Source organism: Delphinus delphis, chromosome 10 (genome assembly GCF_949987515.2).
Source record: "Delphinus delphis chromosome 10, mDelDel1.2, whole genome shotgun sequence".
Lineage (NCBI taxonomy): Eukaryota > Metazoa > Chordata > Mammalia > Artiodactyla > Delphinidae > Delphinus > Delphinus delphis.
The window spans coordinates 56,990,641-57,278,998 of NC_082692.2; the positions used below are offsets into that span (position 1 = coordinate 56,990,641).

General features: G+C 41.0%; 4 protein-coding genes, 1 non-coding gene and 2 pseudogenes across 12 annotated transcripts in view; 3 read left to right on the forward strand and 4 right to left on the reverse strand.

Moving 5' to 3' along the window:
* The window catches only part of LOC132432176 (zinc finger protein with KRAB and SCAN domains 7-like), a 12,337-nt gene extending 1,187 nt beyond the window's left edge, over positions 1-11,150 (forward strand). Inside the window, exons 2-4 of one of the 2 annotated variants that reach the window (XM_060022215.1) lie at positions 6,089-6,180; positions 6,490-6,616; positions 8,954-11,150. In XM_060022215.1, the coding sequence (XP_059878198.1) occupies positions 6,166-6,180; positions 6,490-6,616; positions 8,954-10,404 (1,593 nt within the window). In that variant the 5' untranslated portion in view covers positions 6,089-6,165 and the 3' untranslated portion in view covers positions 10,405-11,150. Of the gene's footprint in view, positions 1-6,088; positions 6,181-6,489; positions 6,617-8,950 lie in introns of those variants that run through there. The other variant, XM_069541145.1, reaches the window with a different exon arrangement.
* A 15,612-nt stretch (positions 11,151-26,762) lies between these two features.
* On the reverse strand, positions 26,763-27,119 carry LOC132432889 (transmembrane protein 14C pseudogene; annotated as a pseudogene).
* A 3,273-nt stretch (positions 27,120-30,392) lies between these two features.
* Positions 30,393-59,792, forward strand: ZNF445 (zinc finger protein 445). 2 transcript variants are annotated; one of them, XM_060022216.1, is made up of 7 exons: positions 30,393-30,475; positions 51,587-52,158; positions 54,510-54,678; positions 55,017-55,093; positions 55,391-55,517; positions 55,993-56,103; positions 56,991-59,792. In XM_060022216.1, the coding sequence occupies exons 2-7, from the start codon at positions 51,730-51,732 to the stop codon at positions 59,171-59,173; spliced, it is 3,096 nt and encodes a 1,031-aa protein (XP_059878199.1). In that variant the 5' UTR covers positions 30,393-30,475; positions 51,587-51,729; the 3' UTR covers positions 59,174-59,792. The 2 variants fall into 2 exon arrangements, with proteins under 2 accessions (XP_059878199.1, XP_059878200.1); XM_060022217.1 differs by lacking the exons at positions 30,393-30,475; positions 54,510-54,678 and having other exon boundaries at positions 52,147-52,158.
* A 6,541-nt stretch (positions 59,793-66,333) lies between these two features.
* Positions 66,334-66,406, reverse strand: TRNAE-UUC (transfer RNA glutamic acid (anticodon UUC)). The gene has a single exon. It is a non-coding gene; the product is annotated as a tRNA-Glu (tRNA).
* A 32,919-nt stretch (positions 66,407-99,325) lies between these two features.
* Positions 99,326-100,008, forward strand: LOC138414191 (zyxin-like; annotated as a pseudogene).
* Positions 100,009-124,556: 24,548 nt separating this feature from the next.
* On the reverse strand, positions 124,557-162,201 carry TCAIM (T cell activation inhibitor, mitochondrial). 6 transcript variants are annotated; one of them, XM_060022219.1, is made up of 11 exons: positions 161,893-162,199; positions 156,254-156,326; positions 154,840-154,975; positions 151,933-152,086; positions 148,744-148,996; positions 141,692-141,814; positions 139,275-139,372; positions 138,892-138,983; positions 134,426-134,658; positions 133,349-133,480; positions 124,557-126,743 (listed from the first exon to the last, which is right to left on the reverse strand). In XM_060022219.1, the coding sequence occupies exons 1-11, from the start codon at positions 161,981-161,983 to the stop codon at positions 126,503-126,505; spliced, it is 1,626 nt and encodes a 541-aa protein (XP_059878202.1). In that variant the 5' UTR covers positions 161,984-162,199; the 3' UTR covers positions 124,557-126,502. The 6 variants fall into 6 exon arrangements, 5 of the variants coding, with proteins under 5 accessions (XP_059878202.1, XP_059878204.1, XP_059878206.1 ...); XM_060022221.1 differs by having other exon boundaries at positions 161,855-161,902; XR_009520855.1 differs by having other exon boundaries at positions 126,643-126,743; positions 133,289-133,480.
* Positions 162,202-164,368: 2,167 nt separating this feature from the next.
* On the reverse strand, positions 164,369-232,012 carry TOPAZ1 (testis and ovary specific TOPAZ 1). Its single transcript, XM_060021387.1, has 20 exons — positions 231,664-232,012; positions 228,755-231,218; positions 217,728-217,789; positions 216,905-217,032; positions 208,650-208,714; positions 206,586-206,731; positions 204,905-204,990; positions 204,044-204,169; positions 200,519-200,582; positions 193,011-193,162; positions 192,713-192,805; positions 190,887-191,002; positions 184,619-184,685; positions 183,385-183,559; positions 182,579-182,679; positions 179,967-180,132; positions 174,675-174,839; positions 172,879-173,082; positions 168,097-168,280; positions 164,369-164,630 (listed from the first exon to the last, which is right to left on the reverse strand). The coding sequence occupies exons 1-20, from the start codon at positions 232,010-232,012 to the stop codon at positions 164,411-164,413; spliced, it is 5,133 nt and encodes a 1,710-aa protein (XP_059877370.1). The 3' UTR covers positions 164,369-164,410.
* Between the last annotated feature and the right edge of the window lie 56,346 nt (positions 232,013-288,358).

Consider the following 288,358-nt stretch of genomic DNA (forward strand, 5'->3'; position numbering starts at 1 on the left):
GGGGTCCCAAATGAGGGATGGCTTCAGTGGTCTACCCACCCTTGGTGGTGCTGTGTGTAGGGTACATGGGCTATACTCTGCTTTTGCTCCCAGCTCCTTAGAAGTGGCAGTTGGGTTTTTTATCTTTTTGTATCTTGTTGTTCATAATTTGCCCCAGCTTTAGTCCCTTATAGTTTCTTTGTGTTTTGTTGGTGGAGATGTTTGTCCAGGTGCAGGCAGTGCCGCGAAGGGTCCCAGGTCCCAGCCTGTCTCACTTCCAAACTGAAAACGCCTTAATGTTAGGTCGCTTATTTTGCAAGGAAGTAATTTTCTTAGGGATTTCAGGGAGTTTCCATTTGTTATACTCATGTATATATGTGTGCATTTTCAGGGACTGACAGATGAGGCTGCTCTTGCATGTTGTTCTCAATGCTGAAGAAAGGCAGACAAATTTTGGTTTAAAAATAAGCCAAAAAGATAGGATTGTTTTGAAGATAAACCTCTATATGTACTTATAAGGAAGGGAAACTGACAAAAACATGAAAAATAGTAGCTATGCCAAGGTTGTTTTCTGTGGCTCTGGTATCCAGGAAGTATTAGTGCCTGAGCATTCTATGCTGTCATTCTCCAGAGAAAAAATACAGAAAATGTAGTAAAATATAAGTCATTTTACTTTGCAATCTTCAATATTTTTAATATCAGAAACTGTCTGAAAGAGGTCCCTTAGGTGAGTCGTCATGTGCTCTAGACTGAATTTTTGAGCTTATACTTTTCCGTCCCTGATTTTAGGCCTCTTATCCTCCTTCCTTGTTTTATTATACTACATAAGACCTGTTGCTGTCTTTATTTCATTGTCTGTCTTCTCATAAGCTACTCAAGGCCGTGCTTTTTGTCTGCTTTATTCACTGCAGAGACCTTAGTGCCTAGGACATAGTAGGTGCTCAGTAAATATTTGTTAAATTAATGAAAGAGAATACAAATTGGAGATGATAAGCATTGACAGTATTCAGTGCCCTTATTGCCAAGTTAATCCATAATATCTAGACATTAATATTTCTAGATAGAAATAAACACAGTAACAACTCAGACTTCTTCAGTTTAAAAACCTTTTTATTTTGGGACTTCCCTGGTGGCCCAGTGATTAAGACTCAGTGCTCCAGTGCGGGGGGCATGGGTTCAATCCCTGGACAGGGAACTGAGATCCCGCATGTTGCATGGTGTGGCCAAAAAAAAAACCCAACTTTTTATTTTGACACCCTCACAGAGGGTGTCCGAACTTTACAGATTTCCCTTATATCTTTACCTGTTTTACCTAAAGGTAGTATCTTGCATAACCATAGTATAGTCATCAAACTTAAGAAATTTACAGGGGTCCAATACTGTTAATTAAACTGCTGATTTATTTAGGGTTCATCACTGTCTCACTAATGTTCTTTTTCTGTTCCAGGATCCAATCTAGAATCCCTCATTCCATTTAATTGTCATGTCTTCTTGTTCTCCTTCAGTCCGTGACAGTTCCTCAGTTTTACTTGTTTTTCACGATCTTGACACTTTTGAAGTATTTTATATTTGTAATTTTAGAATGACCCTCTCGATTTGGTTGTCAGATGTTCCCCTGCTTAGATTGAGGATGATGTCGATATGTCTTCTTACTAGTGATACTACTTTTGATCCAGTATTTCTGCCAAGTTTCATCACTGTAAAGTTGCTGTCTTTCCTTTGTAATTAGTAATTATTATGAGGAAGACATTTTGAGACTTTGCGTAGAAATATCCTTTCTCCTCAACTTTCAGCCACTAATTAGCATTTCTTGGCGGATCTTGTCTGTACCAGTTATTATTGTGATGTTCTTCTAGGTGATGTTCTATTATTGTGATGTTCTTCTAGCCTTTCATTTCTATTTTTTTCTTCTACATTTATTAACTGGAATTCTTTGTGAGGAATAGTTGTGCCTTTTCTCCCTTTCATTTATTTACTTAATTATATCAGTTACATCAGTGTGTGATGTTCAGTGTTTATTTTGGGGGTTTATTGCCTGTATTGTTATTTATTTTGTGGCTTAAGTTATTCTGATTTTGGCCATTGGGAGCTCTTTCAAGTTGTCTTCTGTTTCCCCTTACATGCTTCCATCCTGTTGTGTGTCTTTCTCTGATTTTCAGGCACCACAAGTTACTCATCTTGTATTTTTACCTCCTCCAGCCCTGGAATCAACCATTTCTGCAAGGATTCCTGGTTTCATTCATTGTAGAGTGGTCCTTAGAAACCAAATTTTGGGCACTAGGTTGAGCTCATTTTTTAATTGGTAAGTTGGTATAAATATTATTTTAACATTTTAAATGTGTACTAGAAGCAATCTTTCTTTTAAAAATTTTTTTTAATTGAAGTATAATTGATTTACAGTGTTGCAGCAATCTCTGCTGTACAGCAGAGTGACTCAGTTAAACACATATAGACTTCTCTTTTAAAATATTCTTTTCCATTATGGTTCATCACAGGATATTGAATATATTTCCCTCTGCTCTACAGTGGGACCTTGTTGTTTATCCATCCTATATATAATCGTTTACATCTGCTAATCCCAAACTCCCAGTCCTTCCCTCCCCCAGCCCCCTCCCCCTTGGCAACCACAAGCCTGTTCTCTATGTCTCTGAGTCTGTTTCTGTTTGTAGATAGGTTCATGTGTGCCATATATTAGATTCCACCTATAAGTGATATCATATGGTGTTTGTCTTTCTCTTTCTGACTTACTTGACTTAGTATGATAATCTCTAGTTGCATCCATGTTGCTGCAAATGGCATTATTTCGTAGAAGCAATCTTCCTTTAGGGGCAATTGCCTTAGAAACTTATTGGCTTACTATCAGTGTATAAAGTAAACCTTATGTACACTCTCACTGGGCAGGAAAAACATGAGAACAAGAGGCTACTTAATGAGGATTTTAAAAGGAAATCAAAATTACATTGCATATAAGATGATAAAGCAAAATGACAGAACGAAGAAAATGTCCCTGAAAAATGCCCACACGATTCCTTGGGATTTCCCCTGTTCTTTATGCGGGCCTCTCACTGTTGTGGCCTCTCCCGTTGTGCAGCACAGGCTCCGGATGCGCAGACCCAGTGGCCATGGCTCACGGGCCCAGCCGGTCCGTGGCATGTGGGATCCTCCCGGACCGAGGCACGAACCTGTGTCCCCTGCATCGGCAGGTGGACTCTCAACCACTGAGCCACCAGGGAAGCCCTTCCCCTGTTCTTTTGAAAGCCATTTTCATTTGGGAATGAAACTGGGCGGAGGGATGAAGCTTTGGGGGAGAAGAGGCCTGCTCCATCTCAGGTTGCTCCCCAGGCCTGGGGGCTCCCATTTGTGGTATAATCTTAACAAGTTGATGAATGAAGCTTTTCTTCTGTCCTCAGAAGCTAGTTGAGACCTGGAAGGAACCCTGAGACATTAGGATACCTAAATTTAATTGGGCAGTTTCAGCTCATTGGCCCCATCTCTTTACTATGCTGTGGGGCTTTCATTCAGACTTCGAAAGGCCCAGGAGGTCATTAACTTTTTTTTTTTTTAAAGGAATGATTTTCTTTTCTTTTTTTTTTTTAATTTTTTTTAGCTGTGTTGGGTCTTAGTTGTGACATGTGGGATCTTTGTCTCAGCATGTAGGAATTGTGGTGCACGGGCTTCTCTCTGGTTGTGGCGCTCGGGCTGCATGGCGCGTGGGCTCTCTAGTTGTGACATGTGGGCTTAGTTGCCCCGCGGCATGTGAGATCTTAGTTCCTTGACCAGGGATTGAACCATCGTCCCCTGCATTGGAAGGCGGATTCTTTAACACTGGACCACCGGGGAAGTCCCAGGAAGTCACTAACTTTTATCCATGTTCATGGTTGCAGGGGCTGGGCTCAGAGGGCTGGAATCTTTTGCCATATTCACAGACAGTTGCCCTCATTTTTCTGTTGGTCCGTCTTCTCATCACCTCTTTACAAATACTTCACTGACTTCTTCGGACATTTCTGCAGCAGCTGCTTCAGAACAGGTCAGCTTGGAGGCTTATGTTTGGTGCTGATTTCCCTGTGGGTCTCAATTTCCTGAGATAGGTCAGTGCCATTTACATTTCCCGCTGGGTGCGTTTCTTCAAAATATTTCTTTCTGGTCTCCAGCTCATTCTGTTGCGTCTCACTCCCGGATTTCTCTGCACCTGAGTGTCTTTCTCTTCCCCAGTCTTTCTGCAGGTTTGGCTGGGAAAGTCTCTTGCCTCTTTCTCTGACTCTCAGCTCCCTCCTGAGCAGCTCCCGTTGGTGCTGCTGCGGCTCAGCAAGGCTGGAGCCTGCCTCTGCCGCTCCGGAGGCACCTTTCCTCTTCAGCTTCCCCTTGTTGTGTCTTCAAGTCTCTTTTCATAGGCCTTCAGTTATGTACCTTATCACTTCTCAGTTTTTCTTTGCTTTTGTTTTCTCTGTGTATTTATTTTCCTTACTCCATCCCCTTCTTTCGCAGCAAAGCTTCATTTCTCTGCCAGAACTTCAGCAGCTTCGTCAGCGCGTATGATCCCAAAGTAGTTCTTCAATTGATTCTCCATCCCGTTGTAGCAGCACTGAAGTTTCTTTTATCCGAGTGATGACAGGCTTTCTGGTGTGAGCCTTCTTCCCATCTCAGTTTACGGTTGTCTCTATTTTGTCAGTCCTAGCAGTGCTCACTGAGTCCAGGAGACATTGCCTAGGTATTGGTTTGTAGCAAATATAGGAGATGATGGCCTCTGTTTTAATCGTGGATGAAGGTAGTGATTTTTTTAAAAATTTGCTTAACCATGGTGGGAGACAGAGGGTTCCATGCCCTCAGGGAAAGCTAGCCATCATCTGTGATTTGGTACACAGAGCCGTGGGGCCAGTTTGCAACAGGTGCCAAGGCCTGCTGTCCATATAAGTTTCATATATAGTCTGAGGTACGGGTCTAACTTCATTCTTTTGTATGAGTACATCCAGTTGTCCCAGCACCATTTGTTGAAAAGTCTCTTTCGCCTTTAAGTGGTCTTGGGACTTCCGTCAAAAATATGTTGACCGTAGATGTATCGGTTTACTTCTGGACTCTTAATCTATTTCACTGATATATGTCTATCCTTATGCCAGTATCACACTGTCTTGATGAGTGCTGCTTTGTCAAATGTTTTGAAATTGTGAAGTGTGAATCCTTCAACTTTTTTTTTTTTCTTTTTTTTTTGGCTGTGCCATGCAGCTTGTGGGATCTTATTTCCCTGACCAGGGATTGAACCCAGGCCATGGCAGTGAAAGTGCCAAGTTCTAACCACTGGACCGCCAGGGAATTCCCTCAGCTTATTTTTATTCTTCAAGTTTCTTTTGCCTTGTACTGGAACTCTTGAATTTTCAGTGAATTTTATTATCAGCTTGTCAATTTCTGCAAAGGAACCAACTGGGTTTCTGAAAGGGATTGTGTTGAATCTGAATATCAATTTGGGGAATATCTGTTAGATGTGGGTTTAGATAAAAGAGTGTAAATTAAAGGTTTTGACTGATGTCTGGAATCATTAACAAAACGTGGGAAGATAGGAAATGAAGATAGTAAGGAGATGCGTTTTTGACACTGAGTTTATGCTACTGTGGAACACCAGGTGAAATGTTCAGTAGGCAATTAGAGCTTGTATTAGATGTGGAGGAGAGAACAAGGAACTGTGAGAGCAGCATTAGAGAATGAGATTTCTGAGAGACGGAAAGGAGAACCTCTGAGACCTGAACGCCTGCCGTGTCCGTGATGAGAGGGCAGGTGAAGGAAAAGAAGCCAGGGAATGAGGGGCAGAGAGGTGAGGGGGAGGCCAGGCAGGCTGCTGCTGGGGAAGCCACGGGAGAGAAGGTGGTCAGAAGTGTAGCTTCCTTCCGAGAGTGGGAGAGAGAGGGCTGGAAGGAACCGCCAGTTCGGTTTGAACAGGGACCTTCTTGCCTTCAGGAAAAGTTCACAGCTCACAAAGGATAATGCCTTTATGGAACAGGGATGAGGGTCCGTGTGTGTGGAGCTACCTGGGTTCTCCTGAATCCACTTGCTGGGATCCAGACCTCATTGGAGCCAAGAACAGGGCTGGTCCCACTCAGAGCTTTCTTTCCTCCCTCAGCTCAGCATGCTTCCCCGGTGCCTGCCCTTCCCCAAGTGGGGAACGTAGGAGACCAAGCAGCGGCAACTGTGCTCCGGATGGTCAGACCCCAGGTGAGCTTCCTGAGTTCCAAGTCTGTGGCCCAGGAATAGTTAGAGCTCATCTCCGGGCCTCTGGCCCATTCTGAGTCTGCTCCTGTGGCTTCCCCGCCTAACTGCTTCCCCTGGAGCTGCTTCCGTCCACTGAGTTCATTGACTGTATCTTGCCCTGGACTTCTCCTTTTATTAATGTGTCCTTTCAGCTTCCCACCCTCCCCCCACCCCTTTTGCCACCAGGGCCCCGACCCTGTGCTCTCAGTGCCCCTAATGACTCTGCCCCTCAGACTGGGAATGTCCCTGAGCAGTAGAAACGTGTCATTCCAGGAGGCTGCAGTGTTCGAGTTCCTGTCTGTGGACTATACTCAGCAAAAGTGGAAAGGTCTGGCACTCAGCCAGAGAGCCCTGTACTGGAACATCATGCTGGAAAATTGCTGCAGCCTGGCCTCACTGGGTAATGACTCTGTTCCCCGGTACTTAGAGTCTGTCTTCTTTACACTTTCTTTGGTATATTCATTTTCTTTTTTAACTTTTTATTATGAAAATATAAAAAGACAAAGAGAGAGAATAGTATAATGAACCCCTCTCCATCATCACCCACTTTAATAGTTATTAACATTCTCCTTATTATTAACTCAGCTGGGCCAGTTTATTAGAGTTTGTAGTTGGAAGGAGTAGAGTGCCATTCAGTTATTGTAAGTGATGAGCTAAGTTACTTACAGTAAGACTAAAGGAATGGAAGCCCTGAACAGACTGACCAGCTAGACCAGACTTCGGGAAACGAAGCCTTGTGGGGACCTGGGAACCTGGGAACCTCAGCAGTGGAAGTGAAAGGATTTTTACACCAGTGTCGTAAGACAGCTCTGCCCTGCGTATCCATTTGCTCCTCCCACTAATACCCATTCTCTTTATTTATTCTGAATCTTTTTTCCCCTTCCGAGCTCCTTCTTAATTAGACTTTGTTTCCTCCTATATTCTGCTTGCTGTGGCTTCTGATGGTTGCCTACTCTCCATGCATCATTTCAGCTTGAGCTCTTGTAATTTCCTTAGTTTTTCCATCCTTCCGTTTAGAATTTATGTAAAAAGGGACTCCAAGGATGGTTCAGCCATTAAATATCATCTTTGTTTGAGCAGTACGTTGGCCCAGGCCACGCAGAGGCTGATGACTAATCTACAGATAAGCTACACTGGGGTCTAGTGCTTGGCCCTGTTCCAATCACCTGTTGTCCATCATGGGATGAGCTGGGTTGCTTGGCACAAAGCATGGTTGCCTCAGCTTCCCCTTCAGAAAGACAGGGGCAGGGCTGCTTCCTGGAAGGGGCTGTTGTCAGGGCACGTTCTGGGGTTGACCGGTCTAGGGCAGTAGCCTACTCTGGAGAGGGTGAGCTTAGAATCAATGAACCAAATATCTTTTTTTTTGTTGTTGTTGTTGTTTTTTTTTGTTTTTTGTTTTTTTGGCGGTACGCGGGCCTCACTACTGTGGCCTCCCCCGTTGCGGAGCACAGGCTCCGGACGTGCAGGCTCAGCGGCCATGGCTCACCGGCCCAGCCGCTCCGCGGCATGTGGGATCTTCCCAGACCGGGGCACGAACACGTGTCCCCTGCATCGGCAGGCGGACTCTCAACCACTGCGCCACCAGGGAAGCCCTGAACCAAATATCTTTAACTTTCCGTATGCTAAGGTGGTATGATGGCTTGCGGCCTTGGTTAAGATGTGATTGAAAGGAACCAATATTTCTGTGTTTAGGTATGACCGTGATTGCTCTGCCTTCTCCCAACTTTTGTATTCAAAAAATCTAGAATTCAAAAGCAGATACTCAGCTGGTCAGTCTCATTATGACTCCAGATTATCAAGATACAAAACATGTATTTTGATTTACGTTTCAAATTATAAAAATTAATTTTTATAGGAGTGTCTACTGACACCTACCAGTCCAGTGCTCCAGGGACTAGGGGGTACCCAATTTTACAGCTTTGCTTTCCCCTTCAATACTTTTCCCCAGTATTTCTCTACCCATGACTTCTTCAAATCTTGTCACTGTCCTGTTATACCAGAATCACTTCTTTATGTACACTTTTTCCTAATCACATCCTCATAATATAAATTTGCTTTCTACTCTCAGGTTTGCCCACATTGTTTCTCATATTTGTTTTGAGGTATTTGCCACCACTCTCTCTCCCCAACATCTTTGCTGAGAAGTGTGGAACCATACAATGTCATGGTTGGAAAGGACCTTAGGGTTCCTCATTTTACTAAGGAGACATCACATCTAAGTGACTTCTGGAAGATCACACCGTGCTTTACAGTCTGGTCTCTTGCCTTTCAACTGGCCTATTCACCTGGCTGTGCTGGCTCAGCATCCCTCTGTCCTGAGGGCTGTTCTTCCGCCCTCCTCCACTGACCAGCTTCCCTTCTTTGTTTTTCTGTCCATGAAGAAAAATTTGAGCCATTTCCCATTTTCTCTCCTGTTATTTATTTATTTTTGCGGTACACGGGCCTCTCACTGTTGTGGCCTCTCCCGTTGCGGAGCACAGGCTCCGGACACGCAGGCTCAGTGGCCATGGCTCACGGGCCCAGCCGCTCCGCAGCATGTGGGATCTTCCCAGACCGGGGCATGAACCCGCATCCCCTGCATCGGCCACCAGGGAAGCCCTCTCCTGTTCTTAATGTGTCTCCTCATTCCTTACGTGTAATGTGAAGTTTTTTCAAGTACATAGACTCCTGATGATTCTCTTTCTTCAGTAGGACAAGAAATGAGTGAAAGTTGTTTTCTTCTTTCTTTTGGCAGCAGGTGAGAACAGGATGGAGAGTTCAGAGTTGCCTCCAAAGCAGGAACTTTCTAAAGTTTTGAAGTCATCTGATAGAACCTCAGTAGTACTCTGTGGAATGATTCCAGGAGAACCAGAAGCTGGAGATGCCTGTGAAGAGGCTCTAGAGAAGCTAGAACTTCAACCCTCAGGTGAAGAAGGGACCAGACTGGAAAGGGATTTCTTGGAAATAACAGAGGAAGATAAAAATAAATCCACAAAAGATGGGTGTGATGAATATAAGGAACTTGGGGGACATCCAGACCTGTCCTCCAGTCCTGCAGAACATCAAGGAGTTCTGAAGGGGCAGAAATTCTATCGATGTGATGAATGTGGCAAAGCTTTTAATTGGAGTTCTCACCTCATTGGGCATCAGAGAATCCACACTGGGGAGAAACCCTATGAGTGCAATGAGTGTGGCAAGACCTTCAGGCAGACCTCTCAGCTTATAGTCCATCTCAGAATCCACACAGGGGAAAAGCCCTATGAATGCAGTGACTGTGGTAAGACCTATCGCCACAGCTCCCATCTCATTCAACACCAGAGACTCCATACTGGGGAGAAACCGTATAAATGTATTGAATGTGGAAAAGCTTTCAATGAGAGTTCCAAACTCTTTGACCATCAGAGAACCCATACTGGGGAGAAACCATATGGATGCAATGAATGTGGAGCAGTCTTTAGTCGGAGTAAAAGCCTTGTCCGCCATCAGGTACTTCACACTGGTGAGAAACCTTACAAGTGTAATGAGTGTGGGAAAGCTTTCTGTTCTAACAGAAATCTTATTGACCATCAGAGAATCCACACTGGGGAGAAGCCTTATGAATGTAATGAATGTGGCAAGGCGTTCAGTCGAAGTAAATGTCTTATTCGACATCAGAGCCTCCACACTGGGGAAAAACCATTCAAATGCAGTGAGTGTAGGAAAGCCTTTAATCAGATCTCTCAACTTGCTGACCATGAGCGAATTCATACTGGAGAAAAACCCTTTGAATGTAATGAGTGTGGTAAGGCATTCAGTCTGAGTAAATGTCTCATTCGACATCAGAGACTTCACACGGGTGAAAAGCCCTATAAATGCAATGAGTGTGGAAAATCCTTCAATCAAAACTCATACCTCATTATTCATCAGAGAATTCACACTGGTGAGAAACCTTATGAATGTAATGAATGTGGGAAGGTCTTCAGTCATAATTCTAGCCTTATGGTACATCAGAGAACCCATACTGGGGAGAAACCATATAAGTGCAAAGATTGTGAGAAAGCTTTTCGTGACAGCTCACAACTCACTGTGCACCAAAGAGTTCACACTGGAGAGAAACCCTATGAATGTATTGAATGTGGGAAAGCCTTCAGTCAGCGTTCTACTTTCAATCACCACCAGCGAACTCACACTGGAGAAAAGCAGTCAGGTCTGGCTTGGTCTGTTTTTTAAGACGTGATTCTCTAAGACAGCAAGGAACTCTGAGTTAAGGTTTCTATAGAAGAAGTATGCTCACCCTGGTCTCCTCTTGGAACCACTAATCAAAGTGGATCATTCCCTAAATGCTCTCTGGTGGTCAGGAAGGTGAGAGAGTGGGAGTAACAGTACCATCCTTCCCCACTAAGGACTACACATTTCATGTGCTTGTAGGTTTCCTTTTTCTTCACCTTTTTTTTTTGGCCACGCCATGCGGCTTGTGGGGGAGCTTTCCCGACCAGGGATCAAACCTGCGCCCTCAGCAGTGAAAGCAAGGAGTCCTAACCAGTGGACCACCAGGGAATTCCCTTCTTTCACTTTTAAAAAAAATTAAAATCTATCTTGTTTCTTAATTATTTGTCCCACAATTATATTCTTAAGGAAAGAGATATTTCCTTATTCTATTCCGCCTCCTCCATTTTACCATTTATATAAAGTCATTCTCCAAGACTCTGAGTCATACTTTCTACCTCTTGAATGTGGCCCTTTTAAAACTACTTTAATCTAGACTCTCATCACTTGTGTTCTCTACCTAGAAAAGCTTTTCTTCCTGTTGGCCAATCTGTGTCCCTTGAACCTTTAAGATCTAGGTCATCTCTGAAGGACTTTCTTCTTAAAATGCTCCTTTTTTCCTCCTAACCTGTTGATTGACCTCAGTGTTTTGAATTAACCTGTGCTGTAATTTGCAATTGTTATATAATTGCCTTGTCAATTCTCAACCTAATGCCCCTTTGTGTCCTTTTATACTAACTTCATGGAGGCTTTCAGGTTGGGTATAGTATCTATTTCTTTTAGCATATAGATAATACTTTGCATATTCTAGTTGTTAAATAGCTTTTAAAAACTCGCCTCTCCAACTGAACCATGCTTAAAGTGGGCATGAACTCCCCTTTCACCACCAGACCTAAAATTTCTAAAGATGGATATCATAGGATATCAAATACAAAGGCCTCATTCATATCTTCTCCTTGTGTCCTTTAGAGTCTTACTACTGTTACCTCAGCCTCAGAGAGTTAATGGATTTGTGTTTGAGTGTGTGCAGGTGTGTGCGTATATGTATGTATCTAGGTATTGGAGGCAGCTGTCATGTTCCAGTGATAATGTACTTTGCCATGAACACAGACTCCGGTTCTGTACTAGCTTTCTCCACCCTGCTGTCTAAGTACAAGAACAGCATCAAAGTTTACTGCAAAGAAGACTCAACTTCCATGGCAATTTCAGTTCCTAGCATTCTTGGATGATTGGAATGAACAGTAATGAAGTTTGTGACAAAATAATAGAGTCACACCATTCTGATTTCCTTACCAACTAGTTCTAGATGCCTGCAACTGTCATCTGATTTTTAGGTGAGAGGTGTACGCTTAATTATTGTGATTATCTTCTGGGCCAACTTTCATACCTCAAAGGCATAAGAAAATCTCTTCAGGGGATTTCCTCTTCTACAGTCATGTATCAGACACAAGTTTTTCTTTCCATCCTTGTAGTAGGGCCTCAATGCTAGGGGATCTTTGCCCCTGGTAGCTACCCTCTTCCTCTTAGCAATATGACAGGATCAGCAGTGTGGCAGAGGAGGAGGAGGTTAGAGGGGCAATGTCAGGCACATAACCTAGAGGAGAGAGATTTTTGTGAGCTGTGATTTGTGTCTCCGACACAGTGGAGAAGAAGGGGAAGAGAGTTGAGGCTCAAGAAAATAAGAATTACGGGCTTCCCCGGTGGCGCAGTGGTTGAGAGTCCGCCTGCCAATGCAGGGGACACGGTTTCGTGCCCCGGTCCGGGAAGATCCCACATGCCGTAGAGCGGCTGGGCCCGCTGAGCCTGCGGCCGCTGAGCCTGCACGCCCGGAGCCTGGCTGGGCCCGAGAGCCATGGCCACTGAGACCGTGCGTCCGGAGCCTGTGCTCCGCAACGGGAGAGGCCACAACAGTGAGAGGCCCGTGTACCGCCAAAAAAAAAAAAAAGAAAGAAAGAAAATAAGAATTAGATATGATTCTGGGTGAGGCATCTCAGAAAATGTTAGAGTGTTTATTAGGAGCCTAAAAAATTACTGAACCGAGGACAGAACTGGAAATTTGCCATTTGTGAATATTTTAAATTTCTGTTATAGCTATATTTTTGGTGTTTATTTTCATTTTTTTTAAACCAATAGGACTTTCTTTTTAAAAATATTTTGCTTTGGAAGCTCCCAGATTCCAGGGGAGAGCCTAACCCCATATGAACACACGGGTCCAGCCCTCTACTCTGATTTCAACATGACTGGTTATGTCTTTAGTAGAGAACCCTCTGTCGAGTATTGTAATTTTTTATCTTCTGGTTCTGCTTATACCGTACCACACTAAGGCTCTGGAGGGAGTGGTCCAGCACTGTTCATAACCCTGTTAGCTGACCACCATCCGTCCGGGTTAGGTGCTAAGTAGCAGTGAATATCCTTACTTGCTAGAAAAGCACTCAGGCTCTTGGTTGCAGGAAAAGAGGCTACGTTTAAAAGCCACACCTCAATTTCTACTGGTTATTGCTAGTGTTTTAATAATTAGTGATTTAAAAAAAATTTTTACTTGGATCCAATTACCTTGCTAGATTAGTTTTGGTTTGAAGAGTTTTTCAGTTTCATTTCCTAGCTTTTCTAGGTATACAATAAGTAACGATTAGTGTTCTCTTAATTCTAATCTGTATGCCACTTACGTCTTGCATGAGCACAAATATTTTTAAAATGTTGAATAGTGAATAACAGGCGTTCAGTGTCTTGTTCCTAACTTTCAGGAGAAAGGTTTTTTAGGATTTCACAGTTTTATGTGGCGTTCACCCTCATTGTTTGTGATAAATATTCTACTCTGTTTGGGAAGTTTTCTTCTATTCCTATTTTTAGAAGAAGCAATATGTTATAGTGGTAAAGAGCACAGATTTTGTGCCTGGAAGCCTAGGTTCAAATCCTGCCTCCACCGCTTTCTTTAGGTGTGTGATCCTGGGCAAGTTGCTTTGCCTCCTTTCGTCTTCCATGTGTAAAATGGAGCTACCTCATAGGGCCTTGAGGATAAAATCAGTTCGTAAGTGTAACGCACTTGAAACAATACTTGGCATGTAGTATACCCTATAGCACATTATTATTATACTTAAGTTTTTATTAGGAATGGATGCTAAGTTCTGTCCGACTTTTAAAAATCTGTTGGTGTAATGTTATGGTTTTATCATTCTTTTCAGAATCGATTTTGCTGACAAGTTTCCAAATGAAATTTCCTTGTGTTCCTGGAATAAAATCCATTTTTTTTTGTGGTGATTTTATTTTAATTTTTAAGTACAGAACTAGATTCAATTTGCTTTGCAAAATGAATTTGGAAGTTTTGTTTTATTCTCTTATTACCTGGAAGAGTTTGCATAATGAGGGGATTATTCTTTGAAGCATAAAAATAACTGGGCCTGATCCCTTTTTGGGAGGAAGGGGATTGGGAGGGACATATCTTTAGCAGCTGTCTTAGTTTGGGTTGCTATAACAAAATACCACAGACTGGGTGGCTTAAACAACAGACATTTATTCCTTACAGTTCTGTAGGCTGGGAAGTCCAAGATCAAGTTGCCAACATGGTCAGCTTCTGGTAAGGATCCTTTGAGTCTTGGCTGCCATCACCTTCTTGCTATAGCCTCACATTGTAAAGAAAGAGAACAGCTCTCTGTCTCTTCCTCTTCTAATAAGGACATTACTTCCATCATGAATGCCCTACCCACATAAACTAATCTAACCCCAGTTACTTCCCAAAGGCCCAACTCTACCTACCATCACCCTGGGGATTAGGCTTCAATATATGAATTTCAAGGAAACAAACATTTGGTCCATAAATTCTGAGTCCGGCTTTCCCAAATTCATGTCCTTCTCATTTGCAAAATAAGTTAATTCCATCCCAACAGCCCCAAAGTCTTAATTCAGCACTCCTAGTGGAAAGGCTGAAGTCCACAAATTCTCATCTAAATCAGATATGGGTGAGATTTGAGCTACGATTCATCCTGAGGCAGAGTTCCTCTCCGGCTGTGAACGTGTGAAACCAGACAGGTTATGTGCTTCCCAAATACAGTACTGGGGGCTTCCCTGGTGGCGCAGTGGTTGGGAGTCTGCCTGCCGATGCAGGGGACGCGGGGTTCATGCCTCAGTCCTCAGTCCGGGAGGATCCCACATGCCGCGGAGCGGCTGGACCCGTGGGCCATGGCCGCTGGGCCTGCGCGTCCGGAGCCTGTGCTCCGTCACCAGAGAGGCCACAACAGTGAGAGGCCCGCGTACCGCAAAAAACAAACAAACAAACAAAAAAACAAAATACAGTGCTGGGACAGTTATAGGATCAACATTGTATGTTGAAAAAACCTGCAGTTCTTCCCTCCTGTGTCACCTTCACTACTCAGAACGTTTCAGTTCTTACACTTGAGGTCACCAGATGTGTGGGTGGCTTCCCCCACACTAATTCTCTGCAACACCAGCTGGGTGTCCTACTATTTAACTCAATTCTGACACTACGTGGAAATAGATCGCACAGCTTAAGGGCTTAGTCTCATAAGACTCACACACACCTCATCTCCCCACCCCACCCCCACCAACTTTAGATACTAGTTCCAAGCCCAAGTTATCACCTGTGTTACTGACCAACCAGCTATAGATGAGTGGTTCCAACAGCCCCCTCTTTGGGTTTAGTTTGCTAGAGTGGCTCACAAAACTCAGGAAAACAGTTTCCTTACATTTACCGGTTTATTATAAAGGAATATGATAAAGGATACATATGAATAACCAGATGAAGAGATACATAGGGGAAGGGCTGGGAAGGTCTTGAGCGCAAGAGCTTCTGTCCCTGTGGAGTCAGGATGTGTTACCCACTGGGGAGCTCTCTGAACCTGGTTCTATTGGGATTATTATGGAGGCTTCGTCGTGTAGGCATGGTCAATCATTAAGTCCATTCCCAGCCCTTCTCTCTTATCAGGAGAACGGGACTGGGGGAAGGGGGCTGAAAATTCCGAGCTCTGAATCATGGCGTGGTCTTTCTGGTGACCAGCTCTCATCCAGGAGCTCACCCAGAGTTGCTTTATTAGAATAAAAGATGCTCCTATCACTTAGGAAATTACAAAGGTTTCAGGACCCCTGTGTCAAGAACCAGGGTCAAAGACCAAATATTAGAACAAAAGATGCTCCTAGAGCTCTTATAACTTAAAAAATTCCAAGGGTTTCAGGGGCTCTGTGCCAGGCACTGGGGGCAGAGACCATTGTAATCTCACACATTCCAATTCCAAAAAGGAGAAATCAGAAGGAAGAAAGTGTGCTAGGGCCTGAGCGAGTCTAAAACTTAGCAAAGCAAGTTACATGAGATCTTAAGGCTCAAGAATAACTTTTTGGTCGGTCCTCTGCCCTCCAGGACCACTGGGGTGATGGTCCCACCTTCTGGATGCTCTGGGGAGCATCCAGAGCTCAGATGGAGTCAGAGCTCCAGGGGAGTCTATCCCAAGGCTCTGGGTGGCTCTGCCCCCATGGCTTCTGTGGAAGCTGTCTGGTCTGTTTGAAACCGAGGTGGTAAACCCTGATCATCTCTGAATCACCTTCAGGGTTATTCTTCCTTTGTCTTGAAGAATAAGTACACTTTTGCAATCTGTCTTCATTTCTCGTTTTAGGACTTCAGATGCAGTCAAATTGGAGGTTAGGGCTTCAACATGTTAATTTAGGGGGGACACAATTTAGTCCATAGCAATACCTCAATTCCCCTGCAATACATCGCCAGTGGTCGGCCTAGATCTGCAGCAAGTCTAGTTATCCCCAGAACTACTTTTCATCCACTGTGTTGACATCCTCATTGCTGGCCTGACCAAGAAACACCTTGACCAGTCCGTACCTAAGGTTGTAGATCTTATGACATGCAGGAAGGGCCGACAACACTGATGAGATGCAGGGACCTGCTCAAAAGTGCAGTTTCTGGGAGCCACCTGGGCCAGTAATCAGAGGAGTATTCCTGAGAAAGTCAGCCGAAAACTGCTGTCCTTGGCAGCCCCCGCCAACAAGAAGACCCTCCATAACTGGTAGGCCTTCTTGGCTGTCAGAGGCAACATGTATCACATCTGGGTATTCTTTTGGTCCCTTATGTCATGGTTACTCACAAGACAGACATCCTTGGATGGGATCCCCAACAGCAGCAGACCCTAGAGGCTGTGCAAGATGCATTGGCATGGACGCCATCATTGGGACCAATGGTGCTTGCCAGCCCTCTGGAGCTCCACATCTTGGCGATTTACTTGTAAGGATTGGAGCCTATGGCAACAAGAGACTGCTACTTGGGTACATAGGCCCCTTGGGTTTTGGACTGGTGAATACTGAAGATAGCTGCCAGACACACCCCCTTCAAATGGCAACTCCTAGCTGGCCTTTGGCCCTAATGGAAACAGAGCTCCTGACCACCAAAGCCCTGTATGTGACCTTAAGACCTGAGCTGTCCATCCTCAAGTGAGTACTCACTTATGCTACTAATAAAATAGGACAGGCTCAGCAAAGTGCTATCATTAAATGGAAATATTACATCCAAGATCAAGCCTGAGTGGGATTCCAGGGGGTCAGCCAACTCCATGAAGTAGCTGTCTTTCCAGAAAAGGCTGAACAGGCTGTAGGCTCTCGCCACTCCCTTAGTGAAGTGCAGCCCATGGTTCAAAGATGTTCCAGCTGATGGTATAGTTTGTGTTTGCACTTTTTTTTAATGAGTTGGTCAGTCAGATGCAGCCAGAAGAGGAGACAGAGGAGAGGCACAGGAGAAAAAAAGACCCAAACTTTATTATACTCACTGATCCTAGAGACAGGAGGCATGGCACTCCACGCTGGACCACATGGGTAAGCCACCAGGGTGGTGAAGAGTCAGGGGTCAGGAGTGAGGGGAAGGTTTAGGTCATGGTCTTTACAGGGATTTTCAAGGGAAAGGCAAGGCAGTGTTTGATGGGTTTGGGGCTGAAGGGGTGGTTCCTAGTTGCCTAGCACCTGGCCCTGGGATGATAAAGGCAGAGGAATATTGTCTCCTGGGGTATATGGGCCAGTAGAGGTGGTGAGGCTCTGGACTGGTTAGTTTGCATATCAAAGACATGCCTCTGGCTGGGACATTTGCTATCTCTAAGAATTGGCTAGCCCTAGGAAGGCCAGTCTCCCCAGCCAGAATGTTCTTTTGGGGGAGATGTCAAACATCATAGCATACAGAAAATTAAAAAAATATTTAAGTACAATAAGTCCTCTGAAGTTTTGGCATCATGTTAACGAAAGTTTGGGGTGATGATAATGGAGATGTTTAGAGAGTAGGGCAAAGTTGCCCTAAACAGCATAGAAAAGATTTTATTACGAGAGTAAAATAGAGGAACATTCTGTTCTAGAATGTAGAATTATAAGGAATCTCTGCAGGCCAGCCCATAAATAAGTTTCCCATTTTTTATGGCATTAGCCAAGAAAAACAGATTTGAAATTTTGGGAGTCTAAGAGCCTCAAGGTTAAGAAAAACAACCAATCACAAACAAGTCACTGGGTTTTCCCAAATAAATGCAACCACTTCAGCTATAGCCAATCAAGCAATTTCCTTGCTTTTCTTCCTTGTCCTCTCTATAAAAACCTTGCATCTAGCTCCTGTTGGTGGAGTGGTCCTAATTACTTCCAGGTTGGTGCTGATTTGAATTGATGTTTGCTCAAATAAACTCTTAAAAATTTTAATGTCTCAATTTATCTTTTAACAGTACCAACTGTTGGTGATGTTAAAGGGACATAGAAATTGTCATGACTCCTAGTGGAAGTCCCTTTCTATCAATGCTTACCTTTGCCTTCCTCTGATCCTAGAACTGGAATAATGCCTTTTGCTGATACAGATGGTAAATGGTCCCTGAGGAATAATGGTCATGAGTCCCCAGGGGGAGGAGAAACCTCCGGTTCCGGTTGATATGAATGTGCTTCTTCATTAGTGGTCAGATTCTATCTTTGGCTTTGACTCAATGTTTTACCAAGGCTTTTGACCCAGAATCATACTCCTGCCCCTTCCTTGAATAGAAACCAATTATCTCAGTTTCAGAAGGAAGCTGCAAAGAGAAAAAAAAACACGGACTTCTTAGAACCACCTAGGCCCAAGATGGTGGAAGATTTGACTTCCAGTAGATCTTGAGCCTCATTATACACTCATTGTAATACATTAGGATGCTAAAAGACACACCTGCCAGCACCGTGACAGTTGACAATTGCCATGACAACAACCGGAAAAACCCATTCAAGGACTGAAAAGGCGTGTTGCATCAGTTCCGCATCCAAACCACACCCCTGTTCTTAGATAAGTCGTAAATATTCCTCCCACTCTTTCCAATTCCCTACCTTTAACCTCCACCCTCCTATGTATTTGGCGTTTCTGCCCGAACTGGGTTGAGAAGTTGATTTGTGAACTAGGTTTCTGGTTGTCCATTCTTTGGCCATTGAATAAAGCTTGTGCTGTTCCGGTCTCAGCATCGGTTTCATAATTGGCTGTGTGAATCTAATCGGGAAAAGAACCTCCCTGGCTGAGACAAAAGGTCGCGAGTCCAGTCAACCAATTTGGTAATACTTTGAATACCCCTGTACCTCTTTCAGCGGTGCTGAGTACAGCTGCTAATGCCTCTGGATGGTCATCTGCCTGATCCTTCCTGTATGCAAATCACCTACAACATCCTCATAACTGCACTTTATGGAGTTGCCTGCATCATTTCTTTGGTCTCAAACTTCCTTCTCAGTTCAGAGGTTATTGTGGAGCTTAACAGTAGAACAGCCATCTTAGGCTGGGGAGGTCATTTCAAGATAAGAGAATTGCACCCTCCCCCAGTGGAAAATTACCAGCAGTCACAAGAAGTTGGCGGTCCCGGAAGAGTGAGTAACGACACACCCAGCCCTAACCACCACATGGGTGGAACATTAATCCGAGGGTGACCAGAGGGGACCATAAAAAAAGTCCAGTTTCTCTCCCCCAGGGGCAGACCTCCTCTTGGTCTCACCCGCTGCTCGCTTGCAGTGTACTCAGTAAATCTCGCTTTTTTTTTTTTTTTAACCCTTGCTTCTGACTCGGTAAATTCTTTTACAGCTGGAGTTGCTGGCCCCATCACTTCACCCTGCGGTGGTTATCATTACATACCCCTGCCATCCAACACTTGGAATACAGCAATAAACAAAAACAGATTCCATAGTCTTTCTTCCCCATGTCTATGGCCTGACACAAAGATAGACAGATCCCTTACCCGTTACCAATAGAGTTTCAACTCCCCATGAGAGCCTTCCTGATGCTGTCTCTACCCCTGCATCCAGAGGCATACCATAATCTTTTTGGAGGAAGATAGAGGAGGACTTAGGGGGGTAAGGGATGGAAGTATGTGTGTGAATTCCTGGTAAGGGAAAAGGGGCTGAATTCCATTTTAAATCCTTTTTAGTACTACTTAAAGTATCAGTATTTCTTTGATACAAGTTAGAAAGTAGTTAAAAAATTCACTTACAAACATCACTTTGTAAAAGAGAACACATTGTTTGATTTCCTGTTTTTTCCCCACAAAGAGGGGCTCAGGGTTTGTGACCAGAAAGAGTGAAAATCCCACCAGGACAATTTTCTTTCTGTCACTTGGCTACAGCTGATTCTCAGTTGTACATTCTGATCTTTCTTCGGTCACAGTCCAGACCCCCATCCTCACTCACCATACCCAAACTTATCTCTTCACATTTCAAAATAGGAGGTAAAGGAAATTCCCTGGCAGTCCAGTGGTTAGGACTCCAAGCTTCCACTGTTGCGAGCCTGGGTTCCATCCCTGGTCAGGGAATTAAGAACCCCACAAGTCTCGTGGTGCAGCCAAAAATAAAAAACTAAACAAAATAGAAGGTAAAAATTAAGGGGGAACCTTTCCCCCTTCTTTTTCAAAGTCAGAAAGCTGATGCAATTTAAATTTGAAAACACGCAAATGAACAAAACCCTTCAGTCTGTGGCTTTTGCACACTGCAGGGAATCAGAGTAAAAGGAGGGATCCTGCACTCCCGGGTTGTCAACTTTGGCTACATGTTGGGATCACCTGCGGAGTTAAAGAAGTAGGAACGCTTGGGCCCCACCCACAAAGCTTTGCGCTTAGCTGATTGTAAGGGCGGATCTTAACAAACGGCACCGCGAGAAACAGAGGAAAGCTTCAAGTGAGCTTTATTAGGGAGCGCTCCCGGGCGAGGTTCACTGGTCCGAGAGAAAGGGGCCAGAGAAGGTGCACCCGGGCGAGGGTTGGGCAAGATTTTATAGGGGAAGAAGGGAAAGGGGTGTGGTGAATCTGGGAGGGTGCAGGGTATTCCTTATTTGGTGGTCTTTTCGGGTATCCTGGGGGACCGTTAGTCCCGCCCCTTGAAAGGCGGGAAGGCTGGGCCGGGTGCAAACTCCCCAGGTCAGTTTCTGGAACTGGGTGGTCCGGAGAATTTCGGTCTGATGCAACCTGTGAATCTGATTGTGTTCCCCTGCCTCGGGCCAGTTGGCCTTACACTGATATGCCATATAAACGCTTTAAGAGCTCCCCAGAGGATTATACTGTGCAGCAGAATTAAGAGCCAGTGATTTACATTCACAGTTCTTTGCTACTCAAAGCCTGGTACAGGAACACAACACGCTCACACCTGTGAGTTTGTCAGACATAGTCTTTGCCCCCTCCCTCGCCTCCCAAATTAGAATCTGCAGTTTAACCAGCTAAGCCTGTTTAACCTCAAGTGATTTGCATTCCTATGCACATTAAAGTTGGAGAAGCTCTGCCCAGGGCTCCTTGCCAAGCAAACTGGCCCAATGTGGAAGGAGGTAAAGCACTCAGGAAACAGAGCTCCAAGAATAGGCCCCCAACCGGAGGACGGAAGAGATCTCCTTGTTACAGGCTCTGTGTTGTGGCTCTCAGGGAAATCAGGTAGTGGCCGAGGTGGGCTGAGCCTCAGGGCGCTGGGCAGGACTTCAAAACAGAGCTGCTCTCTGAGCAGAGCAAACAGAGCAAAGAGACTGCTTCTGCAGTGGTGCAAACGCTGGAGGGGCCGATCTGCTGGATCTGTTTGACCACACCAGTCTGGGTGCTGTCCATGTTAGCTGCTGTCCTGTGACATAAGCACACCCCAAACACAGAACCTGCTCAAGCTCCTCTGTGATGGGAACATTGTGTTCTCAAACAGACAAAACAAACAACTCTTTACTTTGAGTGGTTATGAATTTTCATTTCCTACCCCACCACCCCCTTCAGCCCCACCCCTACCGAGACAAGTTATCTGGAACATTATTTGTCGAACAATAATTAGTACCAAGGCTGCAAAGAACTGTTGACTTATAGAAAGACACAAAGTTAGTGTTTGAGTTAGTTAGTTTGAGTTTTATCTGGGGTCTTGCTGAGGACTAAAGCCTAGGAGAGAGCCACTCAGGTCTGATGAACTGCTCTGAAGAGGTAGGGGAGAAGCCAGGTTATATACGGCTAGGAAATAAGTGTAGTCAAGCATACATCTTGGTACAGAATTTCAAACGCGTGCATCAAAAGAAAAAGATACTGCAAATCATAAAAAACAGACATCTCAAGTTAATAGTTTTAGTGCTTTTCTATGTATGGGAAGTTTCAGAAATCCAGGGCCATTAAAATTTTCCCTGAGATATACATCTAACTATCTGTGGGCCTGCCTGTTCACGTGTATCCAAAGCACAAGGGGCCTCATCCTGTTTTTTTCTTTAAATTCCTTTTGGAGTGCAACTGTCAGGTCAGCAACTGCAGTGGGTTATGACTTAACCCTTGCAGAATCTGGTGGTGAGCAGCACTCTTTGGCTTAGCGATCCTAATTTTTCTGTGTCCATAGAACAAAGAGCTTTATTTGGGGTCTTGGGAATTGCAAATTGGGAGACACAGATTTGGGTAAAACCGAAAGAGTGTTCTGAAGAAGAGAAAGAATCAGAGACTTATAAAGGCAAAAGCCACAAGATTGTTAAAGTTGTCTTGCAAGGATTATGATTGGCTCTAATGCAAAAAGGAAATATTTGCCCTTAAGGGATAGGCTGTCATGATTTATTTAGGGTAAGGGTCTGTTAAGTATCTTAAGTTTCTGGAACATTGTGTAGATGTTCTGGATGCCTGCCTTTATAAGTCAATAAGTGGTCAAAAGTTCAGATTCCATCCTGGCTGAGATGTGTATAAGTCCCACTTCCTCAATTACCTCCTGGCTCCATCTGAGTGAGCTCTCTTAGCAATACTGACTCCATTTTTATTTTCCTTTCACATAGTTCAAAAGGAAATTCATGGACACATTAGGCATAGACGAGCAGTCCCCATTTTCCTTTTTGGGTATTTTGGATATTTTCCAGTGGCACCTTCCCCCGCCCCCCTATATTAACTCTTGGTTCTTCTCAACCCTGCCTTAAGACTTGGAAAGATGACCTTCTTGGACTGCCCTCCAGCTTCCAGTTGGGTTGGACCAGGGGCAGGCTCTGGCAGAAGGCCAGAGGGAGAGTCAGGTTCAGGTACTTATTCCCCCAGCTCACTTTGTATTGGACCATGGGTTGAGTATGTCCCTAAACTGAAGGCCACAGCTTCTGTCAGGTAGCCTCCTCCTACAGGTGGTCATAGCTTCCTATTAAAAAATGAAATTCAACTGAGCAAATTTCAAAGATCTTGTTGGCCATATTCAACAATTCATGAATCAGGTAACATCCAACCTAGCAGATAGAAAGGAGCTCTGAGGAGCTTTGCAAAATGAAAGACTTTTATAGGCAGAAGGGAGCAGGAACAACGAAGTTATACAAGGCAAAAAAGCGGGTTGGTTATAAGGTTACTTTCCTTTACAAGGGAATGGCAGGGGTCTATCAGGCAGATTACCTAACTAGTGTTGATCAGGAAATTCCTGATGGACTGGGGCTGGTTTAAAATTCCACTTCTGGAGGAGCCAAAACTTTAAAAAAAAATTTATTTATGTATTTTGTCTGTAGCAGGTGTTAGTTGCAGTATGCGGGTTCTTCACTGCAGCATGTGGGCTCTTCGTTGCGGCATGCATGTGGGATTTAGTTTCCCGATCAGGGATCGAACCTGGGCCCCCTGCGTTGGGAGCATGGAGTCTTACCCACTGCAGCACCAGGAAATTCCCCCAAAACTTTTAGTTAAGTTTTATTTTGGTGGCTTGACCCTTAGCATGAGCTACTCCATTTTGGGCCTGTTGCTTTGTTTTTACTATTTCAAATATTGTTAGCCTTGGGGTTTTGTACCACCTCATGGCCCATTTCCTTAACAGTTACAATTTTACATGTCACCCCTTGAACTCTCCTCAGTTATTCAGTTTTCATGTGCCGTTGGTTTCTCTTCCATCGCATCAATAGCTCTCTGGTGCCAGGATCCATTCTCTCTTTCCATCCTTGGTGGCTGGGGCATTGACAAAGAACCTGGTGTGATTCAGACGACTGGAACAGAGCCTCAGCGCACGGATGAGCATCCCTCCTACTGAAACATCAGTTGGCAACAAGCTGAGGCCTGGCACTAAGATGCACGTACCAGAGGGCAACCAGGACAGCTACCTGGCCCCTTGACACAGCAGCTTGCACGTGTCCTCCAATGGCAGCAGGTGGTCTTTACGGCATTGGCTCCACACCCTCCAGGTTCTCTGATGCTGTCAATAGAAGACATTTGCTCCTACAGGGACTGGGCAGTCTCCTGATGTGACTTCAGCCCTTCTTCAAGCAGCCTCTCTACCCACAAACTTACCCCTCCAGAATTCTACATACTGGCAGATAGCACCATTGTTCACCCACTAGGTGAACCCTGTTAGAACTCACCTATAGGAGTTTTAAAGATGAGACAACAGGCCCAAAATGGAGTAGCTCATGCTAAGCCCCATGTGGCCAAAATCAAACTTAATTTAAAGTTTTGGCCCTCCCAGAAATGGAATTTTAAACGAGTCCCATTCCCTCAGGAATTTCCTGATCAGCACTAGATAGGTAATCTGCCTGATAGAGCCCTGCCATTCCCTTGTAAAGGAGAGTAACCTTGCAATGACCAATATCCTTTTTGTCTAGTATAACTTCCTTTTTCCTGCTCCCTTTTGCCTATGAAACCTCTTGCATTGCGTAGCTCTTTGGAGCTCATGCCTATCTCCTAAATTGTGTGCTGTCTGATTCATGAGTTGCTGAATTAAGGCCAATAAGATCTTTATTTATTTTTTTAATTTTTAAAATATTTTTTTGGCTGTGTTGGGTATTCGTTGCTATGCTCGAGCTTTGTCTAGTTGCGGCGAGTGGGAGCTACTCTTCGTTGCGGTGCACGGGTGTCTCATTGTGGTGGCTTCTCTTGTTGCAGAGCACGGGCTCTAGGTGCGCGGGCTTTGGTAGTTGTGGTGCACATGCTCAGTAGTTGTGGCTCGCAGGCTCTAGAGGACAGGCTCAGTAATTGTGGTGCATGGGCTCAGTTGCTCCACAGCATGTGGGATCTTCCCAGACCAGGGATCGAACCTGTGTCCCCTGCACTGGCAGGCAAATTCTTAACCACTGCGCCACCAGGGAAGTCCCAAGGCCAATAAAATTAATTTACTTCATTGAATTTTGTTCTTTAACAGTTTTGGTGATGACAGTGGGATCCAAGGGAGTCTACTAACATCCTCAAGGACAATGGGAAACATAGGCATTGGCACCTGCTGAACCATTTTGTTCTCTTTCTCGCTGCTTCTGAAGGCCATGGGTAAGTTTCTCTTGGATCTGAGCTCTGCTCCCTTTGCATCTGAGCTTGCTGCTCTCATTGGTTTTCCAGACCAGGGTTAACAGGGCAGTCTGGACTGACAGAAGGCTTTAACAGAGCACAAGTCCCTAGCTCCTGGTCAGTCCACAATACCATTTCTTTGGTTACTGCTGACATCCACAGGTCTATTTCCTGCTCAGTTATTATTGGTTTCTGCTGATACACACATAAGGTAAAAGAATGATCGATCTATTGTTAAAGGGAATCTTGGAAGGCAAAGTTGCAAAAGATACATTCAGGTTGAGCACCTAAAAGCTGTTTGAGCTCACCATCTAATCTAAGACCCCCATTCTAGGATAAATTGGTTAGGGAATGGGTTAGATCAGTACTAGGTCACCTGCCAACCTCAAGAAAATTTTTGTGCAATGAGATGCCCTGTAAAACATAAAACATCACAGAATCTCCAACCCAGTGGCACATTCCTGTTAGGGATGAATTTGGTTCCAAGAGACCAAAGGCTTCACTGAAGAAATAGGGTCCTCAAGTTCCAAAGAACTGAGTGTTCTATCTTCTGGCACACCTGCTTATTTTATGTCTAAGAACTATGGTCCTGGAAGCTATAGATACATACAAAAATGTCAAAATCTTACTAAAGACAACCTAGATTTACAATGACCATTATGGGGAACATTTCAGTTAGACAAGGCCATTCATTCAAAAAGTACAATTGTAATCGAGTGTTCCCAAATCAAACCAACAGAATGGGATACCTGTTATTTTAACTGACATGCAGAAGCCTCCAAAAGGCTTCAAGATTCCAAAATAGCTTCATTGAAAGATTCATTGCAAAAGACTAATGAAGGGGCTTCCCTGGCGGTCCAGTGGTTAAGACTCTAAGCTGCCAATGCAGAGGACATGGGTTTGATCCCTGGTCGGGGAACTAAGATCCCACATACCGCAGGGCCAAAAATTTTTTTTAATAAAAGCACTAATGAAAAGTCAAAGACACAAGAGTTACCCAAAACCAAAGGCTGTAAGACTGACGTGACTCTTACCACTCCCATCTATCTTCCTTTACCTGAGTACTCCCAGTCTACGAATCCTCTATCTGAATCGCCTTTCCACTCCGAAGAGACTATTAGTTACCTTTTATTTTATTTTTATTTTGTGTTTATAGTAAACTTTATTTTCATTGATTTCATTTAACATAATTTCAAAGTAGGTCTGTGCTTTAAGATAAGCAAAAGAACAGATATCCTAAATCTCATTAAGAGATCTTTTTCACACTGTTCCTCTGAGCAGGACACGGGGTTTCAGGGGCCCCAGTGGTGATACCTAATATTTTATCCCTGGAGATATTACCTGTAGATACAGAAAGAACAGATAACACCAACACACAAGAATCAAACTGTATGAGGGTACTACAGGAAGAAGCTCTTATGTTATACTTTATCCACCTCTTTAGGGTTGTAATGATAATGACTGACTTTTTTCTCTGCAAAGTTCAGTGTTGTTTTTTGTTGTTGTTGTTTGTTTTTGTTCAGTGTTGTTTTAAATAAAATGTCAGAATATGTGAAAATGCTGTACTCATTTATCTTAATACAGTAAAAATAGTGGAAGTTTAAAAATTCTTCATGAGTCCAATCTGGGCCATGACTACCACTGATGGGGTTTACCCAGCACACTAATTCCAAGTTTGGCGACCATCAGCAAACTGGCTCCCGCAATTAAGCCTGCAGGCATAAATTTTCCAGTGTGGTAGAATCTCGTTCCCATAATGCCAGCCAAGGTTCCAGATGTAACGAAGAAAACCTAAATGTTCCTTGGGTCCTGAGACCCCTGATAGGCACCCGGGCCTGCTAAACCACCGAAGAGGAGCCCGGCAGCCAGAGACGGGACACTGCCTGCTTTTGCATAACCAGTGATCCCACTTATCCCACCCGAAGCAACCAGTGCTGCGTAGCCAAAACCAATACAATATAAAGGCACTAGTGGGCTGGAGTCCTTCTGCATTGTTCTCTTTCACTCTGTCCAGACAGATTACACCAGGCCTGCACCTCCTTCCCGAAGGTCTGCACTGGCCGACAAGGGCGCACATGCCTTGGGGTGGAGAGTCGCCAAAGTTAACTTTTAACATCTTTTTAAAATTAATTAATTAATTTTTTGGCTGCGCTGGGTCTTCGTTGCTGCACACGGGCTTTCTCTTGTTGCGCTGAGCGGGGGCTACTCTTTGTTGCGGTGCGCGGGCTTCTTATTGCGGTGGCTTCTCTTGTCGCGGAAGACAGGCTTTAGTGCGCGGGCTTCAGTAGTTGTGGCATTCAGACTCAGTAGTTGTGGCTCTCGGGGGTCTAGAGCTCAGGCTCAGTAGTTACAGCGCACGGGCTTAGTTACTCCGCGGCATGTGGGATCTTCCCGGACCAGGGCTCGAACCCATGTCCCCTGCATTGGCAGGTGGATTCTTAACCCCTGCGCCACCAGGGAAGCCTTTAACTTTTAATGATCTCCTTTGGGTATCTTTCAGTCCTTTGTCACAGACTAAGGGCCACAGTTAAAGAATTTTTCCTAAACACAGGGAGCATCCCCAAAAGTATTTTGAAGAATTGAGTCCTAATCTGGGCTGTCAGATCTTCACCAGCTTGTGCACATGTAGGAAAGCCCCAGAATGGATGCAGGAGGCAGAATGGTGTAACTCTGAGAATGATACTCAAGATCCTGGATCTCCAACATGGTCCCCTTGTGGACCAGAAAAAGCTCGCAAAATAGCAGTGGATCTTTTATTTTTTTTTTTTTTTCATTCTTTTTTTTTTTTTTTTTTTTTTTTGCGGTATGCGGGCCTTTCACTGTTGTGGCCTCTCCCGTTGCAGAGCACAGGCTCCGGACGCGCAGGCTCAGCGGCCACGGCTCACGGGCCCAGCCGCTCCGCGGCACGTGGGATCTTCCCGGAGCGGGGCACGAACCCCTGTCCCCTGCATCGGGAGGCGGACTCTCAACAACTGCGCCACCAGGGAAGCCCAGCAGTGGATCTTTTAAAAGCTCTTCTCAAGGTTTTCCCTGCCTGAAGTGGTTGCTCTATTATTCACACCTGCAAACAAAAGAAAGATGAATTTAGGGCAGACTTTAAAGCCCATCTGGAAGCTCTCTTCCTATGGCATTCTGATTTCCATACAATAGATGATGCTGCCCAACCTGCTCTAACTGCCTTATTGGTAAATGTATTTTCTCCCCTGAGGTAAGTGGATTGATTAAAAGGCAGAAAATAGATGGGAAGTCACAGGTCTGACCAAATTTTGAGTTGTTTGTATATTTTGGAAATTAAGCCCTATTGGTCGCATCGTTTGCAAATACTTTCTCACAGTCCTTAGGTTGTGTTTTCCTTTTGCTTATGGTTTCCTTTGCTGTGCAAAAGCCTATAAGTTTAATTAGGTCCCATTTGTTAGCTGAGCACTTTGAAAGGATAACTCTCTCTCTTTTTTTTTTTTTTGGCCGCGCAGCTTTCGGGATCTTAGTTATCTGACCAGAGGTCGAACCCAGGCCCCTGGCAATGGAAACATGGAGTCCTAACCACTGGAAAGGATATCTTTTTATGTGCCCTACAATCTGTCCTTGGTATAGAGAGGAAGAATTCCAGCCAAAAATCCCTAATTTAATCAGTTACCCTAATATCTGCGGGCTACCTCTAATACTGACATTGGGAGATTAAAAAGTGCAGAACCTATAAATATTCAGATAGATGTAACTAAACCTCTTCCCAAATTATCTCAATATCCATTAAAATCCGAGGCCACACAAGGCCTCACGTTAGACCAAATCACCCAGGGGCTAACCGTTCCCTGTACCAGACCCGGTGTGTTGCTGTTAGCATAACTGATGCCATCTTGGGCCCTTACAATTTCTACTGTTTTTCACTGACCCTACTCAGGACTGTACTGTGCAGTGAATCACTTCTGTACTGTACCGTGCAGTGAATCACTTCTCTGTCATCAAGGGCTTTTTAGTTAATAAATATCGTTTAATAATCATTAGGTCCAGGAAGCCTCTATGCTCTGTTAGTCCCCAAACAATGATGAAAACCTTCCCTGACGTATTCCCAGCACCCATGAGACTAGTTACCCGTTCATAAATCTTAACTTACGAATGCACCTACTGCCATATCCTAGGTTAACTATAAAGAATTGTCCCAATGGTCCTTCATTTCTATTCCCTTCTGCCTATAAAACCTCTTGCTTTGTATACTCTTCAGAGCTCCTCTCTACCTGCTAAATTGGATGCAGTCTGACTCAGGAATGTCATGGTCCCAACGCGGGTTGGGAAAGAATTTCCAGATACAAGGCAGAATGTAAAGAAGATAGAATTTATTAAAGGGAAGGGTCGCTGCCAGAAGAGCAGGCCGGCTTCCTGATAATCAGGGAGAGCCGACCCGGAGCAAGTGTTACTGGTCTGTTTTTATATCCAGGGAACAAAGGAAGTTACGAGTCACCTGCTGATTGGGCAGGGTATGCATACTAACAGTGTGGCAGAGCAGGAGAAGAACGGGGCAAATACCTTTCCTTATATGGATTGGGAAAGGGACAGGGCATGACACTTGGGAGGAATCAGGGATATTGTAATGGTTGCTACATGACAGTGATAAGAGCCCGGTAACTCCCTGTCCCTCGATGTTGGCCCTTTGAGTTTATCTTGTCCGTTATCCTTGGAGCACCACAATGAATTGCTAATTAAAGCCAAAAGGGCTTTAAAATTTACTCAGTTGAATTTTGTTAACGGGAGAAAACAGCTGAAAGCTGTGGTCAGGAAAAATTTTGTGTGCCTGTGGACTGGGAATGAGCAAGTATCCCTGGTTGTGGTGGTGATGGGGGAAGGGACTGTCCTGAACGGAGCCTTCCTTAGGATTTGGTTCCCCTCCTTGAACGGGGCCCCAGAGGGTAATGAGTGGTCCCCTTTACAGCTCCTCCTGGCCAGCCTGGTCATCTAGATCTTGCTGGTCTCTGATTTGACCCCTGGCTTTGATCCCGTTCTTCCCTGGGGGGAGGCAGCCCTGGAGGGATGCCCTGCACACAAATGGGGAGGGGTGTAGGAAAACAGGATAAGACGGATGGAGCTCTGGGGTACCAAGAGAAGACAGGCGCCCAGTGGGTTAGGTGGGGTTTGTGGGGACCACCTCCTGGGTTGGGCTCAGAGGTCGTCCAGCAGGGCACTTGGTCCTGGGAGAAGCCGAGACGTCGGCCCTCCCAGCTTCCTAGAGAGGCCGAGAGGCCCGGGGCGGTGACGCGCTTGCGCGATACGGGCCAGAGGAGAGCCGGGCGCGGGGCTACTGGCGCGGCTTGGGCCGTGTGGTCAGGGCACCTAGGAGCTCGCGGCCGCGGGAGTCGGTGAGTGGGGCGGCAGGGCGGCGGGGCGGCGGGGCGGCGTTGGGGCGAGCGGGGCGGCGGGGGTTGTCTTGGGGGCGCGGGGTTCCCGGCGGGCGGCCGGTGAGGCTCGGCCTGGAGGCTGCGCCCGGGCTGGGGTCTGGCCTGGGAGCCCAACCGCCGCGGTGAGGGCGTATCTGCCTGCGCTTCGCTGCCCGGGGCGGGAATCTGGAGTAATGGTTTCTGTGTTTTATCACTTCTCCCAATTATGCAAACAAAGCGTATTCATAACATGTAATTAGATGACGCGGGTGAGCGTTAGAAAAGTGAAAGTATCCGCAATCCGTTGTTTTCGTTCGGAGGCTTCCTGACCTTTTAAAATTTGTGCACGATTATGCAAACTCTTATACATGTACAAATATATATTTTTAAGAAGTGGGATTATTTTACTGGTTTTTAAAGATATATAATCCATATATTTTATTTTTAATTAAAAAAATTGAGGTGTAATCCACATAGAACAACATAGTGATTTTAGGTGTACAACATGATTCCGTATTTGTATACTGTTGCTTTTAAAAAGCTTTTTTTAGTAGTATTGTGATAAAATGCACATAACATTTACCACACGATACATAAAAATTGATCATTTAAGCCATTTAAAAGTGTATAATTCAGTGACATTATGTACATTAATATTATTGCTTTTTGAAAATTATACCGTCTTCAACTTGTGGAATGCATTTGTTCATATATTGGTTAAATTTGGGGCCAGCAGTGTGACACCACTGAGACATATTTTTGCAAGTATAATTAAAAAAAAAATTTTGTTTTCCATAGTACACATTACATGAAGCTGTAAATGCTCAACAAGTGATGTGTATTAGGTTGATTGTTTTCGGAATGAAAGTACTATATAAAATACAGTTTTTAAACACAAGGTAAAGCTGTAACCTAAAACCACTCTACTGTCTTCTCACTTACATTGGCCTAAGAAATCAGAGAATGTTCACCTTCTTAAAAGTGTGGCGCAGTGGTTGAGAGTCCGCCTGCCGATGCAGGGGACACGGGTTCGTGCGCCGGTCCGGGAAGATCCCACATGCCGCGGAGCGGCTGGGCCCGTGAGCCATGGCCGCCGAGCCTGCACATCCGGAGACTGTGCTCCGCAACGGGAGAGGCCACAACAGTGAGAGGTGCTCGTACCACACGCACACACACACACAAACCCTTTTTATTTTGAATAATTGCAGACACACAGAGGGTGTCAGAACTTTACAGAGTTCCCTTATATCTTTACCTGGTTTACCTAAAGGTAATGTCTTGCATAACTACAGTACAGTCATCAAACTTAAGAAATTTGCAGGGGTCCAATACTATTAATTAAACTGCTGATTTATCCAGAGTTCATCACTGTCTCGCTAATGTTCTTTTTCTGTTCCAGGATCCAGTATACAATCCCTCATTCCATTTAGTTGTCACGTCTTCTAGTCTCCTTCAGTCTGTGACAGTTCCTCAGTTTTACTTGTTTTTCATGATTTTGAAGTATTTTGTATTTGTAATTTTAGAGTGACCCTCTCGATTTGGTTTTGTCAGATGTTCTGCTTAGATTGAGGATGATATCGATATGTCTTCTTACTGGTATACTACTCTCTTTGTTTTTGGTTGTGTGGGGTCTTAGTTGTGGCTCGTGGGCTCCTTAGTTGTGGCAGGCGGGCTCCTTAGTTGCAACTCGCCAGCTCCTTAGTTGTGGCATGTGAACTCTTAGTTGTGGCATGCATGTGGGATCTAGTTCCCTGACCAGGGATCGAACCCCAACCCCCTGCATTGGGAGTGCGGAGTCTTATCCACTGCGCCACTAGGGCAGTCACTAAATTATTCTAACTTTGGCCATTGGGAACTCTTTCAAGTTGGCTCCTGTTTCCCCTTACATGCTCCTTTCCTTTTTTGTGTCTTTCTCTGATTTTCAGGCACCACAAGCTATTCATCTTGTATTTTCACCTCCCCTAGCCCTGGAATCAACCATTTCTGCAAGGATTCCTGGTTTCGTTTATTGTAGAATAGTATTGAGAAACCAAATTTTGGGCACTAGGTTGAGTTCATTTCTTAATTGGCAAATTGGTATAAATATTATTTTAACATTTTAAATGTGTACTAGAAGCAATCTTTCTTTAGTGGCAATTGTCTTAGAAATTTGTTTGTTTATTATTAGTGTATAAAATAAACCTTATGTACTCTCTCACTGGCAGGAAAAAGATGAAAACGAGATTACTTAATGGGGATTTTAAAAGGAAATCAAAATTACATTGCATATTGCTTTGCAATGTTGTGTTGCTTTCTGCTGTGTAACAGGGTGAATCAGCTATATGTATACATGTGTGCCCATATCCCCTCCCTCTTGCGTGAGCAAATATTTATTGATTACCTATTGTGTGTCAGGTAATGGGGACCTATTGTAATAAATATGGCAGTTCAGAATCCTGATCTTATGAAGTTTACACTGTAATTGGGGAAAAAGGGAACAATAGGCACATCATTGAAATTTCTGAATATATTACCTAAAAGGTATGTAACCTAAAAGGTATGTAAGAAAGAAAACAAATTCATAGAACACCAATGACTTAGATATAATTTAAAAATAATCCTTCTTTGACACATCTGTTAACATAGCATTTCTTAAAGATGTGCCATACTGAAAAATGGGGAGTACTATAGTGCCATTCTATTGGCAGATACTCTTGGAGATTCCCAATTAATATATTACCAGGCTCTGAAACGTTCTGAAAGTAAGATATGTTTCATTTTCTTTAAGCTTTCCAAAGCTTGTATTTTTTTTTTACAAATGCAGCTCTGTAGTTTTTACCAGATCATATAAAAATGTATTTGAAATACTATCATAAAGAACAGTATAAAGAAGCAAATATAAATCATCTGAAGTCACACCATCCTGAGATAACCACATAAACATTTTGCTGCTGCCGTTCCTTTCTTTCATCTCTCCACATCTGTATAACGACACAGTCAAATGTGTATTTAGAGATTGTTCTAAAATACTGTCCTTATTGTATATGTACTTTTCTCTTTTTTCCTTTTCTCTCACCTCTCCATCCTCCATCCTGAAAATCACTATTAAGGATCTGGCTGTTACTTTGTTCCATATTCATATTATCATGTACAAGTTTTTGTGTAAGAAGATGTTAAATGGGATTGGTCCTGTACTCGGAGTGGGCTGAAACCCTAAACAGAAATGGTGAATGATAAGTGTCAAAACATTCTAACCATTTTTAGAGAGAGGCCCCAGACACATTTTCACGTGACTTATTAAAAGGTGAACAAAATTGGGCCTGTGAATCTTAGTCACCCCCCAACTTGAGCCTATGTGTGAATACTTATTCATATGAAGAGTGTTGGTTGGCCTGACAGTGAGCCAGCATTTTCTCTTCCTCATATAGCAGGGGATGCTATCTTCCCAGGTGCCAATCCAAGTGCAAGAGTAGGGAGTGAGGAAGGCAGTAATAAAGTCCTTTGAGAAGATTAAAGGAGGCTTGCATAAGAAGATTCTGCCATGTTATTTTCTGACTGGATGCTTGTTGACCTAAGGAAACTAACTCATCAGCCCAGCCAGCACCACATCCACTTCTATTTACAAAAGAATTCTGAGAATATGATATAGTCCTACAAGAGTTTGGGGAATACGCCATAAAATCAGAGGCTGCTAGAATTCCCCTGACATCAGCATAAGAAGAGAAGATTGTGATGGGGGTAAAGTACATTTCCACAGATGTGGGGCAAGAGGGTAAGTTTTCCATAAGTCAAATGATACCATAGATGTAAGTAGGCTGAAGCTGCCTTAAAAGAATCCCCTTTCAGGGTACCTGGCAGAAGGAAACGACCCCAAATATAAATCCTTTGAAAAGGAGGTAAGAGAAAAATTTAAAAGGGTAAACCAAAAGTGCATCACGCGGGCTTCCCTGGTGGCTCAGTGGTTGAGCGTCTGCCTGCTGATGCAGGGGACGCGGGTTCGTGCCCCGGTCTGGGAAGATCCCACATGCCGCGGAGTGGCTGGGCCCGTGAGCCATGGCCGCTGAGCCTGCGCGTCTGGAGCCTGTGCTCTGCAGCGGGAGAGGCCACAACAGTGAGAGGCCTGCGTACCGCAAAACCAAAACAAAACAAAAGTGCATCACTCAAATTAGGAAAAGGTGGACTATAAAAGGCCACTTCATCAAGGTGCCTGGGGTAGGGGTGCCAACAAAGAATCTACAAATGCATTCTCAAGAGGAGCTAGCAGCAGTTGGATGTCTGCCATAACAGACAGCATATAAGAGCCAAGAAAGAACTCCAGACAGCATCAGATTTTGCCTGGTTGCCTCTCATTTCTTTTCCCTGCTCTGACACTGGAAGAATCAGCAAGAAAGTGAGGAAGGCAAGCAGAACAAGATAGAAAAACAGTGAAAGAATAGATGATACTGCATCACTACTCACCCCGTCCCTTCTCATCTTCCTCACTGCCACTTTGCAGAAGCAAGAATCCAGCCTGAGCTAGGGGTAAGGGAGAAGATTTGAATTGGTTGCGAGATTGAAGTTTTGGTATTAAGTTAGACTGGGTTTTTTTATTATCTTTTTAAAGAAATATTTATTTATTTATTTGGCTGCCTCAGGTCTTAGTTGCAGCACACAGGATCTTTGTTGCCGCACCTTTTTAGTTGCAGAATGCAGGATCTTTAGTTGCGGCATGCAGGATCTAGTTCCCTGACCAGGGATCGAACTTGGGCCCCTTGCGTTGGGAGTGCAGAGTCTTAGCTACTGGCCCGTCAGGGAAGTCCCGGTTTTTTATTATCTTAAAAAATGGGTGGAACTGCCAAGAGATCTGAGATCAAGATTAATTCAGGGACAAGGAATATCCCAGAAAGTCTGTTTGGTCATCAGTGGAGAAAAGTAAGTTATTTCCTTTTTGCATTCCCTTGAGACTATCACATTTAATAAATAATATATAGATATAGATAGATACATATAGATATCTTGTATATATATATCGTGTGTGTATCACTATTAAATATATAAAATGCAAAAAAAATTACATTGCATATAAGATGATAGAGCAAAATGACAGAAAGAAGAAAATGTCCCTGAAAAATGCCCATATGCTTGCTTGGGAAATTTTCCCATTCTTTTTTTTTTTTTTTATACATTTATTTATTTACTTTTGGCTGCGTTGAGTATTCGTTGCTTCGCGCAGGCTTTCTCTAGTTGCGGTGAGCGGGGGCTACTCTTCGTTGCAGTGGGCGGGCCTCTCATCTCACTGGCGTCTCTTGTTGTGGAGCACGGGCTCTAGGTGCGTGGGCTCAGTAGTTGTGGCTCGCAGGCTCTAGAGCACAGGCTCAGTAGTTGTGGTGCACAGGCCTAGTTGCTCCGCGGCATGTGGGATCTTCCCGGACCAGGGCTCGAACCTGTGTCTCCTGCATTGGCAGGCGGATTCTTAACTACTGTGCCACCAGGGAAGTCCTCCCCTGTTCTTTTGAAAGCCATTTTCTTTTTTTTTTTTTTTTTTTAATTTATTTATTTAATTTATTTATTTTTGGCTGTGTTGGGTCTTCGTTGCTTCACGCAGGCTTTCTCTAGTTGTGGCGAGCAGGGGCTACTCTTCGTTGCGGTGCGTGGGCTTCTCATTGCGGTGGCTTCTTTCATTGCAGAGCATGGGCTCTAGGCATGCAGGCTTCAGTAGTTGCAGCACGCGGGCTCAGTAGTTGTGGCTCACAGACTCTAGAGTACAGGCTCAGTAGTTGTGGCGCACGGGCTTAGTTGCTCCGCTGCATGTGGGATCTTCCTGGACCAGGGCTTGAACCCATAGTCCCCTACCTTGGCAGGCAGATTCTCAACCACTGCTCCACCAGGGAAGCCCTTGAAAGCCATTTTCATTTGGGAATGAAACTGGGTGGAGGGATGAAGCTCTGGGGGAGAAGAGGCCTGCTCCATCTCAGGTTGCTCCCCAGGCCTGGGGGCTCCCATTTGTGGTATAATCTTAACAAGTTGATGAATGAAGCTTTTCTTCTGTCCTCAGAAGCTAGTTGGGACCTGGAAAGAACCCTGAGGCATTAGGATACCTAAATTTAATTGGGCAGTTTCAGCTCATTGGCCCCATCTCTTTACTATGCTGTGGGGCTTTCATTCAGACTTCGAAAGGCCCAGGAGGTCATTAACTATTTTTTTTCTTTTAAAGGAATGGTTTTCTTTTTTTTTTAATTTTTTTTGGCTGTGTCGGGTCTTAGTTGCGACATGTGGGATCTTTGTCTCAGCATGTAGGAATTGTGGTGCACGGGCTTCTCTCTAGTTGTGGCGCTCGGGCTCCATGGCGCGTGGGCTCTCTAGTTGTGGCTTGTGGGCTTAGTTGCCCCGCGGCATGTGAGATCTTAGTTCCTTGACCAGGGATTGAACCATCGTCCCCTGCATTGGAAGGCGGATTCTTTAACACTGGACCACCGGGGAAGTCCCAGGAAGTCACTAACTTTTATCCATGTTCATGGTTGCAGGGGCTGGGCTCAGAGGGCTGGAATCTTTTGCCATATTCACAGACAGTTGCCCTCATTTTTCTGTTGGTCCGTCTTCTCATCCCCTCTTTACAAATACTTCACTGACCTCTTCGGACATTTCTGCAGCAGCTGCTTCAGAACAGGTCAGCTTGGAGGCTTATGTTTGGTGCTGATTTCCCCGTGGGTCTCAATTTCCTGAGATAGGTCAGTGCCATTTACATTTCCCGCTGGGTGCGTTTCTTCAAAATATTTCTCTCTGGTCTCCAGTTCATTGTGTTGCGTCTCACTCCCGGATTTCTCTGCACCTGAGTGTCTTTCTCTTCCCCAGTCTTTCTGCAAGTTTGGCTGGGAAAGTCTCTCGCCTCTTTCTCTGACTCTCAGCTCCCTCCTGAGCAGCTCCCGTTGGTGCTGCTGCGGCTCAGCAAGGCTGGAGCCTGCCCCTGCCGCTCCGGAGGCACCTTTCCTCTTCAGCCTCCCCTTGTTGTGTCTTCAAGTCTCTTTTTATAGGCCTTCAGTTATGTACCTTATCACTTCTCAGTTTTTCTTTGCTTTTGTTTTCTCTGTGTACTTATTTTCCTTACCCCATCCCCTTCTTTCGCAGCAAAGCTTCATTTCTCTGCCAAAACTTCAGCAGCTTCGTCAGCGCGTATGATCCCAAAGTAGTTCTTCAATTGATTCTCCATCCCCTTGTAGCAGCACTGCAATTTCTTTTATCTGGATGATGGTGGGGATATTGAATAATAGCCTCCGAACTGAGAAGAAACTTTGAGACCAAAACGTGAAGCAGGCAACTCCATGAAGTATAATTATGATGTTTATTGTGGGTACTTATATGGGGGCAGTACGGGCGGACAACCACCAGAGGCATTTGTAGCTGAACTCTATGCTGCCAGAAGGGGCGTGGGGGAATTCATTTATTTATTTTATTTATTTTTTAAAAAATGTTTTCTTATTTATTTATTTTATTTATTTATTTTTGGCTGCACTGGGTCTTTGTTGCTGTGCGCAGGCTTACTCTAGTTGCGGAGAGCCAGGGCTACTCTTCGTTGTGGTGTGCGGGCTTCTCATTGCAGTGGCTTCTCTTGTTGCAGAGCACGGGCTCTAGAGCACAGGCTCAGTAGTTGTGGCACACAGGCTTAGTTGCTTTGCGGCATGTGGGATCTTCCTGGCCTATGGCTCGAACCCGTGTCCCCTGTATTGGCAGGTGGATTCTTAACCACTGCACCACCAGGGAAGCCCTGGCATGGGGGAATTTAAAGGGACCAAAGCTAAAGATAGAATCTGACTACTAAGCGAGAAGCACATTCGTGCCAGTGGGAACTGGGGGTTTCTCCTCCCTTCTGAGGTCTCATGAACATTATTCCTCATGGACCATTAACCATCTAGACTAGCAAAATGCATTCTTCCAGTTTTCATATCAGATAAAGGCAAGAGTAAGAGTTGATAGGGAACTTATCTGGCTTTGGGTGCATTCCTTGTGAGTAGGCTAAAGCTCAGAAAGGGGACTGTGGGCCTAAGATGGAGCTGACAAAGTGAAGTCAGTGTGGTCCAGCCACATAGATGGCATGCTTTCTTCATCCCATCTCAGTTTACAGTCATCTGTTTGGAGAGTCCTAGCAGTACTTGCTGAGTTCAGGAGATGTTTGTAGGTGATGATGGCTTCTGGTTGAGGTAACGGTTTCTTTAAATTTTCTTAACAGTGGTGGGAGGTGGAAGGTTCCACCCTTTCAGGGGAAGATGACCATCATCTGTGACTTGGTGCACTGAGTAATGGGGTCACTTTACAACAGGTGCCAAGGTCTGCAGTCTACCTCATACTTCAGTTGGAGGATGGAGGGAATGAAAAGTGCCCATTGAACTGAGGAGATAGCTTAAGACTGAAAAAGAAGGCAGGCAGCTCCATATAATCAGTGGATCAGTTTATTAGAGGGTAATTTACTCACATGGTGAGATCAGGTGGGTGAACTAGAAGCATTTGCAGCTGCACTCCGCACCACTGAGGGGCCTCTGGAACAGTTTTATTGTTAACCTAGGTATGGGGGGGGGGTATGTGCTTGGAAATAGGAAGTGCATTTCTTTTTTCTTTTTTTTTCTGGGAAGTGCATTTCTAAGTCAAGTTTTATGAATGGGTAACTCGTCTGGTGGGCGATGGGAATGTGTCAGTGAAGATCTTCATTGCTGTTTGGAGACTGTTAGAGCATAGAGGCCACCTGGAACTAATGATCCTAAAACAATATCTATTAACTACAAAGCCCTTGATGACAGAAAAGTGATTTTACCTCATAGTACAGTCACAGGAAGGGTCACTGGAGGGACAGGAGGAATTGAATGGGCCCATGATGGTGGCAGTTATGCTAACAGCCATACATACTTCTTTGTAGACTCTTGGTTTGATTTTGTTTTAATATGCTCTTTCTTGCTTTTTTCTTTTGCATGTTGTGGTTTTGGGCAGCATTTTACTCTCTTTTGTTCTCTACCTCAGTTGTCAATTTTTGTCTTACTTTGTTCTCAGTTCAACCAGCCTTCTTTGGTTTGGTTGTTGACTCAGTGGCTAAAACAGAACAAGGGTCAGTGGGGTTTCTTTTCCCTTTTGCAGTTACTTGAGCTGCAGCCACCATCTACATACAACTGCCCTTCAAGGACATGTAACCTATTCTGCTGAGTGCCCACCTTTTCAGTCCTGGGAGCTGGTACTCAGTACCTTTTTTTTTTTTTTAATTGGCTGCACCCCGTGGCATGTGGGATCTTGGTTCCTTAGTTTCCTGACCAGGGATTGAACCTGGTCAGTGAAAGCGTCCAGTCCTAACCACTGGACATCCAGGGAATTCCAGTTGCTTTGTTTTTTAAGCAGAATTATTTATCACTTTGCTGATTATAAAAATAATGTACAATTCAGGGAACATAGACAAATAGGAATGGAAAGGTCTCTAGTCGCACTTGCCAGAGGAGATTAACTGCTGAAAACACTTTGGTGGCCAAGGCTTAGGAACTTTTTTGTGCCTATGCAAACTGTGCTTTATTTTTATTTTGTTTAAGACATAAGTGAGCTCATAAGTATAATTTCTAAAACTTGCCTCTTAATTTACTTTTTTGGGGGGAAATTGGGAAAAGACAAAAAATACAAAGAAGAAAATAACAGGCAGGCGTATTTCCAACACACAGGAGTAACCTCTTCTAACATTTCGGCATATTTGCAGTCATCATTGTACAATCTTAAAAGAAAAAGAGACCTTGAACATAAATGTTGTGTTAAAAAAATCAAATCACTACAAATAAAGTCTCCCTTTAACTGTTATTTCCAACCTCTCCACTTCCACAATCAGTAGGAGTTTTTGTAAATCTTTTTAGGCCATTTAAAAACCTTTCGAAAAAAAAAAAATAAAAACCTTTCGAGTGCTTTTATGTACATCAGACCTAAGAAATTTAAACATAAATATGATTTTAGGTTTTTTCTCCAATTATACCTAAGTTCTTTTTAACTTAGCATACGTTTTTGATACTGTTGGGAAAAGCAGTCAGGCGCAGCTGCTTCTCTCTAGCATAACTCTGCAAGAGTAGCCCTGGCTGAGGACATTTTCTTGCAAAGAAATCAAGAACCCTCATAGCCTGTGCTGTGCTTAGCCTTTTGAGGGACTATCTTTACCTGTTCAGTGCTTAATGTGTACCCCTTTTTTCTTCTTTTTTTTTTTGGAGAATTATGTTTTTTAAAAAAATTTATTTTATTTTATTTTTGGCTGCGTTGGGTCTTTGTTGCTGCGCGCAGGCTTTTCTCTGGTTGCGGTGAGTGGGGGATACTCTTCCTTGTGGTGCGTGGGCTTCTCTTGTTGCTGAGCACGGGCCCTAGGCATGTGGGCTTCAGTAGTTGTGGCACGTGGGCCCAGTAGTTGTGGCTCGCAGGCTCTAGAGTGCAGGCTCAGTAGTTGTGGCGCACGGGCTTAGTTGCTTTGCGGCATGTGGGATCTTCCCAGACCAGGGCTCGAACCCGTGTCCCCTGCATTGGTAGGTGGATTGTTAACTACTGTGCCACCAGGGAAGCCCCCCTTTTTTCTTCTTAGGTGCATGTGTCAATGGCCCCCAGGCCCTCCCTTGCTTTCTGTATTTCAGACCCCATGGGTAAGGGGCCAAGGTTCTTCTACTGTATCATGAAGGGTGGTGCTGGTATCTGTTCCACCTGCATGGCTTTGGCTGCGAAGTGGATCCGTTGGTCATGGGGGACCAGTGGTTTGCAGGGGGTTGAATCTTGTACACTTTGTTTTCTTCTCTTGCTCTAAGCGAACACTGTATCACTTGAGCCTCGTGTGTGTGTTGTCTGTTCTCAGGAACTTAGAATTACGCTCTGTCTCTTCTGTGGGTGGCACTGATCTGCTTTTTAACCTTGGCTGCATAGCTTGACCACCCAGTGAACAGTGAAACAATTGTATTGTTTCTTAAAGGTCTTGTACAGTCTTTTAAATTGTTGTATGGTATTTCATCCTATAAAGTGCTACACTTTTATTTAGTTGTATTGATGGGCAAGTAGGTCATTTCCAATATTGTGTTATTACAAAGAGTACTCTAGTGAACACCTGTGTAAATGCCTCAATACCTGTGCAAGTGTTTTTCCAGGGAGCTTCCTAGAACTGAAATTTCAGGGGCATAGGTAATATGACTTTTTAGCTTCACTGCAGACTTTCAAACTACTTTTCCTAGTGGCTGTAAACATTTACACTTCTGTCCAGTGGTTTGTGCTTTTGTTCTTTTTTTTTGGACAAGAGGTTTTAAAATACTGAATAGTCATATATCATCCTTTTTCCTTTGTTTCCTTAAGAAATCCTTGCTTACCCCAGGGCTCTTACTCCTTTTTGTTTGTTTTAATATTAATTAATTAATTTATTTGGCTGCATCAGGTCTTTGTTGTGGCACACAGGATCTTTAGTCGCGGTATGCGAACTCTTAGTTGTGGCATGTGGGATCTAATTTCCTGACCAGGGATCGAACCCAGACCCCCTGCATTGGGAGCATGGAGTTTTAGCCATTGGACTGCCAGGGAAGTCCCTGTTTGTTTTTGAAGTTAAATCTTTAGCTAGAACTCGTTTTTTGTGTGATCCCCTGCAGGTACTGAAGGATGGCTGTATCCGTCTATCTGGGAATGGAGTTGCAAGTAGTAACTGTACGTTTAACTTAATGATGCGTGACTGTTTTCCAGTGTGGCTGCACAATTTACATTTCCACCAGCAGTGTATGAGTGTTCCAGTGTTTATCTCTACATCCTTACCAACATGTTATTTTCTGACTGTTTGATTCTAGCCATCCTAGTGGATGTGAAGTGGTATCTTATTGTGGTGGTGATGTGCTTTTTCCCTGATGACTAATGTTGTTGAGGATCCTCTGTGTTTTTCAGCCATCTTTATAGTTTCTTTGGAGAAATGTCTGTTAAGATGCTTTGTCTAATTTTAATTGTGTTGTCTTTTCATTATTGAATTGTAAGTTATTTATATTTTCTAGTGACAAGTCCCTTATAAGATATGTGATTTGTAAATTTTTTTTTCCCACTCTGTGGGTTGTCTTTTCACTTTCTTCATGAGACCTTTGAAGCACAAGAATTTTAATTTAGGTGAAGTCCAATTTATCTATTTTTTCTTATTTTTGCATGTGGGATGCATTTGGTAGAATCCATTGACTAATCCATTGTCACAAAGTATTACACTTACATTTTATGATAAGAATATTATAGTTTTAGCTTCTTACATTTGGGTCTTTGATCCATTTTGAGTTAATTTTTGTATATTGTATTATGTAGGGGTCCAACTTCATTCTTATTCATGTAGACATATAGTTGTCCATGTACCACTTGTTGAAAAGACTATTCTTCCTCCCTTTGTGTGGTCTTGGCACACTCGTTAAAAATAAATTGACAATTTGTGGACTCTTAATTCTGTTTCATTGATCTTTATGTCTTTCCTTATGCCAGAACCACACTGTCTTGATGACTGCTGCTTTTTTATAAAGTAAGTTATGGAATCTATTCTCCCAGCTTACGCTTTTTAGTTTTAGTGTTTCATTTTTTTAATAGATTATACTCACTCAAAGTTATTATAAAATATTGCTGTAGTCCCTGTGCTGGACAATATATGCTTGTAGCTTATTTATTTCATACATAGTAGTTTGTACCTCTTAATCCTCTACCCCTGTCGTGCCCCTCCTCCCTTCCCTCTTCCCATTGGTAACCACAAATGTTTTCTCTGTTTCTGTTTTGTTATATTCATTTGTTTGTTTCATGTTAAATTTTAATTAATTAATTTATTTGGCCATGCCACACGGCATGTGGGATCTTAGTTCCCTTACCAGGGATCGAACCCACACCCCCTGCATTGGAAGCTCGGAGTCTTAACCGCTGGACTGCCAGGGAAGTCCCTGTTTCATTTTTTAGATTGCATATTTAAGTGATAACATACAGTATTTGTCTTTCTTTTTCTGATTTATTTCACTAAGCATAATACCCTCCAGGTCCAACCATGTTGCAAATGACAAAATTTCATTCTTATTTATGGCTGAGCAATATTCCACATCTTCTTTATCCATTCATTTGTTGATGGACACTTAGGTTGCTTCCATGTCTTGGCTATTGTACATAATGCTTTTATAAGCACAGAGGTGCATGTATCTTTTCAAATTAGTGTTTTTGTTTTCTTTGGGTATATACCCAGGAGTGGAATTGCTGGATTATATGACGGTTCTATTTTTAGTTTTCTGAGGAACCTTCATACTGTTTTCCATGGTGGCTGCACGAATTTACATTCCCACTAACAGTGTACTAGGGTTCCACATCCTCACCAACATTTGTTATTTGTGATCTTTTTGATGATAACCATTCTGACATGTGAGGTGATATCTCATTGTGGCTTTGATTTGCATTTTTCTGATGATTAGCAGTGTTGAACATCTTTTCATGGGCCTGTTGGCTGTCTATATGTCTTCTTTGGAAAAATGCCTATTCAGGGTTTCTGCCCATTTTTTAGTTTGGTTGTTTGTTTTTTTGACATTGAGTTGTGTGAGCTGTTTATATATTTTGGATTTTAACCCTTTATCGGTAATATCGTTTGCAAATATTTTCTTCCATTCAGTAGATTCTCTTTTCATATTGTCAGTGGTTTCCTTTGCTGTGCAAAAGCTTCTATGTTTAATTAGGTACCATTTGTTTATTTTTGCTTTTGTTTCCTTTGCCTTAGGAGACAGATCCAAAAAAATATTGCAATGATTTATGTCAAAGAGTGTTCTGCCTATGTTTTCTTCAAGGAGATTTATGGTTTCTGATCTTAACATTTAGGTCTTTAATCCATTTTGAGTTTAATCTTTACTTCATTTTGAGTTTATTATTGTGTATGGTGTGAGAAAATGTTCTAATTTTCATTCTTCTACATGTAGCTGTCCAGTTTTCCCAGCACCACTTATTGAAGAGACTGTCTTTTTTTACTTTGTATATTCTTGCCTCCTTTGCCGTAGATTATTTGATCATAAATGTGTGGGTTTATTTCTGGACTCTCTATTCTGTTCCACTGATTTATGTGTCTTGTATGTGTATGTGTGTGCACACATGTGCAGCACCATACTGTTTTGATTACTGTAGCTTTGTAGTGTACTCTTAAGTCAAGGAGCATATCTCCAACTTTGTTCTTTTTTCTCAAGATCACCTTAGCTATTTGGGATCTTCTGTGGTTTCATATAAATTTTAGGATTATTTGTTTTAGTTCTCTGAAAAATGCTGTGGGTTTTTTGATAGGGATTGCATTAAATCTGTAGCTTGCTTTAGGTAGTATGGACATTTTAATAATATTAATTCTTCCAATCCATAACCACAGGATTTCTTTCCATTCTTTGTTTCATCTTCAGTTTTCTTCAATAATGTTTTTTTTAATTAATTAATTTACTGGCTGTGTTGGGTCTTTGTTGCTGTGTGCAGGCTTTCTCTAGTTGTGGCGAGTGGGGGCTACTCTTTGTTGTGGTGCACGGGCTTCTCATTGCAGTGACTTCTCTTGTTGTGGAGCATGGGCTCTAGGCACGCAGGGCTTCAGTAGTTGTGGCACGTGGGCTCTAGAGTGCAGGCTCAGTAGTTGTGTTGCATGGGCTTAGTTGCTCCACAGCATGTGGGATCTTCCCAGACCAGGGCTTGAACCCGTGTCACCTGCATTGGCAGGCGGATTCTTAATCACTGCACCACCAGGGAAGTTCCTCAATAATGTTTTATAGTTTTCAGAGTATATAGGTCTTTCACCTCCTTGGATAAGTTTATTCCTAGGTATTTTATTCCTTTTGATGCAATTTTAAGTAAGGTTGTTTTCTTGCATTTTCTTTCTGATTCTTCATTACAAGTAAATAGAAAAGCAATAGATTTGTATATATTAATCTTGTATCCTGCAACCTTACTGAATTAATTTAGTCTAACAGTTTTTTGGTGGAAGCTTTGGAGACCTTAGGGTTTTCTATATATAGTATTATGTCATCTGCAAATAGGGACATTTTTACTTCTTCCCTTCCAGTTTGGTTGCCTTTTATTTTTTTTTCTTTTCTGATTACTGTGGCTAGGATTTCCAATACTATGTTAAGTAAAAGTGGCAAGAGTGGGCATCCTTGTCTTGTTCCTGATTTTCGAGGGAAAACTTTGAGCTTTTTATCCTATGGCGTTAGCTCTGGGTATGTCATAAATGGCCTTTGTTATGTTGAGATATTTCCCTGTAAGCCAACTTTGAAGGGAATTTTTAAATTTTGTCAGATGCTGTTTCTGCATCTATTGAGATCATGTGGTTTTTATTCTTTATTTTGTTAATGTGGTGTATCTCATTTATTGATTTACGGATGTTGAGCCATCCTTGCATCCCTGGAATAAATCCCATTTGATCATGGTGTGTGATCCTTTTTATATATTGTTGAATTTGGTTTGCTCATATTTTGTTGAGGATTTTTGTGTCTAGGTTCATCAGAGATACTGGCCTGTAATTTTCCCTTTTTGGTAGTGTCTTTGTCTGGTTTTGGTATCAGGGTAATGTTGGCATTGTACAATGAATTTGGGAGTGTTCTCTCCTCTTCAAAAGTTTGAGAGGAATAGGTATTAGCTCTTCTTTATATGTTTGGTAGAATTCCCCTGTGAAGCCATCCAGTCCCGAGATTTTGTTTGTTGGGAGTTTTTTGATTTCTAATTTAATTTCACTACTAGCGATTGGTTTGTTCAGATTGTCTGTTTATGATTCAGCCTTGGAAGAGTGTAGGTTTCTAGAAATTTATCCATTTCTTCTAGGTTGTCCAGTTTGTTGGCATGTAACTTTTTGTAGTATTCTCTTAGGATTTTTTTGCATCTCTGTGATATCGGTTGTAGTTTCTCCTCTTTCATTTATTATTTTGTTTTCTTGGGTCTTTTCCCTTTTTTTGTTAAAGAGTCTGGTTAAAGGCTTATCAGTTTTGTTTATCTTTTCAAAAAAAAACCCAGACAGTTCTTAGTTTTATTGATCTTTTCTGTTGTTTTAAATCTCAATTTTATTTATTTTCTCTCTGGTCTTTATTATTATTTCTTTTCTTCTGCTGATTTTGGGCTTCATTTATTCTTGTTTTTCTAATTCCTTTAGATGGTAAGTTTGGTTGTTTGAGATTTTTCTTGTTTCTTGAGATAGGCCTGTATTGCTATAAACAACTGCTTTATCTGTGTCTCATAGATTTCGGAAAGTTGTGTTTTTATTTTTATTTGTCTCAAGGTACTTTCAGATGTTCTCTTTGATTTCTTCTTTGACCCATTGGTTTTTTAGTAGCATGTTTAGTCTCCACATGTTTGTATTTTTCCCATTTTTCTTCTTGTAATTGATTTCTAGTTTCATATCATTGTGATTGGAAAAAATGCTTGATATACTTTCTGTCCTCTTAAATTTGTTAAGAGTGTTTCGTGGTTTAGCATGTGATCTATCCTGGAGAATGTTCCATGTACACTTGAAAAGAATGTGTATTGTGTTGGTTTTGATGGAATGTACTATAGATATCTATTAAGTCCAGTTGGTCTAATGTGTCATTTAATACCACTCTTCGTTGATTTTATGTCTAGATGATCTGCCCATTGATGTAAGTGGGGTGTTAAAGTCCCCTACTGTTATTGTATTACTGTCAATTTCTCCCTTTATGTCTGTTAATATTTGCTTTTTGTATTTAGGTGGTCATATATTGGGTACATATATGTTAACGAATGAATGTTATATCTTTTTTTTTTTTTGGCTGCGCCGTGTGGCTTGCATGATTGTAGTTTCCTGACCAGGGATTGAACCCACGCCATCGGCAGTGAAAGTCCTAACCACTGGACTGCCAGGGAATTCCCACATATCTTCTTCTTGTATTGATTTCCTTTATTATTGTGTAATGTCCGTCTTTGTCATTCGTTATAGACATTGTTTTAAAGTCTACTTTGTCTGATATGAGTATAGCTGCCTCAGCTTTCTTGTCGTCTCCACTTGCTTGAAATATCTTTTTCCATCCCCTCATTTTCAGTCTGTGGTGTCTTTAGCTGTGAAATGAGTCTCTTATAGGCAGCATATAGATGGATCTTGTTTTTATATTCAATTAGCCACCTTTTGTCTTTCGATTGGAGCATTTAGTCCATTGACATTTAAAGTGATTATTGATAAGTATATACTTTTTGCCATTTTGTTAACTTGTTTTCTTGTTTTTTATAGTTCTTCTTTGTTCTATTCTTCTGTTCATTTCTTCCTTTGTGGTTTGATGATTTTCTTTAGTAGTATTCTTGTGTTCCTTTCTTTCTAGTATTTGTATATCTATTATAGTTTATTGATTTGTGGTTATCATGGGGTTCATATATGTTGACCTGTAACTATATCTACTTGTTTTAAACTGATAATCATTTAAGTTCAAAATACATTCTAAACGATTTATATTTTTCATTCCCCTCCCCCACATTTTGTTTTTGATTTCATATTTTACATCCATGTTTCTCCCTTAACTGTTTACTGTAGTTACAGTTGATTTTACAATTTTTGTCTTTTAATCTTTGTGCTAGCTTATTTAAGTGGTTGATCCTCAGCCTTTACTATATATTTGCCTTTGCTAGTGGGGTTTTTCCTTTCCTATATATGTATTTTAAAATTTATTTATTTTTGGCTGCATTGGGTCTTCGTTGCTGCGCACAGCCTTTCTCTAGTTGTGGTGAGTGGGGACTACTCTTTGTTGCAGTGCCCGGGCTTCTCATTGCTGTAACTTCTCTTGTTGTGGGGCACGGGCTCTAGGCATGTGGGCTTCAGTAGTTGTAGCACATGGGCTCAGTGGTTGTGGTTCATGGGCTCTAGAGCACAGGCTCAGTAATTGTGGTGCACGGGCTTAGTTGCTCCGCGGCATGTGGGATCTTCCTGGGCCAGGGCTCGAACCCATGTCCCCTGCATTGGCAGGTGGATTCTTAACCACTGCACCACCAGGGAAGTCCCCTTTCCTATAAATTTTTACTTTTTATTGTAGCCTATTCTTTTCCACTTAGAGAAGACTCTTTAACATTTCTTTTAGGGCCTGTTTAGTATTGATGAACTCTTTTAGTTTTTTGCTTGTGAGAAGTTCTTTATCTTTCCATCAATTCTGAATGATAACCTTGTTGGTTAAAGTGTACTAGGTTGTAGGTTTTTCCCCTTTAATACTGTAAATATATCATGCCACTCCCCTCTGGCATGCAAAGTTTCTGCAGAAAAATTTGCTGATAGCCTTATAGGGGTTCCTGTATATATGACTCTTTGTTTTTCTCTTGCTGCCTTTAGAATTCTCTTTATCCTTCATTTTTGCCATTTTAATTATAACATTTCTTGGTGTGGGTCTCTTTGGGTTCATCTTGTTTGGGACTCTCTGAACTTCCTGTACCTGGATATCTGCTTCCTTCTTCAGGTTCGGGAAGTTTTCAGTCATAATTTCATCAGATACCTTTTCAATCCTTTTTTCTGTCTCTTCTCCTGGAACCCCTATAATGTGAATGTTGATATGCTTGATATTGTTTCAGAGGTCTCTAAAACTGTTCTCATTTTTTAAAAAAATCTGGTTTTTTCTTTGCTGTTCTGATTGGGTGATTTCTATTATTCTACCTTCCAGATCACTTGTGCATTCCTTTCTATCAGCTAGTCTGCTGTTAATTCCTCCTAGTGTGTTTTTCATTTCAGTTATTGTATTTTTCATTACTGACTGGTTCTTTTGTACATTTTCTAGTTCCTTTTTAAAATTCTCACTGTGTTTATCTATTCTTTTCCCTAATTTAGTTACCATTCTTATTACTGATGCTTAGAATTCTCTATCTGCTAAATTATTTATTTCTCTTTCATTAGTTTTTTTTTTCAGGGGATTTATCTGGTTCTTTCATGTGAGACAGACTCTTCTGTCTTCTCATTTTACTTAACTTTTTGTGTTTCTGTGAAATTAGGTGAAACAAGTTACCTGTCCCAATCTTGAAGGGGTGTCCTTGCGTGAGAGCATTCCTATACAATCTGTGTGTGCCCAGTGGCTTTGGTGCGAGAACTGGATCTGACGTGAGCATGAGTCACACCTTCCCCCAGGGTGTGCTCACAGCTCTCACCTTAGTGGGAGGTGGGGCTGGAGATGGAGGGGTTAGAGCTAGAGCCAGGTGTGAGCCAGAGCTTCTCCTATGCTCAATAGCCAACACCACCCTATTGGGAGTAAGGGTGTGTCTCAAGTTGCTGGAGCAAAAGCCCTGAGGATCGGGTCCAAGCCTGTTCTGTTTCTTTTAAGTATGTGCTCTCCTCCCTCCCAGGACTGGCACCCTTGCCACCCAGGAGCTGTTCCGCTGCCTCTGCATCTCCAGCAATAGCCACCCTCAGATGCAGTGTCAGGTCTGTTGCCCAAGTGTGCACTCTCCTTAGCAATGGCAGCCTTCACCCTAGTGGGGAGCTACACCAGAGTTAGAGGGACTGGAGTGGGTGCTTGCTGTGGGCCAGGTTGCTTGCTGGGGTGGTCGCAGGAAACCAGCCAGTGCCCCGGGTGGTTTCAGTCTGCTTCCTTTACTTCCTTTACTTTGTTTCCGGCAGTGTGCATGCTGTTCACGAGTGGAGCCCTCCTGTAAGTCCCACTGGTTTTCAAAGCAGCCAAGGGGACTCGTCTTCCTGGTGTTGGACTCCAGATCTGGGGTGCCCAATATGTGGTTTGAACCCCTCATTCCCCAGTGAGGATCTGTGAGCCCATGATTATCCCCCTTTTCTGTGTCCCCTCCTCTCGGCTTAGGTCCCAACATAATTTCTTCTCCTCTCTTCCTGCCCTACTCCTTGTGGATCTTTCTTTATAGCCTTGGTTGTAGAAGAGTTTTTCTGCCCATCTCCAGCTTGTTTTTAGTAAGAATTGCTCCACATGGAGATGTGTTTTTTAAAAAAATATTTATTTATTTATTTGGCTGTACCAGGTCTTAATTGCCTAGTGTGGGATCTTCGATTGTGGCATGTGGGATCTTTTAGTTGCAGCAAGTGAACTCTTGGTTGCAGCAGGTGGTATCTAGTTCCCTGACCAGGGATTGAACCTGGGCCCCCTGCATTGGGAGCTCAGAGTCTTAGCCACTGGACCACCAGGGAAGTCCCATAGATGTATTTTTGATGTGTTCTTGGGGATGTGAGCTCATTGTCCTCCTACTCTGCCATCTTTTTTCTACTCTGCCATCTTGATCTCTTCCCTCTCTTCCAGCTTATTCTTTTTCAAGATTGTGTTGTGTATTATGTGGGTCTCTTGAGTTTCCATATGTTAGGATCAGCTTTTCAATTTCTACGAAGAAGCCAGCTGGGATTCTGATAGGGATTTTTTTGAATCTATGGATAAATTTGGACAGTATTGTCATCTTAACAATGTTTTGTCTTCTGATCCGTGAACAACGAATGTCTTTCCATTTATTTAAAGTTTTAATTTCTTCTAACAGTGTTTTGTAGTTTTCATAGTATAAGTTTTGTTCTTATTTTGTTAAATTCATTCCTAAGTATTTTATTCTTTTTCATGTGATTGTAGATGGAATTGTTTTCTTAATTTTATTTTTGGTTTGTTCATTTTTACTATGTAGAAATACCACTGATTTTTTTTTTAAAGTAAAAAAAATTTTCTTCTAGTTTTTTTGAGATATAATTGGTATACAACACTGTATAAGTTTAATGTGGACAGCATAATGATTTGACTTACATCATGAAATGATTATCACAATAAGTTTAGTGAACATCCATCTCATTTAGATACAAAATTAAAGAAATAGAAAAAAATTTTTTCTTGTAAAAAAAAATTTTTTTCTTGTGATGAAAATTCTTAGGATTTTCATCTTAACAATTTTTATATATAATGTACAACAGTGTTAATTATATTTATCAAGTTGTACATTACATCCCTAGTACTTATTTATCTTATAACGGAATTTTGTACCTTTGACTGCCTTCATCTAGTACCCGCGAGCCCTGCCTCTAGTAACCACAAATATGATCCCTTTTCCTGGTCTGCTTGATCCTGACAGGCTCCACTGTGCAAATGTTCATGAGTCCTTTTCTCAGAAATCTAAAGATGATCCTAACTAACAGCATCTACTTTGCACCATCCTTCTCACATCCCTCCTGAACAGTAATGTTGGTTATTTCAGTCTCTTGCCAGCGACTTCTGATGTCCCAGCAAATGGCATTGTCCCCAGCAGTGCTGAAAAGATACTCCCGAGGGCCCAGCAGTGATACATACAACTAACGCAGACTTGCTTGCACTCTGGTGGGTAGACCTTGAACAGGAGTGATGCCTCCAGGCAGGTGGTATGCTGTCCATCCAGCTCAGGCCAAGGCTTCAAGGGAGCGAGGACGCCTTCAGATGATAAAGAAGGAAGAAGAGGATGAAAGCTACACTTCAGTGCCAGCTGCCAGACCACAGACACTCAATCGTCCTGGCCAGGAGCTGTTCCGCCAGCTCTTCAGACAGCTTCGCTACCATGAGTCTTCTGGGCCTCTAGAGACTCTGAGCCGGCTCCGGGAGCTCTGCCGCTGGTGGCTGAGGCCAGATGTTCTTTCAAAGGCCCAGATTCTGGAGCTGCTGGTCCTGGAGCAGTTCCTGAGCATCCTGCCAGGGGAGCTTCGGACCTGGGTGCAGCTGCATCACCCTGAGAGTGGTGGGGACGTTGTGGCCTTGCTGGAAGAGCTACAGAGGGACTTCTATGGGACACCATGGAGGGTGAGTGTGAGCAAGCGTGTGGTGCCCAGTGAACTCTGCCTGCTCGTGAGCCTGCTTGTGGGTGGGGGCGTGGGCCTCTGAACCTTCAACACGGAAGAATTCAGGGGAGGTCTTCCCTTCTCATTCCCATGGCACCTGAGCAGCTAAGAACTCGACCCTAAGCAAAGGACCATTTAGCAGGCAGCCCTTCCCTCTTTCCCAGAGGAATATAAGCTCCAGGAAGAAGAGGGTCTGCAAGTATCCATAAACAGTAATGAGGTTTTGGACACATTGACTTAACAGTGCATAAAGTACATCTCCACATACCTAACTTGACTTGTACTAACCTGTAAAGTGGGGGTGGTATCTCTTGCTCGTACACGGGGGAATTAGTGTCAGGATCCTTGGCTTCTAAGAACATCTTGAGACCTAGAAGAGCAGTCTACACAAACCATGTTACTTCTTTCTCAGTAAACTTTTGAGGATTTGTTCTTTGCGGGGGAGATGGGGAAGAAGAGTGGTGAGGGGCAGCCCAGGGCTAGGAAATTGGAAGATCACAATTTTAGACTGCATTCCACAACCTTGGTGTTCTTGCCAACATTGTGGTACCTTCAGAGCCTCAGTTTTTGAAAACAAAATGGAAAACTGATCTAACGGTGAGAATTTGTTCGTTACATATTTGAGTGCCTACCATGTGCCCAGCCCTGGGCTTGGTGCTAGGAAACAGAGCTGACAGTCCCAGTGCAGGCAGTAGAGCAGTGGGTCAGTTAAAGTGCACTCTGCGTGCCCCTCTGCCCCACTCAGGCCAGCCTCTCAATACTTCTCCATACCTTTGAGGTTTTTTTTTTTTTAAAGAGCATTTATCATTTTTGTAGGCTTTTAAAAAATTTTATAAAGTATGTGTAATTCTACATGTATGATTCATGCATAAATGAAAGTTACTTTTAAGATTTCTGAAACATATTTGACATACTTCTCCCCTAAATTTAATATAAAAATTAGATCAATTAAAACGCTGAACATTGTCTACCAGCAATAAATGATAACAAATATTAAACAAGAAAACCTTTTGCCCAACATTGGGTACTATTTTTTAAAATCTAAAAGAACATTTATAATTTTTACCAAAACCATGAGTTGTTCAAAATGACCTAAAGATAACTTTTAAAGCAAATAAGGTACATAGTAGGTACAAAATTGTGGCTTGGGTATATTCAAGTCAGTCGAGAGCTAGGTGTGTGGTTTAAAAATCCATGAAAACATTGCCAAACGAGCGGAAAGGGCCTACCTGGTTGAAAGCTAGTTAGAAATTAGAAAACAAAAAACAGAGCCTGGAAAAAAGCCTACCAGATTCTAAAAAATGAACAGAAATGCTCAAGATGCATATAAATTATAGTTTATCAAAATTACCAAAATTTGAGAAACAGGGGCCTGAGAAAGTTTGTCCTTAAACTCATTTGTCTATGCTTCCATATTGTTATTTTTTCTTTATTCTCCCTTTGGTAGGATTTGGGAGGAACAGGAGATAAATTGCTGTGATCACTTTATCTTCTTCAGTCTATAGCTCGGTATTAGGTACTTAATGGCCTCAGGCTAAGATTCGTCTGTATCAGTGTAGAGAATGTCTTGGCCACAGGGCCAGAAAAACCTGAAGTTCACTGGCTGTAGCTTCCTATACTCACTTTTGCATCAGGGATAGCCTTGCCTCCAGAGACCAGGACTGTTTGAAGTCCCAGCACAGAGACCACCTTTCTCCAGGTTCCTGCTTGGATGGGTACCTCCCTGTTTTTGCACCTGAGACTTTTTCTTCTGTGATTCCATAGCTGACCCTCACAGTTAGCATTGTCTCTCTAGTGGTGTTGCTATTTTAGTCAGGTTTATAGTCTGGGAGCCTTCCTGCCTCTTCGAGGTCACTTTGCATATCATTACCTAGAGCAGTGCCCGAAACTTGATAGATGTTATCTGACTGCATCTCTGCTGTGAACCATTATCAGTTTAACTCTCAGGGATAAATTTCTTATTTCTAAGTTCCTGGCCAGGGGTGGGGACTGAGGCTAGTGGGGAGGTATCCTGCAGCACCCGAGGCCTGACAGCAGTGCTGTCACTGACTTGCCATTTGCTTTCCTATGTCAGGCAGGAATCTGGCTTCACCTGCCTCCCCATGGCCCGCATTAGAGCCCAGGGAGGTGGAGGGGTGAGGGGATCCTCTCTGGGCTTTCTATTCCTCCTTTTCCCTCTACCTGTAGGTAATAAAGGACCTAGCTCACCGCTCCCTGGGCCTCTACCTTTTAGAGATTGGCCATGTGGCCAGTTCTGTGAGTTTGCTTTCTGATTCCCACGAGGATCCTCTCACAACATTTTCTTCTTGCCAGGACCCAGCCCTTGCCCAGAGCCCAGATGTGCATTGGATGGGCACAGGAGCCCTGCAAGCCGCACAGATATGGCCCCCTGCTTCACCTCTCAGGAGCAGCTCGGCTCTGGGGGACCACCTGCAGCCTCCCTATGAAATAGGAGTGCGTGACTTCCTGGCTGGGCAACCCGGTACTTGCCGCCTGGCTCTAAGACCCCAGCCTATGCCACACTTCCCAAATTTCCTATAACGTTGTCTTTTCACCCTCTGTCCTCTCAGGAGAATCCCTTCTGTCCTGGCCTTGAGCTCTGTGTCCTTTCTATCCTGTGACCCATGTCTACCTACCTTCTCCTCCCATTGTACCCCCCACTTCCTGACCCCAGCAGACACTGGGGAAATGTGAAATGGGTGTTTAAAACAGTCCATACCTGCCTGTGGGCCCGGGAGTCCTCCACGTGGGGGGAAGAGTGGGCTTCTCAGTGGGATACCAGAGCTGGGCTGCCCTCTCTCATGACTCTTTCTTCTTCAGATCCTCCTGCTGCACAGGTTTCTGCCCTTTCCCAGAGAGAGGGATGTTCAGGAGACCTGGTGACAGTCCAGCCTCAGGTGAGCCACAGAACCTTCGGTCCTTCCTGATGTCCCACCGTTGCTGCCTCATGGGGTAGCTGTAGCTCCCGCCTGTCCTGTGTCTTTCTGTCCAGTGACCTCACATCCCGAGACGCATGTCCCAGAGACCAGATTATCCCCCAGGAGCCCAGAGCTCTTCTGCTGGGTGATGATCTTCTCTTTCCCCTTTATCAGATCCATCCTGTACTCAACTCAGAGCCAGCCTCATTCCCCTGCCCCCTCCTAAAAGCTGGGAGTTGTGGACTGGCTCTAAGGCATAGGACCGTGTTTTTTCAGGAGGCTGTGACTTTCAAGGATGTGGAGGTGACCTTTTCCCAGGATGAGTGGGGATGGCTGGACGCTTCTCAGAGGAACCTATACAGGGATGTGATGCTAGAGAATTATGGGAACGTGACTTCTTTGGGTAAGGCATTGATATCCCCATGCTTCTACCTACCTCTACTTCTGCCTTCTTAGTTTTCATTATGGTGCATAGAAAGGGGCCTGACCTGGGTTTAGGTCCTGTCTCTCTAACTACTACCCAAATCACTTAATCTTAATGCCTGTCATGCTAAGTTAATATAAAGATTAAAAGTCATATGTGTCAAGTTCCTAGTCCATTTAGGCATCCAAAATAAGTTTGCTGATTTAACTAGTTGACTTGTCATGTGGCTCTGGAGAATGCTAACGATCCTTTTGTCTGGTTTCTCTCAGCCTCTCTTGTTTCTGCTCAGGGCTGTCAGAAATTCCTGTCTAGGCCTCCTGTCCTAACTTCCTCCACCTGCCTCCCTGGCTTTCCCTCCTCCCTACCAGGAGCTCAGGCCTGAGAGGGTCCTGGAGAGTAGTTCTGTATGATTCATCTACCTTCCATTCACATCCCATTTTCTTCTCTTCTGCAGTGGGGCCATTCACCAAACCTGCTCTGATCTCCTGGTTGGAGGCAAGGGAGCCGTGGGGCTTGAATGTCCAGGGAGCTCATCCTAAGGGGAGTCCAAGTGCTGCCCCTGCAGGTGAGTTCCAGAGAACTGACCAGGTCTTGCTCCTCCCGCATCTACTCTCCTCTTTCTTAAGGTCTTTTATACTAAGAAAATCATGGGGAACTTACTCCATTGTTTACTGGAAGGAAGATCCTTAGCAGTGTTGCTAAGAAGTACTGGGTGCCTGGGCTTCTCCCCTCCAGACCGGCCTATTAGACATTGGTTTCTGGTCCTGCCCCTTCCCCAGCAGCACTCTCAGTAACAGCTCTTGCCCACTGAGGGCTTCACTGTCCTTGTCAGTTCACTGATGCTCCTCCTCAGCCCTGTGCTGCTCTCCCCTTCCCGCTCCTAGGAACCCTCATCCCACTCCTGCTGCTCCTCTTTGCTTGGTCCTTCCCCCGTGGTAGGCTTGACCTCTAGCCCTTGCAGCCAGTCCTCCTAGGAGCCCCACCTCTCAGCTCTTGGAAACCTTCCTATCATGCTCTGTGTCATGATTCCTCTCCCCTCTCTTGCTGTTTAACACCTGCTTCTCAACCCTTTTTGTTTTTCACTGGATGTGTACAGCTAGCTGCTGTACCCGTCTTGCTTCTCCTCTCCCTTTCCTGTCGTCTGGAATACTCTTCCATATTTTGCCTTATCCCTGACTATTTTGTAAAGGTATTGGCAGTCAGGCAAAAGCCTCACCACCTAAGTTCATGACATTTTTTGGTTCCTTGGTGCTTTCTGCAGTTCCAAGTATGGGAAAAGAGAACATTCTCTTTCCCTTTTTTTTTTTTTTGGCCACACCTAGTGGCTTCTGGGATCTCAGTTCCCTGAACAGGGATTGAACCCAGGCCACGGCAGTGAAAGCCCAGAATCCTAACCACTAGGCCACCAGGGAACTCCCAAGAGTACATTCTCTTCTGTTTTATTTGTGTCAGGAAATGAGCTCCATGTGAAAACAGACAAGTTCATCTTAAAACATGAACCTTTGGAAGAAGCTATACCATCAGGATGTCATGGTGCAGCAAATGTTTCTGAGGGAACAGGGCTCAGAGAATCTTTTGCACAGAAGAGCAGGTTAAAGGAGCAATGTGGAAACCCCATACAAGTGACAGTTAAGAAAGAAGAGACCAATTCCAGCTACGGGACAGGAAAAGACTGTGAAGAATCAGGAAGAAGTAATAGTCTTCATCTAAAACATATTACATGTTTGAGAGGACCCAGAAAAAAGCAGTCCCTTAAACATGGCTATGGCAAACACTTCAGAGGGAGTTCATACCACTGTGATTACAAGGAATATGGGAAAGGGCTCAGACGCGTGATTGGGGGGTTTAGCCTACATCAGAGAATTCACACTGGACTGAAAGGGAAGGCAAAGGATGCACACGGGAAGGACTTCAGCCTTAGTTCTCATCACCAACACGGGCAGAATCTTCACATGGTGGGGACATTGTATACGTGCAGTGACTGTGGGAAGACCTTCAGTCATAGCTCCCATCTTGCATGTCATCAGCGACTTCACACTCAAGAGAAGCCGTTTAAATGTAGGGCCTGTGGGAAAGCCTTCAGGTGGAGCTCAAACCGTGTGCGACATGAGAAAATTCACACTGGATTGAAACCTTATAAATGCAGTTTATGTGACAAAGCTTTCCGACGCATGTCTGCCTACCGCCTGCACCAGGAAATTCATGCTAAGCAGAAATTTCTTGAATCTTATCAGCACGAGGAAGCTCTCTCTTGTGGCTCAGGGTTTGATCATCATTTGAGAGACCAAAATGGGGAGAAACTCTTTGACTGTAGCCAGTGTAGGAAATTCTTCCACTGTAAGTCATATATTCTTGAACATCAAAGGATTCACACCCAGGAGAAACCCTATAAATGCATCAAATGTAGGAAAACATTTAGGTGGAGGTCAAACTTCACTCGTCACATGAGACTGCACCAGGAAGAGGAGGTCTGTGATCCAGACAAATGTAGAGAAGACTTTAGGCAGACCTCCAACTACAGTCAGCCCCAGAGTGCCCCCACTGTGGAGAAAGCTCTTTTGTGTCAGCAGTGTGGGAAGACCTTTAATCAAAAGAAAGCTCTCATTGATCATCAGAGAATTCACACAGGCGAGAAACCATACCAATGCAGTGAATGTGCAGAAGAGTTTCCTCATAAGTCGGCCTTTATCGTTCATAAGAGGCAGCATGCCGTCGAAATAAAGCCTGAGGACGTGCCATCGTTTAGTGAGGACGTGCCATCGTTTAGTCAGGACGGAGCATTCCAAGTTCCTCAGAGCAGTCACACCACAGAGGAACCCTACAAATGCAGCCAGTGTGGCAAAGCCTTCCGTAATCACTCATTCCTCCTTATCCATCAGAGAGTTCATACCAGAGAGAAGCCTTATAAGTGCAGGGAGTGCGGGAAGTCTTTCAGGTGGAGTTCTAACCTCTCCCGACATCAGAGGGTTCACTCTTTGGGGAAACCGTATGAGTACCATGAAAGTGAAGATGCTCCAAATCTGCAGTCACAAATACTCACTGGTGCAAAACCTTTTTGGTGCCAAGAATGTGGGAAAAGCTTTACACGTAAAAGAAGTCTTTTAGATCATAAGGGAATACACAGTGGAGAGAAACGCTATAAATGTAATCTGTGTGGGAAATCTTACGACAGAAATTATCGCCTTGTTAATCATCAGAGAAACCACACGAAAGAGAGACCATTTAAATGTCAGTGGTGTGGGAAAGATTTCATTGGAAGACATACTCTCTGTATTCATCAGAGAAAACACACCAGAGTGGCCCAGTCTGAATGCAGTGTGGCTGGGTTGTCTTCTCGCCAGGATACAGGGGTGAGTTTACAGGAATTAAAACCAAGTGAGGAGAAGAAACCTCTTGAAGATTGTGAGAAAACTTGTGATCAGAACTCCGGACTCACTGGGCTCCAGGATATACCCACTGGGGGAAAGTGCCACAAATGTACCACGTGTGGGAAAACTTTTAGCAAGAGCTCACAACTCATTAGCCACAAGAGATTTCATACTCGAGAGAGGCCCTTCAAATGCAAAGAGTGTGGGAAGACCTTCAGGTGGTCTTCAAATTTGGCTCGGCATATGAAAAACCATACGAGAGATTAGCTTGGGGTCTGACAGTGTGGGGAGGGGGTCCTGGCTACCCTGCTAGAGAACCCCTGATTGTAGGCAGTGTGGGGCAGACCTTCATAGAGGGCCCAGCCCTTTCTATTTTGGAAGCTAGTGGCAGAGAATCCTGAGGATTCAAAAATGCAGGGCAGGCACCCCCATCCTACTGCTGGAAAATGAGGTGCTGGGGAAGAGCAGCAACGTGTTCCAGAAGGAGGCTTGGACCCCTAGGAGTGGTCTTTGCACAATGGCCTGGAGCTCCCCCAGCCAGATCTCCTTCTATAACTCTAAAGGGAGAGACCATTGCCCTTCTTGGTTCAACAAAATGTCCGTGGCATGGTGGGCTGTGGCTGCTGGGAAGGGGCCAGTTGGATCCTAAGTTTCCCTTTTGAGTTTGGCTTGTGATGGTGCCTAGTCTGTTTGACCTTAAAAGCACCAGCAGCAGTAAGAACTAGTCTCTTCTGATGCCTCCAGGGGAGTTCTGGCTGCGGCTTCAGTCTTCACAGCTGACTTTGGATATTTGCCATGGGCGTAGAGTTGTCTCAGCTGCGAGTGGAGAACAGGGTACTGGGCTTGATCACCTGGAGAATGAAGCTCGACCAGTGCCCCATCGCCATCTCCGTCCCACAGGCCTGTATGGGCAGCAGCCGTTCATCTGCTAAACAGAAATGTGCTGAGCATCTCTCATTGTGCCAGGCACTGTTGTGTGTGCCAGAGACCCAGCAGTGAGTGGAACAAAAAAGTCTGCCATCTTGGATCTTTACAGACGATAAACAAATGAGATATATATAGTATTTCGGATGATGATATGTGTTGTGGACAAAATGAATCAGAGTAGAGTGAGAGGGAGTGCTGGATTGGGAGGTAGGTTGAGATTTTAAACGGGCTGGTCAGAGAGGGCCTCAACTGAGAAGGTGAGATTTGAATAAAGACCCAAAGGAGATCATGGAGGAAGCCCTGTAGGTCCCTAGATGCTACATAGGACCCTTCACAGGAGGTAGGGTCTTGTCTGGTCTCCTAGGGAATGGCAAGTAGGCCCCTGAGCCAGAGTGGAGTGAGCCAGCTGGAAGTGAGGAAGCCAGAAAGGTGGAGGGCCAAGGTGCATGAGCATCGTGGGTCCTCACTGGGGCTTGGCTACCTCAAAGGGAGGTAGGGGGCTTTTGGACAGTTTTGAGTTGAGGATTATTGTGGTCTGAATCTGAACCCTTATAGAATGTAATTCAGATTCAGAGTCCCATGTGTTGAGGGCCCAGGGTCATGGCAAGGGCCTTGGAGTCATCTGCATTCCAGGCTTGGTTTTTCTTTTCTTGGCAGGATGATCTTGAGTAAGTCGCTGAGCATCAGCATCTATTTCCTTGTGTGTGAAATTAGAGTAGCTGGCTCTGCTACCTGGCTATTGGGATTGGTGAAAAGAAGGCTTGGTTTACTAAGATTCTGGGTTAGGGGTCTGATCTCTAGACCAGAGCCTTCACAGAGCTGCAGATCCCATGTCAGTTGATGCTACAAGCACAGAAATACCCCTTTACTGTCCAAATTTTTCATCCTCCCACTCCTTGTGTGCCACCTGGTACCTCATAGAGTTCCTGCCCCAATAGGGGTGTTTCTACTGCCATTTTTATAAATTGATAATATATTTATTTTTAAACATTCAAATCAAATTTTAAAAAATGTAAATGTAGTAAAAATCAACAAAAATCTCTCTGTATTGAGGTAAGCCTTGAATATTTGGGGATAGTGCTGATGCAGTCTGTTCAGTAACCTGAGTTTTAAAATAATTTTAATTATATAAGTAGTATGTGATTATTATAGAAATATTAGTAAATACAGATCAGCTGAAAGGAAAAGTCTGACTACTTGGAGCTAACTACTAAACATTTTGGTGTAATCAGTGTTGGGTTTAACTTCATTGCCCTTGCCTGAATGCCCCTGGGCGGACCTGCCTTGTGCTGTCTCCCTTCACCTTCACGCGGAGTGCCACACTCCTGTCCAAGCTGGCCCAGGTCCTTACTCTTTTAAGTTCCAGCCTTCCCTGACCTGTGTGTCTCTAAGCCCTCTCCCCAGGTCCCACCTCTCCTAATGCCTGTATGTTGCTCTGTTAGGTGTTGTCTGGGTTTCCAAAAGTTATTCCCACTACTGCAGCCGGACCAAGTACTTTGGAAGCCAGGTTTGGGTGCTTATTTATCCTTTGGCTGGGCAGAGTAGATTTTGCACAAAGTTGACTCTTTTAAGGAATATAGAACTGGATTTATTATTTCAGCTAAGTCAGGATTGGAAGTTTTTGAAGGGGTCTGTGAGTGAAATGTTGACTAGAGACCGCCCACAAGCACGCCTGCTACTTGGGAGCCCAACCATGGGTGGTTCCGAGTCATAGGACGCTCCGACAGTTTCTGACTGCCCCAGCTATCAGTGCTCCCCTCACACCCCATCCTGGCCTGGAGAACATACCCCTTATTCCAGCCCTGCCCCGCCTTCTCTCCTCTTCCTAGGAAGAACTGAAGTTAGGGCCGGCGGGAGCCAGATGGGCTGGGACTCCATGGAGAGGAGTGGGTATCAGGAGGTCTTTCAGGCAGGTGTTCAGTATGGTTGGTCTCACCCTTGCTGACAGAGACTGTCAGCCCAGACAGAGGCATGTGCAGAGAAGAAAGCGCAGGAAATGTAGATTGATATGGACCATCTTACACTCATAAAGTTGGCAAATTTTTAAAAGCCATTGTGTGGGTAAGTGTATGGCACATGGGAACTCACTGCCATGGGTGTGCCAAGCAATTTGCAACATCTTGTAAAATTGTGTGTACTCTACCACTTAGAATTCTAGTCTTGGATAAACCCTAGAATAACTCCATGTGAAGAAGGAAATGTGCATATGACTGTTCATTGCAGCACTGTGTAGATAGTGAGACTGGGAGAAGCCTAAATTTCCATCAACAGAAGAACGGGTAAATACATGGGTTGTTTGGTACTTTGGGAAGTGAACATGAAAGAGCTTGAGTTACATCTGTCAACACAGATGAATCAAAAATGATGCTGAGAAAGTTGCAGAAGCTACGAATACCATTTATGTAAAGTTAAACATACTGTGTATCTGTGGGCGCATTATTTAAACTTACTTGTGTTTCACTTTTTCTGTAAAATGAGATAGTAGTGCCAACCTCACAGGGTGATGGGGGGAGGGGGACAGTTAATGAATTAATGCATGTAAAGTGTTTAGAATAGTGGCTGGCATGTAAACCTTGTTGGCATATAGTAAACAGTGTTACTCTTTTATACAATAATATATTTCCTATGGATTCAAATTATATGAAGAGTGTAAAATCATGTGTTAGAATGAGGTGTGAAAGCCATGCTCTGCTTTCCCAGAGCAGGAGTTGCTGATGGAATCACGGAGGGTACGTGGAGGCTTCAGTTGTGTTTTATTTCTTTTAAGAAGTTGATGTAGATGGGTCAGCATGTTGATTTAATGGGATAAGTGGTGGGTTCTTTTTTAACTGTTTGTTTAAAACATCTCAAAATAAAAATATTTTTGAGCATGGGCTCTGCCATTTTATGATTTTATAGAAATCCTGGCTCTGCCATTTATGTGATGTTTCTTAGAGCGAGCCACTCCATCTCTCAAGGCTTCAGGTTCTCACCTGCAAAAATCGGGAGCAACACAGATGGCTCTTAGTAAAGGAGTGGTTAAACAGGTCTGACACATCCATGATAGAGAACTGGGCAGCAGTTAAAAAGAATGGGAGGGCTTCCCTGGTGGTGCAGTGGTTGAGAGTCCGCCTGCCGATGCAGGGGACACGGGTTCGTGCCCCAGTCCGGGAAGATCCCACATGCCTAGGAGCCGGTGGGCCCGTGAGCCATGGCCGCTGAGCCTGCGCATCCGGAGCCTGTGCTCCGCAACGGGAGAGGCCACAACAGTGAGAGGCCCGCGTACCGCAAAAAAAAAAAAAAAAAAGAATGGGAATGTTCTCCATGTATTGACACATGATCCCCGAGGCCTGCAGTTTATAGGAAATTATAAGCTCCATTTCCTTTCATTCCTCCTTGCCTAAAAATAACAAGTGGTGCCAGAAGCTGTAGCCTTATAATTTTAATGAAGAAGTGGGAGCCTGTGAATGGAAGATGCCGAGTCATCCATTCCACTTTTTTAGGTTGGTGAGTAAATAGGTTTACATACCAACTACCCCACCTTTTATGTTAATGCTAACCCAGCTAAGAAGAGCAAAGAGGTTTTGTGTCAGCAGGTTCTAGTCAGGAGCCAGAAACCATATTAGTTAATTTAACAAAAAACTTGTAAAGAATTGTTCACTAGATCTGTCTAAGTAACTGTAAAGGCAAAAAGAGAAGGCTAGGGTATCATGGAGGAAGTAACTGTGAGAAGGAGCTACCACCCAGGACTGGAGGAGCTGTGATAGAATCTGGCCTCATTTTGGATGTTTGACCACTGACAGCTTTCAAGCCCTGTCCCCATTTTGCCTCGCATCTGGGCAAGCTGATAAGAAATCCCAAGCACACCCTCTCAGCTCTGAAGGGGAAGTTTATGCAAATCCTGGCCTTTTTTGTTGCACTGGAATCCTCACCCCTAACCACAATAAAAACCAGAGCCACTCACCCCTCCTTTATCAAGGCAAACCACCTGGCTTTGGCACCTGTCCTGCTGTCTCCACAGAGCCTCATACGAATAATAAACTTTTTCATAACCTCTTGATGTGTGTGTGGTCATTATAGTTTCAACATCTGAACCAGTTTGGGGTGGTGGTATCACATTGATCCCGCCTCCACAGGGCAAGATACAAAGCGGAAACAAGGAGAAACGGTTAGAATCGTTAAAAGGTTAGACATTGGAAGAGAGCCCCTGTGGAACTGAGCTCAGACCTATGAGCAGGAGAGCACTGCTGGGCTGGTGCTAGTGTCTGAGCTCGGGGGAAGGGCCCCATGTAGGCAAAACCTGTAAGCTGGACTCTGCTGCTACCAGAAGGAATTGCCACTGCTGGGGTGAAGAAGCATTGGGAACAGGAAGCAATGCCCACAAAACCCAGGAAGGAACAAGCCCCCTCTTCCTCCTTGTATTAGGATTCTCCAGAGAATCAATCAATAGAAAAAATATATAGGAAGAGAGAAAGAGAGAACAAGGAATTGGCTCATGATTATAGAGGCTGGCAAGTCCAAAATCTGCAGTGGGCCAGCAGGTTGGAGACCCAGGAGAGCCCATGTTCCAGTTCCACCCAAAGGCTTTTTGCTGTAGAACCTTTAAGAGCTGATGTTGCAGGTGAAGTCAGAAGGCAAGTCTGCTGGAGAATTCTTTCTTGCCTGGGTTGGCCAGTCTTTCTGTTCTATTCTGGCTGATTAGAAGAGGCCTGCCCTCATTATGGAGAGTAATCTATTTCACTCACAGTCCACCAGTTTAAATGTTAATCTCATCCAAAAAACAACCTCACAGGAATACCCAGAGTAACATCTGACCAAATGTCAGTGGCTCAGACAAGTTGACACACAAAATTAATCATTACACTTCAACACTGCAGCTTTCCTCTTGCATTCCTTAAATGCAGAACCTAATGGAACCAGTGAGCAAAGCAGAGATGTGGATTGCAGAATTCAACCCCGTCATCACAAAACATCTATAGGAGGGCAGCTTTGAAGCAGAGAGACAATAAGCTAAATAAATGGTGCAGCGTTCCTGAATTATTTTTAAAATTCCTAGGATATTTGACTTAAAAAAATTTGAGACCAATAATATTTGTTGAGGAAATCATGTGGTGACTGGTGACTTAAAGGTATAAATTATGTCATAAGCAGTTGATTTTACCCACTGACCTTGTAATAACTAGCTGTTCACTGTGACCTTACTCCTCTTGCTGTAATGAACTCAAAGCCGCAAGAAGAGTCTCTCAAAATTAAGAACACAGTTAAAGGTATTCCACTTTATAAACATTATTTTACAACAAATTTCAATAAATTAATAAATTTAATAAAGCAAATTTGTGACTTTAACAAAACATAGCAGAATCCCAATTTACCTCAAATGGAGCAGTGACTTGGATAAACCCCCCAGCAGAGCACAGAGGAAACCAGACAGCGAAGTCCTATAGCCCTGAATTTGAAAAGAATCTTCCAATTAAAAAGACAAGGATGCCTCCATTTAAATCCATGGTTGAGCTGTCTTTGTTGCCCAAATGACCTGGGAGCACATCAGTTCGTGCCTTTCACAATTAAATCTGTATAAGTTAGGTAAGGCAAGGAGAATGTATGCATCTAGTTCTACTGGTTAAGATTCATAGGCTATTAATGTGGTTTCAACAGATGGGTTACTATTCGTGTGAATCAAAGAATCTGATAAATATACTGGGTAGAGGTAGAAAAAAAATTGTCTAAGTATGGATGTTTTCCCTCTGCAACTTTAGGTTTGAATGAGAGTAGAAAACAGACTGCCTGCCCTCAGATACATCATTGTGGTTTACTTAAAATGGTTGTGGAAGATTCTCCCTTGGTGAGAAAGAGTCCAAGGAGTCATTATGTACATAAACCAATACTAAATATTGAAGTCAGCAACCCAAGAGAAGTATACTTTTAGACTAGTGCAAACATTTCCACATACTAGTTGTACACATGAATCTTATTCATATAGAAATATAAAGTTGTTGGGAAAATCCACAAGTTTTCCTTCTTTTTGGGCCATTTACAATTAAAATAATTATTTACATTTAAGGTTCTATCATCAGATCCACAACTGAGAAGCTCATTCTACCAAGGTGCAGTCTAATGTGAACATAAGCAGAAACTTTTATATGTTAAAAAAGAGAAACAAGTAGCAGTTATACATAAGAAGAAAGTCTGGTTGGAGTCCTAAGAGCAAGCATGGTGGCTACAATGTCATCAGAAGGAGCTATGTTAGGTAAGTAGAAAGTCTTACTACTATGATTTTAATTGTATGAGGTGGATTGAAGAAGGTTCCAATTGGTAAGCCTTGGCCACTAGTACTAGAGTAATCCAATGTCCAATAACAAGTGGTGTTTTCCTGTCCTCAAATGTGTCATTCACACGCTATGAAGCTTCAACTGTAGGATGACTTTTAACTTACCATTGGTCACATTAGTTGGAGCTGGCAATCATTCATTCATGGGAATCATTTTTTTTTTTTTGGCCACATGTGGCTTGTGGGATCTTAGTTCCGTGACCAGGGATCGAACCTGGGCCCTCGGCAATGAAAGTGCAGAGTCCTAACCACTGGACCACCAGGGAATTCCTGGGAATCTTTTTTTTTTAAATTGAGGCAACATTGGTTTATAACACTATATAAGGTTCATGTGTACAACACTATAATTCTGTACATACTGCATTGTGCTCACCACCAAAAGTCTAGTTTCTATCCATCACCATACAGTTGACCCCCTTTACCCTTTTTGCCCTTCTCCCCAGCCCCCTTACCCTCTGATAACCTCCAACCTCTTCTTTGTGTCTATGTGTTTATTTTTGTTTGGTTTGGTTTTATTTTTGTTTTTTTATATTCCACATATGAGTGAAGTCGTACAGTAGTTTATTTTTCTCCATCTGACTTATTTCCCTTCGTATAATACCCTTAAGGTCCATTCATGGTGTTGCAAATGGCAAGATTTCATCTTTTTATGGCTGAGTAGTATTCCATTGTATATATATACATCTTTATTCTTCTGTTGATGGGCACGTAGGTTGTTTTCATATTGTAAATACTGCTGCAATGAACATAGGGTGCATATATCTTTTCATATTCATGTTTTCATATTCTTTGGATAAATACTCAGAATAGCTGGGTCATATGGTAGTTCTATTAATGTACTGAGGAATCTCCGTATTGTTTTCCATAGTAGCTACACCAACTTAACTTTCCCATCAACAGTGTATGAGGGTTCCTTCTCCACATTCTCTCCAACACTTGCTTTTTCTTTTCTTTTTTATAATTGCCATTCTAATGGGCATGAGGTGATAGCTCATTGTGTTTGATTTGCATTTCCCTGATAGTGATATTGAACATCTTTTCATGTGCCTGTTGGCCATCTGTATGTCTTTGGAAAAATGTCTATTCAGATCCTCTGCCCATTTTTCTTTTTTCTTTTGGCTACCCTGTGCAGCTTATGGGATCTCAGTTCCCTGACCAGGGATGAACCCGGGCCATGGCAGTGAAAGCACCGAATCCTAACTACTAGACCACCAGGGAGTTCCCCTACCCATTTTTCAATAGGGTTTTCTTTTCTTTTTTTGGGGGGGGGGTTATTGTTGAGTTGTATGATTTCCTTACATATTGATATTTTGGATATTAACCCCTTACTGGGTATATGATTTGCACATATCTTCTCCTATTCGGTAGGTTGTCTTTTTGTTTACTCTGCAGAAGCTTTTTAGTTTGATGTAGTCCTATTTGTTTATTTTTGCTTTTTTTTTTTCCCTTTCCTGAGAAGACATCCGAAAAGATACTAAGGCCAATGTCAAAGAGCATGCTGCCTATGGTTTTGTGGTTTCAGGTCTTACATTCAAATATGTAATCCTTTTTGAGTTAATTTTTGTGTATAGCGTAAGATAGTAGTCTGGTCTCATTATTTTGCATGTGGCTGTCCAGTTTTCCCAATACCATTTATTGAAAAGACTTTCCCTTTTCCATTATATGTTCTTGGCTCCTTTGTCATAAATTGGTTGTCCATATATGTGTGGGTTTATTTCTGGGCTCTCAATTCTGTTCCATTGATCTGTGTGTCTGTTTTTCTGCCAATACCATGCTGTTTTGACTACTAGCTTTGTAGTATAATTTGACATCAGGGAGTGTGAAACCTCCATCTTTGTTCTTTTGGCTCAGGATTGCTTTGGCTAGCTAGGATATTTTGTGGTTTCATACAAATTTTAGGATTTTTTGTTCTATTTCTGTGAAAAACATCATTGGGATTTTGATAGGGATTGAATTGAATCTGTAGACTGCTTTAGGTAATATGAACATTTTAACAATGTTAATTCTTCCAATCCATGAGCATGGAATATCTTTCCATTTCTTTGTGTCTTCTTCAATTTCTTTCAACAGTATCTTATAGTTTTCAGTGTATAGGTCTTTTTACTCCTTGGTTAAATTTATTCTTAGGTGTTTTATTCTTTTTGTTGTGGTTGTAAATGGGATTGTTTTCTTAATGTCTCTTTCTGCTAGTTCACTGTTAGTGTAAAGAAATGCAACAGATTTTTGTATGTTGATTTTGTACCCTGCAACTTTACTATATTTATTTATTATTTTTAATAGTTTTTTTGTGTGGAGTCTTTAGGATTTTCTATATATAAAATCATGTTAGGCTTCCCTGGTGGTGCAGCGGTTAAGAATCTGCCTGCCAGGGCTTCCCTGGTGGCGCAGTGGTTGAGAGTCCGCCTGCCGATGTAGGGGACATGGGTTCGTGCCCCAGTCCGGGAAGATCCCACATGCTGCGGAGCGGCTGGGCCTGTGAGCCATGGCCACTGAGCCTGTGCATCCGGAGCCTGTGCTCCGCCATGGGAGAGGCCACAACAGTGAGAGGCCCGCATATGGCCAAAAAAAAAAAAAAAAAAAAAAAAAAAAAAAGAATCCGCCTGCCAATGCAGGGGACACGGGTTTGAGCCCTGGCCCGGGAAGATCCCACATGCTGCGGAGCAACTAAGCCCGTGCACCACAACTACTGAGCCTGTGCTCTAGAGCCCGTGATCCACAACTACTGAAGCCCGTGCACCTAGAGCCCGTGCCCTGCAACAAGAGAAGCCACTGCAATGAGAAACCCGCACACCAAATCGAAGAGTAGCCCCTGCTCACTGCAACTAGAGAAAGCCCGCACCCAGCAACAAAGACCCAACTCAGCCATAAATAAATAAATAAATAAATAAATAAATAAATAAATAAATAAAATTAAAAAATCATGTCATCCACAAATAATAAAAGTTTATTTCTTTTTTTTGCCACACTGCATGGCTTGTGGGATCTTAGCTCCCTGACTAGGGATTGAACCTGGGGCCATGGCAGTGAAAGTGCCGAGTCCTAACCACTGGACTGCCAGGGAACGCCCAAAAGTTTACTTCTTCCTTTCCAATTTGGGTGCCTTTTATTTCTTTTTCTTGCGTAATTGCTCTGGCTAGGACTTCCAATGCCAATGTTGAATAAGAGTGGTGAGAGTGGGCCCTTGTCTTGTTCCTGATCTTAGCGGGATAACTTTCAGTTTTTCACCATTGAGTATGATGTTAGCTGTGGGTTCATCATATATGGCCTTTATTATGTTGAGGTATTTTCCTTCTGTACACATTTTATTGAGAATTTTTTTATCATAAATGGATGTTGAATCTTGTTAAATGCTTTTTCTGTGTCTATTGAGTTGATCATATGATTTTTATCCTTCATTTTATTAATGTGATATATCATGGTGATCAATTTGCAGATGTTGAACCATCTTGCACCTCTGGAATTAAATCCCTCTTGATCATGGTGTATGATCTTTTTAATGTATTGTTGTATTTGGTTTGCTAATATTTTGCTGAGGATTTTTTCCATCTGTATTCATCAGAGATTTTGCCCTGTAATGTTTTTTCATGTTTGTTGTCCTTAGCTGGTTCTGGTATCAGGGTACTGTTGGACTCATAAAGTGAGTTAGGAAGTGTTCCCTTCTCTTCAATTTTTTCAGAGAGTTGGGGAAGGATAGGTATTAAGTCCTTTCTTATTTTTTTTCTCATTAAGAGCTTTAATTCCAATAAAATTTCTTTCTGTTTAACAATTATTTATATAAATTTACAATATTTTTTGTTTTGATTGATTATAATAAGTGCAATTATAATTCAATCCAGGAGAAAAATTCCTCCTCCCCACCCCCACTGGATACTTTTTTTTAAGTCCTTTTTAAAAAATGTTTGGTAGAATTCACGAGTGAAGGCATCTGGTCCTGGACTTTTGTTTTTTGGGAGCTTTTTGATTACTGTTTAAAATCTCCTTGCTAGTGATCAGTCTATTCAGATTTTCTATTTTTTCATGATTCAGTCTTAGAAAGTTATAATATTTAAGAATTTATCCATTTCTTCTAGGTTGTCCAATTTGTTGGTGTATAGCTGTTCAAACTAGTCTCATAATCCCTTGTATTTCTGTGGTATCTGTTGTACTTCTCCTCCTTTGTTTCTGACTTATTGAACCTTTTCTTTTTTGTGAGTCTAGTTAAATGTTAATTTTGTTTATCTTTTCAAAGAACCAGCTCTTAGTGTCATTGATCTTTTCATTCTCTTTTTAACTCTATTTCATTTATTTCCACCCTGATTTTTATCATTTCCTTCCTTCTACTGACTTTGGGCTTCATTTATTCTTCTTTTTCTAGTTCCTTTAGGTGTAAGGTTAGATTGAGATTTTTCTCGTTTCTTGAGGTAGGCCTGTATTGCTATAAACTTCCCTGTTAGTGCTGCTTTTGCTGCATCCCATAGATTTTGGTATGTCATATTTTTATTTTTATTTGTCTTGCCATTTTTTAAAAACATAAATTTATTTATTTATTTTTGGCTATGTCAGGTCTTCATTGCTGCATGTGGGCTTTCTCTAGTTGCAGCAAGTGGGGGCTAGTCTTCGTTGTGGTGCACAGGCTTCTCATTGTAGTGGCTTCTCTTGTTGCACAGCACCGTCTCTAGGCATGCGGGCTTCAGTAGTTGTGGCACTCAGGCTCAGTAGTTGTGGCTCGTGGGCTCTAGAGCACAGGCTCAGTACTTATGGTGCACGGGCTTCATTGCTTTGTGGCATGTGGGACCTTCCTGGACCAGGGCTCGAACCCATGTACCCTGCATTGGCAGGCAGATTCTTAACCACTGCACCACCAGGGAAGTCCCTGTCTTGGCATTTTTTGATTTATCCTTTGATTTCTTTGTTGACCCAACAGGTGTTCAGTGGCATGTTATTTAGTCTCCACATATTTTGATTTTTCCAGCTTTCTTCTGTAGTTGATTTCTAGTTTCATACTGTTGTGGTCAGAAAAGATGCTTGATATGATTTTAATTTTCTTAAGTTTATTGAGATTTGTGTTCTAACACATGGTCTATCCTTGAGAATGTTCCACATGCACTTGAGAAGAAAGTGTATCCTGCAGCTTTTGGATGGAATGTTTTATATATATATATATATATATATATATATATATATATATATATATATATATATATATATATATATATTTATATTTATATATATACATGTACATGTACATGTATATATATACGTGTGTGTGTGTATATATGTGTGTGTCTACTAAGTCAATCTGGTGCAATGTTTCACTTAAGGCCAGTTGGATGATCTATCCATTGATGTAAGTGGGGTGTTTAAGTCCCTTACACTTATTGTGTTGATGTCAATTTCTCCCTTTAGGTCTGTTAATAATTGTTTCATATTTTTTGGTGCTTCCAGGTTAGGTGCCTATATATTAATAAGTGTTATGTCTTCTTGATGAATTATCCCTTTTGTCATTATATATTGTCTTTGTCTCTTGTTAATCTTTTGTGGCTTGAAGTCTGTTTTGTCTGATATGAGTATGTCTGAACTCTTCCTTTTGGCTGCCGTTTGCTCAGAGTATCATCTTCCATCCCTTCACATTGAGCCTACATTTGTCTTTACTTTATTTATTATATTTATTTATTTGGCTGTGCCGGGTCTTAGTTGCAGCAGGCGGAATATTTTAGTTGTGACATGCGACCTCTTAGTTGTAGCATGCGAACACTTAGTTGCAGCATGTGAACTTAGTTACGGCATGTGGGATCTAGTTCCCTGACCAGGGATCAAATCTAGGCCCTCTGCACTGGGAACGTGGAGCCTTAGCCACTGGACCAGCAGGGAAGTCCCTACCTTGTCTTTAGATCTGAGTTTTGGGAGGCACCATATAATCGCATCTTGTTTTTTAATCCATCTAGCCACTCTGTCTTTTGATTGGTGAATTTAATTCACTTACATTTAGGGTAATTATGAAGACTTATGACTGCCATTTTTTTTTACATCTTTATTGGAGTATAATTGCTTTACAATGGTGTGTTAGTTTCTGCTTTATAACAAAGTGAATCACTTATACATATACATATGTTCCCATATCTCTTCCCTCTTACGTCTCCCTCCCTCCCACCCTCCCTATCCCACCCCTCCAGGCGGTCACAAAGCACCGAGCTGATCTCCCTGTGCTATGTGGCTGCTTCCCACTAGCTATCTACCTTACGTTTGGTAGTGTATATATGTCCATGCCTCTCTCTCGCTCTGTCACAGCTTACCCTTCTGCCTCTCCATATCCTCAAGTCCATTCTCTAGTAGGTTTTTGTCTTTATTCCTGTCTTACCCCTAGGTTCTTCATGACATTTATTTTTCTTAAATTCCATATATATGTGTTAGCATACGGTATTTGTCTTTCTCTTTCTGACTTACTTCACTCTGTATGACAGACTCTAGGTCTATCCACCTCATTACAAATAGCTCAATTTCATTTCTTTTTATGGCAGAGTAATATTCCATTGTATATATGTGCCACATCTTCTTTATCCATTCATCCAACGATGGACACTTAGGTTGTTTCCATCTGTGGGCTATTGTAAATAGAGCTGCAATGAACATTTTGGTACATGACTCTTTTTGAATTATGGTTTTCTCAGGGTATATGCCCAGTAGTGGGATTGCTGGGTCATATGGTAGTTCTATTTGTAGTTTTTTAAGGAACCTCCATACTGTTCTCCACAGTGGCTGTATCAATTTACATTCCCACCAACAGTGCAAGAGGGTTCCCTTTTCTCCACACCCTCTCCAACATTTATTGTTTCTAGATTTTTTGATGATGGCCATTCTGACTGGTGTGAGATGATATCTCATTGTAGTTTTGATTTGCATTTCTCTAATGATTAATGAAGTTCAGCATTCTTTCATGTGTTTGTTGGCAGTCTGTATATCTTCTTTGGAGAAATGTCTATTTAGGTCTTCTGCCCATTTTTGGATTGGGTTGTTTGTTTTTTTGTTATTGAGCTGCATGAGCTGCTTATAAATTTTGGAGATTAATGCTTTGTCAGTTGCTTCATTTGCAAATATTTTCTCCCATTCTGAGGGTTGTCTTTTGGTCTTGTTTGTGGTTTCCTTTGCTGTGCAAAAGCTTTGAAATTTCATTAGGTCCCATTTGTTTTTGTTTTTATTTCCATTTCTCTAGGAGGTGGGTCAGAAAAGATCTTGCTGTGATTTATGTCATAGAGTGTTCTGCCTATCTTTTCCTCTAAGAGTTTGACAGTGTCTGGTCTTACATTTAGGTCTTTAATCCATTTTGAGCTTATTTTTGTGTATGGTGTTAGGGAGTGATCTAATCTCATAATTTTACATGTACCTGTCCAGTTTTCCCAGCACCACTTATTGAAGAGGCTGTTCTTTCTCCACTGTACATTCCTGCCTCCTTTATCAAAGATAAGGCGACCATATGTGCGTGGGTTTATCTCTGGGCTTTCTATCCTGTTCCATTGATCTATCTTTCTGTTTTTGTGCCAGTACCATACTGTCTTGATTACTGTAGGTTTGTAGTATAGTCTGAAGTCAGGGAGCCTGATTCCTCCAGCTCCGTTTTTCGTTCTCAAGATTGCTTTGGTTATTCGGGGTCTTTTGTGTTTCCATACAAATTGTGATTTTTTTTGTTCTAGTTCTGTGAAAAATACCAGTGGTAGTTTGATAGGGATTGCACTGAATCTGTAGATTGCTTTGGGTAGTAGAGTCATTTTCACAATGTTGATTCTTCCGATCCAAGAACATGGTATATCTCTCCACCTATTTGTATCATCTTTAATTTCTTTCATTAGTGTCTTATAATTTTCTGCCTACAGGTCTTTTGTCTCCTTAGGTAGGTTTATTCCTAGATATTTTATTCTTTTTGTTGCAGTGGTAAATGGGAGTGTTTTCTTGATTTCACTTTCAGATTTTTCATCATTAGTGTATAGGAATGCCAGAGATTTCTGCGCATTAATTTTGTATCCTGCTACTTTACCAAATTCATTGATTAGCTCTAGTAGTTTTCTGGTAGTATCTTTAGGATTCTCTATGTATAGTATCATGTCATCTGCAAACAGTGACAGCTTTACTTCTTCTTTTCCGATTTGGATTCCTTTTATTTCCTTTTCTTCTCTGATTGCTGTGGCTAAAACTTCCAAAACTATGTTGAATAAGAGTGGTGAGAGTGGGCAACCTTGTCTTGTTCCTGATCTTAGTGGAAATGCTTTCAGTTTTTCACCATTGAGGACGATGTTGGCTGTGGGTTTGTCATATATGGCCTTTATTATGTTGAGGAAAGTTCCCCCTATGCCTACTTTCTGCAGGGTTTTTATCATAAATGGGTGATGAATTTTGTTGAAAGCTTTCTCTGCATCAATTGAGATGATCATATGGTTTTTCTCCTTCAATTTGTTAATATGGTGTATCACATTAATTGTTTTGCGTATACTGAAGAATCCTTGCATTCCTGGAATAAACCACACTTGATCATGGTGTGTGATCCGTTTAATGTGCTGTTGGATTCTGTTTGCTAGTATTTTGTTGAGGATTTTTGCATCTATGTTCATCAGTGATATTGGCCTGTAGTTTTCTTTCTTTGTGACATCCTTGTCTGGTTTTGGTATCAGGGTGATGGTGGCCTTGTGGAATGAGTTTGGGAGTGTTCCTCCCTCTGCTCTATTTTGGAAAAGTTTGAGAGGGATAGGTGTTAGCTCTTCTCTAAATGTTTGATAGAATTCTCCTGTGAAGCCATCTGGTCCTGGGCTTTTGTTTGTTGGAAGCTTTTAAATCACAGTTTCAATTTCAGTGCTTGTGATTGGTCTGTTCATATTTTCTATTTCTTCCTGATTCAGTCTTGGCAGGTTGTACATTTCTAAGAATTTGTCCATTTCTTCCAGGTTGTCCATTTTATTGGCATAGAGTTGCTTGTAGTAATCTCTCATGATCTTTTGTATTTCTGCAGTGTCAGTTGTTACTTCTCCTTTTTCATTTCTAATTCTATTGATTTGAGTCGTCTCCCTTTTTTTCTTGATGAGTCTGGCTAATGGTTTATCAATTTTGTTTATCTTCTCAAAGAACCAGCTTTTAGTTTTATTGATCTTTGCTATCGTTTCCTTCATTTCTTTTTCATTTATTTCTGATCTAATTTTTATAATTTCTTTCCTTCTGCTAACTTTGGGGGTGTTTTTGTTCTTCTTTCTCTAATTGCTTTATGTGCAAGGTTAGGTTGTTTATTCGAGATGTTTCCTGTTTCTTAAGGTAGGATTGTATTGCTATAAACTTCCCTCTTACAACTGCTTTTGCTGCATCCCATAGATTTTGGGTCGTCGTGTCTCCATTGTCATTTGTTTCTAGGTATTTTTTGATTTCCTCTTTGATTTCTTCAGTGATCACTTCGTTATTAAGTAGTGTATTTTTTAGCCTCCATGTGTTTTTTTGTTTGTTTGTTTGTTTGTTTTATTTGTGATATGCGGGCCTCTCACTGTTGTGGCCTCTCCTGTTGCAGAGCACAGGCTCTGGACACGCAGGCTCAGTGGCCATGGCTCACGGGCCTAGCCGCTCCGTGGCATGTGGGATCTTCCCAGACTGGGGCATGAACCCGTGTCCCCTGCATCAGCAGGCATACTCTCAACCACTGCGCCACCAGGGAAGCCTGATGTGTTTGTATTTTTTACAGATCTTTTCCTGTAATTGATATCTAGTCTCATAGTGTTGTGGTCGGAAAAGATACTTGAAACAATTTCAGTTTTCTTAAATTTACCAAGGGTTGACTTGTGACCCAAGATATGATCTATCCTGGAGAATATTCCATGAGCACTTGAGAAAAATGTGTATTCTGTTGTTTTTGGATGGAATGTCCTATAAATAACAATTAAGTCCATCTTGTTTCATGTATCATTTAAAGATTGTGTTTCCTTATTTATTTTCATTTTGGATGATCTGTCCATTGGTGAAAGTGGGGTGTTACAGTCCCCTACTATGGTTGTGTTACTGTCAATTTCCCCTTTTATGGCTGTTAGTACTTGCCTTATGTATTGAGGTGCTCCTATGTTGGGTGCATAAATATTTACAATTGTTATATCTTCTTCTTGGATGGATCCCTTGGTCATAATGTAGTGTCCTTCTTTGTCTCTTCTAATAGTCTTTATTTTAAAGTCTATTTTGTCTGACATGAGAATTGCTACTCCAGCTTTCTTTTGATTTCCATTTGCATGAAATATCTTTTTCCATCCCTTTACTTTCAGTCTGTATGTGTCTCTAGGTCTGAAGTGTGTCTCTTGTAGACAGCAAGTATATGGGTCTTGTTTTTGTATCCATTCAGCCAATCTGTGTCTTTTGGTGAGAGCATTTAGTCCATTTACATTTAAGGTAATTATCAATATGTATGTTCCTATTCCCATTTTCTTAATTGTTTTGGGTTCGTTATTGTAGGTCTTTTCTTTCTCTTGTGTTTCTTGCCTAGAGAAGTTCCTTCAGCAGTTGCTGTAAAGCTGGTATGGTGGTGCTGAACTCTCTCAGCTTTTGCTTGTCTGTAAAGGTTTTAATTTCTCCATCAAATCTGAATGAGATCCTTGCTGGGTAGAGTAATCTTGGTTGCAGGTTTTTCTCCTTCATCACTTTAAATATGTCCTGCCAGTCCCTTCTGGCTTGCAGAGTTTCTGCTGAAAGATCAGCTGTTAACCTTATAGGGATTCCCCTGTGTGTTATTTTTCCCTTGCTTTCTTTTAATATGTTTTCTTTGTATTTAATATTTGACAGTTTGATTAATATGTGTCTTGGCATATTTCTCCTTGGATTTATCCTGTATGGGACTCTCTGTGCTTCCTGGACTTGATTAACTATTTCCTTTCCTATATTAGGGAAGTTTTCAACTATAATCTCTTAAAATATTTTCTCAGTCCCTTTCTTTTTCTCTTCTTCTTCTGGAACCCCTATAATTCGAATGTTGGTGCATTTATTGTTGTCCCAGTGGTCTCTGCGACTGTCCTCAGTTCTTTTCATTCTTTTTCTTTATTCTGCTCTGTAGTAGTTATTTCCACTATTTTATCTTCCAGGTCACTTATCCGTTCTTCTGCCTCAGTTATTCTGCTATCGATCCCATCTAGAGTATTTTTAATTTCATTTATTGTGTTGTTCATTGTTGTTTGTTTCATCTTTAGTTCTTCTAGGTCCTTGTTAAATGTTTCTTGCATTTTGTCCATTCTATTTCCAAGATTTTGGATCATCTTTACTATCATTATTCTGAATTCTTTTTCAGGTAGACTGCCTATTTCCTCTTCATTTGTTAGGTCTGGTGGGTTTTTATCTTGGTCCTTCATCTGCTGTGTGTTTTTCTGTCTTCTCATGTTGCTTATCTTACTGTGTTTGGGGTCTCCTTTTTGCAGGCTGCAGGTTCGTAGTTTCTATTGCTTTTGGTGTCTGTCCCCAGTGGCTAATGTTGGTTCAGTTGGTTGTGTAGGCTTCCTGGTGGAGGGGACTAGTGCCTGTGTTCTGGTAGATGAGGCTGGATCTTGTTTTTCTGGTGGGCAAGTCCACGTCTGGTGGTGAGTTTTCGGGTGTCTGTGGGCTTATTATGATTTTAGGCAGCCTCTCTGCTAATGGGTGGGGTTGTGTTCCTGTCTTGCTAGTTGTTTGGCATAGGATGTCCAGCACTGTAGCATGCTGGTCGTTGAGTGAAGCTGGGTGCTGGTGTTGAGATGGAGATCTCTGGGAGATTTTCGCCATTTGATATTATGTTGATCTGGGAGGTCTCTTGTGGACCAGTGTCCTGAAGTTGGCTCTCCCACCTCAGAGGCACAGCACTGACTCCTGACTGCAGCATCAAAAGCCTTTCATCCACACGGCTCAGAATAAAAGTGAGAAAAAGCAGAAAGAAAGAATTAGTAGAAGTAGAAAGAAAGAAAGGAGGGAGGAAGGAAGGAAGGAAGGAGGGAAGGAAGGAAAAAAGGAAAGCAAGAAGATAAAGTAAAATAAAATATAATGAAGTTATTAAAATAAAAAAATAATTATTAAGAAAAAAAACCGGATGAATAGAACCCGAGGACAAATGGTGGAAGCAAAGCTATACAGATATAATCTCACACAGAAGCATACACATACACACTCACAAAAAGAGGAAAAGGGGAAAAAATCATAAATCTTGCTCTCAAAGTCCACCTCCTGAATTTGGGATGATTCGTTGTCTAAAGGAGGGAAGGAAGGAAAGAAAGAAAGAAGATAAAGTAAAATAAAATAAAGTTATTAAAATAAAAATAATTATTAATAAAAAAATTAAAAAAAAAAAAAAAAGGAAGGATAGTACCCTAGGACAAATGATGGAAGCAAAGCTATACAGACAAAATCTCACACAGAAGCATACACATACACACTCACAAAAAGAGGAAAAGGGGAAAAAATCATAAATCTTGCTCTGAAAGGCCACCTCCTCAATTTGGGATGATTCGCTGTCTATTCATGTATTCCACAGATAAAGGGTACATCAAGTTGATTGTGGAGCTTTAATCCGCTGCTTCTGAGGCTGCTGGGAGAGATTTCCCTTTCTCTTCTTTGTTCTCACAGCTCCCAGGGGCTCAGCTTTGGATTTGGCCCCGCCTCTGTGTGGCCCCTCCTGCGCCAGAGGGCGTCTGTTCTTCGCTCAGACAGGACGGGGTTAAAGGAGCCGGAGCCGCTAATTCGGGGGCTCTGGCTCACTCAGGCCTGGGGGGAGGGAGGGGCACGGAGTGCGGGGCGGGCCTGCGGTGGCAGAGGCCAGCATGACGTTGCACCAGCCTGAGGCGCGCCGTGCGTTCTCCTGGGTGAGTTGGCCCTGGCAGTGGCGGGCTGCACAGGCTCCCCGTAAGGTGAGTGTGGATAGTAACCTGTGCTCACACACAGGCTTCTTGGTGGCGGCAGCAGCAGCCTTAGCGTCTCATGCCCGCCTCTGGGCTCCGCGCTTTTAGCCGCAGCTCGCGCCCGTCTCTGGAGCTCCTTTAAGCAGCGCTCTCCTCGCGCACCAGGAAACAAAGAGGGAAGAAAAAGTCTCTTGCCTCCAAGGCAGGTCCAGACTTTTCCGCGGACTCCCTCCCGGCTAGTCGTGGTGCACTAACCCCCTGCAGGCTGTGTTCACGCCGCCAACCCCAGTCCTCTCCCCGTGCTCCTACCGACCCGAGCCTCAGCTCCCAACCCCGCCCGCCCCAGCGGGTGCAGACAAGCCTCTTGGGCTGGCGAGTGCCGGTCGGCCCTGATCCTCTGTGCGGGAATCTCTCTGCTTTGCCCTCCACACCCCTGTTGTTGAGTTCTCCTCCGCGGCTCGGAAGCTTCCCCCTGCACCACCCGCAGTCTCTGCCCGCGAAGGGGCTTCCTAGTGTGTGGGAACCTTTCCTCCTTAACAGCTCCCTCCCACTGGTGCAGGTCCCGTCCCTATCCTTTTGTCTCTGTTTATTCTTTTTTCTTTTGCCCTACCCAGGTACGTGGGGGGTTTCTTGCCTTTTGGGAGGTCTGAGGTCTTCTGCCAGCATTCAGTAGGTGTTCTGTAGGAGTTGTTCCACGTGTAGATGTATTTCTGGTGTATCTGTGGGGAGGAAGGTGATCTCCGCGTCTTATTCTTCCGCCATCTTCCTGGAAGCCCCCCTTTTCTGAATAACTAGGCTTTAAAATGCTTAGGCCCTGGATTCTACCTCAGCAAGTTTCTGCCTAAAATGGAATGGATTTAGGCCCTAACCGGCTCCTGAATAACTAGGCTTTAAATGCTTGGGCCCTGAATTGTACCTCTGCCACTTTCTGACTAAAACTGAAGTGGATTTAGACCCTACCTCGCTTCTGAATAACTAGGCTTTAAGATGCTTAGGCCCTGGTTTCTACGTCAGCCAGTTTCTGCCTAAAACCCTATGACTGCCGTTTTATCTTTTGTTTTCTGGTTGCTTTATGTTTCCATTGTTCTTTTCCCTTGTGTTTCTGTCTGCCATTTTAGTTTGATGGTTTTTCTATGATGTTTTTCTCAGTTTTTTCCTCATGTTTCATGTCTCTGCTCTAGATTTTTGTTTTGTGGTTATCATGTGGTTTGTCTAAAATGTCTCATAGATAAAATAGTCTTTTTTCTGCTGATAGCATCTTATCTTCATTTGCCTCTACAGGTTCCATCCTTTTCCTCTTACTCTTTTATGTTTCTGTTGTAATAAATTATTCCTTTTTATGATGTGACCTCTTTACCAAATTGAAGTATCTGTAGTTATTTTAAATGTTTTTCCCCCATTTAACGTTTATGCTATAATTAAGTGCTCAACAACCTATTCTGATATAGAGTTGGAATTTTCTGATTCTATTTGTCCGTTTATCACCTTTCTCAACATTTTGTGTACTTTTGCCTTTTTGTTTCAGGTAGAAGAGCTCCTTTCAACATTTTTTTGGTAAGACTGGTCTAGCGGTGATGAACCCCTTCAGCTTTTGTTCATCTGGGAAAGCCTTTATTTATTCTTCATTTCTGAAGGATAACTTTGCTAGCTAGAGTATTCTTGGCTGACAGTTTTTAATCTTTCAATATTTTGAGTATGTCATTCTCCTCTCTTCTGGCCTGTAGAGTTTCCTCTCAGAAATCTGCTGATAGCCTAATGGAGATACCTTTGTAGATTACTGTCATTTTTTTTCCCCCTGCTGTCTTTGAAATCCTTTCTTTATCATTGACTTTTGACAGTTTTAATATAGTGTGTCTTGGAGCAGGTCTTTTTATGTTAAGATAATTGGTGGTTCTATTAGTGTTGTGGACTTGTATAGCCAGTTCCTTTCCCACGTTTGGGAAGTTCTCAGCTATTATTTATTTAAATAAACTCTGCTCCCTTCTCCCTCTTCTCCTTCTGGAATACTCATTATTTTAATGTTGCATTTTCTAATGGAGTTGGATAGTTTTTGTAGAGTTTCTTCATTTAAAAAAAAATCTTAGTTCTCTCTCCTCTTCTACCTGAATCATTTCTAGATTCTGTTTTCAACTTGCTAATTCTCTCTTTCATTTGGTCTACTCTATTTCCAATGCTTTGTAATGTATTTTGTCTCATGTATTGAGTTGTGCAGCTCCAGAATTTCTACCTGGTTCTTTTTTAGCGTTTCAGTCTCTTTGGTAAAGTATTCCTTAGGTTCATTAATTTTATTCCTGAGCTCATTGAACTGCCTTTCTGAGTTTTCTTGTAGCTCATTGAGTTTCTTCATGACAGATATTTTGAATTCTCTGTCAGTTAGATCACAGTCTTCCATGACTTTAAGTTTGGTTTCTGGAGAACTGTTATTTTCTTTTTGTGATACCGTGTTACTGTGGCTTTTCATGGTGCTTGATGAGTTTTCCCTCTGCCAGTGCATTTGAAGTAGTGAACACCTTTCTTATTTAGGTAAAGCTTTGTTTAATTTGATTCTAACAGTTCAACAGATTGGTAATTAAAGGCATTTATTTTATTTGTCAGTAGGTTTCCCTATAGCACAAGTTTTTGGTTTCATTTACCTGAGCTGCCTCTGGCTACATTTGGAAATTGGCACTTTCCACCCTCTGCTGCCTGTGCCAGAGGTGTTGCTGGTGCCCTTGTTGTTGCTGCTTGTGCCTCTGGGTTTGCTGGTACCTTGCTGCTGCCGGTGTCACGGCTGTCACTGGTGTCATTATGGGGGCACGAGGATGGCGGGCACCTCTGCTGCTCCCTAGGATCACCTAGGGCATGGGCACCACTGTTGCAGTGGGGGGAGGGGGAAAATGGAGGGGGAAGGCAGGATCTCCAGCACCTACACCACATTTGGGGTTGCTGGGCTTTTGAGCTCTGCTGCTACAGGTGGGGTGGGGTGCAGAGTCACGTGGGTAGAGGGTTTGGGCCCTGCCACTGCTGCTGTTCACTTCCTTGTGGCCATGGGCATGACTGCAGTCAGGAGGCGGGTTCATGTGCGCTGCCTCCACTGCTGCTACTAGGTCCTCTGGGCTGTGGGACTCAATCACTTCAGCAGGGGAGCCAGGATCGTAGGTACCGGTTTCACTCTTTCCCTGGTTCTGCCTCCTTTATGTGTTCCAGTCCACCCACCTTCAGAGGTGCAGATGTACAGATCTTTCCGGGGTCCTGGTGTGTTGGGCAGGGGAAACTTTGTTGAGTTATAGTTGTTTTAGATGGAAGGGGAGAGACAAAGAGAGTGTCTCATGCCACCATGATGCTGACATCACTCGGCAATCTTTTCAAAATCATTTTAAATATAAAAGTAACGCAGATGGTCTGGTCTCATATTGGCTGAACACTGATAAGAGACATACCTGATTCATATTTTTGGGCACTGAACAAATTCAGTAATTAAAACTTGCTTTCTTATGTGGTGGTGGTGGTCTGAGTCAAGTTGAGAACAGATTCCTTTCCTATCCTCTTTGTTTTTTAACAAAGTTGGGAAGAATGTGAGAACTATCAGTGAGTTTATAATTTAGTTTGGATTATTTGACTGAGTTCCTATTTTAAGTTTGATAAAAATTAACTGCAAAGCAGAATTAAATCCAAATAGTTTTGAACAGGGAATTAATTTTTACAATGGGAAGAGGCCTTAAGATTGTAAATGACTTGACTTAGAGAACTATAGTTGACCCTTGAACAACACAGGGGTTGGGGCACAGACCCTTTGTGCAGTCAAAAATCCAAGTATAATTTATAGGTCCTCTGTATTGCAGTTCTGCGTCTGCAGTTTCAGCCAGCCATGGATCGTGTACTACTATAGTATTTACTATTGAAAAAAAAATCCTTGTGTAAGTGGACCTGCACAGTTCAAACCTGTGTTGTTCAGTGGTCAACTCTACTTCTAGTTTTGGAGGGCCTACTCAAAGGAAAATCATGAGACTTAAAAGCGCTGGGTAATATTCAACTCTGGAAGTACAGTGTAAGTAACAATATTTAAAAAAGATTTCTATTATGAAATGTAGTAGTATATGAAATTAAAAATGTACAACCCAGTGAAGTTTCATAAGATAAGCTCCCCTGGAATCACGAGCCAGACTCGGAACTAGAACTTTGTGGGAAACTCAGAAGTCCCCTCCTGCCATTATCGATCAATTCCTCTTCCTTCCCTTTCCTACAAAGCAAACCATATTCTGATGTATTGTAACAATTTCCTTGCATTTCTATCTTTTTACCACCTAAACACACTCCCCTAAACATTATAGTTTTGTTGTTCTTTGTTTTGTGTGTGTTTTTACTTTAAACAGATGGGACCGTATGTATTCCTTTGTGTCTGGTTCCTTTTCATCCAAACTTATGTTTGTGGGATTCATTTCTGTTGTGTACCCCTGGCTGGTTCATTTTTGCATGAAAATGCAGGCAGCGCAAGTGGTCACAGAAGATCTCAGCAGGTGAGCTTTTCAAAGTCCTGACATGAAGACTGGAAAGTAAAGTTCCATAGGAAAGGAATAGATACTCTTTTTTTTTCCCCCCGGTACGCGGGCCTCTCACTGTTGGGGCCTCTCCCGTTGCGGAGCACAGGCTCCGGACGCGCAGGCTCAGCGGCCATGGCTCACGGGCCTAGCCGCTCCACAGCATGTGGGATCCTCCCGGGGCACGAACCCGTGTCCCCTGCATTGGCTGGCGGACTCTCAACCACTGCGCCATCAGGGAAGCCCAGGAATAGATACTCTTGATCTCTCACCACCCTAAAATTTCCTGGAAGCTAAGCCTTAGTTGTTTTTATCTTTCCAGCTGAGATGAAAGGAAGTTTTGGATGTGGAAATTTTGCTGAAGAAAGGAAGTCGAACAGACAACCCGGTGGAATCTTAGGAGCTATTCTCAGGACCCATATCTGTGGGGTCTGGTGGGGATATAAGGGTAAATGCCCAAGGAGGGAGAGTGGGGTTCAGGAGTTCAGGGAAGATGTTCTGGATCCTGAGCTTAGACGGGCCAGACCTGGGGAAAGAAGGTTGCAAAGTCAAGAATCATCAGCTTAGGGAATTCCCTGGTGGTTTAGTGGTTAGGTCTCAGGGTTTCCACTGCCGTGGGCCCGGATTCAATCCCTGGTCAGGGAACTAAGATCCCACAAGCCTTGCAGCGTGGCCAAAAAAAAAGAAAAGAATCATCAGCTCATTTTCCTCGTCACCATAGCAAATGTAGCACTCAGGTCCTGTGCTGGCTCCATGGGTGTGCAACTGCCCCGTGCAGGGCCCCGTGCTTAGAAGAGCTTCACACTTGCTTTAGTGCTCTGCTGTCACTCTTTAGAAATTCAGAATAATTTTGAACATTTTGCACTTGACCTGGCAAATTATGTATCTGGTCCTGATCAGATCACAAGGCAGCCCCAAATTAACACTTCAGAGGCCAGCACTGCCCACTGAGAGTGGCTTTTGTGAGCTGAGAATTATCTGAGACTTGAGGCAGCCCCTTTGGAAAACATTTTGGTGGTTCCCCAAAATGTTAAACGTAGAGTTACCATATGACCCAGAAAATCTCATGTAAAATGGTCTCTTGTGGCCCCTTTAAATACACAGAACATAACTATGAATATACAGAACAAAGAATGGAGTTTTGGAAGACAATGGTCACCCTAGGCAAGTTTATTTCCCATACTGACATGTTATGTGTCTAACCAACATGTTTAGAGTAGTTGCTCCTTCTACACGGCAGGTCTCATCGCCGTAATATCATCAGTATAATGGACCAGTGTGGTATCCTGTGGGTGGAAAGGTGATCCAAGTACCTGTAAACTAGATGGTGACTAGGGTTTTTGAGTTGATACAGCGCTGAAGTAGCGTGAAGGTGTATCCAGCTGAAAACAAACTAACTGCTTTTAATGGTCTTTACTAATAGGTATAGAGAAAAGATTTTGCCAGATTAGTAACTGCAAATAAGGTGCCAAACGTGTTAATTTGCTCAGCAGCAAAGCTCCATGTGGAAACAGCAGTTGCTCTTGGAGTCACTGCGTGATTAAGATCATCCGCTGTCCGTCTCCAGGATCCATCTGTTCTGCACAGGTCACGTAGGCGAGTTGAATGGGGATGTGGTTTCAAGTCTTTGATGGTGACGCTAATCTAGGCAATCTCTCCAGGGATGCAGTATTGCTTCGGTTTACTACTTTTGTGGGTAGAGACCGTTCTAGTGGCTTCCACTCGGGATTCTGCCGGTTGCTGAGGATGTCTGTTCCAAATATGTATTCCAGACTGTGAAAATAATCACAGGATGCGTTCACAGTAGGATGTGCCTACTGTGAGATGGATCTGAGCCAAAACTCCATTGATCACTTGAACTCCGTATGCTCATATGCCGACCAGGGGACCACAGTGCCATTCTGAGTCTCCCGTAATTAGTGTCAGTTCAGAACCAGACTCTGGCAATCCCAGAAAAGTCTGATTATATGCCCTTCCCAATGCACAGTCACTCTGATAAATGTTCTCGGGTGCCTTTGGGGAAGAGGAGGATTAAAAGTATAAATATTTCTCATTGGTAGCAGGGTTCTGCTTCAAAGGGACCTGGCTACTCTTCAGTCAAGCAGTTCTAGGTCTGTGAACTAGCTGAAGTCTGGAAACTGAGTGATGGATTGTAACTCTGTTTTTGTGATTCAAGTCAGACTTCTATTTACTAGACCTGGAGCTTTTCCACTTACTTAGATCAAGTAAAACTTTAGTAGGCTGCTCCATCCATTTCAGTTCTAAGGATACCATGAGCAACGAGCTAACATCAAAGGCCTCTGTGGGGGCTTCCCTGGTGGCGCAGTGGTTGAGAGTCCGCCTGCCGATGCAAGGGACGTGGGTTTGTGCCCCGGTCTGGGAGGATCCCATATGCCGCGGAGCGGCTGGGCCCATGAGTCAGGGCCGGTGAGCCTGCGTGTCCGGAGCCTGTGCTCTGCAATGGGAGAGGCCACAACAGCAAAAAAACAAAAAACAAACAAAAAAAACAAAAAACAAACAAAAAAGGCCTCTGTGGGTCAGACTCTGCAGTTTACTCCTTTGACTCTGTTGTTTAGTACAGTAACCACACCCGCCTTGTCTTTGGTGAGTGTTACCACATGGCTGCTGTCTCCTCAGGATTCCATCAGCCTCATTGCATTTAGGTAGTGATTCCCATAGTCTATAGACTTCCTTGTTTTTTTTCTATGTAGATAATCTGAGCGACTATACTAATGGCAGTTTTGTTTCTTCCTTTCCAATCTTTATACTTCTATTTCTTTGACACATGTTAATGAACTGGCAAGTTTTACAATGTTGAATCCTCATCTGATTCCTGATTTTAAAGGGAATTATTCTAAGATTTCACTGTTAGGTATGATGTTTGTTCTATGATTAAAATACTAGCCTTATTGTGTTAAGGAAGCTCCCCTATGGTTTTAGTTTGTTGATATTTTAAAAATTATGAGTGGGTGTCTTATTTTGTCACAAGCTTATTCTGCTTCTGTTGAGATGTGGTGACTTTAATGGATTTCCTAATGTTAAACCGTTTGTGAATTCTTAAGATAAATCCAAAGATGTATTTTTTAAAGTATCTATAAGCTGTTAGATTTGATTTGCTAATATTTATAATTTTGCATCTATGTTCATGAATGAGATTGGCCTATAATTTTTTATTTTCCGTATCTAAATTTGGTGTCAAGTTTATACTAGCCATATAAAATAATTTGAAATATCTTCTGTTTCCAACTCTCTGGAAGATTCCATATACAATCGGTGTGGCAGTGACCACTAAATGTCCCTCATGTTTTGGTCTCCCTTCTTTTTCAATAGTAGAAGGCTTAGCTATTTATAGGACCACTGAAATTAAAGACTCTAGGTTCCAGCCTTTTCTGAAGCTAGGCATGGCCATGAGATGTCCACTTAGTGTTGTAGGGGTTTTCTGGGATCTTCTTGAAGAGTCAGCAGACAAAATTGTGGCTCCTACTTGAACTCTTCCTCCACCATGTGGTTTGGAATGCAGATGCCACTTTCTTATACCAGAAGGACGAGGTTCAGTCCCTAGGGATGGCAGAGGGTGAGCTGGGAGGATCATGTAGGCTCAAGGATTTCACACAGCACATGAGATGTGAACCGCACATTTCTGGACTTTTATGTGAGCATGCAATAAATAAATTTGTATCTTTGTTAGCTTACTGTTACTCATAGGCCAACCTAATCTTAATTAACATAATTGACATTTTCCATGCCTTGTATGTTTGCTAGATTTTTCCCATAAAGTTCCTAGGACTTTGTTTTGTATGTGTGTGTATATGTGTGTGTGTATCCTTTTTTTTTTTTTTTTTACTGGAGTATAATTGCTTTACAATGTTGTGTTAGTTTCTGCCGCCCAGCGAAGTGAATCAGCCATACGCAATGTGTATCATTCTTAACTTCTCATTAAACTTCAGTGAGGAGAGAGCTACTTAGGTTTTATATTTTTCTTTATATAGATTTTGGAAAATGAGATTGTTTCAGGAAATTGACCATTTAATCTAAGTTTTAAATATAATATCAAAAAGTTATTCAAAGTTATGTAATATCAAAAAGTAGTGCTTATTATTTTAATTTTTGCTATAGCTAGACTTACACCTGTTTTAAAATTTCCATGATTGTTATTTTTCTCACTCTTTTAAATTGAGTAATCTTACCAGTTTTCTCACTTTCTTTTTTTTTTTGTGCTCAGAGAACCAAGATTTGCTTTTGTTGATTCCTTAGATAATACCTTTGTTTTTACTTTATTATTTCTTTTATCCTTTACCCTTTCTTTGCATTTATTATTTTTAAATCTTAAGTCAGATACTTACTTAGCCTATAAATTTTCAACCTTTTCTATTAAATAGAAAGCATTTAAGGCTATAATTTTCCTGTAAGTACCATTTGAGCTGTGTTCTACAAATTTTGATTTGGAGTATTTTCATTATAATTTAATTCTGATTTTCTTATTTCCATTTTGTTTTCTCCTTGGCCCATGAGAATGACAGATTTTCTGACTGTCAAGATCAAAGTTCTCTAAATTGGATCATGTTTAGGAATTGTGTTATTCCTATGATTGATAGCCTTACTAATTATTTTCTGCGTCCTCTATCAGTTACTGAGAAATACATGTTTTTTAAACCCCTCAATGTGATGGTAGGATTACCATCCTCTCCATGTAAGTATATCTATCTTTGTTTTGTCATGTATATTTAGGACAACATTAATGAGCTGAATTCACACTTAGGATTGTTAAACATTCCTGGAGAATTGTTATCTTTTATCATTATGTGAACATCTATATCCCTGATAATGCTTTTTGCCTTAAGGCAGAGGTTGACAAACTATGGTCCATTGGTAAATCTGGCTGCCACCTGTTTTTGTATGGCCTGCAAGTAAAGAATAGTTTTTACATTTTTAATTTTTTTTTTTTTTAAATTTTTTGGCCATGCCATGTAGCATGTGGGATCTTAGTTTCCTGACCAGGGATCAAACCTGTGCCCCCTACACTGGGAGCATGGAGTCTTAACCACTGGACTGCCAGGGAAGTCTTGGTCGTTACATTTTTAAATGGTTGGGAAAAGAATTGAAGGAAGAATATTTTGTGACATGTAAAGATTATATAAAATTCAAATTTCAGTGTCCCTAAATGAAGTTGCACTGGAACAGATCTACACTCACTCACTACATATTGTCTATGGTTACATTAACTCTTCAGGTCAGAGATAGCCCACAAATTTTACAGAAAGTTTCCTAACCTTTGCTTTAAAGTCTTTTGTTTTGTTTTGGTGTGGGAGCTCCACCAGCATTTTTTGGTTAGTATTTTTATTGCAGACCTTTCCCCCTCCTTTTACTTTTAGCCGGTGTCCTTATGTTTTTGGTGTATATCTTGAAAACATCATTTAGTTGCATTTTTCCTAGTCTGACCATTTACTCGCCTTAAAAATATCACATTTACTGATATTCTTGGAATCAGTTCTATAATCTTATAGTGTTTTAATTTGTCCTGCTTTATCTAAGCTGTTCTTTTCTACTTTTGTTTGGATTCATTGAAGCCTTTAAATTCATTTTTTCCTCTATACGGTTATATGCTCTTTCTACTATTTGGAAAGATCATGCATTTTTATACTATATAAACACACTTGTATTGTACTTGTATTAACTTATAAAGTTAATACATCTACCTCAATTACTTTGAAACACTATCTTCAACCACTCTCCACCTTTTAAATGTTTGAAATTATTTTTAGCCAAAAAAATTAAAATTAGCAATTATTGCTTATATAATATAAAGTTTTATAAAGAAAGAATTAATCAGATGCTCAACCAGAACTGCTTGAATCTCTCCCACTTCCTTTTTTCATTTAACAATATATCATGGACTTCCTTCCAAGTCAGTATATATAGACACCCTTTATCTTATTATCTAAATTTTTATTTTGTTTGTTTTTTATCCCATAAACTGGACATTTTTATTATTGGTTTCCACAATGTTTGCTACTGATGTAGGCGTCTTTAAATATAGTTTATTTTTTCCTGATTTTTAAACTTTTTATATAAATGGAATCAAACTGTTTTCTGTCCTTCATCTTGCTCAAAATTTTGTCAGTTTTATGCAAGTTTCTGCTGCATGTCATTGTGCTTTATTTTGTTTTATGATATTCTGTATGATAACACCACAATTGATATCCAGTCTACTCTTTTTAAAAATTATTTTTATTTATTTTTTTATACACTTATTTTATTTTTTTATTTTAAAAATATTTATTTATTTATTTGGCTGCACTGGGTCTTAGTTGTTGCGTGCGGTATCTTAGTTGCTGCGTGTGGGATCTTCAGTTGCGGCGTGCGAACTCCTAGTTGCGGCATGTGGGATCTAGTTCCCTGACCAGGGATCGAACCCATGTCCCCTGCACTGGGAGCGTGGAGTCTTAACCACTGGACCACAAGGGAAGTCTCATATCCAGTCTACTCTTGATGGACATTGGGCTCTTTCCAGTTTTTGTCCTGGCTCATTGAGAATGCCTATGTCCTATGCTCTAAAATAATGCCAAATTGGAGCAGTTCTCATTAATGCTTGATTTTTTGCCAGCTTTCTTCACGTTTACCAATATGATAGATGTTATAGAACAGCAACACACTTAAACTCATCTTTGCTAGCAGCACCAGTGTTATCTCCTGCAAAGGCTGCCTCTTCATAGCCACAGCTAATAACTGCCTTGGCTGAGTATATAGAAGTGGTTAGTTTTCTCAAACTTGTAAGGAAACAACTTATTCAACTGTCCATGTAGGGCAGGCCACAATTGGGTGTTAACTATATTAGCAACACTCTGGATCCTTCCAACTCTCCTTGCATACTGGCTAATTCCAGCCAGGGACCACTTTTCTCACAGGACTTTGCTAAGAGCCAAGGAGCAGCCAACAAAACTACCATTCTGGATTCTTATTACCATTTTCTTTTCTTTCTTTCTATCTCTCTTCTGGCTGCACCACACAGCTTGTGGGACATTAGTTCCCCCACCAGGGATTGAATTCGGGTCCACAGCAGTGGAGTCACCACTGGACCACCAAGGAATTCCCTTATTACCATTTTCTTAATGCCACAGATGGGTTCAAATTGTGGTCTCCCTTCCACACAGATGTAGAGAACAAATGTATGGACCCCAAGCAGGGAAAGTGGGGTGGGGGGTGGTGGTGGTATGAATTGGGAGATTGGGATTGACATGTATACACTAATATGTATAAAGTAGATAACTAATAAGAACCTGCTGTATAAAAAATAAATAAAATTAAATTAAAATTTTAAAAAAACCCAAACAAATTGTGGTCTCCCTTCCAAATTAAGATTGCAACCTGACCAAACATTTTAAAGCACTGGCCTTCCTGTCTCTGCCCAGCTGAAGTCTGGGATTTCTATTACTAAGGAAAAGCCGAGAACGGACATTGGTGAACCCTAACCTTGTCTTTCTTCCAGCAAGCTCTGGCATCATTTTCTTTCTTCCGGAATAACACCCTTTAGACCAGTGGTTTTCAACGAGGGGACATATGGCAATGTCTGAAGACAATTTTTGTTGTCACAACTAAGAAGAGTGACATCCAGTGGACAGAGGACACAGGTACTGCTAAATATCGTATTGATACAATACACAGTACTGTCCCCCAACCCCCCACAAGAAGGAATCACAGCTGACCCTTGAATAACAAAAGTTTAAACTGTGGGTCCATTTATACAGGAATTTCTTTTTTCAACAGTAAATACTTCAGTAGTACATGATCCCTGGTTGGTTGAATCCCAGGATGCAGAGGCACTGTGGATACCTGGATTTTCCACTGCATGGGGGTCCTGAGCCCCTAACCCTTGTGTCTGGCCCAAAATGTCAAGGGTTCTGAGGTTAAGAAACACTGCTTGAGGCATTCCTTTAGTCTAGGTCTGATTGTGATAAACTTTTTATCTCGAAAGTTTTTATATTTTCCAATTCTTAAAAATTAGGTGAGCACACAAATCTGGGGTAACTGGTTTTTCTAAGTACGTTAAAACTGTTATTTGATGAAATTCCATCATTGTTGATGTCATAGGTTATTTATTTTCTTTAGCTGTTTTCAAGATTTGTCTTCAGGGTTCCATAGTTTCGCTACAGTGTAAGTGTGGATGTTTTTAATTATCCCACTTGGGATTCAGTGGAATCTCTGAGAATTCCTGTGTTGCATCAGTTTTGGAGAATGCTCAGCCTTCTATCTTTGATGTGGTCTCCCCCCAGCTCTCTGTTCCGTAATCCTCAAGCTTTCTTTCTGTGATTTGTGTATTGTCACTTCAAACTTCCTCATCTCTATACCCCTGAAGGAAAATGGCACTTGAGATCCCGTTCGCTTAGCCCTTCTGCCATCTGTGTCCTATCTTACATTCAGTCTGTCCACTGAGTTCTTATTCCCAATGATCATATTTTTTCTTTTTTTAAATGGAAAACACATAGTAGCACAAAGACTCAAACATCGGATATTATTTTTTTTAATTTATCTAAGATGATGTATTTAAAGGAATTATATGTATGTATACATAATGATAAAAAGAATTTAAGAAAGCCTTCAATATTAGATTTTGAGAAATGTTAAAGGTCAAACCAGGTCATGATTTGTATCAGGCTGGGGGCCTCTGAGGACCCTGTGAGTAATGCTAACAGCCTGGAATATGACTTTCTGGGGGTTGAAGGATGTCACCTTCATGGACAAATTATTAAAGCAGGAATGCCCTTGAGCTGGGACAGTGCCTGGAGGGGAGGGAAATGTAGAGGGCAGTGGCCGAGGAGGTGGTACCAATGGCCTACAGAGTGGGGGAGGGCCTGTGTCTGGCAGCGAAGGAGGGCTGTTGATGGTAGCAGGCACCCAGCCAGCGCCTGGAGAGTAGCCAGGGCTCCTTGGGCCACTTTCTTTTGGGGAGGCAGCAGTAGGGGGTGCCACTGGACTCCATGTCTGTGCAGGGACAATAGGTGGGCCTCTGGGACAGGGGGGAGCCACATCCCCAGCCCTACATCCAGATAGAGGTCCATATCTCAGGCTCAGCAGAGAAGCAGGAGATGGTGCCGGAGGATCTATCTTCCATGTGGGGCAGGTGATTTGGGCTGTGACTTCATTTACCCACATAAATGTAGGTAGAGGCCAGTTCTTTGACTCCACCTGACTTCTAGACATCTAAAGGAGAGGAGAGAAAACCTAGGTGAGTTCCCCGTCAGTGGGCAATGGAGGGGCCACCCCTCACACAGCATGCGTTCTTACATAGCAAGGAACCCCAGGGTCCGTGGGCTTCAATGAACTAACCCCATACCCCGTGGGGCTACAGCTTTCCAGAACCTTTCTCAGGAACAAGAGAGGCCTCATAAACTGTCCAAAGTTCATTTTTAGGTTTGATCAGAACTCCAGTAAGAGAAACACTCATGTCTCCAAGTCCACTCCTCCTCTAAATAACTGACACGTTTGCCAAAGGCTATTACTATGCATTTATAAGTTCTATTTCTTTTATAAGGTATGAAGTGACGTTCCTTCCTGGTGAAATCTGAAAGCCCTTACCTTCTAGGTTAGAGTAGGTTTCAAGGTCTGAGCAGCTTTTCAGCTGTTAGATGCTGGGTGGAAAAGGTGGGTCCGACTGAGGAGCAGTGAGAAGACTTTGGGCCTGGGACTGGAATGCTACATGGGTTCCAAGGCCATGTTCACTGGGTTTGGGGGAAGGAAGGCTGCGAAGGAAAGGAACACGAGGAGGAGTGGCCAAAGACTGGTAGTCCCCTCTCCGCCCCATGGCCCTCTCCTTTTATTCTCTGGCACTAGCACCTGGCCTTTATGACAGCGAGGTCTTCAGCCAATCACAGCGCTCACCCTTCGCTGTCACAGTGGACTCTCCAAGGCAATTTGTGGAGGAGAGCACCTTTGCTACCAGTGTAAATATGTGCCTCTTTGCTTTTGCCAGTTGGCATGCCTGGGCAAGGGCAACTCTTAGTCCTGTGGACTTTAATTTTGGGAAATTTAATTTTGGGGAGTGGTCTGTATTTTTAAGGGTGAATTTATTTCTATGATATTTAAAAATATGAACAAATAAAATTAGATCAGGGCTATGCAAGGGAATCACTAACAAGGTGATTTAAGTGTATGCCAAAAGTACTGAGAGTTAACAGAATAGTGTGGTGACGAAAAAGGAACCTCTATAATTTGGGCATTTAAAAAAGTAGTCATTTTACCTGAGAGACTGTATTAGGGTTGTCCAGAGAAACAGAACCAGTAGGATGTATGTGTGTGTGTATGTGTGTGTAAGTGTGTGTGTATAGAGAGTTCTTATAAGGAATTGTCTCACATGATTATGAAGGCGGAGAAGTCCAAACCCAAGAGGGCTGCTGGTGTAGTTCCAGTAGATGTTGGAGGGCAAAGGCATGAGAAGACAGATGTCCTGGCTTGAAAACAGCCACACAGAGCTTTTTTTCCATTCAGGCCTTCAATGGATTGGATGAGGCCCACTTTCCACTAAGTTATGGAAATAGTGGAAACATATTTAACTTATGAAACCAGTATAGGAAATATAGGAAGTTTGAATCATGAGAAATATAATATTGGTCTTAGTCAAACCAAAATATTGTGCTAACATGTTTTTAAATGATAATAAAGACTGAATAATGCTAAAGTCCTTTTTTTTAAATTGATGCCTTATTATCTCATAAGTAGTTACAAAGGCTATTAGGTAAATATACTTTTATTTTTTTTTACGAAATTATTGGTTTATTATAAAAGGATATAACCCAGGAACAGCTAGATGGAAGAGATGCACAGGGCAAGGGGAAAGGGTATGGAGTATCCATGCCCCGTCTGAGCAACCCGTCCCAACATCTCCCTGTGTCCACCAGCCCAGAAGCTCCTAATTATACTTTCTAATGTCTGTAAATAGAAACACTTTAATAACGTTTCTTTCCTTTTTCTCATTTAGACAATTTTGGCTTTATCCAAACTAAATGTTTGTGGAGTATATGTATAACAACTGAACGCATTTTTTGATGAGTAAATCCTTCCCATCTTCAAGAGAGGGAAAAGAGAGGAAGTGTGATAGAAAAAAATAAGAGGGAATTGGCTTTAGACAGATAGCTAATCATTTTTCTCTGTAAGGAGAGAGGAGAAAGTTTAGACATGCACACACACAAAAAAGAGTGTCATATATCTGGTTCTGACATAATTTGGTCCTTGAAAATTATATCCAGCCATGAGATATTTAAAGCCAGCACTTATTAATTCCTTATGTGTGGAAAGGAAGGAAGTGATGCTTCCTGAGTGAAATAAAATTATGTGTTGCTCAGGCAAACAAGATTAATCATTTCCTCATGAGAATTCTTTCGTATTTTGGTGTCTAAAGTCTCCTTAAAATATATAACCGAATGTCAATGTTTGTTGATGAAAATTCAATTAACAAGTTAAGAAAAAAAATTTGTTCAAGCCAAACTGAGGATTATAATCTGGGAGACAGACTCTCAGAAGCTCTGAGAACCGTTCTGCCTGTTAGAAGTGGAAGGCACAGTCATGCACACTTTTGAGACAAAGGATTTTACATCAACATGACACTGACATTTTATTTAAAGTTCAACAGATATCCATAATCCAGGTAACATGTACAAAGAGAGAAGCAAGTCACCATGACCCCTCACAGAACTGGGAAAGAATGCTCATCTTTTAAGAAGTTATATTACTAGCATCAGAAGAAAGGAAAAAAAAACTGAACTTTACAGTTGAGCAGGCATTCCCACCTTTGAGGAGGTCCGGTTAATGTATAAGGCAGATGCACCTTAGGGAGGGAGGGAGGAGGCTGAAACAGAAAGAATCTTATGTTTAAATTTTCCTGTCCTGCCTTAAAATATAAATTTTATTTCATCATGCCATGGAGTGATTTACCAGCCAACATTTTTGTTTACCTAATACATCTATGATTTCTGACTTTTAGCCATTAACCAACAGTGGAAAGAGCACTGGAAATAACATCAAAAGCTAATCCTGAACACTGTCTGAAGGTGCTGATGAGGGAGAAGATTCTCATATTTTACATTAGTTTTCACTAAGTAATATTTAGGGAGGCAATTTTTTTTTTTTTTGCGGTACGCGGGCCTCTCACTGTTGTGGCCTCTCCCGTTGCGGAGCACAGGCTCCGGACACGCAGGCTCAGCGGCCATGGCTCACAGGCCCAGCCGCTCCGCGGCATGTGGGATCTTCCCGGACCAGGGCACGAACCCATGTCCCCTGCATCGGCAGGCGGACTCTCAACCACTGCGCCACCAGGGAAGCCTCCTAGGGAGGCAATTTTTGAGTTCAAATTGTGTTTAGAATCCTTCTTATACCAATTAAGAAAGCACACCATTGGACAGTCAGAATTTTGCTTTGTTTTTTGTTCTAAGATGCTTCTCAAATGAGTAATTTTGTCCGTATAAGATTTCCTCCAAAGTGGCTACTAGGTGATATTTTCAGCAAGCTGAGTTTCCAAGCTCAGTGAGATGAGGTATGAGTTAACATTCCTGGGGGAAGCTGCCCTTGTGTGTACATGTTACTGAGTCCAAACTCATAGTGCTCGCCACAAGGCAGGCCAGTAAATCGAGAGACGAGTTGTTGGGGCCGGGTGTAGTGACTTTACTTGGAAAGCCAGCTGACCGAGAAGATGGTGGACTTGTGTCCCAAAGAACCATCTTCCCTGAATTAGAATTTAGGCCTCTTTTATGCAGGAAGGGGAGGGAGTAAAGTCCTGGTTCCTGTCAAACTCTGGAGGGGACGTGTTAATTTCTCCCTTCCTGCAGTCATTCACAGGTGGGCCTCGTCAGGATGTTTGCTGTGAGCTAAACAGGTATTTTTGCTTAATGCTGATTACCTAGGAGGCAGGGTTCCTAGAGATGGGCCATTATGTATAATTTAAGCTTACAGGCAACATCCCTTTAGTGATTAACTTGTAATAGAATACAAAGGTTCTTCCCTATAACAGACAGAGATGGGAGTGCTGGGGAAAGAAGTGGGAGACTCACTTAGGCCTAGACAAGTAGCAGGAGGGGATAAGTTGAGCCAGGGAAGGAGGAGACAGAGGGCTTTTCCCTCACCTTAGCAATGGCCTCATGCAAAGGACAGGCTCACAGCAGTCCCTGGGAAGAGTCAAGGCCACAAATGCCCAGGGGAGAAAGTTGTCAGTGGTAGGCTGCCGGGTGGAGAACACCTGGGGGCATAGAGGAGACTCAGCAGTGCTTCTGGACTGCCCTCCTTCAGGTGGGCTGCACCAGGCAGATGAGAAGAGGGGAAAAGCCTAATGGGATGACCTGGGGCCAGTCTAAGAGGTCCGCCATTCCATCTCCACCAGCGTGATGGGCCAGACCCTGTAACACTTGGCAGTTGCTGGGTCCACAGTGTGGGGCAGCCCCAGGTCAGAGGCAGCTTGGTGAAGATTCAAGGTGGTCCTGGGCTGGGGCAGAATCTCAGTTAGCAGATGGTAAAATGGGGAATGGGTCTAATTCTCAGGGAGCTGAGGCTGTGAAGAGGTTGTGGGTCCAAGGCTGAGCCAAACCCAGGGAGTGGCTCTGTGAAAATCCCTAACTGAAGAACCCCTGGCATCCACTATGCTAAGAAGAAACTAACCTTGCCAGAGGAGGGCATCCTCCCTTGTCTGTAAGTTTATGTCCTGGAAAAAACAGACACTGCTTGTGGAGACACACAGTGGGACTGGCAAAAGTCAGGAACTATGGGAAGGGGAAGGGTGGGTGTCAGGGACACCTCTAGGTTGGGGATATCAGACACTATGACAGAGGGGACTGGAGCAGGAGTGAGGTGTGTTTGTGGCTGTGCTGGAGAGATCTGAGGTCACCAGGTGGAATCAAGGCTGGGATAGGGTGGGAAACGCTTTACACAATAAAGATTGGGTTGCTAGGAGCCCCTGGTCTTCTACTGCTCCTTCTCCTCTCTGAAGCTCCCTCCACAGACTTCTCCCCCCAGCACCTCCTGACAGGTGAGCTTCAAACCCTTCATACCTTTTTAGTCCCCTAGCTCCTGGCCAGCCCCTACCTGTTCAACCCACCAAGCCCTTGCTACCAGCCACCCTGACTCTGGGAATCCCTGCAGGATGTGCTGACTTCCTCATGGCCTTGTGGACCATCAGGGGAAGGTGGGGGAAACCTCTCTGCTTGAGGGCAAATTGGAGCTTCATGTAGGATGCAGGTGTCAGGACCTTGAAAGCTCGTTGACTTGGTTGATGTTCTAGGTAGTGTAACTTGATGTTTCTCAGGACCTTGAAAGCTCGTCGACTTGGTTGATGTTCTAGATAGTGTAACTTGATGTTTCTCAGGGGTGACAGTCACTGTCCACTTTCAAGAAGGTGAAGCAATTATCAAGCTTGACAGAAGGAAAGTAGGAAGAGTCCCCGGACTGGCTAATAGGCCCACACCAAAGGCAGGCTTACCCTGAGCTCAGGAAGAGTCAGCTTTGCAGCCTCTCTCTTGCACTGTTCTGGAAAAGTGTTCTCATGGTGTATGAGTTTGTTGCTGCAGTAATAAATGACCACAAATTTAGCTGCTTGGAACAAGAGCCATTTACCATCTCACAGAGCCCGAGTCTGGCAAGTGTGGCTTGGTACGCCACTTAGGGTCTCACAAGACCACCATCAAGGTTTTGTCCACCCTGGGCTCTTACCTGGACGCTCTGAGGAAAATCCACTTCTAGGCTCATTCATTTTGTTGATAGAATTGATTTCCTTCTCATGGTCTTCACTTGGTCCCTGCCATCATCAAGCCAGCAATGGTGGGAAAGTCCTTCTCATACTTAATCTGTCTTCCACTTCTCCTTCTGCTCCATTTCTCTGATCCCAGCCAGAGAAATCTCTCTACTTTTCAGAGCCCAAGTGATTAGATTGGGGCACCCAATCTATCTAAGGTGATACAGGATAATTTCCCCCTAGTTTTAGGTCCATAATTTTAACTACATCTGCAAAATCCCTTTGGCCATGTAATAAAACATATTTACAGGTTCCGAGGATTAGGGCAAGGACATCTTTGGGGAACAGTTCCACAGACTACACATGGTCATGTTTTTGTAAAATTTGTAAGAGTGATTTTTTTTGTCTTCATTTGTAGAAGCTCCAACATTCTCCATTCTCCTCTTAATCTCAGACAGTGTTTTTGAAGCTATAGTTTATTAGTCATTGCTGCTTCCCTTATAAAATGAGTTTAAGGAATGGCAAAGAGCATTTTTTAAAGGAATATAGGAAAACTCAGTTGCATAGGAAAGTATCAGAGACCGCTGCACACAACCACGCACATTCCATGAAATTGTTATCATTCATCCATACACACGTGCACATTCATTCACACAAACACACACACAAATATATCTGAACTAGATCAAGATGTAAAGAATACTTTTTAGTATGCTTGGTTAAAATTTTAAAATTTGAAAAGATAATTAAGAAAAGACCTTAGGGACTTCCCCTGCGGTTCAGTAGTTAGGACTCCCTTTTTTCACTGCGGTGGCCTGGGTTCAATCCCTGGTTGGGGAACTAAGATCCCACAAGCCCACGTGGCACTGCCATTAAAAAAAGAAAAAAAAAAAAAGAAGAAGAAGACGACCCTCGAATTCATCGGAGCCTCCAGGTAGGCCTGCTTTTGGTCCTGGGAAGATTTCTGGAGCATCTGGGACGACAGAAGCCTAGCACAGTTTGTTTACAGAAGCCCGGGGCTGGCGGCTCCCTTTGATGCTGGTTGTGTAGGTGGAGTCCTCCCTCAGTATGGACGGCTGAAGACCCTCCTGTGTTGTCTCCATTTTCTCCTTTGCAGCAATGTCAAAGAGTCAGTTCGGACAGGGGAAGAAACCTCTAGATTTTTCTGGGTAAACGAGATAACTAGAGAAATCACCTACCCCCTGCTGAGGTCAGACACACCCGCAGCTTCTCCAGCTCCGGTAGAGAAGCCAGGAGAGAGACCCAGATCTCAGCGCGGGAGCGTGCAGGGGGGGTCCTCCCGGCGCCCAGGGCTCAGCCAGCACACGCGCAGAAGGCCGCCCCTCCACCCCGTCCCAGGCCTTCACTGGAAGAGATTGGCTCCCGAAACTCCGTCCCAGCTACACCGACCCATCTCCCCGCCAAAGCTGGAGCCCGGAGCCCCACGCTGTTCTCAGCAATTCCTGTCACCATCTCACCGCCAGGAGGCGCTCCGCTGCCATTCGGCCCCCTTGGGCTAGCGCCTCTGCCACAAGCCTCCACCTTTCCTCCCAGCCCTTCTGCAACCCCCCTGCACCTTCACCTGCAAGCTGAAAAACGTCCTTACTGGGAGTAACCGATTTTCCTTTGAGCCTGAGAGAATGTGTCGGGGCACGCCCTCTGAGCATCTGTCAGAGCCATTGTCGCCTGCCACCTGTACGCCTTCATGCCCTGCAAGGACCATTCCGCCTCCCCTGGAAGCACTCAGGACCCTCTGTGGAATTCTTATAGGAATGTGCCCAATGTTTTCAAACACCATATAAATTTAGCTTAGATTTTGACACATAATGTTTTCTAGAACGTCCTTTACCTCTTGAGACATCTTGGTGTTTTTAGCTCTTTGGGGTTCAAGAATCCAATTCTAATGTTGGCAGCAGAGTAATAGTTCCCAGCCAGAGCCAGAAGGATCCCCCACTTGGCTGAGATAGGAACAAGCCAGGATGAGTGGGACTCGAAGGCCTGGTGTCCCTGGGCACAACCTGGGGCCACCTGGGCTTGGGGGCAGCATTGAGGACCAGCCTGGGCCCTGATCAGAAAGGAGCTAGAGCCGGGGCTGGAGGGACAGCCTGAGGCCAGGGGGCCTTTGGGCAGAGAGCCCCAGCCCCAGCCCAGCTCTGTGCCTTCCCTGGTGGAATAGGCTCTGGGTGATGCTTTGGGGGGCCAATGAGCAGCCGCTCGGCCCTCCAGGAACGGAGTGACTGCTGCCTACTGATGCAGCCATGCTGGGCAGGAGGTGGTAAGTGGAGGCTCTGAAACACACTGTCCCAGCCTGAGGACCCCCGGAAACGTCAGTTCTCTGGGTTGGAGATTAAAGGCCTGGGGTCCAGCGTTGATTCTCTGGCTAATGACCCTCTGACGCAGCCAGGACCCCTCCTCTCTTGGCCTCAGTTTCCCTCCCTGCATGACGTGGGGGTGAGCAAGCCTGTCTGCACTTCTGCTCAACTGCACAGTCTGTGACTGTGTTCCCAGGAACCAGGACTGGGTGAGGCCCCGGGGACACAGGGGGCCTGGAGGTCAGGCCTGGGGTGGGGTCAGCTGATGCCAAGGGCATGACTGCTTCTGAGAGTGGCAGGGGCCATTAGCTCCACAGGGTGGGTGGTGGGAGGACCAGAGTACACTCTCCGGGCTCCCTGCTGGTTGGCCTTGACAAAGACCTCGCTGTCAGGGCTGGGGGTGCTGGCCTCTCAGGCAGAGCTGTTGGGGCGAGGCCCCCAGCCCTGACCTTGCAGGGGCTCTTAGCCTCACTCCCATCCAGCCCCCAAGAGTCCCAACAAGTGTCTCAGAGAGGCCCAGAGAGGTTCAAGCTCAGCCTGGGGCAGGGACCAGGGCTCAGTCTACACCAGCAGAGCCCCCAGGGTAACAGTGACTGTTATAAATCCCATGGACAAAACCGTCCAAGCCCTTCTGGGACAGCATGGCTTGGTCCTCTATTTCATGTCCTCTCAGGGCCACTTCCGCTGACAGCGTATATGTGAAAAAATCTTGGCAGGAGTTTCCTGTCAGGTTTGGCCTGATTGTCCACGGGGTCTCTAATCTGGAAAGCCAGCCAGCAGTGGGTATAACCCTCACCTCCAACACTCTCCAAGCAAGTGGATAACAACAAAGGCCCTGCAGTTAACGAAACCACAGTTTCGTTAACCTGCAGTTAACGGAACCTCCAAGGCTGGAGGTACTGCTGAATCAGGTGTGCATGTCCTACTTCCTCAGTGGCCTCCTGGCTCTGTTTTAGAGAGCTCTCTTAGCAATACTGACTCCATTTTTATTTTCCTTTCACAACCTGGAGATAGCATCCGATTTCACAGGCCAAGGGTTCAGTCCTACAAGACTGCCCACCCTGTCCCCCACGTCAGACACCAGTTGCAGGGCCAGGTTGTCACCTGTGCATCTGACCCAGTATAGATCAGAGGTTCCCACAACCCCTTCCTCAGGTTTGATTAATTTGGTAGAACAGCTCACAGAACTCAGAGAAACATTTTACTTCCTAGATCACCAATTTATTATAAAGGGATAAAACTCAGAAACAGCCAGATGGAAGAGATGCCTAGGGCAGGGAACGTGGGAAGGGGCACAGAGCTTCCAACCCTCTCTGAGCGCCCCACTCTCCCAGTACCTCCACGTGTTCACTAACCCTGTCTATTGGAGGGTTTTATGCAGGTTTCATTACCTTACAATGGTTAAATCATTGGCCAATGGCAATTGACTCAACCTGTGGCCACTTTCTCCTCCTTGGAGGTCAGGGGGTAGGACTGAAAGTTCCTTCCCTCTAATCACATGGTTGGTTTCCTGGGCAACCAAGCCCCATCCGCAGGTGTTTGCAAGAGTCACCTCATTAACGTAACAAAAGACACCTTTACACTCTCAGCACTCAAAAAATTCCAAGGGTTTTAGGAGCTCTGTGCAGGGAGTGGGGACAGGGATGAAGACCAACAATATATCTCTTATTATAAATCACCATATCGCACTAACTGAGCAGGACCCCTTATTCCCCTCGTGTGCTAATGTTTTCATGCAGCTATCAGCCCACCCTGGGAGACCCCGAGCACCTACGGCCCCTTCACTGGGTGAACCTTCCAATGTTATGCCAAGCCTGGTGCCTGCCCAGAGAAGGCCTTGGGAAACACTCCACAAAGGATTTCAAGACCCCCAAGACTGCAGGACTCCCTTCCTCAGAGTGCTCATGATCACGTAAAGTACCTGTTCCCCTGGGGCTGGGCCCCCTTGGCATCCTGATCTTACCTGTTCCAGGTCACTGTGGGCTGCAGGATGCCTTTGCTGATGGGCTGACCTGGAGCCAAGAGCCCCCGGGGCCTGCACATCCCCGCTGGTGACCTGCATGGACGGGGGTCCTGAATGGGGAGGGGGCTGTGAACCTAGGTTGCTCTGACACTGGCCGCATGAACATGGGCAAGCAGCCCATGAGCCCGGCCCCCGCCCCACCCCAGGTGCTGGAAAACAGGGCTGTCTTTGTGCCCCCAGCGGGTCGTCACTGAGCCTCTGAGTTACTCTGGTGGTCTGTGTTGCTTCCCAAGTGATAGAATCACCACATCCTGATTCTGGTGAGTTCTCTGATGGTCAGGAAGTTCTTCCTCCTGTCTAGCCACTGCCTACCTTGCTTTGACTTAAGCCAGTCCAAAGGTACCTGGTTAACTGTCCAGGATGATAGACCAGGATGATAGGCCAGTGCGTGAGGAACATGCAAACCTCAGGCTATCAGGGGGAAAATGGCCCCATGGGCCGCCAAGTTCTCTGCTGCCCCCTTGTAGAGTTCTCCTCTCCCCAAGGAAGCAGTTTTGGTCAGAGCAGAGGGATCCGGCCATCCCAGGCGGTGGCCAGGGACAGAGGGTAGGCCTGAACGGCTGGCCCTGCAGATGGGCAGTGGGGAGGGTCCTGGGCTGGGAGACGCTGGATGGCTTCAGCTGGCTCTCTGTGCAATGATCCCTTGGCCCTGGGTTCCAGGGTCACGTGCAGCACAAACGACCCTGGCTTGGCCCAGTCCCCCATCGCACTTTTGGCGTGTGTGTTGCTGGTCAAGTGCACAGGGTCCGCTGTGCGGTTTCCCTGAACTTGTCGTCAGGCGTGTTTCAGAGCCAGCTTTGCCCGCTGTCATGCGGTGACACGTGCTGAACCTTCCTGCCCAGGGCTGTGGCTGGGCAGGGCATAGAGGGTTTGTGCTCTGTTTGTTTGTTTTGGCCACACCACTCGGCTTATGGGGTTTTAGTTCCCTGACCAGGGATCGAAACTGGGCCTTCGGCAGTGAGAGCGCGGAGCCCTAACCACTGGACCGCCAGAGGGCTTGTGCTCTGGAGCCAGTGGGTCTGGGTTTGAGGACCGGCCTCTCCACTTCAGGGCATGTTGAACCTCACCTAGAGGATGGGGTGGGCCTTGCCCTGCCCCCGCTCGGGAGGCTTTAGCAAAGACTTCAGTTGGGGTCAGCCTCCAACAGCTTTCTGTGCTGAGACCACTGGCCCACTCCCTCCCTCCTGTACCTCCTGGAGGCTCCTTTCAGGCTTGCCCTCCAATCCCGTGCCTCTCCTGCTGGCTGAGAGCCGAGTGGGTGGGTCCTGCCCTGACCCCCGTGGATGGGGGCATCCTCCATGCTACCCGCCACTGCATGCTCTGGGGAGACTGCTGGGTTGGGACAGCTCCCACCTGTGCCATCTCCTGTTCCAGGCCACACGGTGGAGGGGCTATCGCACCTTCCTGGTCTCATCTCGGACTTGGCTCGGTGAGACAAGGCGGGAAGTGAGACCCAGCCCGGGATGGGCCGTGGGTGCTGCGTGGGTCCCAGAGTGGGGGACGAGGGGCTGGCCAAATGGGCTGCACCCTGAGCCATGTGGAGCTGGACATCACCCTTGTGGGTCGCGCGCTGGTTCTGGCTGGGATGCACCTGATCTTGGAGAGAGAGCAGTGAGTGGTGGCTTGAAGCAAGATCTTAGTTCTCTGCCCAGGAACTGGACCTGGGTAGCATGGATGAAAACCAGGAATCCCAGCCGTTAGTCCACTAGGGGCTAGAGGCTGGAAGCTAAATTCCCCTGGCCCTTGCCTCCATTGAAAAATGCATTTCTCAAGAAGGCAAAAACTGTAAAAACAGGTACAAAGTTTATTATTAGAGACACAGCACAAGTGGGAAAGCACACAGAGAAACAGTTTGTTTATCTAAGACAGAAGCAAGGCAGAAATACACACCCGGAGAGAAAGGGTGTGGGTGTCTCCGCTAATGAGGGGGAAAGAGGCAGTTAAGTCATTTATATAGGGCAGTTCTTCCCGCTCTTTGTTTATCTTTGGCCCATTATTTGGTTTCTTTTTCCACTGCTGACCTGCCCTAGGACCCTCCCCGACATGGATTCCAGCCCAGAGGCCTATGGGGGGCCTTGGCATCCCCTATTATGGCGTGGTGCCCCCTCCTTTTTGACCCCCAAGGAGGCTTTCTGCTCATGTGCAGTGTCTCCCTTGCTCCAAGGATGGGAAACGTGTGACCTCTTTATTTTTTACTCAAATAGGTTTAGCCCCTCTCTGTCCCCTCCATGACTGTTATCTTAAAGTGTCCTCAGGAGACAAAGTCCCGTTATTTACCCTGTTGCTGTTGTTATTTCTATCTCGTAGTGCAGACAGGAGGCTAGTGGTAAATACCTAGCCTAGAGCCCACCTGCCTCCTTCCTCAAGAAATGTCAACAGGAGGCCAGCGGTAAATGCCCAGCCTGGAGCCCACAGCCGGTGGGAAGCAACCAGAGCAGGGTTCTCCAGGGCACTCCCAGGTCCTAAAGTCCCCCATGAGCCCGCTCTTGGCCTGCCTTGGCTTCACAGCGCCTTACTTGATTCAGAAGCCCCGTGTTCCTCTCCTGTCGGTTTATACCAAGGCAGGTTCACGCTGCAGGGCCTAACTGTGCAGACAACAGGACCACAGCAGCTCTTCCTTCCAGAACACATTCAGGCTTCCCCCACCTGAGAAGTGTCACAGAGGCTGTGAGCTTTTTTTTTTTTTTTTTTTTTGTGGTACGCGGGCCTCTCACTGTTGTGGCCTCTCCCGTTGCGGAGCACAGGCTCCGGACGTGCAGACCCAGCGGCCATGGCTCACGGGCCCAGCCGCTCCACGGCATGTGGGATCTTCCCAGACTGGGGCACGAACCCGTGTCCCCTGCATCGGCAGGCGGACTCTCAACCACTGCGCCACCAGGGAAGCCCGAGCCTGTGAGCTTTATGTCCTTTGAGGAAGAGGTGGGCTGTGGAGGCTGAGCCAGCCTGCTGTATCTCAGCACCAAGGATATAGTCAGTAATTTTTATTTTTTTAAATGAATGACCAGTATGCTAGCTGGACTCAGAAGGCTGGAGCACCTGTGCAGGATCCTCTAGGTGGGGAGCCCCCAGGAGGAGCGAAGCCTCCTGGACTCATCCCCAAGGCTGGAGGTACTGCGGAATCAGGTCTGGGTCCAATCACAAGACCGTTTCAACAGGGAAACAATATAAAAATTGGTAAATTTTGTCTGATCAGGTCACCCAGGATGGCTGTTCTTCTGCCCTCTGTACATCCCCTGCTCTCTGTACATCCCCTGCTCGACCAGCCCCTGCTTTACCTATGCCTTATTCACGTGACTGACCTTCCCTCTCAGTCGCAGAGCCTGATCAGAAAATGCCTGTGTACTTGCCCCTGGCCCCAGCTGGTGATTGTTCTAATCTTTAGATGAGAGCTCTCTCCACTATGCTGCTTTATCAAAGGGGCAGTGAGGGGCGTGCTCCTCTGCTGGTTTCTCTGGCAACCAGCGAGTCAGTCTGACGTCAGTTCCTCCTCTAACTGGTAACCTCCTCCCGCTCCTCTCCCCCTGGAGTGAAGACTGCCGCCATGTCCTGTCCGCTGTTTGCTGCATGCCATGGGTGTCTCGCTTCAGGACCTTGCTTCAGACGTGTAAGATCCTCCTATCCATTAAACCATTGAGCTTGCTCTTGCTGACTCTGGGCTGCTTCTTCTGGCTTGAGGCTCTGTGACATGGGCAAGTACAGGGCTTGCTGGCTTGAGGGGTGCAGCCCAACAACTTAGATAAAATAATGACTATAAGATGTAATAAAACTCAATATGGGCCCTAGGGCTGAGGGAGAGCCCCCCCAGGAAGAAAAAAGCTTGGAAGGGGTCCTCTCTCGAGGTCCTGTGTTCAGGCCTCATTGGTGGCAGAGAAGTTGGCTGGGTTGCTCCTGCCGTGGCTCCCCAACCACTGGGTAAGCAGGAAGCAACTCTCTGGGGCACAAACCAGGTGCAGGCAGGTCAGCTGATGGCTAGGCCTGTGGACAAGCAGAGGAGGTTGGAGTGCCAGTGTGGGCAGGAGGCCCAGTGTTTGCAGTGTGTTGATGTTACTGAGTCCAAGCTCATACTGCTTGTCTCATGACAGGCCAGTAAATTGAGAGACAATTTGTTGGGGCAAGGAATAGTGACTTTATTTGGAAAGCCAGCAGACCAAGAAGAGGGTGGACTAGTGTCCCAAAGAACCATCTTCTCTAGAATTCAGGCTTCTTTTATACTAAAAGGGAAGTGAGTAAAATCCTGGTTCTGTTCAGACTCTGATTTCTTCATTCCGGTAGCCATTCACATGTGGGCCTGATCAGGATGTTTGCTGTGAGTTAACAAAGATATTTTAGCTTAATGCTCATTACCTGGGAGGCAGGCATCCCAGAGGTGGGCCATTATGTATAATTTAAGCTTATAGGCAACATCCTTTTAGTAATTAACTTGTAGCAAAAGCAGTAGGTTACAAAGGTTAAAGTAAAAGAAACAGATCTGATATGGAGTCAGATTTGTCTTCTCTATTACATTGTGAGGGCCACGAGTTCTGAGCCCATGGCTGGGCAGGTCTGCACCAGATGCCATCACGCCTACACTTGTGACCAATCAATCTTGCAGCCTCCAAAACCAGCAGGAGAGCCCCTCTCTCTGCAGTGTCCCCCTAGCGCCCTCTACTGGAAAAGCTTACCATTGTGCTCACTCTGAAGGACAGAAGCTTAAAGGAATCCTGTTCATTACTGCAGAGCATGTGTGAAGGGGTGGGTTGGAAGTTGAGCAGCAATAAAGGGGGAACTGGCACAGAACACCCGTGACGCAGCTCTATCCTGGAACCCATTGGCCCAAGAAGAAAAGAGAAGTACTGTGCACAAAAAAACTCACAACTAGCCAATTAGAAAAGTGAGAGGCTGGATCCAACCCAAGTGCCCAATGCATAGGGCAGGCTCAGTAGAGGCTGGAATCATGGGAGACCTTAACTTTGGGGGTGTGAGCGGATGTGAAATAATGCCAGGTGGACTTGGCGTGACACCCACAGATGGTGACTTCTCTCTGCAAAGCCATTCAAAGGCAGAATGAAACAAAGGGGAGTTTATAATGGTGATCCCGTCACCAAATGTAATGGATTGCATGCTGGCTCCAAGGATGTGTCATGTCCTAATTCCTGGAACCTGTGAATTTTACCTTGTATATTAAGGTATGTGACTTAGTTACAGATTTCGAGAGGAGGTGCTTATCCTGGATTATCCCATGAGCCCTGCATGCAGCCACATGCTTTTATTAAAAAGTTCATAGGAAGAATTTTATATTTTTCAATAACTTGTCTTTAATATGGGTGCAATTTACATCATTTTCACTTTCATTTTACCTAAAGATTTGGTAATGCGCTTTTTTTAATTAAAAAATTTTTTATTGGTCTTCCCTGGTGGCGCAGTGGTTGAGAGTCCGCCTGCCGATGCAGGGGACGCGGGTTCGTGCCCCGGTCCAGGAAGATCCCACATGCCGCGGAGCAGCTGGGCCCGTGAGCCATGGCCGCTGAGCCTGCGCGTCCGGAGCCTGTGCTCCGCAACGGGAGAGGCCACAACAGTGAGAGGCCCGCGTACCGCAAAGAAAAAAAAAAAATTTTTTTTATTGAAGTATAGTTGATTTACAACGTTGTGTTAGTTTCCGGTGTACAACAAAGTGATTCAGATATATATATATATATATATGTACACATATATATATATATACACACACACACATATATATATTATTTTTCATATTCTTTTCAATTATAGTTTATTATAAGTTATTGAATATAGTTCCCTGTGCTATACAATAGGACCTTGTTGTTTATCTGTTTTATGTATGGTAGTGTGTATATGTTAATCCCAAACTCTTAATTTATCCCTCCCCCACTTCCCCTTTGGTAACCATCAGTTTGTCTTCTATGTCAGTTTTCTCCTGACTCTTGTGGGGCACGTTCACCCCTTTCTAAGGGAAAGAGGCATAGAGTTGCATGTAGTCATGGCATCAGGCCAGGATCTCAGAGTGAAGCACAGTTTTTGCTGTTTTATCCTCTTACTTTTAATTCAGTTTTAAAATAGGCAAAACATGTATAGGTTTCAAAAATCAAAGCTAGGGCTTCCCTGGTGGTGCAGTGGTTGGGAGTGCGCCTGCCGATGCAGGGGATGCGGGTTCGTGCCCGGGTCCGGGAGGATCCCGCATGCCGCGGAGCAGCTGGGCCCGTGGGACGCGGCCGCTGGGCGTGCGCGTCGGAGCCTGTGCTCCGCGGTGGGGGAGGCCACAGCAGTGAGAGGCCCATGTACTGCAAATAAATAAATAAATAAATAAATAAAAGCTAAACACAAAGTTTACTCAGGAGTTTCACTCCCATCCCAATTTCATTTACCCCAATCCCATTTTTATTCATTTCTGGGTTGTTCTGTCTGGTTTTTTGGGGCAAAAATGGAGATAAGTATCAAAAATTAATTTTGAAGATTTAGTCCTTCACTAACAGGAAATTCTCTCAGCTCCTCATGGGAGTGTCATAGCTGAGAGTGGTGTATTATAATAAATTAAACAAAAATAAATGGACTGTTCCTAATTTCAGATCACACTGTGTTTCTGAGAAGAGACCTATAGGAATAAGAAAAAAAGTTATTATTTATGCCATTTCTTGGAGCTGTTCCATCACTAAAAGACATTTCTTTTTTCACTTAACAGTATATCCTAGAAATCACTCCATGTCCTTTCATATATATTGCCCGTGTCACATTCTTCCCCCCTTTTTTTCCTTTTGGTTGTGTAGCACTCCATTGAATGAAGATACCATAATTCAACCAATCTCCGGATAGGCATTTTAAGAGCCTTTTATATAGAAAGAAATTAGCTCTTTACTATGAAATAACTTGCACATATTTATTCCCAGTCAATTTTTGTCTGTAGACTCTTGTGTGTGTGTGTGTGTGTTTTCCTTAAAAATGTGTGGTTTTTTTATGTGTTCTTAAGATTTTTTTAAAAATTTACAATATTTTGTTAATTTCTGCCATACAGCACAGTGATTCAGTTATACAGAAATATGTATATAGTTCTTCATATTTTTTTCCATTATGGTTTATCACAGGATATTGAATATAGTTCCCTGTGCTATATTAAGTTTTTAAACTATCTTAGGTAATTGGATTTATCATTTATTATCATTTATCATTTATTACTTGAGATATTCAGTCATAGTTAGGCTTTTTCCACATCTAAGTTATAAAGGAACTCGGACATGTTTTCTCTAGTACTTACGTGGCCACATTTTTTTTTTTTTTACACATCTCATCCCTATGGAGTTCCATGTTGTAGGGTGTGGATCCAATTTTATCCTGTACTGAGGAGCTATGAAATCCCACCATTTTAAAATACTAAATTCTTTAATGCACTCAATAATGTGTTTAAAAGGTCGGGGTATAATTTCTGATGTTTCCTTGTTCTATTTTGTGTATAAATGCCTCTTAATATTTTTTTCCAGGAAGTCAATGAAAATTCTCTTAAGAGATTAAGTGCCTACTTAGAAAACCTCCAGAAACCAGGCTTCAAGTCTTTGAAACCAACCCAGCTTATGTTTTATGTAAGAGAAACAGACCAGAACTCTTCTGATGGCCAGGAACACTTCAGCACTTCTGGTACGTTTCTTATTTCTCGTGTGTCCCTTGCAGGCTTGGTGTGATGTGTCAAATCTGTCTAACGTTGCTAGAAGACCTTCGGATTGAAGCCTTGTCATAGGAAATAATATCATTTAATTGAGTGTTTTCCTGGAGTTAGATTCTGTTCCTGGCTGCATGTGGTTGATGAGCCATTTTTTATGTTTAAACTTTTCTGACTAGAAAACTGAAGTGTTCCTATTTGTCCCCTTCCTATTTCAGTGCTGTTTTAAGTATTAAATGTCTATATAACAATTTATATCTTTAAAAAATATAGCTTACATTCTCTAATTTAGTCCTCAAAGTACCCTGTGAAGGAGGTAGTATTTGCCCAATTGTAACTTAGTAATGTCCCAGGACCATGGAGACAGAATAGGGGTCTTGAGCCCTTTAATTCCAGCCTCATGCTGTTCCTAAAATCTGAACAGTCTTCATGTACAGCCTTCTGTTTGTCCTTTGTCACTCCTTTAGCCATGATCCAGTGATCCTTTAACCTAAGGATGAATGTGGGTCTATCCATCCTTTCCGTGATCCTTGAGGAAATAACTTTATTTTTAGAATGAACTTTAAAACAGTTTAAAGATTTACTAAGAGCTTTCTGTGAACAAATGCTAAAACAAATAGCTGTCGTGAGCGCTGGCTGAGTAAAGAGAAAAATCCTCCACTTTCAGTTAATGGTTAACTTTGAACCATTTATTAAATGAAAGTAGATTATAAAAAAATAAATTAGTGGGAATTCCCTGGTGTTCCAGGGAATTCTGCGCTCTCACTGCCAAGGGCCCAGGTTCAATCCCTGATCAGGGAACGACGATCCCACAAGCTGCATGGTGCAGCCAATAAATAGATAGATAGACAGATAGACAGACAGACAGATTTCCCTGGTGGCTCAGTGGTTAAGAATCCGCCTGCCAGTGCAGGGGACACGGGTTCCATCTCTGGTCCGGGAAGATCCCACATGCTGAGGAGCAACTAAGCCCGTGCGCCACAACTACTGAAGCCCAGGTGCCTAGAGCCCGTGCTCCACAAGAGAAGCCACCGCAGTGAGAAGCTAGCGCACCGCAACAAAGAATAACCCCCGCTCACCACTAGAGAAAGCTCGTGTGCAGCAAGGAAGACCCAACACAGCCAAAAATAAATTAATTAATTTAAAAAAATAAATTATATATATATGGAGTTCTTAGAAGTCAAAAAGAAAACAGACTAGCTTAGTTACAAAAATGGGCAAACACAGTGACTAGATAGTTCAGGAAATAATACACATAAATTGCCAATAAGCATATAAAAATGTTTAGCCTCAGTAATCAAATGCAAACTAAACTAATTAGTTAATATTTCCCAATAAAAGTTATGTGCAGTCTGGCACAAGCATTCCACACTATATAGCAGCATTTACATTGGATTAAATAATTAATGGTATTGATAAGAGAGAAACTGAGATTTATTCCTTGACTTACCTCTTCTGAGGATAAACTATTTCTTCATAACTTCAAATGCAGGAATTTGGATTTTCCTTTCCTCTTTCACTGACTAGAATAATTTTCCTACCAGTATTTCTCACTTTATCATCAATGATTCAACTAAAAAGTCTTTCTTAGTTTGCATGTTATAGATTCTATAAATCTATGTGGCAGGCATAGCAGGTATATCTGAGAATGATTTAGATTGTGGTGACGGTCATCGTGGCAAAGAAAACACAGTCTTGTATGCAATGGTGAAAAATTAAAAACAACTTTTATGGTGATCAGTTTTGGCAGTGTTAAATAAATTGCACTACATTGATTATGTGGAATAGTATAGAGCTACTAAAAAGAAAGAGAATGACGTATACATACAGATAATGGAAGAGTCACCAAGGTTAAATAACAAAAGCAAGTTCAAAGTAATAGATCCAGGGAATTCCCTGGCAATCCAGTGGTTAGGACTCTGTTCTTCCATTGCAGAGGTCCCAGGTTTGATCCCTGGTCAGGGAACTAAGCTCCTGCAAGCTGCGTAGAGCGGCCAAACAAATAAATTAAAAAAAAAAAAGTCATAGGTCCAGAATGGTGCAGTTTATATGTTAAAAAGGAACAAATCACACTGTGGGTGTGTGTTCATGCAGACACAAAAGCGTATATGTCATATATAACATACACACAAAGCACATAGGAAAGGGCTAGAGCAGTGCTGTCCAAGAGAACTTTCTGCGGAGAGGTAACTGTTCTGTATGAGCGCTGTCTGGTACAGCTGGCACTAGCCCCATGTGGCTACTGACCACTTGAAGTGGGGCTAGTATGACCAGGAACTGAATTTTAAATTGTATTTAATTTCAATCAATTTAATTTTACCCATAAATAGCCACATATGGCTGGTAGCTACCGTATTAGGCAGTGCAGGTCTCAGTGCTTGTGTACCTAAATGTTAATGGGGTTACATCTAGTGCAAGTGCGAGGTTGTGTGCCTGCCAACAGGAGACTTTTACTTTGTATATATAATTTTACAAGAAGGATGTACTTATATAATACTTGTATAATTTTCAAAACCAATTTTAAAAATTTTTCCAAAAGAAGAGCCAGCATGTTATAATGGGGAAAATGCTTGGCTTGCTGGCAGCTCAGATTTCAGCCCTCACTTCACGCTTCTTAACCTCCTTGAACCTCCGCTTCTTCACATTTCAAAAGAGAGATAATAATGGCACTGGTGAGAGTGTTCATTGAAAAGTTATGTAAATTCTACTAGCGCCATGTTTAATACCCAATAAAGGTGCAGGGGAACCAGTAGATTTCCTACTGTTGATGTAAGTTAGATTACTACCCTGAGCCCAGGGACTACTTGCATTAAAGTCAGATTGTGAAGTGCTAACTTTTAAAAAATTAGGGAACTTTGAGTCACTTCTGAAAATATTGTGTCCCTAGCTAGTTGGATGGGGGAGTATGAGGACAGTCTCTTTCAACCGTAGAGAAAATTTGAGATGGGTTTCTGTGACCCCTGAGACTGGATTGGCCCCCCTCCTTGAACCACTGTCGCAGGGCAGCCTGCCCCACCCTCGCCCTACCTCCACCCTCCCCCTTCTCTTTAGTGCTGGACACCCTCTCTGGTGGACACTTGCTCATAGGAGAGCTTTTCCATCCCTTAGACAGTAGAGACCAAATTTATGAACAGCATTGAAAATATTCTCAATCCCCTTCTTGGGCTGGGGTGGGTTTGGTCACTGGCGCCAAACTAGAAACGGGAGCTGACAGAGGACTTCATGAAGATGGAGGTAGTGTGGTACAGTTTTGGAGAAGGGATGTAGTTTTCCATTTACAGATGATTTTCCAATAGGATGAATTTTAATGAGTAATGGAGTGTTCTAAAGATTTTGATTCTATAAATGTTGTATGAAAAGAAATGTTTTTCAAGTAAAGCAAATAATCATCTGTATTAACTGTTTGGGGGAATTATATTCTCTAGGATTTCGAGCAGTCAAATTTACTTTGCACACCAGAGATCTGCTAAGCACAGTGTTATATATTCTCAACTCCTGCAGTTTATCTATTGAACATATCCAAAGCTTGAATACTAATGTGCACTCCCAGCCTCTCAAAGAGGCCACAAGGATATCTGACAGGCCCATCAAATGGGACAAGTCTTACTACTCCTTTACTGGATTCAAGGACCCTGATGAAGACCTCGAGCAAGTCTGGAGAATGGAAACAACCCTAACGTACGTAAGAGTTTTTATTTAACTGAACTTATTTGTAGTTAGTAGCCCCCACTCGCCTCGACTAGAGAAAAGCCCGCATGCAGCAACAAATACCCAATGCAGCCAAAAGGAAACCCCAAAAAAACATGAGCTAGAAGAGAGGGTCTCAGCCTTGCATGCACTGGGATCCAGCCCATGAAACTTCTGCCTATACCCATTGCTCTAACGATCTCACAGTGTGTCCTGATGAACAAAACCTTCGGAATGTCTGACCTACCTTTTGGTATAGAAAAAAAGTGGGATTGGATAAGTCAGGGTATAAAAGTAACAATGAGAGTTGTTGGACCTTAAGTCAAGAGGCTTTAGAATAACATATTAAAGAAATTCAGCAATTAGTCTGTGGTTCAGTTGAGTGTTTCACAGGGTACAATTTTGGTCTGGAGCTAGATGTGTAGCCATCATGAAAAGATTGTCCCAAGGACCCAGAACTCAGAGTTAGTCAGCTGGCGAACAATGAAAACAGACTGGAACTGGGTAAAGCCAATTCACCAAGATAAGTGCTATTCCATTGGTTCCTTGTCCAAGCTGAGTATTTATAATTTCCTTATTTGTATGTAGTTCATCCAATAAAATTCTTCAGTCTTTAATAAAAGTAAGCACTCTCACATTATATTATATTACATGTTACTAGATAATGCATTTTTAAGAGTAGGGAACATGTTTTAATCATCTTTCTACTAATCTGCTTCGTAGATTCATAAAACCCAACGAGCATTTTTATTTCACTGAATTAAAGAATTGTTGGAAAAGTGTGAATGTGAAGTGCTGGAGGCTGGGTGTGGAGAACTCAAGGTTTAATATGGAAATGTAAAGTAGCTTAATACAGATGGTAGCAGTAGAAGTGACTCAGCAATGAATGTAGAGGACCATTTTTTTTTTAAAACAGTGCCTCTGTTAGTTTCATTACTGTTGACTTAAAGTATCTGCTGTTTTTAGCAAGAGATACATTGTGTTAAGGAAATTTTCTGAGTGTACATGAGTTGTGTTACTATGAATTCTTCATTTCCTCCAGAGGGATACTTTGTTTTAAATTCAAGCTCTCATGTTGACAGTTACCAGCACAAGCTCAAAACATGTCATTTTGATTTGCCTACTCTTAAGGAACATAGCAACATAAATTAAATAGACCACTGTTTTAGAAATTGAAATCAGTAGAAATATAACTGTCTAATTTATTGATCATTATTATCCAAATTCAGTTGTCAATAGCTATGTATCTTGTCAAACAATGAAGTAAATCCATTCATAGCCAGATAGAACCTTTGTTTTCTTAGCTTTGACAAATGAAATTAACAACAATAAAGCATTACATGTTTTATCCCTGTTTATAAGAGAGATCTTGCATTCGCTTTAAAACTGTGATTTAAAATTAATATTGAATTATCCTAAATGAAACAGACAGTATTTAGAGTTTCTTACAGAAGAGCTGGAATAGGGTTGTGGCTGGTTCTTGGTGTAATGCTGTTTCCTATCTTTTACTTCCATATATTTTTCTTGGGCTAGAGAATATTGAGAGTTGACTGGTATCACCTTAAATCTTCCTACTCAAAGCTTCTCTTCTAAAATCGACCGGTTAGAGATTTCTGTTTTGTTTAGTTTTTGATGCTTGTATCGGAGGTCCTTGGGTTATATTTCTTGAACATTGATATGTTATTGACTTACCTGAACCAGATCATCACACCTCATAGAGTTTGAGTTTAGCTTATTAGGTATAATTTTAGAGCAGAGGGTCTAGGCTGGGTAGGATAGGAGAGGACAGCTCTACACTGAAAAAGGCAAGAAAAGGAATACATGCTGCTCTTTGGGCCCTTTGGGTAAATTACAGTATCGACTAAATGCTGCCAAAAAAAATCTGTTGCCTTTACCATCATGCCTTAGAGGGCCGGTGCCCCGGTTACGACAGTTGTATGAATTTGGAAGATTTCATATCTCTTATCTCCATAACCTAACCTGGTCTCCCTGGTCCAGTGTGTTCACACAGGCCCAGCACCCCTCTCAGCCAATCTTGACCTTTTCCCAAATATGGATGTTGCCCAGTTTGCAGGAACCCTGATGAGGGTTTGTTCAAGGTTTTGTTTTATGTTAGTTTTTCCCAGTAAGGATTCCAGGAGCTTATGTCATCAAAGCCAGAGTGGTGTTTGTATCAGTTTCTTGTTTCAGTTATTAATTTTTTATTTGGCCACGCCACGTGGGACATGGAATCTTAGTTCCCCAACCAGGGATCGAACCCAAGCCCCCTGCATTGGAAGTGTGGAGTCTTAACCACCGGACCGCCAGAGAAGTCCTAGTTTTTTTAATTTGTTATTATTTTGCAAATAATTATAAAATCGTTGAACCATTTGACAGGTTTCAAACCATATGAATGGAGTGACTGTCCCATAGTCAGGAGATTTAGGGGCTGTAACTCGGACAAAACTTTTTTACCACCATGGTCATTTTGGCCATATCCGGTTTGTTTTTATTTTCATTCTTGTATTGTTTACCTCATCTTTATTATATCTGTAGTTATAGGAGAGGACGCATAAGGAGCACATGCTGAGTTACACAGTTCAGAGGGAGCATAAAAATAATTCTGCAATTTACATCCAGCTGATCTTCAGCTGGTTTACAAATTGCATTCACCTGATCAAAATTTAATCTTGAAAGCATGTTATTTCTAATATTTCAGGATGTAATGTTAAAAAGAGAAAATATAACAGTTCTATTTAGTGTAAACTTTCAAATAATTTTCCTTATGTTTCTGCAGAGACATGCAGGCTGAAATAAAACACAGAAATTATGAAATCAATTGAGTTTTTAAAAACACAACATAGAAGAATTATCAGGTCATAAAAGCTCCATTTAATCTATTTTCTTCTTATATCTGGCAGTTACATTTCAATGTACATTTTAGGACATGCTGTGTAATTTTGTATTTCTCAGCAAATTATGCTTTATCTTACTGTAAAATCACTTTATAGTGATTAAAGCACTACAGTGAAATGTTTAATATATAAGGTTTTCTAATTTTATACAATAATAAAAAGAATTTACTGGTCTAAACAAAATTAGGAAATGCTACTTTGTGTTGTAGCTTTTAGTATTTCCATATTTTGCATATATTCTCTGATTATCAAATAATTTTATAACTAAAATGTATTGCAATTATCGAATTTGTGTTTAGAAGGAGACAACAGGATCCATTTGTATCTAAACAAAATTATCCCATATGTAATGTCTACCCCACTGCAAAAAACATGTCATTGAACTATAGGAAGACCATTGAAATGCTATTTTTTTTTTTTTTTGACCAGGAACATGTCATGTTAACTTTTTTTTTTTTAATACAACAGGTTCTTATTAGTCATCCATTTTATACACATCAGTGTATACATGTCAATCCCAATCTCCCAATTCATCACACCACCACCCCAGCCCCCATTGCTTTCCCCCCTTGGTGTCCATACGTTTGTTCTCTACATCTGTGTCTCAATTTCTGTCCTGAAAACCGATTCATCTGTACCATTTTTCTAGGTTCCACATATATGCGTTAATATACGATATTTGTTTTTTTCTTTCTGACTTACTTCACTCTGTATGACAGTCTCTAGATCCATGCACATCTCAACAAATGATCCAGTTTCGTTCTTTTTTATGGCTGAGTAATATTCCATTGTATATGTGTACCACATCGTCTTTATCCATTCATCTGTCAATGGGCATTTAGGTTGCTTCCATGACCTGGCTATTGTAAATAGTGCTGCAATGAGCATTGGGGTGCATGTGTCTTTTTGAATTATGGTTTTCTCTGGGTATATGCCCAGGAGTGGGATTGCTGGGTCATATGGCAACTCTTTTTAGTTTTTCTTTTTCTTTTTTTTTTTTGACCAAGCAGCTTGCAGGGATCTTAGTTCCCCAACCAGGGATTAAACCTGTGCCCTCAGCAGTGAAAGCACAGAATCTTAACCACTGGGCCACCAGTGAATTCCCACTATTTTTAGTTTTTTAAGGAACTTCCATATTGTTTTAATAGTGACTGTACCAATTTGCATTCCCACCAACAGTATAGGAGGGTTCCCTTATCTCCACACCCTCTCCAGCTTTTTTTCTTTTTAATTTATTTTTGGCTGCATTTGGTCTTTGTTGCTGCACGCAGCCTTTCTCTCTACTTGTGGTGAGTGATGGTTACACTTTCTTGAGGTGCGTGGGCCTCTCAGAGCGGTGGCTTCTCTTGTTGTGGAGTGTGGGCTCTAGGGCATACAGGCTTCAGTAGTTACGGTGCACGGGCTCAGTAATTGTGGCGCATGGGCCTATTTGCTCCACGGCACGTGGGATCTTGTCTCCTGCATGTCTCCTTGATTGGCAGGTGGATTCTTAACCACTGCACCACGAGGGAAGTCCCTCCAGCATTTATTATTTGTAGACTTTTTGATGATGGTCATTCTGGCCAGTGTGAGGTGGTACCTCATTGTAGTTTTGATTTGCATTTCTCTAATAATTAGTGATGCATCTAACCTTCTCTAAATCCTCTTTATCTTTTCATATTGGTTATGTTAGACGTCCTTGGAAACCTTTGCTTGACCCTCCAGTCCCTTCACCCTGATGTGGCACTTAGTACGCTGAATTCTGATTCTTGTTTTGTTTCCCTGCACCCTGACCATAAGTCCTGGGATACAGGGACACAAATTCTTATAATCTCTATACGCCAAGGGCCCAGTTTAGTGTTTAAGTACATGGTAGGTGCTTCAAAATAGAATTTAGGAAATGAAGGGAAATTCTGAGGAAACAGATTTGCAATTGAAATATGTAGACTTTATTTCTAAAACCCTTCTTTATTATACCATTTAATCTTTCTAACCTAATTTGAGATTCTTACCTGAATATTTAAATGTTAGTACTTAACACTTATTTTTATTTGGAACATATTTCTTTTCTTCTTCAATCTCTTCAATTCCTACCTAAAAGTTCCTAAGATTTACAGTGGTTTATTTTGAATATTAATATTTCCAGCACTCCATAGCTTTTTTCTTATTGCTTACTTGAACTTTCCTTCTAGGAAAATAATTTTCTTGTTAGAATTCCTCAATACCATTTATTGGAGTCCTAAACTTAGACTATTAAAGTACCACAGAACTAAATATTTCTTCCTTTTTTTTTTTAAATACTGTAGCTTTTTGAAAGATTACCAAGTTATTTTGACCTGCAGAGGAGGCTGATGCTTCTGGAGGACCAAATAAGCTATCTTCTAGGTGGCATCCAAGTTGTTTATATCGAAGAATTACAGCCAGTGTTGACACTTGAAGAATATTACTCTCTTCTCGACGTGTTCTATAATAGACTCTTGAAAAGTCGAATACCTTTTCACCCTCGAAGTTTGCGTGGTTTGCAAATGATCCTTAACAGGCAAGTATCTAAAACAATTACTTTTATTCATTCAGTCAGATGGGCTGTGTGTGTCCATGCATGAAATTGTTTTGTATTTCCATGTGTGATTCTTAGGAATTAAAGAAAGGAATGTCACCACCTCTGTTGGCAACACTCTTTTACACATGAGAAAAGCCAACATGAGAGGATTGAAAGATTGAGTCCCTAGAACGTTCTGTAAATATATTGCCACTTACAGGGCAAATCAGTCCTGTGGAAAACTTTATAGGGTAAAACTAATGTGAAATCAACAGTGTGCATATCAGGCACCCTGCTTGGTACTTAAATGCATTATCTCTTCAGCTCTCACAACCTCACCATGGGGGGTTACTACCCCCATCTTACAGATGAGGAAGGTCACAGGGCCAGGAAGGGTGTGGTCATCCTGATAGTGTGTCTCTTTGGGGACAGCAAAACTTCAAATCAATTCTGCTATACAGGAAGTCCACTACATATGAACCTTCAAGTTGCAAACTTTCAAAGATGCAAGCGTACGTTCACATGTCCAATCTCATAAGTTAGTTCATGTGTCTGCTGTACATTGTCACATGCGTGCATCCTCTACAAGTGGTTGTGCTTCTGTGTACTTCACTGTACAGTACTGTAGAGAGTACAGTAGTACAGTATCTTTATTTCAAGTGTTTGTTTTTTAAGTATTATTTGTGTGAAAAGTATTATAAACCTACTACAGTACAGTGCTATATAGCCAATTGTGTTAGTTGGGTACCTAGGCTAACTTGTTGGACTTATGAACAAATTGGACTTAGGAACGCACTCTTGGAAAGGAACTCATTCATATGTAGGGGACTTACTGTACCTTTAAGGTAGACTTTCTTGATGAGTTCCTTTTCCATTAATCAGACTAAGAAAATCGTTTCTATGGGAGTGGAGAGGTTGCTGATTTTTCCTTTTACGTATGCTTTATTACAGTGACAGATATGCTCCAAGTTTGCACGAACTTGGGCATTTTAACATTGTGATCCTCTGCTATCAAGCAAACCTCCAGTGGTTTATTCTCACCAAAGCCCAACAGGCAAGAGAGAACATGAAAAGAAAAGAAGAGTGAGTGCTCTTAGCCCTCTTCCTGTCTTACCATTCCGTCTACTCGTTAAAAATATTCAGGTACGGGTTTCCCTGGTGGCGCAGTGCTTGAGAGTCCGCCTGCCGATGCAGGGGACACGGGTTCGTGCCCCGGTCCGGGAAGATCCCACATGCTGCGGAGTGGCTGGGCCCGTGAGCCATGGCCGCTGAGCCTGCGCGTCCGGAGCCAGTGCTCCGCAACGGGAGAGGCCACAACAGTGAGAGGCCCGCGTAACATAAAAAAAAAAAAAAAAAAAAATTCAGGTAGTCAGAACTCGTAAGTATGGGAAATTAAAACTGTATTGAACTTAGGATATCAACTGTATTAAGCTGTATGTCACTTAGGAGTAACATTTATTTTTTCCCTCCTGGTTGTGCCAGGCATTGGATGTGGCTGTTTTCTCAGTATAATAACCTCAGTTGCATTCCCACCATGTACCTCAATTTGAGAAGCAGGGCTTGTTAATATAAAAGTCAACTCAGAAGCAGAGTGAAAGATAAGAGTATCAGAAAGAAACTGTGCAGATGGAAAAGGGTGGCAACAAGGGGGGAAAACTCAGTTACTACTTGATTAATTAGAATCTTCACTGTTTAAAATTTTGAAATGTGCTGACAGAAAGCAAGCCTCGTCTGCACTGTCATTAAATTGAGAAGAAATCTTAAAGTGAAAAAGGTTTTTGGTTCATAAGCAGTGCTGTCTCTATGCCATTTGTATCTTTGAAGGAATCCTGTTATAGTCAGTAGTTTTGTAGGCAGTAAGATAGTGTTGATGATGTTTCATGGATCTACTATGAAGAAAGGGAGAGTTTTCCTAAAGACGTGGCCTAAGGAGGTTTGGCTAGCAAGGACTCATTCATTCATGCAGCCGTCATTTGCTGTGACCGTTGTGGATCGGAAGCTGTGCAAGCCGCCACTGGTAGAAAGATGAAGGCCTGGTCCCCAGGCTCGCAGGAGACGCAGGTGCCTTCAGTGTCAGGGGTGGTGGACGGAGAGGGGTCATGCGTGAGAGGAGCCAAGGCTGATGCTCTGGGAAGGGAACAGGAAGCAGAGGCTGTGGCCGAGGAGGCCGAGGCTGACGTGTCCGGGGAGCAGGGTAAGGAGGGCGGGGGCAGGAGCCTGGTGGGTGGAGGACCGGGGTGATTGTCCGAGTGTGCTGCTGGGGCCCCCCTCTGGTTACTTACTTCTCTGGCCTCGCTGCCCGTTCTCTCCTCGACCTACACAAATTGCTTGTTTAAAAAGCCAAGGATGTGAAACAGAGAAAGGGTGGCCACGCAGGAGGGCTGTGGACATGATCCGTGTCCCAGGAGATGATGGGGTCATTTTATGCATCAGATAAGTGAAGGAGTCACATATCTGTTTCACTTGTGGAATTGGTGACAGTTCCTGGCCAGATCCTATTGAACAAACAGCCTGCTTCTTGATTGGTTGGTGAGCATTTGTGTTTGTGTCGTTACCTTTTCTAACCATAAGTTTGTTTTCGAACTCTATGAGTCTGTTTCTGTGTTGTTAATAAGTTCATTTGAATCACTTTTTCTTTAGATTGCACATGTAAGTGATATCATATTTGTCCTTCTCTGACTTCCTTCCTTCCCTTTGTATTATCATCTCTAGGTCGATCCATGTTTCTGCAAATGGCATTATTTTGTTCTTTTTAATGGATGAGTTATATTCCATTCTATGTGTGTACCACACCTTCTTTGTCCATTCTTCTGTCAGTGGACATTAAGGTTGCTTCTCTGTCTTGGCTCTTTTAAACAGCACACGAACGTTCTGGTGCATGTGTCCGTTGGAATGATGTTTTTCTCCAGATATACGCCCAGCAGTGAGATTGCCGGATCATATGGTAGCTCTAGTTTGAGTTTTTAAAAGAACCTCCATAGTGGCTGTTACCAATTTCCATTCCCACCAAGACATAGTAAGGTTCCCTTTTCTCCACGCTCTCTCCTGCATTTATTATTTGTAGACTTTTTTTTTTTTTTTTTTTTTGCAGTATGCGGGCCTCTTACTGTTGTGGCCTCTCCCGTTGCGGAGCACAGGCTCCGGACGCGCAGGCTCAATGGCCATGGCTCATGGGCCTAGTTGCTCCACGGCATATGGGATCCTCCCAGACTGGGACACGAACTCGTGTCCCCTGCATCGGCAGGTGGACTCTCACCCACTGCGCCACCAGGGAAGCCCTATTTGTAGACTTTTTGATGATGGCCATTCTGAATGGTGCGAGGTGGTGTCTTGTTGTAGTTTTGATTTGCATTTCTCCAATAATTAACGATGTTGAGCACATTTTCATGTGGTTTTTTTTTTTATACAGTGTGAGGAAAATGTACCTTAAGAAGCTGGCTTCCTGAAAGTCAGCCCTGTTTTGAATTCTTTTTCCTTTTTTTTTTTTTTTAACATCTTTACTGGAGTATAATTGCTTTACAATGGTGTGTTAGTTTCTCCTGTATAACAAAGTGAGTCAGCTATACATATACATATATCCCCATATCCCTTCCCTCTTGCATTTCCCTCCGACCCTCCATATCCCACCCCTCTAGGTGGTAACAAAACATTGAGCTGATCTCGCTGTGCTATACGGCTGCTTCCCACTTGCTATCTATTTTACATTGGGTAGTGTATATATGTCCATGCCACTCTCTCACTTTGTCCCAGCTTACCCTTCCCCCTCCCTGTGTCTTCAAGTCCATTCTCTACGTCTGTGTCTTTATTCCTGTCCTGCCCCTAGGTTCTTCATAACCATTTTTTAATATTCCATATATATGTGTTAGCATACGGTATTTGTTTTTCTCTTTCTGACTTACTTCACTCTGTATGACAGACTCTGTCCATCCATCTCACTACAAATAACTCAATTTTGTTTCTTTTTTTTTTTTTTTTTTTTTTTTGCGTTATGTGGGCCTCCCACTGTCGTGGCCTCTCTCGTTGCGGAGCACAGGCTCCGGACGTGCTGGCTTAGCGGCCATGGCTCATGGGCCCAGCCGCTCTGCGGCATGTGGGATCTTCCTGGACTGGGGCATGAACCCATGTCCCCTGCATCGGCAGGCGGACTCTCAACCACTGCGCCACCAGGGAAGCCCTATTGTATGTTTTTGATTTGTGGTTACCCTGGTTTTCAAATATGTTAACCCATTATTGTATCTACTTTCTTTAGACTGGTAGTCATATAAGCTCAAAAACGGTCTAGAAAAAAACCTACATTTTCTTACTCCCCTCTCCCACATTTTATGATTTTTTTTTTTTTTTTTTTGCGATACATGGGCCTCTCACTGTTGTGGCCTCTCCCATTGCGGAGCACAGGCTCCGGACGCGCAGTCCCAGTGGCCATGGCTTACGGGCCCAGCCGCTCCACGGTGTGTGGGATCTTCCCGGACCGGGGCACGAACCTGTGTCCCCTGCATTGGCAGGCGGACTCTCAACCACTGCGCCACCAGGGAAGCCCGAGGGAAGGGTTTTGAGTGACCAGTAGGACCGGGCTGCAGTGGGAGGGGCGTGGAGGGAAGAGGGTCGCATGGCGTTGACCCAGGTCTGTGCTGTCTGGTCACTGGCTGCTCCACCTCCTCCTCTTCTTCCTCGTCCAGCTGTTAAGCAGCAACAGGCACCTGGGCTGGTGGCTAAGGACCATCCAAGGGAGGACTCTGTTTTCCTGGGACAGACTCACTGGGGGTAAGAAGGAGCTCCAAGAATGGGCATGTTTCACAGATGGGGAGACTGAGGCCAAGGGAGGCGTGGGTTACAGGTTCCAAAGGTGAGCTGGCTCCTGAGGCAGCCCTGGTTCCCCTTGCCCACCTGTCCACCCCTCAAGGCCCATAGCCCCTCTCATGAGCTCAGGGAGGCTGCCTGGAGGCAGAGTCTTTGAAGAGAGAAAGGAGGAAGCAGGGCCTGGGGAGACCTGTCCTGTGGACAGACGTGGCTCTGGACATACGCCTCCCTGACTGGACAGCCTGGGCATAGGGTACAGCCCCCAGGCAAGCTCATGGCCTGGTTCTTCCTTGGGAGAGCTCTGGCCTGAGGCTGGAGCTCAGGTCCCTCTGGAGATCATTTCTGACCCGAGGCTTTGAGGTTAGAGGGGTCTCATCCTGTCCTAGTTTTCAGTGGTGAGAGAGAGTTTTCCAGAACTTTTATGTTCGATTGGAAGAGGAAGTCAAACAGGCATAAACAGGCCACCAATTTTTTGTAGATTCCTTTATGTTGAAATAGTTATAAACTATTAACAAATGAATAATGAGAAAACAATTATCTGGTTAGCGTATTACTTATTATGTAACAATTAGTTCTGAGACAAAGTCCAATTCAAAACATATTACTGAGGATTCTATATTAGTTGATTTTAGAAATGGCATAATCCAAACCTATTTTTCCATAAATTATTATTTTTTTGGCCACACTGCATGGCTTTTGGGATCTTAGTTCCCCAACCAGGGATCGAACCCTCACCTTTGGCAGTGAAAGTGTGGATTCCTAACCACTGGACCTCCAGGGAATGCCCTCAAATAAATTTTCCTATGTAACCTCTAAAGAATTTTTCACTCCCATCATTTGGCTCTGGAAAACTTATAGGCAACAACATTTTTATATGAGAAAAAAAAATTAAGTACAGTTGTTGGGCACAGCTTAAAAGGGGTGATATGCACAAACTATAATAATTACAAATCAATACTTATTCAAACACACATTTGAATTTAAAGCGTTCAAATAATCATAATCATTCAAATAATCAAATAATCTCGCACCACGCTTTGAGAATCATTTTTAACATCTCTTTTCCTTTCTAACGCACTATGGAAAAAATTCCTTTCTTATTTCTTCAGCAGTAAGAGCCTCAAAAATGTTGTTACAAACCTGGATTCACCTTGTCCTCTTGAGAAACAAGCTGAAGAGGTTTTTGGATATGGTTAAAAATATTATCCTAAGGGAAATATCCACAGAGAGAAGCCCTGTGTCTGTCTATAGGGCTTGGGGCTGGGCTGGGTGGTGGGTCCAGGAAAGTCCACACAACTATGGACAGGGGGTGACTCAGAGGGGCTCTAACCAGCGTTCTAATCATTGGAAGACCGGGGTTGAGAGGGGTGGCAGATCCTGAACGGCCCGAATCATTTTAAACTTGGCCCTACTTGATGGAACTCTTTGAGAAACAAGGATTTTTCTGGATAGTGTTTGTCCTTGAAACAAATGAATCACCTCATTCAGTGTTTCAAAAAAATTCACTGTCTCTTGGTTATAGGCTATCAACAGTTAGGCTATCTTAATGCATAGGGAATGCATTCTGGAAATGCTTTAACAAACTGTATCAGACAGCTTATGATAATGTCAATATCATTTATTAATTCAGTTGCTTTTTCCCATCTACTCTCTCTTTAGGCAAATTTTTTTTTTTTTTTTTGCGATACGTGGGCCTCTCACTGTTGTGGCCTCTCCCGTTGTGGAGCACAGGCTCCAGACGCACAGGCTCAGTGGCCATGGCTCACGGGCCCAGCCGCTCCGCGGCATGTGGGATCCTCCTGGACCGGGGCACAAACCCGTGTCCCCTGCATCGGCAGGCGGACTCAACCACTGCACCACCAGGGAAGCCCCTAGGCAAAATTTGATTAACGAATTTTTACTACTCATCAGTCATCTGTTTTGGACTCAAACTGTCCATAATTGGCTGTGAAATACAGGTGTGTGTATCGATACATGTGATGTAACTATAAAGTCACATGTTGAATTGTTACAGGTGGAAATGAGTTCCGCAACTCCAGAGCTATATTGAATGAGACCTGTTTACACTTACCAACATTCACTCATAAAAAAAATATATATATATGTGTATGTATGTATATATATATATATATATATATATATACATATATATATAAAATCTTTCACCCTGTAGAATCCTTTCTTTCTAACATCTTTTCAGCCAGTCCTGCCAATCAGATAAGAAACACTACAAGATTGGGAGATAAAACCTTTTTAAAACAAGTTTCCTAATAGAAATTAATTTTTAAAAAGTCTACTTTTAAAGCAGCAGTTAGAAACTTTGTTTTTGTAACATGTCAGTAATACTGTTACATCAAATTGTGGATTTAAATAAGTTTAGCAGTTTCTTATCTCTTTAAAAAATAATACAGATTTCTGTGTTATTTAATGGCTTCTCCATTCTTCCAATTCCAAGGAATACAAAGGTCTCCATCCTGCATAACAGAGTAAAAATGTGAAATGCACAGGTGCATCCCTTGTAGATAAGGCAGTGATTGTTCTAGAAGTCTCTTACAACAATCCACCATTTGTATACTTGAAACGCTGGGCTCCTTATAAAACTTTTCCAGAGAAAATTTCTTCGTGGAAGCCTGCATCAATTCGTTTTCAATGACTTTCAACCTGTTATGTTGAAAACAAACATCTGATTGCCACAAGCTATAACCAAATAAAAGAACATAAAATGTAAAAAATATTTTTGTATATTGGACCATAACTTTCTACTGTCAACACTGAAAATGGTATCCACAAAGGCCAAATTATACGCTCAGAAGACTGTCCATAGGTATCTTGTAGCACCTATTATTACCACATGTATCTCTAAGTATTTGTTAAATCTTTTTACCAGTAATGGGGTAAAGATAATTAATACAATAATTTTTTTGGCTTTTTAAAAATTTTTATTTAAGTTTAACTTCTAATTAAAAAATGTTTTTAATTGAAGTATAGTTGATTTACAATGTTGTGCTGGCTTCTGGCGTACAGAGAAGTGGTTCAGTTATACATACATATATCTACTCTTTGTCAGATTCTTTTCCCTTATAGGTTACTACAAAATATTGAGTATGGTTCCGTGGGCTCTACAATAGGTCCTTGTTGTCTAATTAATGCATAATTCAAAAGCCTCTTATCCCTTCTCTGGGAGCAGCTGTTGGTGACTGAGAAAAGCAGGAAGCTGAGAGCACCACCGGCAGCTTCAGGAGGCCCTACAGTCCAACCCTGACCCGGGCAGGAGCGACTTCTGGAGATTCCTGAAAAACCCCAGGACCAGAGGCTGGAGGAGGCCGCCCTCCCCACCAGGGCACAGGTTCTGTCTTCTGCCCGCCAAGGGTAAGACACAGGCGCTGAAAGTCAGGCAACCTGGAGAAGTCGTGCAGGGGCTGGAAGGACAGGACCCAGATGTTAGCTTAGAACAGTGGTCTTTAAACGGCTCAGCAAGCCGAGGGTGGTGCAGAGGTGCTCTGAGGGCCCTCGTGGGTATGGACGGCCTCCAGTTCCTTTTCCTCTTCAACTGGAGCACCTGCCAACCTTGATCTTTCTTTATCAATTGGGTTTCCACTTGAGAATCCACTTTATAAAGAGAGATGCAGCTCAAAGTGTCTGAAAACCACTGTCTCAGAACAGGCTTCATCTAAGGCAAGAAGGCTGTCTAACCAGCACCGAGTGGCTGCGATGCAGGCGGCCAGACTAGGGAGGGACCGCGGCGCAAGGAGAGGAGAGAAGGCAGCGGGGAGGGGAGACTCAGCCGGGCCGGGGCAGACGGCTGTAGGGGGCCCAGGCCAAGGGGGCAGGCGGGACGGGACCAGCAGCAAATGGTTTCTTTACCCTCCGTGTTGGAGGGGACAGGGATGAAGGCTCCGGAGCCCAGAGCCAGAAGGAGACCAGGGAAGCATGAGCGTCAGTGGATCCAGTCGGTGAGTATTGACTGAAGCCTCCCATGTGCCAGGCCCCGACCCCGGCACTGGAGCGAACGAAAGAGACAAAGCCTCTGCCCTCATGAAGCTCACATGCTATCTGGGGCGGCGGGGGCGGGGGGGCAGACAGTAAATGAACAAGGAAAGCAGCGTGTCATAGGGAGATGGGTGGCAGGTGGGAGGGATGAGGGGAAGCTGCCGGGTGGCAGGGGAGCTGAGACCTGAGGCTGGGAAGGGGCGGAGCCTGAAGCCATGGGGGAGAAGGGCTCCAGGCAGGGTCAGAGCGCGTGTCCTTGAGGAGGTAAGAAGCTCCTCTGGCAGGAGCAGCAGGGGTGAGGGCAGCGTCTTAGGAGGCGAGTTCAGGAGGCCGCCGGCAGGGCCTCGCAGGCAGGAGCACATCCGGGCTCTCAAAGGACCACTCGCTCCGGCTGCTCGGCTGAGAATCCGCTGGGCGGGGGCGTGCATGCGGAGGCGCGGACATGGGACAGGGCATCACAGGATGGTGGAGGCTGAGACCCGGGCGCAGCGGGAAGGGACACGAGACGGGCGGGATTCTGGAGAGACGGAGAACGTGGAGCTGAGAGGTCTGCCGGCCCGGATGTGGGGAATGAGGAAGCAGGACAGGAATCAAGATGGATCACGGGGTTGGATTTACCTCAGCATCTGGTGGATGAAACGCTCAAAAACTAAAATATTTGATTTTTATTTCTTTTTATTTTCCTTCCTTAAAAATCTACTGGCACTATTTCAAAGCTATAGAATGCCCAGTGCGAAAACAGAAAAAGCAGCAGATACGATGTAGCAAGATCCTCAGGCCTCACAATGGAAGGTAGGTGAGGCTTACAATTAATTAATTAATTTCTGGTTTATCCTTCAGTGCTTATTTTTTTAAAGATTTTATTGGGGTATAGTTGATTTACAACATTGTTAGTTTCAGGTGTAAAGCAAAGTGATTCAGTTATACATACACATATATTCTTTTCTCATGTAGATTATCACATTCAGTAGAGGTCCCAGTACTATACACTAGGTACTTGTTGTTTTTCTATCTTACATGTAGTAGTTGTGTGTATGCTAATCCTAAGTTCCCGATTTATTCCTACCCCCGCAATGGTTCCCCTTGAGTAACCATAACTTTGTTTTTGAAGTCTAAGTCTGTTTCTGTTGTGTAAGTTCATTTGCATCATTTAAAAAAATTAATTCCAACTATGAGTGATAATTGTATTTATCTTTCTCTGTCTGACTCACTTCACTGAGTGTGATCATCTCTAGGTCCATCCATGTTGCTGCAAATGGCATTATTTCGTTCTTTATTATGGCTGAGTAATATTCCACTGTATATATGGACCACATCTTCTTTATCCACTCCTCTGCTGATGGACATTTAGGAGGCTTCCATGTCTTGGTTATAGTAAGTACTGCTGCAGTGAACATTGGGGTGCATGTGTCTTTTCAAATTATGGTTTTCTCCAGATATGCCCAGGAGTGGGATTGCCAGATCATATGGTAGTTCTATTCTTAATTTTTAAAGAAACCTCCATAATGTTCTCCATAGTAGCTGTTAACAGTTTCCATTCCCACCAGCAGCTTAGGAGGGTTCCCTTTTCTCTGCACCCCCTCCAGCTACTATAGTTTGTAGACTTTTGGGTAATGGCCATTGTGACCTGTGCAAGGTGAGACCTTGTTGCAGTTTTGATTTGCGTTTCTCTGATAATTAGGGATGTTGAGCATCTTGTCATGTTTTGTTTTGTTTTTTAAACAGTGTGAATAATGTTACCTCTTGAAATTGGCTTCTTGAAATACTGCACTGATTTGAATTCTTTTTCGATTACTTATCCCAGGACATTTCTTGAAGACAGGTGTTATTTATTTACAGCCCTGCAGGCCTTGTGAATATTAAGACCTGGGCAGGTGTCACATCCCTAGAGCCTGAGCAGGCTTGGTTCCCAAGGCTGGACTGTCCTGGGGCTGAGGGAGCTGGGGAGGATATGCCAGCAAACGAGCCCCTGCTTGGCCCTCTAGTGCCTGGTCCCCTCTGGATGGAACCACAACCTCCAGATCCAGGTGGGCCCTCCTACAGCTAAACCAAGCCTACTGCACCCAAAGGATGGTGGATTCTCTGGGCTGGAAGAATTTGAAAAGTCACCTGGTCTCCACGTCTCCTAGTGGTGGGGCTCCCACCTCCAGCTCCGTCCGTACAGTCGCCCGGCCTCCGGACGACAGCACACTAAGCAGAGCGGTTTTGCAGGGGTTGGGTATTGTCTGGTGGTGAAGGGTAAGGGGGAAGGGGCAGTGAGACAAAAGCCCTTGGGTGTTTGTTCTAATTTACAACCCAGAAACAAGTTTCCCTAAGGTTCCGGGTGCCCAAGGCAGCAGAGCTGGCATGAAGAAATCCTGCCGCCTTGTGGCCATTTCCCAGAAAAACAAGTTAAAAACCAGTGCTGATGGGCACTTGTCACAAGGCCTGGGGTGGGGTGGGGGGCTGTAAATGACACCCGCCCTCAAGAAATGTCCTGGGGTTGGTAATCGCAAAAGAATTCAAACAGGGCAGACTTTCAAGAAGCCAATTTCAAGAGGTAAATTTTACACTGTTGAAAAAAAAGGCACATGAAAAGATGCTCAACATTGGTAACTTTTAAAAAAATATTTTATTTTTATTTTTTAACATCTTTGTTGGAATATAATTGCTGTACAATGTTGTGTTAGTCTCTGCTGTATAATAAAGTGAATCAGCTATATGTATACACATATCCCCTTATCCCCTCCCTCTTGTGTCTCCCTCCCACCCTCCCTATCCCGCCCCTCTAGGTCGTCGCAAAGCACAGAGCTGATCTCCCTGTGCTATGCGGCTGCTTCCCACTAGCTAGCTGTTTTACGTTTGGTAGTGTATTTATGTCAATGCCACTCTCTCAGTCCGTCCCAGCTTACCCTTCCCCCTCCCATGTCCTCAAGTCCATTCTCTACCTCTGCGTCTTTATTCCCGTCCTGCCCCTAGGTTCTTCAGAACCATTTTTTTTTTTTTAGATTCCATATATATGTGTTAGCATACGGTATTCGTTTTTCTCTTTCTGACTTACTTCACTCTGTATGACAGACTGTAGGTCCATCCACCTCACTACAAATAACTCAAATAACTCAATTTTGGTATTTTATGGCTGAGTATTCCATTGTATATATGTGCTACATCTTCTTTATCCATTCATCTGTCGAACATTGCTAATTATTAGAAAGATGTAAAGCAAAACTACCATGAGGTACCACCTCGCACCAGTTGGAATGGCCATCATCAAAACATTTACAAACAATAAATGCTGGCGAGGCCGCGGAGAAAAGGGAACTCTCCTATGTCACTGGTGGGAATGGACATCAGTAACAGCCACTATGGAGAATACTATGAAGGTTCCTTAAAAAAACTAACACTAGAGCTATTATAATATGATCCAGCAATCCCACTGCTGGGGCGTATATCTGCAGAAAACCATAATTCGAAAAGCCACATACACCCCAACATTCACTGCAACACTATTTACAATAGGCAAGACATGGAAGCAAGCTAAATGTCCATAGACAGAGGAATGGACAAAGAAGATGTGGTACATACATAGAATGGAATATTACTCATCCATTAAAAAGAACAAAATAGGGCTTCCCTGGTGGCACAGTGGTTGAGGGTCTGCCTGCCGATGCAGGGGACACAGGTTCGTGCCCCGGTCCGGGAGGATCCCACATGCTGCGGAGCGGCTGGGCCCGTGAGCCATGGCCGCTGAGCCCGTGCGTACAGCGCCTGTGCTCCGCAACGGGAGAGGCCACAACAGTGACAGGCCTGTGTACCGCAAAAAAAAAAAAAGAACAAAATAATGCCATTTGCATAAACATGGATTGACCTAGAGATGATCATACTAAGGGAAGGAAGGAAGTCAGAGAAAGATAAATATGATATCACTTACATGTGGAATCTAAAGAAAAAGTGATTCAAATGAACTTATTAACAACACAGAAACAGACTCATAGAGTTCGAAAACAAACTTATGGTTAGAAAAGGTAACGACACAAACACAAATGCTCACCAACCAATCAAGAAGCAGGCTGTTTGTCCAATAGGATCTGGCCAGGAACTGTCGCCTATTCCACAAGTGAAACAGATATGTGACTCCTTCACTTATCTGATGCGTAAAATGACCCCATCATCTCCTGGGACACGGATCATGTCCACAGCCCTCCTGCATGGCCACCCTTTCTCTGTTTCACATCCTTGGCTTTTTAAACAAGCAATTTGTGTAGGTCGAGGAGAGAACGGGCAGCGAGGCCAGAGAAGTAAGTAACCAGAGGGGGGCCCCAGCAGCACACTCGGACAATCACCCCGGTCCTCCACCCACCAGGCTCCTGCCCCCGATCTCCTTACCCTGCTCCCCGGACACGTCAGCCTCGGCCTCCTCGGCCACAGCCTCTGCTTCCTGTTCCCTTTCCAGAGCATCAGCCTTGGCTCCTCTCACGCATGACCCCTCTCCGTCCACCACCCCTGACACTGAGGGCACCTGCGTCTCCTGCGAGCCTGGGGACCAGGCCTTCATCTTTCTACCAGTGGCGGCTTGCACAGCTTCCGATCCACAACGGTCACAGCAAATGACGGCTGCATGAATGAATGAATCCTTGCTAGCCAAACCTCCTTAGGCCACATCTTTAGGAAAACGACCGTGTTTTGAATATAATACTCTCCCTTTCTTCATAGTAGATCCATGAAACATCATCAACACTATCTTACTGCCTACAAAACTACTGACTATAACAGGATTCCTTCAAAGATACAAATGGCATAGAGACAGCACTGCTTATGAACCAAAAACCGTTTTCACTTTAAGATTTCTTCTCAATTTAATGACAGTGCAGACGAGGCTTGTTTTCTATCAGCACATTTCAAAATTTTAAACAGTGAAGATTCTAATTAATCAAGTAGTAACTGAGTTTTCCCCCCTTGTTGCCACCCTTTTCCATCTGCACAGTTTCTTTCTGATACTCTTATCTTTCACTCTGCTCCTGAGTTGACTTTTATATTAACAAGCCCTGCTTCTCAAATTGAGGTACATGGTGGGAATGCAACTGAGGTTATTATACTGAGAAAACAGCCACATCCAATCCCTGGCACAACCGGGGGAATAAATAAATATGTTACTCCTAAGTGACATACAGCTTAATACAGTCGATATCCTAAGTTCAATACAGTTTTAATTTCCCATACTTACGAGTTCTGACTACCTGAATATTTTCAACGATTAGACGGAATGGTAAGACAGGAAGAGGGCTAAGAGCACTCACTCTTCTTTTCTTTTCATGTTCTCTCTTGCCTGTTGGGCTTTGGTGAGAATAAACCACTGGAGGTTTGCTGGATCGCAGAGGATAGGAATGTTAAAATGCCCAAGTTCGTGCAAACTTGGAGCATATCTGTCACTGTAATAAAGCATACGTAAAAGGAAAAATCAGCGACCTCTCCACCCCCATAGAAACGATTTTCTTAGTCTGATTAATGGAAAGGAACTCATCAAGAAAATCCACCTCAAAGGTACAGTAAGTCCCCTACATATGAACGAGTTCCGTTCCGAGAGTGCGTTCCTAAGTCCAATTTGTTCCTTAAGTCCAACAAGTTAGCCAACTAACACAATTTGGTTATATAGCACTGTACTGTAGTAGGTTTATAATACTTTTCACACAAATAATACATAAAAAACAAACACTTGAAATAAGGATACTGTACTACTGTACTCTCTACAGTACTGTACAGTGAAGTACATAGAAGCACAACCACTTGTAGAGGGTGCACGCATGTGACAATGTACAGCAGACACATGAACTAACTTAGGAGATTGGACATGTGAACGTACGCTTGCATCTTTGAAAGTTTGCAACTTGAAGGTTCATATGTAGTGGACTTCCTGTATAGCAGAATTGATTTGAAGTTTTGCTGTCCCCAAAGGGACACACTATCAGGATGACCACACCCTTCCTGGCCCTGTGACCTTCCTCATCTGTAAGATGGGGGTAGTAACCCACTCCATGGTGAGGTTGTGAGAGCTAAAGAGAGAATGCATTTAAGTACCAAGCACGGTGCCTGATATGCACACTGTTGATTTCACATTAGTTTAACCCTATAAAGTTTTCCACAGGACTGATTTGCCCTGTAAGTGGCAATATATTTACAGAACGTTCTAGGGACTCAATCTTTCAATCCTCTCATATTGGCTTTTCTCATGTGTAAAAGAGTGTTGCCAACAGAGGTGGTGACATTCCTTTCTTTAATTCCTAAGAATCACACATGGAAATACAAAACAATTTCATGCATGGACACACACAGCCCATCTGACTGAATGAATAAAAGTAATTGTTTTAGATACTTGCCTGTTAAGGATCATTTGCAAACCACGCAAACTTCGAGGGTGAAAAGGTATTCGACTTTTCAAGAGTCTATTATAGAACACGTCGAGAAGAGAGTAATATTCTTCAAGTGTCAACACTGGCTGTAATTCTTCGATATAAACAACTTGGATGCCACCTAGAAGATAGCTTATTTGGTCCTCCAGAAGCATCAGCCTCCTCTGCAGGTCAAAATAACTCGGTAATCGTTCAAAAAGCTACAGTATTTTTTTTTTTTGAAAAAAAGGGAAGGAATATTTAGTTTTATGGTACGTCAACAGTCCAAGTTCAGGACTCCAATAAATGGTACTGAGAAATTCTAACAAGAAAATGATAAATTATTTTCCTAGAAGGAAAGTTCAAGTAAGCAATAAGAAAAAAGCTATGGAATGCTGGAAATATTAATATTCAAAATAAACCACTGTAAATCTTAGGAACTTTTAGGTAGGAATTGAAGAGATTGCAGAAGAAAAGAAATATGTTCCAAATAAAAATAAGTGTTAAGTACTAACATTTAAATATTCAGGTAAGAATCTCAAATTAGGTTAGAAAGATTAAATGGTATAATAAAGAAGGGTTTTAGAAATAAAGTCTACATATTTCAATTCCAAGTCTATTCTTTCAGAATTTCTATTCTATTAGAAAGTCTATTCCTTCAGAATTTCCCTTAATTCAACTAAATTCAATTATGGAGCACCTATCATGTACTTAAGTACTAAACTGGGTCCTTGGAATATAGAGATTGTAAGAATTTGTGTCCCTGTTTGCCAGGGCTCATGGTCAGGGTGCAGGGAAACAAAACAAGAATCAGAATTCAGCGTACCAAGTGCCACATCAGGGTGAAGGGACTGGAGGGTCAAGCAAAGGTTTCTAAAGACGTCTAATGTAATCAATATGAAGAGATAAAGAGGATTTAGAGAAGGTTAGACACATTGCTAATTATTAAAGAAATGCAAGTCCAAACTACAATGAGGTACCACCTCACATTGGTCATAATGGCCATCATCAAAAAGTCTACAAATACCAAATGCTGCAGAGCATGTGGAGAAAAGGGAACCCTCTTACACTGTTGGTGGGAATGTAAGTTGCTGCAGCCACTATGGAGAACAGTATGGCGGTTCCTTAAAAAACTAAAAATAGAGTTGCTATATGATCCAGCAATCCTACTCCTGGGCATATATCCAGACAAAACTATAATTTGAAAAGATATATGCACCCCAATATTCATAGCGGCACTATTCGCAATAGCCAGGACATGGAAACAACCTAAATGTCTATTGACGGATGGATAAAGAAGATGTGGTACATATACACAATGAAATACTACTCAGCCATAAAAAAGAATGAATAATGCCATCTGCAGCAACATGGATGAACCTAGAGATGACCAAACTAAGCGAAGTAAGTCAGACAGAGAAAGACAAATACCATATGATATCACGTATATGTGGTATCTAAAATATGACAGAAATGAACTTATCTACGAAGCAGAAACAGACTCACAGACATAGAAAACAAACTTATGGTTACCAGAGGGGGAAGGAGGTGGGGGAGGAATAAATTAGGAGTTTGGGATTAGCAGATACAAACTACTATATATAAAGTAGATATACAAGGTCCTCTTGTATAGCACAGGGAACTATATTCAATATCCTGTAATAAACCATAATGGAAAAGAATATAAAAAAGAATATGTATATGTATGTATAACTGAATTACTTTGCTGTATACCAGAAATTAATACAACATTGTAAATCAACTATATTTCAATGAAAAAAAAAAAGGAATAGAGAAGGTTAGCTGCATGTGGGAAAGTTTCAGGGGAAGAAAAAAGCATGTGCAAACCTGGAAGCACCAATAGGGACAAAGCAGGTTCAAAAACAAGGAGTTTGGTGTGGCTGGAGGGTGGCACACGTGGCCTAAGTGGAAGGAGGCGAGGCTGAAGAGGCAGGTGGCGCTGGGTCGGGGAAGGACCTGTGTCCTACATTACGGACTCAGATTTTATGCAGAAAGTTGCAGTTATATTAAAGGAGTTGAAAGGCATCAAAAACTCTGCTATAATAAAAGCAATAGCAGTATAAAAATTCCACAAAGTATTTATAATATACTTCTAACACTTTTTGAAAAACAATTTTACTACCTACTTTTCAACTTTTTTCTCAACGAGTTATTCATGTGTAAATGGTAGCTACGTTTTAAACACCTTTAATTTTGAGATAACTTTAGATTCACACGTCTTTCACCCAGTTTCTCCAATGGTGACATCTTGCAAAACTATATACAATCACAACCAGGAAACGGACATGGCTACAGTCCACTAACTTTGTTCAGATTTCATCAGTCTTACTTGCACTCGTGTGGATTTAATCATATGCAGATTTATCACATGTAGAGATTCATGGGACACGACCACAGTCAAGACATAGAAGAGTTCCATCACAAGGATCCCCTCTGCTGCACTTCCACAGCCACAGACACCTCTGCTCTCCCACCCCCTGACCCCTGCAACCACTAATCTGTTCTTTCTATAATTTTATTATTTGAAGAATGTTATATAAATGGAATCATACAGCATGTATTCTTGTGAGATTGACTTTTTTCACTTTGTACAATGCCCTTGAGAGCCACCCAAGCTGTTGCCTGTATCAGCAGTTCATTCCTTCTTACCACCAAGTGGAGTTCTGTTGCATCGATGTGCCAAGGTTTGCGTCACCATTCAAATACTGGAGGGTATTAGGGTTTTTCCTAGTTTTTTGCTATCACGAACATTTGTGTACAGTTTTGTTTCTCTAGTATAAATGCCCAAGAGGGCAGCTGCCAAACCCCATGATAAACACGTGTTTACTATTATAAGAAACTGCCACACGCTTTGCCAGGGTGCCTGTGCCATTTTACATGCTCAACAGGAATGCATGAGTGATCCAGTTTTTCTGCATCCTCGCCAGCATTTGGTGGTATCATTATTTTTCAGTTTAGCCATTCTGACAGGTGTGCAGTGACATCTCATTGCATTTCCCTATGGTTTTTCATGTGCTTATTGGGCATCTGTATGTCCTTTTCTGTGACATATCTATTCATGTTCTTTGCCCATTTTCTAATTGTTTATTTTTTTACTGTTGAGCTTTGAGTGTCCTTTATATATTTAGATACAAAGACTTTGTCAGGTAGGTGGTTTGCAAATATTTTCTACCAGATATTTGATTTGAACAGATATTTCACCAAAGAAGATATACGGATGGCAAAAGAGCACATGAAAAGATGCTCACCACCATTCATCATTAGAGAAATGCAAATTAAACCCACAATGAGATAGAACCACACACCTCTTAGAGTGGCTAAAATTAAAAAGATGACCATAGCAAGTGTTGGCAGTTTCTTTCTTTCTTTTTTTTTGCGTTACGCAGGCCTCTCACTGTTGTGGCCTCTCCCGTTGCAGAGCACAGGCTCCAGATGCACAGGCTCAGCGGCCATGGCTCACGGGCGCAGCCGCTCCGCAGCATGTGGGATCTTCCCGGACCAGGGCACGAACCCGTGTCCCCTGCATCGGCAGGCGGACTCTCAACCACTGCGCCACCAGGGAAGCCCAAGTGTTGGCAGTTTCTTAAAAAGTTAAAATACCCTAACATATCTGGCCATTCCACTTTTAGGTATTTATCCAAGAGAAAAGGAAATATATGTCCACATTAACTTTGTAGATAAATGTTCATAGCAGCTTTATTTCTAGTAGCCAAAAGCTGACGTAACCCAACATCCATCCATAAGTGAATGGATAAACAAACTGGTATATCCATATGATGGAATACTACGTGGAAATAAAAAGGAATAAATACACACAATAGCATGGATGAATCTGAAATTATGCTAAATGAAAGAAATCAGGTCCTAACCCCAACATACTCTGATTCCACTTATATAAAACTCTAGAAATATACACTAATCTATAGTGACAGAAAGCAGACTAGTGGTTGCTGGGGTAGGGGGTGGTAGATGGAAGAGAGGGTTTACAAGGGACATGAGCATTCTTTTGTGGGTGATGGATGTGTTCACTATCCTGATTATGGTAATGGTTTCATGGGTATTTACATATGTCACATCTCATCAAGTTATACCCACTAAATATGTACAGTTTATCGTAAGTCAATTATACCACAGTAAATCTGCTGAAAACAAAACAAACAAAACAACAGAATGAAGGCCTTCAGCCTATGCTTCAGAAAAGACTATAAAATTTCCAGATAAAAACGGACTTAAAAATCAGTCCTCTAAAAAAAAAAAAAAAAAAAAAAAAAAAATCAGTCCTCTAACAATTTAAACTACAAAATATTAAGCATCTGATCTGCAAACAGATGATTCAAATTTTTTTTAGTTTACTGACATATTAGCATAGTTTGAAACAAAAGTATGTCGATAACAAATTAGAGACTTTTTTTTGCTTTTAAGCTTTTTCTTACTTTTGTCCAGTGATGATGGACATCCATTGTTCCCAGCATCACATGGCCCACTGCACTCATCCCGGACCGGTCTGTAAATATTATTGTACATCCTGATGATAAAGCACAAACCTTTGGTCACTGTCCAGAGAGGCTCCATTCTTTCAGCACTGTGCAAATAATTACGTAAATTTCATGTGTCAACTCAGGATTAAATTCGGTAGAAGCTTAAAGCCTAATTTTATGTCACTGTTTAAGTCAAAGGAACAGATTTTAAAATTCAGCTGATATAAAGTCACATCTATCAATACAAAGACTTTTAACACTTAGCTTTCCTCTAGAGTTTACAGATGTGTATAGCCGTTAAGGGGTATGGATTTCGGAAGTGAATGGAAATTGTTTACCTTTTGCATTTTTAAGGCTTTCCAAGTTCTGCTGGGCTAAGCGGCCTAAACTGTGCAGCTGACTGCAGCGGTGGGCGATGCCCCAGCTCCTCTGCCACCTGGTCCAACAGAGCACACAGCCCATTAACACCCGTGTCCCCCCAGAGGGAGGCACACACTCGCCCCCACTGCTTGACTCCCGTGAAAGCCGAGGAGTTGCTTTCTCAAGGAGACACACAACATATTTCCAAACTAACTCATTTTTCAAGAAGCAGCCAAATGGGAAATGAATCGTTTACCAGAGGGTAAAAATCTTAGCACTATATTCAGCGATCCAAAGACTTAAAACAAGCAAATACACTGTGTTGTTTCTCTTAAAGTAAGAGGATGAAATGGGGAAAACTTTGACAAAGATCTTTTTCTTCTTTATGTTGTTTAATGACAGTGTTGTCTTAGATTTAAGTTCCAACTAGGAATTCCAGTTTGGTTTATCAGAATTTTTTTTTATCATATTCTAGAGAAAATGATTTTTACGACATCGTGTAATCTGCTCATTTTATAGATGAACATTATTACACCTCAGTGACAAAATGGAACTTGATATTCACATGATGTCACAGAGGCACTTCTGTGTATGTGTAAAGAGCCCCGGTATTAAGTGGTATCAGAAAACCAACCTTCGAATTCTAATTCTGTGATTTACTAGCTCTGTGACCTTCAACAAACTGCCTCTAGTCTTCCTAAGGTTTCTCTTCATGCTTGCCCAGTGGGGACACTTCTTACAGCACAGGTAGTGTACATCATAGGGGATGAACATGTGAAGGAGTAAGGCGCTCAACAGGCTTTCAGAAAACTTAGGTTCCTTCTTCATGCTAACGCCAATTCTGATGAATGTCATTTCTGATAAAGTGAAATCGGCTTTCAAAATTATTCCTTTAACACACAATGTCATCAGTCACAATGCTTCCTTTCGTTGGAGACTTGGTTAATTTCCCAGTAAGCCGAGACACTCACGTCCATGGTCCTTAAATGTTTTGGTCTCGGGACCCCTTTGCACTCCTAAAAACTGAGAACCTCGAAGAGCTTTTGTTTATATGGGTTATAGCTATTAATATTTACCATAGCTGAGAAATTTCTCCATTATATTGTAAAATAATGTTTATTTCTCTTTATGTTTAAGAAATCCTTTCATTTTCCTGATCCATTCTGCCTTCTCGCATCTCTTAAAATTTATTTAGAAAAAGTTATTTTCATGCATATTAATTTGTTTTTTTATATACCTGTAAGAAGGATCTTATTATTTTGTTTTTAGTTAGTGAAGTCTATGTTACTAGATTATGGAATTGGCAGGGCCCCCTCTAATCACAGCTTGGATGTGATGAAAAGACAGCAGTTATCAGCACAAACCCAAACATGCCACACAGTCCAGGTGTAAACACTTTCCTCTGAAATTTGAATCATCTTGGACAACTATGATTTGAATACATAAGAATAGAACATATAAGTACTATCTGTATTCTGCAAGCCCAGGAAAAAGGTGCTGTTATGATATCCAAATGGTCATTTGGTTCAATTTAAGTAAAAAGTCCTGATAATGATGGCTGAAAACAACAAAACAGGCTACAGCAAAGAGTAACAGAAGTTTAAGCTCCAGACCAGATGACAATACCTCAGGGTTCTTGTAATGCAGAGTCCCATGACTGAATCACACCACCCCCTCCTTAGGGTTGTAACAGCTGTTAAATCTATTTTTATAATAGATAAAGATTCAGCATGTATCTTTATACAACTGTGATTTCTAAGTTTATGAAAACATTTAAAAAGTCATGTTATAGTGACAACAGGTAATAATACTGTATTGCATTTTGAAAGTTGATTAAAGAGTAGATCTTAAAAGTTCTCATCACAAGAAAAAAATTGTTTTGTAACTATGTATGGTGACAGATGTCAACTAGACTTATTGTGGTGGTCATTGTGCAATGTATAGAAATAATGAATTATCATGTAAAACACTTGGAACTAATATAATGTTATATGTCAATTATACCTCAGTTAAAAAAAAAAGTCATGCTATATAACACAGAATAAAAGAATACAACATTTATTTTTTATCTCCCTTCCTCTTTTTAAACTTAAGTACCAGTCTTACATGATTGGGAAATAATTATTTTTTATACATTATGGGCCTAGGAAAAGTATATTTTTCACAAGCCCATTATGTTAAAAAAAACTATTATGCTAAAAATATCAGTATCTAAACTTTACTTCACTATTTTAAGCAAGAAATTCATATTGATTTTCTTACATAAACATTTGATTACTTTCATAAAAAGGTAACTGAATATTTAGTGAACACAGTAATTAAAGATGCAAATATTTAACTGTTAGAAACCTTTACCAAAGGTAATCTCTAAATTAGGTTTTCTCTTCTTCATTACCTGATATCCGAGAGCTGCAATTGATGGGACAGTTCATCTTTTAAACGATCTAGTTCTTTTCTAAGTGGCAAACTATTCTTCAGCTTTTTAACAGCACTTTTCCCATTATTATCTAACCAGGATCTAGAAAGAAAAAAAACAGAGATATACACTTTGCAATACTAACTATAATGCAAACATTTCTACTATTGAACGACGTGTTCATTGACTTAAAGCAGCCCCAGTGTTAAATCGAGTTTGCCATCAAACGTTTGCCAAATTATAAGTACTGCTGCGAAGTCTATTCTTTTAGAGTAAATACTTCTAAAATAGGTTTCTTGGAAAACTGCCAGCATCTGTTAAATCATATTCTACTTATGACAACTTCCTTTGTCTATCAAAAAAATTCAATTTAAATTATACCAAGCCTGCTGCTAGATTTCGAAAGATGGGATGATTTTTAAAGAATTAAAGATACTTCAAACCTCACTTATGTTTATTGCACTCTTAGGCAGGCTATACTAGACCGTCACTTACATCAGTCATCTACAGGCGACCCTTTTCCTACTGGAGCAAATGAGCAGATGATGTTCTAGTGCAGCCAGACGGTGAAGAAGTCAATTCAGAAGACGCACCTAATGGTACTGGTGACATTCAAGAGGCAGTATTTCCTGATGAAGGGACTTGCGAAGGGAACTCTGTGGATTCTAACTGGGTAGATCCAGTCTCTTCCTTTGTTTTCGTCTTGGTTGTTAGCACCCTGAGCCTCCCTGCTCACCCCCTCAGCGCTCTGTCCAAGTGCTCCCACTGGTCAGACCTCACCAGTCTCGGTGTCTCCGTCCACATGCTCCTGTCGGGTGGGTCTGTTTGCCCCTCAGTTCCTTTCCACCCAACCAAATGCCCAGCTCTAGTCTCACCTCTCTCCACCTTTATTTTTTTCCCCCGTCAACTACATCATAGGCTCAGCAGAAAGATGTTCTTTTAATTCTGCATTTCTTAGAACGTTTACTTCAGTGAAGTCTTAAAAGAGAAAATAAACATCAAATTCGGCATAAGGATTAGAAGGGGAGAGCTTTCAGAAAAGAGCTGAGGGCAGCCTGGGTGGCCTCGTACCGAGCAGCATGGCCCCTCGGGAGGTTATCACTTCCTCGGTGTTATAATGGTCATGGCACAAGGGATGCCGGCTGTCGCTCAGAGCCTCCAGTCTCCTAGGGGAGTCTGGACAAACGAGAGGCCTGGGTGGTGCCTAGGAGGCTGAATGGCTGCTGCAGGAGTAGGCAGGGCAGAATGGCAAGGTGACTTGGGGATCAGAGGAACATTTTGGGTCCAAGATGTAGTGGTGGAGGGGGCCCTGGGTACAGGCGTGCAAGAGAAAGCTCCAGGGGGTTAGGGGAAAAATGGTCTAAAGCACGCCATCCCCAGGCCACCTGACACCCCCTGTGGGACACCTGTCAGTGACTGATGGTCAGGTGTTAGGATAACTCTGCAGAAGGGCTCATATGTCCATCTCAGAAGTGCTTGCCAAATAAACCTTTTGAAGGTTCCTTATTAAGTCACTTTAAAGGTTTGAGATGTTGTGATCTAAAACATTTAAAAAATAATCAAGTTCAGGGAATTCCCTGGTGGTCCATTGGTTAGGACTCCCGCTTCCACTGCAGGGGACACTGGGTCCTATCCCTGGTTGGGGAACAACCATCTGGCACACTGCACAGCGTGGCCGCAAAATAATAGTAATCAAATTGAAACTTTCAGAACCAATCAAATCATTATGCGTGCATCAAATATTTATCCTGAAAGCCGAACAGTGTGTTGTGTTGGGAATCTAAGGAAGATACATCTAGTAAGGAACAGAGAGAGAAGCAACTGGAAGAGAATATATGAGCTTCTAGGAGAACAGAGGAAGAATTAACTAATTCTGCCTGGAAGGTTCTAACCTGAGAGATGGACCAGATTTTTCCAGGCAGATTAATGAAAGGGAAGGGCATGCCAACCACGCCAGTGCACAGGGAAGTATAAGAGGAACCAACGTGCCCAGATCACACGATGCCTAGAGGGAGGGTGGTGTGAGATGAGACTGGAGAGGCACATATGTGTGTGTGTGTGTGAGATTATAAAAGGTCTTGCACATTGGGGTAAGGAATTGGGATCTTTTCCTCTAACTAACGATGTTCCACTTTGTTTTTTTGGCCATGTGGAGGAGCTTGCAGGGATCTTAGTTCTGGAACAGGGATTGAACCTGTGCCCCCTGCAGTGGAAGCTCAGAGCCCTAACCACTGGACCACCAGGGAATTCCCTATATTCCACATTTTTTTGACTCACTAAATGTGTGCAGTCATTAATAATCCTTCCTACTCCCCCTTTAAGAATACTGGTAGTGATTTTATTTCTGCTTTCTGTGTGAGAAATAAGAAAATAATATCTTACTTTATATCACGATTATTAGCTATTACAATTTTTCAACCTTTTCGTCATTTATTAAGTCATACGTGTTAATCAATTTACTTTAAATTATGTAATAGAAAGGATGCTTTTTGCCAAATGAATTACCAAATGGCATACTATGTTGGGTTTGGGGACCAAATGTCTTAAACTGTAGAATGAAATATAATCTTACGATTATATATATTCATGACCTGATTGTTGGAATTCTTACATTTAGTGTATAAAATTTAACTGATCTAATTTAACAATTTTTGTGTTTTGTGTCTAAACACGGAGATAAAAATGAAGGTTCTACACATGGCATTTTCTTTCTATCTATGTAGATATTAGATCTATCTATAGATATAAAGACAAAGATACATGTATCCTAGCTCTGGCCACTGAGAAGTTCAGTAGCAATTGAGACACGCACCACCCACATCTTGGTTTCTAAAAATCATTCCCTCCTAAAAAGAACCAGAGCTTCTTGGCAAAATGGTTCAATCAAACACTGGGCCAGGGAAAGTCCAGATGAGCCTGGAACACCTTGGTGAACCAGGAAGTAAGAGAGTTCTCAAAGAATGATGGGGACATAGGAGCTGGCTTGAAGGGATGATAAGGTTAGAAAATTGCTATTTGGCAACCATCGTCATAATATGTGATTCAGGCAAAAATCATCAATGAGCACTAGAGCTAAGGGGTAAAACTTCAGTGTTAAAAGGATATTTACACAGCCCTAAGTATCTGCTCAAAAGAAACTAACTGAAGGGAAAAATAGTTCCTTTACTGGGGAAAAAACTGGGAGACACCACCTTAATCAAATGATCCAAGTTAATATCACTAGTAATGGGATAATCAACATCATATGCCTCCTATATAACATTGAAAACAACACACTTCACTTTCCGGGTATTCCTGCCAAATATGAATAACCTGACTCTAGTTATGAGAAATACCAGATAAACTCAAAACACTCAAATTGAAGGACATTCTACTAAATAACAGCAAGGCAATGGAAGACAAGAAAACACTGAGGAACCATTCCCGATTAAAGGAGGTTACAGAGACTAAAGTTATGACTTATAATTTGAAAAACAATGACTTAGCCTATAAATAAGGAGAAGCCTGAATAAGTGTATTACATGAGTTAAAGCATGATTATAGCATTTCCAAATATCCTACAGAAATAATTCCAATATTGTAATTGTCCAATGTGGCATTTTGTGGACACTAAGAGGATTCAGAGCTTAGACAATGCAAGTGAAATAAAACTTTGTGTGCAAACTTCAAATAGAAAAAATGGAACTCTGACACTTACTAATATCTCAGTAGTTAACAGAATAGCATTTCAATGGTCTTTCTATAGTTCAATGACATGTGTTTTTCAGTGGGATAGACATTACATATGGGATCATTCTGTTTAGATACAAATGGATCCTGTTGTCTCCTTGCAAACACAAATTCTATAAATACAATATATTTTAGTTATAAAATTATTTGATAATCGGGGAATATATGCAAAATATGGAAATACTAAAAGCTACAACACAAAGTAGCATTTTCTAATTTTTTTTAGGCTGGCATATTCTTTTTATTATAGTATATAATTAGAAAACCTTACATATTAAACATTTCATTACAGTGTTTTTATCACTATAAAGTGATTTTACAGTAAGATAAAGCACAATTTGCTGAGAAATTCAAAATTACACAGCATGTCCTAAAATGTAGATTGAAATGTAACTGCCAGCTATAAGAAAATAGATTAAATGGAGCTTTTATGACCTGATAATTCTTCTATGTTGTGTTTTCAAAAACTCAACTAATTTATTTTCATAATTTCTGTGATTTATTTCAGCCTGCATGTCTCTGCGGAAACATAAGGAAAATTATTTGAAAGTTTACACTAAATAGAACTGTTATATTTTCTCTTTTTAACATTACATCCTGAAATATTAGAAATAACATGCTTTCAAGATTAAATTTTGATCAGGTGAATGCAATTTGTAAACCAGCCGAAGATCAGCTGGATGTAAATTGCAGAATTATTTTTATGCTCCCTCTGAACTGTGTAACTCAGCATGTGCTCCTTATGCGTCCTCTCCTATAACTACAGATATAATAAAGATGAGGTAAACAATACAAGAATGAAAATAAAAACAAACCGGATATGGCCAAAATGACCATGGTGGTAAAAAAGTTTTGTCCGAGTTACAGCCCCTAAATCTCCTGACTATGCGACAGTCACTCCATTCATATGGTTTGAAACCTGTCAAATGGTTCAACGATTTTATAATTATTTGCAAAATAATAACAAATTAAAAAAACTAGGACTTCTCCGGCGGTCCGGTGGTTAAGACTCCACACTTCCAATGCAGGGGGCTTGGGTTCGATCCCTGGTTGGGGAACTAAGATTCCACGTCCCACGTGGCGTGGCCAAATAAAAAATTAATAACTGAAACAAGAAACTGATACAAACACCACTCTGGCTTTGATGACATAAGCTCCTGGAATCCTTACTGGGAAAAACTAACATAAAACAAAACCTTGAACAAACCCTCATCAGGGTTCCTGCAAACTGGGCAACATCCATATTTGGGAAAAGGTCAAGATTGGCTGAGAGGGGTGCTGGGCCTGTGTGAACACACTGGACCAGGGAGACCAGGTTAGGTTATGGAAATAAGAGATATGAAATCTTCCAAATTCATACAACTGTCGTAACCGGGGCACCGGCCCTCTAAGGCATGATGGTAAAGGCAACAGATTTTTTTTTGCGGCATTTAGTCGATACTGTAATTACCCAAAGGGCCCAAAGAGCAGCATGTATTCCTTTTCTTGCCTTTTTCAGTGTAGAGCTGTCCTCTCCTATCCTACCCAGCCTAGACCCTCTGCTCTAAAATTATACCTAATAAGCTAAACTCAAACTCTATGAGGTGTGATGATCTGGTTCAGGTAAGTCAATAACATATCAATGTTCAAGAAATATAACCCAAGGGCCTCCGATACAAGCATCAAAAACTAAACAAAACAGAAATCTCTAACCGGTCGATTTTAGAAGAGAAGCTTTGAGTAGGAAGATTTAAGGTGATACCAGTCAACTCTCAATATTCTCTAGCCCAAGAAAAATATATGGAAGTAAAAGATAGGAAACAGCATTACACCAAGAACCAGCCACAACCCTATTCCAGCTCTTCTGTAAGAAACTCTAAATACTGTCTGTTTCATTTAGGATAATTCAATATTAATTTTAAATCACAGTTTTAAAGCGAATGCAAGATCTCTCTTATAAACAGGGATAAAACATGTAATGCTTTATTGTTGTTAATTTCATTTGTCAAAGCTAAGAAAACAAAGGTTCTATCTGGCTATGAATGGATTTACTTCATTGTTTGACAAGATACATAGCTATTGACAACTGAATTTGGATAATAATGATCAATAAATTAGACAGTTATATTTCTACTGATTTCAATTTCTAAAACAGTGGTCTATTTAATTTATGTTGCTATGTTCCTTAAGAGTAGGCAAATCAAAATGACATGTTTTGAGCTTGTGCTGGTAACTGTCAACATGAGAGCTTGAATTTAAAACAAAGTATCCCTCTGGAGGAAATGAAGAATTCATAGTAACACAACTCATGTACACTCAGAAAATTTCCTTAACACAATGTATCTCTTGCTAAAAACAGCAGATACTTTAAGTCAACAGTAATGAAACTAACAGAGGCACTGTTTTAAAAAAAAATGGTCCTCTACATTCATTGCTGAGTCACTTCTACTGCTACCATCTGTATTAAGCTACTTTACATTTCCATATTAAACCTTGAGTTCTCCACACCCAGCCTCCAGCACTTCACATTCACACTTTTCCAACAATTCTTTAATTCAGTGAAATAAAAATGCTCGTTGGGTTTTATGAATCTACGAAGCAGATTAGTAGAAAGATGATTAAAACATGTTCCCTACTCTTAAAAATGCATTATCTAGTAACATGTAATATAATATAATGTGAGAGTGCTTACTTTTATTAAAGACTGAAGAATTTTATTGGATGAACTACATACAAATAAGGAAATTATAAATACTCAGCTTGGACAAGGAACCAATGGAATAGCACTTATCTCGGTGAATTGGCTTTTCCCAGTTCCAGTCTGTTTTCATTGTTCGCCAGCTGACTAACTCTGAGTTCTGGGTCCTTGGGACAATCTTTTCATGATGGCTACACATCTAGCTCCAGACCAAAATTGTACCCTGTGAAACACTCAACTGAACCACAGACTAATTGCTGAATTTCTTTAATATGTTATTCTAAAGCCTCTTGACTTAAGGTCCAACAACTCTCATTGTTACTTTTATACCCTGACTTATCCAATCCCACTTTTTTTCTATACCAAAAGGTAGGTCAGACATTCCGAAGGTTTTGTTCATCTGGACACACTGTGAGATCGTTAGAGCAATGGGTATAGGCAAAAGTTTCATGGGCTGGATCCCAGTGCATGCAAGGCTGAGACCCTCTCTTCTAGCTCATGTTTTTTTGGGGTTTCCTTTTGGCTGCATTGGGTATTTGTTGCTGCATGCGGGCTTTTCTCTAGTCGAGGCGAGTGGGGGCTACTAACTACAAATAAGTTCAGTTAAATAAAAACTCTTACGTACGTTAGGGTTGTTTCCATTCTCCAGACTTGCTCGAGGTCTTCATCAGGGTCCTTGAATCCAGTAAAGGAGTAGTAAGACTTGTCCCATTTGATGGGCCTGTCAGATATCCTTGTGGCCTCTTTGAGAGGCTGGGAGTGCACATTAGTATTCAAGCTTTGGATATGTTCAATAGATAAACTGCAGGAGTTGAGAATATATAACACTGTGCTTAGCAGATCTCTGGTGTGCAAAGTAAATTTGACTGCTCGAAATCCTAGAGAATATAATTCCCCCAAACAGTTAATACAGATGATTATTTGCTTTACTTGAAAAACATTTCTTTTCATACAACATTTATAGAATCAAAATCTTTAGAACACTCTTTTACTCATTAAAATTCATCCTATTGGAAAATCATCTGTAAATGGAAAACTACATCCCTTCTCCAAAACTGTACCACACTACCTCCATCTTCATGAAGTCCTCTGTCAGCTCCCGTTTCTAGTTTGGCGCCAGTGACCAAACCCACCCCAGCCCAAGAAGGGGATTGAGAATATTTTCAATGCTGTTCATAAATTTGGTCTCTACTGTCTAAGGGATGGAAAAGCTCTCCTATGAGCAAGTGTCCACCAGAGAGGGTGTCCAGCACTAAAGAGAAGGGGGAGGGTGGAGGTAGGGGGAGGGTGGGGCAGGCTGCCCTGCGACAGTGGTTCAAGGAGGGGGGCCAATCCAGTCTCAGGGGTCACAGAAACCCATCTCAAATTTTCTCTACGGTTGAAAGAGACTGTCCTCATACTCCCCCATCCAACTAGCTAGGGACACAATATTTTCAGAAGTGACTCAAAGTTCCCTAATTTTTTAAAAGTTAGCACTTCACAATCTGACTTTAATGCAAGTAGTCCCTGGGCTCAGGGTAGTAATCTAACTTACATCAACAGTAGGAAATCTACTGGTTCCCCTGCACCTTTATTGGGTATTAAACATGGCGCTAGTAGAATTTACATAACTTTTCAATGAACACTCTCACCAGTGCCATTATTATCTCTCTTTTGAAATGTGAAGAAGCGGAGGTTCAAGGAGGTTAAGAAGCGTGAAGTGAGGGCTGAAATCTGAGCTGCCAGCAAGCCAAGCATTTTCCCCATTATAACATGCTGACTCTTTTTTCTTTCTTTGGAAAAGTTTTTTAAATTGGTTTTGAAAATTATACAAGTGTTATATAAGTACATCCTTCTTGTAAAATTATATATACAAAGTAAAAGTCTCCTGTTGACAGGCACACAACCTCGCACTTGCACTAGATGTAACCCCATTAACATTTAGGTACACAAGCACTGAGACCTGCACTGCCTAATACGGTAGCTACCAGCCATATGTGGCTATTTATGGGTAAAATTAAATTGATTGAAATTAAATACAATTTAAAATTCAGCTCCTGGTCATACTAGCCCCACTTCAAGTGGTCAGTAGCCACATGGGGCTAGTGCCAGCTGTACCAGACAGCGCTCATACAGAACAGTTACCTCTCCGCAGAAAGTTCTCTTGGACAGCACTGCTCTAGCCCTTTCCTATGTGCTTTGTGTGTATGTTATATATGACATATACGCTTTTGTGTCTGCATGAACACACACCCACAGTGTGATTTGTTCCTTTTTAACATATAAACTGCACCATTCTGGACCTATTACTTTGAACTTGCTTTTGTTATTTAACCTTGGTGACTCTTCCATTATCTGTATGTATACATCATTCTCTTTCTTTTTAGTAGCTCTATACTAATCCACATAATTAATGTAGCACAATTTATTTAACACTGCCAAAACTGATGACTATAAAAGTTCTTTTTAATTTTTCACCATTCCACAGAAGGCCGAAATGTGTTTTCTTGTCTTTGCCACGGATGAAAGTCATTGCAATATAAATCATTCACAGAGATACCTACTATGCCAGCCACATAGATTTACAAAATGTAGAACATGCAAACTAAGAAAGATCTTTTCGTTGAATCATTGACGGTAAAGTGAGAAATACTGGTAGGAAAATTGTTCTAGTCAGTGAAAGAGGAAAGGAAAATGCAAATTCCTGCAAGTGAGGTTAGGAAAAAATAGTTTATCCTCAGAAGAGGTAAGTCAAGGAATAAATCTCAGTTTCTCTCTTAATTTATCAATTCCATTAATTGTTTAATCCAAGGTAAGGGCTGCTATATAGTGTGGAATGCCTGTACCAGATTGGATATATCCTTTATTGGAAAATATTACCTAATTAATTTAGTTTGCATTTGATTACTGAGGCTAAACGTTTTTGTATCTTATTGGCTATATGTGTGTATTATTTACTGAACTGCCGAGACATCGTGTTTGCCCATTTTTGCAACCAGGCTGCTCTGTTTTCTTTTTGACTCCTAAGAACTACTTATATACTAACATTATCTTTTTGTCACTTATGCTGTATGTTTTCTCCCATTTTTAATTTATTTTTTATAATCTATTTTTATTTAATAAATGGTTCAAAGTTAACCATTAACTGAAAGTAGAGGATTTTTCTCTTTACTCAGCCAGAGCTGATGACAGCTATTTGTTTTAGCATTAGTTCACAGAAAGCTCTTAGTAAATCTTTAAACTGTTTTAAAGTTCATTCTAAAAATAAAGTTATTTCCTCAAGGATCATGAAAAGCATGGACAGACCCACATTCATCCTTAGTTTAAAGGATCACTGGATCATGGCTAAAGCAGTGACAAAGGATAAAACAGAAGGCTGTACAGGGAGACTGATCAGATTTTAGAAACAGCATGAGGCTGGAGTAAAAGGGCTCAAGACCCCTATTCTGTCTCCATGGTCCTGGGACATTACTAAGTTACAATTGGGCAAATACTACCTTCCTCACAGGGTACTTTGAGGACTAAATTAGAGAATGTAAGCTATATTTTTTAAAGCTATAAATTGTTATATAGACATTTAATACTTAAAACAGCACTGAAATAGGAAGGGGACAAATAGGAACATTTCAGTTTTCTAGTCAGAAAAGTTTAAACATAAAAAATGGCTCATCAAACACATGCAGCCAGGAACAGAATCTAACTCCAGGAAAACATGCAATTAAATGATATTATTTTCTATGACAAGGCTTCAATCTGAAGGTCTTCTAGCAACGTTAGACAGATTTGACACATCACACCAAGCCTGCAAGGGACACATGAGAAATAAGAAACGTACCGGAAGTGCTGAAGTGTTCCTGGCCATCAGAGGAGTTCTGGTCTGTTTCTCTTACATAAAACATAAGCTGGGTTGGTTTCAAAGACTTGAAGCCTGGTTTCTGGAGGTTTTCTAAGTAGGCACTTAATCTCTTAAGAGAATTTTCATTGACTTCCTGGAAAACAATATTAAGAGGCATTTATACACAAAATAGAACAAGGAAACGTCAGAAATTATATCCCGACCTTTTAAACACATTATTGAGTATATTAAAGAATTTAGTATTTTAAAATGGTGGGATTTCATAGCTCCTCAGTACAGGATAAAATTGGATCCACACCTTACAACATGGAACTCCATAGGGATGAGATGTGTAAAAAAAAAAAATGTGGCCACATAAGTACTAGAAGAAAACATGGCTGAGTTTCTTTATAACTTAGATGTGGAAAAAGCCTAACTATGGCTGAATATCCCAGGTAATGAATGATTGATAAATCCAATTACATAAAAAATTTTAAAAACTTAATATAGCACAGGGAACTATATTCAATATCCTGTGATGAACCATAATGGAAAAGAATATATGTATATATGTATAACAATCACTGTGCTGTACAGCAGAAATTAACACATTGTAAATCAACTATACTTCCATTAAAAAAAAACTTAAGAAAAGAACACATAAAAAAACAAAAAAAAACCACACACACACAGTCTACAGACAAAAACCGAGTAGAAGAAAATATGTGCAAGTTCTTTCTTTTCTTTTTCTTTTTTGGCCGCCCTGGGCAGCTTGCGGGATCTTACTTCCCCGACCAGGGATTGAACCCAGGCCCACCGCAGTGAAAGCACCAAGTCCTAACCACTGGACCACCAGGGAATTCCCCAATTTGCAAGTTATTTCATAGCAAAGAGCTAATTTCTCTCTATATAAAGGGCTCTTAAAATGACCTTTCAGAGATTGGTTGAATTATGGTATCTTCATTCAATGGAGTGCTACACAACCAAAAGGAAAAAAAGGGGGAAAGAATATGACACAGACGGTATTTAGGAATGTACACAGAGTGATCTCTAGGATGTACTGTTAAGTGAAAAAAGAAATGTCTTTTAGTGAAGGAACAGTTCCAAGAAATGGCATAAATAATAACTGTGCTTCTTATCCCTATAGGTCTCTTCTCAGAAACACAGTGTGATCTGAAATTAGGAACAGTTTGTTTGTTTTTGTTTGTTGAATTTAGTACAATATACCGCTCTCAGCTATATCGTGTTGGGGGTTTGATGATTCACTAGAAGGATTTACAGAACTCAGAAAAGCTGTTATACTCACAGTTACAGTTTATAACAGCAAAAGGATACAGATTAACATCAGCAAAGGGAAAAGGCATGTAAGGTGGAGTCCCGTAGGGACCAAGCGCAAGGTTCCAGTTGTTCTCTCCCAGGGGAGTTGTACAGACAGTGCTTAAGCCCCCAGCAAGGATATGTGACAACACATGAGAAGTGCTGCCAACCGAGGAAGCTCATCCAAGCCTTGGGGGCCAGGGCTTTTACTGGGGCACTACATGCGCACATGACTGACCATAGCTATTCAGTCTCCAGCCTCCCCAGAGGGCCTCAGACATGAGAAAACAGGCATTCACCGTAAAATACATTGTTAGCATAAACTATCTGGTGTGGCCCAAGGCCCCGGCACACAAAAACATTCTTATCAGGCCAGGATATCCCAGGGGCTCAGAGCTCATCTCCCAGGAGGCAGTGAAGGGCCAGCACTGAAGCCTGGCATTTCTTTGCAACAAAGCAACCCAAGCCTGCTGAGTTCACCTTTTATAGCACACAGAAGTTTTAGTAAAAAAAAAAAGGTACACTTGTAGAGGAGGGAAACCAGTCACCTAGTACTAAGCTTAATTTTTCCTCACACGTTGGATTTAAAAACTTTACATTATTAAACATTAAATTAAATTGTGTTAATTTATGACATCCCCAATAATTTGTATTAAATTATTACATCTCCAAGGTAGTATTTTTCTGTTGATTCAATTTACTAATTACTTAAAAAGGATATGACTTCGAATAGCCTATATATATATATATATATATATATATATATATATATATATATATATATATCAACTATCATAAACAGAATATTTTCCTAAAGCAAAGAAGCAAAACTGATTTATTTTCCATGGCAAGTAGAAAAAAGCAATACCGGAAATTCCCTGGCGGTCCAGTGGTTAGGACTCCTCGCTTAGTTGGGGAACTAAGATCGTGCAAGCCGCAAGGCATGCCCCCCCACCCCCAAAAAAGGGGGAGAAGCAACACAATAATGTTCTAATCTTCAAGAGTTTTAAATTCCTTTTCATGTTAAACCAGGTGTCAATGTTAAGGAAGATAAAAGGAACCAATGAAATTATTCCAAAGCATCTGGCTTTGTAATATATTATCTAACATTAAAAAATAGTGACCTTCCTAACTAAGTTCATCATGAGTTTGTATTCCTTGAGAAGACATTAACTGATGATATAGGGAAGTGGACCAGCAGCATGCAACATAAGGAAAAACTATTTGGGCACTGAAAAACCCTCCTTGCATCAACCTTAAAAAAAAGGACTGATTAGGGTATCAGAGCCCTTAAATTTTCCTTCAAACCCTCAATTTTACTTTCAAACCTGGTACAGAAAATATGATTACTAATACTCTAAGGAGTTTACATGATATCTTTATTGCCTGCATAAAACATGACAGCTTTCATTTAGAAAAAACAATAGTTTTAGTTTCAATTTTCAGTATCTATAGTTCAAAGCACTGATTATTCCACCGTGACAAAACAACCCCAATTTATAGAACTCTCTGTATTATACTATAGCAAAGGTAAATAAACTAAACAAAAACATAGACTAAATGTTAAAAAGTAAAAAAATAATTGTTTACCCTTTCCCTGGGGTGCTGTCCAAAGAAATCTGGATGTACAGCAAAATAGAATGGCCTCAAGGCATTGACTGCTTCAGCTCCTGATAAAGCTCTTGAGTAGAGAAACCAGTATGGAAATATCTTTCCTGGACATAACCTTTTTAAAAGATATGGATTTATTATTCACCAGAGCACTGACATGGACACAAATCCCCCGTGTATAAAGTGACAGTAGCATTAAGATTATCGTGTATGGAAAATACCGCAGAAATAAGACAGAAACCAAAGTGTAAAATTTTGTGGGTTTTTGAAATCTACAAAAGTTTTGAAAGCAGTGAGTCCCACATGATTTCTTTTTCTTTTTTTAAAATTTACTTTTTTGGGGCTGCACTGGGTCTTAGTTGTGGCACGCGGGATCTTTCGTTGTGGTGCACAGGCTCCAGAGTACACAGGCTCAGTAGTTGCGGCGCGCAGGCCCTAGAGCACAAGTGGGCTTCAGTAGTTGCGGCGCATGGGCTCAGTAGTTGCGGCATGTGGGCTTAGTTGCTCCGTGGCATGTGGGATCTTCCCGGACCAGGGATTGAACCCGTGTCCCCTGCATTGGCAGGCGGATTCTTAACCACTCCGCCACCAGGGAAGTCCCAAGACATTCCTTTTAACAATGACTATTTACTAAGACATTCATGTACATAATAGTTAATTAAAAGTACTAATTATTGCCAAATATGTTTTAGAAATCTAAAACTTCACATGTCATTTTTATGGAACAGATCCAATTTTATTTTGGTTATATACTTTGAGCCAAATAAACACTTTATTTATCTCTTTTGACTGGGCTACCAAGAAGCCAGAATGAAATTTGATGTTTGAATAATTGTCTCATCAGTTCTATTTTTTTAACAAATGATCTTTCTCTAGAGGGTATCTGGTCTCCATTTTGATTACCCTATATATGCCTATTACTGTGCCAATTAAATTTTACTGAACTCCTTAAATCCTTTCTTGAAGTAGATAGGGTTTAGACTATCTACTCTTTACTACATAAATAGCAAATATGATAGTCAAATGACCTTACTATACAATTTAAATGTAACGTGGTTTTCTATATGATGGCAATAGACTTGAGGGCAACATGGTAATAAGAACTGTGCTAAGGACAAACTTTATCTTTTTTTCCTCTTAAACTTTTCACACTGAACTATTTTGAAAGATGGTATTCTTTTCACCTTCTACTCTGAATGGACTCTTGGGAGAATGGACCTGGATGTTCACATGAATTTTCTTTTCTTTTTTTATTCCTGCCCTCCACCATATTATCCACAAAATAGTTAGAATTTGATAAATTATAATAAATTGAAATTAGCTAAACACCTAACAGATTCCACACCCCTCCACCCCAACAAATACTAATAACAGATGGAACCGCAAAGCTTACCTCCTCACAGGTCTCAGGTGGCAAAACATTTCTGAATATATATGTAGGTCAACTTCCAGGCATCCATTAATCACTTAAAAAGTTAAGCAGATACCAGTAATGAACAAGTGGAATTTGAAATTAAAAACACATTACCATTTACATTAGCACCCCCCAAAATGAAATACTTAGTTATAAATCTGACAAAATATGTACAAGATCTATATGAGGAAAACTGTAAAACTCTGATGAAAGAAATCAAAGAAGAATTAAATAAATGGAGAGATATTCCATGTTCATGGATAGGAAGACTTGATATTGTCAAGATGTCAATTCTTTCCAACTTGATCTACAGAGTCAATGCAATCCCAATCAAAATCCCAGTAAGTTATTTTATGGAAATCAACAAACTCATTCTAAAGTTTATATGTAGAGGCAAAAGACTCAGAATAGCCAACTCAATACCAAAGAAGAATAAAGTTGGAGGACTGACACTGCTGGACTTCAAGACTTACTGTAAAGTTACAGTAATCAAGACAGTGTGGTACTGGTGAAAGAACAGACAAATAGATCAATGGGACAGAATAGAGAGCCCAGAAATAGACCTACAAAAATATAGCCAACTTATCTTTGACAAGGAGCAAAGGCAATACTATGGAGCAACAATAATCTTTTCAACAAATGGTACAGGAACAACTGGACATCTACATGCAAAAATGTTAATCTAGTCACAGACCTTACACCCTTCATAAAAGTTAACTCAAAATGGATCAAAGACCTAAATGTAAACAAAAATACTATAAAATTCCTAGAAGAGTACCTAGGAGAAAACCTAGATGACCTAAGGTATGTCAGTGACTTTTGAGATACAACACCAGACACATGATCCATGAAGGCAAAGAATTGATATACTGAATTTCATTAAAATTAAAAATTTTGCTCTGCAAAAGACAACGTAGAGAGAACAAGAGGACAAGCCACAGACTGGGAGAAAATATTTGTAAAAGATACACATATCTGACAAAGGACTGCTATCCAAAATACACAAAAAACATTTAAAACTCAACAATAAGAAAACGGACAACCTGATTAAAAAAGGGAGCCAAACACCTGAACAGACACCTCCTGCAAGAAGATATACAGATGGCGAATAAGCATATGAAAGTACGCTCTACATCATAGGTCATCAGGGAAATGCAAATTAAAACTATGAGATACTGCAACACACCTATTAGAATGGCCAAATCCAAAACACCAACAACACCAAATGCTGGTGAGGATGTGGAGCACCAGGAACTCTCGTTCATTGCTAGTGGGAATGCAAAATGATACAGCCACTTTGGAAGACAGTTTGGGGCTTTCTTACAAAACTAAACATACTCTTACCATATGATCCAGCAACTACCCTCCTTAGTATTTACCCAAATGAACTGAAAACTTGTCTACACACAAACCTGCACACAGATGTTTATTGTGGCTTTATTCTTAATTGCCAAAACTTGGAAGCAACCAAGATATCCTTCAGTAGGTGAGTGGATAAACTGTAGTACATCTGGCCAATTGAATATTATTCATTGCCAAAAAGAAATGAGCTATCAAGCCATGAAGAGACATTGAGGAAATTTAAATGCATATTACCCAGCAAAAGAAGCCAATCTGGAAAGATTATATACTGTATGATTCCAGCTCTATGACATTCTGGAAAAGGCAAAACTATGGTGATAGTAAAAAGATCAGTGGTTGCCAGGGGTTGGGGGAGAGGGAGGGATGAATAGGTGGAGCACAGAGGATTTTTAGGACAGTGAAACTCTCTGTATAATGATACTACAATGGTAGGTACATGGCATTATACATTTGTCCAAACCCGTGGAATGTACAACACCAAGAGTGAACCCTAATGTAAACTATGGACTTTGGGCAAGAATGAAGTGTCGATTTAAGTTCATCGATTGTAACAAATGTACAACTCAGGTGTGGGAGGCTGTGTGTGGGGAGGGGGTATGTGGGAACTCGTACTTTGGTCAGTTTTGCTGTGAACCTAAAACTGCTCTAAAAAATAAAACTTATTTTTTTTTTAAAAGGTTAAGCAGATAAAAGGGGGAACATGATTTGAATCACATGGACTTTTCCAATAATTTAGAGCTTCAGCAAGAATTTCAACTATACTATAGTCTCCATGTCAACTGACCGAGTGATTTTAAAAATTCTATGAGCAACCTGTCTTGAAATGCCGTATTATTCACATGATAATCACCACGTAAAAAATCCTTTCTTCCCCCGGCTTATGAAGCTCTGAGCCTGTGGAAGAGTGTATTTGCTCAAAACAAACCACCACGTGGCTCAAGTCCTATTCTGTCAAATCTTAAGAACTAAAAAGTTTAAAAAATTTTTTCATAATGCAGTTAATATACCTGAACCAAGGTAATGAAGGAAAACTGCCATTAACAGGATAATAGAAAGATGTATTTAAAAGACAATTCAAGAATTACCTATTTAAAAAGTGCATTTGCAAACAACAGTGGGTGCTTCCATTCATTTTCTGGTGGACTGGTGTGGCAAGACCCTTTTGGATACAGAATGTGTTTATAGGTATTCATTTAAATGTTTAAAAACGTGATTTTTATTTAACCCTTCACCTTGCTATTTTGTTTGAGACAAATACGGATACCAGAAATACTCCTACCATTTGGAAAATTTCTGAGATTAAATGGAGATACAATGAGGAAGAAAGAACCATTTTGACTAAAGTTTCAGTGCTGCCCATGACCGACTGAATTCTCACTAAATGTCATCATGAAGTAACTGAACAATCTCGACTTAGTAAGACAGAACAGGTACAAGCCTCCAAGCTTGCAAAGAAGAGACCAGAAGAATATACATATCCAATCCAGCACTGGCTCTCTTTAGGTGGTAAGATAGGAAGCCCTTTACTTTTTTTTATTTCCTAGTTTATTTACAATGAGCACGCGAAGTATGCTCTTAAAAAAAAAAAAATCAATGCTTCTAGCATACAAAATTAAACAATGAAAAGGAATAGAGCAGGTACGTGTTGTTCATTCAGTATTTAAGACAGGCCCCTGGCCCTGGGAAATCTGTCCAGTGACGGCCCTGGACTGTGATTCCAATCTAGCTCAAGAAGAAAACAGCCCCTCATCTTCACACACAATGACATTTCATTTTTAATATTAGTAAGAAAATTTATGCCACTTAACTGCAAAGATGCTAATAAATGAGCTAAAACTTGGGTAAGAAACAAGGAATAATACTCGAGGGGCATATGATCAACCAAGAATATGAATGGGCAAGAGATGAAAATAATATGCAGCCAAGTTCTAACCATCATCCTTTTCAGCATAAAATGATCTTATAAGAAGCCTTGAAAAGTCAGAAGTACTGAACTAAGTAGGCCTAGAACTTAGGCCTACCATTGCAACAATGATGTAACCTGTTTTAATGGTCTGTTGCAGCAGCATTTTAGAAGTTCATGAAATCACAAGGTCTCCATCTGATGTGCAATGTAGGTGATCCAAGTCATACTCTACTCCCCATTTTCCAAAGCAAGACATCAAAACAAATAAAACACTGAAAAGGAACTGTCATGATCACTGATTTGAAACAGAAGTTAAAGCACACTAAAAAGACAATAAAATTTTTGGAAGTTGATTTAGAAAAGACTGGCTGTCTCCAATTTGATTCACAAAGAATTTGAGAGGCAGGCAGCCAAGTTACACTGTTTAGAAATGTACATATCTAAACATCTATAAATAAGAATTGTTAGGAGGGATTTCCCTGGCAGTCCAGTGGTTAGGACTCGGTGCTTCCACTGCAGAGGGCGTGGGTTCCATCCCTGGTTGGGGAACTAAGATACTACAAGCCATGTGGCCAGGCCACAAAAAAAAAAAAAAAAAAAAAAAAGAATTGTTAGGAAAAGCTGATTTAGCAATTCATCTTAAGAGTTACTTCAGAATTAGTCTCCAAAGAGTCACTCACAGCAAAGTTGCAAAAATTAGGGATTGTATCCTCAGTGACTTTCAAACATGGAGCATAAAGTATGTTATGCAGAGAATTATAGAGCATGTTTTAGAAGTGATTCTGTCAAAAATAATCAAAGCCAAAAAAAAAAAAAAAGTTTCTGTATTTAAAAGTCCGGGTCTTCAGTTGTCCAGAAAAATAATTCATTCATTGTTCACTCTGTAATCATAGGGTATAATTAAACTTAGTACTGAGCAATGACTAAAAAAAGGACATTAATACTTGGAAGAGTGACAAGAGATTCTCCCAATGAAAATAAAATGTTCTCAAATACAAGTCTGAACATTAAATCATGGTTTCTAGATTTAGAAAGAACTTAAAAAAAATTAGGCTACTATAGGTTAAGAGTTAGGTATTTTCTGCCTGCTTTTTTGGTGAGTTGCCTATTTCCTAAAAAGGTTCACACTGCAGTAAAGAGAATTCGAATCTAGACTTGTGCTGCCTAATAAGGGAGCCCCTAGCACATGTGGCTACCGTGAACTGAGACGTGTTTTAAGTGTAAAGTACCCATTGGATTTTAAAGATTTAGTATGAAGAAAATGCAAAGTATCCCATTAATAATTTTTTATCCTGATTAGATGTTGAAATGATAATTTATTAATTTCACTTGTTTCTTTTTGCTTTTTTAAAAGCAAAACACGACCTGGTCTTTTGTGATTTACTACCAGAAAAATTTAAATTACATCTGTGGCTCATATTGTATTTCTGTTGGATGGCGCTGATCTAGGCCAATTCAAGGCAAATTTAAGTGAACATGACACTGTCAGGGAAAGCTCAGTAACTGTGGCGCACGGCCTGTTGCTCCGCAGCATGTGGGATCTTCCCGGACCAGGGCTCGAAACCATGTCCCCTGAATTGGCTGGCGGATTCTTAACCACTGCGCCACCAGGTAAGTCCTGTGCTGTTTAAAGTGAGGCATTAAATCTTCTAGGCAGTTTCATATCAAATTGGGTAGAAAGAGATATCTAAATTGGTGGAAAAGCCAAATTATGGGTAGTCTAAGAAGTTTAAATTACATTCGATAGAAACCACGTTTGCCACACAGAGGTCCTAGTAACTTATTTGAACAGAGTTAATATCCTCAGGCTACTCTCATTTAAACTGTGACTTTCCTTAGTAACTATCTTGTAAGGTTTTAAAAAGTAGTTTGTTCTATCAAGGAGAGATAAAAGCAGGCAATATTTCACTGCTCTTCGGTTTAACACTTCTTAGGGAAGGGAAAAAGCAGGAAGCCCTTTAGATAAATTAATAAATTGCAGCAAAGCAAAGTATCAAGGGTTTTTAAGCTTCCTTTTGTAAATCTTTTGCTATGAGATTTGAATCATAACCATATCCTAGGATAAGTCAAAGACTTCGGGGAAATGTAATAGTCGGAAACAAAACCTAAATCGTCTCAGGTTTCTCATTTCAAAACAAGTTAAAACAGATACTATGCGGGCACTCCGATCCCGGCACTGCCTGGGTTCAAAAGTTAGCACGTCGAGCTAAGGCGACTCTGATCTCTGCCCACCCCGACCCCCACCCCCACCCCCGCTTCTGCCCCGAGCAGCCTGAAAGCACAAATGGAGCCCCTCCCGTCCTGCTCCTTACAGTTCTGGCAAGGGTCCGCCGCGAGGGCTTCCTCCTACCTGCTCCACCTCCCACCAGGTACCAGGAGGAAGGACGGTCGATCCTCTCGCAGGGCTCTGCAAGGGTGCGCTGGGTCAGGCAGGAGCGCATGCGCACCGGGGCGCCAGCCCGGCCAACGAGCGCGCGCCGCCGGGCCGGAGCTCCCGCCCGCTCTCGCCCCACCTGACGACAGGCTCTGACAGGCTCCTACCCGCGGTGCTGAGTCCCCACCCGAGAAATCTCAGCTGGGCGCGTACTGCTCCACCCGTCCGTCGGCGCCTGCCGCAGAGGCTTGCTCGAGAGGAGTCCGGGCTCTGGGTCGGGCGGCAGGTCGCGCTCTCATTGGCTGAAGCGTGCCAGGCCTTCCTCTCTGGGGCGCCTGCGCACAGCCCCAGGACGCGGCTTAAAAGCCTAGCGGTTCTCAGCCCCACCCTGACGTCAGCAACTAGGTGAACGCCAGCCTTCTCGCAGCGTGGAAGCTCCCGTCCCTCCGTCTTCTTACGGTCCGGCCCGGAGCGGGCTCTGCGCACTCAGCTGAAAGCTTTAGAAGGCGCGAATGAGCGCTAAGGGATAGGAAGGACTAGGCGGGAGGGGGTCGGAAAATGACTGGGCGGCAGGTGGCCGGGCCTGGACCGAGGGTTGGTGGGGAGGGCAAGGAAAGAAGGACGACCGAGCGTGCGCATGCGCCGGCCCGCTTTCCGCGCCAGCCAGCTTTCCTCCCCGGCCCGGGTCCCCCAACCCCCGGCGCCTGGGAGGGGAAGAGGCTGGCTTGGCGGATCAGTCCGTAGAGCGTTCGGAGCTGACGCCTTAGAACGACTCTCGCTTGAGACCTCCAGGTTTTAAAGGTCTTACTGAGTATAGCCTTTGGCTTTCTTTACATAAATACAGCTAATTAAAACTATTTTCTCCGGTTTGTATTTTCCTTTTGACTTTGGCCCTTAAGGAATTCTCCACTATCAGCTTGGGGTTTCTACTGTTAGCTGTATTTCGCTTCTATGACTTTGGTTATTCCCATAAACTGCCACAGATGGAATAAGACAAATACAATAACCGCTCTTTTCCTACCTTTTGGCACCGTTGACCGAGCTGGGGGAAAAAAAAACAACCCCAAACCAAAAAATACCCCCAGAATACCAAAAAACAAAACAAACAAAACAACCAACCTCCCTTTGTTCCAGCCCTAAGGGTTCTTGACTTATCATTCATTAGAAACCATCTGGTCAATTTGTGGTTCGTTCCATCCAATCCCATTTTTCCTAAAAGCTTAATTTATCATCTTTCGCATCTTCATCCTTTCAAATACATCCTTGCCACCAGCATAAGGTTATAATTGCCCACTTACCCTTCTTCACTTGTCCTCAAAGGCACTTCAAACTGATGGTGGTAATCTCCGAACCCAATTTATTTCTTAGGTGCTGAATTTCAGTAATGGCAGTTAGTCACCCAATTTGTTCATACTAGAGAACTGGGCCTCTTTTTTATTTTTTTATTTTTGGGGGGGGGCCTCTTTCTTGATGTCTACTTATGCCTTACTTCCCATATCCCATTCATGAGAGTATTCATTCCACATTTTATCATAGTAAGGCATTCTGCTAAGCGCTAGGTTTTAACTTTTTTATTCTTGTGAGGTTATAGACTTATTCCAGTGATGCTGCCATTACCGTATTTTGGGAACCCCTTTAAGAAATACTTTCAGTCTCCTTAGTCACCACTTACTCTTTTATTACTCTCCTTACTCAGACATTTTCTCTAAATGATTTAAATTATGGTTTAAAGTATCAAATCTAAAGTATCAAATTAAGGATTGAGGATGACCACCTTGGAGAATGACTGCTACAGATTCTGCAGATGGGTTCAGAAAAGAAGCTTAAACTTCCCAAGGTGGCTTGAAAAGTACAAGTCTTGTTTGGATAGGTTCTGGTATATTTGTTTAAAATACTGATTTCTTTAGTCATACCTAATGTAATGTACATAAATTACAAATTTTCAAGATACATATAGTATTTTAAGATACACTAAAGGAAAACTTTAGAGAATAATTTAAAATTTCTGGTATAACTCAGAAGGTACTCTGGAATTTTAGTGTTTGAGTCATTTTCCAGTATTATTTGACTATTCTATTTTACAAATGTACAATAGGCTTTAGAGACTGGACTGAGTGCTCACCAAATCTACTTCATAACCCTAAAGGTTGTTCTGAAAGCTCCAGACACCTGCTTGAATATTTTCCCCTTTATGTCTCCCTCTTATTAAATGCTGCACAATACTCAGTTTGTGATTTGTCATTGTTTGGATTTCAGAATAAATTGGGATTCACCATATTAGGTTTACCTAAATTAAAGAGATGTCAAAAAGTAATCTGAAAAATCATTTGCAGTATGGGTAAAACTGTTATAAATTGCATACCTCAAAATTTTTAGTGTTTGAAAGCTACTGACGTACTATAAATCAATAAAGAGCAAAAGCTGAATATAGTGAAAACTGTCTTTATTTTCATCAATGATTACTTGAACTTAAAAAAAAAAAAGCCTTTAATAACTAATGGTTACTGAAAAGCCAAACCTTTCCAGCCCACTTCATATTCTCTTTCAACCATTTCAGGGCAGAACAATGTTCCAAACTATAAACCTGTTCCTTATTAACATTGACGGTCATGTGCTTAATGAAGAGCTTTGGATCTGATATACGAGCAGCCATAATTAATCTTTCCACTGCAGCTTGATAATCATCCTTGCTCCAAGATTTGTTTTCTTCACATCTACAAAGTGAACACCTCACAAAGTCAGAAACTCTAAAAAGAAGCTATATAGTTTCTTCAAAAGATAGTAATTTACATTTATTGGTTCTAAGCTATGACAGTCCCCGCGTCCCCTGCATCTGCAGGCGGACTCTCAACCACTGCGCCACCAGGGAAGCCCCTTTTTACTCTAACAGTGGCTTTCAAACTTGTTTGACCATGACACACAGTAATAAAGACATTTTATATTGTGACCCAATATATACCTGCATACATAAAAACTGAAAAGTTTCACAAAACAAGACTTACCCTTATGACCCTATTTTCTATTGTTTCATTTTTTAAAATAAAATGGTTGCAACCCCCTAAACTGATTTCACTACACAAATGGGCCACAACCCGCAGTTTGGAAACACTGATCTAGAACACAACTAATAACCTCTCTCTTTGTATTTTCAAATTAACAACTGTATAATTATTCATTATAATTCATAAAAGAATAGTAAATTTAATCGAGTTTGGAGTTACTAACATTCATGTGTTTTACCTTGATATGGCTATTTTAAATTATAAGCATATACTTAATTTGTAGCTCACATCTGGTAACAGAAATTATAGCTGTATGCCTTTATACTAAATTTTTATAGTATAATATTATAGTATATTATATAGTATATAGTATACTATAATATAGTATATATATACTATATAATATACTATATTATAGTATACTATAATATTTATAGTATATTCATATCTGAATAACTTTCTACTAAGTTATTTTCAGTCCTGATTTAAGGTACTTCACTAAAGTGCTGGAATTTTAAAATAACTTATCTAACAGTCACCAAATTTCATAAAACTCATACCTTATGGCTATTTCTCCTATGAGATAGGGAGTAAGAAGTATATAAAATAGAGATGTAGCTGTTATTAGGCATCACTTTCTCTCTGTGTTCACTGCATCCTGCTCTGGGCACCTAAAAGGCTCAGCAGCAAGGCCCGAGTATGAGCCTACCTGTGTTAGCACAACAGTGTGGTCTACGGAGTGGTGGGAGTAAGGACTTCCACTTTGAACAGGAATCAGTGATCATAGAGAGCAAAGATTGGTCAGGCCGCTTCTAGTACATTCTGGCTTAGGATTGGTGCCTGAAATCTGGTAGACTGGGCATACACCAACTATATGCAGTTTCTGAAAGTCTTAAGATGAATAAAAACTCTCTCAGAGGTTAATGTAACAAAGCAGGGCTTGGTATGATAACAGTAATGGAGAAAACAATATTGGTTAGGACAAAATAGAAGATCCAGGCATGTCACTAGTTATGTGCTGGCATCACAAATACCCCACAAATTCAATAATGAATAAACAGACTGCATATTTGGGGAATGGAAAGTTATGAGAAAACCAAACCCTCATTAGGATAGTGGAGAGCCCAAATGCCTCACGCAACTGTAGTGCATAGTTGTAAACAGAAGGCCCTCAGGAAAATTAACAAAATTAACAAATTTTGTTAATTTTTTAAACCCACTAAAATTAACAAAAAAGCTAATTTTAGTGGGTTTAAAAAAAAAAGGTGGACCTAAAATAAATTCTCCTCCCCTTAAGTGTAGGCTGGATTGAATGACTTGTTTATCTCCAATAAATAGAGCAGAAATGATGCACAACTTTGGACACTAGATTGTTAGATATCAATTTTCATGGTCCCTTGCATTTCTGGAAGTTCTGAGAGCAGAGACACTGATTACCCCTTGTTCCAGATTTCAAGGATGTTTAATATAGTGGACAAACTTGAAAGACAAAGATAGTTTCTCCTTCAGGAGCAAAAGACAGGTTTGCTTACAGCCTTACAAGGTGGAGATAGCGTTTCCATCTGAAGAGCAAGGGACAGGTATGTTTATTACCCATTGTAAAAGATTAGGGTTCCTAAGTTCAGGATTCCTCTCATGTAATGGAACCCACTGCATGTGCAGGTATCCATCTGGGCCCAAGTGTGGAACCTGGGAGCAAGAGGAAGAGATACAAATATGCAGATAACCATGCTGCTTGCTGTGCCACGAGTAATAAAGTCCTGTCTCCAACCCAGGAGGTCTTGTGTCTTATGCCAGGATCCGTGAAACTATGGCAGGCTGACTTACAGCCTGCAAATGGGGTGGAATCTCAGAGCCTTCACAGTTCTTGATGTAAGATCACAAAAGGCACTGCAGCTTCCTCCTTGTGTTCTCTCTCCTGGATCACTCACTCTGAGAGAAGTTAGCTGTTGTGTCATGAAGACACTTAAGGAACCTATGGAGGGGCCCATGTGGTGAGGAGCTGAGGCTTCCTGCCAACAGGCATGAGTGAGCCAGCTGGGAAACGGATCCTCCGGCCGCAGTGAAGCCATCAAGTAGGTGACTGCAGGTCCTGACCACATCCTGAGTCCAGTGACATGAGAGACCCCTAGCCACAACCATCTGGCTAAGCTACTCTAAAATTCCTGACCCACAGAAACTAAGAAAATACTTGCTATTTTAAACCACTAAGCTTTGGGATAACTTATACACTGTAATAGATAACTAACAGAATATTCAGTCTGAGGATCTGGTTTCTAACACCAGTAAACTGAAGCAAAATTCTTGTTAAGAAACGCCAAAACAGGAGTCCCATGAGATCCTTATATTACAAGTTTCCTAGATAAAGCTGACAAGAAATTGGAGTGGTGTAAAACTAAATTCTGGAATTTTGAATAAAATTATCTGAAGGGATGCCACTCTGGTTCAACAGCTACATTATAATATTTATGCATTTATAACAACATTTTAAAATATTGAAACTAGGCTGATGGCTTTATTTTGAACAGGATTCTTGACTGAACCTAATAAATTATCATATATTTCCCTTTTAGACCTGGTTCTTAGATCTTTTGTGTTGACCAAAAAGATAACTTTTAGGTACCTAACTAAAAACCACCAGTACACGAGAAAGGTCCACACCTAAAAAACACCCATCTCGGGCTTCCCTGGTGGCGCAGTGGTTGAGAGTCCGCCTGCAGATGCAGGGGACGCGGGTTCGTGCCCCAGTCCGGGAGGATCCCACATGCCGCGGAGCGGCTGGGCCCGTGAGCCATGGCCGCTGAGCCTGCGCGTCCAGAGTCTGTGCTCCGCAACAGGAGAGGCCGCAACAGTGAAAGACCCGCGTACCACAAAAAAAAAAAAAAAAAAGACCCATCTCTTTGAACACCTAAACAAGATCTTTGAAGTTGTTAAAATGTTTACTGAAAGGTACTAACTTGTTTGGATTTCAACCTCAAATACGTCAAATCCTTTCTCAGTATAAATGCTACCAAAGTTTGCCAATACACACATGCACAAGTATATGAATATATAAATATGCAGTATATAAATATGTAACTGTTTATATATATACAAACAAATAAAACATTTACATCCTAGGGCAAGTGTAGGGACATGATCTGCTTTCAGGATGCAGTCAGAAGTTATTTCAACCAACCTTTTTAAAACTATCTGCAGCATCTGTGTAGAAGTTCCAGGACTCTGAATACTACTAGCATTAGATACCATGAAGATTTCAATAGCTAAAAGCATTTCAATCTCAGACAAATAGGAAGGAATCAGTAGAAGTTTTCGGTATAAATTTCCCTCCAATGGTGGGTAGCAACCCAATGAAAGAGCACCTGAAAGTCAAGTAACAGATCAAACTTTACTAAAACCCCGGTAGGTGAAAACCTAGACTTACAAAATATCCACAGGTGATAATTACTTTTGTTTCAGAATAATTCTTCACATTCAAAGCAGATTTATTGCATAAATTATATGGTAGTGAGCTTATCCTAGTACAACTGAGATCATTCTTTGTAAAATGGTTTTGAAACATTAAACATGAAGTGAGAAATTACAAAAAAAACAAACCCTGAAAAAGAATTTTTGAGCCTCATTGTAGCAAATGTCCATTTATTTTAAGCCATAGTCAACACAACATAATTTCAGAATAACTAAAAAACCAGAATAGCTACTTGGGCTTTGTTTTAATGGGATCTGGGTCTAATAGCAACTACATACAGTTATTATGTATATAATATTATATATAATTATATATATAACTACATATCTTGAATTATGAATCCAAAATGAAGAAAACAGAAATTATAATTTGAAGATTTTACTTTCTATCACACAGTTTTATAGTATTTTTGAGTGTACTTATTTATAGTGCTGCTAAAGTTTGTGCAATAATATTTGCTGTTCCTACAAATGTTGGGCATTGTGCTAAACACTAGATATAAAAATGAGTAAGATACATTTCCATCATGTAGGTGCTCAGTGTGTTGTTCTCCAATTCATGTTCTAAAAATTTTGCTTTTCCAAAGAACAGATTCAACTTTTAAACTGTTTAGGTGCTTATTACAGGTGACATACAGGGAAATCTCCTATACATCAGTCCAGGACATCCAAATTGTATATAGGCAATATTATATTGTTGTCTTTTACTGAAACCAATTTAAATCTGTGTGTAAAATTTGTTTAAAATGTTTTATTAAGTTAAATTTCTTCAATAAATCTTTCTAATATGGATGATGATGACTAATCTTTGAGGACCTACTATACGCCAGGTACCTGAGCTAAACACACAGGTTTTATCTAATTTTAACGTGACAGTTTACTACCTTTGCAATTAGGTACAACAACTCCCATATTATAGATGGGGGGGGCTTTGCGTAAGTGCCCTGGCCTTCTGACTCCAGATTTTGGAATCTTAACCACTAGGAAGTCCCGCCTTCCTAGATCACTGCCAGGACCAACAAACTATTGACTCGTTAACATTCCTAAATATTGGTAGGTATAATTTATATGCACACCTGTTTTACTTCTGAGCAGAAGAGGAAAACAAAAGCCAACAAACTAAGTAGAAATTTACTAATATTATCTTTTACCCTAAAATCAAACATGAAAAGAAAAATACTCCTATTTGGTTTTAGCGGGGGAAAGTAAGGAAAAAATATACTAATAACATCTTCCCTTCCCGACTTTTCAGTTCTGACAGAAAAGCCGTATTTTTAGGACTAGGTAAGCACATCAGGAGCATCAGGAAGGCAATTCTGCTGTCCCTGGACAATTTCCTTCTGGTTAGTTAGGGAACACAAGCAAAGCCATCAAGAAAGTAAAAGATAACTCCTGGAATAGAAAAAAAATTGAATTCATATATCTGACATGGGACTTGTATGTAGAGTGCATGTATACATATATGAATAGTATGTATTTATATGTACCCACACACATACTTCACACACTCAACAAGGAAAAACAAGAAAAACGCCTCAATTTAAAAAAGTACAAAGAAAAAAATAGGCAGAGGATTGAATAGACATTTCTCTACAAAGATATACAAATGGCTAATAAGCACGTGAAAAGATGCTCAACATCATTAGTCATTAGGAAGATGCAAATCAAAACCTCAGTGAAGTATCACTTTATATCCACTAGGAAGGCTAAAATAAAAGACTCAGCAAGGATGTGAAGAAACTAGAAATTCCATACATGGCTTGGTGGGAATATAAATGTAAAACAGATAGCTTCTTTGGAAAACAGTTTGGTAGTTCCTCAAAATGCCAGACATAGATATACCATACGAGCCACCAATTCTGCTCCAAAGAGAAATGAAAACCATACATCCACACAAAAACTTGCATGTAAATGTTCAGAGCAGTGTTACTTATAATAGTCAGAAAGTGCAAACAAAGCGAATGTCCATTAATTGATGGATGGACAAATTCCGTACAATGGAGTATTATTCAGTAATTAGAAAGGAAAGAAATAATGATATAGGCTAATGATATGGATCTTGAAAACATTGAAATCTTGAGAACATTATGTTAAGTAAAAGAAGCCAGTCACAAAAAACTAAAAATTGAATGATTCCATTTATGTGAAATGCCCAGAACAGGCAAATCCATAGAGATAGATTAATTGTTGCCTAGGACTGGGTCGGGTGGGAAACATACATGGAATGGGGAGTGAATATAAATGTGTTCAGGGTTTCTTTTTCTAGAGGTGTTGAAGATGTTCTAAAATTAGATTGTGGTGCACAACTCTGTGAATAAAATAGAAATAAATGCACTGTAGGGACTTCCTTCGTGGTCCAGTGGTTAAGAATCCACCTGTCAATGCAGGGGACACGAGTTTGAGCCCTGGTCCGGGAAGATCCCACGTGACATGGAGCAACTAAGCCCGTGTGCCACAACTACTGAGCCTGCACTTTAGAGCCCATGAGCCGCAACTACTGAGTCTGTGTACCACAACTACTGAAGCCTGCGTGTCTAGAGCCTGTGCTCCGCAACAAGAGGAGCTACCACAATGAGAAGCCCACGCACCTCAACCAAGAGTAGCCCCCAGTCACTGCAACTAGAGAAAGCCCACGTGCAGCAATGAAGACACAGCACAACCAAAAATAAACAAACAAATAAAAATGCACTGTACACTTCACCTGTGTAAAGTTTATGGTATGTGAAATTATCTCAATAAAGCTGTAAAAAATATTAAAGAAAAAAGCAAAACAAAGGCACTGGTACTACAGCCTTAACAGTGCCTTGATGAAAACTTAACTGTAAGCTCAGAATCAAATATGTACTACTAGATGTGATTATAAGGCATGGAAAGGCTTTCCTAGCATGTGTTAACCTGTGTGTGAAGACAGATCCAAAGAGAGTTCCACTGATATTTTAAATGTCAACACTGTCAGGAAATGAGATGTCCTGAAGACTGATCAGTGACTATAAATTACTCACTTCATTTTATAACTCAGGCACATTAAAAACAAAACAAAACAAAAATACTCTTTACCCTATAACCTCACTTGCATAAGTTAAAGCCATTGAATTGTACATGTTTAAATGGGTGAACTGTGTGGTATTTGAATTATAGCTCGATAAAGCTGTCAACTGAAAATTTTTTAAATGATTAAGTTTAGCTGTTTTAATACAAAATTTTATTTTCAACTAAAAAACAGAAAGATTCATAGAAATCTCATTTATGTGTTTCCAAGTTAACACGTTATTCCTGCGGCACATAAATGCCTTCTGATGGCATTTTCCCCAAATTGCACAATTATTTGAAAAAAATACCTCATTAACATCAATTCTAAAAACTAAAATCAAGAAGTTATAGCAAATAGTACATATATACTTTGTGGTGTGATTTCTAGCAGTCTGCAGGGAAATAGTATAAGTAGTTGAAACATAACCACAAAATTGAAATGAGGTGTTATGAACAAATAATTCCACCTTGCCTCTAAATTTCTGATCATCCTTTTATAAAAATTCTGCTTTCAAAAGGTTTTATTGTAACCTACAATAAGAAATACATTTTACATAATGCCCTAGCACACATATAAGAATACATGTAACTGAAATAAAAATTTGATCAAATAATATGTTATTTTACTACCCGTAATGCACACTAATAGTTTCTTTCCCATTTCACTGGGAAAAAAAAGTTACCACTTGCTGAACTGATCACAGCTGGGAACATTGAAAACACTTCCAAGTTCAGAGAGGTTTTTGTTGGTGTAAGATGGCTGGGATGTTTGACACATTTGGCACAGTGGTGACACAGAGTAGGTACTCAAATGTTTGTCATATAGTTGATAGTGGTAGAAATGGAAATTTAAGACAAATTACTGCATGAAGGCAGAAAAGAATTCCTTTCTAGATCTAGATTCTACACAGAATTGTTTTCTAATTAAAATACTTGCAAGGAGATTGGGACTAGAGAAGATATTCATTTTCTAGGCTTACTTGTTAGAGAGGAACAGTTGTAAACATTACTAGGAGCCATGTGAAAAACTGTTATATATCATGTTGCGTTGTAACGACGCCCTCTGTACTTCCTATGTGCCTGTTATAACATATTCTAACCAAAAAGATCAGGGATATACCAGGGATAAATATGTATTCCTTAAGCTTCATTCTACCAATTGGTTTACTCCTATATATTTATAAAATATGCCAAACTGGTTCAAATTCTGTCATTTATTTCCTTTTCATATCCTCCCGTGGACATGCCAATATAGAAAGAAATAAAAATACAGCAATTAGAAATGAGAAATAACATGTTTCAAAAGAGCACAAATCTATGTAGACCACTATTTTTAAATGTGTATCAACTGCTCTTTTTACATATTTAATGCCCCGCCATGAATATTATACCTAGATTTCAGGTTAGAAAATCAAATTCAAAACCAATATATCAAAATTTAAAATTTTAAAATGTAACTTACTTTTGTAGTGGGCTCTGGCTTTGAGCCATAAACAACTTCTTCCTAAAGAAGTAATTAATCTTCTAAGAAAGGAAAAATCAATAGGGATGCTCTTTGAAATCATGAATTCTGCTACGGAGGATGATATACCAAGACTGTTGCTTTCTATACAGGCATCTAGAAGTTTATTAAAAAGAAGGCTATACTGTGAGACCTCCACAGTTTCTGAAAAGAAAAAAATCATTGATATAGTGAAACTTATCTATCTTCTCTCAAACTTCTCTCTTACTCCTTTCCCCTCTGCTCTCCTTGGCCCCTTCCTACCTGCTATAAGAGTCAGAGTCACCAAAATGCAATCATCTTACATACTAAGTTAACAAAGAAACAAAAAATTCAACAAAAGCAAAACGGTTCATTCACTTTGTAATGGAGAATGTGGAAGGAATATGATTTCAGAGGCTACATTAACACCTCTGTCCATGGTCCTCAAGTGTGACTGCATCTGCACGGTTCTGTTTGCATTCTATCTACAGTGCAGACCTCAGACTTGTTTTTCCCACGACTAAAAATAAATCATCCACTCATAAATATTCACTCTCAAATTAAAAAAAAAAACAAAGCTCCTTTCTTGGGTATGTCTACTCCTTTCTGCTTTTCACTCAGAAGAAAGTGAAGTCACCTTGGATACTTCGAACTCTTTTATCCCCTATATTCAGTCAGGTGGGTCTATGACCTAGACTCTAGGTCTTTATCACTTTAGGGCTTTTTAGTGGTCTAGGCCTTATCAGGAAATTTATCTCCTTACCTTTAGTCTCTTTCTAAACATTACCACCAGAGGCACTTTCCGAAAATACCAACTCCATTATGTAACACCCTGGCGCCAAAACTCTAGTGACCCCTTACTACACATAGAGAAGAAAATTCCTTTAGCCTGCCATTCAAGGTCTTCCAAAATCTGGCACAACTATCTGTTTGATCTCACTATTATACTTTGTTTCATTATCACGATAATTGTATATCAAAAGCCAGTTCTACAGCAGCCATTGTACCAGGGATACCACGATAAAGAAAACAATTGCCTTTAAGGAGCTTACTATCTAGAGGGAGAATCAGATAAGAATGTTAATGACAAAACAGTATCTCAGTGGAATACATGGGAAAATGGAGAGTGATAAAGCACTGAGGGGAGGCCTTCAAGTTAACGTTTTCATTAAACATTAACCCACCACTCTGAACCCATTGCCCAGCTCATTCCTGACCCAAAGCTTTTGCTGTTTCCCTTCACAGGGACTCTCTCTTGCTGCCGACATATGACTTGCAAGCATTCAAGAGCACTGCCTGTCATTGCCCACACAGGCATTCTCTTTCTTTGAACCCATCATCTGCTTAATTTCCTCCATTTATTCCATGTTTTCCTATGTTCCAAGGTAATGGAAACTATGTCCTCTGTTTGTTAAGTGATAAAAGAAAAGGTATTCTTTATTATGCCAATGCAAAAAATTATTTTAAGGCACAGTATAAAGCTTGCTGGGGTCACTTAACATTGATTGCTGATGACTTGACAGAGGTTAGAAAAGGAATGATGAAATGCTCCTTGTAGGAACTGCTGATAAAAGATAAGCATCTCTGGTTTTTTTTTTTTTTTTTTTTTAACCATCAGGAAAGCATATTCTATTGGCAGAGAACACATTTTACAAAAAACATCATTAAAAATATATGCTGGAATATAAAATTCAACCAAAACAGGTGGAGAACTGTTTCTTATTAAATACCAGATGGGCCAGAGATAATTAAGCTAGACTTTTTAAAAAACATACCTTGAGAATTTTGAAAACCTGGTAGATTTTGCAAAACTTCAAATGTCTGTCTGTAAAGACTCTTTGCTAAAATTTCTTGTGCAATTGTACAGAGCAGATTATGCCGATTGAGCACATCCAGTCTATCACAAGGCCACAGTGGTGTATTGATGACCCACTCTGACTCTTACAAAAAGAAAAAGTACAAGTACTTTACACCATGAAAATTACATTTAACAGTATAATCATAACAAATGTTTTTAAGTATCTTTTGGAGAAAGTGGAAAAACTTAAATATGTGTACTCAGAAAGATAACCATAGCTCAAATTTATTAGAAACAACTTATATAGTGATGATCATCATCCTAAGAAGATGCAACTAATGACCATTTTGTTATTTTTACCTTTTTACTAATTCTTCGTTTTTCTAAATGTACCAATCAGTTGTTGATTCTGAAGTTAATGATTATTTTTATATGACAAAATGTTCAGATTATAATGAGTATACATTATAAGGTAAAATATTGTCTGTGTAGACAAATTAAACAATTTTACAGTAAAGAATACATAATTTAATTAGTTTTGGTATTCTTGGGGAGCAGCTTTCCCCCACAATATCTGCCTATTCAAAAATTTTTAAATAAAATACTTGCTATGTACAGAGGAATATCTAACATATGGAAGTTACAAAAGTATAATAATAAAGTAATAAAAAGAATCCTTAGGTACCCATCACACAGCTTAAAGAAAAGAGAATATTACCTATAATGCTGAAGTTCCTTAATTTCTGCCCTGATTTTCACATTGAGAAAAACAATGGAAGACTGTAGTATAGAACACGGAGGTGTTAACATGTTAGAAATGCCAGCATTTTACCATTTACCTAATTCCCTCAATCATTTACACATAATGAGACACATAATGAAACGTTGTCATGTAACATTCAAATCACATTCCTGCGTTCTTTTTCAACTGGAGTAAGAGCAGGAGTCAATCCTTTTCTTTTGGGGCCTTCCCAGCACAGTAAATACAGAAAGTATTAAAGAAAGATTTGACAATTCAAGTATACAATGCCACATAAAGTCTTAAGTATCGAGTAGAAAACTTTAAAGCAGGAGCTTGTTTTTAAATTACTAGAGCTCCCTTGACTGGTTGACTTGATTTATACTACCTACGAGGCAGTGTTTTACAAATATTAGTGCTTTACAATTATTAACTCATTTAGACAGATACCTTCATTAATTTACTTCTCAATTGATTAAATCAATAATGATGAGAAATACTAATATTAAAAAACAGACCAAGAATGTGAACTGGTAATTCACGAAAGAATAAGTACAAATAGAAATAAAAAGAAAAATAGTTCAATTTTCTAATAAGCAATTAAATGCAAAACAAACCAGTGAATATCACTTTTATCCTGTCAAACTAACAGAGATAGGAAAAATAACAATGAATTTGGCAAGGGTGTTTGCTTCATAATATGCATCTTGAAATGCTGGCAAGATGACTATGATTAGTTCAACACTTCTAAAGGTGTAGAGTACGTCTGTATTCTATTCACAGAGGTAACACCTGGAATGGAATGCTCAGAATAGCCAGATTAGGGCTTGCATAAACTGAAGTGCGCCAGTCTGTCTGGTAACTAAAAAACATAAAATTGGGCACTAACATCTGGACTGTTTATGTGCACCTGTGATCCCTAACAGGACAATGACTGTATAGACAATACCTATGCAATTGTTCTCTAAGGATTTTCTCACAAAGGGAGGCTTTCTAATTAACTCAAAATAACTTGCTGCAAATCTGAATGGCAACAAGGGCAAATTTGCCAACATTTATCAAAAAGCTTTAAACTGCCCTTACCTTTACCCAGCAATTCCATCAGAATTTATCCTAAGGGCATAATTAAGATTTAGCAGGGATGTTTAGTAGGGATTTTGTTTATCATAGAAATTTAAAAACCAGCTAGTTCAAGAAAAGTGGACTCATGGACATATCTATGTATCTATGTTTATCTATATTTGTTTATAAGATGGAAAACTATGCAGCCCATTAAGTGATGTTGTAGAGGAATATTCCCTTTCACAGAAAGATGTCCACAGAAAGACTGTTGCCTGATGAAAATGAAAGGTACTAGAGAGTCTGTATAGTAACACTATAGTGTTATTTATAACACTGAGTGGCTGGCTGAATAAGGATTTTTTGTCATCAGTTTTGCTTATCCACCCCTTCTTATTTCTCTATAGAAATTTCTCTATATTTCATTATAGAGAAATAAGAAGGGGTGGATAAGCAAAACATATTATTAAATCGTAATAACCATGTATTACTTATATAAAGGCAATAAAGGTTATTTTAAAAATTCAAGAGCAGTTTCTCAATAAATAGCATATATAAATTTTTTTTTTACAAAATTTGTATTCTAGAAAGTTAAGACATTTATTTTTCAGCCTCCAAACCTTAATTATAAAATTATAGTTTTAAGGGTTTTTTTTGATGCTGGTAAGGGTATATAAGGCAAGGTAGGAATTTGTTGTTCATTTGCCAGGATACAAGGTACCAATGCTGAAAAAGAGTTTAAAATGTGAAAGTGAAAATGTATAAGGCCCAAACAATAGAGCAGGGGTCCCCAATCCATGGGCTGCGGACCGGTACTGGGCCGCACAGCAGGAGGTGAGCGCGGGCAAGCGAGCAAAGCTTCATCTGCCGCTCCCCATTGTTGGCATTACCATTCCCCCCCCCGACCCCGCCCCCCACCGTGGAAAAATTGTCTACCACGAAACCGGTCCCTGGTGCCAAAAAGGTTGGGGACTGCTGCATAATGGCTGCCACCCATTAAATAAAAATGTGGGCTTCCCTGGTGGCGCAGTGGTTGAGAGTCCGCCTGCTGATGCAGGGAACACGGGTTCGTGCCCCAGTCCGGGAAGATCCCACATGCTGCGGAGCGGCTGGGCCCGTGAGCCATGGCCGCTGAGCCTGCACGTCCGGAGCCTGTGCTCCGCAACGGGAGAGGCCACAACAGTGAGAGGCCCGCGTACCGCAAAAAAAAAAAAAAAAAATGTATAAAATATTCTACATTACTCAAATATGAGTAAGTGTATATAAACCCCTTCTTTAAAAAGTTTAGTAGGTAATAAATGCACATATTTTTAAAAGGAAAAAATATAGAAAAAATATGTAACAAGTTAATATGCCTCTCATCCCTGTCCTCCAAGCAGTCAATTCTTCTTCCCAGAAGCACCCACTATTACTAGTTTCTTGTGCATCCTTCTGCAAGTATTTTAAGGGTATAAAGCAAGTATGTATGTATCCATTTTATTTTTTTACAGAAGTGGTAGCATACTGTGTACACCGTTCAGCACATTCCTTTTTTCACTTGGTGGTAAATCCTGGAGATCATTCCAATGAGTATTTGCAGCTCTACGTCGTTCTATTCCATCATATGGCTGTCACACAGTTTCACTAACTGGTACACCCTTAACAGACACTTAAGTTACCTGGAATTCTTTGTTATCATTGTTGATGGTTTAAAAAAGAGATTCCATATAACTTACAGTGCATACCCCTGTACACATATATAAATGTGTTTGTAGGACAAATTCCTAGAAATGGAGTTAATAGATTAAAGGAAATATGCATTACTAAATTTTGATAGATATTTTGTCAAAAAGCCCCTAAAGACAATATATGTGAAGGCTCATTTCTCTATACCCTCACGAAAAGCATATCACAAAACTTTAATCTTTGCTGGTCTGACAGGTGTTTAGGATTTAATTTTTATTTCTCTTAATACAAGTGAGTATTACTCTCACTTATTACAAGTGAGATCAAGCCATTTGTATTTCCTTTCTTGAGAGTGGCCTGTTCACTGCAGAACCTTTGAAGAACCAAAAAATTCTGCGGACAACTTAACATACTTCTGTGGGCCCTTTTTTTTCAAAGAAATAAAATTTTACTTATGAAAAATGACTTTCAATTGGAATGGTCACTGCAAAAGAAAATCCTGTGTTTGTAACTGATAGAATTTTAAAAGATAATCTCAAAATTGAAACAACAAAATTATAAAAATTTAAAATCTCCATAGACTACTCCACACCCCTCCCACAAACCCTCCCCCAGTCTCTAGTTTGAGATAGACTAGTTTTGCCAGAAACTTTTAGGCAGAAGATCATCCAGGCCCATTTTTACCAACTATTTTACCCTTTCCATTTCTTGCCACATTTTTTCTTTCTCACAGAGCTTGTGAGCTCTGGCTTGCATTTTGCTACTTCCTATTTTTATGCACATTCTATTTTGTATTTGTATATTTGTATTTTGTGTGGTATCTTTCTATTTTGATTAATCTTCCTGTCCTAGGAAAACTCACTGGTTACATTTGTTAAGTTGAAGAAAACCTTTTCCAACAAGCTTTTGATCACGAAGTCTAATCACAACCTCTATATTCCATAAACCCTCAGCAGTGAACAAATACGGTATTTTATGTATATATGAATATGTATGCATGCTAGTTTTGTGTGTTAGTGTAAAAGTTTTCTATTTTATTTACTTGTGAGTTTATTCCATCTTCCACCTAAACTGAGATTCTCGAAGTTTCTTCATTCTTATCTATCTCATTTTATCAAATAAAATCTGCTTGATGGTCCAAGTAGCCAAAGCTACATTAGATGCTGTGCTACTACTGTGCTCTCTAAATTTTATTTACCTCATGCCAAACTAACCTTAGTTGCTTCTGCTGGCTTAATTTCATCGCAATTTCTATTAGATGATTTGACTTACTAGGAGAAATAATCTTTACTGTCTTGGTTTGGAGCCATGGTTGTCGGCACATGCAAAGATAGAGTTATGCAGACTGCAATCAGGATTTCCCTGTCTCAGCAGCTGAAGCTTGGGCTCTGAAGCTGGACTGTCTGGGATTAAATCCGGCCTCCACTCCTTACTTGTTATGTCATTTTGGGCAAGCTGCTTACTGTCTCTGACAACATTTTCTTATCAATAATATGGGGATTGTAATAATTCCAAACTCATAGGGTTTCTATGAAGATTAATTGAGATAATCAGGTAAAGCATCTATACAGTGCTTAGGCCAAAGTAAGAACTAACTTTTCAGCAAAGGTTCACACAGTTTCTTCTTTAAAGCTAGGTTACCATTCTCCTTTCATTTTATATAACAATCTTTCCTACCCGCATGATCACTAGGGGTTTAGACCAAATTATCACCCACAATTCAGTATCAACTTGAGGTAACTACAAAACCAAGAATTTATAACAAGCTTAACAAATTATTTCATGCTGGCATATATCAGAACTTACCCCTTAACACCCAAATGGCGCCATCTAGGCTTCCACTTTTTAGAAAAATTTCTGCTGCAATATTCACAATTTGACATCTCGGTGCTAACTTCTCAGGCCCTGTAAGTCCTTTTAAACTTGTAAAATGTATTTTTAATTCATATAGTTTATCTAAGACCTTCCTTCCCTAGAGTTAAAAAAAAAAAGACAAAAAACCCCACTGAGTATCAATCATTAAGAGTATTATAGAGGTACAAAGTCACTGATAATTATATAGAAGTCAATTATGCAATTTGAATAATTCTAGACTGATGGTTGTCAAACTGCTCTAAGACTCTCTCCTTAAGCCCTTTCCTGCTCAGCCACAAAGATGGAAAGGGAAGGTGAGCAAGCAGGGCTTTGTCTCATTAACCACGCCCACCACTGGGCCCCCTTTCATCGGTTCTCCTTTCATCTGTTTTATTCACTGAGCCTCCTCTAAAGATTTCATTTGGCAAAAGGATTTCATGCCTTAATGTGGAAAGCTACCCATCCTATGTTTTTGCTCTTCTTCTGTTGATCACCCTGAGATCCAGGAGGGAAAGTCAATGAAAAGATTATTTCATATGAAATTTAGATAAAGAATGATAGAAAATGATAGAAAAAAAGGGCGGGGGATAAAATTGTTGTCTGAAAATTGTTTTTTTGAGTCAATAGGCTAATTATTTCACATTGTCTACATAAAGGCTGTCTCTAGGGTGGACATCAGAAATTGGACATGTGTTATTATTTTATACCAAGGTCAGCAAAATTTTTCCATTAAAAGCCAGACAGTAAATGCTTTAGGCTTTGCAGGTCACATTTGGTCAGCTGCATATTCTTTTTGGTTGTTTTTAAATTTCTAAATCTTTAAAAATGTAAAATACATTCTTAGCTCATGAGCTGTAGAAAAACAGGCTGTGGGCCAGATCTGGCTTTTGGTTTTCAGACTCTTGTTTTATATTATATTACATGCTATTTTGAGTCAGATGCATATTATGATGTCAAAGTACTTTCAATCTGACTGTATAAATGAGTGCATTTTTCAAGGGATACCTTAAGTTTAATTTCAATGGTTTTACTTTTATGTTCAAAATGGAATGTTTCATTAAAAAATTCATGCTAAGTAAGATAATAAAATACTCATTCTAAATAAGATAGTTGACATTTAAAATTAAAATACAGGCATTGGGACTTCCCTGGTGGTACAGTGGTTAAGACTCCGTGCTTCCACTGCAGGGGGCACGGGTTCAATCCATGGTCTGGGAACTAAGATCCCACATGCCGCGCAGCATGGCCAGGAAAAAAAAAAAAAAAGAAAAGAAAAGGGCACAAATTCACCAACTGCTTATATCCTAAATAAAAATAACCAAATAAAGGGGACTTCCCTGGCTGTCCAGTAGTTAAGACTTCGCCTTTCAATGCAGGGGGTGCGGGTTTGATTCCTGGTTGGGGAGATAAGACCCCACATGCCTCATGGCCAAAAAAACAAAATAAAACAGAAGCAATATTGTAACAAATTCAATAAAGACTTTTAAAATGTTCCATATCAAAAATAAATCTTTAAAAAGAAACCAAATAAAATTAAAACATACTCTAAAATTTCAGCAAAATCAGTCTGAGTTTTAAAAAAGGGTCTTCTAACTAGGTAGTCCTCAAATTCCCAAGCATTAAATACCCAAGAAATTAATGCTATGATAGACTTTAAGCTAGAATGTGAGAGCGGAGCCAAGGTACATTTTGCCCATCCCAGGCCTACCACACAGTAAGTGCTAAACCGCTTAGAAGACGTTGGAGACTGGAAACCTTCTGTACAATGATTATTTAAAAATTATTTTCTTTTAAAAAAAATTCATGAATTTTGTATGTGTACCTGAGTGACCATGTCCTTAAATATTATTTCAATTGTGAAATAACCTCTTTATAAAAAGAAGGAAGGAATAAAATATACATTTTAATAGTTGATTCAATAGTAACCCCACTCTCAACCATCTTACTCTCCATCCCTCAGCACTTCTCCCTATTTTGGATTTTTCTGTCCTTTACTTTACTTAACTTTATTGAATCTATAACTCCACCACCACCTCAGGGAAATCTAAACAATGATAGCACAATATGGTCTAGAATCACTACACCACTTCTATGGTGAGCTAAGCCTCAAAGGTAGACATGAAGATATATGGTATACAGTATTCAAGAGCATCCTAAGAAGTGATTTTAAAAGAGTTCTGTTAATTGTTAGCATCTCGGGTTCATCTTAAGAGACAGCTTCCAAAATTATAATACTACCAATACTCAAGAGCTGGCAAAATAAATTCTGAATTGAAAGGCGCTTCAAATAGATACGATATTTAGCACAGCTTCCTAAGTGTTCCTTATACTGAGATTCTTCATAGTAGTCATAGATGTTCTTCTCATGCCATCTCCTTTCCGTATTTGCCTAATATACCACCTAATAATTCACTTATTGTGTAAGTTTCAATTTGCCACCCGTAATGATTATTAGCAAATTTTTAGCAAATTATTAGCAAATTTTCAGGGTTAACCTATATTCTGCTCAAAAATTTTAAACTAACACTCTATATACCAAGCCAAAATAAAATTTAGTGAAGTACCTTGGACCACTGCAACAGCTTGTGGTAGAAGTACATAGCACTGATTCCAATTCTTCCCAGCAAAGTTTTATCTACTTCACTGTTTTGTGGATCTTTGCTAACTGAAACACAAAGTAGGTATATGGAAGAAAGTGAAACAGTCCCTTAGAATGATGGAAAAGGCAAATTTAATATGGAATTAGTGATATTACCACAAAGACCAGGTATCAGCAAACTATAGCCCATGGGCCAAATCTGGCCTGTGGCCTGTTTTTGTACAGCCTGTTGAGATTCTAAGAATGGGTTTTATTTTTAAAGGGTTGTTTGAAAAGAAAACCGTGTGACACAGATTATATACTGTGCGTGCAAGGCCTAAAATCTGGTCCTTTACAGAGTTTGCCGACCCTGACAGAGAATATAGCAGTGAAGAGCTGATGTAAAAAGAAAGGTCTCAAAAATATACGAATTTTGTTGACGTGGCAATAGTGAAGATAGTAACAACTTAATGATTCAAAAATTCAGATGCTCCACTACAATTTCTTAGCAATAGTTTTACCAATCTGAATGAAAAGAAAAATAAGAACATGAAACATCTGATATTCTATTGACCTTTTATCATTATAATCTAATTTAACAATAAATAGACGGAAAAATTTATAAAAACAAGGAAAAGTATCTAAAAACTGCAGTGTTAACTTATCTCCAACATGGAGACTATTAAGAGCTTTATATGTTATGAACATTGTACCAGTCAATCCATCAATCAATAATAAAGAACACTGTATCACCCTAACACACAATACTCAGACAAAAACAGTGACATTTACTTGTTTCAGCGAATTCACAAAATGGAACACCTGGTCTCTCTTCTTTACAGTCTTTTGTCAGTGTTTCAGCAATACAAGCACAAAATCTCTGGAAATCTGCAAATTTTTCACAGCCCAGTTTTATGTTAATGTATAAATTTCCCAATTTGGTCCAGTCACCTTTTTCTTTATAATGCTATGAGAATTATTAAAAACAAAACAAAAAATGCAAGTTGTCATTTATGCAAACATATTATGGGGTAGGCACATGCAGGCATCAGATATACAGAAATTAATAAGACAGTCTCTGCAAACCTTATAAACTTACTGACAAGTGTTACAACAGCAGTAACATGTTACTGTACAATTTGCTTTTCTGTCCATAGCAATGCCTCTATAAGTTCCAGATGTCAACATACACTTGTTTTAATTATCTAGCTCCTAATGTACTTAATGATGTCACCCTCAAACCTGAACTACACAGTGGAGACAGATTTAAGGAAAACAGATGATTAGCAGCATGATTTGAGCTACTTCCACAGCAATACACTATTTTACTACTTTTAGAGACTGCATTTTACAGTTAGTTGGTCATTTATGATTTGCAGCCCACACATAATTTTGGGCATTACATTTCTTCTACAAAAGGCGCTACAAGGTAAATTTCAGTAAACTTACTATCTTCCTATTATTTTCAATTCTAAACTGAGAAAGTTTCCCATGCCAACAAAAAATTGTTTCAAGGATATAAATTCTAATTTAGACTAGATCAACAATTACTAGAATGAGTACAAAAATGATCTTAAATTAAAAAGTACAGTCATCCTGAAAGTCCTCTATTTCTTATTCAGACTTTAAATGCTTGGAGAGTGCACAATGACCTTGGCTTTACCCTGTCATGTCACATACTGCAGCCACCTATGGATCTCGACAAGAAAGCCAAGTCATTTGTGCACTGAGGGAGTCCGCCTAGTGACAAGAATTAAAGGCTAAGCTATAGATTATTATAGCTTAACATAAGTCAATTTTAAACTGAACTATTTCGAGAATTATTTTTAGAACAGTTCACAACTCTAGAAATTATGTTTGCATTTCAAAGTATTAACCTGCAAAAAATTAAACTTCTTTTCCTTCTTTTCTCTGTGTAACAGCCGCATTGTAAAACTTTTCTAAAACTGGGTTACTATCCAAAGTTTCTTTGTTGTTATTGGTTTTCGGAGATCCCAGAAATTTATTTAAAAGATAAGCAACATACCTCTATTTCATTCAAGGCTGACTCTAAATCACACTTCCAGTTCTTTATAAACTGCCTCATCTGTAACCTTTAACAATAAAAAAGGGTTAATTATGTTCATCACCCAAAGAGTCAATATTGGTCCTAATTCATCTGTTCTATAAATTATACCTAAGAGACTGGAGAAAGAGAAATATACTATAAAAATTATTCAGCGCTGAAGAAAATGGCGACTGCACAGATACCTAACTTATACTATTTCCTCCTAAACCACAGGCAACGAGGAGGAAAAAGCAAATTCCACATGAAATCATACCTTCATCCTAACTTGAAGACAGAGAATGTCAAAACTTTAAGATAATTGTGATTAAAAAGAGAAAAAAATTAAATCACAGCACTTGATCTCTACTGCTCCCACTTCACCCTCACTGGTCCATAAGGATTTGTGGCAAGCAAATAACTGACCAAAACAAAACAAAGCAAACAAACAAAAATACTTGTAGGGGAGAACCAAAAAGGGAAACTACCAGAGGGATCTAACATTGATTAAGAACTACCATTACAAAGACAAAGTCCACACTAAATTTGAAAATGCTAAGAAAAAAACTGTCTGGGTATATTAGAACACAAACCACACAGAAGGAACTTAAAAGTTTTGTATGATTTAAAGAAAGTGATCTGTGAAATGTATAGATAGCTTCTGGGAAAGAAAAAAAGACAAAAATGAAAGGAGAAGCACACCGGCAACTGGGAAGAGGAGAAGAAGAAAAGGAGAAAAGAGGAGGGTCCCATTAAACTAACAATAGTGTGTGACAGCCAACTATGGGGTCAGTTTTGGTAATTAGTCCCGATGCTTTATAAATTATTCCAGAGCATTAAAAAGGAAGGACAAGTTCCTAATTTTTATCCGTTCATCTGTCAATGGTCATTTAGGTAGCTTCCATGTCTTGGCTATTGTAAATGGTGCTGCTATGAACACTGGGGTGCATGTTTCTTTTTGAATTACAGTTTTCGTCTTTTCTGGATATATGCCCAGGGATGGGACTGCTGGATCATACGGCAACTCTATTTTCAGCTTTTTAAGGAATCTCCATACTGTTCACCATAGTGGCTGTACCAATTTACATTCCTACCAACAGTGTAGGAAGGTTCCCTTTTCTCTACACCCTCTCCAGCATTTATTATTTGTAGACTTTTTGATGATGGCCATTCTGACTGGTGTGAGGTGATACCTCATTGTAATTTTGACTTGCATTTCTCTAATAATTAGCGATGTTGAGCATCTTTTCAGGTTGGCCATCTGTATGTCTCCTTTGGAGAAATGTCTATTTAGGTCTTCTGCCCAGTTTTTGATTGGGTTGTTTGGTTTTTTGATATTGAGTTGTATGAGCTGTTTATATATTTTGGAAGTTAAGCCCTTGTCGGTTGCATCGTTTACAAATATTTTCTCCCTGTCTGTAGGTTGTCTTTGTTTATGGTTTCCTTTGCTGTACAAAAGCTTTTAAGTTTCATTAGGCCCCATTTGTTTATTTTTGCTTTTATTTCTTTTGCCTGGGGAGACTGACCTAAGAAAATATTGCTACGTTTTATGTCAGAAAATGTTTTGCCTATGTTCTCTTCTAGGATTTTTATGGTGTCATTATATTTAGGTCTTTAAACCATTTTGAGTTTATTTTGTATATGGTGTGAGGGAATGTTCTAACTTTACTGATTTAAATACATGAAGTTGTCCAGCTTTCCCAACACCACTTGTTGAAATGACTGTCTTTTCTCCATTGAATATTCTTGCCTCCTTTGTTGAAGATTAACTGATTAACTGTGTGTGGGTTTATTTCTGGGCTCTCTATTCTGTTCCATTGATCAGCATGTCTGTTTTTGTGCCAGTACCATACAGTTTTGATTACTGTGGCTTTGTAGTATTGTCTGAAGTCTGGGAGGGGTCTGCCTCCAGCTTTGTTCTTTTTCCTCTGGATTGCTTTGGGAATTCTGGGTCTTTTGTGATTCCATATAAATTTTAGGATTATTTGTTTTAGTTCTGTGAAAAATGTCATGGGTAATTTGATAGGGATACCATTAAATCTGTAGATTGCTTTGGGTAGGATGGTCATTTTAACAATATTAATTTTTCCAATCCAAGAGCAGTAGCATTGTTTTAAATTACAAAATATTGGGGACAACTTAAATACCCATCACTGATTGAATAACCTAAAGTATATCCATAAAATGGAGTACTCTGCATTGTTTAAAAGATGACAAATTTCTGTATGGACTGATTTAGATTGATTTCCAGGATATACTGAGTGAAAAAAAGCAAATTAAAAAAAAAGAGCATTATTTTCTACACTATATGTAATAAAGAAGTAGATATAAGAAAATACATACATATCTGCTCATTATAAGAGGATAAAACTGAAAGACTGGTTACCTCCAGTATGTAGGTGGAAAAGAGGTAGACAGAAGGATGAAATGGAAACAGTGGAGCAGGAGTAAACTGGAGTAACATTGCTCATTGCATCTTTTTAGTACAGCATTGACTGTTAGAACAGACAGCAATTTTTCACATACTTCCCTAAATAATTCAAACCAACTAGGATGTGGGATAACTGAAAATATAATACAAACAGTAATAAATAAACCTAAATGGTCTACAAATGAATAATCACATTGAATGGGCATAGGAAAAAAAAAGAACTAAACAAAATAACTTAGGAAGCAATATTTTGGCTGAATACTATAATAACCTTATACTAAAAATGTACTAAATTTTTTTCCCACAGAGGTATTGGTTAGCAGTTCTGAAACTACTTTTTGTGGATCGTAAGACTGAATAAATGAGCAAATATATTGTAGATAATGAGAGTCAGGTTTCTCACTGTTGGAGAAAGAATTTATAAATATGAAAAAGGGATGGCTAAGATGAACCTGTAGTGCTGGATTCGAATCAAGCTATCAGTATGTACTCATGTTTTTTGTAATATATATAAAAATAGAGAAATAAATATATATATCTTGTGTGTGTATGTATGTTGTGTATACATACATATATTTCCTAGCCCTGTCCACTGAGAAGACCTGGCTGCAATGATACTCTAGCAGCAATGAACACATTCAGGTCTTGGTTTTGAAATACCATTCTCTAATAAAAGGAACGAGAGCTCCTTGGAGAAATGGTTGCTGCCAATGTTGGAGCAGGGAAAGAGAAGATGAGACTTAATTCTGAGGCTTCAAATAACACAAAAGTGGTAGAAAAACGAAAAAAAAAATGATGAAAGGATGTAGGAACAAACCTGAAGGAATTCCCAAAGGTCAAATTTGGAACAATTTGAGCAACAAAATAAATAACTATATTATTAGATTATAAGTAACCCATAGAATAAAATAAATAGCCATGAGTTCACATTGACATAAATTTTGAATAAGTAAATAAATGGAGAAGGGACAGCTCTTCTTTACTGAAAAATTCCAATTAATAAATGTAGAAAAGGGAGGGACTTCGCTGGTGGTGCAGTGGTTAAGACTCCACAATCCCAGTGCAGGGGGCCTGGGTTTGACCTCTGGTCAGGGAACTAGATTCCACACGCATGCCGCAACTAAGAGTTCGCATGCCACAACTAAGGAGCTGGTGAGCTGCAACTAACGAGCCCACCTGCCACAACTAAGACCTGGTGTGACCAAATAAATAAATAAATATTTTTAAAACCCCCCAGCAATAATAGCTATTTTAAAAAAAGGAAGCATGCTATTTAAAAATAAATAAATAAATGTAGAAAAGGGACTTTCTTGGTGGTCCAGTGGCTAAGACTCAGCACTCCCAATGCAGGGGGCCCGGGTTCGATCCCTGGTCAGGGAACTAGATCCTGCATGCCGCAACTAAAGATCCTGCGTGCCACAACTAAGGCCCAGTGCAGCCAAATAAATAAATAAAATTCTTTTAATGTAGAAAAAATGGGGAAAATACAAAATCACCATTGGGTAAATACCACAGTAGTAACCTGTAGTAAACAGCCATTGAAGAATACTAAAATTAATGTATGAAGTTTTGAGGAGAAACAGCATAATACATAATGCTAAAGTCTCTTCCCCAAGATATTTATTCATTACAATAGGACAAAGAGTAACTTTACAGTGTAGAAACTTGGCAGATAATCTTTTTAACTAAGTGATAAAGGTTAACTTAACCAGTAATAAGATATACTGAACCATGTGCATCCTACTACAGTGCAATATGATCTGTAGTGAGTTAATGGATTTATACCAAAATTAATTTCCTAGTTTTGATATTGGCACTATTATTATGTAGGATGTTAACATGAAAGGAAGCTAGATGACGGGAACATGGGAATTCGCCACACTAATTTCTGCAACATTTTTGTAAATCTAAGATTATTTCAAAATACAATTTTTAAAGTCAGTAAATGTATGTTAACAAATTTCCTAGATTATATACACACCTAAATTTTCACTTATGTCCTGAATATAAATGTCAGAATTCTTTGTCGTAGCCTTATTCACTGAAAGCGAAAGTCTTTCAAATGAACTACAGCTAACTAAAAATTATAATCAAAATCAAAATAAGAATGTCCATTAAAATTCACTTCCCTGTCTAGAAATGGGTAATTATTTCAAAGAACATCAGAAGATATAAATTCAAATATAAAATAATAAATACTAAATTTTTTTTTCCTTCTGCCTTGGGGCTGGGTCCATATCCCCAACCATGATCTACACATCTTAACTACCCAGAGTTATTTTTAAATTTTCTCCTTCACTAATAAATAGGTCACCAATGTTAATACCTCCTAAAAAATACAAGATAACTGTTGTGAAGCAAGCACACAGGAAGGGGGAGAGTGCATAAGGATACAATTTTCAAACTTAGGGGTTACCAAATAAATTGTCATAATTTTCATATGCAACATAAATAGTATTAACTATCACTAAAGGAATTTAAAAAAATCATAGAACCTGAAGAACCTTAAATGTGCCTTAAATGCTGGTGTTTGAAGGGAAGTAGTATAATTAGAGCTGAAATTCCCTAACTGCACTATGGCATCCAGAGCACTAGAGCAAATTCACAGGGGCTCCTCAGGTCATTTTAAATTTTCAAGTGACATCTGTCAGACACTGTCAAACTGCTATTAACTTGTTTGGATTTAACTACTTAATAAATGGTACTGTTAATGTATTTATTTTGGCCTCTGGACACTGTGAACCAAGAAAGTTTGGAAACCTCTGTACTAGAGGATAATAAGAAATGAGATAAAAACAACTGTGGAAGCTCCTCTGAAGGAGGGAGCTTTCTGGGCACTCTCAAGGACTTTGGTGGTTGATATCATTTGCACTTTATAAAATTTGATTTTGTTAAAAAGTTACAGTTCATTTAAATACTTAAAATTTGTGTACTTTCCTCTATGTATGTGACAGCATAATAAAAATTTTTATAGAAGTCATGGCTTTCCTTTTTCTCAATACAGGTATATTATGGTACTACTCTTACAATTAGTACAGGTTTTTTTTTTTTTTTTTAAGGCCTTTGGAGGCCCATAAACTGAATAGAGAAAGTGAACAAGTAAGAGAAAGAATGAAGGAGAGGGCTTCCCTGGTGGCTCAGTGGTTAAGAATCCACCTGCCAATGCAGGGGACACGGGTTCGAGCCGTGGTCTGGGAAGATCCCACATGCTGTGGAGCAACTAAGCCCATGCGCCACAACTACTAAGCCTGTGCTCCATAGCCCGCAAGCCATAACTCCTGAAGCCCAGGCACCTAGAGCCCATGCTCTGCAACAAGAGAAGCCACCGCAATGAGAAGCCCGCGCACCACAGCAAAGAGTAGCCCCGCTCACCGCAACTAGAGAAAGCCTGCGCGCAGCAACAAAGACCCAACACAGCCACCGATCAATCAATCAATCAATAAAAAGAATGAAGGAGAGACATTAAAGTATTTTATTTAATGTGGCAAAAAGTGAGAGAGAAAAAAGAATTAAAGTAATTTGTATACACATAAGAGAGTGCATTAAGTAGAATCAAGTAAGTTATGAAACAGAGCAAGGGAGACTTTACATTTGATCTGCCAGGCACTGAGATGAAATCAGGTACTGAAAAAGATCTGGTGAGGCTGGCCAGGAGGGTTGGCTAGAAGCAGCTGATGACAATGTGACTAGGCCATAGCCAAAGGAAGGAGAAGGGCTTAGGGTGAGCATATGAACAATAATAAGTGCTTTGCCTTCATCCTTTTTAAGTCTCCACCAAAATACATATATTTTAGTCCTAATTATAGTGATTCTTCTTACCTGGATTTCATTTCCAGAACTTCAGTTATTTCTTGCTTGGAAGCCTGTACTTGGTATAAAAGCTTAATAATATAGTTAAAGTGTTCTGGGTCAAGTACCATCCCAGCTTCAACAAGCTGTAGAAGAGGGAAAACAGTAGTCATTCTCATAAAAATATGAGAGTCAAAACCAATGTGTGTGGAAAAAAATGAGACTGATGGAAGAAGTGTAACATGGAGACAAACAGAATTAAAATTCATTTTAAAACTTTGAAGCATATTTTTCTTCAAATATTTGAGAACCACAATAAGACTGCTTACATCAAGAATTTAAAGCAAAAATGAAAATAATACTTTTGAATGCAAACTTGTATATTCTTCCTGTTCTCCAAGTTATCTCAACCACTTTATCAGCTGTACCTCATTTGGTACTCATTCTGTCTTTTAGTAAGTATAGCACTGGTGGTTGTACTGTATCCCTGATGATAAAATTCCTGAGAGGTATTAAACTGAGGTTTTTTACAATGACTACAGGTGAGCAGTAATTTCTTTTCATTTTTTTAATTTTAAATTTATCTATCTATCTACCAGTTTTGTTGAGATATAACTGACATGCAGCACTGTATAAGTTTAAGGTGCACAGCATAATGATTTGACTTACATACATCACGAAAAGATTACAGTAATTTGAGTGAACATCCATCATCTCATATACATACAAAATAAAAGAAAAAAATTTGTTTCCTTGTGATGAGAGCTCTCAGGATTTACTCTCTTAGAACTTTCATAGAGAACACACAGTTGTGCTCATTCTATTCTTCATGTTGTATAATACATCCCTAGTTCTCATTTATCTGATAATTGGAAGTTTGTAAGTTTTGACCACCTTCATCCAATTCCCAATCCCCCACCCCCTGCCTCTGGTAACCATAAATCTGATCTCTTTTTCTATGAGTTTGTTTTCTGAAGTATAATTAACCTACAACACTACGTTAGTTACTGGTGCACAACATGGTGATTTGATATTTCTGTACATTACAAAATGATAACCATAAGTCTAGTTACTGTCACCATACAAAGATACTACATTATTACTGATTATGTTCCCCATGCTGTACATTTCATCCCTGTGACTCATTTGTTATGTAACTGGAAGTTTGAGTAATTCTTGATTCAAAAAATTTCCAGGCAAGTAACTTTGTCAAGTTTTGTAATATGGTACTAGAGGTATTCACTGAAATATTTGTTCATCTGCTAGAGTGGTTCCAATGCTGCTTCCTAAAGAGAATGGGTGAGAATTGGGTGTTTTCCTGCTATTAAGCCTATTCTAAAATGAATGGCTGGGTAGTACCAAATACTAGGAAATATTCAACAACAGTAAAAATTTTAATATACCTTTAAAAAGCTGTAAAAATTTTTGTTTTTCTTTTTGCTTAATGCCAAATAGAAAATTAACTCCTTGCCACCATATTCTTATCTATCTGCTTTGTTTGGTAACAATGTCCTATTTATACATTGATTTGTGTATTTACTTTTGTTATATATGACCTCAAATCTTTTTGAAAAAGAAAACTTTCTTTAATCATCCTTAAGAAGTAGAGATGAGGACAGTTCACGAAGCTGAAAGAAGTCACCTCGAGTGCTTACAACTATTTAATTAAGGGGAAGCCCTGTCAGTCACTGGAGTCTGTTTATAAACCCTATTTTGGGAGAAAAAGAACATTTCTGAAAACAGAATTCTTTGGCATTAAGAATGTGAGTAAAAGGCAATTTAAGAGTGTAAGCAGAAATCATTATTTTCTTGGTTATTCAGTATTAGAGAATAAAAGGGATAAAATGAAATCATACCTTGCAAAAGATATCAATTAAAGCAGGTACAGCATTCCTTAATTTCATAGTTGCCACACACTCAAATGTTTTTAGTAATATTTTCAGAGCAGGCTGGATAAAACAAAAAAATTACACTCATTTTCATGTCTTCTTTCAGTACACCTTAAGTTTCTCAAATTCGTTTATGCTGAAAAACACAAGTGTTCTCTACGAAGTATTCAACAAACAGAAATGTAACTGCTCAATTATACAAACAAGAAATATAACAGATACATTAACTTAAAGTATTAGAAAAATATATTTTCAGGTTACTTACCAGCATTTTAACCATTATGCTGAGGCTCATGACCTGAAACACTTCTCTCAGTAAACAATGTTTGAGTAAAGAATTGAGAAGGTTATTTACCACTTGTAGATCAAAGTGTATACCCGGAGGGAACTTTCTGTAGTACGCCATAAACGTGTTTACTAAAAAGGAAGAAGTATATGTTAAAGTTATTTGCTGCTTTTAAGATATTCATCTTTCCTAAATTAGACAATCTTTCCATATTTAAAGATCAAGTAGTGTAAATTCATTTTCTTAAAAGGTACACTTCCAGTATCAGAAATACTTGATGAAAATAAATTAAAGCAAAAGTTAATGGCAATAACATGTTAACCAAGATGTTAGGCACTAGATTGGGAGCTAACTTATATGCTACCCACAAAAAACAGGGCCAAACTGCCTCATACATAATGGTCTAAATACGAACTCCTAAGGAGCCACACTCCCATGGAGACTTTAGGCAGTGGCCTGTTTAGGGGTGGATGCAGACAATTTTGACATATACCCCTTCTTGCTGTTTTAACCCCCACCAACATGTTGACCTGGGGATATTTTTATTCCAATTTATGATATGAACATTCTACCAAAAATTATAACATTTCCTTTGAGAAAGTAGTTTCTTAACGGACACTTGGGTTGCTTCACATTTTACTGTGAAAAATGCTGCTATAAACATGGGTGTACAAATATCTTTTGAGACCCTGCTGTCAATTCTTTTGTGTATATGTCAAGAGAAGAATTGCTGGGCCATACAGTAACTCTAATTTTAATTTTTTGAGGAATTGTCATACTGTTTTTCCACAGTGTCTGTACCATTTTACATTCCTGCCGATAGGGTACAAGGGTTCCACTTTCTCAACACCCTCACTAACACTTGTTTTCTGTTTTTTTCGATAGCAGTCATCCTAATAGGTGTAAGGTGGTACCTCAATGTAGTTTTGATTTGCATTTCCCTTAGGATTGGTGATACTGAGCATCTTTTTACATGCTTATTGGCCATTTGTGTATCTTTGGAGAAATGTCTTTTCAAGTACTTTGCCTATTTTTGACTCAGGTTTTGTTGTTGAGTTTTAGAGGTTCTCTGTATATTCTGGATACCAATCCTTTATCAGATATATGATTTACAAATACTTTCTCCCATTCTGTGGGCTGCTGTTTTATCTTGCTGATATTGTCTCTTAATGAACGAAATTTTAAATTTTTCATGAAGTTCAATTTGTCTATTTTTTCTTTGTTCCCATTGTCTTTGGTGTCATAGCCAAGAAATCACTGCCAAATCCAATGTGTGATGCTTTTGTCCTTGTGCTTTCTTCTCAGAGTTTTATTGTTGTAGGTCTTACATTAAGGTCTTTAATCAATTTTGAACTAATTTTTGTATATAGTGTTAGATAAGGGCCCAATTTTATTCTTTTGCTTGTGGATATTTAGTTTTCCCAGCACTAAAAAACTATCCTTTCACTAGTGAATGATCTTGGCATCCTTCTCAAAAATCATTTGACCATATATGTGAGGCTTTATATCCCGGCTGTCTATTCTAGCCCATTGGTTTATATGTCTGTCTTTATGCCAGTACCACACTGTTTTGATTACTATAGCTCTGTAGTAAGTTTTCAAGATAGGAAGTATGAGTCCTCCAGGTTTTTTCTTTTTCAAGATTATTTCGGGATTCCTTGGGGATCACTTGGGAAGTAATGACATTTTTTTTTTTTTTTTTTGCAGTATGCGGGCCTCTCACTGTGTGGCCTCTCCCGTTGTGGAGCACAGGCTCCGGACACGCAGGCTCAGCGGCCATGGCTCGTGGGCCCAGCCGCTCCGCGGCATGTGGGATCTTCCCGGACCGGGGCACGAACCTGTGTCCCCTGCATCAGCAGGCAGACTCTCAATCACTGCGCCACCAGGGAAGCCCCTGACATTTTAACAATACTAAGTTTTCCAATCTGTGAACATGGGATGTGTTTCCATTAATTTATCTTTAATTTCTTTCAGCAATGTTTTGTAGATTTCATCGTACAAGTCTATCACTTCCTTGGTTAAGTTAATAAGTATTTTATTCTTTTTTATGCTATTGTAAATGGAATTGTTTTTGTAATTTCCTTTTCAGATTGTTCAATATCAGTGTATAGAAATGCCCAGATATGGCTTTTTAAATGTTGAGGTAGTTTCCTTTTATTCCTAGTCTTTTGAGTGTTTTTATCATGAAAAGGTGTTGAATTTTGTCAAATACTTTTTCTGAATCAATTGAGATGATCATGTGGTTTTTCCCCTTCATTCTGTTAATGTGGTTTATTATTCTGATTGATTTTTGTATGTTGAACTATCCTTGCATTCTAAGAATAAATTCCACTTGGTCATGGTCTATGATCCTTCCAATATGCTGCTGAATTTGGTTTGTTAGTTTTTGTTGAGGATTTCTGTATCAATGTTCATAAGGGGTATTGATCTGTAGTTACCTTTTTGGCAGTTTCTTTATCTGGCTTTGGTATCAGGGCAATGGTAGCCTCAGCCTCATAGAATGAGTTAGCAAGTGTTCTCTCCTCAATTTTTGGGAAAAGTTTGAGGATTGATATTAGTTCTTTAAATGTCTGGTAGAACTCACCAGTGAAACCATTTGGTGCAGGGCTTTTCTTTGTCAGAACATTTTTGATTACTGATTCAATCTCCTTACTAGCTGTAGATCTATTCAGATTTTCTATTTCTTCATCATTTAGTCTTGGAAGATTTTGTTTTTCTAGGAATTTGTCCATTTCATCTAAGTTATCCAATTTGTTTGGCACACAATTATTCACAGTATTCTCTTATAATCATTTTTATTTCTGTAGAATTGTATTATTGTCCCCACTTTTTTTATTTTAGCAATTTCAATCTTCTCTCCTTTTTTCTTAGTCCATCTAGCCAAAGATTTGTTAATTTTGTTGGTCTTCTTGAAATAGCAGCTTTCAGTTTTATTGATTTTCTTCTCATTGTTTTTCTATTCTCATTGTTCTCTATTTCATTTATCTCTACTCTGATCTTTATCATTTCCTTCCTTCTACTAGCTTTAGGTTTAGTTTGTTTTTCTTTCTCTAGGTTCTTAAGTTGTAAAGTTAGGTTGTTGATTTGACATCTTTCTTGTTTTTTAACATAAACATTTATACAATAGCTATAAATTTCCCTCTTAAGTACCATTTTCACTCCATCTCATAAGTTTTGGAATGTTGTGTTTCATTTTCATTTGTCTCTAAGTATTTTCTGATTTCCCTTGTGACATCTTCTGTGATCCCTTGGTTGCTTAAAAGTATGTTCGATTTCCACAATTTTGTTAATTTTCCAGTTTTCTTCTGTTACTGGTTTCTAATTCCATCCTGTTGTGATCAGAGGAGATACTTTGTATAATATCTATCTTTTAAAATCTGTTGAGACTTAATTTGTGGCCAAACACATGGTCTATTGGGAAGATGCCCCATGTGCTCTTGAGAAGAATATGTAAACTACTGTTGTTGGGTAAAGTGTTCTGTATGTGCCTGTTAGATCTAGTGGGTATATTGTGTTGAGTCCTCTATTTCTTTACTTCTGTCTGGTTGTTCTATCCATTATTGTGAGTGGGGTATTGAAGTCTCCAACTATTATTGTAGAACTGTCTATTTCTCTCATTAATTCTGTAAGTTTTTGCTTTGTTTTTGTTTTTTTTGCGGTATGTGGGCCTCTCACTGTTGTGGCCTCTCCCGTTGCGGAGCACAGGCTCCGGACACGCAGGCTCAGCGGCCATGGCTCACAGGCCCAGCCGCTCTGCGGCATTTGGGAGCTTCCTGGACCGGGGCACGAACCTGTGTCCCCTGCATTGGCAGGCGGACTCTCAACCACTGCGCCACCAGGGAAGCCCAGTTTTTGCTTTATGTATTCTGATCGTCTGTCATTAGGTATAAACGTTTATACTGCTGCTATACTGAACCTTTCATTACTATATATAATGTCCTTCTTTGTCTCTTGTAACCTTTTTTGATTTAAAGTCTATTCTGTCTAATATTAGTATAGCCACTCCTGCTCTCTTCTGGTTACTATTTGTGTAGAATATTTTTTCCATCATTTCACTTTCAATCTATTTGCCTTTGGCTCTAAAGTGAAAATTTTGTAGACAGCATGTAATTGGATAATGTGTTTTTATTCATTCTGCCAATCTGTGTCTTTTGAATGGAGAATTTAATCCATTTACTTTAAAAGTAATTACTGATAATGAAGGACTTACTTCTGATTTTGCTATTTGTTTTCTGTATGTCTCATAGCTTTTTTGTCCCTCATTTCCTGCATTACTCTCTTCTTTTGTGTTTAGCTGATTTTTTGAGTGAGTTTTAACTCCTTTTTCATTTCCGTTTGTGCATATTCTATAGCTATTGAGGTTACCATGGGATTTATACCAGCTTAACTTCAATAATATACAAAAACTCTGCTTCTTTACAGCTCCATCCCCACCCCTTTCAGTTGCTAAGGTAACAAATTACATTTTTATATACTGTGTGCCCGAAAACATTAATTAACCGTTCTTTCAAATGCATCAGTCTCTTAAATAATATGGAAAAGAGGATTTGGACTTACCAGTCAAATTTACAATAATACTAGTTTTTACACTAATATACTTTTCTTTAAAGGTATTAGTTTCTTAAATCATGTAAAAACCAGAAAGTACAGTACAAACCATTGTTACAATAATACTAGCTTTTATAACTACCCACGTATTTACTTTTATTGAGATCCTTATTTCTCCATATGACCTCAGGTTACTGTCTCATGCCCTTTCATTTCACTTTGCAGGCCTCCCTTGAGCATTTCTTGAAGGGCAGGTCTAAAGAAAACAAACTCTCTCAGCTTTTGTTTATCCGGGAATGTCATATCAATAATTTATCCCTCAATTCTGAAGGACAGTTTTGCTAGATATAGGATTCTCGGTTGACAGATGTTTTCTTTTAGCACTTTGAATATATTGGCCTACTGCCTTCTGGCCTCCAAAATTTCTGATGAGAAATCTGCTTATAATCTTATTGAGGATCCCTTGTATGTGATAATTTGCTTCTCTCTTGCTGCTTTCAAGATCCTCTCTTTGCCTCTGGCTTTTGAAAGTTTGATTAAAACGTGTCTTGGTGTGTGTCTCTTTGAGTTCATCTTAGAGTTTGCTGAGCTTCTTGGATATTTATATTTACAACTTTCATCAAATTTGGGAAGTTTTCAGCCATTATTTGCTCAATATTCTCTCTACCCTTTTCTCTTTCTCTTCTCCTTCTGAGACTTCCACAGTGTTCTGTTTCATGGTGTTCCTCAGGCTGTATTCACTTTTCTTCAAACATTTTTCTTTCTGTTCCTCAGACCTGATAATTTCCACTCTCCTATCTTCAAGTTATCTGATTCTTTTGCCTGCTCAAATCTGCCTTTGAATCCCTCTAGTGATTTTTTCATTTCAGTTATTGTATTTTTCAACTCCAGAATTTTTCTGGTTTCTTTTTAGGTTTCCTATCGCTCTGATATTTCCATTTTGTTCACACATTATTTTCTTGACTTTCCCCACTTCTTCCTTAGTTCTTCAAGCACCTTTAAGACAAATGTTTTAAAATCACTGTCTAATTTATCTGCCATCAGGTCTTTTACAAGGATAGTTTCTGTTGATTTATTTTTTCCTTTGAATAGGCCATATTTTGCTCATTTCTTTGTATGTCATATGACTTTTTGATTGAAAAGTGGGCATTTGAATCCAATAATGTAACTCTGGAGCTCAGAATACATATATTTTAAAATATTTGAAGCTAATAGCTTTTTTCAGTTTACATAAACAAATTTTTATCTTTTGTGCTTCCTTTGATTACTCTAAACCACAGAAATTATCAACTTTCAAAAAAATCTGATTGAAAATGTTAATTCTTTTTACTGAATTACCAACATACTACAATTATTCATTTTGGTGTATGCTAAGCAGTAGTAGTTTTTCCACAATGTTTTTAGTCAAACAACTTCTGGAAAAAGAATTTTATGTGGAAATTTAAATATAAAACAGATAAAAATGAACTTATGGTTAAATAGGGTAATGGGGAGTCTCACCCTCTCAGTACCTCCCCTTGTGAACTAGGTGGTCCCTGAGGCCTCTCTGTAGGGCCTGAGCAGTTAGATCTATACTTTATACCAGTGATATTCAGAGTTTCTCTTTCTAAGTTGCTATCCAGTTTTCCTAACATCATTCATAAAATGAGTCTTCCTTCCCAAACCCTATGGTCTTTCTAAACACTAAACCTCTTTATACATAATATCAAGTTTATTCTGAGCTATCTATCTGTTCTGCTGATCTAACTTTCTATTTTCACATCAAACGTAATTTATATAGGTTTTTGCCAACTTCCTGCACTGATTCTTCACTATAGGTTTTTATTTTTGTTTTCTGTATTTATTGTTTTATAACTGAATAAACATATATTTTTCCTTTTCCCATACTGGATATTCACACAACCAGAACTATGTTTTGGGGAGTTTCGCATTTTCCCCATGTCATCCTCTTTTCTTCCATATATGTTATGGAATTATTTCTGGAATATAAATGTTCATCCATATCTAACCATATGTAGCTTCTCCTCCTTGGTTATCACAACGTGTCAGGTGACAGGTATATTCCCTATATAGGCTCCTATTACTTCTACCTTAACTACCTCCTCTTTGCTACAGCTGGATTAAGTCCAGACTACCAGTTCCCTCATATGCTTCCTCTAATCCTTAGAGGAGATGATATCACCAGCAAAACAAACTTGTCAGAGATTTTGTTTTTAGCTAGATGAGATTTTAAGCAGATGAATATGGTGCTCTGTTACCATAATACTATGTGGTTTTGGTGGCTGTGTCAGGGTGACAAATGTAAAGCTTGGTCCCTTCCTCTTGGGGCTCACAACGTAGTAGGGGGCGATGGGAGCAGGGAATGGGATGAGGCTGTGGAGTCAGATAAGGGCCTAACAGAGGAGAGTATCCTATTTCCTATGAGTAAGCTTTGAAAGATGAATAGGTCTTTGCTATGGGGAAGTGGGATAAAAGAAAGGGATCCTGGGTAGAGACAGCAGCACCCTCTCTATTATAACACAGCATGCCCTATTTAGGGAACTGCACAGAACGATGGATGGTGCACTGGCTACAAGGGGTAGTGTAAAAAGAAAAGGGCTAATAAGTAAGGAAGATACAGTTTCTCAAAGATCCCTTCAGAAAGATTTTAAGCCAATTAATAATATCTTTTTTCCTGTCTTACAACTGTAAATAAAATTTCTATGTCACAAAAATATTAGTATGTGAGGGAATTACAGTGTTAGGTGGATTATACTTTTTGTATTAACCAAAATGCCACACTTATTATTAATCCTTTCTAACACCAAGAGAGCTACTCTAAGGCATTCAGTTTTCATACTCAAAAGTACTGAATTTACTTTCAAACTATTAAGACAATAGCACATTGTTTGAAACTCTTGTATTAATAAATTCATAGTAATCATTCCATTGTCTCATACCTGCACGTTGTAGCAAACAAAGCTCGTTGATACTTATATATTTCTTAAACACATCCATACAAACCTATAAAAGTCACGAAAAATGTAAAATTACCTTTTTATATTTCGTAAAATCTACACAAATTTCAGTCCTGTATTTTTGCTTATTCCAATTTTTTTAAGTCAATTGAAAGCAATGGAATAAAGAAGCTGATGTTAGGTTAACTAAGATTTGAAATGTACGTTGAATTCATTACAAAAATCTTATTCAGAGAATCTCTGTCAAAGAAATAGCCTAGGAAACAGAGTCAAGATTAGCAATCAACTGGGGAAGGGAGGACTTCTTTTACTGGTATAAGGAGAAACACATGGACCAATGGATTGAACAGAGATCCTATTAATAGACCCACTCATACACAATCAGCTGATTTATGACATGGTGATACTGCAGTGCAGTGGGGGAAAGGATGGTTTGGGGTCACCTGGAGATACACATGGGAAAAAATATGTATCTAGACCTTCTCACATCCTAAACAAAAATTAATTCTAGATGGCTTAGAGTTCTAAATGTAAATATCAGACAAGACAAGAAAACTTTTAAAGGAAAAACATAAAAGAACATCTTCATGATTTTGGCAAAGCTTTCTTGAACAGCATGTAAAAAGTCAACACCATAAAAGGGAAATAAATAGATAAGATTAGACTATATAAAGATTAATAATTTTGTTTACCAAAGACACTTTTAAAAGGGTGAAAAGTTTGACCCACCTCCTAGAGTAATGGAAGTAAAAACAAAAATAAACAAACGGAACCTAATGAAACTTAAAAGCTTTTGCACAGCAAAGGAAACCACAAACAAGACGAAAAGACAACCCTCAGAATGGGAGAAAATACTTGCAAATGAAGCAACTGACAAAGGATTAATCTCCAAAATATACAAGCAGCTCATGCAGCTCAATAACAAAAAAACAACCCAATCCAAAAATAGGCAGAAGACCTAAATAGACATTTCTCCAAAGAGTATATACAGATTGCCAACAAACACATGAAAGGATACTCAGCATCACTAATCATTAGAGAAAAGCAAATCAAAACTACAATGAGGTATCACCTCACGCAGGTCAGAATGGGCATCATCAAAAAATCTACAAACAATCAATGCTGGAAAGGGTGTGGAGAAAAGGGAACCCTCTTGCACTGTTGGTAGGAATGTAAATTGATACAGCCACTATGGAGAACAGTATGGAGGTTCCTTAAAAAACTACAAATAGAACTACCATATGACCCAGCAATCCCACTACTGGGCATATACCCTAAGAAAACCATAATTCAAAAAGAGTCATGTACCACAATGTTCACTGCAGTTCTATTTACAATAGCCAGAACATGGAAGCAACCTAAGTGTCCATTGACAGATGAATGGATAAAGAAGATGTGGCATATATATAATGGAATATTACTCAGCCATAAAAAGAAACGAAATTGAATTATTTGTAGTGAGGTGGATGGACCTACAGTCTGTCATACAGAGTGAAGTAAGTCAGAAAGAGAAAAACAAATACTGTATGCTAATACATATATATGGAATCTAAAAAAAAGAAAGAAAAAACAGTTCTGAAGAACCTAGGGGTAACATGGGAATAAAGACACAGACACAGAGAATGGACCTGAGGACACAGGGAGGGGGAAGGGTAAGCTGAGACGAAGTGAGAGAGTGGCAATGACATATATACACCACCAAATGTAAAACAGATAGCTAGTGGGAAGCAGCTGCATAGCACAGGGAGATCAGCTCGTGCTTTGTGACCACCTAGAGGGGTGGGATAGGGAGAGTGGGAGGGAGACGCAAGAGGGAAGGTATATGGGGATATATGTGTACGTATAGCTGATTCACTGTGTTATACAGCAGCAACTAACACAACAATGTAAAGCAATCATATTCCAATAAAGATGTTAAAATAAAATAAAATTAGAGATTTAACTAAGCAAAAATAAATAAATAAATAAAATAAAAGGGTGAAAAGGCCTGTTGATGGAATGTAAATTGGTATCATTATGGAGCACAGTATGGAGGTTCCTTAAAAAACTAAATATAGAACTACCATATGATCCAGCAATCCCCCTCTTGGGCATATATCTGGAGAAAATCATAAATTGAAAAGATACATGCACCCCAACATTCACTGCAGCATTATTTACAATAGCCAAGACATGGAAGCAATCTAAATGTCCTATGACAGAGGAGTGGATAAAGAAGATGTGGTACTTATATACAATGGAATATTACTCAGCCATAAAAAAGAATGAAATAATGCTATTTGCAGCAAGATGGATGCAACTAGAGATGATCATACTAAGTGAAGTAAGTCAGAAACAGAAAGACAAATATGCTTATATGTGGAATCTAAAAAAATGGTACAAATGAACTTATTTACAAAATAGAAATAGAGTCACAGATGTAGAAAACAAACTTATGGTTTACCGGGGGAAAAGGGGAGGGGAAGGTATAAATTGGGAGATTGGGATTGTCATATACATACTACTATATATAAAATAGATAACTAATAAGCACCTACTGTACAGCACAGGGAACTCTACTCAATACTCTGTAATGACCTATATGTGAAAAGAATCTAAAAAAGAGTGGATATATGTATATATATATATAACTGATTTACTTTGCTATACACGTGAAACTAACACAACATTGTAAATCAACTATACTCCAAAAAAAATTAAAAAAATAAAAGGGTGAAAAGGCAACTTGTAAAGTAGTAAAAGTTATTTGCAATACGTATATCCAACAAAGCATTTGTATCTAAAATATATACAGAATTCTTAAGATGGACGAGAAAAAGATAATCCTCTAGAATATAGGCAAAATATTTAGATATTTACAGAAAGGGGATATTCAAACACCTAACAAACATTTTGAAAGATGCTCAACTTCATCAATCACTAGGGAGAGTATCACTCCCCACCCACTAGAATGGCTTAAATTAAAAGGCTGATAACACCAAGAGATGGTGAGGATGTAAAGCAACCAGAACTCTCAAACATTGCTGGTTAGAGTGTAATTTGGTAAACCACTTTGGAAATCTGTCTGGCAGTATCTACTAAAGTTGAATATATGTAGACCCTTTGACCCAATAATTCCAGTTTTAAGTATAACCCATCAGCATGTGTTCATATGTTCACCAAAAGACATGCAGAACACTACTGTATTTACCAAATTTAGAAATCACCCATCAAAAGCAGTATTTATCAACAAAAAACATTTTGATATACTCATACAATGGAATATTTAATATTATACAGCAATGAGAAAGAAGCATCTACAATTAAGTAAAAAAGTACAGATGAATCTCAAAAATGTTGAGCAAAAGCAGCCAGAAACAAAAGAATACAAATTGTATGATTCCATTTATGTAAAGCACAAAATCAGGCAAAGCTCATATATTAGGAGTTGATGAAAACCTGAATTAAAACATATGACTGAGATGGTTATTAAAACAATCTCTACTTCAAAGACTTAACATATTTTACCTTTTCATCCCCTTGCTCAGGCACGTGAGCAAACTTGCACTGTGATCGCTCACAGCCACGTAATGTATTAAAATGAAATTTGCAATATCTATGGGGTATCATCAACCCTAGGGACTTCTGGAACACCTAGAAAATTAGACAAATTCCCTTTCTGTGTTAATTGTAAAACACTTACTGCAATCAAGTGAGAAAGTATTTGAAACAATCAGAAATATTATACATCCAAAAAAGTATCACAATAAATTGTTTGCTGACTTGATAAAAAGTAACTCCAAACAATTTATATTTTTAAAAATTATGAAAAAAATCAATTTAAAGTTATTTGTCTGAATTTTTGCAATTTCCTTTAGTGTAAAACTTTTATATTTCATCAAAGTTACTACCATTTTACTTTACGTGGTTTTAAAAGTTTATACTTTCCCTCCTCCTTCTCATGTGCCTGCCCTTTTAACTTGTATAAAAAGTTAATTCTGTAATAATATGCATATTTCAGATGCATTTATTAGAACCAAAAATCTCCTTAGCTTTTCTGATTATTGGAAAAAGGCAATGAGTGAAAGCTTTTTACAACAGGCTTTTCCTATCAATAGCTTTATATCACTAGCTTTCTCCTTCATCACAGGGAACTATTCATCCTGTATTTTCTGTTTTGGATATCCCATCCCCCACCCTCTGCCTTAAACCTGTTATACTGTTTGTGAATATCCTCTGAATCGCTACCCATTTTCTGTCCCTTACCACCAACCCCCATTTAAAATCCATAAAATGTCCAGAACTGCTTAAATGATGATAGGGAAATTAATCAGAAAGCCCCAAAGCACAAGCTTATAAGATTATTATTTTTTTTAATGGGGCGCTTACCCCTATAGTTTTTTCCCTCTTAAATATTTCACAAATTTCAGGATCCTGCGGTTTTAGAAGAGAATGTTTTCCTGGAAATCTGAAATCTAGAAATGATTAAGAATGACATTACATTCCAATATGTTACAACTTATTCCTTTCATAACAATCAAACAGATGACTACTACTATCTGCTTTAATATTTCACTTTGGACTTCTTGTGCTCAGTTCAAGGTCTGCTGCTGTGGTATGTTCCTGTGAAATATACAGTAATTTACATCTTAGGTGTTCCTTAAGGATGTCTAGATCTGAACTTAACATTTTAAATTCATTATAAGCTAAAGATGCTTTCTTAAAAGCCTTACACAGCAGAATTGAGTACTATATTCAAATGATTGTCTGTAAGTTAAACAGACAAATATTACACACAATAAACCTTTCTTAGGGAAGAAAACTACTGACAAACCCAGGTGATATGGACCGACTGTGTCTCCCCCCAATTCATATATTGAAGCCTTAACCCCCAAAGTGACTGTATTTGGAGTTAGGGCCTTTTGCAGAAGTAATTAAGGCTAAATGGAGTTGTAAAAATGAGGCCCTGATCTGATAGAATCAATGTCTCTATAAGAGACACCAGAGAGCTTTCTCTCTCTCTCTCTCTCCCCCCCCCCCCCCCCCCCACCGCATGCACATGCACCAAGGAAAGGCCATGTGAGGACTTAGTGAAAAGGCTGCCGTCTGTAAGCCAGGAAGACAGCCAGAAACTGAACTCTACCAGAAACTTGATCTTGGACTTCTAGCTTCCAGAACTGTGTGAAATGAATATCTGTTGTTTAAGCCACCCAGTCTGTGGCATTTTGTTATGGCAGCCCGAGCTGACTATTATACCAGGGATCATTATCCCTTAATGTTAGTCTTTTAAAATGAGAATTAGGACATTTACAAATTATTTTTTCGAAAGATAACACAAAAATGTTTTTATCTTAAGCAATTTCATTTTTCATTTTGGCAGCATCCAGATATAATTTGGGACAAGCTGACGTTTTTGCTGCATAGCTTTGCAGTACTTTTCATTATGAAACAGGTAAAGCTTTTTAAGATAAAACACGTGATCATCATGGGCTTGCTGCTACAGTACACAACACCAGGCAGCATGAAGTCAATAATGGGAAGTCCAGAAGAGTTAGGTGTGAGCTACACAACAGGATTTTATTGTTTCTAAATTAATTCTTCAATCTAGTTTATTTTTTCACAGCATTATGAATTACCAAAAAAGACACAAATTCTAAACTACATTCTAAATTTCTAAAACACTCACTTAAAATATGAATATTTTAGGTATAGACTATAATTTACCTATACTAACACTATTGCATAAATATAGGTATCTCAGAAGTCGCTCCATCAAAAGTACTAACTAAAGGTATACAAACCTTCTAATCTTAGCATATTCTATACTTGTTTCAATTTTTTTCTCTTCTTTTTTTGGGGGGGCCCTGCCACACAACTTGCAGGATCTTAGTTCACTGACCAGGGATTGAACTCGTGCCCCCTGCAGTGGATGTGCAGAGTCCTAACCACTGGACTGCCGCCTGGGAATTCCCTCAATTTCTTTCTTAACTTTTTTGTTTTGGGTGGAAAAATCTCCTGTATCATTTCTATATTATCAAAAGCCAACAGAATTTTACTAAGAAAATCATACCATTCATCCAGGGCTTCAGTAATGTGTCTTCCTGATGAGCACTTAGATTCAAAGGTGGCACTGGCACTGATAAGCACAGAGGTTTGGGGCCCAGCGCTGCCAACTGACATTCACCAACCACATTATCTGTATTTTTAGAATCGCTGCTGTGTGAGCAGAAAACCCAAAAGCAGAATTTAAATTTATTCTAAAGACATAAAGTAATGAGAATCAAATAAGTAGAAACACATCCTAATGATAGTATTGATGTAGTCTACATACTATGCTGTGTACTACCATCATATACTATGATTCTTCAGTATTTTCAATAGGTTGTTCCTGCCTTCTTAACTAGAAAACTGATACTTGTTAAATGGCTAGGGATGGGTAAAAGTGGGGTGGTGGGGTCAAAACTAGAGCAAAGTATTTCTGATCATGTCAGACAAAAGGTTTGAGGAGGAACTGGACTAGCATCCAAATCCAGAAAAGATCATGCAATGATTCTATTAATAGTGCAATAAAATAAATGAATTGTAAGTTATTCTTCAGGACATGTATATATAATAAATTTATACATGTACTTGAGACCTTCCTTTGGGAAGAAGGTATAAGAAATGTATTGTTCTAGGCTACTGATTTAAACAGCTTTGACTGTGTTCTAATATGTGAGATCCTATATAGCCAATTAACAAAAAACCCTTAATCTGGAGGTCACTTAACCTAGAAAAATAAATAACTTAAGCAAGGGGGAGGGTGGAAAGTACCTCAGAGCTATCAGATATAAATGAATTTACTTTTTCGGAGAAAGACTTATACCCTCATTCAGATACTACAGTATTTTACCTTAAACACAATTCTAATAAAGCTTTTTCAGCTGGGGTTCCCTTGGCCAGCAGAGAGTAAAAATAGTAAGAAAAGGGGCCAATGCTTATAACAGTTGAAACCTAGTAGCACTGATGGGAGTTCAATAATTTCACACAAAAATATTTGTTTCTCTCCCCAACTTGGGATATCATTGATATGCGCAATTATCATACCCCCTCCAAATAAAACAAAATAAAAGCAGTAACATAAAACAAACAAATATGAATTATGGAATTTTACAGATGGAAAAGCTTATCTAGAAAAATTCTTTTATTTTGATTGGGTAATGAAACCCAGGGTAATGTGGTGACTTACCCAATGTCACACTCCTGGTCATTATGGTAGAGCCAAGGTGATAACAAAACTCTGCAGGTTGCAACTATTTAGCTTGTAAGCAAAATGTTTTTAATAGGAAAAAAAAAAGTTAACCTTGTCACATTTTCTTTTTAAGATCTTCAAGTGGGCATGAACCATACGGGCTTCTATGCCAATCTAATTCTTACCTAGGCTTTTCTTTAACGTAATGGTTCTCAAACTTGAACATGTAGCAGGATTAGTTGGTGACTTTGTTGAAACACAGATTGATGGGCCCCATTTCCAGAGTTTCTGATTCAGTAGGTCAGGGGTGGGAACAAATAATTTACATTTATGACAAGTTCCCACATGATGCAGCTGCTCCAAGGACCACACTTTGAAAAACACTGTCTTAACATAAAAGAACTTGAGCATATTTGTCACCTGACCCGACTGTGCCTTGCCTCAACAGCAAGATAGGTGTGGGGGGTGGATCAAATGACCTCCAAGGTGTCCTCTAAATCTAAATTTGGTATCTGTATATGTTCCAGTGAGTGTACTGTAGCTCTCAGTACTAATCGCTGCAGACATAGAAGATACCTGCAAATTGCAATGTTCATCTGATTTCAGCTAGTCTTACCTTCATAGAAGTCACAAACACATCTTTTTTTCTTTTATTTTATCACTATTCCTCATTCCTCCCTCAAAAAATATTTTAATGGCTCCAAACACTTAGTGATAACTTTAAGGTAACTTACAATATCCCTGACATCTGTATACACCTGACACATTACTTAAATAATACCCATATATTGTTTACGGCATAGTAGCCCAAGTATATACAGGAGAGAAGGAAAAATATGCTCAAGATAGAAATTACATGAATGACTATTTTAACATTATGTAATTAAAAGTTATGTTACAGACCTTTTGCAAACTTCATAAATATCTTCTTTTTCTTCTTGAATAGTCACCTTGTCCAAAAATCTACACTGTGAAGAGATTATGGTTAAATAGTATAAGTGACTATCTCTGCATTCCATATTAGGCTATGAGGCTTATCAGATCAGAATGTACTAGATGTTAATTAAACGACTAGCTTATGGTCAAGCAGGAAAATAATTCTACTCTACATTATTTAAAATATGAACACTGATTTTAAAATCTCTGCTGTTAAGAAAAACTAATATAAATCAATACATTTTTCCCAATTTTTGATGTCACCTTTAATTATGCAAGCCACCATTTCAAATTATTTTGGACAATTAAAGTTATATTTCTTTTTATTCAGGAAAAAACAGCTTTGAGTGATTTTTATTTTTAGGTGGTATTTACCAACATAAATGTGTTTTTCATTAGAAATATTTATATGTATTTAAAACATTGCTACACTTAAAGCACTTTACAATTAGTAATTAGTGTTTTGGGAATTGTGATTCTCTAATTATAAGAAAATTATACATACTAGACCTTTGAAAAAACAAGCACCAAGAAAATAAACACCCCAAATCACCCATCATTTGGGCAGCCAGAGATAACCACTTAATATCTTACTTTATATCTTTCTAGTCTTTTTGAAATACACAATCATATTTTACAATAATGGTACATACTATATATACTATTGTAACTATAAAAATCAACTGAGTAACATGAAACACTAGCAAATAGAAAGATATACCATGTTCCTAGATGAGAATGTTAAAGGTAAAAAATGTTAATTGCCTGCAAATTAATTTATACATTTAAAAAATTACAATGTGTGTTTAAAGCTCTTAGAAGAATATAAGAATAGCCAGAAATATTTTAGATTTATAATACATGTTAGTATCTTTTAAAGCAAGCCTTCCTGACTGTTTTTATTTTTCAAGTAATTGACAGTATGGAATTGGTACAGGACCTGAGCAATTAATGAAATAAAAGACAAGTAAAAGAATCATTCTATACATAAAAATTGAAACTATTAAAGATGGCATTTGAAATTTGTGAGGAAATGATTCAATAAATAGTAACAGGGCTTCCCTGGTAGCACAGTGGTTGAGAGTCCACCTGCCGATGCAGGGGACACAGGTTCGTGCCCCGGTCCAGGAAGATCCCACATGCCGCAGAGCGGCTGGGCCCGTGAGCCATGGCTGCTGAGCCTGCACGTCCGGAGCCTGTACTCCGCAATGGGAGAGGCCACAGCAGTAAGAGGCCCACATACCACAAAAAAATAAAAAAATAAATAGTAACAGAACAACAGGCTAGCTGACTGGATGGAAAAAAGCTTGGTACCAATTCACCATATGCCAAAATACTTTAAGTTCATTAAAGATTTAAATATAAAAAATACTGAAAGTATCAAAAATAAAATAAAGGTGAGTAGTTATATAATTTGGAGGCTGGAGAAAGCCTAAGCTGACACCAAAGGCAGAAACCATGAATTACGGTATCGGTAGGTTTGAATACAAACATTTAAAATATTTTCGTATGCTAAGATGACAGAAGTCACCTGTCAAAATAAGAACAGAAAGGTTACATCGTTTCTACTTTTTTTCTTCCAAGATAAAATTTAAATTTATATTGATAAAAAATTTAAACATAATAACACCAAAAAAGCACTAGAAAAAGATACAGGTGAACATTTTTGATCCAGAAACGGGGAAGGGTTTCTCTAAATACAACTCATAACTCAAATATCATAAAATAAAACATACATTTGAGGGGCTTCCCTGGTGGCACAGTGGTTGAGAATCTGCCTGACAATGCAGGGGACACGGGTTCGAGCCCTGGTCTGGGAAGATCCCACATGCTGCGGAGCAACTAGGCCTGTGAGCCACAACTACTGAGCCTGTGCGTCTGGAGCCTGTGCTCCGCAACAGGAGAGGCCGTGACAGTGAGAGGCCCGCGCAACACGATGAAGAGTGGCCCCCGCTTGCTGCAACTAGAGAAAGCCCTCACACAGAAACGAAGACCCAACACAGCCATAAAAATAAAAAATAAAATAAATAAATTGAAACAACAACAAAACAAAAACAAAAAAAACACATACATTTGACTAAATAAAAATAAAAAGCTCCTTCAAGGTAAAACCAAACTATTAAAGATGGCATTTGAAACCAAGTCAAACACAAATGAAAACCAAGTCAAACACAAATGAAAAAACAGGAAAAAGTTATGGCAACATATGACAAAGAACAAATATGCTTAATATATGAAAAGTTCCTGCAAATAAAAAAAGACCAAAATCCCAAAAGAAAAATGGGCAAAGGATGTAAAAGAGAAGTTCACAGAAGAAAATGTAAATGGCTTTTACACATACTAAAAGATGCTTAACTAGACTCATAAGAGAAAAGCAAATGAAAAGTCATTTGTAAAAATGTACAGATGGACAAAAATAAAAAAAATTTAATACTGAGTTGGTGAGTGTGTGGGGGAGAAAACTGTCATTCCCATACAATGTTGATGGAAGCATAAATCAAAGCAATCTCTATGTAGGGCAATCTGAAAATTCTACTTCTAAGAATTAATCCAAAAATGCTTGCACATATGCAAAATGCCTTATGCTCAAGGATGCATAATGCAACAATGTTAAAATAGCAAAAAATGGGAACAAACCAAGTGTCCATCAACAGTGTAACTTGTTGAATAGAGTATACCCATATAGTGGATAATTATATAATTGTAAAAACAAAGTGTCATTACATATATGGAAAGGAAACAATCTCCATTATACATTAAGTTAAAAAAAGACAAAGAATGATAAGCTGTCGTTTGTATAAAATTAAAAAGAACACACAATAGGTCCAGTTTGAGAAATGGCAAATAAGTATCTCTTATTGGGCTAATCCTTCTTCAGGTAACAACTATAACTCTCAGATGAACTATAAAAAAAAACTCTGCCTGGAAACACTGGAGAGATATGAAAAGTAGGCAGAATCTGGAGGAAAAGAGGGAATGACACTGGGTGACAGTCATGTTTTTATGGATTTATTCTTAAAGAGAGGCCTTAATTGGTTGGAACCACTGGGGAAGGCTAAAAATTTGCCATACTGACACAAAGAACCAGAAGACAGAGTACAGGGCAAAGTCAGAAACTGGGAAGTGAGGCTGGGAATCCTGGAAACGGGAGAGCCTAAGAGAGAAAGCCCCCAAATCTGCTTTAAACTTGGTCCAAATCTCTAGCTGACCCTTGAACTACACCTTTGTAAGGTAGACTCCAAACAACCCAGATGACACTAAATGAACTGAAAAAACATTTCAACTGCCTACTACCGCAGGGGAGTAACCTGGAGGCCAAGTCCACCCAAGTTAAAAGCTAAGCATGCAATTACCAGACAGCCCAGCAACTGCAAACCTGGGCATTTATTTCAAAATACCAAAGTTACAGAGATGGAAAACATATTAATGGTTACTAAGGTTACAGAAGTTAGGGGTAGGGAGGGATGTGTGACAAAGGGGTAGCATAAGGAATATCTTTGTAGTGATGGCATAATTATCTTGATTGCAGTGGTGGCTACAAAAATCTGCTCACTTGATAATATATACAGAACTACATACACTCATTATACTAATACCAAATTTCTGCTTCTGATATTGTGCCTTAAGATGTAATCATGGAGGAAAACTACTTTTGCCACTTTCTGTGAATTTACAATTGTTTCAAAATAAAAATTAAAAAGTACACTAGCATTTCAACTATCTGGGGGTCAAAACTAGAATCATTAAGCAACTACTACCATGGTAAATCTAAAAATTGTTATATATGGATTCTGGGTATAACTGATATACAAGAGAAAGAAAAAACAAGGTCTGTAGAAAAGACAGAAATATATATATGTAAAAGATCAGCAAGGAAGCATTTCTAAAAATTCACAGAAAACCATACATAAAAGCAGAAAAGTGGCAAGCTAGACATATGTCCTATAAATCAACCTATTTACCCTCTAAAGTTCCTAAAATATAAGATGAGAGATGGATAAAGTTTGTTAATTCCCAAATTGTGGGGCCAGATATTTTAATGACAAATATTGACAGGGTCATGTATCAATATTTTCTAAAGAGTTGCTACTTTGAAGCTTACCACGGTATCAGAAAGATAAAAGTATCATTCCCCTTCCCTTAAACAAATCCAAAAAGTTTACACTAGGAAGTAGATAAATGATTTTGGGGATTATTTTTAAAAGAGCTAATATTGAAAATAGTCTACATCTTTAAATATTTAGTTAAGAACTCAGTGAATTCTGGCAAACATCTCTTAAAATCTATCCTTGCAGAACTGAAAGCAAAAAGTCTTCTCTTCTGCTTTAAGTAGAATAGAGTACAAACTGTTTATTTTTTAATGCTTTAGAGCAAAGGTTGGCAAGCTATGGCAAGCTATAGCCTGCAGGCTGCCTGTTTTTGTAAATAAAGTTTTATTTGAACACAGCAATTGACATTTGTTTACATATTGTCTATGGCTTCTTTCTCCTTACAGTAACAGAGCTGAGTAGCTAGGACAGCAACCATATGGCCCACAAAGCCAGACAAGTATTTCCTATCTAGTCTTAAAGAAAAGGTTTGCTGACCCCTGCTATAGAGTCAAGGGATTCTACTGCGTGACCCTGGACAAGATACTAAGTCTCAGTTTTTTCATCGGCAAAGGGAAATAGCAGTACACACTTCATGTGCAGTAAAGGATTAACTCAGTAAATCTGGGTTGTCCATATGCCGTATGTTAAAGGTCTGGCCTGTGACCTGCTCCTAGAAGGTAACTTATAAGCCCTTGGAATATGCTGCTTGATTGTGTGTCTTTGTTTACCTGGGTGTCTGGGATCACAACAGATAATGTAAGCTAACAGTGTAATTTATGGAAGAGGCCTTGGGCCACTCCAGAAAGTCTTTGTGATTTATGACGGGGTCCTTGAGCCATGTGGTATCAGCTTGACCTCTGGAGGGACTGGATTGAGACTGAGTGACTAAGGTCAGCTATGCAGGTGGTCAACCATGCCTATGTGACTGACCCCAATAAAAACCCTGACCAAGCTTCAGGCAAGTCCCTGGCTGGCAATATTCTGTTTTTGTCATACATCACTCCTGGGAGGAGCAAGCAGTGTCCACATGACTCTATTGGGAGAGAAAAACTGGAAGCTTGTACTCCGTTTCTCCTGTGCTCTGCCCTATGTGACTCTTTCTTTTGCTGACTTTAATCTGTATTCTTCCACTGAAATAAACTGTAACCTTGAGTTACAATAACAGCTTTGCTGACCTCTGTGAGTTCTTCTAGCAAATCACTGAACCTGAGGGTGGCTTTGGGAACTCCTGAATAGCACCTCCTTATATCATAGGGATAAGATATAACCAGTGCTAAGTCTCTAGCACTGGCTGGCTGGCATTTAATAAAGGTTCAATACATAGTGGCTGTTATCATCAAACCATTAAGCAAGTACTTTGTGATATTTTTATTCATGCTACAGGACACTTCTAACACTTAAAGACTTTTTTTTTTTGATGTGGACCATTTTTTAAAGTCTTTATTGAATCTGTTACAATATTGCTTCTGTTTTATGTTTTGATTTTTTGGCTCCGAGGCATGTGGTATCTTAGCTCCCCAACCAGGGATCGAACCTGCACCCCCTGCACTGGAAGGCGAAGTCCTAACCACTGGACTTCCAGGGAAGTCTCAAAAGACTATTTTCAAATGAGGTTCACATTCAATATTCATTCAACAACCATTTGGGACTTCCCTGGCTGTCCAGTGGTTAAGATTCTGCACTTCCATTGCAGGGCACACAGGTCTGATCCCTGGTCAGGGAACTAATATCCTGCATGCCGTGCGGAGCGGCCAAAAAAACCCAATCATTTGTGTTATTGCTCTGTATCAGCCACTGCTCTAGGTGCTAAAGATTCATTTGTGAGCAAAATGGACAAAAATCTTTGCCTTCATGGAGTTTCATTCTAGCAGGAAGAGATGGAGGTAAACATAAATAAGTAAATGTAAAGTATATTATATCATGATAAATACAAGAAAGGGGGATATGAAATGTTGACAGAACGGAGAATACTGGAATTTTAGGTTGGATGGCTAGCGGAGGTCTCTCTAAGAACATGAAATTTGAGTAAAGATGTGAAGGAAATAAGAAAGTAAACTATATCTTTTTTTTTTTTTTTTTTTAGGAGATAAAATGGCAAGGGCAAAGGCCGTGAAGTGGGAGAAAGCCTGGTTTGTTCCAAGAACAGCAAGGAGGCTAATGTGGTCAGAGTAAAATGGATAAGGAGAGTAGTCAAAGAGATCAGAGAGGTAACAACGTAGGGGAGGGGTAGGGGGAACAGATAAAGGGCCATGTAGGCCACAGTAAGGAATCTCAATATTAAAAGCCACTGGAGAGTTTGAAGCAGAAGAATAACATGATCTAATTTATGCTATGTTGAGAATAAACTACAAGAGAACAATATCAGAAGCTGGAGAAATGTAGGAGACCACTGCAGTAATTCAGGCAGGAGATGATATTAGGCGGGGCCTGGGCCTGGGCCTGTGTGGTATGTGTGGGAGTGATGAAAAGTGAATAATTTCCAGACATCATCTGAAGCTAAGGCCAGCAGGATTTCCTTACAGTCTGGATATGGAGTGAGAGAAAAAGAAAGTAAGAAAATCCAAGGCTTTTGAGCCTAAATAACTTATAAAGGATAGAGTTGCCTTTAATAGGTGAAAATTACAGGAACGGCTGGTTTGTGGTAGGGTAGGGGACATCTAACAGGAGGTCAGTTTTGAACATGTTAAGTTTGAGAAGTATAATTGGACATCCAAGTGGAAAAATCAAATAGGCAACTAGACAGAAAGGTCTGCAGCTCAGAGACGAAGTTCAAGCTGGAGATATCAATTTGAGAGTCTTAGCACACAGATGGCATTCAATGCAATGAGGTTGGATGAGACCATCTAAGGAGCAAATCTAGATAGGAAAAAAGAACAGACTCCTGGTCTAGGCACTGGGTCGCTCCAACATGTAGAGGTCAGGGAGATCAGGAGAGACCAGCGAAACCAACTGGGAAGTTGCAGACAGACAGGACACTAGGCATGCATGTTTAACCTGAAAGCCATGTGAAAAAATGTTTCAAGGAAAGCGTGATCAACTGTTAAATACTGGTGATAGGTTAAGTAAGATTAAGACTGAACTATGTCGATTAGACTCAGCAACGAGCAGATCACTGGAGAGTTTAAGACAGGTAGTTTTGGTGGAGGTGAAGGTGAGTATCTTTGGAACTGGAGGAGAGAAACTGGGGATAGAGGGTCTAGACAAGTCTTTGGAGAAACAGGACGACAGGTGAAAAGGAAAATGGGACCATGAAAATGTATTTTTGGTTTTGTTTGAAGATGGGAGAAAAGCATGCTTATGTTGAAGAGAATGATCCAGTAATGAAAGGAGAATTACTGGAGTAGTATTTTAAGAGAGGAAAGAGATGGATTCTAGCACACAGGTGAAGGGAATAGCCTTGGCCTGTTCATCCAGTGTAACAGAAGTGAAGCTGGAGTTTTGGGAACAGGTGCAGGTAGGTGGCCTAATGTATTGGTAGGAACTTCTTTTCCAATTACTTCAATTTTCTTGGTAAAGTAGGAAACAAGGTTCTTAGCTATGAGGACAAATGAGGAGGAATAAGGAGAAAGAAACATGAAATAGTTGTCTAGGAGTCAATTAAATTATTCAAAAGGTTAAGACAATCATACACATTATCCGGCAGATAATTGATACCCCCAATTTTCTCCATATCATACACCAGTGGTATGTTCCAACATCAAGTTAGGTTTAGCTCCAATTCCTATGCCTTCTACATCTGTGGTCGAATAACTGATGCTTGCATTCATAGCACTCAGACACTATGATATTCTAAAATTTCAAAGATCAAATGATATTCAGTACTTTGTACTTAGTGAGGCAGGAAGATATGTAACAATTTAGAAAGATTTACATAGGTTTAAGAACTTTAGGATTCTAAAAAGCTAAATATATAATTAAACAGCATACCCCATTTTCCCAGACAAGTGAAACTCTATTAATACTGTGCTTATGGCAAGCATCAAGCAGTATGTCCCATGGCCAGAATGACGTGACTCTTTTACTCAACAAAAAGGCCATTCCCTTGTCACCTGACAGCACTGTTAAGATGGACTTCTGTATTTACCACTATCTGGACCAAGAAATAAGAATATGCAAAAGATTCCCTAGTACCTTTTCATCCAAGTCTGAACTTTTTGTGTGTTCACTGACGTCTCCCAGTTTTTCATTTGAAGAAGTCTCATTAGTAACTTCACCTAAGGAAATGTTTGCACCTTTGGAATCATGTTTTATCTCACTTGCTGAAAAGAAATAATATTCAACTGTAGAAACTTTAAATGACAAAATAACCAAGTCATTTAAAGATTGTTCTAAAAATGAGTTAGAATTCAGAGACTCTTTTAAAGTCCAATGTGACAAATATGAAGCAGCATTTTCAGCAAATTATACATTTATTCCTCCCTCTCTATCAAAATAACTCCATTACATGGTATAAAAAGAATTGGCAGTAAGACAAAATTGAGACATAAAGATAAATTTAAGAATCTTTCTTGATCATGTCCAGCTATTTTTCAATATATTTTTAAAATTGGAAAGTTTTTGAAATTAACTTTCAAATTATTTCCTGTAAAGATTCAGTTATTTAAACTTAGGATTAGCTATTATTAAAAAAATATTAAAAAGGACTCAGATTTAAAATGTAGTAAAGCTTAAATATATATTTCAATTTCGAAAATGAGACTACAAAAATTGCTAAGGTCAATTATCTTTTGTAGATAAAGCCTAACAAAGTTATTTATTAAATAATCAACTGGAAAATTTCTCAAAATCTGATCTGCCAACCAGGCAAAACTGAGGAAAACTGACAAACTGTAAAACGTGGTTGACAGACTCTAAAATGAAAAGCTTCCTATTTTAATGAATTCATTCTGACTATGCCTAAATAGAGATATAAAAGTACTTCAATATTACACATTCTGAAAATGTCAAATTTTACCTGCTGACAAGGAAGCACAGATCTCTGACTTCATCAATTCAGGATCCAGTACAGGGAGTTCTCTATTATAAAGCAAACAGAGCTTACACATTATAACATATTCTAGCAAAACTATCCACTCCTCTAAACATTACACAATACTAGCTTTAGCAGCCTGGCGAACATCAGCTCAAGTCCTCCAAGGCCAGAGTACTATTCTGGGATAGCACACCCAAGCAGATTCTGCATTTGGTTCTTTTTTTTTTTTTTTTTTGCGTTACGCGGGCCTCTCACTGTTGTGGCCTCTCCCATTGTGGACGCGCAGGCTCAGCGGCCATGGCTCATGGGCCCAGCCACTCCACGGCATGTGGGATCTTCCCAGACCGGGGCATGAACCCGTGTCCCCTGCATCGGCAGGCGGACTCTAAACCACTGCGCCACCAGGGAAGCCCCTGCATTTGGTTCTTTAATCACATTCGCCACAATTGTTAGGGAGTGCTGCCACTCAAACTCTGTTACTCAGAGAGAACTGATGACATATACCAGGCATTTAAAACATTTTTAAAGTATTACACCAATGCAAGATAATGTTTACCTCCTACTCTTAAGCATGTGTATGTATGTCTTACCGCCAATGTAAAAGGGAGAGTGTGAGAGCACTTTGAATCTCTTTTTGTAGTCTCTGAAGACAACCTAAGGTCTAAAGGTAACAGCTATGGAGATCAGAGTTAAACCAACCTGGGTTCAAATATTGTTCTGCCACTTACTATGTCAACAGTGGCAAAACTATTTAAATTCTTTGAGTCTAACCATATCTGTAAAATGAGAATACCACTTACCCACGAGGTTATTGTGAGGATTAAATAAGATAAAATGTCCTTAAAGCCAATGGCATAGGCTCAACAAATGAAAACTACAGCTATAGGAGCCACTCAAAAACAAGTGGCCAGGGCTTCCCTGGTGGCACAGTGGTTAGGAGTCCGCCTGCCGATGCAGGGGACACGGGTTCGTGCCCCGGTCCGGGAAGATCCCACGTGCCGCGGAGTGGCTAGGCCCGTGAGCCATGGCCACTGAGCCTGCGTGTCCAGAGCCTGTGCTCCGCAACGGGAGAGGCCACAACAGTGTGAGGCCCGCGTACCGGGGAAAAAACAAACAAACAAACAAGTGGCCAAACACTATTCCATTTTTAAAAACTTGGACAAAAGTATATAAAAGTACACAGAATAAAATATAATAGGACTTCCCTGGTGGCGCAGTGGTTAAGAATCCGCCTGCCAGGACAAGAATAAAGATGCAGACATAGAGAATGGACTTGGACACGGGGAGGGGGAAGGGTAAGCTGGGACGAAGTGAGAGAGTGGCATGGACATATATACACTACCAAATGTAAAATAGATAGCTAGTGGGAAGCAGCTGCATAGCACAGGGATGTCAGCTCGGTGCTTTGTGACCACCTAGAGGGGTGGGGTAGGGAGGGTGGGAGGGGAGGCGCAAGGGGGAGGGGATATATGTATACATATAGCTAGCTCATTCACTTTGTTACACAGCAGAAACTAACACAACATTGTAAAGCAATTATAGTACAATAAAGATGTTAAAAAAAGTAAGTATTTATATAACTTTAAGTTTATAGACACATGTATGAAAACCAATGGCTTTTTAAATTATATGATATTATACTTTGTGAGAGGGATTTTCCTTCCAAGTTTCAATGTTACCTCAATTATTCAGAACCTTAATTTTGCTTTTTAAAAAAATTTTCTCTGAAAATAGTATCGTCTTTGATTTTCTGCTTTGAACTACCTTGTCATTTGAAAAAAATTGTGTATATAACAAAAAAAAAAGAATCCACCTGCCAATGCAGGGGACACGGGTTCGAGCCGTGGTCCAGGAAGATCCCACATGCCGCGGAACAACTGAGCCCGTGCGCCACAACTACTGAGCCTGCGCTCTAGAGCCCGCGAGCCACAACTACTGAGCCCACGTGCCACAATTACTGAAGCCCACGTGCCTAGAGCCCATGCTCCGCAACAAGAGAAGCCACCGCAATGAGAAGCCCGCGCACTGCAATGAAGAGTAGCCCCCGCTTGCCGCAACTAGAGAAAAGCCCTTGTGCAGCAATGAAGACCTAACACAGCCAAAAATAAATATAAAATAAATAAATTTAAAAAAAGAATGGGAAAATAAAAGTACAAACAAGACACAAATATATACAAATCTCCTCCCCCAATTCATACCTCTTGACTCATATCTATTAGAATATCTCCATTTCAGTATTTCAAAGGTCTCTCCAACTCAACATGTCTAAATCTGACCTCATGACCAGCATCCCTCCCCAATCCTGCCTGTTTTCATCAGAGAACTGTAATGCCCTTCTTTGAAACAAGAGAAACCAGGTATCTTCCTTAACTCCTACCTCTAACCTCACCCCCATTTGATTAATCAATCTTCACTTCCTAAACCTCTCTCAAATCCACTCCCACTTCTGGTTGAAGTCACCATGTCCTTTGGTCTAATTATGACAATAGCTCCTTGCCAATTTGTTCTCCACACCAGAGCTATCATGATTTTTAAAATGTAAATCTGATCAAATTCTCTACTGGAAGTCAAGTCCTTCAGTGAATCCCTATATACTCTTAGGATAAAGTTCAAACTCACCATGAATTCTAGTTTGTCTAGGATGATCTGTGTATGCCTCTTATCCTGGCATATTAATTATTAATACCTCCCCCCGCATTTCCCTCTCAAAATTTTTGCAATTCAGAAGATCAATTCTATGGTCATCCTATTTACAAAGCCCTGCACGACTGAGCTTTCTGCATATTCTGTAGGTTCATTTCTTGCCACCTGAACACTAAGCCATGGGATGTTATTTCTGTCTCTCAGTTGTAACATGCTCTTCCCTGCAGGCCTACCTATAGACTACTCCTTCCCTCTCAATTTTCTACTCACTTTTCTTCACCTATTGCCTAGTTCCTATTCATTATTTAGTGTTCAACTTAAATGTTACTAGGGCGAGGAAGCCTTCAACACCTTGCACTTTTCCTATCATATTTTATTGTATTTGCTTAATCATTTGCAGCCCTTGATAGACTAAAAGCTCTGTGAGAACAAGGTCCATGTGCATCTAGTTGCTAACCATATACTCAGCACCTAACATCCTCCTGACCTGACACTAGGGAGATGCAAATGAAGATGCCTCTCTCCTGTCTACAAACTCCCAGCATAGGAGGAGGTGCACATACAAGGAGACATAATATACTGAGATCTGTGCCAAGAGAACTACTGGAACAAATCCCTAGAATAATATCTCAGATGTGATTTAGAGGACAAATGAATGAAAAGAAAGGAACTTTTGGATAAAGAAACACATGCAAAAGGATTCAGATAATGACATATTGTGGAAACAGTGAGCTGCCTGCTCTGCTTATCTTTTATCAGCCTCCCCCCACACTTTCCTCCCCACCAACCCCATAGCTGCCAAAGACAGAATGGATGCAGATCCACCAAAGAGCCATAATAAGCCATGCCAATCAATTTAGACTCTATCCTCAGGTGGCTGAGAGCCACCGGAGTACTGTAAGCAGTCACTGGCAGATCAATTTCTGCTTCAAAATATTACTGCGGAGGAGGATATACTAAGAGATTTCAGGAAGATTAACCAGGAGCTAATTGCAATAATTTAGAAGAAATATGAATAAGATAGTAGCAGTGAGAATTGAGAGAAAGGAAAAACCATGAGAGATATTCAATATAATAGCATGAATAGGATTAACTGACTCAATAAATAGAGAATTGAGGGCTGTTTCTAATTATGCTGAAAGTTACATTCACAAATAGGTACAGCCCAGACACACAAAAGGTTATTCCTTAAAAAAAAAAAAAAAACCCAAAACCCAAAAAAGTAAATAAGTATAGCAAGTGTATTACAATAGTATTTTTTAATACTGCTGGTACAGTTCATAAGAGAAACTTTTTACTATGAATAAGTAACTTACAAGGAAGGTAAAATTGCACATGCCACTCTTGTTAGAAGTAATTTAGTTTTGTTTTGAATTTGCAAGACACAAAGAGATACGAAAAAGTTAAATTCAACTAGATTAGGAAAAATAAAATTGTAACCCCCATAAATATATTACAGCTTTGCATTAGTGGAGTAGAAAGGGGGAAAAATGAAGGGTAGAAGGAGGAAAGGAGAGAAACAGACTTGGGTGAGGCTACAGAATACAGGGAAGCAAAAGAGAAGATCTGAGCAAAAAGGAGAGGAGAATAAGAGAGGCTTCTGAAGAACTACATAGATGACATCAGGTTTATCCTCTAACAGAGCATTTTTCAAGGGGGTGATGTAATTTAATGGGTTCCAACCAGGATTTTTAAATAAAACAGAATAAAATACAAAATATGATACTAGACCACATGTAGTAAGGGAAATACTATTTTTATAAATCTATTGTCTTACATATTCATAGGTAGGTACCAGACTGTAATGTAAAATGTATCTTTAGTATGGGTAACTGACAAACAGGTTTGAAGACGACAGCTCTAGAATAATTATTAGCAGAAAAAGCTTGAAAACTAAGAGAACGTTATTGCCCAAGAAAAATTCAGAATGTTATTGCTCAAGAAAAATTCAGAAAAAATTCCCAAGAAAAATTCAGAATGCCCAAGAAAAATTCAGAATGTTATTGCTTCCTTTTGAGATGCTAACTAGCTGAGTGCAGTCAATGTTCACTTATTTACACACTCACGTATTGTTTGCGAAAAGGACTACCATAAACTCACTGGGGCAATTATTCTGCAGATAACAGTGGCCCAAAACAGAAATATTACAGTATCCAATTCAGTGGGCCAGAGGTTCCCAAGCCTGATGCCAGGATGTGAGGTGCTCAGTCTCCTAATATTACAAACGATAACTCCATCAAGTACAGTACCATTTATTTCAGCAAAAACAAACAATGGTTTATGTGGTCCAAAAGAGAAAAAAGTAAAAATCAGAATGATCCTTCTTCATACTGCACCACCTGCTACTTTAAAGAGAAGGATGAGGGCTTCCCTGGTGGCGCAGTGGTTGCGAATCCGCCCGCTATTGCATGGGACACAGGTTCAAGCCCTGGTCCGGGAAGATCCCACGTGCCACGGAGCAACTAAGCCCATGCATCACAACTACTGAAGCCCATGTGCCTAGAGCCCGTGCTCCGCAACAAGAGAAGCCACAGAAATGAGAAGCCTGCATACAGCAACGAAGAGTAGCCCCTGCTCCCCACAACTAGAGAAAGCCCGCGTGCAGCAACGAAGACCCAACGCAGCCATAAATAAATAAATGAATTAATTAATTAAAAAAATAAAGAGGAGGACGAGATGAGAGAGGAAAGGGGTCAAAAAGTAAATAATGTTCTGTGGCAGTCTATAGAATAATGGATTTGAAGCCATGTAAAGAACCAAAGTGCCACTCTTCCAGCATGCTGTTTTGGGGAGGGGAGATCGACTTTGGAGCAGGTTGCCCTGTGTCCAGATCTCAGCTCTGATACTTACTAGTTGTGTGTCCTTTGGAAAGTTAGTGACTTTGACTCAATTTTAAAGATATGGTCAATCTCAGAATTGTTCTACTTAATGAAATAGCATAAGTAATGTATCTAGCACAGGGTAGACACTAAATGTCAGTTCTTACAATTAAGTGTAAAATTGTGCATTATAGTTAGAGTGCCTCAGATATTCAGTGGACAGGGAGAATGGAGTAAGATGAGCTTCTTGAAAGACAGGCCAAGGAGTCTAAATAAATGAGGGAAAGAAAGAGAATGACCTTTACTTTTGCAGGAAAGCATTTTTTGTTTTTGTTTTTGGGGTTTTTTTGGTCATTTGGTATTGTAAACCTGGTGACAGAAGCCAGTCTCTTGGGGAACAAACTGATTCCCCAAGATCTGAGAAAGTAAGTGGGGTGGATTTCTTGAGAGAATATAATTTACCCAGCATAGATCCATGCTAGGCATGGTCTAAATGGGACTCAAATGCCTGAGCAAAAGTAATAGGCTTTTATTTTCTGTACAGTGGTGCTAGGTATTTTTCCCCCTAGAAGTTTATTATTTACCAGCTCTAGAATGTACAATGGCTTTTCATGGATTTAAGTCCAAATTGCAAAGGTGGTATAAATGATCCAAACTGATCACCAGCATCAATTCTATACCAAGTTCAAATTTTGATGCCTAATTTTCCAACCTTCTTAGTCTGGTATCACCCTACTTATCAAGTCTTATTTTTACTATTCTTAAACATCTATCTGCTTTAGAAAAAAAGGATTCACTGTCTCCATTTACATATATTCCAATGCTTGAGAAACAGCCTACAACATAGTAGGAACTGAAACCTTAATTCTCTCCCCTCCCTCAATGTATGAGTGACTGGGTTTACAAAGGCAAATGAGACATGGACATTTCCCACCCTCAAGAAGTCCAACAGTTTATGTGAGCCATGGAATACAAGATATGGTACACAAAAGTTAAATATCTGTCTCACACACACACAAACAGAAAATGATGTTCCCATGGAAAAGTGTCTGAGATATCTACTCTAAACCAAGAACTTATTATAGAGGATAACACCAGAAACAAAAAGGAAAGAAAGAAAGAAAAATAGAGAATATACACAAGAGTATATATTCTTGTGCAACTGTATTTACATTGGTGGGTACCAAGATGAAAATTAGACTGTATTCAGTAACAAAAAATATGTTCTCCTCTCAAGACTTCACTGAACTCATTAAATGTTGCATCTACAAAGAAAATAAAACAAGACTAATAACTGTGTTTATAATAAAATGGGCAAATAAAACATATTTTATCAAAATTATTAAGGTCTACTAGATTAGTGTATGTTTTGTTGGCTAAACTTAAATTTTCTGATTCCTGTTGTATAATCAGGCCTGTACAATGCTCTTAGTTGGCTGACTCAATCTTTGAGTTCCTAACTATGTGAAGATTAAAAAAAAGTAATCATGTTATTTGGTTTTTTGCTATTAAGTTGTATGAATTCCTTATGTATTTTGGATATTAATCCTTCATCAGATACATGATTTGCAAATACTTTCTCCCATTCCATAGGCTGCCTTTTCATTTTGTCTAGACAAATAGTGTATGATCTCACTTGTATGTGGAATCTAAAAGAAAGAACTCATAGGAACAGAGATGAATGTGTCAGCTAACCTTATTATGGTAATCATTTTGCAACATATACATATATCAAATCATCAAATTGTACACCCTAAACTTACATAAATGATACATCAAATGTCTCAAATATGTCTCAATAAATTTGGAAATAAAGAGAAAAAAGAAAAGTAAAAAAAAAAAGGTCCAATAGTATTAGCAGGTGAGAGATGTAAATTATATCATCATGAAATCAGTGCCATAAGTGAGGTAGCAAAAGGTGCTGTGGGAAGAGAACGGCTCCTGCTTCTGTCTGAAGAAGTCATAATCTGCCCTGCACAACCATATTCATAGCTACCTTTACCTTCTGCCCACATTTTCTTTATAAATTTTCTACCTCTTCAAACTTTCTTCCTTCTTCCCCCTTGTTAATCTAAATCAATCCAACCGTTAAGGATCAGTACAAATTTTGGCTTTTCCAAGAGGCCCTTTCAACCCTCTTTTCTAAACTACTAGTGTTCTTGTACCTCAGTTTACATATTTTTGTTTCAAACACATTAGTCCCCACTTCCCCAGCTATATAGTAATTCCCGTGAATATTTGGCAGATTCTTAAAATCTCAATGATCCACTGTATAATATCACTTGACTGATATTCTAGCATATGTGATTGAACATAATCCTATATTCTAGTACAGATTAACTGTCCAGCACTGACTATTACAGACATTCTCAGATCTCTAACTATACTTACAGGCTAATTCAAAAGTTTTACCTATTTCACCCATTATATATGTCTAAGTTCATCAGTTCAAGTCTTAGGGAATTAGTTCTAATATGCTTCTAATGCTTGGGATTTTAATATGGACTTCCCCCATAGTGGAGACTGACAATGAATAAGTATTCTAACATAACTTAAATGCCTTACAAATAAGCTCATGTTTGTCTACCTGTTTTACCAATAAGAGGTAGTCCAGAGCTTCTGACAATTTCTGGGCATAGCCCTCCCATCTTCAATTTCTATTTCTGTAAAACAGAAACTCATTCTAACAGGTTTCAACCTCTCAGTGTCGTAGAGTGAGGAAACAGTAATGTACTAATTAGCAACTGATTGGCAAAAGGGAGAGAGCTGACATTAGAAATTATGTTTTAAGCTTCATCTAGTTCTAGAACCATTAACAATTTTCTGTATAACTATCAGCAGACCCTCTGGTGATCATGCGTCCATTTTTCCCTGTTAAGGTTTATCCTAGCACTGTGGATGACTGTAAAACTGGTATTTCCAGTGCAGAAAAATGAAAATATTAAAATAACTACTGAGAAATTTTAAAGTTTATTTAAAACCCAAAACTTCAGAAGCAGGGATGAAAGAAAAAGAAGAGCTAAAAACAAGTATAATTGGTACTCCTGCCATAAAAGGAAATGAAGTTACAATAATAGAAAAATTATCTGAAGTAAATTTGATTCTTGGTTTGTCTTTTTTTTTTGCGGTACGCGGCCCTCTCACTGTTGTGGCCTCTCCCGTTGCGGAGCACAGGCTCTGGACGCGCAGGCTCAGCGGCCGTGGCTCACGGGCCCAGCCTCTCGGCAGCATGTGGGATCTTCCCGGACCAGGGCACGAACCCGTATCCCCTGCATCAACAGGCGGACTCTCAACCACTGCGCCACCAGGGAAGCCCAGGAACTAATTTCTTGTTGTAAAAAAGTATATTGATTCAGCAGTTCCTTTAGTTTCACTTCAGTCCCTCCTTCCCCAAGTTAAACGTAAGTAAAATTAAATGTTTACTAAAAAAGTGGCATGATCCAACTTTTCTGAAATTATATCCACATATATGCCTAGACAGGCATACAAATTTTGAGTAATTAATTTGTTATTTTGGGTGGTGAGATTCCCTCCCTCTTACACTTTTAATATAATGAACATGTATCATTTTTATAAAATCAGCCATTATCCTAAGAAAGAAAAAAAAGTATAAAAAACAAACTTTACGCCCAGTTTACAACATTTCTCTCTTTCTACCTTCAACTGCAGTTCACTGTCAACATCTTGTTAGCTAACAGAGATGTTTGCCTTTGAAAGAGTTAAAAGCACCTTTAATTAACTACCTTTTATTGAGCTCTTACTATTCACTCAGTATTACACCAAAACCTTTCCCATCCCTTCATTGATTAATCCTCACGACCTTGAGAGACAAGTACCTTCCCTTTTTACAGATAAGGTAAAATATCAATAATTTGCCTACAAGGTGACAGAGCTATTAGGGAAAGGAAAAGATTCAAAAACCTAGGTCAGACTATAAAGGTTAAGTTCTTGACCACTAATTTTAAACTAAGATAGTTCAAATCCAGATTCTGTTACTAGCAGTGTGAATTTGGACAACTGACAACTTGTCATCTTCATTTTTTCCACCTCAAAATGGGCAGATTACCATCTTCATTATGGACGGTTTAAAAAAATAACAGATAAAGCTCTTGGTCCTTCCTTTGGGATATAGAAAGTACTCTATTTGGTGATGTTACAAGTTACTGTCACACTAAGAACATCAAGAAGAATGCAATATCACAAAAGTAACTAAAATTTATGAATACCAGACAAATTTAAGTCATGTACTATTGAATCTTAGTGGAAAGTGTTTATGTTTCGAGTCTGTTCACAGAACATTCCAATATTCAAGTACTGTAACATACAAATATAAATTAGAGCTTAAAGAATTATAAAACTTTAGTAAAATATAACATAATAGTAAATAAAATTTAGGCCAATCAGATAGGTCAATTTCCCGAACAAGAAGGTTATTACTTGGCTCCATTTAAAGTTGATTCAGGCAAACTCACTCTCTTTGGGGGCTAAGTCATCATTTAAAACCATCAACTTAGATGGATCTAGAGACTGTCATACAGAGTGAAGTCAGAAAGAGAAAACCAAATATCGTATATTAACGCATATATGTGGAACCCAGAAAAATGGTACAGATGAACCGGTTTTCGGGGCAGAAACAGAGAAACAGATGTAGAGAACAAATGTATGGACACCAAGGGCGGAAAGTGGTGGTGCTGGGGGGGTTGGTGGTGTGATGAATTGGGCGATTGGGATTGACATGTATACACTAATATGTATAAAATGGATAACTAATAAGAACCTGCTGTATAAATAAATAAATAAAATTCTAAAATTAAAAACAAAATAAATAAAAATTCTACTATTTATGGCAAAAAAAAAAGAATCACCTTTACTTGCTTTTAACCAAGATGCCTATTCTATCCTTGCTGATATTAAAGAAACATTCACTCAAAAAATAATAATAATAAATTTAAAAAAAATAAAACCATCACCTTAAAAGTAAAACCATGAAAAAAAATTCGTGCTTTTCCCCTCTGAATATTAGTTTAACTTTTGATTCGACTTTCAAGTTCTAATTCAAATAAACTTTTCCAAGTTTTCTCTGGTCACTGAAAAATGGATTTTTTATCTAACAAGGAAGCCACAGAAAATAGGTTAAAATACATAGCACTGTTCTTAATACGTAACTTGGTTGAAATAAAAGTATATCTGTATATTTACAATTATTAAAAAACTATGAAAATAAATTTGACTTTTGAAAGAAGCAATCTCACTAATTTAAAAAGCCACTTTATAAACCACCATTTAAAATTCTGAACAGCTAATCTGCTCCATTATAATTTCAAATATATATATAATTGTTTTATTTTGATTCTAAGTTTCAGCATTAATGACATTTCCAGGTCTTAGCAATTATATACTATATTACATTTAATAAATAACTGGGTTAAAAAAATAATGGAGCGTCAATAATGATCACTGAATAAATTAGTGACACCTAAGAGTAGAAAGTGCTTTTGAAACCTGCAACAATAACCTGTACCAAAAGGCATACTTGAATATGCATACCTCAAGTCATCACTTGGTTCTTTCTTTTCTGGAAGTTCCATGTGCTTGGAGTCTGTTGACTGGTGCTCTTCAGCAACATTGGGCTCCTGGCTTATCACGGGAACCTCGGAAGTAAATGAGAGCTCTCCTTCATTGGAGACTCCAAAGAGATCTGGGTCATCTTGAATTACATCAATTAAGAGGACATCATCTTCATATGCTTTAAGAATATCTGGAAACCCCACTTCAATTTCTGAAACGTTCTCAGTCATTTTTCTACCACTAACTTCAGAGAAAACTGCTTTGAATCTTTCTTGTTCACTAGAGCAGAAGGCAGGACTTTGCTTTATACACCCAGGATCATAAGAAATAGTATTATTTTCAACTGTGAGAGAAACAGCTTCCTTATTAGAAACAATATTGCCTGGTTTAGAGATGTGGTTAGATGGTTTATTATCATTACCTTGCTTTAAAAAGCTTGGAGAAATAATACAGGAACTCTTACTGCAGTATGAGTCAGAACCAGCTTGCACTGGAACTACACTATTTTGTATGCTCAAAGATTGAGGTCCTGAAGTTACTGTGGTGACATTTTCTTTAGTCCTATTCTGCCTTACCTCTGCTCCAGATAAACTGTCAAGAAGTTCTAGGGGACTATATACTTCTCTCGCTGATGACTTGCCATGTATTTTTCTTTTTTCTGTTTTGTTCTTAAGTAAGGGAATTTTAAAATTAGTCAGCCGTCCTGTGTTCAATATCTTAATCAAGTCTGGAACAACCAGTGTTTGCTTAGCAATGCATGCTTTTCGATGAATAGTTTTGCCTGTAGAGCTATTTGCTTCCTGGCCATCCTGGGAAGCCACTGTCAAATTCAGTTTTGTTAAATTCCCTCTATCCTTTTTTTTACTTCCTGTTAAGTTTTGAGTCACATTAGCTAATGGAGTATCTTCAATAGTATTAGAAACTATCTCTGACGCACTTCTGCTTAGTTTCTCTGACTTCGTTTTTTTATTATCATTGATGATAGGTTCCTTTATAACCATTAAAGTAGGTTCCACTGTAGAGACTGAAGATAAACAATTTAAATTAGAATCCAATTTCTCTCTACTTGAAGATTCACTTCTTGTTTCTGTTAGAGAACTTTGTAGCATCAATTTGGAATCAGTTAAATGAGTTTGATTTGTTTGGTGTTTAAGAAAATCATCTTGCCTAAAACTTTCCTGAGACCCAGGAAGAAAGTTATTTGACTGCGGCAAGGAAGCCTTTTTCCAACACTGGGCAGATATTCTAGCACACGAATAACAAGGCCAAGTTCTTTTGCCAGTCATTGGTATTGTTCTTTGACAGCTAAATTTAGATTCTTCAGCTTCATTCTTCGAGTCTTCCCTCGAAGCTCTCTTTTCAATAGGATGGCAATCGCTAGGTGACTTCACTATTGAGTTTTTCATCCACTTAAAATACTCCTCTGGATCCATCCTTTTACATCCTAAAGGCTCTGAAGCATTCTTTTTTTCTTCTTTTGAAAGTGGCTCAAGAGTTTTCTGAAACATAGGATTTACATGGTGTTCATGACTTGTTTTTTTCCCTGTTTCTGGAAGACTTAATAAATGATCCATTGGTGACAGCGTGTTATTGTTTACTTTTCTCAAAACTTCTAAAGGACTTTTTTTAGCCTCTAAAGTCTCTGTTTCTTTACCTTCAGCACCTGTTTTGTTTTCTTGTAACACCAGCTCATATTTGTTATACACATTAGAGAATTTCATCTTAATAACCATTTCATCTCCTTTTTCAGACACCTTCATCCTTTTCCTGGGTTTTCTCCCAACACTGCTCTCCTCTAATGAATGTTTATTTTTTTCACTTTGAAGGCAGGAAAGCAAGCCCTTATTTTTACTTTGGTATGAGTCATTTTCTTCAAGTAATAACTGATTTACTCCCATTAAGTTTTCTTCAGTTTGTAAATGCTGAGGAATATTATTTGTGTCACTCTTATCTCCAAGACTCCTAGGGTTTTCTTTCTTTAACTCTGAGGAATTTTCTGGTACATGCATATATCCACCATCAAGTTTATATGCAAGGTTATTTTCATCATTACAACTCTTGGAATGGGGGAAACAACTGCAATCACGTAATCTTAAAATGCAATTATTTTCTACTCCAGGTGACAAGCTGTGACAAGAATATTTTGGAGTATTCTTGTACAGTTCATCTTGGAATTCAACCTTACTATTTTGTGTAGCCTTATATTCCGTTATTTTGAGAGGTGGCCGTTCTAAGCTTTTAAATTTTTTAATTCGAATTCTTCTTTTAATACCTTTTACCAAACTTTCCTTACCCAAAGACTGCAAGAAAGCCATACTTTGAAATTCACTGCATTCCACTGTTTGGAAAGATTCCGAACTGGTTAATGATTCCTTTCTTACCAGGTCAATCCCTGGCTGGGGATCATCACTTGAGGCTTCAGTAACTTTTCTTTTTTCCTTGGCTGAACAAAACAACAAAACATACCAGAAAAGATTTTACATTGAGGAGGAAAAAGCAATATCACTTAAAAAAAAAAAAAATTGTGAAGCCATCCATTTTTATTTCCCTGAATAGCCATATGGAAACATACATTTGTTTTTAAATCAAAGACCTAATTTCTATTAAGGTCCTGTATAAATTCTAAGACAGCTGAATAACCTCTAGCATCGTGATTTCATACAAGCCAAAGTGAATCACTAGTAGGAATTCCTTTTACAGAACTTCTGAGCAAGGGATCCTAACAGGACAAACACCTTTTAAGCGAATTCCTGTTTTTTTCTCTCCGGGTCAACCGTGTGCATCAGTAAAGCCCATGTAGATGCAAGTGAAACGCCAGTGGTAAAACACGGGTGCAGGAGAAGGGGTGCAAAGGCTAGAAAGGGAGTGACCCCTGCGTGCTTCCTTACTGTGTCTTCCCGATTGCAAGGGGAGCTCCGCCTCCTTCGCTGCTTCGAAGCCCGGCCGGTCCGACGGGTCTGAAGAGCCCACCTGGCCCCCCGGCCCCTCCACTCGCCGCCTCGCTGAGGCCTTCCCAGCCCCGAACGCCTCACCCGACCTGTCACTTTCTACCTCTTCTCTCCCAGACGTCCGGGCCACCATCCCCCTCTTTTGCCTGCTCTCTTCGCGCCCCCCGGCCTCAGGGCCACAGCCTCCCGCCTCGCCTGGTCCCGGCCGCCTGCCTCTCTTCCTCGGGCCTCGCGCGTCGCCTTTACGCCCCAGGGCCGTCGCTGGGCCCGACGCCCGCGGCTGCCGCATCCGCCCCGGGCCACCCGTCTGCCCACCGAGGCCCGCCACGCCCGCTGGCAGGAGCCCACCGGCCACACAAAAGCTGCTTCGGCTGCCAGGCACCCGCGGCCCTCAACCCCGCCCCGCCGCGCCCAGCCGCCAAGACCCTGGGACCGGAAGCGGAAGTGGGGTCCGCGATGCCTGCCTGGGGCAGGCGCGGCAAGGCCCAACGGGCGGAAGGACCTCGAGGCTTTGCAGCTGGCCCCTCTGCCGTTCGTTGCGGGGCATGGGGGTGGAGCCTTCCAGCAGGCCGGACTCTCCCACGGCCACCTCTGGCGCCTGGTTGCTCGCAAAAACCGAGTGGCTTCTAACTCCTCCCCAAGTCTCTTGTGGGGGGGGTCCCTTTCCATATGCCTTCCTGACATCCTATACGCACCTCAAACTTAAGTTGTGCAAAACTGACCTTGTCTTTCATCACGGGCTTGCTCCTCTTGTGTTGGTGGATGCGTCACCGTCTACCCAGTTGTCTAAGTCAGAAACCTAGAAACCATCAGATACCCTTCTTTCCACTTCATCCCTCGCATCCACGTTCATTAGGTCCGCCTGATTCGACTTTCTGTGTTTGTCAGCCACTCACCTTGGCTCTGGCTTGCAGACTCTGACCCATTGCATCAACCTCCTAGATTTTATTCATGCCTCCATCCTTGTGCTTTGTCAGGCAGCTTCCACCTGCCGCCAGGCCATGCCCTTCCAATGAAAGGATGTCTTGGCATTTCCCAGCTTGACCTTTCATGAACCTCCTTTGCTCAAAGACTGAAACTAACAGAAAGTCCAAACTCTTCATTGTGGTATCTGTGGCTCTTTCTGATATGGCCCCTGAATTGTTGATTTTGTCTCTTACTGCCACTGTAGGGGAGAAGGTGTGCTTCAGTGGAAATCTATGCACAGGAGTCACCCTTCTGCATTATCTGATTCTGATTCTATGGGAGATACTTTACAACTATATAAGTTGTAAATGAGTGGTAGCATTGCAAAATAATGGTCTATAGATATGCAAATTCTCTCCTACAGAAGTTCAGTGGACTTCCCACTCCTTGTAGAAGAAGCCAGTTTTGCCTCCGTTTGCACATTCATTTCAATATTCCTGGTCTATAAACGTGTCTGTTCTTTGGACTCACCCTTTGAGTGGTTATTATAAAATCTGCCTGATGGGAGAAACAAAATCTTTAACATGTTCATTTTTACATCTATATGACAGTCATGATTTTGAAACTGAGCAGGACCCTGTGGGGCCCTCCTGCTTACAAAAGTCTTTCTGTTTCCCCATTTCTTGTTTATAGGCTTCCCCTGAGTTCCAAAAGGGCAGATTCAGACAGTTACTAATTAGGGAAGTGAGGGAATGTAGAAACAAAGGGAAAACAGTAGTGCAAGAAGCAATAGTGCATTGATAAAGCACAGTCTTAATTCCTCCTCAAGGGATATACAGAACAATCTGATATCTTTGAGCTCTACAGGAACTAAGTAGCCCATCCAGGTAGAGGATGGTAACTTCAGACTGAGCACAAGCACATAGACCCCAGACTAGTTTGAACCAGAAGACTGATGATTAAGATTCCTGAAACACCACCCTGTTACTTCACCACCAACCAATCAGAAGAAAGTCATGCATCCTGCAGTCCTCACCCCTAAATGTTGCTTTTAAAAACTCTTCCCTGAAGACCATCAGAGATTTTGGCTCTTTTTGCAGCATGAGCTGCCTGTACTCCTTGCTTGGTGCCCTGCAAATAAATGCTGTACTTTCCTTCACTACAACATGGTGTCAGTAAATTGGCTTTGCTGTGCTGTGGGTGAGCAGACTCAAGTTCAGTAACAATTTTAATTGGGGCGGGGGTGCTATCTTTTAACACCACACATACCCTTGCCTGCCTGCACTTAAACCACATTGGAATCCTACTGAAGTTCCCTAGATTCCATATGATCCATCATGCTGATAGGGATAGAGTAGGATAGTTACACAGGTAGCTTTAGAAATCCCGCTAGGGGATTATAGTTAGAGAAGGAACTTTGGGAGACCATTGTAAGTTAATGACCACTCAAGAAAGTAATCAGAACATTGTGAAACAAGACAGTCCTGCTTAACAATGAAACCATGCAATAAAAGCGTTGCAGGAAGGGGGACCCCTGCCAGGGCCCAAGAGCGGGCTCTTGTCTAACACTTGGAAATGAGTTGTCCGAAGAGACACACGTGCTGACAAAGCAAGAGACTTTATTGGGAAGGGGTGCCCAGGTGGAGAGCAGGAAGGTAAGGGAACTCGGGAGAACTGCTCTGCCATGTGGCTCACAGTCTCAGGTTTTATGGTGATGGGATTAGTTTCTGGGTTGTCTCTGGCCAACCATTCTGACTCAGCGTCCTTTCTGGTGGTGGGCACATCACTTAGCCAAGATGGATTCCAGCGAGGATTCTGGGAGGTTGGTAGGACATGTGGACTGGAGTCTCCTGTCTCCTTTTGACCTTTCCCATATTCTTCTGGTTGATGGTGGTTTGTTAGTTCCGTGTTCCTTGCCAGGATCTCCTGTCCTAAAATAACTCATGCAAATTGTTACAGTCTTTGCCTGGCCAGGGTGGGCAGTTTCAGTCAGTGTTTCCCCTAACAAATGCACCGAGATATGCCCCAGGCCATTAAGTGAAAAAATGAGACCTGCATCCTGCTGGTGGAGGTCAGCAAGATAATGATCCTTAGGACATGCACCTCTGCACGTACCAAGGACAGGAATAGAGGGAAAAGATGACATTCCAAAGTAGAAGACCCTCATTATACTGAAACCTGAGACGATTTAACATATTTTACTGTATGTTACCACTCTTATGCTGATTTGAATAGCCCCATGACATGAAGGAGGAGCTAATGATGTAAGCCTGCTGTCTACTCAAAGAATGAGGAAGAAGGTGGTCTTCTCCCCCTCCACACTTTTCCTTGGATTATAAAAATGTAGCCCACTTAGTTATCAGGGCAGAGCTCTTTTGCCTGCCCGCTTGTATCCTTCACAAGCATCCTATACTAATCCATCCTATACTAATAAATCCACTTCTTACCACTTGGTTCCTCACTGAATTCCTTCTGTGCTGAGACGTAAAGAACCGGAGCTTCATTAAGTCCTGAGATGAATTGTTCAATGCCTGTGTTTTGCTAAAAGCCTTACTTTCGGTTTCAAGGTTCATAGGATTAGCTGGCAAAATAACCACTCTACACTCAGTTAAACAAGAATTTAGAGAGAGTTTATTGAATTAACAAATTGCATTATACTAATTAAGAAAAGAATAGTATAACTAACTAAGAGAGAATAGTAAAGACAGAGGTTTATACATCTCCGAATTGGGGAAGCACCTACATCCAGGTCCAAGCAATGCTGGGAAGCCCCTTGAACAGCAATCTGGAGTCCCAGTTGGGAAAGTCCTGGTGGTGCGTCCACCGCACGGCTAAGACTTCAGTTTGCCACTCGAAGGAGCACAGCTTTTAGCACCAGGCCGCAGGCTGATAACAAACAACCTACGTGCCAATTTGCAGCTCTGGGAAGTTTTGGAAATGTTCTTGATTCCGGGGGCTGGCCAGACCCTCAAGGGGTCCCATGACTGACTCGATCTTATCTAGTGGTTTATGATGTGTGCTGGTGCCACCCTGCTGGCCTGGGTGTAGCTCAGCAGTTAGGCATGAAGCCAGCTTTAGCATCATTGTCCCGTCAGTGAGAGGCCTGGTGCTGCCTCTGAAGCCTGAACAAGACTACTTTACTAGCTTCCCCAACAGTCTGACTCTCTACATGCTGGTCCTGGAAATTCTTCCTCTGCTTGTCTGCTTGGTGAAGTACATTTTCCCCTCCAAGATTCAGTGCAAGGATCACCCCTCAAGGAAGCTTCCCGCCTAACTTTCTCCTTATACTTGGAGGGGTCAGGTGTTTCTGCCTGCAAACTCGGCACTTTCAACTGTTTACTTGTATGTCCCCCTCAGGGCAGGTACCTTATTTTTTCTTTTTTTCTTTTTTTATGGCTGTGTTTGGTCTTCGTTGTTATGCCCAGGCTTCCTCTAGTTGCAGGGAGTGGGGGCTACTCTTCGTTGTGGTGTGCGGCCTTCTCATTGCGGTGGCTTCTTTTGTTGTGGAGCATGGGCTGTGGGCGCGCAGGCTTCAGTAGTTGTGGCTCGCGGACTCTAGAGCACAGGCTCAGTAGTTGCAGCACAGGGGCTTAGTTTTTCCGCGGCATGTGGGATCTTCCTGGACCAGGGATTGAACCCACCACCAGGAGTCCAGCTTCCTTGGTCCCCTGCATTGGCAGGCGGATTCTTAACCACTGAGCCGTCAGGGAAGTTCTGGTACCTTCTTTTAATCTGTGCATTTTGTGTGTTTAAAGAGGAAGTTGGTGATTTTGAACACAATGTGTGTTATGCATTCAAGGATGGTAGGTATGGTACAGAGAGTGTGAGTACTGTGGCAGTTTGGATGAGTGGAATATCCTTAGGAGCGTCTAGAAAATAGAACTTAGGTAAAGGAGGTGTAAAAGATCTAGAAACTTTGTTTCTTTCTGCTTGTGAATACAGAAAGAAAGGGAAGACAGCTTAAGAATAACAGAATTTAGAAAAAGTTATTTTATGGACTTCAGGCTACATGCTCATTCCAAGTTCGCTTTGTGCCTCAGTTTCCTCATCTGTAAAATGAAATAAGAGCACCTCCTGAAGGAAACCAGAATATGTCATCCCAAGCTATGCCTCTCTGACATAAACATTTTTTTGAGCTGAAGGCAATTAAGCAGCAGGAAATGCAGGAAAAACTCTCTACCCTCCCTCAATTCTGTGTGCAGGCAAGATATAAATTCTCCGTTACTGGAGATGACTCTAGACTCTTATCAGCTTGGAGATGGCATTAGAGGAATCTGCAAATAAGACTTACTCTATTAGTTTCCTCCCATATGTTTACCTTCTTGCAATTTGCCACCCTTAGACACCTAAAACTGCTTTCCTTTGTCCTGTAATCGCTATACAAGTTTATTGTTCCCTGTTGAAGATGCTATAGAAGGTGGAGTTCTAAGGAGTTCTCCTGAGAATTAAATGTGCTAATATTTGTAAAGCACTTAGAACAATGCCTAGCAGATTGTAAACAACAACTAGATTTGTTAACTAAAAACCTCTATATTGAAAGATAAATCCTATATAATTCTGGCATTTACTACCTTCAAAATAAACATTGTTACTAAGGTCTTGGTAACATAAAAATAAAAATTCAAGAGTCCAGCTTCCTTGGTCTTAATAAAAACAGAGGGTCTTAAGGTGGGCTATAGGCCCAGGAATTTAAAGACTTAAGCCTGTAACTGTTGAGCAATGCATAAAAGAGAAATGGGAAGAGCTTAGCAGCATAGGAAATTGCAAAATCGAGCTCCCTGAGTGTTCTGAATAAGAAAATTATAATCTTTATTACAGTTTTAAAATTCCTCATACCAAACTGCTTTCACTGAAAACTTGAGGCGATTAGGTGTGTTTATACAAGTTTTCTTCTGTGAAATGATTATCATAATCCTACTATTGTGCTTGGCAGTGTCTGGAAAGGGCAGGCACAGTTGTTTATCAGAAAAGACTCAATCTTCCTGGTGGCAGATCTCATACACTTACGAGTCCAGAATATGGAGCAGAATATTTACCCATGTCTATTGGACTGCATCTCAGTGCACTCAGAGTCAGCCCTTCGGGAGTCCTTTCTCTTCTGGTTCCCCTCCCCCCCTTTTAATTTTCTACCCCTTTGCCCTTGTCCCTGGATCCTGGTGGACACTACTGCTTAGCCCTTGAAGTCAACTTCAGGATCACTGCTTCAACCATGTCCCTTGTTCATGGCAGGTCCTAGCTCTATGCTGGAAAGATGACAGCAGAGCCGCATTCTCTGCATTCTACAACGATAATTTGTAGATGATTAATGCACACGACTGGCTACACAATTTGTGAGGCTTAGTATAAAATGAAAATGTACTTTTTGGAGGCCCTTTGTTAAAAATTAAGGATTTCAAGACAGAGACAGCAGAGTATTAACTACGTGTGGCGCCCTGTGCAACTGCACAGGTTGTGTGCCCATGAAGCTAGCTAGCCCTGTAGATCCATGGTCTACAAGCCTCTCTGTGGCTAATATTTATCAGTGTTGACATCATAACTTCTACTCTTTATTGTGCCAGTTCTTGGTCAGTTTGAACTCAGAGAAATTCCACTCTCTGCCTCTGCCCTGCTCTGAATCACAGGGTCTAGCCCCTCAGCCTGTGTTTTCCATGCTTCTGGATCATGGGTGAGATTTGGTCAATGAAGGACACTGGTAGGAGAATGGAGAAGGGAGACGTTTCCCCAGATCTTCCTCTGCTTCAGTCTGTCTATGAGACAGCAGTTGCATCTCCTCTGGGCCTCCATCTCTTGCTGGGCAGGCTCACTGGGGTGTAGCTTCAGCCAGGTGCCTTGAGGTCCCTTTACCCTCCATCCTCAGAGTAGCAGTGCCTTTCTGTTTTTACTGATCTCTGGGCACCTCATCAAACCCTGTTTGTTTTCTCAATTCTTCTACCCCTGCATTATATTCCTCTGTTTACGATACTTAAAGTAATTTTTTTTCTTGGTAAGAGAACCCCTCTGTAACTAAAAGTGAAGATGAAGGAACAAAGGGGATAAAAGGAAAGACTTCTGTTCTGCCACAATGGCAGGAAATGTTCTTTTGCCATCTTGAAATAAATGTCTAAATAATGCAAGGATAACCATTGTCTTCTCCCAAGACATGGTCGCTTTTCTTTCTCCTAAGTATTTCCAATATTTTCACCAGGGGTAGCTTCTTATTCGACTTTAGATTGTGAATCTTCCATCCAGGAATATCACCGAACCTTATATTCAGCAGAGAATAACATATTGGAACGCTTTAAATGTAAGAAAAACAAATCTATAATCCTGTTTTACCTCTAGGGGGAAAAGAATCAAAGATTTCAGAACTGGCCAGTGGGTCCCAAATATTTTACTTCAGATATTAAAGCCCGGACTTGGAAACTGAATTGACTTTCTGTCCACTAGAGGGCCCCAGATCCAGAGCAGCAGAGGATGACGCACGGATCTTGACTCTGGCTCCAGGAACTCCACGCTCTTTACGGGCCTTTGATTGTGTCATTGAGTCAGATGAAGTCAATTACTCAATGTAATAAGTCCAAAATGGAACACAATGGGAATTTGTCAGCAGAACAGGACCTCAGAAATCATCCAGTCTCACCTCTTCATTTTACTACTGTGAGGCAGGGGAAGCTAAGTAATTTAAAAGTGCTGTGAATCAGTCATTTCCTAAGTGTTTCCTCTGCTTGCTGCTGAGTTGCCATTCTTCGGGAGACAGTCACCTCTGGTCTGACAGAGAGAGCAAGGCAAGCACAAATTTATTCTCTTGCTTCTGCATGAGGCTGCACACCTGTCTAAGGATGTTTGTGGTGCATGTGCCCGTGTTCTAGCATCTCTGTAAGGGAGCTTGTATTTATGCCTCTCAAATTTCCAGTTGAATTAGAGCCAGCATTGTAGTCTATTATATCATTTTTGGAGGAGGGAATTCCCATTTCACTTTCCAATATGGGAAAACCTCAGAGAGGAGGGGGCTCTGCCGGTAGCTATGTCAAAATCAAGCTCACCAATGGATAGAGTGGATGGTTGTCTAAATGGTTTGATTTGAAGTGTGACAGGCAAGTTTTCCTCCTTTTTAGCCTTTTTCCCACTCAAGGAAAAACATGTATATGTTTACATATACACTGATGACTCCATATCTCCAGCCCAATGTCCTGGTTCGAAGCCTCTTGTCCATGCCTTTGATCAGGTGGCTGGGATAAGCACTTTCTTGCAGGGTTTGACTCATTTAGCAGAGAGCAGTCACCAAGAGTTTTCCCCTCCTGCCCCAGGGATTCCTCCAGTGCCCCACAGCAGACAGCTGGCTTCATTCAGGGCATGGGCAACTAGAAAGTGCAGTGACGTTAGCATGCCTGGAGAAACTCTCAGCCAGCAGGGGTGGGGAGCTAGTGGAAAAAATGCTCCTGCCTCCTGCCTCCTGCCTTTCAGGCAGATGATCCTGGGGGCATGTTGTGTATTTTCTCAGATATCTCTGAGGATTTGAGCCATCATCGCACATGGCAGCTACCTTGATAGCACACCTTTTTTTAAAAAAATTAATTTTTATTGAAGTATAGTTGATTTACAATGTTGTGTTAGTTTCTGCTGTACAGCAAGGTGAATCAGTTATATGTATATATATATCCATAGATTTAGATTGAATTTAGATTCTTTTCCCATATAGGTCATTACAGAGTATTGAGTAGAGTTCCCTGTGCTATACAGTAGGTCCTTATTAGTTGTCTATTTTATATATAGCAGGGGATAGCACACCTTTTTATTGGCCTCTCTTCCATCCTGGTCTCACTCTCCCTATTCTTACCACTGGCCCCTGCATCTCCTAAATAAACGACTTACACATAGGTCCTCACCTTGGGCTCTGTCCCAGCTAAGATAATATCTAACTGACATTTTAAATTCATGTGCCCCAAATATAACCCTTGATTCCCCCACTTTTCCCATAGCTTCATCAGCTCAGTAAATGACAACTCTATAATTTTAGTTACTCGGGTCAAAAACCTTAGACTTATTCTGGGATCCTCTCTCTCACCGGCCCACTTCTCCACCCCCATCCAATCATCAGCAAACTCGGTCTGCTTTCCTTAAAAACATCCCAAATCTCACCATTTCTCATCATCTCCACCACTTCTGTCCCCTAGTCCGGCCACCATCTTTCTTGACAAACTACTGTAAAAAAAACCTAACTTATTCCCCTACTTCTAATTTTGCCTTGCTATTCTTCACACGGTAGTCAAGTTGATTCAGTAAAATGCAAGTTGTCTCTGCCTCCAAGTCCTCCACTGGGTACCCGTCCCATTTAAAATAAAATCCCAAGTCCTTCTGATGTTCCACAGGCTCTGCATAATCATGTCCCTGGCATCCCTTTGCCCTAATATTTGATCACCTTCTTCTTCCTTGTGATGCTCTAACCCACTGGTCTTCTCATTGTCACTTGAACATGCTAAGTGTGTTCTCTCCTTGGGGCTTTTGTATTTGCTTTCCCCCTGCCTGGAGTGTCTCTTCCCACCAGAATCGATCAGCTCCACGCCCTGACTTCCTCACATCTCTGCTGAAACGTTCCTGTGGAAAGAGACTCTCCCTGACCAAGCCAAATAAAAAACACATCTGGACTTAGCAAGGAAAGACTTCTGTTCAAAAAGGATTATTGCAAGGGGGGAAAGAGACTTACAATGGAGAGAACACTGTGACCATAAGATCTACAAGTGCCTCCAGAGTTGGGCAAAAAGTTTGTTTTTAAGTTTTTTTTTTTTTTTTTTTTTTGCGGTACGTGGGCCTCTCACTGTTGTGGCCTCTCCCGTTGCGGAGCGCAGGCTCCGGACGCGCATGCTCAGCGGCCATGGCTCACGGGCCCAGCCGCTCCGCGGCACGTGGGATCTTCCTGGACCGGGGCACGAACCTGCGTGCCCTGCATCAGCAGGCGGACTCTCAACCACTGCGCCACCAGGGAAGCCCTAAGTTTATTTTTTAATTGAAGTATAGTTGATTTACTGTAACTTAAACATACATAATATTCATTGAGTATTTTCCATGTGTCAGGTACTGTTCTAAGTTGTTTATATTCGCTATATCATTTAACTTTATGAGATAGTTAATAGTATTGTTATCTCCATTTCACAGATGGGAAAATTATACTAAAAGCAGATGAGCGCTTGGATTCTTGGGAAACAGCAGAAACACAGTAAATATCAAAGGGATAGGAAATCACTGTATGTACAATGTATACACACAGTACCATGATTTATATACACAGTTCAAAGATGAATGATCTAGGGACTTCCCTGGTGGTCCAGTGGGTAAGACTCTGTGCTCCCAATGCAGGGAGCCTGGGTTCGATCCCTGGTCAGGGAACCAGATCCTGCATGCATGCTGCAACTAAGAAGTCCCCATGCTGCAACTAAGAAGCCCGCATGCCACAACTAAGCCCCAGGGCGGCCAAAATAAGTAAGTAAGTAAATATTAAAGAAAAAAATGAATGATCTAAATCACCAAAAAAACTTAATATGGACAGGTGCTTTGCAATATACTTAAATATTTCAATCCAAATGATCTTTAATTCAGTATTTAAATGAATAAACTTCAATTTTCTAAAGAATGCTCTTGTCTCTACTGGCCACATGTAACACTTGGAGCAGTTGAAAGGTAGGTGGTACAACTGAGAAGATGAACTTCTAATTTATTTATTTTTATTTTATTTTATTTTACTTTTTACTGAAGTATAGTTGTTTTACAATGTTGTGTTAGTTTCAGGTGTCCAGCAAAGTGATTCAGTTATACATATATCTATATCTACATATCTCTCTATATATCTATTCTTTTTCAGATTCTTTTCCCTTATAGGTTATTACAAAATATTGAGTAGAGTTCCCTGTGCTATACAATAGGTCCTTGTTGATCTATTTTATATATATTAGTGTGTATTTGTTAATCCCAAACTCCTAATTTACCCCTCCCCACCTTTCCCCTTTGGTAACCATAAGTTTGTTTCCTATGTCTGTGGGTCTTCTTTTGAACTTTTAGTTTTATATCATCTTCATTAACATAATTTAAATTTTAAAATAAGAATAGAATAAATAAAATAAGAATAAGGTAGTAGTGTAGTTCATACACTGGGAAAGTACATCGTTTCACATATTACACATAAACACATCGCTGATCTACTCGGTGTCAATGGATGGATTCCAAGAGATTATTTACAGAGAGGAGTAAATAAAACTAGAATCAACCAGGTTTGCGGTAGTGGGATGACAGGGTGGCGTGATCGGATAGATCGGAGAATGTCTGACCCTGAGGCCAGCCTGTTCTCAGGGGGGGTCGTATGCTGGCTCAGGGTGAGGGAGGTCCAAAGTTCAGGAACCTAAAGGGAGGAGAGAAGCTTAACCAAAGTTTGGTAGACAAGCATTTTGTTACAATTGATCAGTGGGGACAAACAGTTCATTTAATTATGCGGCAAAGAAAGGGAATTTTGAGAGTCTGGCCTTGTCATGGATAAATAAAGGCACCTGGGAGTCTTATCTCAGTTATGGCGGAAAAGGTGGTTCTTTGCCGTTAGCAGTTTTCTGGAACACAAAGGGTGGAGTGGGTGGGGTTTCCTTAACCTTCCCTGCTCTGCAGGATCGCAGGGCTTAGGTAAACTTCAACATTGGCACCACTCGAAGATGGGATATTCCTCCCAGGCGCTTCCCTGGTTTCATTCTCCTCCTGACACTTCCAACACGTGCCATATGGTGTACTTGTTCATTGTCGGTCTGTTCCAGCCCGCAGCTGGAGCAGGGTCTTCCTCCACGCCCTGCTGTATCCCTCCTGCTGAAAATAGTGCCTGGCCCAGAGTACACGTTCGTTGGATGCTTGGGGCCTGAAGTCTCCTTTTTGAGCAGTTGTGGAATGTTGGGACTGTCAGAGTCGAGGCTCAGGAAGGCTGATCTGGAAGAGCTGAGCATGCAGGAAGGAGGTAACCAAGCAGAGGGCCCTCTCCACAGCCATTACGTTAGAGCGAAACACTAGAAAAGCAAGTGGCGGGTTCAAGAGACCCCGAGGAAGAACAATTCCTCTTCGAGAGACAAGAGAGTGTCTTATTGATCTCTCCTCTCCCGGCACCCAGCGTGATGCCTGGCCACCGGTCGAGCCTTAGAAGTAACAGTCAGTTAACGTTTATGGTGGCTCAAACAGATATTCAAGGGAGAGAGCTGCCGCTCTGCTGAATCCTTTCCCTTTGTGAGGAGATATTTTCTGACATAAGCCCAGCAAGGGTGGCTTCCAGGAAACCACTTGGGGAGTTTGATCTGGACTCCATCCAGTTGGGAGACCCAGAACTGAGGCCTGACCCATGGCTCAGAAAACTAAAGTGAACCACAAATGGAGCCTGACACCCTGCTACCCAGAAAATCCAGAGTGGGAAAGAGCTGACTCTGCCTTGGAGCCAGTAGGCTGGCCAGGTGGGGACAGGTCTGCACTCCTAGAACTAGTCTGGGCGGGAGACTGGACAGCATCCACCATGCACCAGATGGGACCATACAGGGGAGAGCTGACATGAGGGAGTCTTGGTCATGTCTAGTAGGGTCAGCTCATAGGATGGGGTGTCCTCAGGAGGAGGAGGCTGGGTGCCCGGTGGCTAAGGAAAGAGTTTCAAGGACTACCTGGAAAATAGATGCACCTGCTCAGGTTCAGGGACAAGAGGAGGCTCTGCAGAGCCCATGAGAGATGACTTTGACCACTGCTTCTCTCTGAGACAACTAGCAAGGGAGGAAAAGCAAAGGGGGACAGGAAAAGCAGTGAGCTGGAAAAGAGGGGCAAGGAGAAAGGGAATCCCTCTTCCCATTGGAGGCTTTCATCTGGGAGCAGGAATGAGCCGAGAGGGGAGACAGTGCAGAGCCAACTGACAACCACGGCTGTCGAGACCAAGACCATCGCGAGGGACTAGACACTTTAATTTCTGTGATCAACATTATCTATGGCTAACAGCAACAGAGGACTATCTGTGAGTGACCAGAAAATTCTCATCCTGCCCAAGTCTTCACCCAGGCTCTTAGAATATTACTCCTCACTGTAGGAAGTCTGAAGGGACAGAGGAAAACAAAAGAATAGTTGTGGTCCCACACCTATGTAGCGCTTGCTCAATACAGGTTATACATTTGTTAAAGTATCACGATCTGAGTGTGCTCTATGTGGGACATGGTGTTTAATATCCCCCTACCAACCCTACAAGGAAGGGCTTGTTGCCACTGAAGGATGCTTGATCAGGACACTGAGACTCAGAGGGGTGTCCTCTCAGTGGGTTGGAGCAGGGCGGAGATTCACGCCTGCATTGCCCATCAAGTTCATCACTGAATCACAAGCTCCCTTGAATGTATTTCTCTAGTGCTTAAGCCATCAACGCATTTTATCTTTATGGTCATGCCATGAAGTGGGCCAGTGCATGGTGACAGGCCCAATTTTGCAAAGGAAAATGATTTGGAGAGAATCAGTATTGCTCATGGCCACTGGCTCTGTGACCAGGTTTTGCATTCTTGCTCTCTGCTGGGCCTTCTGCATTTCTCTAGGGTGCCTTTCAGATATTAACTTTTGCTACACCTTGAAAGTTATGCTTGGAGACAATTTTCTATTCACTTTAACTTTTTAAAAAATTGTGAAATGCAACACACATACAGAAACATATTTAGAAATGCAGCACACGTACAGAAAAGTATTTGGAACACATGTTCGGCTTAAGTGAAGGTCTGGGTAACCACCATCAGTTCAAGAAGCAACGTTTCAGCACCCTAGATAGCCCATGTGCCTTGAACACAGCCCTGCCTCTTCAAGCAAAGATAGTCACCATCCTGTGTTTTACAGCATCTTCTTGATTTGCTTTTACAGTTTCGTTCCTTATGTGTATGTCTCTAAACACTATAGCGTCGCCGCTTTTCAACTTTATATTAACCGAGTTGTAATGCTGTATTCTTTTGTGTCTACTTTTTACTCAACGTTGTTTTAAAAGTTCATCTATACTGTTCCATGTAACTCCAGGCTTTTCTCATTGCTGTACAATAAACTTCATTGTATGACCATACCAAAGTTATTGAATCCATTTATTATTGGATAGTAGGTTATTTCCAGTTTTGAACAGTTACAGACAAGACTATGTTTCTGTACGTGCACATATGAACACGTTTTCTAGGGTGTTGTGGAATTTCTGGGTCATGGGCTGTGGCCATGGCAATATATATGCGGTAGCCTCATGCTGGCCCATGAAGCCAAACATTAAATTTTCAGGAATTTTGTAATTAACACAGCTCTTATTAAAAACTAAATTATATAAACTTGCAATTAATTATATTTCTAAAAAAGACTCATCACTTCCTAGTTTTTACACCATGGAAATCAGCAAACACTATAAATTAGGGCTTTGCTTCCAGAGAGCTGGCTGTTGAACATTTCACAGCTCTCACTGGATGTGTGTCCTTAAATTTATCAGATAATTCCAAATTATTTTCAAAGCTGTTGTACCAATTTACATTCCCACCAGCAATTTCAGAGTCCCTGTACATCTCTGCCAATGCTTTAAATATATTCTGGTGGGCATGTAGCAGTATCTAATTGTGGTTTTAATTTGTATTTCGCTTCAGCACTTGTCTTGCTTATCGGCTATTTGGATATTCTCTTTCTGTGAAGTGCTGCTTCAAGTCTTCTGCTCATTTTTCTCTTATGTTGACTGTCTTTTTCTTACTGTTTTCTAGGAGATTCTTTCTCTGACAAACGATGTGAACCCCGTTGATCACGTGTATCTCTTTTTCCCACTACTTTTTTGGTTGTAAAACAGGAACAGAAAATCCACATCAAATATAGCTTAATAAATTATAAAACAAATACCCTTGCAATCATTTCCCAGGTCTAGAAATAGACCTTTGTCATCTATTTTGACAGCACGTTTGTGCCTTGTGCAATCACAGCTCTTCGTCGCTTTTCTTTATAGTTTTAACCCCAAAATGTGTATCCTTATATGCAGTAATTTAGCTTGCTCCTGAAAAATAAATGTCTTTGAAATCTTTTAAACTACAGGTTTCCACCACCTCCCTTTTTCATTTTGCAATTTGAAGAAATTGAATCATTTGTCCTCTAACGCAGCGGTCTAACCTTTTTGGCACCAGGGACCGGTTTCGTGGAGGACAATTTTTCCACGGACCAGGGGTGGGGGATGGTTTTGGGATGATTCAAGCTCATTACATTTATTGTGCACTTTATTTCTATTATGATTACATTGTAAGATATAATGAAATAATTATACAACTTACCATAATGCTGACCGGAGGTGGAGCGCAGGCGGTAATGCAAGCGACGGGGAGTGCTTGTAAAGACAGATGAAGTTTTGCTCTCCCAGCGCTCACCTCCTGCGGTGTGGCCCGGTTCCTAACAGGCCATGGAAGGCTACCGATCCGTGGCCTGCGGGTTGGGGACCCCTGCTCTAAAGTTTCCTATAGATTGGATTTTGCTGATGGCATCCCTATAGTGTAATTTGTCACTGTCTTCTGTTCTCTGAATTTTGAGACGGTCCAATTCAGGTTCTTTTTTTTTCCAAGATAATTTCATAGGCGGCAATGTCTTTTTGCATTGGGAGGCACATAATGTCTGCTCACCTCTTCTTCTGTGGTATTATTAGCCTTTGATGCTGCATGCATTAGTTCATTGGGGAGTGCAGAGTGGTGATCTTCTAAATCTATTATTCTTTTATGTACTAGCTGGATAGCTACTTCCATACAGAGAAACTTCCCCTCATCAACTAGTTGGTTACCTAGTGGTTCTATCTATATAGAAAAAACAGGGAAATTCTTTGGTTCAATTTACTACTTTTTAAAAAGAGTTTGTTCTCTATCATGCTCCAGAGGTGACTTCTTTCCTTTTAGTAACATTTCATAATGGATTTACTGATCACTTAACATATTTGAATATTTCTGTTTATTACCATTATATCTTTTCATTACCGTGTAAATTCTCTCATCTATGGCCTGTGCCTCGTCAAGTCCTTAGAAACACAATCTTGTTAATCTTTGATAGCTTCCTTAACTTTCTGACATGACAAGATGTTCCAGACTCATCTAGCACATTTTCTATCTTGCCCCTGGAATCATCCATTTCTCCAAGAAGCCCTGGTTTCTTTTAACAGAAAATGGTGTTTCAAGGCCATAGTCTGGGTGCTAGGGGTGCTCATTGCTAACAGGTTGGTCATGATTTCTAGACCTCTTCAGCAGAGTTAGGAAGCTAAATGAAAATACCCTGAGTTCATGCTAATGCTTTTATTTCAAATCCATGAGTGCGGGATTTTTACTTAACTTCTTTCATCTTATCTCTGTAGTTTCCTCTCTTCCATATAGAGAATCCTGGTTCTCAAGGATACAGAAGATGATAGATTGGAATATTCATAATTACACATTTGCTCTCCTACATCACACGCACTGTACTCTCAGAGCTACAAAACCAATGCTGCTACCACCACCGAAGTGAACGCTGAAGACAGCTAACTTTTCCATGTGCTTTCTCCATTCTCTCTGCTTTTAATGGTTTGCTCTATCTATATTGCCAGAGCAAACAGATATTACATCTTGTATTCTCTCCCTTATAATCCTGATTCCCTATAAGCAGGAGGTTACCCCGGAATGTTTAGGCTAAAACTGACACTTGAGCATTTCCTATATACAAGAACTCTACATATTAAAAAGAGCAGATTTCAAAGAAAAGGGAGGCACACTTGACCAAGGTCATATATTATACAGACGTATTTTCATCTTTGTGAACATGTACACTCTTCCCTCCCTTTAACTGACATCTTGGGTTATGCTAATTGCATAATTAGAATGCTAATTGCATTCTAACAATCTCACTAGATGGTGTGTTAGCATAAAGAATGTGAAAGTAAGATAACGGTCATGGCTGTTTCCAGGTTCTTTTTTTTTTTTGCGGTATGCGGGCCTTTCACTGTTGTGGCCTCTCCCGTTGTGGAGCACAGGTTCCGGATGCGCAGGCTCAGTGGCCATGGCTCACGGGCCCAGCCGCTCCGCGGCATTTGGGATCTTCCCAGACCGGGGCACGAACCCGCGTCCCCTGCATCGGCAGGCCGACTCTCAACCACTGCGCCACCAGGGAAGCCCCTTCCAGGATCTTAAGCAGACAAATAACAGACATACAGAAAACTTCTAGAGTTTGGAGGATTACAAAAGGAAGGGCAATTCTTAGAGGAAGTGCAAAGTTTTGTTTTCAAAGTTTGTATCTCTTGAAAAAAAAAAAAACCACATGCCTTTTGTTAAGCATTCTAACAATATAGAAATATATTTTCAGAAAATTATTCAAACTCACATCACGCAGAGGGACTCCTAAAGTTGGAATTCCATATTGTCAATTAAAACTTCAGTTCTGATTATGTTACTTTTCATCATAACTTCCACCAGAACTTCCAACATTCTCAAAGTCACTTCAGATAAAGAAAAGAAACAAACAAGCTATACTTGGCATCATGAAAATGCAACTCAGATGTCTTGATAAATATAGTAATATGTTCCCTAAGTGGAAGCTGTCGGGAAATTACTGGTGTACTGTAAGTTGTACAATGTGGTCATCAAATGCAAGCTCTACCTGTAGAAAAGCAGAGCAGCAATTTCCCTGCCCCAATGTACTTGGTAATGCAGGTGTAAGTGACAGGAAAACAGATAATCAGGTTCAGGAAATGAAATCAATTAATCATGCAAACCCCCCCCCCATTTATCTAAGTTGTATTGGTGCTGACATTTGTACTTCACTCCTATCATTATCCCATCAGACAAAGCAAACAGCAGCTCAGCCATTCTCATTTGTATACATTTTCCAGAGCCTTTGGTACCTGCTTTGACTTTCTCAAAAATCATTTACCTAAAAGGTCAGCACTTCCAGTTGGAAGTTAATAGCAAACTTCTGACTTCACGCAGATACAACCCCAACTTTCATCTGGTGTATTCACAACAGGGAGCACACAGTTTACCCCAGAGAGCTAGGTCTTTGTTGAAACTGAAATCCTTTGCTCTTCATGAAATCAGTGGCTTCAGGCAATGTAACTATCTTTGCATATACACTAAAATTTAGGAAGACACCTCTATTCGCCTGCAGTTCTACCTAAGTCACTACTGAAACTACTGCCCTTTCCTATGCACAGTATTTCTGCCAATGACAAACATCCTTGACCAAAGACATCAGCCTCACCTGGGGACTTGCTAGAGTGCAAGTCCTTCTGAGTCAGAAACACTGGGCTGAGGCCCTGCAATGTGTGTTTTAACAAGCCCTGCGGGGGATTCTCACGCACATTCACGTTTGAGAACTGCCGTCTAAGATCTGGGTGAGAAGTCATTTCCTGCATGCCTTGTGAGACCAAATGAGGTAAGATTCTGCAGGGTGCTTGGCTTAAATATGCTGCAGAAGCGTTTGTTCCCCTGAGTAGAATCCAGACTTTTAAAAATCTACTGCCCTGTCACTGTGATAAGCCACGTTCACACTTTATGGGTCTGTGGTTTTTCCCTGATACTGGCTTGGCCCCCAGTCACTGCTTACCCGCCCTACGATTCACCTTGAAGTCAGCTGGAGCCGCTACAGAAAGTTACAAACCAACCCTAAATCATTTAGCACTTGCGACCCTTTACGTGGCTTACCCACACAGGTAGCAGACCCCTTCTAAGCAGCGTGACCTGGTTTGCCCCCCCCCCCACCCAGTCATATCCCCCAGTGATTCTCTCTATCTGTTGCAAGTTGCCCCCCAAAACCTCCACCTGCCCCAGCATAACATGTCCAAGCCTTTGGTTTCAAGTGAGGCAAGGAGCCTTCTAAGTTTGGGGGGATACTTGGCCCCCTCAATTACTGCCAGAGGGGCCAGTGCAACAGGAAAACAGGGGCACCTGGCCTTAATGCTCTTCAAGCCCCATCCAATGAGCTACACTAGGTACTGTCCATGAGCTCACCAGCTGTGCCTTCTTCCTGACCAATTTTTCTTCTGGGTCCCTTCAAGTGGGAAGCAGAGCCAGCAGGAAAGCAACTCCAAAGGGCTGTGGTAAAAGGCATCCTTCCTGTCTCCTGCAACTCCCAAGCGGTTATCCAGTTACTTTTATTGCCCTCTTGATCTTCCCAATGAGAGAATGGCAGGAATTTTGGGAGAGGCAGAGACAGGCAGCTGGGAAGTTGTGACGTGAACACACCAGGCTTTAAGCACATGGTCCTGTAAGTAAACATCAGCTTCTACATCCCTGCCCTCCAGCCTATCCCTGCTCTTTGTTCTTTCCTTGGAGCTCTGCCTTCTCCTAGTCACCTAGTTCTTTCTTAGGACCTCCAAAGGAGTGAGGAGTTCAAACTAGAATAACGTTGAGATGCTCAATTTTTTGTATCTCCCCTTCATCTTAGTTTGAGTGTTGTCTCTCCCTTCTTGACAGATTTTGCTGCCTAGACCGCTCGGCTCAGTTAGGGTTCACAGGGAACAGCTGGCTCAAGGGAGGAGTCTTAGTTTACTGTCTCCACCTGTCAATCTGCCTCCCCTCCCCATCAACTCACCCCACGTCCCGAACTGCTAGATTTCTGAGTTAACCTCCAATTCAGCATTAGTTCAGACAGTCGGATATTTCACACAGCCCATTGTTTCTTTCTTCATGGAAATTGCCAAACCAGGATAGACATCTCCTAAGAATCACTTTTTCCCTCTCAGAAAAAGGAAATAAAGAGTTCTGGCCTCTGGTTCCTTCTGAGCAGGATTTTGTGAAGGAAAAATTTGGGGAAGAAATCTGGTTTTCAATATTGGATGCTATGATTTTTATAAGTGTGGCAAGTCTTGCCTCCAAAAATTTGATGAGGTTCTAAAATCCCCGTAACTCCCTCCTTACCTCATTCTGTATCACTTTAGATAACAGCCACTCCACTATCGAATTGAGAATGTTACACAAAGGCAGTACACTCAGAAGGGGGTAAATGGGACCCTTTAGTTACCCATCTACACCCATCACTGTCCAGGTGCCCCTTTGAGAGAAATTTGAAACCCTTAAGTCAAAAGGACGAGTCAGCATACATGGAACAAGATCACACCATCAGTGGCAGATTAGGGCAGAAAGTAGACCAGAAAAGTAATTCCCCTGAGTGCATAGAATGCTAGAGATGTTTGAAAGGCAAGTCCTGACACCAGTGTTAGCTCTACGTTCAAGACAACTTGACATAGAGATAGCAAGTTCTTAAGCACAGTACTACTATATTGCCAATACCTAGCTCAAAATTGGGTTTGTTTTTGGTCACAAGTTTTTGACCATTTTCTAGGCTTCTTGATAGACATCCTCTTGGTTACTGACTACACTGTGAGGAATAACAGGAGTCTCAAAATACCTCACAAAGAGCGAAGTACATTAAAAAAAAAAAAAAAAAGGCTATTTATACCACAGTGTCCCAAGCAAGCAGTTGGGCGTTGTGAGCCTCGATGGAAATGGCTAAGAATTAAGGAGGAAAGGGGCTCTGGAATCAACCCCCTCAAAGAGCCTTGAGCCTTGTCTATAAGCTAGAATTGCTATAGAGCTGCTAATTTCACCTCATACCCCACATCCAAAACCCTTCGTAAGGCTGCAGCCCCTTTCCTGTGCAGGCACTAAAAGTCTCTACCTTTCTGGACTCAAGATTTGTCTCTCTCCCCGGGCCTGACCTCACTCCTTGAATCTGTTCAAAGAACTTGTGTTCTTGGCATCCCCACCCACCTATGCCTGAGGACCCCAAGACTGGTAGGCTCTGGCTCAGCCTACCTCTTATAACCACCTTCCTGCTGGTTAGCAGAGTCAGCTCAGCCGAGTGTGTGGCCACATGGAGCCTGTTCATAATCTGGTGCAGGGTGAATTCTGAGCTTAACTTTCTTCCCCCTTCTCCTTCCTTCAGTGTTGAGACTCATAAAATTGAATTATGTTCCATAGTTTAATACTGAATTTCTCATAAAGGTAGAAGGACTGATTTTCACTTGTTATAAACAATTTCATGTAAACACCTAAAAACAAATCTTACCAAATAGTTTAGAATACAAAGGAGAATCAAATCTGTATTTTTTTAAAAAGTGTTAAAATTATGCTTTTAATTGTGAACTATAGCATTCCTAGATAAAATGAGTATTTTAATCCATAATTGTAAAGCACATACCCGTGTGACCACCACTAGGGGCCAAAAATAAAGGGAACATTTCCCTATTATGAGAAGCTGCCCCCACTCCCATTCTTTCTTGCCTCTTGTGATAACCGTTTCTTTTTTCCTTTACTCCCTATGCATCTGTTCCTAAATGACCTAGTAAAGTTTTGTCTCTTTTTGAACTTTATTTAAATAGGCCATACTGAGCCATTTTCAACTTGCCAGTCTAACCACTGGCCACCCTGCTACCATGTTCACACCAGCCTCAGTGTTTATAGACTTCATATGACCTTCCTTCTGTGATTTCACTTTTCTTTTTCTTATTCTTATTGTTCAACCTACCTGAATATTCTTCCTACTTCTGCCTATGTTATTTCAGCTCAGTATTACAAGTTCTGCTCAAATGCCAGCCCTTCTTAAAAACATCTCCTACTAGGAATTTTCTGATCTTCCAAATCTCTCGTGTACGTACCTACTTCACTCTGTCTTGTATTCCATTGGTTGCTTGGATGTTGGTCTCTTTCTCCCTCGACTACAGTTTACTTGTAGATGTCTTTTTATTCATTTTAGTAACTACTGCATGGTGTAGCCTGTCATTGGCTTTAGAAGCATCCAATCAACACTGGTTAAATAAATGAAGTTAGTCATAAAGAGATTTTAAAAGTCTCTATTTTAATGAAGATGGAAATTACAATATAAAATTCTATTCCTGATTGTGAGTGGGTCTGCACAGAGCCTGAACCCCTTGTTCGGCTTCTCTTGCCTCCACGGTCACAGATTGTCCCAAAGTCTGAGAGGAGGGTGGCGCAATCCCCAGCCCCGCCCAAAGCCTCACTGCCACTGCGTTTGGGACAGACCCTGGCGGCCGAAATCCTGTCTGCCCTCTGGGCCGCGTGCCAGGTGTTGCTGTCTCTAAGCTGAACCTGGTCACCTTTTTTGAGCAAAGAGCCCTGGGATGTGAAGAAAAGGAGACAACAGTCATACACCCAGCCGTGTGGCTGACAGGGGTCCTGGTGCTCCAGTCGGGTGTCAGGCCTGAGCCTCTGAGGTGGGAGAGCTGAGTTCAGGACATGGGTCCACCAGAGACCTCCTGGCTCCATGTAATATCAATCGGTGAAATCTCTCTCAGAGATCTCTGTCTCAATGCTAAGACCCAGCTCCACTCAATGACCAGCAAGATACAGTGCTGGACACCCTATGCCAAACAACTAGCAAGACAGGAACACAATCCCACCCACTAGCAAAGAGGCTGTCTAAAATCATAATAAGTTCATAGACACCCCAAAACACACCACTGGATGCAGTCATGCCCACCAGAAAGACAAGATCCAGCCTCATCCACCAGAGCACAGGCACCAGTCCCCTCTACCAGAAAGCCTACACAACCCACTGAACCAAACTTACCCACTGGGGGCAGACACCAAAAACAATGGGAACTACGAACCTGCAGGCTGCGAAAAGGAGATGCCAAACACAGTAAATTAAGCAAAATGAGAAGACAGAGAAATACACAGCAGATGAAGGAGCAAGGTAAAAACACACCAGACCAAACAAATGAAGAGGAAATAGGCAGTCTACCTGAAAAAGAATACAGAGTAATGATAGTAAGGATGATCCAAAATCTTGGAAATAGAATGGAGAAAATACAAGAAACGTTTAACAAGGACCTAGAAGAGCTAAAGAACAAACAAACAATAATGAATAACACAATAAATGAAATTTAAAATTCTCTAGAAGGAATCAATAGCAGAATAACTGAGGCAGAAGAACAGATAAGTGACCTGGAAGATAAAATAGTGGAAATAACTACTGCAGAGCAGAATAAAGAAAAAAGAATGAAAAGAATTGAAGAGAGTCTCAGAGACCTCTAGGACAATATTAAACACAACAACATTCGAATTATAGGGGTCCCAGAAGAAGAAGAGAAAAAGAAAGGGACTGAGAGATTATTTGAAGAGATTACAGTTGAAAACTTTCCTCATATGGGAAAAGAAAGAGTCAATCAAGTCCAGGAAGTGCAGAGAGTCCCATACAGGATAAATCCAAGGAGAAACACGCCCAGACACATATTAATCAAACTATCAAAAATTAAAAACAAAGAAAATATATTAAAAAGCAGCAAGAGAATAGCAACAAATAACATACAAGGGAATCCCCGTAAGGTGAACAGCTGATCTTTCAGCAGAAACTCTGCAAGCCAGAAGGAAGTGGCAGGACACATATAAAGTGATGAAAGGGAAAAACCTACAACCAAGGTTAGTCTATCCAGCAAGGAACTCATTCAGATTTGATGGAGAAATTAAAACCTTTACAGATAAGCAAAAGCTGAGAGTTTTCAGCACCACCAAACCAGCTCTACAACAAATGCTAAAGGAACTTCTCTAGGCAGGAAACACAAGAGAAGGAAAAGACTTACAATAACAAACCCAAAACAATTAAGAAAATGGTAATAGGAACATACATATAGATAACTACCTTAAATGTAAATGGATTAAATGTTCCAACCAAAAGACATAGACTGGCTGAATGGATACAAAAACAAGACCCGTACATATGCTGTCTACAAGAGACCCACTTCAGACATAGGGACACATACAGACTGAAAGTGAGGGGATGGAAAAAGATATTCCATGCAAATGGAAGTCAGAAGAAAGCTGGAGTAGAAATTCTCATAGCAGACAAAATCGACTTTAAAATAAAGAATATTACAAGAGACAAAGAAGGACACTACATAATGATCAAGGGAAAAATCCAAGAAGAAGATATAACAGTTGTAAATATTTATGCACCCAACATAGGAGCACCTCAATACATATGGCAAATGCTAACAGACATAAAAGGGGAAATTGACAGTAACACAACCATAGTAGGGGACTTTAACACCCAACTTTCACCAATGGACAGATATTCCAAAATGAAAATAAATGAGGAAACACAAGCGTTAGATGATACATTAAACAAGATGAACTTAATTGATATTTGTAGGACATTCCATCCAAAGAAAGCAGATTACACTTTCTTCTCAAGTGCTCATGGAACATTCTCTAGGATAGATCATATCTTGGGTCAGAAATCAAGCCTTGGTAAATTTAAGAAAATTGGAATCATATCAAGTATCTTTTCTGACCACAACGCTATGAGACTAGATATCAATTACAGGAAAAAATCTGTAAAAAATACAAACACATGGAGGCTAAACAATACACTAAATAACCAAGAGATCACTGGAGAAATCAAAGGGGAAATCAAAAATTACCTAGAAACAAATGACAATGAAAACACGACAACCCAAAAACTATGGGATGCAGCAAAAGCAGTTCTAAGAGGGAAGTTTATAGCAATACAATCCTACCTCAAGAAACAAGAAACATCTCAAATAAACAACCTAACCTTACACCTAAAGCAATTAGAGCAAGAAGAACAAAAAACCCCCAAAGTCAGCAGAAGGAAAGAAATCATAAAGATCAGATCAGAAATAAATGATAAAGAAATGAAGGAAATGATAGCAAAGATCAATAAAACTAAAACCTGGTTATTTGAGAAGATAAACAAAATTGGTAAACCATTAGCCAGACTCATCAAGAAAAAAAGGGAGAAGACTCAAGTCAATAGAGTTAGAAACCAAAAAGGAGAAGTAACAACTGACACTGCAGAAATATGAAGGATCATGAAAAACCTAGGGGCAGGATGGGAATAAAGATGCTGACCTACTAAAGAATGGACTTGAGGACACAGGGAGGGGGAAGGGTAAGCTGAGACAAAGTGAGATAGTGGCAGGGACATATATATGCTACCAAATGTAAAACTGATAGCTAGTGGGAAGCAGCTGCATAGCACAGGGAGATCAGCTCGGTACTTTGAGACCACCTAGAGAGGTGGGATAGGGAGGGTGGGAGGAGGGAGACACAAGAGGGAAGAGATATGGGGATATATTCTTTTTTTTTAATATGTATAGCTGATTCACTTTGTTATAAAGCAGAAACTAACACACCATTATAAAGCAATTATGCTCCAATAAAGATGTTAAAAAAAAAAGAAATATGAAGGATCATGAGTGATTACTACAAGCAACTATATGCCAATAAATTGGACAACCTGGAAGAAATGGACAAATTCTTAGAAAAGCACAACCTTCTGAGACTGAACCAGGAAGAAACAGAAAATATAAACAGACCAATCGCAAGCACTGAAATTGAAACTGTGATTAAAAATCTTCCAACAAACAAAAGCCCAGGACCAGATGGTTTCACAGGCGAATGCTATCAAATATTTAGAGAAGAGCTAACACCTATCCTTCTCAAACTCTTCCAAAGTATAGCAGAGGGAGGAACACTCCCAAACACATTCTACGAGGCCACCATCACCCTGATACCAAAACCAGACAAAGATGCCACAAAAAAAGAAAACTACAGGCTAATATCACTGATGAATATAGATGCAAAAATCCTCAACAAAATATTAGCAAACAGAATCCAACAGCACATTAAAAGGATCATACACCATGATCAAGTGGGGTTTATCCCAGGAATGCAAGGATTCTTCAATATAAGCAAATAAATTCAGGTGATAAACCATATTAACAAATTGAAGGAGAAAAACCATATGATCATCTCAATAGATGCAGAAAAAGCTCTCAACAAAATTCAACACCCATTTATGATAAAAACCCTCCAGAAAGTAGGCATAGAGGGAACTTACCTCAACATAATAAAGGCCATATATGACAAACCAACAGCCAACATTGTCCTTAGTGGTGAAAAACTGAAACCATTTCCACTACGATCAGGAACAAGACAAGGTTGCCCACTCTCACCACTATTTTTTTTTTTTTTTTTTGCAGTACATGGGCCTCTCACTGTTGTGGCCTCTCCCATTGCAGAGCACAGGCTCTGGACGCGCAGGCCCAGCAGCTATGGTTCACGGGTCTAGCCACTCCGCGGCCTGTGCGATCTTCCCGGACCGGGGCACGAACCCGTGTCCTCTGCATCGGCAGGCGGACTCTCAACCACTGCGCCACCAGGGAAGCCCTCTCACCACTATTATTCAACATAATTTTGGAAGTTTTAGCCACAGCAATCAGAGAAGAAAAAGAAATAAAGGAATCCAAATTGGAAAAGAAGAAGTAAAACTGTCACTGTCTGCACATGACATGATACTATACATAGAGAATCCTAAAGATGCCAAGGAAAACTATTAGAGCTAATCAATGAATTTGGTAAAGTAGCAGGATACAAAATTAATGCACAGAAATCTCTTGCATTCCTATACACTAATGATAAAAAATCTGAAAGAGAAATTAAGGAAACACTCCCATTTACCATTGCAACAAAAAGAATAAAATACCTAAGAATAAAGCTACCTATGGAGACAAAAGACCTGTATGCAGAAAACTGTAAGACACTGATGAAAGAAATTCAAGATGATACAAACAGATGGAGAGATATACCATGTTCTTGGATTGGAAGAATCAACATTGTGAAAATGATTATACTACCCAAAGCAATCTACAGATTCAGTGGAATCCCTATCAAACTACCAATGGCATTTTTCACAGAACTAGAACAAAAAAGTTCACAATTTGTATGGAAAGACAAAAGACCCCAAATAGCCAAAGCAGTCTTGAGAAAGAAAACTGGAGCTAGAGGAATCAGGCTCCAGGACTTCAGGCTATACTACAAAGCTACAGTAATCAAGACAGTATGGTACTGGCACAAAAGGAGAAAGATAGATCAATGGAACAGGATAGAAAGCCCAGAGATAAACCCACACTCATATGGTCACCTTATCTTTGATAAAGGAGGCAAGAATATACAATAGAGAAAAGACAACTTCTTCAATAAATGGTGCTGGGAAAACTGGACAGCTACATGTAAAAGAATGAAATTAGAACACTCCTTAACACCATACACAAAAATAAACTCAAAATGGATTAAAGACCTACATGTAAGGCCAGACACTATAAACCTCTTAGAGGAAAACATAAGCAGAACACTCTATGACAAAAATCATAGCAAGATCCTTTTTGACTCACCTCCTAGAGAAATGGAAATAAAAACAAAAATAAACAAATAGGACCTAATGAAACTTAAAAGCTTTTGCACAGCAAAGGAAACCATAAACCAGACAAAAGGACAACCCTCAGAATGGGAGAAAATACTTGCAAACAAAGCAACTGACAAAGGATTAATCTCCAAAATATGCAAGTGGCTCATGCAGCTCAATATCAAAAAATCAAACAACCCAATCCAAAAATGGGCAGAAGGTCTAAATAGACATTTCTCCAAAGAAGATACAGATTGCCCACAAACACATGAAAGGATGCTCAACATCATTAATCATTAGAGAAAAGCAAATCAAAACTACAATGAGGTATCACCTCACACCGGTCAGAATGGCCACCATCAAAAAATCTACAGACAATAAATGCTGGAGAGGGTGTGGAGAAAAGGGTACCCTCCTGTACTGTTGGTGGGAATGTAAATTGATAACAGCCACTATGGAGAACAGTATAGAGCTTCCTTAAAAAACTAAAAATAGAACTACCACATAACCCATCAATCCCACTACTGGGCATATACCCTGAGAAAACCATAACTCAAAAAGAGTCATGTACCACAATGTTCACTGCAGCTTTATTTACAATAGCCAGGACATGGAAGCAACCTAAATGTCCATTGACAGACGAATGGATAAAGAAGATGTGGCACATTTATACAATGGAATATTACTCAGCCATAAAAAGAAACAAAATTGAGTTATTTGTAGTGAGGTGGATGGACCTAGAGACTGTCATTCAGAGCGACGTAAGTCAGAAAGAGAAAAACAAATACCATGTGCTAACACGTATATATGGAATCTAAAAAAAAAAAAGTTTCTGAAGAACCTAGGGGCAGGACAGGAATAAAGACACAGACATAAAGAATGGACTTGAGGGCACAGGGAGGGAGAAGGGTAAGCTGGGATGAAGTGAGAGAGTGGCATGGACATATAGACACTATCAAATGTAAAACAGATAGCTAGTGGGAAGCAGCCGCATAGCACAGGGAGATCAACTTGGTGCTTTGTGACCACCTAAAGTGGTGGGATAGGGAGGGTGGGAAGGGGATGCAAGAGGGAGGGAATATGGGGATATATGTATATGTATAGCTGATTCACTTTGTTATACAGCAGAAACTAACACACCACTGTAAAGCAATTATACTCCAATAAAGATGTTAAAAATAAATAAATAAATAAAATTCTATTCCTACTGTTATGGTTAATGTTTTAATTTTTTACCTTGTGATCAGCAAAAAAGGGCATATTCTAATTTGTACTTCATTGAATATTACTGAGGTTCAACAATATTTCATGTATTTATTACTGTTGTTTCTTCTGTGAATTTGTATTCCTGTCCTTTGACAATTTGGGGGGTTTTATTATTTTTCTCTATGGATTTATAGATTCTCTGTATTATGGATATTACTACCTTCCTGGCTGTGTATGTTACTGGTATTTTGTCCCATCAGTAGCTTATCTTTTAATTCTGTCTGCAATATTTTTTGTTAAACAAAACATTTGGATTTTTATGCTTCAGTCTGTCAGTGTTTTGCTTTCCACACTTGGTTTTAATAAGAACCTCTGTTCTGTGAGAAGAGAAATATGAAGGAGGCCCCCTTCCTGAGAGATAGCTATTTTATGGCTAATAAAGATTCTTAAGTAGGGTGGTGATGAATCTTTCCTTATATTTAAATTTGGGGGTCCAAATTTTCATATGTATGCTACAGACACATAATAGTATGTCAAGATTATTGTTTTTTTTAATGTTTCCATACATTTTTCTTCATCACTGGCTGACATTAGCATTCATCACTTGGTTTTGTGATTCACTGAATGTTTTAGGTGGTTCAATAATTTCTGTGTGAATCAGTAAGAAATTCTTCAGAGATAACCCCTTGAGGGTGCACATTCTGTCAAATTCCCTCTGATCCTTCAACTGCTAATCTAACCGAAACTAAGCAGTAATAACAAGAGAATATTGCCTATTTTTAGGATCTAAAGTCCAGGATTCATGAACATACTCTGGTAGGATGGGAGTCCAACACTGGCTTGGGCTTTACTGTGGACTGTTGTCTTTTTTTTTTTTTAATAGTCAGAAGTCATTATTCCCAGGACATGTCAGAATAATATAACGAAGATTTTAAGGGATAACCTTGCTTTCAAGTATACTCTTTCAGCTCTCTCCCTAATGGCACACCAGGTCAGGACCAGCCCAGTAGTACTTGCTAACCCTTACCCTATGGCCTTTCATCTGAGGGTTCATCTTAATCACAGTGTGATCAGGGCCTTGGAAAGTGCAAGTGGGGAAAATGACAGTCATTGAGCAATTCTTAAAGTGTGATGAATTGTTTTGTCATCAACTGTAGCCCTCCCTACACATTGCTAACAAACTCATTGCCCTGTTGTGGAGGTACAGATGGTATTTGCTGTCCTTTGAGTGCATGGGTCATTTGTGTGCTCCTGAAATCTGAATTTGCATGAAAATATAATCACCTAGAATGGTTCCTATTAGTCGTTTTCCTTTGTGCTTAACTTGATTAAATGTTTAACCTGATGTAAATTCTGGGCTTTAAACTCAGGATGGATACCCTGAGATGATTCTCTGGTAGTGAGGTCTACCTTGCCTTAGCCTAAGAGAGTGGACCTAGTTTGCTCCTGATTATCAATGGAGATCTTTTTTCTTTTACTTTAGCAGCAACCCAGAAGAGTAAGGAGGACTGATCATAAGGCCATCAGTAATATTTTCACATTTTGAACCTAATAATAGCAAATACACAGTGCTTACTATGTATCAGGCTCTGTACTAAGTCTTTACATGTAATAACTCAATCTTCACAACAACCTTATAAGGTTGGTCCTTCTATTATCCCCATTTAGCAGATGGTAAGACTGAGGCTCAGAGCGATTATAGGGAAATGACCGAACCAGATTTAAAATCCAGATGATCAGCTCCAGAATCAGGTTCTTAACCACTAAATGTTGCTTAATTTATTTATTTAGAAAAATTGGAGATAGGATAAGAAGAACCCCATAAAGTTGTGGTCAATACATTAGAACAGATCTCTCCAAAATTTGTTCAAAGTGGAATCTGGAATGTACAATGAAAGAGCAAACACGATAATAAGAGCAAAGTAGGAACTAGATGTTTTTCTAAAGTTCTTAGTATATATTAATTCATTTAGTACTCACAACAACTTTATGAAAAGGATACTACCATTCTGCCCACTTTACTAATGGATAAACTGAGGCCCAGGGAAGTAAAATAGTTAGCCTGATGAGACACAGCTTAAAGTGTTTTACTATCAACTCCTTAATTATTTCTAGCTCTCAAATCATTTGTTCTCTATAAAACTTCAAGGTTTTTTTCACATGCGTCATCTCATTTTATTCTCAAAATAATAGTGTACCAAACCGTTCCATAAGTCAGCGTTCACTTTCCTTTAGCAATTAAGGTGTGTTTTCTATGTTAAGCCATTAGGAGATAAAGAAGAGTTCTTTAACGCTCAAGGTAAAACTCCCAGTCTTTTTGGTTGAAATGGAATCAGGGCAATCAGTTGTTAGCAAGAATTACAATCCAGAGTTGCAGGGCGTGGGAGGAGACAAATGGAGTCCCCAGATGATCAGTACAGACTCTGGAAGTAAATAGAAATATTTCAAACCCAACCAGGAGGAAGGCTGGGGGTTCACATCCATTCGGCTCTTGGCTTTGGCCTTCTTTTGTGGGCCATGCATTTCAAGAGAATTGTTTAGGAGATTTAGGTGAGTTGGGCCGTTTGAAATGTGGAAGAACGAGTGGAAATGAAGAATCACCACTGTTTGATTGTTGACACAAAGAAGGGTCAAAGGCACAGGTCAGCTCTACTCCCCCAGGCTAGAAAGCACCTAGTCTGAGATGGAGTTCCCTTCAGGCAGGATTGCTACATACTGCTAAGTACATTGTTGAGTGTACAACCTAACCAACAATACACAGTGGCCCTGCTTTTAGGAAACGCACTTGGGAGAATTTCTTATTGTGTAGACCTAATTGTAAACAAATCCACCAAAAAAGATTTTCAAAATATAGAACAACTTGTTCCATTAGACCTTGTCAGTTTTATTCCAATGGGTTTTTTAAAAAATGAAATGACAACTTTACTGAGATATAATTCATATACCATACAATTCACCCATTAAAAATGTACAATTAAATGTTTTATTAAATATATTCAGAGTTGTACAACCAACACCACGATTGATTTTAGAACATTTCATCATGCACAAAAGAAACTCCATGCTCATTAGCAGTTATTCCTCACTTCCTCCCAACCACCCCAGCCCTTGGCAACCAACCATGAATCCACTGTCTGTCTCTATGCATATGCCTATTTTGGACATTTCATAACAATGGAATCATACAATATGTGATCTTTTGTGTCTGGCTTCTTTCATTTAGCATGTCTTCAAGATTCATACAGTATATTAGTACTTTTTTCTTTTTTATTGCTGAATAATATTCCATTGCATGGCTATACCACATTTTGTTTATTCATTTATTTGTTGATGGACATTTGCGTTGGATCCACTTTTTGGCTACGATGCATGACGCTGCTTTGAAGGTTTGTGCACAAGTATTTTGTGTAGACATACGTTTTCATTTCTCTGGGGTATATATCTAGGAGTGGGGTTGATGCATTATATGGTAGCCTTACATTTAACCTTCTGAGGAACTGCCAGACTGTTTTACCATTTTGCATTCCCACCAGCAGTGTATGAGGGCTCCAATGTTTCCACATCCTCACCAACATTTATCTGCCTTTTTTTTTTTTTCTTTTTTTGTGGTACGCGGGCCTCTCACTGTTGTGGCCTCTCCCGTTGCGGAGCGCAGGCTCTGGACGCGCAGGCTCAGTGGCCATGGCTCACGGGCCCAGCCGCTCCGCGGCATGTGGGATCTTCCCGGACCGGGGCATGAACCCGTGACCCCTGCATCAGCAGGTGGACTCTCAACCACTGCGCCACCAGGGAAGCCCTATCTGCCTTTTTGATTCTAATCATACAAGTGGGTGTGAAGTGATAATTCATTGTGGTTTTGATTTCATTTCCCCAGTGACTAATCACGTTGAACATCTTTTCATGTGAATATTGTCCATTTGCATATCTTCTTTGGAGAAATGTCTATTCAGATACTTTGCCCATGTCTATTCAGATACTTTGATGACTTCAGTGTAAACGAGAGCCTCTTCGATGTGGTATCTCTGTCTCTCTGTCTTTTTTTTTTTTCTGTAGTTAATCTGTATTTACTGTGTACCAGACTGTATAGAGAACATGATACTTGGTTCATTCTTTGCCTTATGTTCAGTCTTTCAGAAGAATCAGAGCTACACTCTCTGGATTCTCCTCTATGCCTACAACTCCCCTCTTAGTCTCCTTCACCAACTTGTCTTCCTCCACCCCCTCCCTACATTCTCAGTTCCTTCTTCTATGCTGCACTCCAGTTGGAGACCATATTTCTTCCCACAGCCTGTCATCCCGTCAGCTACAATGATGAGCTCATCAATATCAGAGATCATGTACATTATCCTCTCAACTCACAATTCCAACTGACTGTCTGGCGGAAACTTCCATCTTTTGACAGCTCAAGGGATCTTCATTTACTATAATCAGACCCAGCCATCAAGGTCCAGCATTAATCCTCCTCCCACACAGGACTTACCCGACCTCGATGTGGTATCTCTTTGCAGTGCCCACCCTTGTGTGGCAGCTCTGACTTAGGGGGACCCAGCATTAAATCAGATCTATAAATACTTGGGGTGCGCCTTCTAATGTGCAAGGCACTGCACTTGCCTCTAGGCATCAGGGGATGTGTGAAGGTGCAGTGATTAATTTTAACAACTAGTGATTGAGCACCTACTGCATGGAAGGCTCTTCCAGGACACGAAGAGGAGTAGCGCACAGTCCTTGTCCCCAACGAGCTTAGAATCCAGTGGGAGGCAGACAAACTGACACTTACAACCACTGTATAATTCAGCCATCTTTGTGGGCCACTGCCATTTCGATGATAAAGTCAGCCTCAGCTGCTTCCCAGATAAGCACATTATCTAAGCCTAAGTGGAGTTCCCTGGTCCCTTCGTCCAAGAGCCGAATCCCTGCCCCGCGGCGAGGTTCTGGAGCCACCACTGTTCACAGCACAGACACAGGCTTGGAGTTAGTTGAGTGTATCCCGGACGAATCATGGAGTGAACAAGCTGTGTTACGGAGTTACCGGGAGTGCTCCTGGGAGTGTAAGGTCCAGCTGGGCTGTGCAGGACGTTGGCCCTGACCTAGGGGTTGCATGTTGCTGCTTCAGGCATGTGGGCCATGGAACCCTCACACTGTTATTAGCTGGGTGCTTGATACAAATATAGAGTCACAGGCTACCGAATCAGAACCTCATGGGCTAGGGCCCACAAACTTGCACCTTAATAAGCTCCCTAGGTGTGGCCCATGAACGATGAGGTCTGAGAACCACCTACTTAACCCCTGCTTGCAAGTGCTGATTGAGCAGTAGTGCCTCCCAGTGGCACATTAGATTCTGGGGAATGACCCTGTAGTTCCTGAAAATTACAGCCACTCCAAGTTTTCTTAAGAACCCACCTAGCATATTCTTTGTGGTCAAAGAAATGTTGATTGCTGGGTAAGACAGTGCATTGTTGCTCACCTGAAACCTCCCTCGAGTGGTATGAGACAGCTGAGTGGAATTTTGGGTTCCCCCGCCCTTTCCGGTTTCCCTGAGCAGCCAATCCAGCCGTAGGTTATAAGCTCTCTCTGGGAAGCAGCAGCCTCTGCCTTCACGGGTGGTGGGAGAATCCAGCCTGCGGCCTAGCGTCCTTTTTGAAACTTGCCGTTGATGTGAGCGTTATGGCCTCTGGAAGGTAAGTCCAGGATGAACAAATGGGTTTGTAGAAAAAGCTGCGTCTCCAGGAGTGAAGGAGAGCCTAGGTCAGCTCTGTGTCTCACTGTCTCTGTAGAGATGAATTCCACTGCGCTTTTAATCTGCTTCCTGGAGAATATGGCCTCCAGCCGCAGCAGCCCCAACCATCCAAACTTGCTCTGAAGGACCATGTGTTTTCATGCAGTTACAAAGGGGAACAGCAGGGTCCTAAGCCAGTTACCAGCGGGGTCCTAAGCCTAAACCTTTTTTGGGGGTGTCCAAGGAGCCCCACCTTAGGAAGTGATAATTTGCAGTTGCCTCAGGGGAGTAATTTTTGATTTCAAGCTATTCTCTACCTTAGATTGAAGGCTTTTCTAAAATTACTAAGAGGTTGAAGTGTAGCTTTGTTTTTAACTCCTAAGTAGGGGGAAAGCCCGCATCTAACATTAGGATATTCCCTAGAAGGGTGTAGGGCCTGGAGTTATATATATATATATATATTTTTTTTTTTTTTTAATTTTTAATTTTTTTTTTTGCGGTACGCGGGCCTCTCACTGTTGCAGCCTCTCCCGTTGCGGAGCACAGGCTCTGGACGCGCAGGCTCAGCGGCCATGGCTCACGGGCCCAGCCGCTCCGCGGCATGCGGGATCTTCCCGGACCAGGGCACCCAACCCGTGTCCCCTGCATCGGCAGGCAGACTTTTCAACCACTGCGCCACCAGGGAAGCCCCAGGGCCTGGAGTTATTTAAGCCGTGCAGCCTGCCCAGAATAATGGCGCTTTAAGGGAGGTTGTGTTTTTGGTATATTTCATGGGTCCTTGAGGCTTTGGTTAGAAACCGAAGTTTGAAATTGAATTGTAATGATTAGAAAAAAGAAGTAAAATGCAGGACCATGTGGGGCTCCTGGGGACCTCGTTGCTCTACCCAAGGGACAGCCCAGTCTGCAGTGGTGACAACTGAATCACTATGGAAACAATACCCAGTTGCTTTAATTTTGGTCGTGGCTATGAAGACGCCAGATGGATGCTATTTTGGTTGATAGTAAATTCCTGGGTTTCTGTTTTCAACTCAATTCAGGTGTTGGGTCTTGATTCTATTTCCTGGCTGTAAAGTATCTGGAGATAAGCCAGGATTGAGTCCCATCAAGTTTGAGCACTATTAAATAAAAGGTAGTATTTCCCTGGGCATCTGCCCTGGTTGGTTAGCCCTTGCTCCAGGTCACCTATTAGTCTGGAATACCTCTGTCCTTGGCCACCCAGCCTGGGTCATCAATGCAGCTGCCCACTCAACCAAGACCAGCACGACCCCGTGCCTTGTCGAAGCCTTGCCTCACAGCTGTATGTGCTCATCAAGACCTGTTTCTCATTCCCTTCCACGCAGGCCACTGCTGCTTTGAAGGAAAAGTTCAGTGAGACTTTGAACCTGGAGATATTCTTGTTTTTCTTCCCCAGTATTGGGTTGGCTTTGGACGCTGTACCCAAATTAGGAAAAAGTGGGTGGTAATGAAGCAGCCAGAGAACTTGGCTTTTCCCATGCCTGCTTGGGATACGGATTAAAAGTCTTTAACTCTGAGTTCGATTTTTGATAAAAGGAATTCTTTCTTCCTAGTTTTTAAGCTACAGTTAACTCCTTGCCTTCAGATGGCCAAACGCATTGAGAGTAGGGAACAGGTCGTACGCTCCCATGACTCACACTGAATTAACTCAGTGCCTAGTGTGAAATAGCTACTCAAAGTGTTGATTAAAATGAGATGCAGGTTCTCTGGCATTTGAAAGTCTTCAGAAAACTTCAGGTATGCTTGTGAGAGGACGCTAATCGATGATTAAGGTCTACAACAAACGTGTAGACCATGCATGATCCTGATTGAAAGGAAGCTAAAAATAGGCCTAGGAGACCAGGTGCTTTGATATTGGAGAAATTGAGCTGAAAGGGGCTTAGTGATGATCTAGTCTACCCTACCACTCTTATTCTTGCACAAAGTGACGGGAATACTGTTTTCCCCTTCCAGACTCTACAATTGAAACCCAGTTGTCAGACTTTTCCATAACTAGTTAATGGTAGGGTAGTATTGGAGATCTGGCCCGATACTGATCATATTGTCCATCCCATCTCGTCCACTTTCCTATGGCAGAGAGAGATGCGGTGAGTTCACGAAACTGTTCAGCTTATCTACTTGACGCCTTCCTTCAGAAGGTTGCCAGCCTGGACCGTAGGAGCATTTCTCTTTGGATTTTAGTTCCAATTCTTAGTGTGTGTGTGCTCTTAGGCTCTTTAACAATCAGGTGCTTCATGTAGAGGTAGAGCTGGTAGGGGCCCAACTGGTCGGTTTATTACTTCAAGTCGTTAGCCTCCCTTTCAGAGGTAGTCATCTCCTTTTGGCCACCCTCCAGCTCTGGCTGCATCTAGCTCTCTCGTCTCCACCTGGCACAGGTTCAGAAAACCCTAGAAGACTCCTTCGTGATCCCAAAGGCTGTGTTGGTAGAGGAGCCCAGCTTGGTCTCCCTTCCATGTTGATTAAATTATCATTGCTTTTGGCAGAAAGCATCCGACCACATTCTTGGCATTGGTCCCCAAGAGCCAGTTGGCACACTTAAAGCTAGAGCTTTGAGTGACACCTCTGTGGGGAGCTTCAATCTACCTCCATCACCTTTTAATTATAACCTTATGAATTATGCATCCGTGAAGATGGCAAACGCTATGTGTGAGATGTACGATTTTTCTCCATCAAATTTTCTGTAACAGAACTGCTAATGACAGGGTCACTGCCCTTCCTTTGACTATTGGTTTGATTCCCTGGTATTTTTTTTTTTTTTTTTTTTTTTTTTTTTGCGGTATGCGGGCCTCTCACTGTTGTGGCCTCTCCCCTTGCGAAGCACAGGCTCCGGACGCGCAGGCTCAGCGGCCATGGCTCACGGGCCCAGTCGCTCCGCGGCATGTGGGATCTTCCCGGACTGGGGCACGAACCCGTGTCCCCTGCATCGGCAGGCGGACTCTCAACAACTGCGCCACCAGGGAAGCCCTCCCTGGTATTTTTTTTCTAGATGTTTGCAGGCCATTCCGAATAGCAGGAGTCAGAAGACTGAGGCAGTTTGTGGAAGGGAGGTCCTTGCTTAGTACCTGTTCTCTGCCAGAACCGTGCTGGACTAGATACATTTTCTTTAATCGTTATAACTCTGCCTGAAATGTCTTCTCCATTAAGGCTCATGGAGGTTTAAATCATCCTGAGTCTTTTCATTGCATCCCTCTGGGAACAGTGTTTTCTAAATGACTACATACACATATAGTCTACATGTAGTTATTGCATTTCTAACACTGGTTATGGGAAAGTTTTGGATTATTATCATAGCACATAAAATAGAAAGCAAATCATTTATCTCTCTTTACCCAAGAGGTACGTTGGCTGTTAGGGTCACTGGTTTTATAGTTGAGTTTACTAGAGACTAGTCCACTAACAGCTGGACTTGGAGACACAGATTAGAATAGGCCTGTTTGTATCCGATCGCCTTTCTCTCTTCAATTCTACAATCCTAGGAGGAGAACCGTGGGGTCGTGGTGGGATGATGATCTCATTTTTCTAGATGAAAAATCATATTATCACTACCTTTAGGAAACAATGGTGCTTATTCTTCTCAATTCTTGCTGAAGCCTTTCATTCAAGATATTGCTTAGTCATCTAGAGCAAAGTCTATAGGAGTTAAACTGGTAGCAAATGTGGGAAGGAGGCTTGCCTTAAGAATAAGTAGGAGATTCCTGTGAAATCCAAATGAACAAGGGGGGCTGTTGGCCTCTCAAGATAACTCAACCCCAGAGGAGTAAGAAAGAAGAGTCGAATCTAGGAACTTACAAAACAGACCAGATAATGTCTCTCTAACACTATTGACCTATATAAACTATATTAAATGACACCCCTAAAATCACCGTGAACCATGCACAACTTTTGAGTCTGCAAAAGGTATAGTGTGATCCAACAAGCAGCTACCGTGGTCCAGGAGTGATGGATGATGGTTGGGGAAAGCCCTGTGGGTCTCAGTGGGCTGCAGCTCTGGTCACCCTACTTAGGCGCTTCTTTAGTAGAAGGTGTGGTTTTCAGGCAGATAAGGGTAGCAGGCCTGCTGGCAAGCCAGGGCAACTGTTCATTTTATTGTTTAAAATTCTAAATTACCTGACAGATGGCTGGGGTCTTAATGTCAGTGTATTTCATCCTCCGCTTAGAGCTGTCATACTGCCCAAGGGCAGCTTCCAAGCGCATTTTCCTGGCTGGGAGGAAGGAGAGAGTAAAGGTTGAGAAAATGTCTAAATGGTTACTGCAGCTTTAAAGGATGTTGGCTTTGTCTCAGTGAGTGAGTGGCAAGCCCACTTAACCAGGGCAGAGATGAGAGCACACGTAAGCAGGCTCTGTATCCACCAATAACTCTCCCCCCAGTGCTGGAAGCAGGGGACTTATAAAGGGGCTGGAGGGGAAAATGCCCCCTCACCTGTTTCCAGATGACCCTGCAGTCTCTATAAGAGGCAGTGTTAACCTTGGTGTTCGTGGGAATAAGCTTTGGGGGTCAGTGAACCACCCACAGTCAAATGTAAGATTTTGTGTGCATTTTTCTGGTGAACCACAGACACTGGCTTCCCAGAGGTGTTTTCGAAACCAGAAAGGGTTAAAATCATCGTTCTGTTTGGGGGTTCTGGAAAGAACGATGGTGCCGAAAATAGGGGGAGAATGGAAGCTTTCTTCATCTACGTTTTGCCCCTGCTCCATGGAAGTGCTGCCGCCTCCACCACTGCTCTCGGCCACTTACATTTGTGGCTGTTTGTGGGAGGGCCACCTGACAAGCCTAGATGGCTTGTTTAGCTCTAATGAGCAGTAAGTTGAGTTTTTCAGCGTAGGAATGTCATTGGCTCTAACACTGGCTGCTGGTGAAGATATTTAGTGCTTGTTCTATACCAGGAATGGGTATGAGCACTGCATGCATGGGCACTTTTATCCTCACAACAAACTTGGGGATAAATGCTGTTGTCTTCACCTGACATGATGAAAAGTAGGAGGATTCATTCAAATGAGGGCAGTCTGCAATGCCACCATGAAAGTCCAATGAAGGGTCCCCCCTTTGGGGAGGGCCTAGAATGCAAAGAAAAGAGGTTCCCAGGATGCATAAACTCCTCCTCTCGCCTCCAATGAGTTTAAAGAAAAAATAAATAAAACTAGAGGCTTTGTTTTTTTTTTTTTTTTTTGGTACGCGGGCCTCTCATTGTTGTGACCTCTCCCGTTGCGGAGCACAGCCTCCGAACGCGCAGGCTCAGCGGCTATGGCGCACGGGCCCAGCCGCTCCGCGGCATGTGGGATCTTCCCGGACCGGGACACGAACCCGCATCCCCTGCATCGGCAGGCGGACTCTCAACCACTGCGCCACCAGGGAAGCCCCAAAACTAGAGTTTTTTGAGTTCTTCTAGACACCACTAGATGGTGGTGTGCCAAAGGCTATTTCCTACCAGGATGCCAACTGCCAAGGAATGCAGGTAAGTTTTGCTCTGGAGTATAAAAATCTGCCGAATAGTTTGAAAGAAGAGTTTTAGGAGGGCGCTGGGAATCTCTCCCAACCTCCTGCCCCTCCTCCCCACACACCTCGTTCCAGAACAATTCAAAGCGAATGTTTCACATTTTGGCTAAATTGTGCTTCCAGCCTGCCTCTGCCCCCTGGTCTAATTATGGGTTTTCATCTGCAGAGCATTTGTAATGAAGGGGTGTGATCTCTGCGTCCTCAGCAAGTCGCAGCTGTTTCACAGTGACGGTAAGGCATTTTATCTTCGCATCTTTACAAAGTTCTCACGGTGCACAGATTCTAAGGCATTGAGGTCTTGTGATACACTGTAGTGCGGAGCCAGCAAGTGTGTGTTGAAATATTTTATTGCTGTAAGTCAGTAAGAAGACAAAAACATATGACTCTGTACCTTTTCCTGTCATTCACTTTGTCCTCTTACATGAAATCCTGCTTGGGTATTCCCTGCTGTGCTCTGTAGGTTTCAGACACCTCCCCAGATGTAGACAAACAATCGAAATGTATTTTATGTCACTAGGAGCTGGCCCTTTCTTAGTTTTGTGTGAGTACCACAGTGAGACCAAAGCAATCTCATTCAATTACAAGTTTTTCTTTAAGTAGTCATACAACTTTAATGGCTGTTGCTACTTCCATGGGGTCATCAGTGTATGTTTACGGCACCCTTTCCAGCAGTTAGACACGGAGATGAGTCTCTAGTCTAAAAGCCTCATCTAGAATCATATATAATTCACGTGCTAAATGGCTAAACTGGAACTGCGCCACTTTTCTCTTACACAGGAATTTAAAACAGGATTATTAAGGGGTTGGATCTTCCTCTCATATGTGCCAGATTAAAATGTCCTACAGTCTTGTGCAGCTTGTTTCTAGAACAGAGTTAAAGGCCAAGTATGAATCAATGCATGTGATGTGTGTTCAGGGTTCTTTGCGATTCCTTTACAGATCCATAGCAGGGTTTTTGGTTAAGTGGAAGATGGTCTCAATTCTAACAGGACTGTTGTGAGGCTCCCCTTAATGGTACCTGAGTTATCATATTACTGTTTCTAACAACCTTGCCTTTGAAAAACATAGACATGCACTATTATGACTTAAGATTTTTTTGCATCTACCAGAAAATATACACATTTTGCAAGTGTGAATATCAAAGTGCTTTCCTTAACTAAGTATATTTTTATTTGCGATTTCTGCAAAGCAAACTGTGCCATTGGACTGTCTTTTAAGCAATCCTTAACATGGTCTCTGTATGCTGATCACACATACCCTCTTTAAAATTTTTTAAAATTTTAATTAATTGGTTTTTAATTGAAATATAGTTGATTTACAATGTTTCAGGTGTACAGCAATGTGATTCAGTTATATGTGTGTGTATATACACATTTTGTCTTTTTCAGATTCTTTTCCATTATAAGTTATTATAAGATATTGAATATATGTCCCTGTACACATATACTCTTTCTTTTAAAAAATTATTTATTTTTGGCTGCGTTGGGTCTTCGTTGCTGTGCGTGGGCTTTCTCTTGTTGCCGTGAGCGGGGTCTACTCCTCATTGCCGTGCACGGGGTTCTCATTGCGGTGGCTTCTCTTGTTGTGGAGTACTGGCTCTAGGTGTGTGGGCTTCAGTAGTTGTGGCACGCAGGCTCAGTAGTTGTGGCTCACGGCTCTAGAGCACAGGCTCAGTAGTTGTGGCACACGGGCTTAGTTGCTCCGCGGCATGTGGGGTCTTCCTGGACCAGGGATCAAACCTGCGTCCCCTACATTGGCAGGCGGATTCTTAACAACGGTGCCACCAGGGAAGTCCTCACATATATTCTTAATAGCATCTACTTTCAGACTCCCATCTCCAACCTGTTGTCTTTTTGTGTTGTCTCCTCGTAGCTGTTGAGTTGAGTAACATTTCATGGTCACATGTTCTCACCCTTGTTCCTACAATTCACTCCCATTCCACCCTAACCTTTCTAATGCATTTAATAATATGTTTGTATATATGCTTGATGCTTTCAATGTACAGTGGAGTGGAATGTATTCCAAATTACATAAGCGGTTCCACATTGTGGATCTGTCATTCTCTCCACTCATTGTTTGTTTAAGATGTATGCACAGCAACATGGATATATCTTATTCATGGCATGTAACTGCAGCATTGTGTTCTAGAATATTTCCTTATCTGATCCCCAAGTGATGGTCACTATATCAGTTAACGTAATATTAGCTAATGGACCAAACGTCATAAATTTATTATTAGGAGTACCAAAACAATTATTCCTGAGAGGAGGCATCTCTCTTCTAAAACAGGGCTCTGAAGATATAGGCACCTATCTTTGCAGCTGTGTTATCTTCAAACCAAGATTTCCAAGGCTGCCAAGGTTTCTGGTAATAAGGAAGGGGAGAGAGGACTGAGGATTGTAGCTAGAGGATTATCTGGGCCATGCCTAGAGCAGTGCAGATCACCTCGATTAAGTTTGGTCAAAGACCACACCTAATGCCAGGGAAGCTGGAAAGCTATTGTAAATGGTATATTGTTTTTTACAGTTCAATTTTTCAATTGGTATATAGATACACAATTGATCTTTTTCAATGTTGACCTTGCATTTTATGACCTAACTAAATTCACTGGTTCTAGTAATTGATTTATAGATTCTTTAAAGTTTTCTACACAATCAGTTACCTTTGAAAAGAGAAAGTTTGATCTTTCTCTTAATGATCATGATGGCTTTTCTTTGTGTTATTGCGGTGGCTTCAATTTTGAGTACAATGTTGAATAGAAACGGTAAGAGTGGATATCCTTGCTTTGTCACTGACTGCAGGGAGAAAACATTTAGCATTTCATCACTGAGTATGATGTTTGCTGTAGGTGTTTTGTTTATGCATTTTCAGACTGAGGAAATTCCCTTCTTCTCGTACTATGCTGCGTGTTTGTTCCTTCATGAGTCGGTATAGGATTTTATTAAATGCTTTTTCTGTATATATTGAAATAATCATGTGATTTTTTTTTCCCCCTTTATGTTAATATGAGGAATTTTATTGAATGGTTTTCAAGCATAAACCAACTTTGCATTCTGGGCATAAACTCCATTCATTCACAATATATTGATTTATTAATATTTTGCCAAGGATATTTGCATGTAATGCTCATTAGAGATATTGGTCTACAGTACTCTTCCTGTATTGTCTTTGTCTAGTGTTGGTATTGGGGAAATGTTGGCTTCATAAAATATGTTGAAGTGTTTTCTACTCCATTTTCTGAAAGTTTGTGTAAGACTGGTGTTATTTTTTTCTTAAATGTTTGATAGAATATGCTAATAAAACCATCTGGGCCTGGAGTCTTGTTTTTGAGAAACTTTAGTAGTTAATTTCTTTTATAGATATTGGCATTCAGATTTCTTATTTCCTCTTGTATCGCTTTAATAAGTTGTATTACTTATAGACTTTGTCCATTATATCTATTTAATTTATCGTAACGTTGTTCATAATATGTACTTATCATTATAATGTCTTTTATTCCTGATATTGGTAATTTGTGTTTTTATTTTCTTGATTAGTGTAGCTAGGGGTTTATCAATTTTCTTAATCTTTTACTAGAACAACTTTTAATTTGTTTTTATATTTTTTCTATTAGTCTTTATTAATTTTCTCAATTTCATAAAATTATTCTCTTATTTATATTCTACTTGCTTTGGGTTTACTTTGCTCTTTGTTTCTAGCTATTTAGCATGGAACTTTATAGAGTACTTATTGAAGAGGTTTCTTCCTTTCTAAAATAAACATTTGTAGCTATAATTTGCCTTTTAGCCACTAAGCCCTGTTTTAGGTGCATCATATATATTTTAATATGCCTTATTGATTGATTGATGGCAGGTTTAATAAGCAAGGGGACATACTTATGAGGCTTGTCTTGGGCAGTTGCAAGATGAGTAGATTGCCATACCTGCCTTCCAGAATCTTAAAAGTTTATATAGAAGCCTTAACTGGTTTCAGTCATGTGTACTCTTCAGATGGTCTAAACAACACATTACTCCCTCAAGGCTGTGTCTTCCTTGGGCAGCTTCTAGCGTGGGGAAGGTAAGCGGAATGCACATCCAAGGACAGGGGAGTGGGTAGGAGCCTCCCATTGCCTGGGTCCAGCTCACGGGTCAGTCAGTGTTCACGTCTTCTCATGACCTCCTTCAACACTTCAAGAATCACGTTAGTGTTTCACACACTCAAAAGTAATGAATTTTTAAAAAATCACATAGTTCAAGTAGAAACCCAGCCTCAGGTTAGTTTTATTCAGAAAATCTGGGGCCTTGGCACCTAATACACTTTATTTTATTCACTTGAAAATATTTCATAATTTCCTTGATTTCTTCTTTGACTTGTTCAGATGTATGTTGTTTAACTTCCAGATTTTTTTTCTTTTTAGATATTTTGTTATTAATTTCTAATTCCATTGTGGACAGAGACATAGGATGTATGTGTGATTTTGATCTTTTGAATTTATTGAGACTCTTTATGGTCCAGCCCATGATCAGTGTTGATCAATGTGTCATATGTATTCTGGGATTGTTTGCGAACGGTTCCACAAATGTCACTTAGGTCAAATTGCTCAGTAGAATTTTTCAACTATCTGTCCTTATTGACTGTTGGTTTTTGTCTAGTTTTTCTATCAATAACTGGCAGAGGAGTGTTTAAAAAAAAAATCCAGCTCTGATTATGGATTTGTTTTTCTCTGTTTTGTTTCTACCTACTCTTGCTTCATGTACAGGCATACCTTGGAAATATTGCAAGTTCAGTTCCAGACCACTGCAATAAAGCAAGTCACATGAATATTTTGGTTTCCCAGTGCCTATAAAAGTTATGTTTACACTATACTGGAGTCTATTAAGTATGCAATAGTATTATGTCTAAACGATGTACATAATTAAAAAATAATGCTATTGTGAAAATGGTACCAATAGACTTGCTCAACACAGGGTTGCCACAGACCTTCAATTTGTGTCAAAACAAAACAAAACAAACCGTAATATCTGCAAAGTGCAATAAAGCAAAGTGCAATAAGATGAGGTATGCCTGTACTTGCAAGTTCTGTTATTTAGTTTATAATATGTGACTTTTTCTCCCCTGAGTTGACCTGTCTGTAATTTGAAATGTCCTTCTGTATTGATGGTAGTTCTCTTTGTCTTAAAGAGTACCTTATGTGGTGTGTAACCATTCTAATTTTCTTATGCTTCCTGTTTGCAGGGTATATGCTCTTCTATAGGTTTACTTTAAACCTGTATATATATGCTTATATTTGTAAATGTCTCCTATAGATAGCATGTTAGGAATATCTTGCTTTTCTTAGCCAAACCATTTCTGCCTTTTTTTTTTTTTTTTTTTTTTTTGGTACGCGGTCCTCTCACTGTTGTGGCCTCTCCCGCCGCGGAGCACAGGCTCCGGACACACAGGCTCAGCAGCCATGGCTCACGGGCCCAGCTGCTCTGCGGCATGCGGGATCTTCCTGGACCGGGGCACGAACCCGTGTCCCCTGCATCGGCAGGCAGACTCTCAACCACTGTGCCACCAGGGAAGCCCATTTCTGCCTTTTAATTGGAGTGTTTAGTCCACTTACATCTAATGTAATTATTGATATGGTTAGATTTAGGATTGCCATTTTGCTATTTGTATTCTGTTTGTCTTAGTTGTGTTTTGTTTCTCTGTTCTTCCCTTTCTATCCTCTGTGTTAAAATGTTTTCTTGAATTACATTTTTGTCTGCTGATTTTTATTTTAGTGGTTGCCCTAGGGATTACAATATACTTAACTTTTCACAATCTAATTTAATATCACACCGTCTCACCTAAACTGTACCTTGTAGTCATGTACTTCCATTTACCTATCTTATCCTTTATATGATAGTTGTGTGTCTGTGTGTGTGTGTATATATATATATATATACACACATATATATATGCCTGTATATATGTATATGTATGTATATTTTTTATATATATGTACATAATATACATGTACATATATTACATCCACATGTTTTATAAGCCCCGTGATTCAGTGTAATAGTTACTGCTTTATACATATTGTCATATGTATTTTTTAAAGTAAGACAAAATACTGTTTCATGTTTGCCCATATATTTTCTATTTCTGGTGTTCTTTATGCCTTCTTGAAGATCCAAGTTTCCATCTGGTATTATTTTTTTCAGTGTGAAGAACATTAACATTTCCTGTGGAACAGGTCTGCTGGTGATGAATTTGAATTTTCTTAGTTTTATTTATTTAAAAGTGTCTTTATTTTGCCTTTATTCTTGAAAGATTTATTTTGGCTGGATATAGAATTCTGGGTTTGACAGTTTTCTTTCATCACTTTTAAAGATGTCATTATGTTGACTTTTTGCCTGCATTATTTCTGATGAGAAGCAAACCATAATTTTTAATTTTGCTTCCTCATGTGTAAAGTATCCTTTCTGTCAGGCTTATTTCAAGGTTTTCTTATTTGGTTTTCAGCAGTGACTATGATGTGTCCAGTGTGGTCTGTTTGTATTTATCCCACTTAGAACTAACTAAACTTCAATCTATAAACTCACATTTCTTATCAAATTAGAAATTTGGACTGCTATTTCTTGAAATATTTTGTGCCCTATCTCTGTCTTCCCTCTTTCTGGACTCTGATTACACCCATTTTAGGCCTTTTGATATTTGACCACAAGCCATATTTTTTCCTCCCGTCATCTCAAATATGCTATTAAGCCCACACAATGAAATTCTCAACCCTTCTGACAGCCAGATCATCCCCAAACACTACTCTCACTATGTCAGTCTTTTAAAAATGACAGTATGCATTTTATATGTAAATTACACCTGAAAAAATACTGCACTGTTTCCCTGTTGCCTACTAAATGCAGACAAAGTGTGTTACGTCGGCATTCAAGGCTTTCTAGAATAGTTACGTATATTGTTTATGCAATTTTTTTTTTAAATTGCTGTATGATATGAGACTGATAACATTGTTTTCCTCTAGGAATGGGAACTGAGTGGTTGTGAAACAGGCATGGGAAGGAAACTTCTCAGCATTTACTTTAGAAATTTAAATCAATTTGGAATGTATTTATTCCAGCAATACCATAAAGTGTGCCATCCTGTATACAATTTCTGACCCATCGTTTCTTCCATTCCTGCATAGCACACCTGCTTCTTTAGTCTGATCATTGCACCTCTCCCTGTCCTCTCATGCTCCTTTTTCATGCATCCAGGGCCTTAACCTGTCTTCAAGACCCGACTTGTATATCCGTCTATGAAGCATTCTGCAGTAGGACTCTGTCAGTTGCAAGTTCCAGCCTTTTCCCAAGAAGGGGTGCAGTTGGTGCTGATCTAAGGGTAACTAGACTGAGAGACTTGGATGTCATTGGTATTCCCCAGCTTTTGTATCTACCTCTCTTTGCATGCTGACTTTGTTCTCCCAGGTTCCCTGTACTGAGGAAACTGGAACCAAAGCTTTAGGCAGCTCCAGACTTAGATTTTTCATAGTCATATGATCAGAGAGGAAAAAGAACATTTCCTTGACAATTTCACTAAGTAGAATCCCAGGGAGGGATTCAGATTGGCCTGAATTAGGACAGGGCAAGGACGTGACAAATCACTGATCAGCTCAGCCTGTGATTGGCAGGCTGACCAGAACTATACGTCTGGAGGCGGGCAGGGGAGCAATCTTTCAAAAAGAGAGGGGAGAGACGCTCCTCTCTGTGAAAAAATATCGATACACAATCACTGTTCCTTCCCTGGCAACTGCTATGCCCACTGACCTGTCTGTTTCCCAGAGCACTCTTTTTTTTTTTTTTTTTTTCCTTTTTTTGCCGTATTCAGCATGTGGGATCTTAGTTCCCCAACCAGGGATCGGACCCGCGGCCCCTGCAGTGGAAGCGCAGATTCTTAACCACTGGACCACCAGGGAAGTCCCTAGCACTCTTTTATATCCTACGTTGGGCTGTTATACAGAGCGTGCCTATGTCCTTTGAAGTCTGACATGGGGTAATCTTATTTCTCCCAATCAAATTTTACTCTCTGAGAAAACAAGGTGTAAGTGTTTAAACATAGACACATCCTGGCACAGGTGTGAACCTGGAGGTTTGCTAACACATCAAAGCTGCTGTCAGATGCAAGATGCTTTGATGTGTTGTAGTGTGACTGCTCAGAGAGCTGTCTCTGGGCAAAAGAACAATTGGAAGGGCAGGGGGTGCTGGGGCTGAGTTCAGGGTAACCACAATGGGCAGTTTCTGACTTTAGCACTGGATTAGGCTGCTTCTTCCCTCAGTCACCACCACTGCTTATTAGTGACAGTTCAGCCTGTATTGAGACCACCTTATAACTTCTGTATGTATATTAGATCCATGACATAGATGTTACACTCTACTAGCTACCATCTTTAACGTCTTCAGCTCTGTTAATGCTATTTGAATCACCATCCTTATAGGAAAAAATTGTGACAGCTCACCTTCGCTTAATGGATTTGAGAAAGTGGTTAACTGAGTGAGGCTTGTTTTAGACTTAGAGATTCTTTGCTGACCAAGGTGTTTAGTGACTGTGTCTGTGTTATAATATCACTAGGAATGAAGAATGAAATTAATATATACTTGTTTATAAGGAAAGAAATGAAAAAAACCTCAAGCTCTTTATTTCATTCATAGTTTGCTTCTTTACTTTGCCAATGGTAATACATTCAGAGATGTTATTACATTAAGTAGTCCAAGGTCGGAATTCCCCGCCCCCATAGGCTTGGTTTTTTTGTTTCTTTGTTTTTGGTTTTTTTTTTTTGGTTATTGCTTACCTGCTGGCAATTTTGATAAAGGGCTTTCCCCAAGAGAAGATGAGGAGATGGCTTTCAAATCTAGCTGGAAATAACTTCAGGTAAACAGTTTTGATAACCGGAAAAAGTTGAAACATAAGGAAGATCTTCAGGTTATCAGTAGAATAAATCCATCATTCACACCTTTGCCCAGGTGAATGTCATGGGCAAAGGCAGGCACTTTGCTGCCATCAAAGTGACGAGGAACCCTGGGTCACGTCTTGACTCAGCCTTTCCTGGGAGATCCTTGAGGGAGCTCCACACACAGGAACAAGAGGGCATGGGAGAGCAGCTGCTTCTTCCGTGGAGTCTGACATATACTCCCCAGGCCCCAAGACAGAGTCTGAAAAGGTGCGCTGGGACCTGAGACTCATGCTTGAGACCTAAATAGGCTCTCTTCTCTTAAGTCCCAAACCCAAATCTTGGGACCCTGTTCCCTCTGCCCAGCCTCATGGTAACAAATGCAAAAATGTGTAGGCTAGGGTGTGCACGAGGAAGGGAGAGAGATCTGTGTTTTGCTTCCTTTAGTGATGTGGGGCTTGTTCCAGAAATAACGTTGAAAGTGACCAAACTTGGGCAGCTATCATTTTTGACATGCAGCATGGTACTAATCTTCTGAAATGCATGGAATGCCTTGAGAGCGTAGCAGTGGGAGGGATATGGGATGCCTTACCCGCCTCACGTCCCATTGGCCGGGCCTCCGATTCCAGGCACTGCTAGAGTGTGCAGTTCCCAGGAGTCAGCACCTTCTGCTGGCAGGGCCACGCCTGCCCTGGGGCTGCTCTTACATCCTGGGGGGCGGGCCTGTAGGCGCCTGCCTCACATGGCTGTGTGTGCAATCCAATGTGCGGGGCCCGTGGGGCACCCCCAGCCCCCGTGACCCACAGTGTGACCAGTCAGTGATGAGGGCGCATCTGGGGATGGCCTCCTTTCTGTCTCATGCTCCCCTTCCCCTTACTGCCGATCCCTAAAAGCCTTGTCAAGTGCACAACCTGTAAGCAAGTTCTTTCTCAGCTCTGCTTTCAGGGGGCAGGGGATCAGCTAAGGCACTTGATGTAGAAGGCTGTTTGTGTGGTGGGAAGGTGGCCATTTGGGACCATTCTTTAAGTCTTGTTAATTAGCAGTAAGGGCTCACCGCCCACCTTTCAGCCAACCCCTCAACTCCATGGCTCTTATGTCTCTGCCAGAGCACCTCCTCCAGGCATGTGCCCACCCTTGAGACAGTGGTCACGGCTCAAACTGAGAGAACAATGCACCAGGCAAGGACCCCGAGCCACCGGAAATGGAGGGTTCCCTACAGGGGGAAAGGTGCCTCAAGCAGATGCAGAATTCTGTTTTGGGAGACACTGGAGTCTTTTCCTACTGCAATAACTTCCCTTCCTTTCTCTGTCTCTTGGAGGCTGTTGAAAGTCAGGTTTTGCGTTGCAAGTACTGATTCTGGCTAACAAGCAGAAAAGAAAGTAATTTGCAGGAAAGAAGAAAAGCCAGATTAGGAAGCTTCACAGCCAGGAGCAATACCCCCAAATAACATGACAGAACTGGTCCCCTGAAGGGGACAGAAGTGGCAAAGTATACAATCTACACCAGGCTCTGAATTTTCCAGTCACTTAAACGACTGCCACGTTGCCATCACTGGCACCAGAACAGATGTGGCTGGGTCCCCCTGGGCGTCTCCCCACGGTGCTTAAGCTGGACCTGGAGGCTTTGCTTGTCTTCAACCTTGTCTACAAGCCCCCTGTAATTGGCTATCATTCCACAAAAACAAAATAGACATCAGTGTGGGCAACCAAATGAAGGGGACCCATGTGGCCACGTTTAAAGATACCATCTAATGTTACTGCACAGTTTCTAACTAGGTTTGGTGGGACTCTGGACGCCATGTCCCCTCATTTAATCAAAATTTCCACTTTTCACCTATTCTGTACCTTGGGGTTCTTGTAATTTTGTCTTTAGAGTCAGTTTAGAAACCAACGCCCTGTGGAAATAAGCATCTTCAGTGTCCAGAGACCTTGAGATGATTACCTGCCGGAGGCTCCTAAAACCGTCTTTCCAGGTGTGATCTGACCATGGAGGGAAGAGGCACCACTGGAAAAGCCCCTGATGCGTTATTACTGAAAGTGAGGCTCTGGCAGCATGGCTAAGCCTCATGCTAACCTTCCAGCTCCCATTCTCTGAAGCGCTCAGAACTTTAAATGGGCTGCTGACACCACACCAGGGGACTGAAGGAAGTAGACTAGCTGTTGTAGAGAACCAAACTTCCAAAGCCTCATGACCTTAGGCTTATTCTAGTGACATGAAATCTGTTTGTCTTCAAGCACAAGACAGAAATTTTTTTTCCAGAGTTTTGGAAATGATTCTAATTCTGAGTGGAACAAGGTCCTGACAAGGCCAATATGTATGTCACAGATTGGATTCTATGGGAAGCTGATGGCCCTTATGCCCTTACCCACAGGTGTTCAAATCCATCCAAGGGGCCAGGAGAAGAGCTGTCTCCACACCTCCCCCAGCTCCTGCCTTGGTTGGCTTTCCCTCCTCTCCTCCTTGTCCACCCAAACCTCCTCTTCTTCCTACAGTTAGGAAGCAAAAGCCCCTATATGCCAGTGGATGCAAAGAGAGACTGATGGCTAAAAAAGAGGCTTTGCTCTGGCCATCAGCCCAGCTCAGCTCATGAAAACACCCAATGGTAAAGGCCACTGGTCATTCACTTTGACCTTTCTTAACACTTGACCAAGGCCACTCATCGTGAGTTGCCCTTGCCCTGATTCCACAAGCTCACATTCAGTATCTCTCAGCTTTCCAGCTTCCAGATAAGAGTTTAAAATCAAACTCAGTCCTTTGAGGGTGGATGCTTTGTCACAAGGTTGCGATGAAGAATCATCAGAGTGAAGGTGATGTGAATGTACCTTCTTGAGAGGAAACCCTGTGCAAGTTTAGAGGAGTTCTTTTAATTCTCAGGATCCAAAGTGAGTTTGTTTAGGACTGTAAAATTTTCTAATGGAAGCAGTTAGCAGTGGTGGAGCTGCCTACAACCCATCGTTTAGGGAGATCACTGGCACCGTTCTGGAAGTATCTTCCTGTGGGATGTCTCAAGACAAGAGTATCCCTGGGCAAAGACTTAGGTACTGGAAGAGAGACCGTGGGAAATCTCTCTGGAGAGGGTTGGGTTCCAGGCTTTCCCACCCCAACTTCTCTCTTAGGTTCTAGGGTCTCCATTTTGTGTCCCCTAGCTTCATAGACCATAGAGAACAAATGTCAGGCACGTCAGGAGAGGAAGTATTGGGTTAACTCTTCAATGCTCCAGTTTATAATCGTTTCTGGCTTGTCATCAGAGTACGTATAGAGCTAAATGATGAATGGCCACTTTAAAAATCGAGCGCCGTAATACTCAATTCCCAATGACAAGGGGGCATGATGCTAAAGCGCTAGGCAAGTTAAAAAAAAAAAAACAGCAAATGTTCCCCTTCTGTGGAAAAAAAAAAAAAAAGAGTGGGAGGAAGGAAGTGACTACCAAAGATCTGCTGCTCTTGAAAATCAGTCTTTACCTTAAATCACCCAGTGTGAGTTCCTGTGCTGCCCACCCTGTGGGACTTTGGCTTAAAGCTTGCCTGGGGATTCTTGGTTCCTCAATTGGTATAAGCCAGGAGGGCACACTTCCTTCTGCTGACACACACAACAAATCCTGTACAGAAATTGTATCACCCAGGAGTGCCCAGTACAGAGCATGGCTCAGCATCCCTCTCCAACTGACTGCCTCATTCACTTCTCTCTCCTAAATCAGCTTCTCTGCCAGAGGGTCAGTGGCACCATCTGGGCAGAAAAAGGACAATACTTCTATACTCTGTTGCTGGCCAATCATCTAATTCCTAATTTACTGGGTTCAGTATCCACTTTATCTATCGAGGTGGGACTGTATCAGTTATCTATTGCTGTGTAACAAATTACCCCCAAACCTAACAGGTTAAAACACTAAACATTTATTATCTCTCAGTTTTTAAAAGTCAGTAATCTGGGAGCAGCTTAAGGGATTCTGGTTCAGAGTCTCTCCTGAGGTTGCAGTCATCCTGAGGACTGACTAAGGCTGGAGAATCTGCCTCCAAGTTCACTCATGTGGTCATGGGCAGCCTCAGTTACTTGCTGTCTGTTGGATTGAGGGCCTTAGTTCCTCACAGGCTCTTGTCCAGAGGCTTCTGTTCTTTACAATTTGGGCCTCTCCTAGAACGGTTCACAATGTGGTAGCTTTCTTCTCCCAGAGAGAGTGATCTCCCGGGGCGGGGGGGTGGGGAAGAAAGAGAGTGGCCAGGACAGAGCTGCAGTCTTTTTATAACCTAATCCGAGAAGTGACACGTCGTCACTTATGCCATACGCTCTTTGTCTCACACAGACCAATCCTGGTAGCGCGTGGGAGGGGACCACCCAGGGTGTAATATCATGGGGTGGGAATCCTTAGGAGCCATCCTAGAGACAGACTGCCTACCCATGACCATCAGCAGAGGAGCTTGGACTCAAGTTCAGACACTGCTTCTGACCTCTCCACCTTCAATTTTAGCCTCGCTGTAAAGGAGCCACTTTGAACCTCCATCTACAACCCCAGGTATATGAAAAATAACTGCTTTTGAGCCTCCATTTTACTGAGTCTTAGGAAACTTCCTCACTCTCAGAGGAGTCAGGGTGTTGGGAGGAATCGCCCTGGTTTTGAAGCATCTTCCTGGAGGCTCTCTGTTGCTTCCAGACGGTAGCTGGGAATCCACCTGGGCAGCCATGTAGAATCTCATCTGTCGTGATGTACGGCATCACTTTCCCTTCTGAGATCCGGCTGCTTCCCAGGTAGTTCTTCCTGCCATGTTATGAACAGCCTCTGCCATGGGACCCTCAGACACCTCTGCTTGTTTTCACCCCCACAGCCCAGGGAAAGCTCTTTCTAGGCTATTCTCTTCATTTCATGACCAAAATACCTTTCTTGAGAATTCTACCTTAGACCCAAGAGGTTCAGGCTTTGGAAACGAGCCCTGCGGAGTCCCAGGTTGCTTGTGACTTCTGCCCTATATTTTTGAAAGGTGAAAACACAGGTAGGAAAAGAGAAGATGGAATATCCTGCCACACCAGCACCCTCCCTGTGCTTCAGTTGGCCAGACTGCACTGTCCATCCCATCTCTGGGTCTTTGCTGGCTATGCTGAAATTAGGCAGACTTATTATGCACACCTGCCTGCCACTCTGCCTGAGTCACGCTCTCCAGTCTAAGACTTGTCTCCTTTCTGACACCTTTCCTGACCTCAGGCTGGGGGTCATCCCTCTTCGTTCTGCATTTATAAAGCTGCCTTCCTCTCATCCCTTACTCGCTTGTAACCTTCTCTGTGTCAATTCAGAGATCACACACGGGCAGTGTGTTTGCTGAATCTGTCCCAGAGGTGTAGTTTCACCCGTGCCACTTTCTCTTTTCAATTTGAATGAGTTGCCAACATTTTAAAAATGCAGGGATTTCACATAAATTTGGCTTCTGGCTTGCACTGAGAAACCAGATCTGGTAGCCCCAGACTTGCTTTCCCACGGAGTAAAAATGAGGCAGTGCTGAGCAGCAGCTGCCCCTTTAGATGGGCCCTGCTTCCTCCAGTTGGCTTCTGCCCACTTCTCTCTTGCTCATCACCTGCTAGACCTCTGTTTGTGACCCCTGCTCTGGTTGCTCACCTCTCACAGTCTGATTGTTCTGGATGCTTTTTTCCATTTACTGATTGCCCAACACGCTGGGCTGAGCTGGATACAAGCGTAAGAAAGTTCAAACCATGTCATCTACGTATTAAAGATTAGGAAGGGCCTTACTATGCGATAGGCGCTGTCAGCTAATTTCACCCAGAATCCGAGGGCTGCTGAGTAAGCAAAGTCTTCTGTGTGGTAGACAATTCCCAGTTAATGATTGGTGTATAGCTAATGATCCCAGACTGCAATTCCCCTTGTCAGTCTGTCTTGATATATACATTTTGTAATTCGTTTGCAGTAGGGGCAGAGGAGACCTGTACTATATGGAAATGCTTGTTCTTTCTACTGGAAGTTCAGCTTACTCTCCAGTATGGATCTAATCTAGGGAAGTAAGTGCAAAAGTCCTGAGGCGAGGTGCAGGGAGGCAAAGTAAGTGTGTTGGGGGGAGTACCGGGAGATGAGGCCAGGAGTCTCCCAGGAGGATGGCGTGCCGCTGCAGGTGGTCAGGTTCTGGGTTTGCCAAAGGACTGGCATTTGCATTGGCTTAATCTCAGTGAGGTCCCCCATCCATCCTGCATGATGGGACCGAACAGGGCTCAAAGCTCATCTTTGAGGACATTCCAGGAGAAGATGAAAACACATCTTTGATTTACTGTCACCCTTGTGCAGAGCCTGTGATCTGAGGCCTCGGGAAGCTCAGCACCTCGCTCAAGGTCATAGTCAACCATGCCCTGCTCTGACCCTTAGCATCTAAAATGCAGAACTTCTGGACTCTCTTGGGATGATCTTTGCCCCAGAGCATTGTTAGAGAAACATGGCACCTCTGGGAGTGAAGGGGGTCCTTCCCTGTCCCTTGCTGGCTATTCAAAGTGAGCTAGCAATTATACAATAACACATTTTCTTGATTCCTTCTGCCCAGTTCTTTCTGAGCCTTTTGGCTTCTGCTCGTGACAGCTCCTGTCTAGAACGGCTCCAGTGCAGAGCCGGTTTGACTTTGGAGGCTGTTTTGCAAAATTAAGAGGCTGCTTTGACATGGCTTCAAGGAACATGCCGCAAGCTTCAGCAGTCGCCTCATTCAACCCTGGGAGACAACAAATGCTCCAAATAGGGCCATGCACGCCTACCGTCATGCAGCCACCCAGCAAGTGGCCATTTAATCTCAATTGCTCCCCACGGCGTGGGCCAATTAAAGAGGAAGCCAGCAGGGCAAGGAGCACTGGCAGATCTTTTGAGGGAAGGAAACCCCAGGGCTGCATTGCCAAAGGCTCTCCCACTCCATTCACACACTGCGCAAGAATGCAAACCCTGGGCTGCAAGTGGGATGGAGGGCTGCCTCAGAAATGGGAGCTGAGATGCAGTACAGATGGCAGCAAGAGTGGCGGTGACACAGAATAGTATCCCCAGGGCTCGAAACTTCCAAAATGAGATTTACAGTTCTGGCCCGCCCTCTTTCGGGAGGAAACACCTGCTCCAGCAGCTTTGGAAACGGCCTCTTATTATCAACTTCTGTGCAGGGATCAGATTTTTGCAGCTAACTAGCGCCTGGTGTGAAATAAAAGCTATTTTGAGGTGGGAGGAGTTCTCAACCTTTTCCTCAATGCATTTTGCGTCCTGATTAATTTCTCTCTAATCCTTTATTTCCGAGTCTACATTCTTTCACAACTCCTCCTTCTCTGCCATTCTTTCTACCATACTCTCCTCTCTGAATATTCGCAGCCTCTGCTTGGGAGACCAGAGCCAGGTCTTACCCGTAGTTCCCAGCCCTACCTGCCCATCAGGATCACCTGGGGCCCCCAGATAGTTGTATTTGGGTCACTTTCCAAACCACTTAGGTTAGAATCTCTTGGGGTAGGGCCCCGGCATAGACATCTAAGTTACTCAGCTGATTCTAGTATTCAGCCAGGGTTCCGAAATGCTGGCTACGGAAATGATGCTAAGAAACAAGATAGATTTGACTGTCCTAATCCACTGGAACTACCTTAATCCTTACACTCGAGTTTCTAGAAGCAGGATTGAGTCCCAAAGATGAGGTGTGAGGAATCAGATTATTTCTTCATAGCTGTTGTCTTACTATACACATGATCCATGTTTATTGAGGAGGATTTAGAAAATAGAGACAAAAAATCTATACTCTAGCCCCTCAGTACCACTTGGTAGATATTTCTTTACTCTTATTTTTATGCATATGTACAGAGAATTTCTTCAATAAAAGCAGGATTACACGAGCTATAGCCTCATAACTATTTTCTCTTAATATCATGAACTGATCTCGGAGAGGCAGCAGTGGGCAGTGGCTTGAAGTGAGATCTTAGTTCTCTGCCCAGAAATCGGACCTGGCTAGCCTGGATGAAAACCGAACCTCTTTCCATGTGAGCGAATACACTATAGAACACAATTCAGTTGATGGCATGGTACTATTTAATCGGTCTCCTATCAGTGGGTTTTGGGCTACTGTTTTGTTCTCTTATGATAAACACCATGATGTCCACTCTTGTAGACACATCTTTGCCCTCGTCCGTGGTATTGGTCTGATTTTTTCCTCTGTACTCATTCACTGGGTCATCACTAGTCTCATGCCCTTAGTTGTACCCCAAATACTAACATTCCAAAATTTAT

Bases quoted from the DNA above. Each gene is read 5' to 3' on its own strand.
- TOPAZ1 (XM_060021387.1), bottom strand. From the start codon at position 232,012: ATGCGGCAGCCGCGGGCGTCGGGCCCAGCGACGGCCCTGGGGCGTAAA. The intron at 184,686-190,886 runs GTAAGAAGAATC...TTATTGTTAAAG, and splicing joins GTTCTGGAAATGAAATCCAG to GTTACAGATGAGGCAGTTTA. The intron at 164,631-168,096 runs GTTGGTTGAAAT...TTCACTTTGTAG, and splicing joins CTGCAGATAGTTTTAAAAAG to ATGTGAAGAAAACAAATCTT.
- ZNF445 (XM_060022216.1), top strand. From the start codon at position 51,730: ATGCCTCCAGGCAGGTGGTATGCTGTCCATCCAGCTCAGGCCAAGGCT. The intron at 54,679-55,016 runs GTACTTGCCGCC...TTTCTTCTTCAG, and splicing joins CTTCCTGGCTGGGCAACCCG to ATCCTCCTGCTGCACAGGTT. The intron at 56,104-56,990 runs GTGAGTTCCAGA...TATTTGTGTCAG, and splicing joins TCCAAGTGCTGCCCCTGCAG to GAAATGAGCTCCATGTGAAA.
- TCAIM (XM_060022219.1), bottom strand. From the start codon at position 161,983: ATGCGCTCCTGCCTGACCCAGCGCACCCTTGCAGAGCCCTGCGAGAGG. The intron at 156,327-161,892 runs GTAGGAGGAAGC...TAACTTTTTAAG, and splicing joins CCTGGTGGGAGGTGGAGCAG to TGATTAATGGATGCCTGGAA. The intron at 139,373-141,691 runs GTAATGAAGAAG...CTGTTGGACCAG, and splicing joins TTGCAGCTCTCGGATATCAG to GTGGCAGAGGAGCTGGGGCA.